This window comes from Diaporthe citri (genome assembly GCF_014595645.1).
Source record: "Diaporthe citri strain NFHF-8-4 chromosome Unknown scaffold_11, whole genome shotgun sequence".
NCBI lineage: Eukaryota > Fungi > Ascomycota > Sordariomycetes > Diaporthales > Diaporthaceae > Diaporthe > Diaporthe citri.
In genome coordinates this window covers 1,075,142-1,341,420 of record NW_025064856.1, presented here as the reverse complement: position 1 = coordinate 1,341,420, position 266,279 = coordinate 1,075,142, and the positions used below count along the sequence as shown (strand labels likewise).

At 52.5% G+C, this 266,279-nt stretch overlaps 93 protein-coding genes across 93 annotated transcripts in view; 49 read left to right on the top strand and 44 right to left on the bottom strand.

The window, feature by feature from the left end:
* Positions 1 to 822, top strand: part of INS49_004184 (uncharacterized protein) — a gene marked incomplete at both ends in the record, with an annotated part of 936 nt that extends 114 nt beyond the window's left edge. Inside the window, one exon of the mRNA XM_043164974.1 lies at positions 1 to 822. This exon is cut by the window's left edge and continues 114 nt beyond it. Within this exon, the coding sequence (XP_043018624.1) occupies positions 1 to 822 (822 nt within the window).
* A 2,368-nt stretch (positions 823 to 3,190) lies between these two features.
* Positions 3,191 to 4,488, top strand: INS49_004183 (uncharacterized protein; the record flags this gene model as incomplete). The annotated part of the gene is made up of 3 exons (XM_043164973.1): positions 3,191 to 4,113; positions 4,173 to 4,248; positions 4,312 to 4,488. The coding sequence occupies 3 exons, from the start codon at positions 3,191 to 3,193 to the stop codon at positions 4,486 to 4,488; spliced, it is 1,176 nt and encodes a 391-aa protein (XP_043018623.1).
* Positions 4,489 to 5,047: 559 nt separating this feature from the next.
* Positions 5,048 to 7,007, top strand: INS49_004182 (uncharacterized protein; the record flags this gene model as incomplete). The annotated part of the gene is made up of 5 exons (XM_043164972.1): positions 5,048 to 5,131; positions 5,203 to 5,433; positions 5,494 to 5,605; positions 5,670 to 6,722; positions 6,817 to 7,007. The coding sequence occupies 5 exons, from the start codon at positions 5,048 to 5,050 to the stop codon at positions 7,005 to 7,007; spliced, it is 1,671 nt and encodes a 556-aa protein (XP_043018622.1).
* A 65-nt stretch (positions 7,008 to 7,072) lies between these two features.
* Positions 7,073 to 7,337, top strand: INS49_004181 (uncharacterized protein; the record flags this gene model as incomplete). The annotated part of the gene is made up of 2 exons (XM_043164971.1): positions 7,073 to 7,124; positions 7,204 to 7,337. 2 exons carry the CDS (start codon positions 7,073 to 7,075, stop codon positions 7,335 to 7,337), a joined length of 186 nt encoding a protein of 61 aa, XP_043018621.1.
* Positions 7,338 to 8,163: 826 nt separating this feature from the next.
* On the top strand, positions 8,164 to 8,721 carry INS49_004180 (uncharacterized protein; the record flags this gene model as incomplete). The annotated part of the gene is made up of 1 exon (XM_043164970.1): positions 8,164 to 8,721. The coding sequence occupies one exon, from the start codon at positions 8,164 to 8,166 to the stop codon at positions 8,719 to 8,721; it is 558 nt and encodes a 185-aa protein (XP_043018620.1).
* Positions 8,722 to 8,767: 46 nt separating this feature from the next.
* Positions 8,768 to 9,936, top strand: INS49_004179 (uncharacterized protein; the record flags this gene model as incomplete). Its single annotated transcript, XM_043164969.1, has 2 exons — positions 8,768 to 8,896; positions 9,058 to 9,936. The coding sequence occupies 2 exons, from the start codon at positions 8,768 to 8,770 to the stop codon at positions 9,934 to 9,936; spliced, it is 1,008 nt and encodes a 335-aa protein (XP_043018619.1).
* Positions 9,937 to 10,775: 839 nt separating this feature from the next.
* On the top strand, positions 10,776 to 11,792 carry INS49_004178 (uncharacterized protein; the record flags this gene model as incomplete). Its single annotated transcript, XM_043164968.1, has 1 exon — positions 10,776 to 11,792. The coding sequence occupies one exon, from the start codon at positions 10,776 to 10,778 to the stop codon at positions 11,790 to 11,792; it is 1,017 nt and encodes a 338-aa protein (XP_043018618.1).
* Positions 11,793 to 13,072: 1,280 nt separating this feature from the next.
* On the top strand, positions 13,073 to 16,810 carry INS49_004177 (uncharacterized protein; the record flags this gene model as incomplete). Its single annotated transcript, XM_043164967.1, has 4 exons — positions 13,073 to 13,516; positions 13,940 to 14,174; positions 14,671 to 14,784; positions 15,708 to 16,810. 4 exons carry the CDS (start codon positions 13,073 to 13,075, stop codon positions 16,808 to 16,810), a joined length of 1,896 nt encoding a protein of 631 aa, XP_043018617.1.
* Positions 16,811 to 18,018: 1,208 nt separating this feature from the next.
* On the top strand, positions 18,019 to 19,241 carry INS49_004176 (uncharacterized protein; the record flags this gene model as incomplete). Its single annotated transcript, XM_043164966.1, has 2 exons — positions 18,019 to 18,038; positions 18,104 to 19,241. The coding sequence occupies 2 exons, from the start codon at positions 18,019 to 18,021 to the stop codon at positions 19,239 to 19,241; spliced, it is 1,158 nt and encodes a 385-aa protein (XP_043018616.1).
* A 498-nt stretch (positions 19,242 to 19,739) lies between these two features.
* On the bottom strand, positions 19,740 to 21,986 carry INS49_004175 (uncharacterized protein; the record flags this gene model as incomplete). The annotated part of the gene is made up of 4 exons (XM_043164965.1): positions 19,740 to 19,750; positions 19,876 to 21,336; positions 21,392 to 21,653; positions 21,708 to 21,986. The coding sequence occupies 4 exons, from the start codon at positions 21,984 to 21,986 to the stop codon at positions 19,740 to 19,742; spliced, it is 2,013 nt and encodes a 670-aa protein (XP_043018615.1).
* A 1,235-nt stretch (positions 21,987 to 23,221) lies between these two features.
* Positions 23,222 to 24,420, bottom strand: INS49_004174 (uncharacterized protein; the record flags this gene model as incomplete). Its single annotated transcript, XM_043164964.1, has 2 exons — positions 23,222 to 24,190; positions 24,250 to 24,420. 2 exons carry the CDS (start codon positions 24,418 to 24,420, stop codon positions 23,222 to 23,224), a joined length of 1,140 nt encoding a protein of 379 aa, XP_043018614.1.
* Positions 24,421 to 25,479: 1,059 nt separating this feature from the next.
* INS49_004173 (uncharacterized protein) lies at positions 25,480 to 26,106 on the top strand (the record flags this gene model as incomplete). Its single annotated transcript, XM_043164963.1, has 2 exons — positions 25,480 to 25,798; positions 25,868 to 26,106. 2 exons carry the CDS (start codon positions 25,480 to 25,482, stop codon positions 26,104 to 26,106), a joined length of 558 nt encoding a protein of 185 aa, XP_043018613.1.
* Positions 26,107 to 27,260: 1,154 nt separating this feature from the next.
* INS49_004172 (uncharacterized protein) lies at positions 27,261 to 28,989 on the top strand (the record flags this gene model as incomplete). The annotated part of the gene is made up of 4 exons (XM_043164962.1): positions 27,261 to 27,752; positions 27,805 to 27,935; positions 28,022 to 28,098; positions 28,160 to 28,989. The coding sequence occupies 4 exons, from the start codon at positions 27,261 to 27,263 to the stop codon at positions 28,987 to 28,989; spliced, it is 1,530 nt and encodes a 509-aa protein (XP_043018612.1).
* A 1,148-nt stretch (positions 28,990 to 30,137) lies between these two features.
* On the bottom strand, positions 30,138 to 33,898 carry INS49_004171 (uncharacterized protein; the record flags this gene model as incomplete). Its single annotated transcript, XM_043164961.1, has 4 exons — positions 30,138 to 31,508; positions 32,497 to 32,539; positions 33,312 to 33,708; positions 33,817 to 33,898. 4 exons carry the CDS (start codon positions 33,896 to 33,898, stop codon positions 30,138 to 30,140), a joined length of 1,893 nt encoding a protein of 630 aa, XP_043018611.1.
* Positions 33,899 to 33,966: 68 nt separating this feature from the next.
* Positions 33,967 to 34,335, bottom strand: INS49_004170 (uncharacterized protein; the record flags this gene model as incomplete). The annotated part of the gene is made up of 1 exon (XM_043164960.1): positions 33,967 to 34,335. One exon carries the CDS (start codon positions 34,333 to 34,335, stop codon positions 33,967 to 33,969), a length of 369 nt encoding a protein of 122 aa, XP_043018610.1.
* Positions 34,336 to 35,716: 1,381 nt separating this feature from the next.
* INS49_004169 (uncharacterized protein) lies at positions 35,717 to 36,460 on the bottom strand (the record flags this gene model as incomplete). Its single annotated transcript, XM_043164959.1, has 1 exon — positions 35,717 to 36,460. The coding sequence occupies one exon, from the start codon at positions 36,458 to 36,460 to the stop codon at positions 35,717 to 35,719; it is 744 nt and encodes a 247-aa protein (XP_043018609.1).
* A 979-nt stretch (positions 36,461 to 37,439) lies between these two features.
* INS49_004168 (uncharacterized protein) lies at positions 37,440 to 38,523 on the bottom strand (the record flags this gene model as incomplete). Its single annotated transcript, XM_043164958.1, has 2 exons — positions 37,440 to 38,017; positions 38,115 to 38,523. The coding sequence occupies 2 exons, from the start codon at positions 38,521 to 38,523 to the stop codon at positions 37,440 to 37,442; spliced, it is 987 nt and encodes a 328-aa protein (XP_043018608.1).
* Positions 38,524 to 39,174: 651 nt separating this feature from the next.
* INS49_004167 (uncharacterized protein) lies at positions 39,175 to 39,972 on the bottom strand (the record flags this gene model as incomplete). The annotated part of the gene is made up of 1 exon (XM_043164957.1): positions 39,175 to 39,972. One exon carries the CDS (start codon positions 39,970 to 39,972, stop codon positions 39,175 to 39,177), a length of 798 nt encoding a protein of 265 aa, XP_043018607.1.
* Positions 39,973 to 44,266: 4,294 nt separating this feature from the next.
* Positions 44,267 to 44,883, bottom strand: INS49_004166 (uncharacterized protein; the record flags this gene model as incomplete). Its single annotated transcript, XM_043164956.1, has 2 exons — positions 44,267 to 44,396; positions 44,522 to 44,883. The coding sequence occupies 2 exons, from the start codon at positions 44,881 to 44,883 to the stop codon at positions 44,267 to 44,269; spliced, it is 492 nt and encodes a 163-aa protein (XP_043018606.1).
* Positions 44,884 to 46,054: 1,171 nt separating this feature from the next.
* On the top strand, positions 46,055 to 47,001 carry INS49_004165 (uncharacterized protein; the record flags this gene model as incomplete). Its single annotated transcript, XM_043164955.1, has 5 exons — positions 46,055 to 46,087; positions 46,139 to 46,170; positions 46,203 to 46,549; positions 46,582 to 46,938; positions 46,997 to 47,001. The coding sequence occupies 5 exons, from the start codon at positions 46,055 to 46,057 to the stop codon at positions 46,999 to 47,001; spliced, it is 774 nt and encodes a 257-aa protein (XP_043018605.1).
* A 313-nt stretch (positions 47,002 to 47,314) lies between these two features.
* On the bottom strand, positions 47,315 to 47,686 carry INS49_004164 (uncharacterized protein; the record flags this gene model as incomplete). Its single annotated transcript, XM_043164954.1, has 1 exon — positions 47,315 to 47,686. The coding sequence occupies one exon, from the start codon at positions 47,684 to 47,686 to the stop codon at positions 47,315 to 47,317; it is 372 nt and encodes a 123-aa protein (XP_043018604.1).
* A 1,647-nt stretch (positions 47,687 to 49,333) lies between these two features.
* Positions 49,334 to 49,989, top strand: INS49_004163 (uncharacterized protein; the record flags this gene model as incomplete). The annotated part of the gene is made up of 3 exons (XM_043164953.1): positions 49,334 to 49,572; positions 49,634 to 49,830; positions 49,982 to 49,989. 3 exons carry the CDS (start codon positions 49,334 to 49,336, stop codon positions 49,987 to 49,989), a joined length of 444 nt encoding a protein of 147 aa, XP_043018603.1.
* Positions 49,990 to 51,037: 1,048 nt separating this feature from the next.
* INS49_004162 (uncharacterized protein) lies at positions 51,038 to 52,532 on the top strand (the record flags this gene model as incomplete). The annotated part of the gene is made up of 2 exons (XM_043164952.1): positions 51,038 to 51,848; positions 52,492 to 52,532. The coding sequence occupies 2 exons, from the start codon at positions 51,038 to 51,040 to the stop codon at positions 52,530 to 52,532; spliced, it is 852 nt and encodes a 283-aa protein (XP_043018602.1).
* A 542-nt stretch (positions 52,533 to 53,074) lies between these two features.
* INS49_004161 (uncharacterized protein) lies at positions 53,075 to 54,011 on the bottom strand (the record flags this gene model as incomplete). Its single annotated transcript, XM_043164951.1, has 2 exons — positions 53,075 to 53,671; positions 53,970 to 54,011. 2 exons carry the CDS (start codon positions 54,009 to 54,011, stop codon positions 53,075 to 53,077), a joined length of 639 nt encoding a protein of 212 aa, XP_043018601.1.
* A 3,595-nt stretch (positions 54,012 to 57,606) lies between these two features.
* On the top strand, positions 57,607 to 58,422 carry INS49_004160 (uncharacterized protein; the record flags this gene model as incomplete). The annotated part of the gene is made up of 1 exon (XM_043164950.1): positions 57,607 to 58,422. The coding sequence occupies one exon, from the start codon at positions 57,607 to 57,609 to the stop codon at positions 58,420 to 58,422; it is 816 nt and encodes a 271-aa protein (XP_043018600.1).
* A 2,081-nt stretch (positions 58,423 to 60,503) lies between these two features.
* Positions 60,504 to 60,915, bottom strand: INS49_004159 (uncharacterized protein; the record flags this gene model as incomplete). The annotated part of the gene is made up of 2 exons (XM_043164949.1): positions 60,504 to 60,790; positions 60,849 to 60,915. 2 exons carry the CDS (start codon positions 60,913 to 60,915, stop codon positions 60,504 to 60,506), a joined length of 354 nt encoding a protein of 117 aa, XP_043018599.1.
* Positions 60,916 to 64,024: 3,109 nt separating this feature from the next.
* INS49_004158 (uncharacterized protein) lies at positions 64,025 to 65,444 on the top strand (the record flags this gene model as incomplete). Its single annotated transcript, XM_043164948.1, has 2 exons — positions 64,025 to 64,436; positions 64,510 to 65,444. 2 exons carry the CDS (start codon positions 64,025 to 64,027, stop codon positions 65,442 to 65,444), a joined length of 1,347 nt encoding a protein of 448 aa, XP_043018598.1.
* A 524-nt stretch (positions 65,445 to 65,968) lies between these two features.
* INS49_004157 (uncharacterized protein) lies at positions 65,969 to 67,660 on the top strand (the record flags this gene model as incomplete). The annotated part of the gene is made up of 1 exon (XM_043164947.1): positions 65,969 to 67,660. One exon carries the CDS (start codon positions 65,969 to 65,971, stop codon positions 67,658 to 67,660), a length of 1,692 nt encoding a protein of 563 aa, XP_043018597.1.
* A 918-nt stretch (positions 67,661 to 68,578) lies between these two features.
* Positions 68,579 to 69,017, top strand: INS49_004156 (uncharacterized protein; the record flags this gene model as incomplete). The annotated part of the gene is made up of 2 exons (XM_043164946.1): positions 68,579 to 68,605; positions 68,694 to 69,017. The coding sequence occupies 2 exons, from the start codon at positions 68,579 to 68,581 to the stop codon at positions 69,015 to 69,017; spliced, it is 351 nt and encodes a 116-aa protein (XP_043018596.1).
* Positions 69,018 to 69,504: 487 nt separating this feature from the next.
* On the bottom strand, positions 69,505 to 70,261 carry INS49_004155 (uncharacterized protein; the record flags this gene model as incomplete). The annotated part of the gene is made up of 2 exons (XM_043164945.1): positions 69,505 to 70,120; positions 70,206 to 70,261. 2 exons carry the CDS (start codon positions 70,259 to 70,261, stop codon positions 69,505 to 69,507), a joined length of 672 nt encoding a protein of 223 aa, XP_043018595.1.
* Positions 70,262 to 71,347: 1,086 nt separating this feature from the next.
* On the top strand, positions 71,348 to 72,184 carry INS49_004154 (uncharacterized protein; the record flags this gene model as incomplete). The annotated part of the gene is made up of 1 exon (XM_043164944.1): positions 71,348 to 72,184. One exon carries the CDS (start codon positions 71,348 to 71,350, stop codon positions 72,182 to 72,184), a length of 837 nt encoding a protein of 278 aa, XP_043018594.1.
* Positions 72,185 to 72,328: 144 nt separating this feature from the next.
* Positions 72,329 to 72,954, bottom strand: INS49_004153 (uncharacterized protein; the record flags this gene model as incomplete). The annotated part of the gene is made up of 2 exons (XM_043164943.1): positions 72,329 to 72,809; positions 72,872 to 72,954. 2 exons carry the CDS (start codon positions 72,952 to 72,954, stop codon positions 72,329 to 72,331), a joined length of 564 nt encoding a protein of 187 aa, XP_043018593.1.
* A 1,437-nt stretch (positions 72,955 to 74,391) lies between these two features.
* On the bottom strand, positions 74,392 to 76,842 carry INS49_004152 (uncharacterized protein; the record flags this gene model as incomplete). Its single annotated transcript, XM_043164942.1, has 2 exons — positions 74,392 to 76,681; positions 76,766 to 76,842. 2 exons carry the CDS (start codon positions 76,840 to 76,842, stop codon positions 74,392 to 74,394), a joined length of 2,367 nt encoding a protein of 788 aa, XP_043018592.1.
* A 1,577-nt stretch (positions 76,843 to 78,419) lies between these two features.
* INS49_004151 (uncharacterized protein) lies at positions 78,420 to 80,179 on the top strand (the record flags this gene model as incomplete). The annotated part of the gene is made up of 3 exons (XM_043164941.1): positions 78,420 to 78,446; positions 78,651 to 79,199; positions 79,271 to 80,179. The coding sequence occupies 3 exons, from the start codon at positions 78,420 to 78,422 to the stop codon at positions 80,177 to 80,179; spliced, it is 1,485 nt and encodes a 494-aa protein (XP_043018591.1).
* A 1,136-nt stretch (positions 80,180 to 81,315) lies between these two features.
* INS49_004150 (uncharacterized protein) lies at positions 81,316 to 83,391 on the top strand (the record flags this gene model as incomplete). The annotated part of the gene is made up of 4 exons (XM_043164940.1): positions 81,316 to 81,576; positions 81,659 to 81,920; positions 81,999 to 82,693; positions 82,744 to 83,391. The coding sequence occupies 4 exons, from the start codon at positions 81,316 to 81,318 to the stop codon at positions 83,389 to 83,391; spliced, it is 1,866 nt and encodes a 621-aa protein (XP_043018590.1).
* A 755-nt stretch (positions 83,392 to 84,146) lies between these two features.
* Positions 84,147 to 85,726, top strand: INS49_004149 (uncharacterized protein; the record flags this gene model as incomplete). Its single annotated transcript, XM_043164939.1, has 4 exons — positions 84,147 to 84,257; positions 84,314 to 84,619; positions 84,715 to 85,089; positions 85,163 to 85,726. The coding sequence occupies 4 exons, from the start codon at positions 84,147 to 84,149 to the stop codon at positions 85,724 to 85,726; spliced, it is 1,356 nt and encodes a 451-aa protein (XP_043018589.1).
* Positions 85,727 to 86,139: 413 nt separating this feature from the next.
* INS49_004148 (uncharacterized protein) lies at positions 86,140 to 87,835 on the bottom strand (the record flags this gene model as incomplete). Its single annotated transcript, XM_043164938.1, has 3 exons — positions 86,140 to 86,463; positions 86,535 to 87,649; positions 87,712 to 87,835. The coding sequence occupies 3 exons, from the start codon at positions 87,833 to 87,835 to the stop codon at positions 86,140 to 86,142; spliced, it is 1,563 nt and encodes a 520-aa protein (XP_043018588.1).
* Positions 87,836 to 91,144: 3,309 nt separating this feature from the next.
* On the top strand, positions 91,145 to 92,456 carry INS49_004147 (uncharacterized protein; the record flags this gene model as incomplete). Its single annotated transcript, XM_043164937.1, has 4 exons — positions 91,145 to 91,232; positions 91,294 to 92,180; positions 92,244 to 92,392; positions 92,450 to 92,456. The coding sequence occupies 4 exons, from the start codon at positions 91,145 to 91,147 to the stop codon at positions 92,454 to 92,456; spliced, it is 1,131 nt and encodes a 376-aa protein (XP_043018587.1).
* A 1,790-nt stretch (positions 92,457 to 94,246) lies between these two features.
* On the bottom strand, positions 94,247 to 95,278 carry INS49_004146 (uncharacterized protein; the record flags this gene model as incomplete). The annotated part of the gene is made up of 3 exons (XM_043164936.1): positions 94,247 to 94,547; positions 94,616 to 94,849; positions 94,896 to 95,278. 3 exons carry the CDS (start codon positions 95,276 to 95,278, stop codon positions 94,247 to 94,249), a joined length of 918 nt encoding a protein of 305 aa, XP_043018586.1.
* Positions 95,279 to 96,304: 1,026 nt separating this feature from the next.
* INS49_004145 (uncharacterized protein) lies at positions 96,305 to 100,678 on the top strand (the record flags this gene model as incomplete). Its single annotated transcript, XM_043164935.1, has 3 exons — positions 96,305 to 96,680; positions 96,809 to 97,956; positions 100,343 to 100,678. 3 exons carry the CDS (start codon positions 96,305 to 96,307, stop codon positions 100,676 to 100,678), a joined length of 1,860 nt encoding a protein of 619 aa, XP_043018585.1.
* A 302-nt stretch (positions 100,679 to 100,980) lies between these two features.
* INS49_004144 (uncharacterized protein) lies at positions 100,981 to 102,327 on the bottom strand (the record flags this gene model as incomplete). Its single annotated transcript, XM_043164934.1, has 1 exon — positions 100,981 to 102,327. One exon carries the CDS (start codon positions 102,325 to 102,327, stop codon positions 100,981 to 100,983), a length of 1,347 nt encoding a protein of 448 aa, XP_043018584.1.
* Positions 102,328 to 104,406: 2,079 nt separating this feature from the next.
* On the top strand, positions 104,407 to 105,233 carry INS49_004143 (uncharacterized protein; the record flags this gene model as incomplete). The annotated part of the gene is made up of 2 exons (XM_043164933.1): positions 104,407 to 105,160; positions 105,229 to 105,233. 2 exons carry the CDS (start codon positions 104,407 to 104,409, stop codon positions 105,231 to 105,233), a joined length of 759 nt encoding a protein of 252 aa, XP_043018583.1.
* Positions 105,234 to 105,526: 293 nt separating this feature from the next.
* On the bottom strand, positions 105,527 to 106,495 carry INS49_004142 (uncharacterized protein; the record flags this gene model as incomplete). Its single annotated transcript, XM_043164932.1, has 1 exon — positions 105,527 to 106,495. One exon carries the CDS (start codon positions 106,493 to 106,495, stop codon positions 105,527 to 105,529), a length of 969 nt encoding a protein of 322 aa, XP_043018582.1.
* A 3,011-nt stretch (positions 106,496 to 109,506) lies between these two features.
* On the top strand, positions 109,507 to 110,813 carry INS49_004141 (uncharacterized protein; the record flags this gene model as incomplete). Its single annotated transcript, XM_043164931.1, has 2 exons — positions 109,507 to 110,222; positions 110,285 to 110,813. The coding sequence occupies 2 exons, from the start codon at positions 109,507 to 109,509 to the stop codon at positions 110,811 to 110,813; spliced, it is 1,245 nt and encodes a 414-aa protein (XP_043018581.1).
* Positions 110,814 to 111,531: 718 nt separating this feature from the next.
* INS49_004140 (uncharacterized protein) lies at positions 111,532 to 112,331 on the top strand (the record flags this gene model as incomplete). The annotated part of the gene is made up of 2 exons (XM_043164930.1): positions 111,532 to 111,979; positions 112,072 to 112,331. 2 exons carry the CDS (start codon positions 111,532 to 111,534, stop codon positions 112,329 to 112,331), a joined length of 708 nt encoding a protein of 235 aa, XP_043018580.1.
* Positions 112,332 to 112,596: 265 nt separating this feature from the next.
* On the bottom strand, positions 112,597 to 113,205 carry INS49_004139 (uncharacterized protein; the record flags this gene model as incomplete). Its single annotated transcript, XM_043164929.1, has 1 exon — positions 112,597 to 113,205. One exon carries the CDS (start codon positions 113,203 to 113,205, stop codon positions 112,597 to 112,599), a length of 609 nt encoding a protein of 202 aa, XP_043018579.1.
* Positions 113,206 to 116,901: 3,696 nt separating this feature from the next.
* On the bottom strand, positions 116,902 to 118,011 carry INS49_004138 (uncharacterized protein; the record flags this gene model as incomplete). The annotated part of the gene is made up of 1 exon (XM_043164928.1): positions 116,902 to 118,011. One exon carries the CDS (start codon positions 118,009 to 118,011, stop codon positions 116,902 to 116,904), a length of 1,110 nt encoding a protein of 369 aa, XP_043018578.1.
* Positions 118,012 to 119,142: 1,131 nt separating this feature from the next.
* Positions 119,143 to 120,824, bottom strand: INS49_004137 (uncharacterized protein; the record flags this gene model as incomplete). Its single annotated transcript, XM_043164927.1, has 6 exons — positions 119,143 to 119,453; positions 119,528 to 120,000; positions 120,080 to 120,206; positions 120,268 to 120,402; positions 120,502 to 120,751; positions 120,810 to 120,824. The coding sequence occupies 6 exons, from the start codon at positions 120,822 to 120,824 to the stop codon at positions 119,143 to 119,145; spliced, it is 1,311 nt and encodes a 436-aa protein (XP_043018577.1).
* An 844-nt stretch (positions 120,825 to 121,668) lies between these two features.
* INS49_004136 (uncharacterized protein) lies at positions 121,669 to 123,531 on the bottom strand (the record flags this gene model as incomplete). The annotated part of the gene is made up of 6 exons (XM_043164926.1): positions 121,669 to 122,144; positions 122,199 to 122,388; positions 122,448 to 122,572; positions 122,649 to 123,005; positions 123,075 to 123,289; positions 123,347 to 123,531. The coding sequence occupies 6 exons, from the start codon at positions 123,529 to 123,531 to the stop codon at positions 121,669 to 121,671; spliced, it is 1,548 nt and encodes a 515-aa protein (XP_043018576.1).
* Positions 123,532 to 126,577: 3,046 nt separating this feature from the next.
* On the top strand, positions 126,578 to 127,115 carry INS49_004135 (uncharacterized protein; the record flags this gene model as incomplete). Its single annotated transcript, XM_043164925.1, has 2 exons — positions 126,578 to 126,648; positions 126,740 to 127,115. 2 exons carry the CDS (start codon positions 126,578 to 126,580, stop codon positions 127,113 to 127,115), a joined length of 447 nt encoding a protein of 148 aa, XP_043018575.1.
* Positions 127,116 to 127,665: 550 nt separating this feature from the next.
* On the bottom strand, positions 127,666 to 129,383 carry INS49_004134 (uncharacterized protein; the record flags this gene model as incomplete). The annotated part of the gene is made up of 5 exons (XM_043164924.1): positions 127,666 to 127,739; positions 128,005 to 128,341; positions 128,390 to 129,049; positions 129,097 to 129,224; positions 129,278 to 129,383. The coding sequence occupies 5 exons, from the start codon at positions 129,381 to 129,383 to the stop codon at positions 127,666 to 127,668; spliced, it is 1,305 nt and encodes a 434-aa protein (XP_043018574.1).
* Positions 129,384 to 130,428: 1,045 nt separating this feature from the next.
* On the bottom strand, positions 130,429 to 132,887 carry INS49_004133 (uncharacterized protein; the record flags this gene model as incomplete). Its single annotated transcript, XM_043164923.1, has 8 exons — positions 130,429 to 130,791; positions 130,863 to 131,022; positions 131,092 to 131,213; positions 131,271 to 131,376; positions 131,437 to 131,801; positions 131,867 to 131,962; positions 132,065 to 132,396; positions 132,749 to 132,887. The coding sequence occupies 8 exons, from the start codon at positions 132,885 to 132,887 to the stop codon at positions 130,429 to 130,431; spliced, it is 1,683 nt and encodes a 560-aa protein (XP_043018573.1).
* Positions 132,888 to 133,447: 560 nt separating this feature from the next.
* On the top strand, positions 133,448 to 136,333 carry INS49_004132 (uncharacterized protein; the record flags this gene model as incomplete). The annotated part of the gene is made up of 6 exons (XM_043164922.1): positions 133,448 to 133,675; positions 133,734 to 134,352; positions 134,417 to 134,851; positions 135,671 to 135,924; positions 136,017 to 136,034; positions 136,097 to 136,333. The coding sequence occupies 6 exons, from the start codon at positions 133,448 to 133,450 to the stop codon at positions 136,331 to 136,333; spliced, it is 1,791 nt and encodes a 596-aa protein (XP_043018572.1).
* A 567-nt stretch (positions 136,334 to 136,900) lies between these two features.
* INS49_004131 (uncharacterized protein) lies at positions 136,901 to 138,827 on the bottom strand (the record flags this gene model as incomplete). Its single annotated transcript, XM_043164921.1, has 2 exons — positions 136,901 to 138,579; positions 138,656 to 138,827. The coding sequence occupies 2 exons, from the start codon at positions 138,825 to 138,827 to the stop codon at positions 136,901 to 136,903; spliced, it is 1,851 nt and encodes a 616-aa protein (XP_043018571.1).
* Positions 138,828 to 140,556: 1,729 nt separating this feature from the next.
* On the top strand, positions 140,557 to 144,019 carry INS49_004130 (uncharacterized protein; the record flags this gene model as incomplete). Its single annotated transcript, XM_043164920.1, has 4 exons — positions 140,557 to 140,866; positions 140,923 to 143,066; positions 143,123 to 143,509; positions 143,564 to 144,019. The coding sequence occupies 4 exons, from the start codon at positions 140,557 to 140,559 to the stop codon at positions 144,017 to 144,019; spliced, it is 3,297 nt and encodes a 1,098-aa protein (XP_043018570.1).
* Positions 144,020 to 145,010: 991 nt separating this feature from the next.
* On the top strand, positions 145,011 to 149,635 carry INS49_004129 (uncharacterized protein; the record flags this gene model as incomplete). Its single annotated transcript, XM_043164919.1, has 3 exons — positions 145,011 to 145,883; positions 145,946 to 146,437; positions 146,510 to 149,635. 3 exons carry the CDS (start codon positions 145,011 to 145,013, stop codon positions 149,633 to 149,635), a joined length of 4,491 nt encoding a protein of 1,496 aa, XP_043018569.1.
* A 362-nt stretch (positions 149,636 to 149,997) lies between these two features.
* Positions 149,998 to 151,247, bottom strand: INS49_004128 (uncharacterized protein; the record flags this gene model as incomplete). The annotated part of the gene is made up of 4 exons (XM_043164918.1): positions 149,998 to 150,313; positions 150,367 to 150,392; positions 150,457 to 150,954; positions 151,047 to 151,247. 4 exons carry the CDS (start codon positions 151,245 to 151,247, stop codon positions 149,998 to 150,000), a joined length of 1,041 nt encoding a protein of 346 aa, XP_043018568.1.
* Positions 151,248 to 152,620: 1,373 nt separating this feature from the next.
* On the bottom strand, positions 152,621 to 153,588 carry INS49_004127 (uncharacterized protein; the record flags this gene model as incomplete). Its single annotated transcript, XM_043164917.1, has 2 exons — positions 152,621 to 152,644; positions 153,037 to 153,588. 2 exons carry the CDS (start codon positions 153,586 to 153,588, stop codon positions 152,621 to 152,623), a joined length of 576 nt encoding a protein of 191 aa, XP_043018567.1.
* A 769-nt stretch (positions 153,589 to 154,357) lies between these two features.
* Positions 154,358 to 154,790, top strand: INS49_004126 (uncharacterized protein; the record flags this gene model as incomplete). Its single annotated transcript, XM_043164916.1, has 2 exons — positions 154,358 to 154,384; positions 154,461 to 154,790. The coding sequence occupies 2 exons, from the start codon at positions 154,358 to 154,360 to the stop codon at positions 154,788 to 154,790; spliced, it is 357 nt and encodes a 118-aa protein (XP_043018566.1).
* Positions 154,791 to 154,863: 73 nt separating this feature from the next.
* On the bottom strand, positions 154,864 to 158,055 carry INS49_004125 (uncharacterized protein; the record flags this gene model as incomplete). The annotated part of the gene is made up of 3 exons (XM_043164915.1): positions 154,864 to 155,595; positions 156,130 to 156,410; positions 156,795 to 158,055. 3 exons carry the CDS (start codon positions 158,053 to 158,055, stop codon positions 154,864 to 154,866), a joined length of 2,274 nt encoding a protein of 757 aa, XP_043018565.1.
* An 856-nt stretch (positions 158,056 to 158,911) lies between these two features.
* INS49_004124 (uncharacterized protein) lies at positions 158,912 to 161,558 on the top strand (the record flags this gene model as incomplete). Its single annotated transcript, XM_043164914.1, has 9 exons — positions 158,912 to 159,381; positions 159,445 to 159,644; positions 159,749 to 159,794; positions 160,220 to 160,452; positions 160,513 to 160,674; positions 160,738 to 160,837; positions 160,901 to 161,037; positions 161,280 to 161,429; positions 161,491 to 161,558. 9 exons carry the CDS (start codon positions 158,912 to 158,914, stop codon positions 161,556 to 161,558), a joined length of 1,566 nt encoding a protein of 521 aa, XP_043018564.1.
* Positions 161,559 to 162,221: 663 nt separating this feature from the next.
* Positions 162,222 to 162,675, top strand: INS49_004123 (uncharacterized protein; the record flags this gene model as incomplete). The annotated part of the gene is made up of 3 exons (XM_043164913.1): positions 162,222 to 162,328; positions 162,389 to 162,596; positions 162,673 to 162,675. 3 exons carry the CDS (start codon positions 162,222 to 162,224, stop codon positions 162,673 to 162,675), a joined length of 318 nt encoding a protein of 105 aa, XP_043018563.1.
* Positions 162,676 to 163,378: 703 nt separating this feature from the next.
* Positions 163,379 to 164,881, bottom strand: INS49_004122 (uncharacterized protein; the record flags this gene model as incomplete). The annotated part of the gene is made up of 6 exons (XM_043164912.1): positions 163,379 to 163,755; positions 163,847 to 163,914; positions 163,974 to 164,347; positions 164,445 to 164,518; positions 164,588 to 164,624; positions 164,699 to 164,881. The coding sequence occupies 6 exons, from the start codon at positions 164,879 to 164,881 to the stop codon at positions 163,379 to 163,381; spliced, it is 1,113 nt and encodes a 370-aa protein (XP_043018562.1).
* A 1,913-nt stretch (positions 164,882 to 166,794) lies between these two features.
* Positions 166,795 to 168,018, bottom strand: INS49_004121 (uncharacterized protein; the record flags this gene model as incomplete). Its single annotated transcript, XM_043164911.1, has 2 exons — positions 166,795 to 167,449; positions 167,933 to 168,018. The coding sequence occupies 2 exons, from the start codon at positions 168,016 to 168,018 to the stop codon at positions 166,795 to 166,797; spliced, it is 741 nt and encodes a 246-aa protein (XP_043018561.1).
* A 974-nt stretch (positions 168,019 to 168,992) lies between these two features.
* INS49_004120 (uncharacterized protein) lies at positions 168,993 to 170,495 on the top strand (the record flags this gene model as incomplete). Its single annotated transcript, XM_043164910.1, has 5 exons — positions 168,993 to 169,232; positions 169,290 to 169,496; positions 169,626 to 169,676; positions 169,742 to 170,262; positions 170,321 to 170,495. The coding sequence occupies 5 exons, from the start codon at positions 168,993 to 168,995 to the stop codon at positions 170,493 to 170,495; spliced, it is 1,194 nt and encodes a 397-aa protein (XP_043018560.1).
* A 207-nt stretch (positions 170,496 to 170,702) lies between these two features.
* INS49_004119 (uncharacterized protein) lies at positions 170,703 to 172,458 on the bottom strand (the record flags this gene model as incomplete). Its single annotated transcript, XM_043164909.1, has 7 exons — positions 170,703 to 171,015; positions 171,075 to 171,242; positions 171,294 to 171,571; positions 171,629 to 171,645; positions 171,748 to 172,123; positions 172,184 to 172,250; positions 172,304 to 172,458. The coding sequence occupies 7 exons, from the start codon at positions 172,456 to 172,458 to the stop codon at positions 170,703 to 170,705; spliced, it is 1,374 nt and encodes a 457-aa protein (XP_043018559.1).
* A 518-nt stretch (positions 172,459 to 172,976) lies between these two features.
* Positions 172,977 to 175,354, bottom strand: INS49_004118 (uncharacterized protein; the record flags this gene model as incomplete). The annotated part of the gene is made up of 9 exons (XM_043164908.1): positions 172,977 to 173,101; positions 173,169 to 173,448; positions 173,537 to 173,697; positions 173,784 to 174,287; positions 174,337 to 174,408; positions 174,518 to 174,541; positions 174,615 to 174,789; positions 174,859 to 174,910; positions 175,005 to 175,354. 9 exons carry the CDS (start codon positions 175,352 to 175,354, stop codon positions 172,977 to 172,979), a joined length of 1,743 nt encoding a protein of 580 aa, XP_043018558.1.
* Positions 175,355 to 176,562: 1,208 nt separating this feature from the next.
* Positions 176,563 to 177,989, top strand: INS49_004117 (uncharacterized protein; the record flags this gene model as incomplete). The annotated part of the gene is made up of 5 exons (XM_043164907.1): positions 176,563 to 176,700; positions 176,752 to 176,878; positions 176,940 to 177,036; positions 177,127 to 177,572; positions 177,667 to 177,989. The coding sequence occupies 5 exons, from the start codon at positions 176,563 to 176,565 to the stop codon at positions 177,987 to 177,989; spliced, it is 1,131 nt and encodes a 376-aa protein (XP_043018557.1).
* A 579-nt stretch (positions 177,990 to 178,568) lies between these two features.
* Positions 178,569 to 179,747, top strand: INS49_004116 (uncharacterized protein; the record flags this gene model as incomplete). Its single annotated transcript, XM_043164906.1, has 3 exons — positions 178,569 to 179,341; positions 179,501 to 179,671; positions 179,741 to 179,747. The coding sequence occupies 3 exons, from the start codon at positions 178,569 to 178,571 to the stop codon at positions 179,745 to 179,747; spliced, it is 951 nt and encodes a 316-aa protein (XP_043018556.1).
* Positions 179,748 to 181,063: 1,316 nt separating this feature from the next.
* On the bottom strand, positions 181,064 to 182,397 carry INS49_004115 (uncharacterized protein; the record flags this gene model as incomplete). Its single annotated transcript, XM_043164905.1, has 2 exons — positions 181,064 to 181,852; positions 181,915 to 182,397. 2 exons carry the CDS (start codon positions 182,395 to 182,397, stop codon positions 181,064 to 181,066), a joined length of 1,272 nt encoding a protein of 423 aa, XP_043018555.1.
* A 2,311-nt stretch (positions 182,398 to 184,708) lies between these two features.
* INS49_004114 (uncharacterized protein) lies at positions 184,709 to 186,125 on the top strand (the record flags this gene model as incomplete). The annotated part of the gene is made up of 5 exons (XM_043164904.1): positions 184,709 to 184,849; positions 184,922 to 185,045; positions 185,121 to 185,244; positions 185,304 to 185,743; positions 185,812 to 186,125. 5 exons carry the CDS (start codon positions 184,709 to 184,711, stop codon positions 186,123 to 186,125), a joined length of 1,143 nt encoding a protein of 380 aa, XP_043018554.1.
* Positions 186,126 to 187,115: 990 nt separating this feature from the next.
* Positions 187,116 to 189,730, bottom strand: INS49_004113 (uncharacterized protein; the record flags this gene model as incomplete). The annotated part of the gene is made up of 2 exons (XM_043164903.1): positions 187,116 to 189,627; positions 189,717 to 189,730. The coding sequence occupies 2 exons, from the start codon at positions 189,728 to 189,730 to the stop codon at positions 187,116 to 187,118; spliced, it is 2,526 nt and encodes an 841-aa protein (XP_043018553.1).
* An 8,305-nt stretch (positions 189,731 to 198,035) lies between these two features.
* INS49_004112 (uncharacterized protein) lies at positions 198,036 to 199,653 on the top strand (the record flags this gene model as incomplete). Its single annotated transcript, XM_043164902.1, has 5 exons — positions 198,036 to 198,278; positions 198,377 to 198,658; positions 198,777 to 198,827; positions 198,885 to 199,414; positions 199,485 to 199,653. The coding sequence occupies 5 exons, from the start codon at positions 198,036 to 198,038 to the stop codon at positions 199,651 to 199,653; spliced, it is 1,275 nt and encodes a 424-aa protein (XP_043018552.1).
* A 763-nt stretch (positions 199,654 to 200,416) lies between these two features.
* Positions 200,417 to 202,315, top strand: INS49_004111 (uncharacterized protein; the record flags this gene model as incomplete). Its single annotated transcript, XM_043164901.1, has 1 exon — positions 200,417 to 202,315. One exon carries the CDS (start codon positions 200,417 to 200,419, stop codon positions 202,313 to 202,315), a length of 1,899 nt encoding a protein of 632 aa, XP_043018551.1.
* A 530-nt stretch (positions 202,316 to 202,845) lies between these two features.
* On the bottom strand, positions 202,846 to 204,615 carry INS49_004110 (uncharacterized protein; the record flags this gene model as incomplete). The annotated part of the gene is made up of 1 exon (XM_043164900.1): positions 202,846 to 204,615. The coding sequence occupies one exon, from the start codon at positions 204,613 to 204,615 to the stop codon at positions 202,846 to 202,848; it is 1,770 nt and encodes a 589-aa protein (XP_043018550.1).
* A 1,837-nt stretch (positions 204,616 to 206,452) lies between these two features.
* Positions 206,453 to 207,624, top strand: INS49_004109 (uncharacterized protein; the record flags this gene model as incomplete). Its single annotated transcript, XM_043164899.1, has 4 exons — positions 206,453 to 206,658; positions 206,713 to 207,020; positions 207,081 to 207,554; positions 207,617 to 207,624. The coding sequence occupies 4 exons, from the start codon at positions 206,453 to 206,455 to the stop codon at positions 207,622 to 207,624; spliced, it is 996 nt and encodes a 331-aa protein (XP_043018549.1).
* A 1,846-nt stretch (positions 207,625 to 209,470) lies between these two features.
* INS49_004108 (uncharacterized protein) lies at positions 209,471 to 210,232 on the top strand (the record flags this gene model as incomplete). The annotated part of the gene is made up of 3 exons (XM_043164898.1): positions 209,471 to 209,585; positions 209,847 to 209,996; positions 210,054 to 210,232. The coding sequence occupies 3 exons, from the start codon at positions 209,471 to 209,473 to the stop codon at positions 210,230 to 210,232; spliced, it is 444 nt and encodes a 147-aa protein (XP_043018548.1).
* Positions 210,233 to 212,226: 1,994 nt separating this feature from the next.
* On the top strand, positions 212,227 to 214,107 carry INS49_004107 (uncharacterized protein; the record flags this gene model as incomplete). The annotated part of the gene is made up of 5 exons (XM_043164897.1): positions 212,227 to 212,366; positions 212,435 to 212,533; positions 212,586 to 212,723; positions 212,771 to 213,233; positions 213,304 to 214,107. 5 exons carry the CDS (start codon positions 212,227 to 212,229, stop codon positions 214,105 to 214,107), a joined length of 1,644 nt encoding a protein of 547 aa, XP_043018547.1.
* Positions 214,108 to 216,844: 2,737 nt separating this feature from the next.
* On the top strand, positions 216,845 to 218,413 carry INS49_004106 (uncharacterized protein; the record flags this gene model as incomplete). The annotated part of the gene is made up of 3 exons (XM_043164896.1): positions 216,845 to 217,028; positions 217,340 to 217,354; positions 217,530 to 218,413. The coding sequence occupies 3 exons, from the start codon at positions 216,845 to 216,847 to the stop codon at positions 218,411 to 218,413; spliced, it is 1,083 nt and encodes a 360-aa protein (XP_043018546.1).
* Positions 218,414 to 219,453: 1,040 nt separating this feature from the next.
* On the bottom strand, positions 219,454 to 220,527 carry INS49_004105 (uncharacterized protein; the record flags this gene model as incomplete). The annotated part of the gene is made up of 1 exon (XM_043164895.1): positions 219,454 to 220,527. The coding sequence occupies one exon, from the start codon at positions 220,525 to 220,527 to the stop codon at positions 219,454 to 219,456; it is 1,074 nt and encodes a 357-aa protein (XP_043018545.1).
* A 1,290-nt stretch (positions 220,528 to 221,817) lies between these two features.
* On the top strand, positions 221,818 to 223,768 carry INS49_004104 (uncharacterized protein; the record flags this gene model as incomplete). Its single annotated transcript, XM_043164894.1, has 2 exons — positions 221,818 to 222,045; positions 223,250 to 223,768. The coding sequence occupies 2 exons, from the start codon at positions 221,818 to 221,820 to the stop codon at positions 223,766 to 223,768; spliced, it is 747 nt and encodes a 248-aa protein (XP_043018544.1).
* A 1,326-nt stretch (positions 223,769 to 225,094) lies between these two features.
* On the bottom strand, positions 225,095 to 232,744 carry INS49_004103 (uncharacterized protein; the record flags this gene model as incomplete). Its single annotated transcript, XM_043164893.1, has 3 exons — positions 225,095 to 232,408; positions 232,485 to 232,605; positions 232,689 to 232,744. The coding sequence occupies 3 exons, from the start codon at positions 232,742 to 232,744 to the stop codon at positions 225,095 to 225,097; spliced, it is 7,491 nt and encodes a 2,496-aa protein (XP_043018543.1).
* Positions 232,745 to 233,349: 605 nt separating this feature from the next.
* Positions 233,350 to 234,322, top strand: INS49_004102 (uncharacterized protein; the record flags this gene model as incomplete). The annotated part of the gene is made up of 3 exons (XM_043164892.1): positions 233,350 to 233,762; positions 233,950 to 234,076; positions 234,143 to 234,322. 3 exons carry the CDS (start codon positions 233,350 to 233,352, stop codon positions 234,320 to 234,322), a joined length of 720 nt encoding a protein of 239 aa, XP_043018542.1.
* A 1,998-nt stretch (positions 234,323 to 236,320) lies between these two features.
* INS49_004101 (uncharacterized protein) lies at positions 236,321 to 236,663 on the top strand (the record flags this gene model as incomplete). The annotated part of the gene is made up of 2 exons (XM_043164891.1): positions 236,321 to 236,543; positions 236,587 to 236,663. 2 exons carry the CDS (start codon positions 236,321 to 236,323, stop codon positions 236,661 to 236,663), a joined length of 300 nt encoding a protein of 99 aa, XP_043018541.1.
* A 158-nt stretch (positions 236,664 to 236,821) lies between these two features.
* On the bottom strand, positions 236,822 to 237,784 carry INS49_004100 (uncharacterized protein; the record flags this gene model as incomplete). Its single annotated transcript, XM_043164890.1, has 1 exon — positions 236,822 to 237,784. One exon carries the CDS (start codon positions 237,782 to 237,784, stop codon positions 236,822 to 236,824), a length of 963 nt encoding a protein of 320 aa, XP_043018540.1.
* A 527-nt stretch (positions 237,785 to 238,311) lies between these two features.
* Positions 238,312 to 239,980, bottom strand: INS49_004099 (uncharacterized protein; the record flags this gene model as incomplete). The annotated part of the gene is made up of 4 exons (XM_043164889.1): positions 238,312 to 238,550; positions 238,650 to 238,822; positions 239,384 to 239,520; positions 239,819 to 239,980. The coding sequence occupies 4 exons, from the start codon at positions 239,978 to 239,980 to the stop codon at positions 238,312 to 238,314; spliced, it is 711 nt and encodes a 236-aa protein (XP_043018539.1).
* A 1,755-nt stretch (positions 239,981 to 241,735) lies between these two features.
* Positions 241,736 to 242,725, top strand: INS49_004098 (uncharacterized protein; the record flags this gene model as incomplete). Its single annotated transcript, XM_043164888.1, has 1 exon — positions 241,736 to 242,725. One exon carries the CDS (start codon positions 241,736 to 241,738, stop codon positions 242,723 to 242,725), a length of 990 nt encoding a protein of 329 aa, XP_043018538.1.
* Positions 242,726 to 244,135: 1,410 nt separating this feature from the next.
* INS49_004097 (uncharacterized protein) lies at positions 244,136 to 246,319 on the bottom strand (the record flags this gene model as incomplete). Its single annotated transcript, XM_043164887.1, has 2 exons — positions 244,136 to 245,271; positions 245,341 to 246,319. 2 exons carry the CDS (start codon positions 246,317 to 246,319, stop codon positions 244,136 to 244,138), a joined length of 2,115 nt encoding a protein of 704 aa, XP_043018537.1.
* Positions 246,320 to 249,242: 2,923 nt separating this feature from the next.
* On the bottom strand, positions 249,243 to 251,323 carry INS49_004096 (uncharacterized protein; the record flags this gene model as incomplete). Its single annotated transcript, XM_043164886.1, has 3 exons — positions 249,243 to 249,372; positions 249,437 to 250,931; positions 251,032 to 251,323. The coding sequence occupies 3 exons, from the start codon at positions 251,321 to 251,323 to the stop codon at positions 249,243 to 249,245; spliced, it is 1,917 nt and encodes a 638-aa protein (XP_043018536.1).
* A 1,939-nt stretch (positions 251,324 to 253,262) lies between these two features.
* Positions 253,263 to 255,818, bottom strand: INS49_004095 (uncharacterized protein; the record flags this gene model as incomplete). Its single annotated transcript, XM_043164885.1, has 1 exon — positions 253,263 to 255,818. The coding sequence occupies one exon, from the start codon at positions 255,816 to 255,818 to the stop codon at positions 253,263 to 253,265; it is 2,556 nt and encodes an 851-aa protein (XP_043018535.1).
* A 1,170-nt stretch (positions 255,819 to 256,988) lies between these two features.
* Positions 256,989 to 258,858, top strand: INS49_004094 (uncharacterized protein; the record flags this gene model as incomplete). Its single annotated transcript, XM_043164884.1, has 4 exons — positions 256,989 to 257,365; positions 257,429 to 257,463; positions 257,521 to 257,605; positions 257,670 to 258,858. The coding sequence occupies 4 exons, from the start codon at positions 256,989 to 256,991 to the stop codon at positions 258,856 to 258,858; spliced, it is 1,686 nt and encodes a 561-aa protein (XP_043018534.1).
* Positions 258,859 to 259,043: 185 nt separating this feature from the next.
* Positions 259,044 to 261,087, bottom strand: INS49_004093 (uncharacterized protein; the record flags this gene model as incomplete). The annotated part of the gene is made up of 2 exons (XM_043164883.1): positions 259,044 to 259,694; positions 259,756 to 261,087. 2 exons carry the CDS (start codon positions 261,085 to 261,087, stop codon positions 259,044 to 259,046), a joined length of 1,983 nt encoding a protein of 660 aa, XP_043018533.1.
* A 2,477-nt stretch (positions 261,088 to 263,564) lies between these two features.
* On the bottom strand, positions 263,565 to 265,480 carry INS49_004092 (uncharacterized protein; the record flags this gene model as incomplete). The annotated part of the gene is made up of 4 exons (XM_043164882.1): positions 263,565 to 263,823; positions 264,037 to 264,205; positions 264,266 to 264,895; positions 265,198 to 265,480. 4 exons carry the CDS (start codon positions 265,478 to 265,480, stop codon positions 263,565 to 263,567), a joined length of 1,341 nt encoding a protein of 446 aa, XP_043018532.1.
* Between the last annotated feature and the right edge of the window lie 799 nt (positions 265,481 to 266,279).

Genomic DNA, 266,279 nt, shown 5'->3' with positions numbered 1-266,279 from the left:
ACATCGACAGCAATACAATCCACGCCCCATTTCCAACCACCACGCAGGAAAAGACTATCGATACCGAGCCAATGGCGCTCATCACGGTCGTACGCCACCGTCCGAGACGAACCCCGCCGCGACGATGATGACCCGGCATCTCCGACTTGGCCAAAGTGCAAGAACCCGACCCCCTACGAGATCTTCGACCAGGCCAAGTCCACCCCCTACAGCAAGAAGACCTTCTACCAGCTGGTGAAGCTCTACCACCCAGACCGCCACGCATTCACCTCCAACCTCAACGGGGCCATCACCCAGAAGGCAAAGCTGGAGCGCTACCGCCTCGTCGTCGCCGCCAACGACATCCTCTCGGACCCGACCAAGCGCCGCGCCTATGACCTCTACGGCGCGGGCTGGGGCGGCACTTCCAATATGTCCAATACGGCCTACCGCGAGGCCGACCGCGCCTGGCGCGCGCAGACCGGCACTGCCGCCCACAACGCCACCTGGGAGGACTGGGAGCGCTGGCACTGGGAGAACAATAGCCGCCGGGATGGCGCGGCTGGCAAATCGGAGCCGCGTTATATGAGCCACGGGATGTTTGTCATGACCATCTGTGTCTTCGTGTTGCTTGGTGGCTGGGGCCAGGCCACGAGGGCTGGGTCCCATGGCATGTACCTCGTTGAGATGCAGGAGAAGAAGGATAACCACATCAGCGAGGAGATGTGGAGGCGGAGGAAGGAGAAGGCCATGCTTACCAGGGAGGACCGGGTTGAGAACTTCCTGAGGTCAAGGGAGGGTTGGGACACTGTGGTCAATGATTCGCATTTGCCCAAGGATTGAGATCATGCATTAGTTGAATGAAAACAAAGCGTTTCTTCATCATGATTGAATCTGCTTGCGTCTTTGTGATATTTGGTGACAATGTCTGCCCAAGTTGACCCTGGCAAAGGCTAGTGTTTGCTATGGTAGGAAGATTGTCATGACAAATGTGTTTGTACCACAAGTCCCAATGACTACAGCTATTTGAGAGTTGTCATGTATGGCTGGGGAGCAAGACACAAAGGCTTGAGGATTAGTATAAGTCAATGACCTTAGTCTTTTTCCTGCTGAGGTGAGAAAAATTTGCAACAAGATTTCATAAGCAGCAAAACTACAACTCAGAAGACAACGAGAACCATGCATAGCATCTTGGCCCAATGCAGTGCTTCAGAGATTTCCTCTTATACTTGTCAGTGAGCATAATCTTACCTTGGCTGTGGGATGTATTGACCTACCGCTGGGCCTGACCCTCACAAGCATCACCATAAAGTAGTTACCTAGGTAGGTACCTATCCAGTAGGTAGCATCAGGTACTAGGTGGGTTACTCATAGGCGCAGATCTATCGTGACTTCCAGGAGTACCATCACTTTCCGGCCAGCACTGCTGACAAGCAGCCAATCTTGCTCAAGAAAGAGTAGAAAGGATCCTCCTTGGAACCTCTCCGCCAACTCGCCCGGACGACATCAACATTTCAATCACCAACACCATCGCAGCCTCAGACAGACGAAAACCAACCACAATGATTCAGAAGATACTTCTGAAGAATGATCGCCGGTACGAAGCTCTCAGTTTTCGAAAGCCCTTCACAACCCTCCAGAACACCAAAGAGGGGAGGCAAGAAGAATGGACGGTAAAGACCCATTGCACATGAGGAGCCAACATTGTGCTCAGGATCAAGGCTGCCTTGGCCATGCGGTCATGAGATGGCGAGAGCCTCACTTCCAGGTACCCAGGACGACTCAATGGAGAGCTTCTCTGCTGGGCGTTGAAATTCCCTGGATTCTTGAAGCTTCATCCCTAAAAGGACACGGAGGCACAAGATTGGTACGCCAGCTGTGGTCTGATATGATGGAGAGCTTCGCTGGCAGCGTGAGTTTGGCACCATTTCGGCCGGCTTGGAATTTGGGGAGAGCCATATTCATCCCAACAATGCCTGCCGACGACTTGAAAAGCCTGGCTGTCCTCCAAAACTGGCAGCCTTTGACTGCCAGCTTTTGACAGGTCCCCTTGTGACTGTCAGCTGAAGTCTGCTGGGAAAGCCTACACTTCCCCAGTACCTGTCAGAATTGCCGCCGAAGCTGGCAATTATCAAGTTGACAAAAGGCATCAGTCCGACAACCTCGATTCCCAGTGTGGTTCTGGGATCTCTTCTGTTATTGCCACTCTTACGCCTCGAGAGTGTCCAGCGATCCTCAGACCTACTTGTTCTTCCTGACAGTCAAACGGGGCAAGACTCCTGGTCTTATTACCCCGCGATCACAAATTTCACGTTCGGGCAGCAGGAACCTTAGACCCAGCTTGCCTTGAGAAAACTTCCAGGCACCCCGCCCTTCTTGATGGTTTGCGTCCGACCAACTCTGCTCGACCGTGGCCATTCTGGAAGCTTCGTTCTTTACAACCACAGGATACCTTTCACAACTGCTTGAGTCGATTGATTTCTCAACCATGAAGCTCTTCATGGAGTCCCATCGTTGTCACTAACCAATTCATCTTCAATACAAGCGACATCTCGGTGAGCTGTCCCAGCTACTGTTTGCCATCGGCAACAGCTTGGATATCCTACCCACGCGTTTCAAGTGGGAGAAACACCCCACGTACAGCATCGGCATACTTCCCTGTTTCTTCACTACATTCTTATCCATTTGAGGGTCTGACAAGGGTCCTTCAGTCACTGTGGATACTGGACATCCCCGTGGACAACCAGTCGAGTGGTCACCGTTGCAGACTCAACAGCATACCATACCTGGGGACTCAAGCCTTCGACAGAAGAGAACCATTTGGAAAGCCGTGGATACTTTCACCAAATCAAGTAAGTGTTTGTTCGTCCTTGCTTTACCCTTCCCCGCACTATAATTGATGACTGACGGTGATGTTCTCTTACAACCAGCTAGCCAGTGTGACAAACGGGTTAGGCGGCACCAACCACGGACCCCATTTTGGTTTCATTCCATCGGTCAAACAATTCAGGTAGAATATTGGTGTCCAAGCCTTCTGGATACGTCACTCTAGACTGACCATTTAGTACAGATCGCGGGGAGCTTCCAAATCCACTCTGAATTGTCCAATATCCCATTACACTTGATCCATCCAGTCTTCAGGCTACAGTTGCAGCTTGGCGACCATCAAACACATCTGTTCCCTTCCAATCACTCATTCCATACGTTCATCATGCCGCCTCCGGCCATCGCTAAGCTTGAGGCCGGACACAAAGCCCAAAAGAAAGGTGGCGCGCCGGGCTCTACTCATGCTCTCACCAAGGTTCAAAACCGTGTTCAGAAGTCGAAGTCGAAGCCGAATCAGCGCATCGAGTTCTCTAGGTTCCCCGCTGAGATCCAGCATATGATCTGGAGCGAGGCCATGCAGAAGCCAGCCTGCCATACTTTCAAGTTTGCAAGGTCTAAACAGCCCCCACATCACCCCAATACTTGGATTACACACACATATGACCTCTGGGCTCTTCCAAGCAGCTATGACCCTTCGGCATACCGCTGGTGGAAGTCCATGCTATGGAACTGCAACTACAAGCAGCCAAAGCCTGAGAAGCTAAAGCTTGAGGGGCTTGACCTCGCAAAATACAAGCTTGAGAAGGCAAACTTGAATGATATCCGCAGGCCAAGGAAGTCAAAGGAGGCGTTTTCGAAACTCGCCAATGCCAGCTTCCAAACTGGATTCCGAAGGTCCATGGTTGATTTACAGCCAATCCTCACTCATACTGCCACTTCAAACCGGAAAGGTGCGGCCATTGACGTTGCCACAGACCTGGTCATCCTTGAGTTTGAGCGGGGAGGGACAGCGGATGCGTCGTCCTGGTTCGAGCACGTCGACGGGCGGATGGAAATGATGGACATTCGTCGCAAGACGAGGCACTTGAAGCGTGTGGCGGTTCACTACAAGAAATCCCACCCTGGATGCGGACGCCGCTCGCCTTTCCAATGCTGGTGCCCTGCTGGATCACCGCTGAATTTGGATTGCGCGAGTTACAAGTTCTGCCCCATGGAGCAGGCCTGCTTCTTGGATTGCTTTCCCAACATCGAGGAGTTCTACTACGTGGTGGAGGTGACGAAGAAGAAAGAAGTCGCCTGGTGCGACGAGTACAGAGGCCAGTAATCTTGCCCCCGGCTGACTGAATCTCACTGACGGTTCGATGTAGATCATGCACGCCGACAAGGCTACAAACTCAAGAAGTCCGACAACCCGGAGGCCGCCAAGTTCGAGCTCTCACACTCGTATGACTTGAAGAAGGAGTTTCTCCAGCTTTGTCCGAAGTACTACATCAAATTTCTGCCCAGAAACTGCGGACTGATCCAGCCCTCCCTCTCGAGGCCATGGGCGATCCGCGCGATTGTCTCATCAAGGTCATGGACATCTACAAGGGCAAGAAAGGCGACGAGACTTTCGAGAATTCGTTGGAGCAGCGGAACAAGGTGAAGTTTGGGGTTATGGTCAGTTACAACCTCCCGAAGTGAGGCCAGTCTCGTAGGTGGTTTGCAGCGTTCGTCTGCATCTGACTCAACATCGATCTTTGCTGATTGGGCGTTTGGGATTGTCCCTCACGGGTCCCGAGTTCTCGGATGGGCCGGGGATGAGGGTTGAAGTTTTGGACCTCCTCAAATGCGTAATGGAACTGGGTGGCATTTGAGATCGGAATATGGATGGTTTGCTCTTCTATGTCTTTATGAAACGGAGAGGGACATTGGCTTTTTTTGCTGGACCGGGCCAGAGAATAGCCTGCACTCTGAGAGGCACAACACAGAAGGAAGCGTGCCGACTTTCTCATCACTTCATTAGACGAATTTCATGACAATTGCTTCTATTACCTGATCGTATCCAGCTGGTTGGATGTTCGGGGTGTCATATGTGGACTAAAGTGGAGTCCTAGCTCTGCAGTGGTCCGGCGCATTCCGGTTCCGATCTCGCCAAGCCCGGTCGTTCGCCGGAGACGTCGGCAGCCCAGTCAACGTCCTTGCCTCACCCCCTTCATGCGGCGGCTGCCACATCTTGGCACCCACAGTGCTGGATTAGATCATGGCTGGCTCATTCAACCGCTTTGCAACAGACGTGGCTGGTCTGCTTGACATCGCCGCCGATGCACTGACAGCCACGAAGCTGGTATTTCCCTCACCCCGTCTCGTTTCGTTGCATGACCACGAGCTCAATGAGTCTGTTCTCACACCTCGCAGGCGCTTTGGAACTCACGGGAGAAAACATTAAGGTCTTGGATCGCAGTGCCTACCGGAATCCTCGTGATCCTCGTGGCGTGCTTCGGCGTCGACACCCTCTTCAAGCATGTCTCGATCTCGTTCCCTGCCTCGGTGGCTTGCATGCTGCTGCTCTTCGCCGGCCTGTGGTTGAGTGAGCTGGTCATTGGGCCTAGTCGAACACGGCGAGCTGTGGCCGTTATAGATGTTCCTGTGAGTCTCACGTGGTGCGTTTCGCTTGCACTAGAGACCAATGACTGATATGGTGGACAGGCTGGTTGGTCTCTGCGTTGGATTAGCATCCTTTTTACGCCGACCTTCGTCACGCTGCCTCTCAGCCCACCCATCAGCGCAGCAGAGGTTGGGAAGATCATTGCTGTGTTTGGTAGGTAAAAAACGAGCACATGGATTTATTTCACAGTTCTCTAATCACAACATACTTCACGCAGCCGTCGGCTTCGTCGTCATGTTCATCGGCACGGCCTACATGACCCGAGGCCTGCAACTTATCACAGGCTCCCACAAGAAGGCCCAGGCTACAAGAGCCGAGGAGCTTGGGCCCCAAGAAGACGAGATTGACCTGACCAGGACGCCTCCTCCCCAGGAGACACCTCCACTGTCCACGGACGTCTCGGCGCAAACGTCAGCCGTCGCCCTCGACGACCTCACTCCACCTGGCCAATCCCACGAACCATCCCACATCCAGCCCATTGCTGAGCATGGCCCAACCAGCACAACACCAGACCTCCCAGAGGCCCCTGCGAGCCCACCACCACTTCCGCCACAAGCCCCGCCGGCGCCTCCACGGGCCCGCCTCTGGGCTGCCATCATCCAGAGGCACCTCGATACAGTCACCTACCTCGTTTTCCTGCTATTCGTCGGCCTGCCCATCTACTACGCCAACGGGTACGCCATGCCCCTGCAACTCACCTTCACAATCCTAATGTACTTCGTCGCGCTGTCCCTCCCACCAAACTGGAAACAAGTCCTCCACCCAGTCATCGTGTCAGCCCTCATAACCGTCCTCGGCATCTGGGTCTTCGGCCTTATCCACAACCAGCCCCTCAAGCCAGTCCTAGAACAATACACCACAGGCAACAAGTACCTCCAGCTCTGGCAGCACGCCACCGCCACCACAGGCCACCTCCCAGGCGCAGGCGACATCCTCTCCACCGTCCTGGACGCCTCCATCGTCAGCCTGGCCCTGCCCATGTACCAGTACCGCCGCGAGCTGGTCGAGCACTTCGCCGCCATAATCGTGCCCAACGTCGTCCTCAGCATCGGCAGCCTGTACGCGTACCCGACGGTCTGCCTCGCGGTGGGGATCTCGGCCACCCGGAGCCTGGCGTTCGCGAGCAGGAGTTTGACGCTGGCGCTCGCGATCCCTGCCACGGCGAACCTGGGCGGTGACGAGAGGACCGTTGCTGCTGTGGCTATCATGAGTGGGGTCGTGGGCGCGCTTGTTGGGGGGAGGGTGTTGACTTGGCTCAAGATCCCTGAGGGTGAGTGGCTGTTGTGCCTTTCTCGCTCTTTTTCCGTCGGTGCTTTTAGCGTGCAAATATGCAAAAGCTAACTTGGTGTCTCTGCTCTTAACAGATGACTACGTCACCCGCGGCGTGACGCTGGGCGCTAACTCCTCCGCTGTGGCGACAGCCCTGCTGCTCCGAACGGATCCCAGAGCTGCTGCGCTGTCCAGCCTTTCGATGAGCCTGTTTGGGACGATCACTGTGCTGTTCACTTCCATACCGCCCATTGCGAACGCTGTCAGGTCGCTTGTTGGGCTTTGAACTCCTCTAGCTGGATCTGTCATTAAATGATCTTACTCACGACGTTGAGGTTGTTGTACACAGTCATGTCCTTAAGACCACTCATGGTCGACGACAAGACGTCTGATCCGTACCCGAGTAAGACAGTGTGAGATCAGCCATCACGATGACTGTCCGCGGAGTGTGAGTCATCGCTCGAAGAAAGACTGTCACTCAGTTGGCAAGCAGCTAGAGCTGGGGGCATACAAATACTGCGCCCGGGGTGCCCCGAAGATCAAGTTCGTGGTGGACGTGGTGGACTGCGCCCGTCTGAATGCCGGGGCCCTGAGCAGCTTCATGCACTACATTTGAGATGATTGCGTCGGACAATTAATTATTGAAATACTGACTTACTGCGAACATCAGGGACCTTGGATGATGTGTGGTCACACGGGTGAGCCCGGACAAACTTCCGGGTTCTTGATAGGTGTGGCAACTTGCAAGGAAGCCCATTACGAATCTAGTCCCTGGGGCACCTCTGGAAGGCCTAGATCAAATCACAGGAACTGAGCAAAAAAGAATACAGATCAGAGTACGGATTTTCCAATATGAACACCGTCTGGTTCATGTGGCCAATGTAACCCCTCCAAAACGGGTGGACATCGTCAACGTTCCAAAGCACGGTCGACAACTTTGACAGACGCGTCTTTTGGACCGAGACCTTTTGACTCAAGGACTTAGCAAAGAAATCTTCCGCCACCACCTGGCATCTCAATTCGTATTAAGCCGGAATTTTTGACAGTATGATTTCGTCCACTCAATATCAACGGCATCTAGCTCCTGCCTAGGACACCAGGCCCATCGTTCGTTTGGGGTGAAGTGGCACATTAAACAGGACGATGACCTCGGAGTCGACCCACGACAGTGTGACTGACAGAAATGGAATGATTAGATTAGCCTCTGGTTTTGAAGTGTTGGTTCGAGCAAGCCAATAGGGATGCAGGACAGGGTGTGACTGTAGCCTAATCCTGGCTCCACCGTATGTGTAATTAGTATGAGCTCGCGCTAAGCGCTCTCCAGCTTCACCTTCACCTGGCTGCCTCATTCAGAGATCACTTTGTCGAAGCCTTTTGCTGAAAACGTTTTACTACATACGCTGTACCACAAAAGCTCCATACAGTCACCGCAGCCAACCAAGATGTTGACCAGAGCATCGCGCAGTCAGGCGCCAGCTGATGGCGCTCCCGCCTTCAGTGGAGCTTTGTCGATGGCTGCCAGGAAACGCAAGACGGCAGACGAGGCACCAGTCGCGCCGTCCAAGAAGAGCAAACGCCTCCACACTACCAGTCGAGACGGAATAATCCAGAGTCACTATTCTACGAGGAAGCTCATACCCGAGGGCGAGTCCACACCCTGGAGCTCGCCGGCAGGGACTCGCCAAACAGGAAGCTTTTCGATTCACCCGGAAACAACGCTCAAAGCCTTCCAGCAGTCACCGCCTGATGTCTCTGCTCTCCCCGTGATCAACAAGGCGCCGACCGATGTGCTTAGAGTCTTTGTCTTTGGGCTTGGAGATATGAGTGGAAAGCTTGGCCTTGGACCTAATATTAAGAGCACTCCTCTACCGGTCCCCATACCCAAGGTGGACGGAAGGGAAGAGGGAAGCTACACTATCGTACAGATTGCATGCGGTGGCATGCATGCGATAGCACTGACACAGGACGGCAAAATCGTCACCTGGGGCCGGGAACGATGAAGGCGCATTGGGCAGGGACACGGCATGGGAGGGTGGTCTCCGCGACATGGACGCCGAGGCCAGTGACAATGATGGTGGCGGCAGCGGCTCCGAAGACGAGGCACTGAATCCGCTGAAGTCCACACCGACGCTCGTCCCCGAGAGCTCCTTTCCCGCCGGAACAAAGTTTACTTCTGTGGCCGCTGGGGATAGCTGTAGTTTTGCAGTCACTGAGACAGGTCTTGTGTATGGTTGGGGAACATTTAGGGCAAGTACACTAGCCCTGATCAATCTTTACTCGATTCAGACTTTTGTTATATGTTGTACACAGATCTGCTAACGTAGCTAAATACGCAGGATAGTGACTCGAATAAGCGCTTTCTGGGGTACAATGGAGAGCATATCAAGAGCCAGTTTACTCCTATGCTAATACCTGGCCTCCAAAACATCAAGTCTGTTGTTTGCGGGGCCAACCACGCCCTCGCACTGGACATCTCCGGCCGCGTGTGGTCGTGGGGTGTAAACGAAAAGCTGCAGCTTGGACGGAGACTCTATGCACAGAACGACGACACGGATAATAGCTTCTACCCTCATCTAGTCAATCTCAGTCGTTATGAAGTGAGGTGTCTTGCTGCTGGTCCATACCACTCCCTGGCAGTCGACAACCGAGATAGAGCTTGGGCATGGGGCATGAACAACCTGGGTCAAGCAGGACACGCCAAAACCGCCGGAAAAGACGGTGCAACTCTCCCCTACCCTCTACAAATTCGGGCTCTGTCTGGGCAGGCGATCCAGCTCCTTGCAGCCGGGGAACAGCACTCAGCAGCCGTCACCGGCGACGGACGCTGCCTAGTATGGGGATACATCGACAAGCACAATGGATTCAAGCTGAGCCAAGAGCAGATCAGCGACCGGAGTTTAGTTATGTCCGATGATCAGGGCCGGTCACGCATCCTACTCCAGCCTGTGGCTGTGCCTAACATCGGCCAAGCAGCGTATATTTCGTGCTCTAGGAGCCACACCATCTTTGTCAACAGGGAGGGCCGAGCTTTCGCTGCCGGATTTGGGGATGAGGGGCAGCTTGGAAGTGGGACAGAGAGTGACAACGACCTCGCCAAACCGGTGCAAGGGCTTGATGGAGCCCATATCGTCTGGGCTGGGACAGGTGGAACGTTCAGCATGGTGGCTGCACCATTGTCCCAAAGCACAATGATGCTAAATAATGGTTCCATGTAGGATAACGGCATTGTACTGGATCTTTTCTTCAAATAGTCCAATACAATATCAAGGACGTTATCGGGCATGGTCGACATGCTCTGCTGGAAACGTGCCGCACTCACAAGAATAGCGCATCACTGTCAAACACGAAGGAGGGCTCGATGAAGGTGATTAAAACGAGATGCATCCACTCAGACTGACGTGGAAAATGGGCATGTTTCAAATTTGTGTTGTTGTTAACACTGTCAAGGTGGAAGATGTATGGAAGTGCCAGAAGTCATTTGTGAGGCCAAAAGTCATCTATGGGGGATCTTACTCTGGTATAGATTGGTAATGGCAAATGAAATGCTGCCAGGGCTTTCGGCTGATGTTGTGATGAAAGACTTTGTCATATCGAAAGCTTGTTACATGGAAGCTTTCGATGTGACAATGCGCTGCAACATTGTGATGCACCGTGCACAGTACCACGAGGACTAAGTGAGGTATCAGCTGCTGAAGCGAGTCAGTACAGATTTTGAGAAGCCAGACTGTAGGACTGTATTTACTGCTGATAACGGCAACGTTTGCGGGAATACCCGCCCTCAAGATAGAAATTTGGGGGTTGCCTCCGTTGACGCTCAAAGAAACGGGGTTGATATCAGTGACTGTTAGTGAGGACGACCCGATTATGGACACATGAGTCAAAAATAGACCTTCAAAATGCGTTTCCCTACCTCAGATCCAGGGTCTCATGTGACGGGCAATTAATTGGGTGGATGTGAAGTCATCACGAGGGGCCGAGCAACGGACGACGTCGATACATCACATCATCAGCCACACGAGAATGGAGATCCCAGCCACAATGGCTCGAGCCACCCATGCCCATTTTTGACGACATCAGGAATCGTGTCTCGCCACGACCACGTGCGATGCTGGTTTCAAAACTTGTCAAACCTGATCTGCCCGACAACCTCACCCACGCACTGCTACAACTCTTTATGTCTCCAAGAAGCAAACGGAGACGCACAGGAGACCGCTGCCATGGCACAGGCTGTGGCCAGCCCGATTGTGGCGATTGCCACCGCGATGAGGATGCCGACGCCGGCCAGCAGCCGCTGCACACCACCGGGCCTGCCCAGCCCTCGCCCCCGACACAGAGCCCATCACCTGGCCTGGCGGCCATGATAGCCGCCCTGGAGGAGAAGGCGCTGCGGGACCTGCTCCTGCAGAGCGCAGCGTCCAGCCAGGAGATCCAGCGTTCGATCAAGGACGCCTACCAGCGACAGGTGGCGAGGCCACAGCCGCCGCCGCTACTCCCGCAGCCGCTCCTCAGCGCGCAGACCACGCGCCCGGCCGTGCCGCTGTCGCAGATGAGGCCCGTCACCAACTTCGACCACTACAGCAAGTCGGCTTGGCACGCCCTCAACGACCGCGAGCTGCTCGGCCTCAGCGGCAGCCGCCAGTACACCATGGCCGGGGACGTCTACAGCGACATCTGCGACTGCGTCAACGCAATCGACGAGATGACCAAGGACGACGCCCCGCTGGGGACCAAGCAGAACGCCATCGAGACCCTGCGCAAGATCGCCAAGACCATCATCCTCGGCGAGGACACGGTCGGGTACGAGGTCCGCAAGGAGCTGCAGAACGACTCGCACATATCCGAAATCATGATCCGCATCACCGAGAGCATGACCCCCGAGGAGAGGTTACGTACCGGCCGGAAGGCGGATGCGAAGGGGACACTGATCAGCAAGTTGGAGTGGGTGAGGGACGAGGCGGAGGGGCACTGTTTGAAGGACTTGGAGGGCTTCGGCAGAGTCCTGGAGCTGATGAAAACGGGCTTTGCCTCTACTCACGGCAGCTCAACAGCTCCCATTGACCTCACCAGCTAGACGTCTGCACGGCTCGGTCACAGCTACCTGCAGCTTCAGCATATCACATCTCCAGATACAGTCAGATGCAGCCCAAGTACATGGGCACCAAACTTTACTTGCATGATGGTTAGCGAGCTCTAGATTTGACAGCATGTGTCCGAATGAAGTAAAGCCGTTTCATTTCAGAGCATTGGGGGCCACAGGGAGTCTCGGGGAGTAGCTAGACCGCATCAGCTTTATAGAGAACATTCGAGAAGCGCTTTCATTCCATGTAGCACCCATCTGATAGCATTCCCGTCCGTAGTGCTTCCCGTCCGTAGTGCTCCCGTCCGATCTAGTATCCTTTTTTGGCACTAGCGACGGGATCAGCCTCGAAGGTGAGGCTTTCATGAGCATGAGCACGGACCATGAATGAAGGGGACAAGCCCACATAGGCAGTGTCATGTCTCGACGCGAATATCGGGATTCTTTGAGTAAGGTCGCGCTTGTGGAGTGAAATAGATTCTTTACACACGTTATCCATGATAATCGGGAAGCGGTCACTTGATTAAGTCAAATACATGACGTGAGGACGCCGTATGGGTGCGCATTTGCACTCGCATGGACTCACAAGACTATGTCCATTGCAGTGTTCTCATGCTTGGCCGTGTATGAGTGATTGCTAGTAAATTTCACACATGAGCCCTCGCAGCCTGGTATTTGCTGCGCCTGCCATTGGAAGAGTTCATTTGGTATTATCATGCTCTACAAAGAGCCATATGTAGGCACGTGTTGTCCAGGTGCGGAAGCCACAGGCATTATTTCCAGATGAGACAGTGGGCAAGCCAGGTTGAAGTTCAAGGATCGTGACCTGGACATGGGATGAGCCAGCACTGAGCGACTTCTAGATGTCGCTTTGCGCACTAAACACACGATCGAATCAGCTTCAGCGACTTGCGGATGTCGCTTTGTGCACTGACCTGACGATGGAATCAGATTGAGCCCTGCCGACTAAGCAAGAGAGCACACACTTTAAGAAAACAAGCAATACAATTCTAGAAATCTTTTCTGCCTGGCAGCCTGCCCTGCTGCCAAAATCTGCCGTTTCCAATCTGCTCCGCAAACCCTCATCTCCTTAATGCACCAGGCCAAGCGTGTTCGCCCGTCATAGACAATCGGAAGCCGTAGGTGAGTTTGACAAATTCGGACTCCGTTCCTTAAGGAATACTCCCACTGTCACCAAGGTTCGCTTCTAACGCCCAGTCATCGCCTAGCGCTTGACGCAGAGCCAACAAACACACCCAAACCCAGACGAAGACATGGCGAGCGACGACTCGGACTCCGATGATTCTTTCTACGGAGCCATGGATCGGCTTGTGGAAAGCATCAGAGAGAGCCTGTCACCAGAGCTGCTCGCACTGGTTGGACGCCGACTGTTCGAAGGACAGAGCACCATTCGCGCCGACCCAGCCGATACACTCAAGGTCTTGTCCAAGTTTCTCAAGCTCTCCGCCAAACCTTGCAGCAAGGAGGTCAAGATGGACGTCGGAAATGCTATCCTGGACAAGTCTGATCCCGTGAATCTCTTTTTCGGCTGCTTACCGAGCCCCGAGTCACACGAGATGCGTCATGTGAATGGCGGACAGGCGATCTTCGATGCATACGATCACGCGCACGAAGTGCTGGAGTACTTCGCACTCGTTCATGGGAGAGAGAAGTTGAAGACGCAATACAAGGGTACACTTCTCGACAAGCTCTTCGAGGTACTGGATCGAGCAGATCGGCCCGCTGTCTGGAGCCCTGTGCAGTGGTCTGAGAATCTTCTCCTTCTTGTTTGGGAAATCCCTCGCGAGATAAACATTCGGAGAGATTACACTGAGAAAACTTCAAGTCTCATAGAATATCTGCGCTGGGTGATACAGGGACGGAAAGACGCCTCCTGCCCTGTTCGAAAGCCGTGGGCTACTGTCGATCCGGCGGAGCTGAGAAGGAGTGCTTACGATGAACTGAGCCGCCTCCCTCACGACGCACTGCCCGGATATTGTGCCAGTTGTTCCGCCGAGGGGGCTGCTATTCGATGTACGTGTTGCTGGCTCGGTCCGAATGGAGACAAAGGAGCTGGGGCAGTGTACTGCAGCGTCATGTGCCGAAAGGAAGACTCGGGACGCCACAAAGTGTCTCGCCAGGAGTTCGGGGAAATCTCCCGTCTCACCGTCCTTTTCCAAATCGTCTTCGTCCAGTATCTTTTGTCTATCAATTACAATGGCTACTATATTGTGTCGGCAGACGATGGAATGGTGAAAGTCTTCATGGATTGCTCCGCGCCAGAGGATCTCCAGAACGAGTCCATTTACAAGGGTGTATCTCCGGGCCTGGACCTTTCCCTTCCGAAGGTCGAGGCTGCACTCCATGCCTTTGGCTGTTGCGCTATCGAAGAATCGGCAAGAGCGCTGTTGGAGTATTTCTTCCGTTGTGAGTTAAAACATCAGCCTGTGTCAAGATCGAAAGGCCATGGCCAATGTCAAATTACGAGTAAGCTGACTCTCCGTGGTAACAACAGCGTCATCTACTTCGATAGAATTCTTAGATTTTGTCCCCAAGAATGCCCACATTCCAGTCTTGGAGCACTTTGGGGATGGACGATGCAGGTTCAACATGTCACCAAGGCATACGGTTGCTATTCTCAGAACCAACTCGGGACTCCAATTCATCCTCGACCCCACCGCCGCCCAGTACGGGTGGAAGGAGAACATCGCGCCCCGGGAGATATACACTCGGTGCCGCATTGATCGCGAACTCACTACCACCGTATGTTTGGCTCCAAGTAGCCCGGGCCCGCGCACGGAACACACTCCGAGACCAGAAGATGAGTCTGAGCTGGTGAGTTGGAAACACAAAGTTGTGGCTGAGGACACAGTCGACCTTGCGAAAGATCATTTCTCAGCCAACGGCGGTCTTCAGGATACTCTTAAGCTTCCGCAACATCAGTTTGAGGAGCAGTGCCTGGCATTAAGAGAGACTCTGAAGTCAGGTATGCGCATGCGTGACCAGTGGAGGGAAGTCCACGAGAAATAAGGAAGCCTGCATAGTTCATTCATGATCCAATGGACTTTCAACGTCGTTCACAATGACCACCATCCGAGGATGTGCGTATCGCCGTTTCGACAAAGGGAAACTTTTCGAGGTGCTCGAAAAGGTTCAATCATGTTGGACAGAAAAGTAATCCCCAAAACGGAAGTCTGACGAGGGTTAGGAACGCAAGAGCTTCCCTGGCATCAAGGGTCAGGAAGCCTGAGATCATGCTATGCATTCTCAAGGAGACGACAGCATGAATACATTTAAAGGAGATAATGTCTAATTACTATTACTCACTGGAAAAATGGCTGTTCCGTGCAATACCATGTAGATATCTTATGTCACAAGAGGGGCACGAATATCAGCATCAATCCTGATAAATAATTCGGAGTTCAGGGACGTGGCCTACTGAAACTCAGTGTCTCAGACGGACCCGGCATCCGTCATCGCTGGCAACAACTAATGTCAACCTCTGCCTTTCAGCTCCGACCTTCAACCGTGGTTCAGCATCTGGTATCTCTACGTAAGGATATACTTGTATAAGTCTAGCGACTGCGTAGGAAACCTCTAGTATCGCGAACTCCTCTGCATCAAGATGGTGATCAGATCAGCTGAAGTGTGAAGAGTAGGTATTGCCGCGTCCAGCGGTAGATCAGAGGACAACTTACGTCCGAGGCAAGGTCGGCGACCACCATTGAAGGGGAGATAAGCGTATCCGATATTCTTCAAAGCATCACCCTCCCACCTCTCCGGCCGGAAGTCATCCACGTCCTCGCCGTATATGTCTTTCCTTCGGTGCATGGCGTAGACACAACGCCAACGAAATGCGGATGCTTGTCAAGTTTAGCATTGTATTTGCTAAAGCTGGTAGGTGGGCAGATGCAGAGGGCCTGCTGGTCAGGGTCAAAGACTTCTTGTACTCGACTGTCGGCCCCAAGGACGAGAAATTCAGGACGATTACCGCTCTTCTCTCCGATGTTTATTTCAGGATGGGCCGGGCTCCGAAAGCAGTCGAGCTCCAACAAGAAATTCTGCAGAGCTGCCACGAGCACTTGGGGACAGAACACCCGGACACTTTCCGGGCGCGAGACAGATTAGGATGCACAAAATGGCTTCAAGGTCGTTTCACCGAGGCCCGACAGCACCAAGAGATTGCGGTCGAAAGGTTCAAAAGGTTACTGGATATCGGCACAAACCACGAGTACAGGTTCGAGGCCATGGACAATCTCGGCCGGACCATTGGCAAGTTCTGGGAGACCCACCACTTTAAACAGGCTTATGAGTTGCATCACGAGGCCGTGCAGGGATTGAGCAAGGTACTCGGACCAGACCACGACAAGACGCTCACCGCCAAGGAGAGCCTGTGCCGGGTGGCGCTGGTGCTGCGAGCACAGCGGAAACACACGTTTAATCCCCTGGAGCTGATCACAGAAGTAGCCGAGACACGCAAGGTCAACTTCGGAAAAGAGCACCCTTTGACCTTGCTGGCAACAGCGAACCTGATTATCGCCAAGATGGAAGCTGGGCACCTCGAGGATGCGGAGACAATGGTCAGGGAGGGCTTAGAGGTCGCGATACGAACTCTGGGCACCGACTACTACTACGGGACGATCCACGGCCGCGATATACTAGGGTGCGTCCTGATCCAGCAGGGCCGCTATGCTGAAGCCCAGGAGGTCTTCATCCACGTCGTCGAGAGCCAGAAACGGCTGGAGATAAGGCGTGGTGACCATCACCCCGAGCGCCTTGCGTCTCTGATTCAGCTTGCCAAGGCAGTGTCTCATCAGGGGAGAGTTAAGGATAGTATAAAGATCTGTGAGGAGACGATCGAGGGCTTGGAGATCATCTCCAAAGCACCGCACCCCTTGAGGGCCGGCATGATCAGAGCTCGAGACCAGATGGTTCCGCTCCTCAGCTCGCCGCAGCACAAAGACCATACAAAAGTTGAGTTTCCGTGGATTTTGTTCCCCGGTGGCCCTTGAAGTCCATAAGGGATCACTGGGCTGGAAATGCCCAGGGCATGGTGGCGATTATAGATAATACAGAAGACGGATAATGAACTAATTTGCCCGAAAATTGTCAGGATGATGGGTAGACATGGAGAAGCCGGATAGTTCGACTAAATCTTTAACAAGTGTTCATCATTGCGTGAAATCCATAATGCAAGCAAAGTTCGCATCCTACCAAGAGTCCGGGACGAGGACGAGTTGCACCTGTCGCTCGCTACCTAAAACAGACTGGATTAGAAGACAACATAGTAAATGATCACCAGAGCAGGTTCAGGTATAAAAAGTTCTTGCTTGGAGCTGCCAAGAGAGAGCAAAATAAATGAACTGTTAGCACGGGGTTTGGTGCCCTGAACGTTGGTGGTATGTAGCCCCGTTCAAAAGCATTCAGGACGTCGCTCAAACTGAAGACCAGTGACAGAGAGCTCCAGCCCGAACAAGGAGGTTCAACTTTGTTTGCTCTTAGTGGAAACGTCAAGCACCATCAAGCTTTCAACAAGGGATCCCCGCCTGATAGATCTGCCTTAAGCTTCACCAAGATGTGGCCACGCTTGCCTGTGGGTAGAAGCTTTGATATAACGGAGCATTTGGTGAGTAAGCCATGGTCAAATCGTACGTTTGTTTTCGTGTTTGTGGCAGAGGACATGGCAGAGACCTCACGGGCACTGCCTGATTTCCCTGGAATGGGATGCTATAGCCTTAACCGTTTCTTGAAATGGGTCGTTGAGCTTCTTCTACAAACGAAAACTTTAGTGAAGGAGACTCGCCCCGCCCAGCTGTGACTGGGCTTTGCAGTTTCCAACTATGCAGTGAAGGACCCCTTGCCCTTCATACGTACCCCATTCAATTTTAATTGGATTGCGGGCGGAGTTCGCAAGCCTCCACGGAATCTGGGTACCTGATCAGGCAGGCACCCTGGCTGGAATAGCTTCCTCTGGTGGGACCCACTTTCATCCACCTGGTAGTTCATCTGGTTATGCCCACCTTCCTTCAAAACCTGATCCCTTCTGGTTTTCCACCTTAACCATCCACAACCCACGAACTCTAGAAGTCGCATCGTCGCGAGCCACCTTTTAGGGCCTGTGGTTTTTCTTCATCACAACTCTTTCCCCAGAGTCATCACTTCGGCGAACGCCACCACGACAACCACAATCATCGAATCCTTACGATGCCCACCACCTGAGATGGACTTTGGAGGCTGCAGGTATGTCCATTCTTTCTGGAGTACGCGCTTCACACTTTCCTCACAGCTAACCCGAGCCACAACAGCGACGCCAAGATGTCTGCCCAGATACACAACACCATGAGCAGCGACCTAGACAAGTGCGTCAAGGTCGCCGAAATGAGCTCCATCAAACTCGTCAACGCCGCGTCCCAGCCCGACCCGACCCCATACTACAAACGCATCAAAACCCGAGACCAAATCGACAAGGAGGGATTCCCTAAGTTTGGGAAGCTTCCTGCCGAGCTCAGGCTGAAAGTGTGGGAGAACGCGATGCCGCCCTACGGACTCTTTACAGTCCTCATGTTGGGACGCGAGGAGCCAAAGCCACAGCAACCACCTCCCCCGGCCCCCTTGGCCTTCCGTGTGGTGTACCGACTGGAACCCGTTGCCCGCGACCAGCAAGACGATGAACTGCGCATGCGCCTCGACACCATGCGAGCAATTCAGCGCACCAACTCTGAGGCCGCGTCCGAGGTGCAGAGGGCGTTCCCCACCACGATCAACTGCACAGGTGGGAAACTGCGCTTCAACGCCGAGGAAGAAACCCTCAGCCTGTCCAATGCGCAATGCATCTTGTCACAGAATTTCCTTCTACGATTCGAGCGATATAACGAAGGGGCTATGGCCTTTGCGGATGACTGGCACAAAATCCCTCGAAAAATGACATTCATCGGCGCATGGTGGAACCCTTTCGCGATGGTGAATTACTGGCTACAAGCACCTAAAGCCACGGGCGTCTGGGGTAACCCACCAAGAGCCAGGGCCATGGAGGGTTTCATGGGCTTCCTCGCTGACTGCACAAGATTAACCACGCTGGGGTTTACGTACAACCAAGTTTGCGATGAGAGAGTCATGCTCATGCCGCCTCCCCAGTTGAGCACATTGCACCACGAAGTTCTACCCTCCTGCCATCTCGTACCCGACCTGAAACGCTCATTCTATGATGATATCGATGGTTGGCCCAAGATTACTCTTCAAAGTCTCCAATACCTTGTGGCAAGCGTTCGCGGTCTTGAGGCATTGATCTACGGACTGGGCACCGGCCAGGAGCTTCCGATTCATTGGCCAGGGATGAGATTTGGCCGTCCAGAGCTACAGCACCTCCAGGTTCAAGCTATGATACCTGCAAAGCTTACGCTTCTTGACCTAGTGGAGAGGACGGTGAAGGCGCAGGAGTTGTAGCTTCTGGGGGAGAAGGGGACCAATTGGAGCTGGAGGCTTCTGCAATATTCGTGGTCGAATTGCAAGGGCTCAGAATAAATCGCCATCGGCGTCCTCTTGGGATGAGAGGGCTCTTCAATAAGGTGGATGCTCGGATTATTCGGAAGCTGGTTGCTGAGGTCTTGGAAGCACATGACATGCATCACGCACGCCACAATTCCATGTTTTTATCCGGTGTGACAAATTCCACGGAGCAGGGTGGCCAGGGGAATGCGATCGAGACTCTTGTGGAATGTATTTTTGGTACGGCGTGCGCTGGACGGGTTGAAAAACGGCACTGGCTTTATTGAGCGGGGAGGCCACGAGCATAGCCCTGAGGTAGACCTCATGTCAACGAATCGTCAACAAACAAAAGGCCCTTGTATGATTCGGGTTATATCATTTGTGTGTTTATATTAAGTGATTGCTTCGGTTGTAAGACAACCCAATTATGCCAGCCATCAGCTGCAGCAGCAACCCTCACTTTCGTGCTTCAGGTTCCGCGGAGCACGAGCCGATCGACCTCCAAACCCCCCCTCGCCCCCTTCGCGATGGCATGCCGCCCATCCCACACAGGGAATACCACCACCGCCCCAAACGCAAAGAACTGCCATACAATAGCGACTGTCGTCCATCCACTGAAAAATGATTTTGAAGATGTAGTCTCGATAAAGTGGCATCGGCCACAGCACAAATGTGACCAGCACGATGACGACGAAGAAGACCCACGCGATGCGCTCCCACAGCCGTAGTTTCTGGAGAGTCGCTTCATCAAAGGGGTGTTGGACGTCGTCGAGGCTAATGAGCGAGGGTGCGTTGGGAATTTCTGGGGACCCCCTGGCGACTTTTCGCTCTGCAGCCAACGCTGGATCGTCCGCCGGGGCCGACTTTGTCAGGGCAGAAGCATGGTCAGTCCCACCGGCCTTCAAAACAGTACCGCTCACTTTGTTTTCGTCGTCACTGCCTGACGATGGCGACCCCAGTTTCACATCCTCTCTATACAGAATTGCCTCGTCGGCAAGCTCGATCCGCAGGAATTCGCGCCAGTCAAACTTGGACGGCTTGTACAGCGACATCAGAACCGAGTACAGCGCCGGGGAGAAGAACGACCCGATTGCTCCATACAGCGCCGGCAGCGGGGTTTGCGTCGACTCGATGGTCACCGTCCCGTACAGGTGGTACGCCGTGCCAAGCCAGATGCCAAGCCCCGTGAAGAAGCCCAGGACGGGGGAGACGACGGCCGCGAGCCTCGTCTGCCGCGACCATCCCAGGGTTAGAGCTAAGGGAATGATCCCCGGGCAGCTCACGACCGGCCTGAGGTAGCCGAGCCAGGTCATGTTCGCCCCGCCGTAGTTCAGGGCGATGGCGATGCCTGACATGAACACTCCGTGCATTATCACGGTGAGGTGGCTCACCTTGACGAGTTTCTTGTCGGTCGCGCGGGGATTGAGGTATGTTTTGTAGACGTCGAAGGAGAGGATACTGCTGACGGCGATCATGGACGACGACACCGTGCTTGTCAGGGCCATGAAGACAAGGACCAAGAAGGCAATGACTCCTTGGTTCCCAATCAGGGCTTTGATGGTGTATGGCATCACGAAGCCGGCGCTCACTTCCGCAGCAGTGAACTCGCCGGGGAATGTTGGAAAGACGGGTGTGTTGTGAATGGCCCGGGCTGCCAGGCCAATAACCGTTCCAAGACCCCATGGAATTCCAAAGATGGCCAGCGCGGCGAGGTTGTATCCTGGAACTGTGGCATTGACCTCTGTTGCAAACGACTTCTGCCAGAATGCTGTGTCCATGACTACTAAAGCCAGGTTTCCAAACTTCAGGTCCAGGCCCCAGATGATCGCGTCTCGAGACTTCATCGTGAGCAGCGACCCCTTGTAGTTGCCGGGGATTATGTTCTCGGAAGCGGCGGCCATAACCTTGTCCCACAGGCCATACAGACCACCAATGGCGTCATGGTGAAGAATCGACAGCGTGAAATAAATGATGAGGATGAGAGCGACGAGAGTGTGCAGGAAGTCAGTCAGAAATGTGGCTTTCAGACCACCCACGGCAGTATACAGCACAACTGCCAACTGTCAGCTTGAACCGCAGATGAGGCATGAGAGAAAAGGCCTGCTCACCTCCGAAGGGTATGATGATGCAAGCTGCGACAAAATGCATGCCCGAGACTCCATACACAAGCTGCGAGCCAGTCAAGATCATACTGGCGCAACCGAACACATTGTTGATCAGGTTCATCACAATGAAGACACTGTGCCCTATCTTGCCGTACCGCTGCTTGATAATCTCGAGGGAAGTATGGGCATATGGTACTCGAATCTTCGCCATCACGCCCAAAGCAGCCATCAAAGCGATTTGGAAGCAGAGACCGGAGCCCCACCACTGCATGGAATTAGTGCTTACCATCTTTGATTAGTTGGAATGGGTACAACTCACCAGCGGGACAGCGAGCCCGTAGCGGTAACACATAGCGGCACACATGACAGTCTCATTAATCCACATCCAGCTCGAGAATACCGCCGACGCTGTGAGTCCCGTCCCCACGCTGCGGTTCGCCACCAAGAACATCTCGGAGGTCCCCGAGTCCTCGGACAGGTACGCCTTCTGGATGCGAACGGCCGCCAGGATCACGACGCAAAACAGGACGCCCAGCCCGATGAGCAGACCGTAGGCTGTGCCCTGGGGAATGAGCTGCAGGCCCGCGACGGAGACCATCTTGGCTTTCTGGCTATGCTTGCTTGATAAAGTGGCAATGCCGGCGGGAGGGTCGGATTGGGTCGCAAGCGGGCTCGGCGAGGCTTGTGTGAAAAGTTTAGCCTATCGCTCGTCGACTTCGAGCTCTATTTCCCGGCCTGGGCGTGGCGTCAGAGGGTCCGCCGGGACGCACGAGAAGCTGGGCGAGGGAGAGATCGGACCTTGCCAAGTGAGCAGCCAAGTCTGGTCTTTATATCAAGAGAAGCACCGTTTTTAAGCGATGAGGGTCTATGTTCTGATCTTCACGTTTCCCGGCATTTTTCCAGTGTGGCCCCCATCTGGGGCGAGACCCGGACGACACCCACATGCATTGGGGATGATGACGGCCCCGCGTGGCGGGTCAGATCTGCGCGAGCTCGCATTGGATGTTTGCTGCAGTGCAGCGAATGTATCCGGCGAGAAAGGCCATCACGCTGCCGTAGTGGGCTATTGCGTTATGTGAGGAGCGCGGATCCTTGTCGGATGTCACTGATAGCTAGGCGCAGACACCGCTGCGATTGCGTATGGCGTGCTCGGGGTGCGACATGACGAGGGCACCAGAAAAAAGATAAATCCTTCCAAGCCAGCAAAAGCATTTCTCAAACGATCGTCATTGACACCAAAAAGTTTGAAAGACTGCCAGACAAGATAATAACGTCCCTCATTAATCTCATCAACTTTGAGGAGTAGCTGGAAGGCCTCACTTTCAATGGGAGGTATTCGTAGGTTGCATGCTCGCATGTTGTATGACTCGAGGTTATTTCGGGAAAGATGCTATATTCTAATGATACAGCTCCCGTTCAATACATATTAAATTCATTTCTATTTTATGAGTTGACTGCCAACATGAAGAGTGAAACTGATAGATCTCCGAGAACGGTAAAAATACCGTGCCCTCCAATCGGTACTGCAGATGGCGTTTCCAGCTTCTCCAGGCATACTTTATCTCCCTCATAGTGCCGTTTACCTTTGGATTTCCGAAAACGTGACAAAAGATATCCCTTAACATTTCTGCAGCCGTATTCAGTTTGGTAGCCGTCTATGGTGGCCTGGGTTTCTCCATCAAGTTTTTCCTCGCAACCACGTAGGCCAGGCACCGCTGGCTGCCACCTTCGTTGATCCCAAGCATACTCAGCAGAACTGAAAGCTACCCAGGGCTGGCATTCCCAAGAAATGTCTCACTCAGCGCGAGATGCAGCTAATCCTAGATTTCGAGACTACGTAACGGCGACGTTGTGAATAACTGTAAACTCTAGCACGATGAAGGCAACGTAGCCAACAAGCATTGCGCCTCCGATCCAACGATCAAATCTGCCACCGATCCAAACGGTTAACGTAAAAGCAAGAGTTGAGCCCCACAACACTGCTAGTTCGGGGATGTTGACATTGCCACTATTGAATTCCCCGGAAGTGTCGACCATGATGATGCCCATACAGAGTGATAGAAGAAAAATATTGCTACCAACAGTATTAGCCACAAGGATCCCAATATGTCCTCGGTGTCCACTCATAACGGCAACGAATTTCTCAGGGAGTGTGGTGGCAATAGCGAGGACAATGACTCCGAAGAGAACATCAGAGAGGCCGAGGGTATCGGTGATGTTCATTGCAGCGTGGGATATGACATAACCGGCCAGACAGATGGCTAAGAACCCAAACATAAGGTAAAGGATATGGTATCCCAGACTTTGACGTCCACGGCTGACCCTCTGTGCTGGGAGAAGGGGTGTCGAACTGCCGCTCCGTTGGTGTAGCCAGGCGCAAGGTTCCTGGTCCTCGGTCAATTCTCGACTGGCCGACGTCCCTGCTGAGTCCGCGTCGCTTTGTCCATCGCTGCTCTGGTCGCTGCTCTCATCCGAGTCTTCCGGAGCCGCAAGGCTGCCCTTGCTGATTGCCCAGCCTACTGAAATCAAGTAAACGGCGAAGACGGCGATCAAAATGGCACCGCATGTTATCCAAATCGTCCCGCGGGAAAAGTATGTGACGGGCGTAACAAAGGTGGTGACAATCAGCAGGAGAACTGAATATATCCGAGAACTCCTATCGAACTGGGTTGTCTCTTCCGTCCCACGGAATACGAGACCCAGTGAAAAGGCGCCGAGTATATTCGAGATGGCAGACCCGACGATGTTACCCACTGCCAGTGACGAACGTCCTTGGGCAAGAGAGGAAATAACGACAACCAGCTAAAACCGGTGCGAGTCAGCGGGCTAATACTGCCAAGGCCCGAGCATTTGAAACCAACCTCCTCCCATTCCGCGCCGGCCGTGAGAAGCGCGATTATTGTGTCAGGTACCCCGGTGCGTCGTGCGACAACGGCGGTGTGGTCGACGAACTTGTCGGACCCGAACTCGAGGACGAATAAAGTGCTGATGAACACAGCCACGTTATAGGCAATGACGTTCCCGTCTGCCATGATGGACCGTATGGATGAGATTATTCGGCATCGAGTTGTTACGCGGTACTCTTTTTGGACCCGGCTGTCGAGTCTGGATGTTCGTGCTCCTGACGTCGAGATAAAGTTTGATCAGAGCGCTGCGGCATGCGCAGCCGAAGTGGGGCTGTCAACCGAAGGCTTAGTCCAAAACTTGTGGCCTGTCAAGCGTGAACGGGAGAACAGACAACCGTACTCTTTTGTGAGTACACTCGGCACAGTACTGCTACAATATGAAACCGCCATTCCCTAGTCGGCAGCACTTGGCATTAGTAGCGGGAAATTAAGCAGGCAAACACCCCGCCAAATATAGGGTGCAGTACTTGAGAAATACCATGGTTGCGGCTGCCTGGCAGAGGCTTCGTCCAGCCACAGCGGAGTTGACGCTCCTTGAACGGCAAGGCTTCCAGTTCTTGTCTTAGCGCTCTTGTCTCCGCAATCTCCACAGCGTACCACCCCGCCCGCAGTGAAGCCAGCGAAGTTGAGATGAGGAGCCAATGTAGCCTCTGCGCCTCGTATGTTTTCTTTTCGCTGTCATCGTAAAATCTTGGCAGATGGTGCTAGCTGTCCGCCAGCTGCAGCTAAGTATTTGATCTTTTATAGATATGTATAGCTCTCTCTCAACCAGTAAAGTTTCAGAGACATCGGAGATTTTGCCAAACCTCTGACGTTTTGCTGACCAGTTTCCCGGTGGCTGTTTGAAACATTTGATCTGAAAGTTCCAAAAATACGTGAAACGTGGGGATGCACTCAGACCTAGACATCTACTCTGCCGTCTACAGGTCACGCACTGAACCTTTGATCATGCAGCTGCCCAAACCACAATGGATGGTGGCTTGATTCTTGCTGCGTGCTCACTGTTGTCTATCTATTTTGTAGTCGCCAAGTTACAGCAGAGCATTTCTCGGTTGCGACTGAGTATGAGAAGGATATGTTCCTCGAATTCAGGCCTCGAATGTACAAATCCGTCAATTTCAGCCACTACTTTCAAAATCCCATCCACGTCACAGATCAACTTGAATCTTGAGCTACATTCTCAACATGCATTCCACGATCCTTCTTGCCACTCTGGCTGCGGTCATCCCTGCCGCACTCGCAGAGGAGCTTCGTGCCGCCGATGTTCCCTCAGCATGCACAACCATCTGCCAGCCAATTGTTGACCTCACCAACACCTGCGACATTGACCCCAACGAGGCGGACACGGACAACGACAAGCGTAGGAAGCTGCGCCTACGCCAGACAGAGGAATCCGATGAGGCCATCGAGGCCAACTGTATCTGCACGAACAAGAGCCTCGATGTCGCAGGGGTGATGGGGCTCTGCGCGAGCTGCATCTCGCAGAACGGGAATACGTCAGATGGTTAGTGAAGCCGCTTCGGCCTGTTTTTGAGGGTCTCGAGGTGCCGACGGCTAACGCTCTCTCGAATAGATGCCAGCAAGATCATGTCGCAATGCTCCTTCACTTCCACTTCATACACCCCTGCGGCAACGACCGCGGTCGCGGGTGTTCAGGTCCAGGCAACCAAGCCCGCAACAACTGCTGGGACCTCGACTTCCACGGGAAGTACGTCGTCGTCCACAAACACGGCTCAGAATGGTGCTGGGAAGATGGCGGTCTCGGTTGTGGCTGCCGCTGGTGTTGGTTTTGCGTACTTGTTGGCACTTTGAGGGGACCCAAGCTGCCCAGATGGTTCCGAGGATGGCATTTTGTCGTTGATGGAATTAAGCGTTCGCTGGCAAGCTTGATGATGGTACAGAAGGTATGTATGTGTTATTATCTTATTATGGCTCCAACCAAGTGGAATCAGATGACCTTCTGTATATGTCCATAAGAGCCCAGATGACTGCATTCTCGTGCAGCTAGTGAACCTCTTCAGTAACTCTTGTCCCACATGTTTGAGCCCTTTCGATGAAACCTTTGAAGCCACTACACGTATATGGCTTTGTGTGACGATGCTGCTCGAAATAGATCAAGACCAAAACCAAGAGGGGTGTGACTTGCTGTTCCTCCTCCGCAGACGCCAATAAGCTCGGACTACAACTTGGTTGCAACAGGTCATAGCCGATTGCATTAACTACCTTATTTGTGTAGTAGTGGCACAGATTTGTCTGAATGAGTTACTGCTTTACTTTACACAGCTCCTTCGCTTCCTCTGCCTACTTGGAGGCTCTGATTTTGATTGGGGACGGGTACTATAACAAATCGAAGCAGCAGTCCAGCGTCGATATATTTTTAAGTCGTTATTCTTGGCATTCTTTTGTCTCTGCGCCTCGTTTTATTTAGTGTTCGATGGACAAAAGTCATCTGTCTATTAACCAAGGGAGGCAAGTGAACTAGTGCCGTAAGTGCAGCTCGAGAAACGGCACTTCCGGAGGCTGCTCGACATTCAAGGCCCCGCGTTCTAATTTTGGAGGATTTGACAGATCAATGGCGCCCGAAAGAAATCGATAAGCAAGCTGAAAGGCGCGTGCGGAGTAGCTTGGGTGGTACCGGACGTGTGTGGGCTCCAATTGCACGCCATGCGTAAGCATTTGGGTGACACCGGGACCAATCTCACTGCATCATTCGCCCTGGAACTGCCACCTATGTGCGCCGCGGCTGAGCATTCGGGGAACCATGTCAGCTCTTGAATGGCACATCAATCTGACAAGCTGATCCTTCGCACAGGGGAGTTCATCGACCTGACTCAAAAGATAAGAAGCCGTAGAGCCTGATCATCCTTTCAAATACAGTCGTGCTTTTCTGGCCCCCTTCGAATATTCCATTCCTGTAGGCTCAATAGTCTTTCCGAGGCGTGAACGGGAGAACTGAGTAATTCATCATGGCACCAAAATATTCATCGCGGTTTCGATACACTATCGAGCGACCATATCCTTTTCGCTGGTTCACACCACTCATCACAGTGACCGGCATAGCCGCAACTGTGCTATTCACATTTGTCAATATCGCCACCGACGGTTACGTGCAAAGTGTGATTTACACAACGAATCCAAATTCGACACTGGAAGAGCATCACTGGTATCTCAACGCACCATGGTCCTGGATCAGCACCGCTCGTTCTTCATGCCAGTCTCCCGGGATTGCCATAGGCAACTCATACTATACCTCGAATCAACAGACTGGCAGCTACACTGTGACCATGATGAACACCACTTTGGGCCCCGATGACGATGCCGTTTACCCAGGACTCCAGTCCAAGACTCTCGGCACCACAAGCTACCTGAATAACACCCTGCATGACTGCCAGATGGGGGATTTGATGGTGATATTCACGTCGCAGCAGCCAGCTAGCTCTGCCAAACTACAAATCCAGGTACGAAATGTGGTATTGTAATATTTGCGGCATTATACTTACCATCAGATAGACTGGACCAATTTACTGCAAATTTGACGCCGAAATTCCTGTCAATATCACCGTCGAGCAGTCATTCAGTGGGACAGAGTTTCTCTTTGAGCAACGTTCCAGTTTGAGCCAATGGACTGTGTACGATTTCATGTGAGTGCTCGAAACATTAAAATATGCTTTGCAATTCTTCATCCAGAGGCAGCACATGTCATAAACTGGACTAACTGTGAATCTAGGCAGTCAAGCTTTGACGCACTCATGAACGAAATCCATGGACTAAACGACACCATCGAGTATACTGGAACCACTTTAGGTGCGTCACGACGGTGACGCTTTAAAATTCAACTTACTGACAGATATGTTCTGGGATGCAGGTCTAAGGGCGGCAGACTCCGGAGACATTGCCGCAGACGACTTCTTCTCCACAACGATAATCAGTCCGGGACAGAGCGCAAGCCTCGTCTCACTATCGAACAGCAGCCAGAGTGACGAGCCATTCCCGTTGGCTCAGGGCGGCCCCGGAAGTGTAGCCAGGCTCCTCGACGCATTTGCGAAATCGTACTATTCCGTGGTCATGTGGGACCTGAACTTCGACAGACAGACCAACGCGTTCGCCTCTAAAGATTCAATGGATTACCTCGTGAACGCTATCAACAGCGCGACTGGCAATGACACAGTGACTTCGAGCCCCATCCTCGGCGCGCCGGGCCTGGTCGGCAACCATGCACGATTCGAGATGCAATATATCTGCTCGGTCCCGCAAAAGAAGGACACAGGCTCCCTGATTATATCAGTTGTTGTGGCCAATATCGTACTGCTCTGCGTCTTCTGGAACATCTTCAACTGGGCGGCGCTGAAATACCTCCGAAGCCGCGATCCAAGCTGGGACTTCTGCCGCGGGTGCATCCTCCACAGCGAATCTTCTCGGACTAGGAGCAGGGTCATGGTTATGGACCTAGAGAAGGACCCCCTCTGCGAGGATGATGAAGTCGCACAAGACATCATGCCATATGGCAGCCAACGAGGTCAACGGCGGGATAGGCAACTTTGGAAGAAGCCAAGGGCGTGGTCAGAGTCGATCGGCGTCAAGAGCTCCCAAAGCTCGCTGCGAACTTTTATATGCAGCGAGGAAGGACATGTGCGTGGCAAGAGCGATGACGCCTCGTACTCGTCGGAGAAGGCCCAAAAGATTCTGGGGAATTGAGCGTTTGACCTCTTCGTGCTCGATTACGGCACGTTTGTCTATTTAGTTCTCAGCGCTGCTGGGCAGGCGAATAAAGTCGACATCTCGTTGGCCGTAACAATTCTTTTGTAAACGCAACCATCGCGCAAGTGACCGATCCCACTCAAGCTCCTATGGAGTTCACCCCTATAATTGCTGCTGCTGTATACGCTTCACACACCCCCCCCCCCCCCACGATTTGCGGGCGCCGGCGCGGCGGTGGTGGCCGCGGCAGAACGAACCCGGCCGAGTCGACTCGGCCGGCCCAGCTTATTATTGATTACATACATTGGACGCGCAACCAGCCCAGGCACCGGGACTGGCGGCATGTGGAGTATTGTTAGATCTGACATAACATATGCACGGTTAAGGCTCAAAGAAAAAGTAAAGACTAACGTCATTTATATGGAATATAGCCTACAGAAGCATAAGTATTATCAGCGATAAAGAGACGCCTCTGCCTATCATATGCCTTCTCACCTCACCACATTCTAATAATGAAGCTTAAACCAACAGGGGGCGGTGTGGGCGGCCGTAATATCAAGCCCACTTTAGTTCTCTTCAGCTCCATGCAGCTCTAGCCCATTAAGTTGGGTTAATTTTTAATATAGCAGCTGCAACGACTTAAAAGTCAGTGGGTCTGGGTATTCTATCTTACCTGTCAAAACAAAATCTTCTACGAATCCTTCACTGTCGCTTATATATTCAACAACATCGGCCAGACTCGACTATGTGACGGCTGTGGTTTAATATAAGTAAGATCTAGAGAGGTTCCCATTATAAACCATGGTTGCCTATATGAGGCCAAATTCGGCAACTACTTATCGAACATTTTGAGTGTTGGCCGAGAGCAATTTGGACAGCAATCTGCAGGGGGCAAGGTCCAACATGCATGTTAAAAACTAGAGCTAGATGTAACTTAGTACACAACAGCTTACACAAACATCACAGCAAGACTTGAATGCTTCTCAATAGATCGAACGGAATTTTCATACACAGACAGCGACATCATAACATCTTATCAAGCATGTTGACTCCTTTTATCATTTCTTATTATCAAACTCTCGTAAATAATGTTATTTATATGCTTTTAATGATTACTATAGGACCAACTAGTATCTGACAGTGCTTCATAGGTCATGCCGTGCATACTTGCTCTTCAACCTCACCCAATGACCATACTTGAACAACACGAACGGGATTGGGATGAAGACAATGCTGATGAACCCCAGGGTCGAACTGGCCCAATCCACTCCCAACTTCTTGTACATTGCGGAGGCAAATAGCGGGAAGCCAGCACCCAGACAGCTCCTCAAGAAATCGTTACCCGCCAGCACGCTCGCCGCATACTCGGGGTACGCGTCAGACAGGTAGTTAAGGACTGCATTAAAGAGCAGGAACGCGCCCACGCTGAACAAAGATGTGCCGATGATGGGCACGACCCAGTGGATATCCGCACGGCTTGTCCAGCCGAACCAGAAGAGGCAGATTGGGATCGCAGAGGCGCCGACAAAGGCGGGCGTGAGGCGCCACTCTGGTATGAGCTCGCCGTTCTCGTTGAATCTGGGCTCGATGTACTTGTGCTGGTACCACACAAACGGGGGCAGCACAGCAAACGTACCAACGAGGATGCCCAGATAGGCAAGCCCCAAAGTGCCGGGGGAGAAGCCATATATGCCCTCGAACACTATTGGAAAGGACTCAAACCAGATGTACAACAACCCGTATATCAGCGCGATGTACAAGTCCAGCGCAAACACGATCGGCTCGGTAAACAGCAAGCTGAAGGGCCGCACAAGAGTCATAGACAAAATGTCCCTGCCGGTCATGTCCTTTCCGGCCAGCTCCGCCTCGGAGACAAGCCTATGATTGCCCGTGAGCTTGCGCAAGCGTCGTGCGCGGCGGTAGAGGATGTTGGCGGTTGATGTCTCCGGGAGTAGGAACACCAGTACGGCTAGGCAGAACCCGGACAGCCACATCAGCTCCCAGATGGCCCAGTTCCACCCCTTTGCCTGGACAGCGAAGCCGCCGACGAGCGGGCCGAGCGTGGGGCCGCAGACGGCGCCGATGCCCCAGACGGCGAGGCCGTACGTCCGCTTTGAGGGTGTGTACATGTCGCCGATACTGGCGCCGCCGGTCGCGAGGGCTGGGCTGCCGATGAAGCCCGTGAGAAACCGAAAGGCCAATAGCATGCCGAAGTTGGCGGCCAGCGCGGTCGGGACCTGGAGTGCCACGAAGACGGCCAGCGTCAGGATGTACACTGGATTGCGACCGACCTGCGGGATCTCAGACAAGGGCGCCCACACCATCGGTCCCACGGCGTATCCTGCCACAAAAAGGGTGAGGCCGAGGGTTGCCGCGACCTGGGAGACGCCGAAGACGGTCATCACGTCCTGGATGCCGGCAGAGAAGATGGCGCTGCCTATGTAGACGCTGAAGGTGAGGAAGCAGATCTCGAAGGTCACGAAGAATTTCTTTGGGCTGGACCAGTTTTGAGGGTTCTGTGAGAATTCCTTAGCTGATACGGATGTTGAGCGTGGGGTGTCCAGAATAACTTGCCTCTGGGTCGTCCGGGCTGTACCAGTCGACAATGTAAACATCTTTACCCTTCTCCGGATCAACGCCCCGACCACTATCATTGTTGTGAAGGGCATGCTCGGTCCGTTTGCTGACTTCACCTGCTGTCAAGGAGGCTCTTGTGGGAGAGTTCGACACGATATCGTTCCCGCTGTCTAGTTCGGAATTCTTTTCTGGGTAAGTCTCAGGAGTTTGGCTCTGGCCGTGGCGCCACATATTGGCTGACTTTTCACTGTTGAGATATCGATGCCAAACTGATGAGTCAGTTTCATCTCGATACTTGAAAACTCGCCCGCTTGTGGCTATGCGACAACACTGTCCAAAAAAAGAGTCCCGGATTATGTCTTTCATGGTGGATTTCAGGTGTAAAATGGCAGACAAACGAAGGCAATTTGAGGTCTCAGGTTAGCTTCCAAGATCAGAGAACGATTACACAATGGGGCATCCACAGAATTTGTACTAACACAGAAGCTCAGCTTCACAACTTTAAGTTCCAGCGTCATGGATCCGCACAACACAACCGGAGCAGACGGGAAACAAGCTTTCTGGCCGGAGCATACGGGAGCAAAGCTCTCTAATGTTCGGAGTCCGATTTTGTCCGTCGCAAGCTACTACGCGTGTGAATCAAAAGAATGTCTAGGCTTCATACAATGGTTATCCGATCCTGCATGGCGAATCGCGATGGGTGCGATCCGAGCAGGGATGAGCGTCGCTGGTCAAGGCCATCCAAGCTCTCGGCCATTTTTCCCTCCCGCCGCTAAGCTAGAGTAGCCCAACAAACTAGACCAATTCAACGTGGGTGGGCTTCATCACAGGGTTGCGGCTCTGCGGGAGTCTATGACGTGGAGGGGGACGATGGGCTTCGACGTCCCGGATGCCTGATGCCACACTACCTACCTACGTAGTACGTACCAAGCCTATTGTGTGGATGTACGCTAATATGAAATCCAGAAGCCTAGAAAGTAGTCTTAGCATTGTTGTTCCTCTTCACTAAACAAACAACATAAAACGAAGCAAGGACGACATTTTTGAGCCTGAATATCTTGCGAAGAGAGATGCTTGATCTTCTCAAGTCAGATCTTGGAGTCATCTCTCTGTCAACCCAATTAATTTAAATGAAGATTACACGATTCTTTTAAATTCTGCTGATATTTTCAATGCATGGGATTAGATTACTTGGCTCATTTCATTTCATGTTATAAAGGTTGCCGATCAAGACTTTAAAACCCTAACGGCCTAATGATACCTGCTATCTTCGCAAGCTTAAGTATATCGGTACACTACACCGCTTGAAAACCTACTTTCTTCTGGCACTATAACAATCGCAAAAGGGAACCAGGTTTTCATTTCATTGGCCACAAACATAGACAAGAAGTAGTAGTAACACCACTCTGCCTGAGCTCACGAGCGCCATGCATGTTGCTAGGCAGCTATATCTCTGAACACACCGTATTCTACGAGGCTTTGGTCAATTTCTTGCGGACTTCGCTTACCTCACTAACTGAATGGCATAGTTCGCAGGCCATATTCGGGAAGACGATGTTGAATAACACGCGAGACAAGCAGAAGCTACTCAAATAAAAGGTGTTCGATGATTCAACGCTCAACTATAGGCAATCTGTGTAACGTTTCTTACAATGTATCCTGTCGCTTGTCCATTTTCCCTTCCGCCCGATTTATACACTGGAGATGGGGATCCATGCACTTCCGACTGAAGTTGCGTAGACGCCCCCACGGCGGCATTGCACCCAGTGGAGATCGCCCCCGGGATGACCTTGTACGGGGTCATGCAGTCTCCTGCGGCGAAGATTCCTCGCACACTGGTCTGATGGACCGGCCCTTCTGCCTGAATGTCTCCCATCGGGGTCGTGGCAAGTCCCAACTGCTGAACAAAAGGCCCGGAAGCCACAGTCAGCGGCTGATGGACTATGAACTTTTCCTTCTTCGTCGTCCCGTCTCCAAACTCAAGGGTGACCGAGTCACCGTCGGCTCTAACTAAGCGCTTGGCCACCCGCGGCTGGGCTGTCCAGTTGCCTTTCTTGTTGACTGTGGGCTCAAGACTAGCAGTGAGTGCCTCGTTGCCGTGGGTGTAGAAAGTGACGTTCTCGCTGAGCTGGGACGCATCTAGGAAGGTCAGTCAGGAATAGTTTCAAGCACATCTAGCTGAATATTGTAGGTGCCAGTCGACACTGTCAAAAATGGGCTGACGTCCACTTTTCGACTTTCACTCACTTTCAGCAGCGTGAATGGCCAGGCCAACAAGCATCTCAATCAATCGGAAGGGGAATGGGGACCACCACAAGGACTCCAGCATATTGGGCGCCCTTATCCTCGTAGCCCTTGCAAAAGAGGCAGTGGAAGATGCGCTCGCCCCAAAGACGTTCACAGCCCTCGATATCGGGGAAGATGTCGGACGAGCCCACCGCAAGCAGAAGCATTCGAAAATTGCCAGTTCTTGCCGGTAGAGTCGGTGAGTAGGAACTCGGAATCAGTCTTCTTTTCGACCTTGTCGATCCGAGCGTCATAAAATTCAATAGTCGGATACTTGGACAGGCCCTCTCGAGACTCGCGGCGGAACTGTTCTGGGGGGTTGCCCTCGTGGCCGGGAACCATGTGCATGGCAGTCGCCTTTGCATTCCTGTACTGTTTCGAGTCGAACACAACGGCCGTGTGAAGTTGACGGGCCAAGGCGGCAGCCGCAGCGAGCCCAGCAGAGCCTCCACCGATGATAGCAACGTCATAAAAAGCCATGATTCGTTTGCGGTAGTGTGCTTGTTGTTGTATGATGTTTGAAGGTGGTTTGGGTTCTCCCTCAACGGTTCAAAATACAGAAGAGGGGCACAACGTTGGGTTCTTGAAAAATAGACCTCAAGAGGGCCTGTTGGTGGTATCTCCTGCAGCCATGGGACAGTGCGCACAGATATAGTGCACTACAAGTCAGTCATACTTTGACCAAGCAAATGGTTGTTAGGTGGCACGAGACAGGTCAAACTGCATGCATCTTGAGTATCAGCTTTCTGATATTCCAACACACAGTGCCGTCTCTACTGTATGGAAGATTGTGGGTTTTTACTTGGTCCGTGGGAAGTGCTAACCACTCTTGTCCTCCACCAACTCAACCCACAGTCGCATTGCTACACTCTATTAAAGCCAACTCTCACGCTAGCAGAATATTGTTGATCATACTCTAGAACAAACATGTAATACTCACACATGATGGCCAGTTTACCAGCGGGGCCAAACCTCCCGTGCCACAGAAACTGATGTGTGTGGGTGGTTGGGCGGATGAGTGTGTCCTCTTTGCCGGCCTGGCGAGCTTCCCGATCATGCAGATTGCATCCATGATCTCCAACTTGTTGCCACCAAGACTCAATAAGACTTGTGTACCGGAAAAAAACGAACAGCGATATTCCACCATAGTTAGCAGAGAACAGGATCAAGTCACTGTGGCCACAGCAACCCCAGTGATCAGCAACGACCCTCAAGTCATCGCAAATCTAGGGTGGTGGTTGAAGAGTTACTCGCTCACACTGGGCAGCTTTCAGTTCTTTCATGGCAAGCTCTATTGTATATTCTACATCAAAACTGTCTACCTTGTCGCTGTTTCCTCGATCAATTTAAGTTCCCTTGTCTTCATGGCGGACTGTGACTAGGCATCTTTGCTAATTGGAAGAGCTACCGCTGGTTTGCGGTCGGCGGGAAGCTTCGTCAGTGACATTCCCAACCATTGCTTTGTCATGGAATCAGTGATTGCAATTTTGGTCTCTGCCCATGAGTGTGTGACGTCGATGGCCAGCTGAGGACATATCAAGCCATCAACTCGGCAATTTTGCTCAGCAAGCTGTACACCTGAGGCTAGAATGGGCCAATGAAAGGCGCCAAAGCGTTTGAATTGTAAAATAAAAACTTTTATAAAATCTAAATAATTGCGTAAGGAAATCCAGATATTTCATTCCATTGCAGGTTGAGCGATAATGACATTCCCCTGTGTCTGACCTGCCTGCGACCGCTCCATCTTCTCTTAATCCACCTTCCGTCCGACACTGCCATTTCCATTTCCAAGCCACACAGAATGCCTCAGTTGCGAGTATCGAGCCGACCCAGTCAGGATCGTCAGCAGCATAAGAAGGTTTCACGGGCCGTACTCTGGCCAGTTGATAGCAGCGACATCCTCATAGCACCGCTCAATCAGGGCAAACTCGTGGCTCGCTCCAGAAGACGGGTCCAGCGCAGCGCACTGCGGTATCAGTGAGATGGGAACACAACCCTCAAGGATATTCGCATTGTACTCGTAACCGCCACCAGGCCCCTCAAAGGTCGCGTAGGCATAATTGACCGTGACAACCGTCCCTGCGCCCAGCAAGCTAGGCAACGCGTTCTTGCAGGCTACAAAGCTCCCTTGCCCAAGAAGATTCTGGACGGTCGGGTAGACGACCGGGAAGCTGGCCACGTATGCGAGCGTGGGCTTGCCGACGCCGATGGTGACGTGGTGCTGGTCCGGGTACAGCGGGTCGAACTCGGTGGGCGACTGCACCTGCCACGAGAAGGGCCCGGGCAGCGACCCGGCGTCGGTGAGGAGAGTGGTGGAATGGTAGGCCTGGTCCTGGGTGGTGCCGTTCTGATAGAAGATGCGGCCCGGGTTGGTGGTGGCGTCGAAGGGCGCGAGCACCGCCGCGTTGGTGCCGGCACCTGTGTGGTAGCCCTGCACCCAATTGTTGATGGAGGGGGAGAAGTCGAGTGCAGGGTCTGTCACGTTGGCGACGAGCTTGAAGGCCTGCGAGGACGACGTCGGCGGGTAGTGAGGAGCCTGGTGCCGGGAAGCAGGTGCTGAGATGGCGAGGTTGGCCAGACTGAGGGCGAGGAGAGTGGACTCCATTCTGATGCTGGTTGGGTCTGAGACTTTTGACAAGTTGGACTTGCGAGATTGCAAAGATGTGTGAATGTAAAGTGGATGAAACTCAAAAGGCTGATGATGGTAGCAAGTTGTGACTTCCGTCTAGACCTGGCATCGTATTTGTACTTCTTTATCTGAGTTATGGCTTGTCTTCTCGCTTGTCTGGAACATTACTGCCACGTGAAAAAGCTAATGATGTGTTGATTTATTGGGAATACGATCCAGCCTCCCACCTAGATGCTGTTGTGATGGGTTCCATTGAGGCATTTGCTTGGATACTGGCAACGTTGTTATGTAGACTTACACATGTGTCTAATACAATTGGTAAGGGCGAAAACAAGAACATCAATACGGGATGTAGAAGTCCCAATTTGGTGACAGGCTTACCAAAATTTACACAACTGGACGTCATCGAACCATCGGTAGTTCGCTGACTTCTCGCTTATGAATGCTCAGTCAAGGCTCCAGTAAAGTCTCAGCGGCAAAAGCTATACAGGCAGAAAGAAAAGCATCTGGAAAAGACAAGCTTGCCCCGCCACAGTCGGTGGCTTTAACAGGCCATCAGCATACGATCTCCACAGAGCACATGGGATACAAACATTCGTTATTTTACTGAGGACTGCCATTGGGAAAGGCGAGGGTGATGGAGAAGGGAAGGGGGGGGTTTAACAGTCCGCACCCAAAAAGATGCGATCATTTCACGGAGAAACCCGACACAGCACCAGCACATCCACGTTGATCCACGCTATGCCTTATTCAAATAATGCCCTTTTTTTGAGTCTGGCATTGTGTCGCAGGCAATTACGTCTTTCGAGATCTACATGTATTTGACAAAGTATCAAGGTGGAAGTAAGTACGATCGATATTTCCATCTTTCTAATACCACCGACACAAGGAACCTGAAGAATATCACAGAAGTTTCGTCTCATCTAAATCATAGCGCTTCAAGACCGGTCATATCCTAACAGTACCTGCAGGCACCAGTAGGGCAGTATCCGTGGCTACAGCTGAAGCTGCAGAGGCCCTTGTAGCTATCGTCCAGCCCATTAGCCGGGCACCCGTCCTGTCCAAGCCCGTCGCCCGAGCCGGCCTGCGTGCCGAACTCGGTGCACTCGCACACGCCGTCGGGGCAGTACCCGTTCGAGCACGCGAAGGAGCACAGACCGGTGTAGTTCTCAGACAGGCCCGCCTTCACCTTGCCAGCCACGCAGACATTGCCAGTCGACGGCGGCGTGGTCGAGCCGCCGCCGCCGGATGAGCCGCCGACACACTTCTCCTTGATGAACTCGCCCGCGTCACCCGAGTACAGGTCGAAGTAGTTGGTGTGTGCGCCGTCCTCCATGGGCCTCGTGCCGTCGCCGTAGGCGCAGAGATTGTCTCCGCCGTTGCAGTAGGACCGCAGCACGGACGAGAAGGCGTTGAGGTGCTCCAGGGACGCGCCGGAGCGAGGGAACTGGGCGCTGAAGGCGGAGCCGGCCTGGACGTTGTAGCTCTGGTCGGCGACGTGGTTTGGGTCGCCGAAGACGAGCGCGGCGCAGACTGTTGCCGGGGAGGAATTGTCAGCAAGGTGTTCATTGAGACCAATGGATCAAGATCGCCGAGTTGCAGAAGGAAGAGATAGGAAAGAAAGCCTTACCCTTGTTTCCGGGGACGGAACTAGGCGTCAGACCCGAGTCGGCAAGCACGTTGCTTACCACGACTGCGCCCTCGCTGTAACCACTCAGGGCGATCTTGGCGTCGGGGCATCGCTGGATGTACGCGTTGATCTGGGACACGCCAGAGGAGCGGCCCTGCTCGACCGCTGCAGGGAAGCCATTCGCGTTGGTCGCGTCGAAGGTGATGTCCTCGTAGTCGCAGCTAGAAACGCCGTTGCACGCGGCGTCGACGAGGTTCTGCTGCCGACCAGGGTATCCCTCGTTCCACCCGCGCGCAAGGAAGATGTGCACGTCGGAACAAGATCCGGAGCCGGTGGATTGGCGCTTGCTGGGGGCGGCAGAGGCCAGCAGGGCGAGGTTGAGGATGGTAGCGGCCTTGGGGGAAAGCATGGTGATTACTATTAGGATTACGGCTTCTAAGGGTATTATTGCTTCAAATCCGTAGCGGGCGAATATTGGACTGTGAAAGGGGGGAGAAGGTCGGGAAACAGATCATTTGCGGAGGACGAGCCCGTGATTTATTTTGAGCTCGCCCGGTGTGGATGGTGCTAAAGCAAGGCATCGACCCATGATTGCATCAGTCCTTCTGATCTTCACCCTTCTTGGCCTCGGCAGGATGATTGTTATTGTGGGTTATTCTTCTATTTCGAGGATGATGCGGGGTGTGTTGGCATTGATGGGGCAGATGGGGGAGCGTGGGTGGATACAATACGAGATTACTTGTGGGGACAGTTTATGGACCCTTGTTTATGCTTATTTCGCCGGAACCAAGGCTCGGATCAAGCATGCCGATGGCCGAGAATATCACGTTGATTTCACCAAGATCTTCACAAATTTTCGTCTTCATTCATCTGTTTCTCTTTGCAAATGCATCTGTTTTTCGATGTCTACCTAGGAGGGAAAACCAATGAAATCGAGGTTGTCACATTCTTAATCTAACGCCGTCCTCCCGGTGCTGCAAAGTACTAGTACGGCCTGCTTTTGAGTTATGTTTGCCGGAGACCCATAAGCTTCTCGAGTCATTACCGGTAATACTCAGATCTAATCCTCAAGGAAGAAGTTCTCCACATGAGACGATCGTAGAACATCTCCATAGGGTCCATTCAGGTTCCCGGGAAGGGGTGGTCGCATACCCTTCCCCCGGGACGAAGAACCTAAGGTTTCTGGGTCCCACCCAAACCTCAACTCGATTCCGGCATCTTTCATGGCCCTGACTACGCCGAGAATTTCCATGGCCTGCGCCAATGTTTTGTCCTGCCTATGCCGTTTGCGATCGTCGATCTGAACGATGGAAAGCATCGGGAGGGACGACGACCTCTTCGCCGCGGCCAGTGCTTCTAGCTCGACCACCACAGTTGCCCAAGACAATTTGAACCAATCCATCCCAAAGGAGAAGTGAAGGATGCGAATCGATGGGGGCAAGAAGTCGGGCAACTGCCGGGAGAACTCCTCTGGCCTGTTCAGATCCAGGCCCCGTGCCGTCTTCAAACCGACTTGGAGCGCTACTCGGTCAATCTCTAGAATCTCCAATTTCCGAAACTCTGCCAGAGGAGGGAATAAGTTCTTTCCCTCTTCACAGAGCAAGTTCCAACCATGGAAAACAGCGGCGCTGAAGCATAAGCGTCGTAGCTGCTGTTTGATGGAAGTCGGCCACGGGTCTGGGACGGGATTGGACATACTCAAAGCAGGGTCCCGAGGAGGAACTTCGAGATGGAACTCCAGGTCTTGTATTTGAGGGCAGAGATCGAGCAAGTCCGCGAAATGATAGGGATAACAAGAAAGTGACAGCCTTCGGACGTTGTTGAGTCGCGTCGAGGCGATGAGTCCCTCCGAGGACATACGAGGCCAATCAATGCTACCCACGGCTATGTTATTCAGAAGTTTTGCCTGAGAAAAAAAGGAAAGGAATTCTCTGCTGAACAAGGCCCGCCCACAAGAGAAGACCCGGAGGTTTGGAAAATCGAAGGGTCTTTCGAGGTGCTGGCTTGGGCCCAACAAACCGGAGAAGAGTGCGGGTCTTTCGGACTCATGGACCGGGCCATATGTGCCGGATACTGCCAGGTGAGTGAGATGAGCCGAGCAAAGACCCACAAGAATGAAATGTTGCCATAAGCGGAAGTCCTGGTCGAAGTCACCGGCTACAGTACATTCATTATATAGCAGGTGCGAGTCTGGGCTTGTTCCAGCGAATGCCATAAGCACCACTTCAGGTGGTTCAACGTGCGGCCCAAAAGCTGGCACTATCCAGGGTGAGAGGGCTGTCGGCTCTTCCCCCGCGAGCACCCGACTTAGCCATCTAGGAGGAGGGATGCCGAGTCGCGTGCCAACCATATTCTAGGCTTCAATCTCGCGGCGGGTTTGCGGTTCGAATTCATCGGCGATCCACTCGGGCTTGGCGAGAGCCAATACCCTGACACGATCTGCCAGTCGCGGCTGAGAAACCAGCGTGCGAAGGTATTTTGACGTCTTGTTCCGCCTTGAGTCGTCATAAAAGCAATGGTATAGTACAGGTTGGCTGATGTCCCTCATCTCTCGCGAGGTAAGTGACAAGGCGGCCAAAGCGGATCTCCCTTGCTCATATTCGGATTTTCTTTCTCCATGTTCTGGAACATTGCGGCCGAGCTTATGTTTTTCAAAGCCGAATTCGGGCATCGCTTTACAATCGCAATGCGGGCAGAGTTGCTTGCATATGTGGAGCCAGATCTCCGTTGGCAACGTGGAAGCGGCCATTTTCTTTTGAGAAGCAATCGTTTCTTTCTGGGCTCTGGATAATTGATGATGAGTAAGATCTCTGTCGATTGATGTTGCAATGTGGAAGAAGTCCCAAGATTGTTGGTGGGAAATACGTACATCATACTGTGCAAGCGAGAAATAAGCTCGTCCTTCATATTTGATTCTATTCTTTAGGTTTTCCGTATCCTTGTTGCTTAAGTCTACATATGAACAAAGAAACCTTGTCCGAATACAAATACCGAGAAGATATCCAAAAGGGTTGTACTAGTTTCTAGCCTACTAGCCGTGGCTTTGTTGAGCAAACAATACGGAAGTTCCCAAAGGGCAGTCAGGAAATATTTGTATTCCGACAACGTCTGGTATAACCTATTATTCAATCCGATTATGACTTTTGCCTGTGGCAAGACTTCGAAAAACAAATGTTTGATTCAAATGCATTACTCGATGCAATTAAACCTCGACCTTCAGTTAAGTCTTGTTCAATACCTGATATAGTCAATTGAATTGTGTACGGTCAATCAAAGAAACTGCCCTTCGGGCCATCGAGAATATTCTAGACAATGCCTGCTCGCGTTTGTATGGGCCTATTGGCGAATAAGTTACGACAGCGAGCGACAATTGTTGTAAATCGAAAAGAATTACTCATTTGACTAGACATAAATCATGTCCAGATGACAACTGATTTCTCAAGTAGAAGAGTAGGTCGCTTTTAGCCAGCCGTCCACTACGAACTGTGTTACTCGTGTACACTTTTCTCATTATTTTCAAACAAGATAATGGTCTTTAGGGTTCTGCATATTTTGCTTTTTTTGGATTGGCTTGGATCCTCTGTTGCTCCTGGTGGCATGCTGTGGGGACTCCTGGCTACTAATATTCAATAAAAAAGAAGCCATTGTAATCATGGCAAATGCCGGGGAGGGGCTCCATACTCCCAGGCCGCATCGGAATCATACCCATCCAGTCTGATCGAGGCGTGGATGGGTTCAAACGGAATCTCCACTCCACACCTGCATCTGCCACAGTGTCAGTCACCCCAGTGATCTCCAGAGCTTCCCCTGCAGTCAGTTCTCCAGGCTCTGTCTCTGGAGTATGGTCAATTTGGATCGTCGAAAGGTTTGGCAAGAATGGCTTTTTTTGCCATGGCAAGTGCCTGGAGTTCATTCACGACCGCATCCAACAAGGGAGTAGTGAAGGCGGAGTGGAGAATACAAAGTGGCGCAGGTAAACCTGTCGGACGCTGGCTCCCGAGCTCTTCTTCGGTCATATTGGGGTGGACTGTTCTTTTTACTGCAAGGTAGAGAGATGACCGGTCGATTTCGAGAATCTCTAGATTCTTAAACTCTCTGATCGGAGGAACTATAACGCTATCCTCATCCGTCAACCACGTTGGTGATATCATTGGCAGGCTCCTCCAGGCCAATCTCACTACCTGACGCTTGATGGAAGCTGGCCAGAGGTCTGGCAGCGTGACATCAACTGACAGGCCAGATGGCTTCATGTGGTTTTCGATATCCTCTAGCTGGGGACACTGGGAAAAGACATATGGGAGCTCCCATTCCCAAATAGCCGTTGAGAGTCTGCGGATATTCGTGACGGAACGAAGTGTCGGGCCCCTGAGAATGCTGTAATGAATTTTATTCGTTATGAGACGCGTCATGAATGGGGATTCTTGCAGAAACCAATCAAGACCTTGAGCGCCACCCACAGACTTGCATAATAGCACCTGGAGATTCCGAAGAACGGGTGGGTCTTTCCCCTGATATTTTGGACCAGATATGCAAGGCAATTCTAAATGAGTGACCCCAGGACAATACCTTAGGATCAGGTTATGAAGCCAGTGCCGGGAATCATCTAGGCCGCCTTTGTTGTCACAGCCTTTGTCATGGCCAGAGGCACAGGCAGGCTGAGCTTGCCACTCAGCTCAATCCAATTATGGGCATTCTGGCGTTTGATTATCTCTCGGTCCTCCTCTTTGATAGAATGACCCGGTGTTGTAAATGGTCTGTATAAGATACGAGCCCTTAATGGTAGACGCGACAGCCTATTGGGCAGAGACAGTATTCTCACATGTCTCCCCAGCTGAGGTTGGGATATCAGGGTGCGGAGAAACTTGGACGCGCGGTCATGAGTCGGAGTGCTATAAAAGCAATGATATAGGTACCGTGGGAAGAGCTCCTTGATGGACCAGCAGGTAAGCGACAAAAGCCCATAAAGCTGACCAGCTGCGAATATGTTTTCACGACATACTGTGTTCAATGCATAATATATGTAGACATAAATTTTCAGGTTCCGAAGTAGAGACCACGACTTTCTAAAGTTGGGACTTCACGAGCTCAGGTACAAACAAGCCGCAAACCCCTTCCGACATTCCAAGTCCAAAGATGTCAGAAAGCACTTCTTCAGCTTCAGCCCGGAGCAATGGAAGATTGCTCAAGAACCCCTGTGCGAGCTGCAGCCAATCTCTCATGCGATGGAGCTTGATGCGGATTGACTAAATGTAAATTGTTAGCTTATTTTGAGCATTTTGTCTTACTGACCAGATCAGTAATGCTTACCTCTAGTTGTGCTGACCTATCCCTTTCACTAGATAACACCCCTGTGCTCTGTGAATGCTTTTCAGCCTGTGGTATAATGAGAGCACACGCTGCAACGTCACGAAGCTTGATACATGCGTTTAATATTCGCTGTACTTCAAACCCCTCATCAGCGCGACCCTTCAGAAACCCGACGAAGTTTCCTATCCTGCGAAGATCATCCTGCGCGGTCGCCGAGGCAGGATTCTGAAGGATCACTGACAACAGAATGAGCACCGCCGATAGAGGGTAGCACAGAGTTCCCCTTTTACAAACACGTGTTAATTTTTGCTTAGAGGCGAATTCAGGCCAAGGGTCTCATGTAACATACCACAACTGGAAAAACGGCTGCGACGTCAAATTGGTCACAACCTCGATCATGTTACGAGCCGAGACCGCACACGTAGTCCAGGCTTTTTGAACCTCACAGTCTAAGTGACTTTCTCCAAGAGCTAAACTCTGATCGAGTTCGGAGCGTTCAGAACCTTTAGTATGAACACGGGCCATGTGAACTCTGCCCAGAGAATTATAAAATGTGCAGTGCATGTGAGCGATGGACAAAGTCAAGTCCGACTCATCATCCTCTTGTATCGTCCATATCTGTTCAGGTATGCTTCTCTTCCACGCCTGGAGCTGCTCATCCATCGAAACAACGGTAATCAGAAGGTCGTCGTCTTTCATGTGATGAGTTTTAGCAGGATTCAGACGCTCGTGGATTTGTCTCTGAATGACGGCTAATTCTGTTTTCCATCGGAGAAAAGAAAGAGAGTTGGTCTTCCCGGAATCGATGGAATTTAGAGGCGAGTCGTCATTTTCAATCGTGACAGCTAGCTCTTCAGCTGTGAGGTGGAGCTTAAGTCGTACTTGTCCACCGCATCAACGTCAAGTATGTAGGCGACCCTGAAGACGCGGCGATGCCTCTGAGCAGCGATGGGGTCGAGCGACAGGAAGAAGTTCCTGCGATGCAGACCCAGATTCTGTACTAGACGGGTTGCTGCTGCCGTGATTCGCACGGTCAGTTGGGTATCGGCAGTGCATTGTGCAAACATAGCCATAGCTAGTAGGGCCTTGCATGCCAAGACCTCTCGGCCCGGGTGATGAGCTCTGGGAACATTGAAAATGCAATTTTGAAGTAGTTCCATGCGGTTGGCGTTATCTCTTTTAGAAAGCTGGTGGTGGATCTATTTAGCATGGCGGTGGCGAAGAACGAGTTCACGATAGCCCATCGAGCAGGGTTGTCGGCGTAGCAGTCAGGACCTGCTAAGTATTGCTCGTCTATAAGATTTGCGAAGAGCTCGACGGTGACCACGGCACCATGCTGCTGGAGGCTTTCCACCATGGGTTCGATGAGGCTAAACACCTGCTGGTACGTCGGGAGTCGGTCGAAGACTTTGCTCTGTTGATTGTCTCGATTCTCATGTGCACGTATCCATTGGTATCCCATCATGACGTCCTGGGTGAACTCAGAATATTTGGGCGGCGGTTGGGATTTCTTGTCGCGCAGACGTGTCGAGCAGGGGACTTGGGTCAGCCCTTGGCAGGTCCTCGATGTCTAATTCGGCCTGACTGTGGCCGCCTCCCATGACCCGTTCTTGAGCAGGTTCATTCGGAACAGCGTTGTTACTCGGGGACAAATCGCTAGCCTTTTCGTTTTCGGGGCCCTCCAACGAGGATTGAGCAGGCTTGGTGCCTTGGTTTATCTCATTGCTCGACACGGAATCAAGAGCAGGTTCATGTCGCCGCAAAGCAGTCTCTAGGCTCATCAAACGCGTCTCAAGATGTTCTATGCGACTTTTCCTGCGATCAATTAATTAGATACCCTGCATCCATTACCAAGCGCTCACGAAGTTTATACTCACTTCTTTCCAGGGCCTCTGGGTCTTCGTTCAGTGTATTTGCATGCAGCATTCCCCTTTGTGCAATTTCCACATGCTGGTGTCTCTCCATCGCATCGTTTCTTGCGTTTTTGACATTGAAGGCAAGCCTAGTGACGCACGTTAGAAGCAGCAAATGCACAGTCACGTACACAGGGCAGTGTGCAAGACCTGTACTGACGCTTTTAATTCTTTCTTTAATGGGATGGCCTGCCATGGGAGCCGTTCTTTTTAACAGGTTTAGTCCTTCATTGGTAACATGGTGATGTGAGGCGAGGTGGATAGGAGAAGGCGGAGCGGATACAAATATGACTCTGGCTGGCGCGGCGAAGCGGACTTTCTTTTGTATCCGACATCCGCCAAGATGACAAAGACCGCTTCGGCCCTGTCGCACGAGCGGTAGCTTTTGTATCCGCATTAGGCTTTACACACGACTGGTCCTTCGGAATGCGGGGGTTGTTGCTAGATTTGCCTTTGGGACGATGGACTGATGCACAGTGCCCCGTTTCTTGAGTTTCGAATCCCCTTGCAGTTGCTAATCACTCACCTGCTCACTCATACTAGATTTGTCAATGGCATACCGCCTTGCTCCACAGAGCGAACACAGGCCAGGCTTATAAATGGAGCCAATCTGAATTTGGACATGATCTATGATATAAAAGCCGAATGTTATCCAAGGCCAGTAAAAGTATCGCTTCCAGTCTCCCTTGCTCACCAATTAATTATCATCATTCTACAAGCATGGCCTCTTTCAAGAAGATAACGCTCATCGGCGTAAGTAAATACACACTTTGCTAAAGGGCGAGTTGCTAATATATCGCAAAGGTCTTTTCGGATCTGTCGTCCTTCCCGAACTAGTGAAGGGAGGGTGTGAGGTGACACTCCTCAGTCGTTCGGAGAAGACAGATGAAAGTCTACCGGCCAATGTCCGCCGTGTCGCTGTGGACTACAGTGACACGCCAAGCCTGGCAAACGCGCTGAAGGGGCAGGATGTAGTGGTTTCCACGGTGGGAATGGAGGGCATTCCTGGTCAGAAGCTGATCATCGATGCTGCTATCCAGGCGGGCGTTCGACGTTTCATCCCCTCGGATTTCGGCAGCCTTACGACGAATCCTGCGGCCAGTCGCCTGCCCCACCACGTCAGCATGGTCGAAATTCAGGACTACATGCGGTCAAAGTCGAATAAGATCGAATACACTATCTTCAGTATCGGCGCTTTCACCGACTTCCTCGTCAGTTACGGCACGGCCTTCGATTGGGAGAACAAGACAGGGGAGATGGGACCAGCCGGATCAGCACCACCAGCCTGAACGGCGCGGCGCGAGCCATCGTTGGCGCCCTGAAGAACCCGGAGCCGACGAAGAACAAGAACGTCTTCGTGCATGAACTCGTTGTGACACAGTCACAGCTGTTGAGTCTCGCGAAGAAGTACTCCCCACAGGCGGAATGGACCATCACCAAGATCGATGATCCCGAAGCGGAATTCGATAGGTTGTTAACCGTTGTCCGAGAACAGCCCGAGATCCCAAAAATCATTGCCCTCGTCAAGGCATCTCTTTTGTCTGGCAAGTTTCAAGTTTACTATAAGGCAGTGGACAATGACCTCGTCGGCTTGCCGCTGCTGAGTGAGAAGGATTTGGAGGCGAAATTTGCGGAGACACATGGCCATTGATTTAGCGATAGATTAAGTATACCGCCAATGTCTTTGCCAATCACTAAAATAGATCATTACACTCCTTGTGAACTGTCTGGGTCAAGTATGTGATCAGGTTCATCCAATGGCTCAGCATGCCCGTGCCCAATGGCTTTCTAAGGTTCCAATCACCAGAATAGCGTACAATGTTCACGTCAAGCTAAGTGGCACAAACTAACTATGTCATAAAGGAAGCAATGATGGGAATACTGCTGGGAACGATCACATATGGCTGACTGGTATTCCATTGGTAGCTGTGCTGTAAAAGGTTTCATCAGCTTACGGGGTTGAAGTTTCGAGCGTTGCAGTTATGTGCAATCCTCCACATCATAGAAGCTAGCTCCCGTTCGTGCGACACGTCCCATTATCATCACCGAGTGCTTGATTGACGTTGATCCGACAGTCCACCGCTCCTCCGTCGGTTTGATGTTGGTGACGAAGAAAAGGACCACACGACCCTGAATACGCTCCTTTTGTAGACGGCTCATGAGACCGGAAAGAGCCCACGGCGGTAGAGTGGAACCAGGGGCCGAGGCCACCTTCTCGAGCCAGTGGAAGCGCTTCGCAACAGCGTCCATGGCTTCCTGCTGGAGAGAGCAAAACAGGAGGACATAGATGATCCACTCAAGTCCAATGTGTAGATCGTCTCGTAGAAACAGATCCGCGTCTAGCCCTGACATGATTTGTAGGATTTGGATGATCCACGGATTCACGAAGGAACCCCCTTCTAGGTCTCCTCCTGTGGCAAAATCTAGAGCTTCACGCGAGCAAAGAACCTGAGCTGTGGCGTAGCGAAGGTAGTTCGCAGCTCCTGTCTTCGACCGGAAGAACAATGATTCGGCTGGTGGAAAGGGTGGGTGGCCTCTATGCACGCCCTGCACTTGTGCTGTGGCTGAGCGCAGTGGAAGATCAAGCGCGTCAAGACTGTCGTGCCAAGAGTTGAGCTCGTCACGCGAATGGTCGAGAGAGATCAGCAGATCTTCTTCTATGCCCAACGCAGATATTCCTCCTTGGTCTATTGGAGTCCCTAAACATTCCTCGAATTGCTGAGACCAAGACCGATGTGATGGAAAAGAAGAATTAGGGCCAAAAAGACGGGTCAGAATGAGGCGGATATACGTGTTCTTACTTTCGCAAGCAGTGAGTGGATAAGGCCGCGACTGTGCGAGGTATTTTTTTAAAGTCTTGAAAATTGGCCGGCGAGCGGTTTCAGGGCAGGGCTGAGACATGGTTGACCGTGGAAGACACTGAAGTGAGTACCATGACTTGATTGGCATCCAGATTTCTAAAACATGTCGAGCCGTCTGCCATGGCACAAGCCGATGTACAATGAGTAAATCTGCTTGTCTGCAATGCACCAGGCCTCCAGCGAAGCTGCCAACTCTTGCCTCGATATTCAGGAAAATAGTGAGGATAAAAATGGTGACGAGAACATCGGTGACATGCAAGGTGGCAGCCAGCTTCCCGAACATTGCTTGAAGTGCAAGGGTGTAGAGCTCAAGGCACTGACTTCGATCATTCTTCGCAGAACTGTCTCTGATCCTCGTAAAATAGTCAAATGCGAGCAAGGAGCGTTTAAGTGCCAGGTTGGCATATCCTACGCCCTCTCATATATCCCGATATATGGATGGAAGTTGTGCGGGAAAGTTCTCGCTTAACCAATGGTCTGGCACGTCGGGTTCCTGACGGTATGATGCCGGAGGTGCAATTGGCGGCGCAAAATTAGTTGAAATTCTGGAATTCGTCAACGGTCCAGGGCATGATTGCGAGTGCTCGTTGTAGTCGACTGTGCTCGACGTTGGCAGCGAGAGATCTTCGGCGTGGGTGTCACCCCAAGATTGGCCTCCTGCATCAGGGTCATCATTTAGTGTTGAGCTCGGCTTTGGATTTCCCTGACGGCTCCCACCGCCGCCCATTGCAAATGCCGGTGGGCCAGGTCTTGTTACAATGATAGGATCTTTTCCATCAAAACTGCTTATTTCGACTTATTCCAATCCTTCACCACGAGGGTTACTTTGTTTGCGTTACTCAATGCTGGAGCGCTGTGGCTAGACGGTGTGTCCGCTGACGGCCAGCTGCCGACGGTTGATCTTGGTTACGAGGTGCACCAAGCGTTGACTTTCAACGTAAGTCAAAGCTCTGACAAATTTTTCTACCCTTTCTAAACCAATCTATAATCGCAGGAGTCCTAGAGGTTTTATACTTTCCGCAACATTCGCTATGCTCAGTCACCAGTTGACGATCTCCGCTGGGCTCTACCCTTGACGCCCCCCGGTCGGGATAACCAGGTGCAGAACGGTTCCACTGGGCGAATTTGCCCGCAGGCGATGCCTAAATGGTTCTCCATTAACAGTGCATTCGCCCAATACTTCACCAAAAACATCGTTGATCAGTTCGACTATTCGGCGGTGGAGGCAGGCATTGATGCTCAGCATGTCAACGGTACAGGTCAAACAGCAAGCGAACAACAAGAGATCACTGACGACTGCCTCTTTCTCGACGTCATCGTACCACATGCAGTTCTCAATAAGTCCAATACATCGTCTCTAGCACCTGTGATGATCTGGTACGTCCTCTTACTAGTTGGTTCCGTTGAATAATCTCTTTGATCTAACAGTAACCGTCAGGATCCACGGGGGCGCATATGTTACAGGGAATAAAATCGACAGCAGCGCAGGCGACCCAAGTGGCCTAATCAGTGCGAGCCAGAAGAATGGCTCCGAAGGTTTCATCTATGTGTCAATGAACTATCGACTGGGAGGCCTTGGTTTCATGTCTGGGGAATTGTTCGAGAGTCAAGGCGGCATCCCGAATCTCGGGCTACGTGACCAAGCTCTAGCGCTTCAATGGGTACAAGACCACATTCACTTGTTTTGGGGGAGACAAAAGCCAAGCCACTGTATCAGGAGGTATGCTATTCATGCATCTTTCAGTCAGTTGGATCTGAAGAGGCTTATCTGATTGCTGTATCACAGGGTCTTAGTCTGAGCTTCCGACGGTTAGGCCGATCGCTAATCCCGTAGATGTTCCTTTGATCTTGAAACTCATCCGGGTCGCCGCAGAGGATCAGGCCCCGGGTGCCCGAGTTACGGCAACAGAGGAAGGGTTGACGAAAACACTACATTTCGATGATTTGGCAGAAGATTCGGCCTCGACTGCGCGCCTGGCATGGCCTGTGCTGGCTTTCTCGCCAGATGGGAAGCCTGCTGGCTTGCTGATTTTTTTCTACAATTACTCGGCGTGGTCAGCTGCTCCCGGTGTCTGTTTGGAAGAATTGTATGTTGTGCCGGGGTATCGACGGCACAGATGTCGGTTGAGGCTATGGGCAACTGCAGCCAAAGCAGCAGGCTGTGGCAAGATGGACTGGGTGTGTCTAGGCGGCAACGATAAAATCCTGAGGTTCTATGAAAAACTGGGCGCGAAGACAATGGGGGGTTGGGTGGTGTTGAAGGTGGATCAGGCCGGAATCCAGACTCTTGCTGTCGACAAATACTTGAGGCAAAATGGCGACTAGCTGTGAACAGCTCTCAGTATCGACCACTTAGAGCTACGGGACGATGTGAGTCGCCTCGATGGAGATGTCGGTTGCGTCGTCTCGGGAAGCATAGTGCGTCTGGCTCCAGAGGTGACGTCTCATTGGCGCAAATCGGAATCTGAGATGCCTCTGACACTCTCTATATCCGGAGCGAATCTCTGTCAGCCTTCTAAGTTAAATTGGTATATGGGTCGAGGCTCTTGGCCGCGAGACAGCAGAATAATGGATTCGGTGTACGATACGCTGTGACTGCTGTCCAATTCAAATCGCAGGCAAGACCTAATGGAGTGGAGGCACCTTTATAAGTAATCAAGGATTACGTAATATCGCATCTATATAGATAAAATATCAGTACTCAGCTTGCCCCAATTTTCAGCTTGCCGCTAACAGCTAGATTGTTTTTGCTGGAGGTGAAACTGCTGCATCTGGATCCCCAGCACAACATACTTTGGCCCGATCTGAATACACACCGACTTTGAATTGCTGCCGTCACCCAATGTGGCTCATTGATGTGGAGACAAGACGGCTGGCCGAGTTTATCGGTCTCGAGGTGCCACCCTATGCGATCCTTTCGCACACGTGGGTCAGCGGCCAAGAGGTCACATTTCAAGAGCTGAGGTCTCCCGCAATCCCGGACCCCACGGCGTCCTCGAAAAGTGGATGGGAGAAGATCGACAGGACCTGCCGCCAGGCGGCTCGAGATGGCCTGAAATATGCCTGGGTGGACACTTGCTGCATCGACAAATCGAGCAGCGCTGAGCTGTCAGAGGCCATCAACTCGATGTTCCGTTGGTACAAGCGGGCAGCAGTCTGCTACGTCTTCCTATCGGATCTGTCCCACTTCTCCTGGTCTGAAGATGCGGGGGGGCTGCAAGTGTGCATCGAACATTTACGATGGTTCTCGCGCTCGTGGACGCTGCAGGAATTAATTGCACCAATGCACATCAAATTTTACGACCAGGATTGGAAGTTTTGCTTCACCAAGGAAATGGCCTCGGAGGCCCTAGCTCGGATCACCGGAATCGACGTCGATATTCTCAACCATAACACCGACTTGTCTACTGTCTCAGTGGCCCAAAAGATGTCGTGGGCTGCAAGAAGACAATCGACGCGTATAGAAGATCTGGCGTACTCGCTTCTTGGCATCTTTGGCATCAACATGCCTCTATTGTACGGGGAGGAGGAAAGGGCTTTCCTTAGGCTCCAGGCAGAGATCATCAGCTCGTACCCTGACCCTACCATCCTCGCCTGGATGCTCCAGCCGGAAACTTCTGAGCACATTTTAGAACACCCGGAGGATTCATACAGTGGAGTTATGGCATCGAGCCCAATGCCCTTTCAAGACTGTGCAGAAGTTAAACGACTGTCGAACCAGCCTCTCTTCGACTTTTCCATGTCCAATCGCGGTATTCAGCTACGCGCTCAGTTCGGGCTAGTCCCTCCAAGACAATCTCAGGGATTCTGCCTTATCCTACCAGTCTGCGAAATTCGGCACAAAGCCCTCGGTATCCGACTGAGAAACTTGGGCGGAGCATGTTTTGCTCGACAGAACGCCTATGAGCTAGTCCAAATCAGCCCCAGGGCCATGGCACACCGCCTTGTCCTCGAGCTGTACCTTCTAAAACAACTACCTGCTCCGAGTAAAACGGCAACACGGCCGCAGAACTTGATATTGAAATCTCGCCATTGTGTCCTGGAGGTCGTGATGTCTCGGGGAATGGAGGTGTACCGGCGCTGGCCGTGGCAACAGTGGGATGAGCAGGACAGGGTCTTTTTCGGATCTTATGGGCCATCCGAAGACCTTGGCTGGGCATCACTGAAGATCGTCGCGTTGCCGCCGTACCCGTTTGAGGATCTATACGCGTCAGATTCCACCGACTTTCTCTTCTATGCCTTTGGCTGGGCCAGCCACCCTGGGTCACAGCCACCGCCCCGCTGCACCATCCACAGGGTTCGAGGAGGCGTTGATGACCGAGCCATGGAACAAATGAACCACGAAGCAGTGACGGACAGCTGGAATGCCTACTGGGTAGCAAACCGCCTTGTGAGTAATGGTATCCCTGAACAGCATTCCTTGGTGGCGGGTATTTCCGGACAAGACGTTTTGCTCCTAGTATTTGCCCTGCAATCGGTAGAAGATGCCGCGATGTCTTTGAATCCATTCTGGAGAGCCGAATTCTCATGGAAGGTCGTCCCTAAAGATCAAGTTCCGGAGGCGTCGAATCAAGGCTGGAGGAAAATCAATTGGGGCTCAATCTGGAGTCCTCCATGGGATAGAGATTGAAGCTGATGTAACAAGGCGTTCTGGACAATAACCGAGGTGTATACCGTCGTTTACAAAATGTATTTGAAAGAAGACGGATAAGCTGAGAATCAACGACAATGTTTTGCGTTTTTAAGAAGTTTGTACGGTCAGTGCACCCGGACGAAGTGAGCGAATAAAAAGTCCACATTGCCACTGGGCTTTTCTCATCAAAGTTATGCATGGTATGCCCTGGAAAGTAGTATTACTTATACACAATATTCAATCCGCTCAGCGCATCACGATGCTTGTCTTGACGTCCTCCCAGCTGCGGCCCAGAGGAACCGGGAATGGCATGTCCGCAAATGCGCAGACTCGTTCAAAGACACACGCTTCCTCAGTCGGGGCGAGAACGAGGCCCCAAGTATTATACCACTTCTGGGACGCATTCGCGCCTTCTGGATGCGTGCCCAATTGGCCCTCCTCGGGTTCAGCCGCCACCGCCGGCGTGCTGTTACTAGAGTTATCCGGCGTGGTGGCGCTGTGGTCAGCAGCTGGTGACGAGCCAGGCATCTCCCCATACTCCAGTTCTTCGTGCTGGAAGTCGAGACCCATTCTTCCTAGACTCTCGAGGAACTCGTCCGTGTACCCCTGCTTTCCGATACCGTTCAAGGCGGAGGTTACCGCCCCGTTGCGGATTGTTATGACACGCACACGCCCCTGTTGATGCGGAAAGGCCTTGAGCACAGAGGCGGCCATTTCCTCTGGATTTGATCTGTCGATTCGGTGTTCGGGCTGTGTTGGCTCTAGTTTGGGAGAGTCCGCGGGCACGTTTTGTTTCCTTACAGGTTCGGCGAAGAAGAACGCCATGATCGAGCTTTCGGGAAACTCGAATTGTTTGTTATCGGCCCGCCAAGAGCGCTTCTCTTGTCCTCCCGAGATGATAGAAAGTATATCTGGTCCGGGGGAGTCTGGCCCAGACATCAGATAGTTGCACTTCACAGCGTCAGAACCCCAATCAGTCATCTTCAGCGCTGGGCAGTGGAGCCGCAGCTTTCCCTACGCCACCAGATCGAACTGCCCCTCTCGAAAGGCTTGAATAGCCGTCTCCTCTACGTCGATGTCGACAATTGGGGACATGTCTAGTCGTGGGAGGCGATCCAATCTGATAGCATGGTCGACGGACGCCCACGACCAAGATGGCGCCCTCTGCTTCTCTGGCCGCCATGGGTCTAGATGAGGATGTGTCGACCATAGAAGGTCGTAGTTGCGTGTGTTTGCCCACAAGCCTGCCAGATAGACGTTCTGACCCACGGCCATGCTCAACTCGGATGCGACGGCCCCTATAGCAAGAAGCTTGTCTCTTGCGGCGACAAAAGTCGTTCTTCGAACGTCCACGCCCTGCCGTTGATGGGCTCCACAGCCAGATTATGGGGTGTCTCTTGTCTGAATAAGACCACACTGATCTTTTTGTCTGGGCACAGCACCAAAGTGCGAAGGAGGTCGCGATGGGCGGGAAAGTCGGGATGCTGGGGGCAGCCAATGGCGTCCTCTATAAAACCCTCGGCGGCAGACTTGGTGCTGGCTGTGAGAGTAAGGTACGCATTCCGACTGGCTCATTTTCTTCAGCTCGCGCTCCTTGTTGTCTCTTGAATCTTGGATGATGCAGAGCCTGTCGATCCAGATATATTCCACGTCCAAGGCTGCAGTTATTGATAAAGCGTCTCTGCGAGCTTTGGGCAAAGACCCTCGGTCACATTTGCAACGAGCGTGGCCGAGCCCTTCCATTCGTGAAGCTCTGGGTCACCCCAGAGATAACTCAGAGGCATATATCGACCGACTTCGTTTTCGGTCGGGTGGTATAGCTCAGCCCTCTCTTCTCCAAGCAGCCTGACTAACCTTGTTGGAATGGCGGGTGCCCCTGTCAGCATGCAGAGATCAGTATTAACGAATCGCTTGTACGCACATTGAGGCGAATCTTCACCTATGTCATGCAAATGAAAAGTTCACTACTTGAACCGCCATCTATAAGCCCTAGCTAAGTGGTTCTATTCTTATTTACTTGAGGTACTTTACAAGTAGGGCTAGGACGCGATCGAGATAGAAGCGAGACTGCTCACTGGTCACACCGTCCTGGCGAGACATCATGCAACCAAATCATGCAACCAAATCATGCAACCAAATCATGCAACCAAATCATGCAACCAAATCATGCAGAACAGGAGTATTTCAAGACGTCCTCCACATTGCGAAACAGATGCTAGAAATAAAGTCTCATTTCGCCGGTTAAGAAGAAATGCTTGTCACAGTTGCGTGTAGTTCAGCCTTAAAGCTAAAAAGTCTATTTATGATACATTTGGTTGAGTACAATCATCGCTGCCCTACCTGACCGCTCCCCTATTCCTGTTTGTCAAACTCATGATGAGTTGCGCCTGTTGTACTCGCTCCGCTGGGGCCGCAGCCTCACTCCTGCCAATCTCGTCTTCAGAGAAGCTCCAAGTCATCCAGACAGAAAACTTCATTTTGGAACTCGATTATAGGGTCTCTTTCGGCGACTCCTGGTGGAGGTGATAGTATGGTCCTGGAATTTACCCTCCTGTACTTTGGGGGGGGGGGGCATCTTCTCCAAACCTCATATCGACCCCAACCTGCTCCAGAAGACTCACAATGCCAGTCATGTTTATATACTCTGGCAGGGTTTTCTTTTTCGAGAGCGGGCGCAGACGGTCATCGACTTTTACTATGGACAGCTTTGGGAGAAACGTCGTCTTTGAGTGGACAAGCTGACGCATCTGGCGGCCGATTTGAAGCTGTGTTGAAACTTACAGTGCGAATGCAATGTGAAGAACCCGTATAGTTTCGGGCAGGACCGAGCTCAAGCTCTCAGCTTTCAGCAACTTGGAGTACAGGAGAATTGTCGGCTGGTCGATTTCCAAGATCTCCAGCCGTTTAAAGTCCAGCAAAGGAGCAATATAAGCTCCGTCTACATTGTTGTTCTTCAGATTGTCCATTGCATCTTCGTTACTCCAGGCTAGTCGCCGTAGGCCTTCCTTAGTATGAGCTGGCCATTCCAGCGAACTGACTGGCTCGGGGAGCCACGGGCAAGGTTTGACGTGGCACTCCAGGTCTTCCAAGTTGGGACAGAACCGGAGTATTAGTGAAAGCGATCGCGGTGTACAAAAGACAGACAGCTTTTGGATATTCAACGTGGAGATGGGACCTTGGATCGCTCGCCCCTCCATTGCCAAATGGTAACCGGCGCGAAGGCTGGAAACATTTGGGAAATGAATCTGGGACTCTACAACATCCTCCACTCCGCTGAACTGGTCGTATGTCAATACACGAAGTTGAGTAAAGGCCGGTGTTGGGCTTTGCAAGTGCTTAAAACAGCCCAGTGGCTTTGTGAGTTGTAGGTGGGTGACTTGGGGGACAAGATTCAGGGCCAGTACATGGAGCCATCTGTAGAATGCGGCTGGGGGCCTATAACCTCCGTCTCCAGAATGCTGTAGCTGAGCACCGGGACCAGGCTCATTGAAAAAAAGGATGGAGCCCCTCTGGCGCTTCTGAAACAAAGCTCCAGTTACCACATAGGGGACCAGAATGTGATATTTGGCGCTGACATCAGTCCAAGACTGGAGATCCTGTCGGGTGATGCGGTGATACTGCGGTGGAAAAAACTGGAAGAGCCCCATGATGCGGACTCGCTTGCCCAGGGAAGGACTCGCGATCAATGCTTGAAGAAACGACGGAAGCCAATCCTTCACCTGGCGATTCCAATTTCCACCATTGGAGAAATTGAAAAAATAATGAAACAGAATATCCTGGCTCATAGCGCGGAATTCGCGAGAAACCAAGCACAAAGATTTCAAGGCGGCTTTTCCTTCCCGAGCCTCAGGGAGTGTAAAGTCCGGTATGACATGTGAGTGCTTAGGCATTTGGCAATGTGCACATAGAGGCTCAAAGATCTGTACCCAGATCTCTGTGGGAAGGGAAGGCAACATGATGGTGCTTCTGTATCTGCCGTGACGTGTTGGGGTCTCGGAGTTGTCAATGCTGAATCGGTATCAGAATTGATGTTGATGGTCTGAATGTGACTGGAACCTGGAGATAGGCACACGGCACTTTTACAATATGCAATTTGATATTACTGCGCGTTGTCTTTGGGCAATCCACAGGACTTGAACAGGTCATACAAAGCATTCTAATCCAGACACAATAAGTGGCATTGAGCTTTGGGGCGCATCTTGCCCTTGGAAGTTCTGACTTTGTCCTTGGTGTTGGCAGGAACAAGTGTTTGTTTGATCAAAGTCCCCTTCGGATCAAACTGCCCTATTCTTCATTGTACCAGGACCACGAGCTGCGTGTTTGCATGAGTGTGCTGGAGGGAAAATTCCCGCCCAATCTTGATCTTACAATATTTCACAGTGTGGATGATGCCTGCATGTGTCTAAAATCCTCCTTGGGTTACAGCTTTGATTGGTGTGCTGGATCTCAAGTGAATTCCACTTGCAGTCTTACTCATACATTCATTTCTTCTCTGCTGGCGGTTGGCTGCTCAGGTGCCATGTGCTGCTAGCTGCTGTTGCGGGGACCCCCAGTGGCATCCAAGGGGTCTGGGTGCTGTGCCACTCTGGAAGCTCCGCAATTGCTCATCAACCAACAACATCAATTGTAGACGGCTGCCTAACTAACATCCACCATTCAGAAAGTTATGAAGACTCTCTAAGGTAGCCTGTCCATACCTGTCCATACCTCGTCAGTCATTTCTTCAATTTGCTTCCCCAAAACAACTACATCGCCCACACAATCACACGCAAACAACAATGGCCATGGACTGGCAGAGCGAGGGCCTAAACACCCAGCCGGCGCCCCTTGAGATCGTCAACCCGCAACCCGGCCAGCAGCACACACACACCGTCATCTTCCTCCACGGCCGCGGCGACACGGCCCCAGACTTCGCACGGAGCATCAGGTACATGGCCTGGAGCAACTCAAAGCGCCAAACAGCAATAGACGTCCTGCCGACCTTCCGTTGGGTCTTCCCCGACGCCGGCCAGAAGCCATGCGCCAGGCCCGGCATGCCGCCCTGCATGAGCCAGTGGTTCGACGTCTGGGACCACCTCAAACTCCAGGACCACGAGGAGCTGCAGGCACCAGGGCTGCGGGAGAGCGCCGACCGCATCAGGAAGCTGATCGCGGACGAGGCGGCGAGGCTGGGCGGCAGGTACGACAAGATTGTCCTCATGGGTATCTCCCAAGGCGGCGCTACAAGCATTCACACGCTGCTGAACCTGGGGCTGCCGGAGGCTTATTCCGGACCGAAGCGGCTTGGGGCCTTTGTTGGTGTGGCTTGCCGGATGCCGTTCCCGGGCCGCAATCTCAATGACACGCGGAAGATCCTTGATTTGGAGGGAACGCCTAGTGACGAGCTGCTTTTGAACACGCCTGTTCTCCTGGAGCACTGCGTGGACGATCCGACTGTTATGTTCGCGGGCGGGAAGCAGTTGAGGCAGCAGCTTGAGGGTTATGGAGCATCGGTTGCCTGGAGGGAGTACCCGGAAGGTGGGCACTGGTTTAAGTCACCGGAGGGATTGGATGATCTCATTGAGTTCTTTTCTAAGGTGCTCCATAGAAATTAGAGGTGCCAATTAGGGTTTATGACAGAGCTTGGCACAAATGTTGGGGTCGGCAGCAGGGGCATCGCATCCTCTCTGACTGTGTGCCGAGGCAGGCGTTCAAGACCGTATTTGGAGGATTAACAAAAAAGTGGCACCCAGGATGAGTGCAGTGGGGACTTCAGGATTCAGCCACGCTCAAGGATCGAGGATTGGGACGGCTCATTTTCTTTGTTAATGACAGCCATATAATCTTCTTTTGTAGCCGTCATAATGGACGGTCTTGCCCTCCATGTCCACTAGCGAATTTCCTCAACAACTGTTCAAAAGTCCAGGACGAATTCAAATATCCAGTGGCCAAAACTAGCCTCCAAGAGTCGCCATGAATAGGATAACGCGATTCCTCAAACCCAAAGCAACAAAGCCTTGTGACTGCCACTCGAAATCGTGTCCCAGTGCCCGAGCAAATCCTGGACCGGATGGTTACTGCGTCACGCCGGTTGTCAAGAAGGGCGGTTATTGTATGAGGTGCGCGGAAGCAGAATGCCATCGGTTCTCGTACGATGGAAATGTCTACCAGAATCCTCCGAAGTCGAAATATTGAAACGCACGATGCGTTGTTGGCGACGGTACACAAGCATGTTTATGAAACTTCAATTCAAGTGGTATTCGAATTTAAGGAATTTTCGCGATGCACAGCTTCCGCGGATAAGGGTATCTGGAGGACAACATGGCTGAAGAATTCACTGTTCTGGTAGGAAGGGATGTGGTTACTCAACAGGAACATCACCATTCTGGATTTGTCGGGAAGAATCCGTGCTGAGACGCCGTCACTGTTTCGGCCAGGCAAGGAGTTTGGGAGCGTACACAAGCAAGGCATTTCATCGCAAACGATACTGGAGCGAATGAATAAACAAGACCACAAAGGTCGAATGTGGACACAAGTTCTAAATTACGAACTTGAAGAACTCTGTGAATCTCATTCAGTTCCTGTGAACACACTTTTGTCAAATGTCTGTCAATTCTTACGAGTCAAGTCATTATCGTAGCTACAATGGCACAAAGAGAAACGGCCAGTCGTCCATTCTCGTCGGGCACGGAGCCAATTCAAAGCACAATCATCATCGAATTGGGCTCTGCAGTGTCACAAGTGCTGACGGTGAACTCATCAAAGCCCTCGGCATCACGAAGCTGGATGATGCATGAGCCTTGCTCGCCCTGCATGGGCTAGCGCATGTCCTTGCCATTACAGTTGCTCCCATCGCTGAGCGCTTGACCTGCTTCAAGTTCTCTCTAGTAGACGTGTAATATTCGTGCTAGCGTATTCATTTTGCACAACGGTAGAAAGTCGATTGGTGCTCCATCGACCACTGTATGGAATCTGATCGATACTCGATTAGTATTGCAACCACATCCAACGTTGGCACCATCACTTTCAACGGGCTCAACTGCCAAGCGTCCTTTGCATGCTTTCAAAACCTCCGAATGCTTGAATAATAGGAGATAAATATCCAGCGTATCTGAAATAGCAGGTGGGCAGTGCTGTCTTGCGCCCAAATTAATATGTGAGGCCCTTCAAATTCTCAAATGCACATATACGCACGTACAGAAGCTGAGCCTGAAGAACGCTGAACTCGATAAATTTGTATAGTATGACTATCAGACGTACTTTCTGTAGGAAGCTATCCAACTCTAATTATAATATATCTAAGATAGTTCACTATATGGAGATTGTCGAGAAATCTGGCCGTGGGCCCCTGTCCCAAAAAACATTGCCAAAAAAGATTCCCTGAAAAAGAATGCCCTAGAAAGAATGCCTCAAGAGAAGATGCACCAAAAAGATTGCTCCAAAAAGAAATCCCAAAATGAGTTCCAAAAATGGCCCCAATAATAGCCCAAAAGAATGTCCCAAACAAATGCCCCCAAAAGAGCTGCCAGTAAAGCCTCCCAGAAAATGCCCCAGAACGGTCCCCAAAAATAGAATCCCGAAATATCTTCGAAAGTTATTTGTCTTAGACAAAAATAATGCTTCCGAAATCGATGTGAAGCCAATCTCCCCAGGCCGTCCCCACTTCACTTTGCTGGCTTGGACATAGACTGAGCCTTCACGTGGGTTGTGCGGTCGGCTCAGGCTTCCTATACAGCAGGATCATCATCGGGTCGTAAACGTACGAGTTCGTCTGCCGAGGGGTTTGCGGCGTGAGCTCTTGACTGGCTTGTGTCTCCGCAAACTGATAACCCTCCCGGTCGCCCACAGACTGACAGTATTCCTGGAACTCCAAGGTCCGTTGGTTGAGTCGAGCCATAAACTGGTCCATGACGGCGTCGTGGGTAACCAGCATTTGCTCGTAGGCTGCTTTCGTAAGCATAGATTCCCTCTCGTAGCTCTGCTCTGGCCAGGGACTGTTGTTCAGTGTCCTGGATGGCTTCAACTTGGCGCCTCTCCGTACTGGACGGCGCAGTACTCCTGTGCAGATCCATCAAGGGCATCATATAGTACTTGCGAAGAAATGCCATATAACAGTCAACCCGTGTTTTGAGTGACAGAGAGTCGAAAATGCTGCGGGAGAGGACAGACAGTCTGAATGAAATCGTGCCTCGGCTAAGAGGGGAGCGGGCAGGGAGAACTTACGGGTTCACTTCTTTGGGAGTCTCCCCAGGCCGGGAGCCACGCGATTTCTCACCAGACCGGTCAGACAGGTTATGATTGCAGCAGGTGGTACGCGGCTCCCATGCCAGGTCATGTCGATGCGCTGGCCAGGGAAATCCGTATCCTGCGTCACATCGTAGATCAGAGTGCCTCTATCGTGCCACGGCCTCTATCGTGCCACGGCCTCTGGTTTCGGCTCGCTGTTTGAATCACGGCGATGTTCAGGCGCCGGAGAGTTCGTATGTCATGTTGGGTAAATGCAGGGCCACAGGCATATAATACCGGTTGGAGTCTGTGGCGTTCTTGTAGGAGATCCCTGATCAGCCTGGCGGCTGCTAGCTGGGTGAAGAATATCTTCTGGCTGTACTCTAGGTAGGGGGGGAGTCCAACGTAACGTTTGCGTTCAGTTCTTGGTCCGCGCGTGTTCCACCGGTGCCAAGACCGCATATGACAATGTTGGTGACTGAACCGAGGCGTGTCGAATGGCAAAATGTTCGAAGTGCTCTGAAATTGGTCCCAAACAACCGGGCCGGTGTATTTTCCCATTCCCCGGAGTACCTCTCCAGGAGCTGGTCGACCAGTGCATTGAGGCGTGCCTCATAATTAGCATCGGACATCTTCGCAGTCTAAAGAGGGTCTTGAGGAAGATCATGTTGTCTTGATTCAGGGTATCTCGTAGGGTGTGGTTTATTGATATACGTGCTTGCTGATGTTTCCTGTGTTCGTGTTCTTGGTGTTCTTGATGCTCTTGGTGCTGGCCGACTGTGTCTGAATGGAGTGTCAAAAGGAAAGAAAGAGGGTGCTTAAATAATTGGAAAGATGCGTTCCAATACCGAACTGCTCGTACGTTATTCACCTTTCCAACTCATTAACTTAGACTGAGCAAAATGAAGTTGATGGTCATGGAGTTTTAGACCAAGAGAAGTCAGAGGGGACGCCTTGAAGTCAGAGAAGGGCGTTGCTGTAGAAGGCGCATCGTCATTAATCACTTGCAAGAATACCATCAGTCGCTTGCTCCTCCACGCAGTCTCGGAAGCCATCGGACGACTCTTCTACTGTCAGAGTGACTCTTGAACCCCGAGCCTCGTTTGTTGTGGCGAAGGTGACTCGCCGAACTCCTCAGTTATAGTCCCATCCAGATTATATCATGGTGTGTCTGTCTCTGTCGTGATGTACGGCCTGATCAGACATGACGACGACTCAGGACCGAGTTGCCCTTACGGAATCGATCGTGGGCCGCAACCTATGACATGGTCGGACTGCTTGTCAGGATCCTCACACCTCTGCAGACAGTCCTCGTATTGAGACACTGAGACCGACGGTGATCATCCTAACTTGCGACAATATTGATGAAGTCACTCAACCACATTACAGAAACTTAAACCTGTGAATGTAACATCGTCGAAGAGTTGGCTAGCTTTCAGGGATGACCTTCTTAGCGTCGCGAACGACGACGAAGTCCCATTGTAAGTGTTTAACCACGTAGGAACAGTGGCAAAGAGACATCTGGGTAGAACAATATGAGTACCAGAGACTGGCGTTTCTTCTTTGATAGTTCGTGTACGTAGAAAGCTTTTATATCCACGTTACATATTATTGCCGTCAACAAGGACTTTCCCAAGGTTAAGGGTCATTAAAACGCGGCTGAGAGATGTCAAGATAGCGACTTCTCCATGAAAAGATTGTCAAGAATGTATCAAAAATCTTGCTACAAAATTTGATCTTCACATGCGCGGACCGCATCGTGAAGGTACGGCAAATAAACAGCACTCGAGAACGGCCGGTGTCTTCGAAATGCGACGCCGCGGTCGACTTCAGGTTGCTCTCTCCGATGGCCAATCTTGATTTGCACCTTGTGACATTATTATTCTTCTACTTGCTTGCATACTCGCTGGATCTAGGGTCTACACAGGTGAATGGCATTACGAATTGACTGTGCTTCAACCTTGTGAGGCTTTCCAATATATCACAAATGAGGACACCAATCCAGGGATCCTGACAGTACCACGCTGCAGTACTCTAGAAAAGGTCTTAATTTTGACTAGGCTTTTCCCGGGACTTCCATGATGGAATGAGAATAGCACAACTGCGGTACTAATTTGGGCAATCGACAGGGACACTCATTGGAGGCAAGGCCCTGTCTCAGTTTTGAATTTCGAACAAGCTATACCAGACAGCAGGGCTAAAAGCAGACGAGACATTATTGATTGTTGAGGTGTTGGAGAGGTTCATGGGGCAATTTTGTCTGCTCACTCTCTCACAGCAAGCTTGCGTCGACGAGCGACTACCGTCCCGCATATCCACAGTCGTGGTTGTCTTTCATGATCTTGATGACAAAGCTATTCTAGTAAAGTTCGCCCCTTTCCCGGGCCCATGATCTCCAGGGCTCAGAAGACATCGTAAAGTTCTAGTCACTGCTAGCATTGTGCAACAGATTCGTCCCATGCCGTTTCTGTGAGCGTGTCTGCTGGACGGAGTGAGTGGCTTGGCCTCTGTATTTGTGACGCCCTGCGGCCGATGGCCAACTGCTCAGAACCTGGCTGGCGGGTCCGATGGTGGGTGACAAAGGCCAGGCTTCAGGAAGCAATTACCACAAGTCACCCACTCTCTCTCCCTCAGTGCCAAACTTGAACGTTTGTCGTGCCAGCAAAAACGTGAGGTCAGCCAGGCAGTTACTTAGGTGCGTGCACATTGAGGCTCGGCATGTCCAATGGCAAGCTCAGCTGTTATCAGGCCGGGGCTGACAAGCAAGACCCCTGGAATCGGAGCTTAATCATGCCGAGGCTCAGGGGTGACGTTCCACTGGCATTGCATCATCCAGGCTTCCTCCAAGTCGCCCAAAGCTCAAGCTTCCAAGAGCAGACGGTTATACACAACCAGCCTCTCCGTTTCCCTGCCAATTCTCTACGTTGAGCGGATGGTTGTATCTTGTTCTTATCATATTTCAGAACCCAAGTAACACCACAGGCTGTTAATATGCGCTCTTCACTACCGGCCAAGCTCACACTGCTGCTGCTGGCCTGCTCCGAGCAGGTCGCCGGCTCTCTTGGCGATGGATCGCAACAAGTCATGATCGCGCCCCCAGAGAACGTCAATGATGCTTCCACTACCTCCTTCGACTTCCATAACGACCATGTTGTCGACGAATCCATCCTCGCGGCCATCGCAGCCTACCCAGACCCCGTCGATGCCATGATCTTCCTCCGGCCCGAGATGGCAGTACAGCTCGCCGAATCGAGACTGATCCACGTGTTCGGCGAGGACAAGCCTAGGTGGATGAAGGAAGGCGACAAGCTGCGGCTGCGGCAGAAGAGGAAGAAGTTCATGGATATCACAGACCACCAGGAACTCTATGTTGACGGCGTCACTGCGTGGGAAGGGAAAGCCAGTGCGCACTACTCTCGAGACCCCTCGGCGCCGTGACGGTAGAGATTCATTGTGCTGACGGCCTCCTCATCCAGACCTTCCCAAGTTAACCCACCAGAGCCTCGTCAGGCCTCTGTTTTCCAGGATCTCGACCTCCCGAATGCGCGATATCCTTAAGCACTTCTCGGGCTACTACAATCGCTGGTTCGGCGGCGAGACCGGCGAGGAGTCCTCCCAGTGGCTGCACGACCACATCGCCGACATCGTCGCCCACTCGCCGTTCCACGCCCACATCAGCCTCGAGTACTTCACGCACCCCTTCCCGCAATCCTCCATCATCGCCCGCTTCGAGCCCAAGGTCCGAGACCACTCCAAGCCCCTGACCATAATCGGCGCGCACCAGGACTCCGCCAACTACCTCTTCCCGCTGCTACAGGCCCCGGGGGCTGATGATGATGGATCGGGCACAGTCAGCATCCTCGAAGCATTCCGAGTGCTGGCCTCAAGTGGATACATACCAAAGGAGGGGCCGGTCGAGTTCCACTGGTACGCCGCCGAGGAGGGAGGGCTGCTTGGCAGCCAGGCCATCGCGGCGTACAAGAAGAAGGAGGGCGCCAAAATTGGGGCCATGATGGAGTTCGACATGACCGCGTTCATTGCCCGCAACGCAACGGAGAGCATAGGCTTCATCAAGACCGACGCCGATGCCCCCTTGACCAAGTGGGCCGTCGACCTCAGCACCGAGTACATCACGTCCATCCCCACCAGCGTCTACGAGCTCATGCCCGGGGCTGGCTCCGACTACATGAGCTACACCAAGATGGGCTTCCCGGCCACGTTCGCCTCCGAGGGCAACCCAGTGGCCGGAGGGTTCCCTGGCGAGTTTGACCCGTACGTGCACACGGAGAATGACACGATGTATGTTGATGATGAGACGGGGCATTTCTCCTTCGACCACATGGCGAGGTTCTCTGAGCTGGCCATCGCTTTTGCGGTCGAGCAGGCGGGATGGGACAACGGCTGGAGGTAACTATTTACACAGCATGAATTGAATACATTGCGGCCGCCGGCCTTACCAGGGATCGGAGAGACCACCGACCGATTGAAGCGGCGTTAAAAGACGGTCGGCTGCTCCGAACAACTCAAGCCTCGGCCTGAGATCCCACAATATGGCGAAACGACATCACTCCATTAGTCCGGCTGCTCACCATGGCCCTGCAAGACCTCTCCACATGAAATGCAATGCTTCCGAATCAACTTATCTTGCTGACTGAGTAGTCATTGCTGTGTGGCTGGCAGCCGTCAGCGCTAGCTTGTGGGGGCTAACCAACACCTGCATTGGGTTGTGGGCGTTGAATCCTGCTGGATTGGACGACCCCAAGATGCTCCACAAGTGCTAACCATGCCAGACTCAGATGGCCCCAACGGGATGACGACTGATAGGATTCTCGGCCCACTGCAGTCGGGGCGCAAAGGCTCAACCAACAGACCATGCGTGCGTATAAATATCGTAGAGAAAGCACTCTGCTTGTCTCTTCTCTCTACAGGTAACCAATGACCGTGAACATGGCCTACAGCGAAGGCATCACTGCGTCCACCGTGGCACTAGGCGCCATCGCCGCCATCGCCATCTACCTCAGCGCCAAGGTCACCTACCGCCTGTACCTGCACCCGCTATCCCGCTTCCCCGGCCCCAGGCTCGCCGCCGCGACCTACCTGTACGGCGCGTACTACGATGTGGTCCAGGAGGCGCAATTCGTGTTCAAGTTGGACGCCCTGCACGACACCTACGGCCCCGTGGTGCGCATCAGCCCCGGCGAGGTCCACGTTCGCGACTCCGGCTTCTTCGACACCCTGCACCCAGGCCCCGGCGGCAGGAAGACGCACCGCGACAAGTGGTACCGGGCCAACCGCGCCAATGGCGCACCGGGCTCGCTCGCCTCCGCGGAGGCCCATGCCCTCCACCGCGCCCGTAGGGCCGCCGTCAACCCGTACTTCTCGCGGGCGGCGATCGCGCAGCTCGAGGCCGAGTCTATCCGCGCTAAGGTGGAGCTGTTGTGCGAGCGACTGCGGGAGCACGCGTCCCCGTCGTCTGCTGCGGCTGGGGGTGCTTCGGCCGAGGGAGGCGGGGAGGTGGTGGACGTGGGCGCGGCTATGACAGCCTTGACCCTGGACGTCATCTCCGAGTACTGCTACGGCGACTGCTACGACTGCCTGCGGGACCCGGCCTTCGCGCCGCAGTGGAAGCGCGCTATGCAGGGCGGGTTCGAGTCCACCAACGTCACCAAGCACTTCATCTGGCTACTGCAGCTGATTAATAGCCTCCCCGCCTGGCTGGCCGTCAAGATGAACCCGGACATCGCCGTCTTTGTGGAGTGGAAGGACCGCCTCAGGGCCCAGGCCAAGGCCATCTACGCCGAGCAACATCAACAGCAGCAGGCCGGTCTGGACAAAGACGGGAAGGGGGTTTGGGAGAAAGAGGAGGTGGAGGAGAAGCAGAATCAGCCCCGGCCCAAGACCATCTTCCACGGCATCATGCAGGCCGACCTCCCACCCGCGGAGAAGACGGCCGACCGCCTGGCGGACGAGGCGTTCGTGCTGCTCGTCGCCGGCGCCGAGACCACCGCGCGCACGCTGTGCGTCATCCTCTGCCACCTGCTGTCCAGCCCCCCTGTGCTCGCCAGGCTGAGGGCGGAGCTGGACCCCGTCATGCAGCAGCACCAGCCCCAGCTCCCGCCGAGCCGCGTCCTGGAGGAGATACCGCTGCTGAGGGCGGTGGTGCAGGAGGGCACGAGGCTCGCGGAGCCAGTGACCAACAGGCAGATCCTCGTCGCGCCGGAGGAGGATCTCGTCGTCAGCAGCAGCGGCAACGGCGGCGGGGGTGCAATCGTGATCCCGCGCGGCACCCCCGTCTCGCAGACGTTCCGTGACGTCCTGCTGGACCCGGAGATCTTCCCGGAGCCGCGGAGGTTCGACCCGGACCGGTTCGCGAGGGCGGCGGCGGAGGGAAACAGGCTCGACAGGTACCTGGTGAGCTTCTCGCGGGGTGGGCGGTCGTGCGCGGGTGTCAACCTGGCGTACGCGGAGCTATACCTGACGGTGGCCGCGCTGGTTGGCCGGTTCGACATGGAGCTGTTTGACTTTGACAGGGCCAGGGACCTGGACGTCGTGAGGGATAAGTTCATCGGCATGCCTTCCAAGGAGGCGAGGTCTATCCGGTTCAGGTTTCGGCCGAGGGGCTCTTAGGCCGGAGTGTGTATGTAACTTGGCGATGCGAACTCTACGTGTGCCAGGTCATTGCATTTGTTTGCTCCAGTCCGGTGTCGAAGACTGCGGAAGATTTGAGCATCGCAATCTGGAATGTTGACGCATCGCCATATTTATCCTTCCTCGTCGTGAATGACTGAATATCTTGTCCCGGTCGAGCGCGCACCGAGTCCAATGTCTTTGGATCAGGCCTCTCTTACGTACATCTCTCCCACCGGCTTGCTCCAGAACGACACGCAGATCTCTCACCCTGCACATTCAAACAAAATATCTGGGCTCACTGGGTTCTGACTATATGGACCGAATGTTGGCACGATGCTTGAGCTTTCAGGCCGGATGCTACACCGCCGTCAAGGGCAAGTAATCCTGGTAGAGCGCGCACGGGGAGGCACAACGCTGTGCCCTGTATCCGAGCTTTTTTTTTTTTTTTTTTTTTTTTTTAGCTCTGTTTAGCCCAGGCGAGGCCTGTGCTGACTGGCGCTGGTGCACTGGAGTCGGGCCCAGGCAGCTGGCTCTCCCGGACTGTCACGGGAGGCTCACGGGAGAGTCGAAGCTCTCAAGTCTTGCTTAACTTTGCAGAATTCAGAATGGAAGCTCTTCTACCGGATTGAAAATAAAAAGAGGGAAGGATCCCTCTGATGGCTGCTAAGATTTGGAAGCTGATGACCTCCTGGCCGCGCACGGCCACGCTTGTGCTGAGCCACGATCCTACAGCGCTGACAGCGTGTGCCTTCGTGAAAGCTGGGCCAATAAGTCGAGAGCCTCGTCAAGAACGCAAAAAAACACGCTTTGTATTAAAGAATCGTAGCGCCTGACCGTGTCCTCATCTATACGGCGCTTTGAGACTCTCTCAAGTTCCTATCGAGGTAAGCCGCCGCAGGGAGAATGTCCGCCACAATGAGTGAAACGGTCGTGAAGACGCTTGTCATGGGCAAGGCAAGTCTCACCAACACCCAAGCCCACCACCTAGGCAGAAACACTCAGCCTAACTCTCATTACTTCCGCCACCCAGGGCGTAACACTCAAACTCATCCTCGACCCTACCCAGCCGGAGGACTCCATCGCCCGGTGGACGAGCGAGGGCACCGCCGAGGGCCGCCCGGGCGACGACGTGTTCGAGGCCCCGCTGCACTGGCACAGGAACCACTCCGAGTTCATGGACGTGCGCGAGGGCCGCGTCCAGATCACCATCGACGGCGTCGTCACCGTTGCCAAGGCCGGCGACAAGCCGGTCCACATCCCCGCGGGCGCGGTGCACGCGCTGAAGAGCTTCCCTGGGGAGAGGGTTGTCGTGCGGGAGAGCGCGGACCCGCCGGGGGAGTATAAGCATTTGTGAGCCTTGGTTTCTCTTCCATCTCTTCCCTTTTTCTTTTGAATTTTTGCTCTTTCTCTCATTCAATGCTTTGACGCGTTCTTGATACGATGACCGTTGAGTGCTTTAACTTGGACTCATACATGTGCTGACTCTGCTGTGTCCTAGGTTCTTTGCCGACTTCCTCGCTGGGAGCTGGCCGCCTGGATTTTGGTACACGATGCGGACGTTCTATGACGGGGACGCGTATCCGTCATTGGGACTCTACTTCAAGACTTTTGACGTTGCGGCAAGTTGCCTTTCCCTCTTTTGGTGGTGTTGTGTGGTTGTTGACTAACATGGGTGCGAAGTTTGTCACTGTGTTCGGAGGCATTGCCAAGCTGTTCTTGGAGAAGAGACAAGAGAAGCTGGAGTAGGGCTGGGTCGGCGACTGCTGGCCATATTTCGGATAGGAAAACCCACTTGGGGAAATTCGCTTGAATGTTAATCTCAGCCTCGATAGCATTGTGGATTACTTTTCATTCTCGTCTTGCGCTTCGAGCTCTTCCTGGTTCCTCTTGTACTGCCGCTCCTCAATCTCTGACTGCACCGACATATCGTTTATCTCTTCCTCGGTCAGGTTGGCCATGCTGTCATCGTCACTGTCCTCTAGTTCCTGCGTGACCTCCAGCAGGCTGCGCTCATGCCCGTCCTCAGGGAACATGCGCGTCCAGTACTTCTTGAAGTAGGGCCGCGGGCACTGCAGTTCCTCAAACGGGCCGGGTTGCCCAGTCCGCACGCACCGGTCCCACATTACGAGCGACCTCGCATATCCCTTAGGATCCTTGTTATACTGCCGCACCATCGCCGCGGCGTCTTTCGTCTCCTGGCCTCTCATGCCGAATATCTCTGGTTGCTGCAGCGCAAGTAAATCGTTGTCTTCAGCGCGCTTTTTACGCTGATTCTCGAACCACGACTTGACCTGCTTAACCTGCAAGCCCGTCAGGATGGCCAGAGAGAGGACTTCTCCAGTGTAAGGGTAGCCGAAAGTCGTGGCGAAGGCGTACTCCAGCAGCGCGATCTGCTCCCTCGTCTTCGTCTGCGCCTTGGGGCGGCCGTTTTCAGCTGCCTCGCGGTTGGCGTAGTGCCTGCGGTTCGAGGATAGGACTGATTAGCCATCATGTGGGAGCATGGAATGCAAATCTGAGCCTGCGAGAGCTTTGACCTGCATACCTGCCGATTTGTTGAGCCCATTGGTGCGCGAACCACGTTTCTGGGTCACCAGTCATGTCGCCGCATTTCATCGCAACTGAAGTGACCACTCCTCGGCGCGAGGAGGGCTTTTCCGTCATTTTCCATAGCCTATATCTTGACTCGATGATCTCCCATTCCCGTGCGGTCCAATCAGCAGGCGACATTATAAGCGGCTCCAGAGATCAATCAGATAGAAGGGCCTGGATGGAATGTTGTGTCTGTGATTACTGATGGAACTCTAATGAGGTCAATGATTGAAAGAGGGGAAAGTTCGTAAATTTAATTAAGTAAAGTGCGGTGTGGTTGTTCCCCAAGCTAGGAGGTGTGATTTGTTCTCTAACAGAGATCAGCCGGAGTCCCTGGCAAACTTGTTAGGTGTGGCAAGTTGTTGGGAGTACGGAAGAACATAACTCACTTTGGTCCAAAACACTATTTTCATTGACCTATGTCATTCCGCATCGGAGTAGAACGGAGACCCCCCGCAAAAATACATTCACAATGTATGTCTTCATGACACATGAGGTAAATCTCTATCCTATCCTTGCTGCCCATTTCTTGTCAAGACTTCAAGATTCGATTTTAGCCTCTTTCCCTTTTCTCTTCCTCTAATTTAAACGACGTCGGTCACGCTATTTCCCCGCCATCTGATTCTGCCAAGGTGAACGAGGCAGCATGCAATTGTCATTCAAAAGAGAACTGAACTTGAGGCCAGTTTCGGAGGTTTCAGGAGTGGCACTAGAGGGAATTAGGAATGGTAAAGTTAGCGACAGTCTCAATGCCTTCAGAAGGAGGGCTTAGACAAATCAGAACAAACAATTAAGGCTGCATATTCATTTAGTTTCTGTATGTATGACAGAAGGACAGGGCAGTGCTTACGTAAGATCCGATTTGGCCCCCTCGCCGGAGCAGGCCTCAGACCTGCTGCGACTTTGCTCCACTTCGTCCTCCACCTCGACTCATCCATCTGAATCCTGGACTGCAGCTCAGCTCAGCTCAACTCGCCTTGCCTCGCCTCACATGGCCTGACTGGCCCTCTGACCCGCAGGCCAATATTCTCCTCCCCGCGTACTCGTCATGGCCGTCATGTCCGCCGACTCACCACTGCACAAGCTCACCTTCACATGGAGTCCAAGCCCTTCAACGACAGGCTCTGGATCAGACTCCTCGTCCTTCTCGCCTACAAGACCGCCACGCAGAAGCACGCCAACCGGCTGACGTTCACCAGCAAGCCAGGCCGCGTTGTCTTCATCTCGCCAAAATGCTGCATCAAGTCCACCCCCTTCACCAGACTCGCCGAGGCCAGCGCCATGCAATTTGTCGCCCAGCACACCTCGGTGCCCGTGCCCAAGGTCTACTCGGCGTTTGAGCGCGACGGCCGCGCGTACGTCATCATGGAGAGGATAGACGGGGAGAATCTCGCGGAGGGATGGAGCCGCCGGTCGGACGAGTCCAAGGCCAGGATACTGGAGCAGCTCAGGGCCATCGTCCAAGAGCTTCGAGGTATTCAGCCGCCGTCCGGTATTGGCGTCGCGAACGTGGACGGAGGGCCCATATTCGATCACCGCCTGCCCTGTAAGTCGCTGTGGGGTCCCTTCCCCACCATTCAGAATTTCCACCAAGAGCTGCGGGGCGGGATCGCTGCGGAGGACATCCAGGACGACGCATCATCGCCGGGGGTCAAGCACATGGCTTCGTTCCACGAGCAGGCCTGGCAGGGCCCGGTCTTCACACACGGCGACCTGAGCAGCTCCAACATTCTCGTCAAGGATGACAAGGTGGTCGGCATCGTGGACTGGGAGACGGCAGGGTGGTATCCGCCTTACTGGGAGTACACGTCCGCGAAGCACCCGAACCCACAGAACCGATGGTGGCAGGACGAGGTGGACAGGTTCATCACTCCTGCGCCGGAGGCATTGGAGGCCGAAGCCATCAGACGCAGGTTCTTTGGCGACTTTTAAAGCAATCAGATACACTGTAACACATATTTTCCCCATGAACGCCCCGGTGGATACCCGACCCGTCTTTTATCTATCCTACACTGCAGCCGTTCCCGAAGACTTGCTCCCAGGCTGGTCTGTCCCACATCACCGTTATCATCCCCATCAAGCAACGACCTCCTCCCCACGCAGCAAGTCGTAAGTTGCCACGCGGTTCATATCAAACCACCCGGGCGCCGCCCTCCCATCAAAGCGGTGCTCGCGCTCCTTCCTCCTGACGAACCCCATCGCCGCCTCGCCCGCCTCCTCCCACGCGACAGAGGACGAGCGGCCCAGCGCCTTGCCGTCCGCGCGCAGCATCTCGAGCGCCTCGCGCAGCCACCACACGCAGTTCCACCCGGACTGGTTGTCGCGGACGGGCACGTCGCGCAGCAACGAGGCGACCCTCTCGAGGTTGGCCACCTTTCCGATGATGACCCGCACCAGGATCATGGCGGTCGGGTTCATGCCAATGTCGCGCTCCTCGAACACCCAGCGGCTCTGCGTGCGGCCGTCGACGGTGGTCATGGTCTCCTTGACGTGGAAGCGCTTGCCCTTTGAGTTGCTGTCTTCGTGTTTTGGGCCGACGAGGAGGGCCCAGTGGTATCTTTGGGGCAGGTGTTGTCAGAAAATCGTGGGTTGGAGTGTGAAGTGATGTGGCCGACTTACTTGTCCTCGCCGCCGGACATGATGCTATCTCCACCCCTGGCATATAGTGCGATGTACAGCCTGTCCTTGTTGGACGGCCTCATATAGACTAGGACGGCGTGTGGCATCTTTTCGGATAACCAGCCGAAAAGTAACAGGAAATCATGGATATGTAATCCACAAAAAAAAAAAAAAAAGCTGTTGTGCAACAGTCGAGACGACCAGCGGCTGCTGTTGTGGACAGAAAGGCAGTACTATGTGTACAAAAAGAAACGGAAATAATCACGGACGAAAAGGCCGCGGCGACATCAGACCGGTGTCTGTCTGGTGACCTTTCTACTGTCCTGTCTGGTGAGGCCACAATCCCCCTCACGCGGTCACAACCGATAGTATACAAATGTCCGAACAGGCCATCACGCAAGTTGGGGTGTCAGCTCAGGACGATATAAGGGTTTTCACTAGATGTATTCGACATTCTACAACGCATGATAAGCAATCAGGGTTTTTGATCCTGGATATATCGGGATATAAAGTGTTGTGTTGGTGTTCCTAAGCCAAGGGGGGATTGTGACGTGGCGCTGCTATTCTTGAGAGTGATTCCGGGCCTGGGCGGTCGGAGTGAAGAAGAAGTTGTACAGTCCGAGCATCGAGATGGGCAGGCAGGCAGGCCGTGGGGGAGTTGGCCCGAAACAATGTTTCAAGTGTCGGGGAGTTTAGTCGCTGTGATTCGTTCCAAGGTTTCTTCGGGAAGACTGTCCCTGCTCGCCCACGGGTGCGGCCTCAAAGCTTGAATCCTAAAATAAAAAACAAACATGTGCAAGGCCCTGAATAATGACCTCAGTGGTTCCATTTTGACTCCTGTTGCGGTTCCCTCATGGTGTAAAAATGGGTTGCTGCGCCGCTTGATCGCTCCACGCTGTGGCTTATGAGAGAAGTTTTGTGTTGGCGTCTCATGGCCGCGGCACTCGAGGCCTGTTTCCGAATCCTTCGAATCCTCAGCGACGCAGGGATATCAGAACGTGGCGAGGTAAGCCACGCAGAGAGAACGCATATAGAAACAAAAAGAACCAACGACAGGTACGTCGAAAAAAAAACCCAAAGAAAACAAAAAGCCCGTTTGCGCCAGACGGGATGACAATCTATTTCTATTTCACACAACCAACATCTGCGAGGGACTGCACCGTCTGATGTATTCGGGTTATCACCATGGTGTCGTAGTTCCTGAAACACCCGGGTATGAAATGGGATGAGCGTCACATTACACCAATTTATCATGGTTCTCCGAGGTGTCATTCCGAGCCCGCGATTGCATTGGCGCAGTGTATGTGCAACAGACCGGTGCAATCAATCTGCGGCGAACAGGATCAAGAAAGTCAACATCCCACTCTGCCTGCACTCACAAATCGATCACGACATTGTGAGTAGTGTCTCCCTCCAGGCTGATGGACCGTCCCATGTACACTAAGGACCCGACCGTCCCAGCCGGCGCAGTCACAAGACACCGCAACACATCACCGCCTTTGCCCTCCTGAACCACCCAGCTAGCCTCCAGGTCCCCAAACGCGCTCACCACCCGTCCGCTCGCCCGCGTCAGCCCGAGCAAGACCAGCGGAAACATCAACAACCCAGCTCCCGTACCCGAAGCCCTCGACCCCGTCCGCGGGCCGCAACCCCAGCACCCGCTCCGTGAGCATGTACGTGGCCGCGCCGCCCCACGGGTGCGCGAGACTCGTGAAGAGGCCCAAGCCGGGGTCCCCGGCCTGCGAGACGTACTCCCAGCTCGCGCCGGTGGCCGTGGTGTCATTGCCCAGCATCGCGCCCCACAGCGAGCGGACCAGCGCGCCGGCGGTGCTGACATAGCCGCCGGCCTTGGCGGAGTCGTTCGCCGAGGACGCGGCGCCCGCGGCCGTGAACATCGCGTCCAGGAGGAACCCGTTCGTGTTGGGGGATATCTGCGCCGAGGTGGCGTTCGCGGCCGTCGAGTCGCGGTAGCCCGGGGGCAGCCTGAGTTGGGACTCTGCGGCGGCGAGGGAGCGCGCGGCGCGGGTTGGGTCTGCTACGCCGGAGGTTATGCAGAATGCTGTGGAGGCGACGGAGAAGTTGGACGTGTCGGCGGGTGAGAGGGCGTACACGCCCTGCGTGTCGTCCCAGAGCTGCGTGTTGACGGCTTCTGCGAGCGAGTCGGCTGCCGATGTCCAGGTCTGCTGCGAGGTCGTGTCGTTGAGGGCGCCCGCGATCTCGGCAAGCCCCCGGAGAGCCTGTGCCGCGAGGCACGAGATGGCCGAGCCGCCGTCCGTCGGGCCGAGGAACGCGACGGGGACGTGGACGAGCCCGTCTGCCGCGCTGATGGTGCTGAGCAGGAATGAGACGGACTTTTGCCAACGGGGCCACGTGTCCGCCACGAATGCCAGGTCGTTGGAGTGCTGCACGTAGCTGTGGAGGCTGGCGAGCCCGAGAAACTGGTAGTCCACCAGGTCGCCGGGGGCGCTGAACGTCTTGGCCGGGTTGTAGCCCAACGGTGGGTTGATGCTGAGCTCGCCGTCGTCATTCTGGGTGTCTACCAGGAGCTGCAGCGTGCCTCTGGACAAATCGTTACGGGATGTGCTCGTCGCTATGATGCGGGCCGTGTGGTAGAAGTCGCCCAGCCAGACCATCCTGTCGCGCTTTGGTCCGTCTGCGCATACCGAGCCCATGTTGGCTTGGGTCCCGTACTCGGCCAGCACATCTGGCGAGGTCATGCGGTTGGCGTATAGCGCTGCGCCGGTGGCGGTGTCTGTGACGACCACGTTGCGGACGTAGGCTGCCTGGTCCTGCCACCCGCCGAACCCGAAGGTGCCGTTAGTACTTATGGTCCCGCCGACGTGATAACTCGGCAGGGATACGTCAAGTATCTCCTGCTGGCTGACCGAGACTGACAAGCGGCCGCTCTGTGAGAGGGAGGTCGACAGATTGTACCATGTTCCCTCGCTCACGGTAAATGGAACAGGGAAGTAGTCAAGCAGGTACGACCTCACAAGCGACTGGTTGAGAAAGTCGAATCCGTAACCTAAAAGGATGTTGTTCGGCTGAAGGAAGGTCCTATTCGTGTTGACGAATGTGGTCTCCTCAGGCAGGTCGCCGACGAGCATCAGTTGGATCGCCTGAGTTCTTTCTGTGCTCGCAATGCTCCACCAGAAACCTGCCCTGGCAATGTTGGCCTCGAACTCCAATGTGTAGTCGGCAAAGTCGATGGCTTCAAGCGTGATGGCAGGTTTCGTCGATCGGACCAACACTCCTTTGTCCGAGTCCACCTCCCATACCGCGCCCTGCGATCCTTTTTCCACGCACGCGGTGGATACCGCCACCGCACCCAGCTTCCACACCTCGTTGAACGCCTCGTCGCTGCTATCAAAAGTCCCGGGAAAATTAGACACCGCGGTGGGATCTACGGTGGCTTCAAACCCCACACTCTCAAAGGATATACTTCCACCGGTGAGCAGAGTGATTGATTGCCACCGCTGCCCGCCCTGGATTAGTGGCGCAACGAGGCGGCCCAGCTCGGTAACATTGAACGTCTCGGCGCGGAAATGGTTAGCTAGCATGGGCGAGAAAAGAAACGGTCCGTCAGACCAGGGGTCGCTTAGGCCCGCGAATGGCTCGCTGTACCTGACCTCGATCTGGACTGGCTGGCTGAGGTTGGAGACTGCGAAAAATGCATATCCGGCCCGCTCGATCCCGTAGTCCAGGGTGGCCAGTGGTGTGTCCTGGTTCAACGTGAAAGCCGCGAAGCTGTTGGTTTCGACAGAGGGTGTTTGGCCTAGGGCAAGGCCGACTGGGAGGAAATCTGTTGACCTGGTGTTGTTTCGAGACGGTCAGCAAAGCTCAGCGCATATGCATCTCTTCCTCCCGGGACGACCACATGTCGTGTAAACATACCGACGCGTAAGCGCGGCAGCCAAGTCGACCACCGCCGCCACGGAGGCTAAAAGCTTGATCTGAACTGGGCATCTCATTGTCAAAGTAGATGGCTGTCCCTCTCAAGTCCTCTCGGCGAGACAAGAGGGGACAGAAGCATCTGGGCAGCCATCGCGACCTCTCATGCACGATGACTGTCGTGCATTTCAGTGTTGCATTGGCAAAGACAAGCGTGCGGCATACCGGCCATTTGGGGACTGGGTAAAACTGTATGCTTTCGCGTGCGTGTGACATCACGTCGGTTACGAGAACCCTCCAGCATGGCCGCACACCGCCTGCATTTCGCTCAGTGAGACAACCGGCCTTGAGGAACATGACCGACATGTGGGCGCAGATATCGGCCAAGACCTGCATAGAGGGCTGATCTTCGCCGAAGACTAATATGCTCCTCTTGATGGTTCTCAGCTTTGCTGCTTCGCGTTTTCTATTGCCGCGTCCGCACTTGCTGCTGTCAAATCTCCGAGGAGGCTTGTGGTACATGATCCAATATCCCGTGTCACGCCCGCATGCCGGAATTGCTACCCCAAATTCTGCAGTGTATGCCGGGATATGCATGGTGGAAACTCTACATGTGCAGATGCAACCATGAATATGCGGAGTACTGGGTAGATTTCGGTCCGCTTTGTCTCCTGATCGTAATACGACCTGCTTGTTCATTCTAAGCTTTCATTATGGATAGGTGTCTGCCGGTGACATTATTCTGAGGTTTTGTCGTTTTAGCCTCGATACCATCCTCTTCAGAGACCATTTTATCTCACACATGCCACTTACTGGACGAAAGAGCTATCTGGTGGTGCATGTGAGGATGGACACTTCGGGAAATCCGAATCACGATTCCTCCCTGATGAGACGCGAAGACGACAAAAAGACTCAAGCAGCATGAAATCATATGGCAGGACTCATATTGTATTCAAAAAAGCCAAGACTGGATATCTTTCTAATATAAGGAAGCATCTAGTTTTACAGTGTTCCTGACATGACGAATCTAGGCACGAGAAAACTCAGCTTAGGGACTTTCTTATCCACCAAAACCATATCCCATATTTGCCTTGGCAAGTTCATCCCATGTGCAGTGGATATGCTTTCAGCAGCAGCAAAGCCACAATCTTGGCAGGCGAAGGTTCATACTCAATAGCGTTGTCTTTCTTGGCAAGACTTACTTTGCAATCGTCTCGGACCCCCCTAGTGAGTCAGCAGATTCACCATACGGCATAGAGAAATAGAGTTTATGAGATTCTGTCACAAAATGTGACGCCACACTTAGTGGCACCCCTACTGCTTATAATGTGACAGATTCCCACCGGTTGTACGTTTAAACAGGTCAAACCTCAGTATTCGAAGAATTCGGCTTTTTGACCGTGACACTATGTTTGTTCGTCCAGAAACCGGGGTCTATTACAGAATGTCCTTCGCCATCTTGTATTGAGTATAGGCTCTTATGTGTGGAAAACGGGTTCATGGGCGTCATCGACATTTGTAGGGATGCTTTACTCAAGCTGATGCATGCATAAACCAAGAGGCACTCAACTCAACGCTAAAGTCTCCTTCTCATCGCTGAGCTTGTTAAACTGCACTTCTGCGGAGCAATCGGGTCAGCAGTGTCGCACAATAGCCAATGAAGCCAAGTTACACAATGATCAATGTAAGACATTTGTCCTCCAGCTGAAAATCTGTTGAATTGGCTCGCTGTTGCCTGGAATCTCCCTTCTTTCAATTTCCTCCAGCGTCGTTCGCATGCGATCAGGAAGTCATGAAAACCTTAAGTACAGTCGTGGCTACTTGCCTGTTCATAGAAGCCGGAATCGCCGGCTTCATTCCTCCCGCAGCTATACTGAGCACCCGGCAGACGGGCCTGCTCGACTGCCTAGCCAACAAATCCGTACCACTGACCGTCTCCACAAGCGATAACTGGACCGACTTCGTCACAAGCTACAACATCCGCCTCCAGTATGACCCGGTGGTCATCATTATCCCGGACACGACCCAGCAGGTCTCCGACTCGGTCGCATGCGCCTCACTGAATGGCATCAAGGTCCAGGCAAAGTCAGGCGGACACTCGTACGCCTCGACAAGCTCCGGAGGGCAGGACGGGTCGGTGGTTGTTGACCTCCGGCGCTTCCAGGATGTCACCGTCGACGCGAGTACCGGCGTCGCGTCTGTGGGCGGAGGCTTTAGGCTGGGGAACATGGCCCTCGCACTGAATGATAAGGGCCGGGCGCTCGCGCATGGCACTTGTGCTGGAGTTGGTGTCGGCGGGCACTTCACCCTCGGTGGGTATGGGTATACATCTCGGGCCTGGGGCATGGCGCTTGACCAGATCGTGGGGCTGGATGTGGTGCGGGCCGACGGCGCTATTGTTCATGCTTCGGAGACCGAGAACCCGGATTTGTACTATGTAAGTCTTGGGGACTGAAGGCTGACACAAACCACAACACATACGAGACACAGACTGACCAGAGTTTCCAGGCCATGCGCGGTGCAGGCCCATCCTTCGGCATCGCAACGACGCTCTACCTTCAGACTCAGCCGGCGCCGACTGTCACGATCTATTTCGGATTTTCGTTCCCCGGTGCAGCACCTGCCACAAGCATTGACACGGCAGTGTCAACATTCATTCACCTCCAGGACATGGCCCACAACGCCTCGGTCACTGATCGAAAGCTCAGCTTCGGAATCACCCTCGGGCCCAACGACTTTCAGGTCCGCGGAGTCTACCTCGGGCCAGCAAGCGACTTCAACAACACCATCTCGCCGGAGCTCCTGCGCGGGCTCCCCCAGCCCGCATCACCCGTAACCGTACAGGAACTCAACTGGCAGGCGAACCTGGAACTGCTGGCAGGGGGCAGCCTGGTCGTGTCCACGTCCGAACCGTACACGGCGCGGGACAACTTCTTCGCCAAGAGCGTGGCCGTGCCGGAGCCCGGGTTCTCCGCGGCGGCGCTGACGAGCTACATGACCTACATCGCGAACCAGGGCGCGAGCCCGCCGGCGCCCGTGTCGTGGTTCGCGATCGTCAACCTGGACGGCGGGGCCGACAGCCAGATCAACGCCCGCGGCGCCGACTTCTCTGCGTACGGGCACAGGAACCTCATGTGGACGGTGCAGAATTATGGTTACGTCGGGGCCGACCAGACGTTTCCTCAGGCGGGGATCGACTTCGTAAATGGGCTCAATGGGGCCATCACGGACGTCCTGGCAGATGAGGGGGTTGAGTACGGGGCGTATATCAACTATGCGGATCCGACTCTTGGTGCTGAGGACGCAAATCGGTTGTACTATGGAGACGAAATAGCTTCGAGGCTGAAGGGGCTGAAGGCGGTTCTGGACCCGGGCAACGTCTTCGCTCACCCGCAGTCCATTATCCCGAGTGGCTGAGAAGTTGGATATGTTTGACAGTATGTCATGACCTCTCAATAAAAACTCAAACCACGCCTATCACAGTACATGCCTGGTTCAATAGAATAAAAAGCGGTTAAGCCCATATCCTTAAGGGTTTGTGCCGCAGGGTTAGTTTTGTGAGCATTGCACGTTGGCAGTCACCATTAAGTGGCTAGTTTTAATGCGAACAATAAACATTAAAGGTGGCCTGTGCCGATCTTGAGGCTCTGATGTAAGTCAGAGGGGAAGGAGGCTTGGGACTTACTCGTCAATGGCTCGTAGATGGCCCGATTAGGAAACTTACGAGAATCCCCCTGCCGGGTGACAGGGATTCCGAAGTAGGCTAACCGGTAGTACGTGCTGGGAGGAGGGGCAAAGAGGGCCCAGATGTAATTTGGCAGACTTCATCCCAGGAGCTCCAGGAACTGACACTCAAGGCAACTGGTTGCCCACGACCCCACTCTAATAGCTTGTGCAAGAATGGCGGGCGGCCAGTATCAGTATTTCACAAGACACGAGAAGGTATGAAAACACATTTTGTGGCTTGTCAAGCAACACCGATCACGGTTGTCCGTGGGGTTTCCCAGTTCCAAAACTACATGACGCTAAATGGCTGCCTGGTTTATGTGACGGCCTAGAATGGGCAAAAACGATGAGCCCAGGCAACAATTGAAATAGATGCGAAGTCAACACATAGTTGGGTCTCTACAGCAACATACTACGATAAGTTCATGCCTTGAATCAGGCAGCCGAATAATCGAAACTGCCGTGGGCCGTGACTGCTGTTTTGCAGTTAAATTCGGTCAAGTGACCTACCAAACCGCTTGCTTGGGGCCCCCTGCCTACCCACAAGACAGCCTTAACAGCCTACAAACCTGGGCAGCCACAACACCGAGCCCGGCTACACCGACTTCCGACTGCACTGACTTCTCGCTCCACAAGTCACTTACACTTGAAGGCAAAGTGGCACGGTTTCCGAGGAGATGATGCTTTCAGACCACAGTTCTTCGGCGAAATATTTGGTTCTGAACCAGTGTTATAAAGTCAGCTGAGGTCGCCTTCGTCCATACACGAAGCCCATTTGCAGCAGTAGCAGTCCCGACCGACATCCACACCTTCGAATCGCGACCAAGATGGAAGAGTTCCTCGTCCAGAATGCCAAACGATACCAGGATCTGGTCAAGGCCTTCAAGCCTGGAGCCAGCACGCAAACGTCGACCGCGAAACACGCGTCAACAAGCCCAGACATCGTTGTCAGCACGAGGATCCGACCATTATTAGACGAAGAAACGTCTGCTGGATTTTCAGAATCCGTGTTCCCTCGAGAAGCCCAACCCGGAGTCGTGGATGTTCATGAGCTCAGGAGACCCGTCCGGGGACGGCCCACGTTGAAGGTACGCACTGCGATTCTCTTACGCAGAACGCAAATGGAAAGGGGCCAGGCCAAGTTTGCCTGACTAACGCATATGTCACAAGTCCTCCCTCTACCAAGTGGACCGAGTGTTCGGCGCCGAGGCAAAGATCGAGGATGTTTACGACGTGGTGTCACACCTGGTCCCCTTTGCGTGTTCTGGGGGAATTGGCACCCTGTTTGCCTATGGGCAGACCGGGTCGGGCAAGACTTTTACAGTCAGCGGCCTGGAGAAGATGGTGGTCCGGGCTTTGATGCAACGCGATGATCTCGACAAGAACAGAATATTCATCACTGCCATCGAGTTGGCCGGAAACTCGGCTTACGGTTCGTTCCTTTGCACACAGTCCCAATAGTTAAAAGAACTTTTCGAGCAGCACTGACATACGACCCACTCATTGCCAGACCTCCTCAACTCACGCAAGCCCATCTCCATCCTAGAAGACTCATTCGGTGTCACCCAGCTGGCCGGAGCCCAAGAACATGAAGCAAAGTCAACCAACGACGTGCTCGGTCTCATCGAAACCGCAACATCTTTCAGACAAACCCAGTCAACGCAGAAAAACGATGTCTCCTCCCGCTCCCACGCAATCTGCAGAGTGCGGATCCAACGAACCACAGACAATACCGACGAGGACGGTCTTCTCTACCTGATTGATCTAGCAGGCTCCGAGGCAGCCCGTGATGTTGCGTCTCACGGCGCTGATCGGATGAAAGAGACACGGGAGATCAATGCCAGCCTTTCTGTCTTGAAAGACTGCATCCGAGGCAAAGTCGAAGCCGATGCGTTGGCGGCCGTGGCCCTCACCGCCTCAAAGTCCGAGAAGATGAAGATGAAGAAACCGCACGTGCCATTCCGGCAGAGCGCCTTGACAAAGGTGCTGAAGCACGTCTTTGACCCTGCTGGCACACGAATCTGCAAGACTGTGGTGATTGCCTGTGTCAATCCTAGTATCGTCGACGTCGGAGCCAGCAGGAACACCCTGCGGTATGCCGAGATGTTGCATGTCCTCGTGCCCAAGGCCAAGCCCGTCGCTTATAGGGCCGATGTGCCGACGACCTGGTCGAACGAGAAGTTGAGAGAGTGGATCGATAACAATGTGAGTTGTCATGTACTTCACTCGCCTGACAGACTCTAACAGGGACATAGTCCGGAACACCCCCCATCTCGTCATCCCTTCTAGCAGCGACCGAGACAGGAACACAACTCCTTCGCCTCTCAGCCCCCGAGTTCGAGGCCAGAAGCATGAAAACACCCGGTGTGACCGTTGAGCAGGCAAAAGCGTTCCGTTCAAAGCTGTGGCAGATTCACGTAGATTCGCAGCGAGCGGCACAACTGGGCGATGCTCCATCTGCAGCAGAGTCTGACGCGCCTGACACAATCCTTGGTCATCTTACCATGGCTGAACGATCTTCGAGCCGCGAGCTGGACCCAGATTTGGCGATCCTACCGTTCAAGGAGCGCATCAGGCCAGGCATGGTTGTGAGCTGGACTCCACCGCCCGATTTCCCACTGGGGTTGCCTGGGGGAATGAATCTCGCCATGGTGCTGTGCCCGGCAGACGCGGCTGGGCGTGCTGCTAAGAACGTGTTCGGGAGCCAGGTCGACTCGGCGGACGCCGATCAAGACGAGGCGAAGGCAAGGCGCTATTTGTGTGCTTTGATTATGCCAGGTTTCATGAGCGAAACATACGAGATCAACCTCTGGCGCCAGGTGGTTATTGAAACAGAGCAAATGAACGCCGAGGTCTTACTCGAATATGACGCTGGCACAAGATACTATTACATGGCGGTCTAAAGGCAGTCCAGATAAAGCCCCAAGGTTGACAAGATATCAGCCAGAAAATAGAGACATCCTCCTACTTTTACCCATATTCGAAAGCACATCTATGTTTGACACACGTGTCTGTATTCGGGTCATTGGATTACTGTTAGCAATCCTCTTTAGTGGTGTAGTACACTCCAGGTCCTAATGAGCTCACGAGGCTGTTAGTTTCGGAAGTGTGTTTTGTTGGATATCAGGCCATGAATTTGGTCTTACTTACCGTCCGATAAGACCCTCTGAGGTTGGACAGAAGGATCGACTTTGAGTAGTTCGCTCACCTTTTCGTAATGCCGCCTCAGTGTTGGACTTAATGGAGATTGACTGTATCCGTGAACTACACACAAGCAGGTGTGCAGCATTCTTCATGAACAATTGGGATTTGTTGGACGGGACTGCCAGGTAATTCACTCCTTCGGGTCTAAGCCGCTACCGATGCAATTTGGGGACTTGCTTGGGCTTGGAGATTTTACGCCGTGTCACCGACGAACGAAACAGATCTTGAATATGCGCCACTGACAACTCGTCACCCAACAGCCGTTGACGTTGCCCAAGGCGCCAACAACCCTGGTGTGGCTCGACCATTTCGAATAAGAAACACCGTGCTGTACAGTACAGCAGATCGCCACTCTCCAACTTGCATCGACACATGGCTGCTAATATCCTTTCCATTCAAGTCCACAGCAACGTTCGTGTCAATATATAATATCATATTTGTGTACAGCGTAGTCATGGAGCTCTGGCAAATACTCCTCGTGGTTTTGACGTCTGTGCAGCCAGCCTACAGTTGGTTTTTCTTATTTACGCCCTTTGATAATATTCCTCCGAACGCGACGGAAGCGGTGAGTAAGAGACAGTTCCGAATACAGGCTCAGCGGGTAAGCTAACACGATATCAGTGTTCTCGGCTAGGGGCATATAGCCCTGAATCGAACATGTACCCAAATACCACGGAGTACGCAACTCAGTCGGGAGGATACTGGGTCATCCAGAACAGAGAGATACTTCCATCCTGTCGATTCGCCCCTCGCTCCGCCGAAGACGTCGCCTTTGCGATAAATACCATTAGGGCAACCGAGAGCCGGTTTGCAGTCACCTCTGGACGTCACAGCGTTGTTTGGGGTGCCAACGATGCCCAGAACGGCGTGACTATTGACTTGAACGCCCATATGAGGCGTGTTGAGATCGACCAGGTCAACTCTATCGTACGAGTCCAGCCTGGTGCGAAATGGGGGAAAGTCTACGAGTTTCTGGAGCCGCGAGGGTGGATGGTCGCTGGCGGTCGTCTCTCTGACATTAGGGTCGGCCGTCTCCTGCTCGGAGGGGGAACTTCTCACACTACGGCCCGCACAAGGGATGGGCCTCTGACAAGGTCCTCGCCATGACAGTGGTGTTGGCGTCGGGAGAGATCGTCCGTGCATCCTCGGCGTCACACCCAAACCTATACTGGGCGCTCAGAGGCGGTGGGAACCGATACGGCATTGTAGTTGAGTTCGAACTGGCCGCCATCCGCTACGAGAATCCTCTTTTCGCCGGTAGTATATTGCTTGACTCCGAGAACCTGAGCGAGGCGACACGCCGGCTTACAGTCTTCAATGGCAAGGGCAGCCTGGAGGACGATGGGGCGACGGCAACGATGCCCTTCACATGTCGGCAGAAAACCCTCACCGGACTGGTCTATTGTTCCTGGCCGATAGCTACGGGCGCAGCTTTACCAACAACTCCTCGTCCCGTTATACCCACTGCAGGAGCTTGCATCGCTGCCCGTTGGCACCAGCGGCCTCGCTCATATCAACGTTTCGACCTTGCCCGTCAATCTCTTTGCCACTAACAATGAAAGTCGCTATGCGCAAACAGTAATGACACTATCGAACAATGCATCGGTGCTCGAAGCAGCTGTGGACGAATTCGAGCGCCTGATACAGCCACTGCTCGCTGCTGATCGGTCACTGGTAGCCCAGGCAATGTATCAGCCCATCCCTTCCGCCATGTTTCAGCACATGACAGATTCACCTCTTAAACTCACAGACGGGCCGGTCTTTGTTTTCTTCCTCAGCCTTGTCTGGACCGATTCATCTAGAGACATGCGATATGAATCGGAACTCCGAGAGATACACAAATGGGTTGAGCATAGAGTCAGAGTACTCGGAGGTTATCGACAATGGAAGTACTGGAATTATGCCGCGGGCTGGCAGGATGTTTACCAAGACTATGGCGATGACGCACTCGATCGACTGTTCAGCGTAGCTGAGACCTATGACCCGGACCGGGTCTTTTACTTCCTGCAGTCGACAAGCTTCGACTACTTTTAATCTGCCCAGCTGTCCTTGCTAAAAGGACTTCTCAATCTGATTAATGGGACACAAACTATCACTAATGCCATACCATCATATTTCATTCATATTGATAAATTAATGAAGGCCGGAAGCCAGCTTTCTTGGACCCTTTGACCTGGTATTTGACGTTGCCATTGTCATCCCCATTAGCTCAAATCTCCATCATCTGCTGGTAGAGCACTCGGTGACGGCTAGCTTTCGATTGGGAATCAAGCAAAAGCCTGGAAGACAGTGTGGCTTATGACCAGAAGCAGAGGGGTATCTCCATTTCCATTCAAGCGCTATATACTTTCTCAGATAAAAGCAAATTACCAGCGTCACGTCAGGCGACATTATGAGAGCAGCTACAGGAAACATTTCAACGCTGAGTCAAAGCCCACCACCACTGCCTAGACACGAGTTGTGGAAGACACAACGGGGTGCTCGCCCTTGGTCTCGCTGACCTCGTCCTCGTCTCCGGCCAGATGACGCGCCTTGACCGTAGCAGCGTCGCCGCCAACGATGGCGGAGTCCCCGTCGAAGTACTTGGCGATCTCCTCGAGAGGCGTGTTCTTGGTCTCGATGAACCACTTCCAGACGACAAAGGTCTCGAAGGCGATCCAGCAGACGTAGACGAGGTAGTACTTCCAAGTGATGGCCTCCAGGGCGATGGGGTTGACATATTGGTTGAACCAGAGGGCGATATCGACGAACAGGAACATGACAGTGAGACCCTGGGGGTGAGATATTCATTAGCTTTGGATCTCTTGAAGACGAAAGAATGGTGTGGCGGAGGATGACATACCTTGGCGCGAATCCTGTAGGGCAGAATCTCCGTTGAGTACGAAACGAGGAGACCGCAGAATCCCAAGTTGTAGAAGATGAAGTAGATGAAAATGAAGACAATGACTGCATGGCCAGCTGCAGTGCTCTCTGTCTTGGCGTACTGGGCGGATCCGATAGTCTCGACGATGAAGGATACCAGCATGCCCACGCAGGATGTGAGGAACAATGGACGGCGACCAATCTTGTCGACAAAGAAGCAGATGCCAACGGCTGAGACGAGCTGCACGATGGAGAGGTATCCGTTGATCTCCAGCTTGGTCTTGTCGTCCGTGATGCCGACCGTCTCAAGGACACCGGAAAGGTAGTACGAGACCAGGGCATTGCCAGACCACTGGGAGAACAGGCCAAAGCTGACGAGGATAAGGAGACGGTGGCGGTTGCCGGGCGTCGACCAGAGCTCACTCCACGCGGTCTTCTCGTACTCCTGCTCGAGCGAGATGGTCTGTTGGATCTCGTGGTACTCAACGGCGACCAGCTCGTCGTTCTCGTCACCCGAGGCATGGTACTTGGTCAGGATAGCCTTGGCCTTGGCGTGCTTCCCCTTGGCGATCAGCCACCGCGGTGATTCCGGGACGAACCAGATGAAGAAGATCTGAAACAGTGACGGGATGGCCTGCAGAAGGCAGGGCACGCGCCAAGCCCAGTTCCCAACGATATTGTTTGTACCGAACGATACCCAGGCACCGATAAGGGAGCCGAGATACCAGAGGGTGTTGTAGATTGTCGAGTAGATGGCGCGGTGCTGCGGGTGTACGAGCTCGGCGATCAGCAGGGGTGCGGACCCATGAGCGATGGCGATTCCGAATCCAAGTAGAAGGCGACCAATGATGAACATGGCGATGTGGAAACCCATGGACAGCAGAGCAATGCCCACGAGCATGATTGCGCAGCCGATCACCACTCCCATGCGTCTGCCGAGGAGATCTGCACAGTACGGGACGATAGGTATGGCGAGCATCGAGCCCATGGCCATCGAAGCCGTCAACAGGCCCATGATGGAGGGGCTTGGGTGGTTGAAGTAGTCCTGCCACTGGGTCATGCTCTGCAGACCGTTGATGAGGGACCCATCGTATCCTATGTAGAGTTGGACGGTTAGAACCAAATCACTCAACAGCCAATATCATTTTTGGCCTTACCATTAGTAGCCGAAGTCAGCATGGCAGCCCACAGGAAAAGGTAGAGAGACCGCATATACGGTGTCCTCCACCAAGTGATCTTGGGCCACTCGCGACCCGCAAGGGTGAAGGTTGTCTTGGCCATGTTGAGAGGCTTAGGCGGACTCTGTGAAGATGGCAGTGGTGCAGGACTCCCAGATGTTTTCACACACGTTCCACCAAGTCGAGGGGCTCGGCTGGAGAAAACGAGCTGGAAAGCGAAGCTCAGAAGAGTGAACTGGATGTCCTCGATGAGTATCTATATACTTTTCCTCTGGGGCCCGAAGTTTGGAGGCAAGCTACCGCTCGGTCCAGAACCCCACCGGTCATCCCTTGCGCCGACCACATGGTAGCACGCGAGGATGCATCAGCGCAGGGGTCGTCGAGTGTGGCACCCAATAGCTGCTGCTGGATCTCTTCCCCGTCGGAGCTGGAACGGTTCGCGTAGAAGGCATGCGGAATGTCGGTAGGCGGTCCGATGAAGCGATCAGCTCTTCTGGTCAACCAATTTTCGCGAGCTCTCCCGCCTTCCCATGGCCCCCAGACGCTTCAATCCTCGAGCAGCTGCCTTGCGCAGAAAGAAGCATGCAGATTGACGCCGAGGGAGGGCCGTGCCGCGGACGGCTCATGCATTTATTTGAGGTTTGTTTGACATGCTCTTTGATCTCAGTGGGCCAGAGTTGCATATTTCATCTATTCTGACCCTCGCGTACTCTTCACGGTGTCACTCAAAATTCTATGAATATCACCGTCCAGATTGGGACATTCCCAGCCCACTGGTGCAACGGTGGGTCCGATCAGACATCCTTGACTTCCCCGGATTTCAATATCGGAACAATACTGACCCCACTCGCACCTCAACCTTGAATTGAGGGTGTTCTCCTCTTGGGGAGGGGGATGGCCGACCGGGGCTAGAATGGCCAATGCATTCAGCCTGAACTATTTACCCAGGGTCTAGCTGTTTGCGGCAACGCCTTGCAGGCCCAGTCATCCAAAGACAGGTGGATTTGAACCATTCATCGACTGACTGCCGCATGAGGTACGGCGGGCTCCAGCAGCTGACAACTGTTGTAGGATGATGTCTCCCAAAATCCTCCAACGACCAGGGCGTGGGAGCCCTCAGGTTGTGCCCCATCAGGCACGTCAACCTCCTAAAAGCTTCTCGTTAGAGACATCGCAGTTCGTGCAGTGATTGCACATGTTCCTGAGAGAAGCCGCTGGCTAGACGGTTTCTACGAACCACAAGGCCCCTAGTCCGGTGTCTCGCCACCTGTCAGATCTAGCCAAGATCCCTGAAGCAGTTCCCCGGATCCGCGACTCCACTTTCGTAGGTTGACAAGCTTCAACTCGGACACCTCACACTTGGCACTGAAGCTTGACCCGACCTGTTGGTACTGCCTAGACTAATCGCTTGGATCTTGAGTTGTCACGAACTGCTATATTTCAAGCTTTTATCCGGCCTCCCATTTCTGGACTACTGACGGTTAAATCGCTGCGGCTGCGATAAGCGTGCGCTTGGAACAAGCGCCGCCTAGGGTGATGGGACGGTTCGTCTGATAAATATTATCACATTTTGTGATAGGCGGTACTAAACGTAGCAGCAGATAGCCTCGCGCCAAAATAGGGCCAACGGGGACAAAGACGGCCTGATCAAGCTGAATGAGTAGGAACTTGACTGGTAGTCGTTTCATTCAGGCAACAAGCACTCCTTGGTTCAGGATTTGTCAAGCCACGGACCAAACTCTAGCCCACTGACACTGAATTTCGGAACAACGGAGCAAATAGCTCTAGAGTGACATGAAAAAACACAAGCAGTCCAGACTTCTCTTTCTACGTATTACAAGACTTTGACCCTGTGCGGGCCGACGATGCAATCGCTATTCTAATTAGACTCAAGAAATGAAGAGAACTTGATGTTACACAACACTGTACAGCTGTGAAAGGTGTAATGTTTTCGGCCCGTGGCCCCAGCAGATGGGAAACAGGCCCGCGGAAGCTTCTGCGCCTGCAGCCGTGCGGCAGAGCAGCCAGTGATAGTGCGCGGATCAGGTCGTACAAACTGGGCGCGCCCCGCAGGACGGGGCAGATCCTCTTGTCCATGCAATCCTCCTTCCTCCTACCGAACCACATGACTTTTCAATGAGCGATTAATTAGAGCTCAAGGTTCGCACCCCAGCCTAAGACCATGTGCTCCGGCTCCTACATTATCCGAGCTCGGAACACAGAACACACAGCTATACTTTCACGATCGAAGAGTATAAAAAGCGTAGAATGTTTACTTGTGTTCAGATGTCCGCTATGTTTAAATGAAGTGCTTTTATCTCCACTGAAATTGACAGCATTCCACCTGACATGAACAAGGAATTTGAACTTTGAACTGGTAGTGATTGTGTTGTTGCTCAGTAAGCGTGCTTTAGATGTGCACGCCACGGCCTTCCTTCAACTGGCAATAGATTCACTGTGCCACTCATTTGTCTCGAATTACAAATGACTATTCGCGGATGGCCACTTAGTCGTGGTGCACTCGATTTCAATATCAGTACCCAAAGGAAGTTCAGCGACTCCAACGCACGTCCTTGCCTGCAACCACGACGATCAGAACTCGAGATCCCATCTGCTCTGCTCCAAGGGGTACTTGCCGGCTTCAATCGTGGAAAGAAGGCAACGTAGGCATCGTTTACCTCAGGAAAGTTTTTTTTAGGTTGGTGAGGTAAATGTTGACTTTGAGAATATTATCAAGACTTGAGCCTGCTGCCTCAAGCACGGCACTCAAGTTGAGCATAATTCGCTTCTGGATAGCGATTATCGAATGAGCGTCGAAACTTAGCGAGGCGGCTGGTCACAAACCGTTCTATCAGCAATAGACCCTTGAATGAGGGAACCCGTTTTAGGGTCTGTGGCGACCTGTCCGGAACAGGATACAAGATTGCCAAAGGTGAGGGCCTGAGACAAGAACGGCAGCGGTTTCGGCGTGTCGGGGGAGAAACTGCCTTAGCTGACATTGTGACAATGGAAGTCCAGACGAAGAAGCAAGAAACGTAGGGAAAGGCCAGTCATAGATTTTGAAAGTAGCACTCTTTTTTTTGTGCCTTCAATCTCTGGTGTAGTCTTTATTTGTAAGGAGGTTTTCTGGTCTCTTGTGGGGTTCGTGTTAGTCAACAATCCTTAGTCACTGCGACGTTACCGGCAGCCACGTAAGAATTGGCCAGTCATTGCCGGTGGCCCTTCTTATCTACACTATTCTCCATTCGGACGTCACCACAGGGAATGCGCTCGGTACTGTTCTACGTTCTCAAGATAAATTCAAGTACAACATCGCCGGAATTCATCCAGCGGCGCGGAAATAGATCAAACTCTTCAAGGCCTACCTAGTGTAACTTGCGCATTCGCGAACGCTCACAGCTATACATTCAAAATGATCTCCAAAACCAACCAGAGGTTGATCCTCAACCTGGACGACATCAAGGCGGCAGCGGCGGAAAAGCTTCCTACTAAAGCTAGAGGTAAGGTTGAGCATTCCCCGACGACCTGAAACGTTTTTCTGACAGTTTCCGTTACTGCCAGAGTTCTATGAAGCTGGCTCTGCAGACCAAGTCACGGTGACGGAGAATACGACGGCCTACGCGAAATATCGACTGCGGCCGCGAGTCCTTGTCGACGTGTCCAAGGCAGACACCTCAACAACGGTATTCGGCCAAAAGATATCATTTCCCCTCTGCGTATCGCCCGCCGGGATTCAGGCAATGGCACACCCCGACGGGGAGCTTGCGACGAGCCGGGCGTGTGCCAAGCGAGGTATCCACATGGGTGTCTCGACCTACTCTAACTACTCCGTCGAGGAGGTACGAGCAGCTGGGCTCGAAGCCGGCCCTCTGCAGCACGTGATGCAACTATATACGATGCAAGATCGCTCGGCCCAACTGCGAATCATCCGACGTGCCGAGGAAGCTGGTTGTGCCGCTATCCTGTTGACAGCCGACAGTCCAGTGCTCGGTGTACGGTACAACGAAAGCAGGAACAACTTTTTGATCCCGGAGGGTTTGGATTTGCCCATGCTAGGGATGCCGTCGGAGGCTATACATGCTCAGACTCATCACCACGAGGGGTTCACTGCTTTCGCCTCTGACTCACACTCGTGGGCGAGGGAGATCCCTTGGCTGCGAAGTGTGACCAAGCTGCAGATTTGGATCAAGGGCGTCCTGACGGGAGAAGACGTGCAGCTCGCGATCCAGTATGGCTGCGACGGTGTGCTTGTGAGTAATCATGGAGGCAGGCAGCTTGACCAGACGCCGGCCACCATCGATGTCATCCAGGAATGTGTGAAGGCCGCCAATGGAAGGATCGACGTTCACGTCGATGGTGGGGTTCGAAGTGGCACAGACATCTTCAAGGCTCTGGCTCTCGGTGCCAAGTGCGTGTGGATTGGTCGACCAGTGCTCTGGGGACTCGCGGTGAGTGGCATTTGTCTGTATCAACGAGGAGTAATAGTAGCTAACAAAGGTCATTTCTCCCAGTATGACGGACAATCAGGAGTCACCAAGACTCTTGATATTCTTCACGATGAATTCAGACAGTGCATGCAACTATGTGGCTGCAACAGTATCTCGGACATTACACCCTCCTCACTTGGAGTCGTCTCAAGCAGTGGGCCGCTTGCGAAATTGTGAGTCCTAAATCTTTTAGTCTGGTCGAGGCAGAAGAGAATACGGAGACACGCTAGACAATAAATTCAAAGCTTACGAAATGAAACGTTAATTGTCATCAACTCTCTTGATTGATCGTTTGGCCCTCAGAGGCTCATTGTACATTTCCCTCTCGTCTAATTCACAATCTCTTTATTCCGCCATATTCTCATGGTTGACCACAAGCATTGTTCTTTATCAAACTATCCAGTCATGTCTTTCAAGCCTATTTGGGATATTTGCCCTCACTTCTTCTATGCCTCTATAGGTGATGCTCTGCATTCAGCATTGACACACCAGTCTGCAACATTCCGATCGATGGCCATAGTCTCATGCCTTGGTAAACTCGGGCATGGTATTTTTGTCTGAACCTTTGGTACGATGGCAGCACCCGTGGCTAGGATGTCTGCACCAGAATCGGATAGTTCTGGATACTGAATAAACAGACTCGGATCTAGCTTAAAGCGCGGGACTCCATCATCCAATCCAAGCGATCTGAAGGCTCGACGTGCGTACGGAGGCTGGAACAAACTTTCGTCATTGGGGGCAGGCAGGGAGAATGGCAGGTGGCTGTCAGTGACTTCGGGAGCAAGTAGTTGCTCAGGGTCGAGGCCGGCATTCTGGGCAGTGTCATCCTCGATGTCGTCTGTTTCAAAGGCACACACCAAATCCCAAACGCGGATATAGGCACGGCCAGCCAGGCCAAGCACAAACTTATCCGCTTCTACCTCCGCCACGTAAGCGGTAGCAATGTCGCAGATTATCTGGTCCAAATACGGGTTCGCAGAGTGTAGAAGAATGAGCTTATCCCTGATGGTTAGAAATGGGCACCAGTCGATAACGGAAGGGCAGTCCTCGAGTAGCTGAAGTGCCGAAAGCCTATAGTTCGCATGCATTCTTGAGTAGATCACTCGGGATCGATTTATCTGCCACAGGAGAAGATCGGTGATGTTTTCCTGCTATTGAGTCGCCGTGTATCAGTCAAGTGCTGCAGGTCGGTTAAGACTATGGAAGTTTGACAACATGACGGTGGCAGAAAGGCGGAGGCCATCCCTGAGCCATGTTAATTCATGACACCACGAGCGAGATTGGAGCACGACTTACGGTGTCTCTATATCCGTTCGAATCTGGGTTACTTTGCGCCATTGCATCTTGAGGCAGCTTCTTATCATCCGCATGTGGTCGGAAAATGAAGATTTTTAATTGGCAAGACCTTGAATAATCTTGTCCGCCCTGGGACTCTGAGTCTGAAAGCTTGCAGGGCCCATCTGGTGCCCGTGCGTCCAAATGCCCGGTAGGCTCCTGAAATCCGGGAGACTACCCAGAAGGCCCACCTGTCTTGCAAAACCCAATCTTGGTCAGAGACGTGCCCTACAGTACGCTTGAGGCCGATTTCATCCCCCAAGGGGGCGGTCCTGTAATCGGGCGCGGATTTGTCGAGACAGCCGGCGAGCCCTCACTCCACAAACCTGGCATCGATGTGCGGTTTGAGATCTATTGGGATATTGAAGATGAAATGATCCACAACTTGGTCAGGGAGTGGTCGTGCTCCTTGGAAAAGTCTTCACACGACTGGATAAAGGCGCTTAATACTGGCGTTTGTAGAACACAAATGCCTGGATCATCATACGCGAAGGAGTTCACGACGCCTGATGGAATTTAGAATGCAGTGGCTTAGTGGGTAAACCGTGGGGTGCGTGTAGAGGGGAAAAGGGGGCTTTGAGGCTGCGAGATGCGACGGCTGCAAGTACGGAGGTGCATAGTGAAATTTCATTCAGGCGAAAAATCCAAATTCTAAAATTATAAAGAAGCGAAATCTTTCATAAACTAGTCTGTTACTCTTCCTCATTAGGCTTGACCCTTGTACTCAATACACCGTCCTTATAGCTCGACTTGATGTGTAGCCGCCCGCCTCCACACCCCTGCTCCTCGAGGTTCAAGTCCACATACCTGAGGTGCGGCAAGGCTCCAGAAGAGACATCGAGAATCTCGTAGAATTCGAGGAGATGCTTGGCCAATGTCTCCGTCGTGCCTCGCATGTCCTTCCATGTCCTCTCCGCCACGTGCACCCTTCGGTCCCGCGTTACATGGACTATAGAGGGGTCCCCTTGGATGTCGATGTCGAAGACTGGCTCTCTGAGGTCACGTCAGCACAAGGCACTCCACCAGCCCCAACCACTAGGATTGCAAAGTCATTTACTCACACATACACGCGACTTTTAACGTGATCGGCCCAATAAGGCAGCTCCTGTTCGTCGTCCGCGCGCGTGAAAAGTTGCAGGATCAACCGCTCAATCTTGTTGCCGAAGAAGCGGCTGACTATGCCAACAAGCTGCTCTGGAGAGTTGAATTCGCCCATCCTTCCAAATACCGTCAACGTGGTTGGTTCCGAGAGGACATGCTCAAGGGTCTCGGCCTTCGGGTCGCAGTGCACGTCTCTGAGGAGTATTGGCTCGTCACCGTCCTTGGGGGGGTCCTATCGACCCTAGTTCGCCGCGGTAGTACTTGAACAGTATATGTGGCACCAGCGCCACGCAGAACTCGGCGGCGCGGGCGCGGGCCTCGCGGCAGACGGCCGAGATGGGGAGGCAGTTCACGAAGGCTTCGAACTCGTCTTGCTCCAGGCGCATCTTGCGCCCGTCGTAGGGGTCACGGATGTGTACCTCGAGGCATGCGCGCGGCCTGCCGGGCTTCGAGCTATCGTGACCGACAAAGGCCTGGCGGCGGCGCGAGGACCAGGGGCTATAGGCCCGGGGCGGGAGGCTGTCCGCGATGTCCTTGACTTGGGCGGCGATGGCCTGCATCCAGATCATGGTCCTCAGCTCGGGGACGAGCTCTGGGAACGGCGTGAACGTGGTTGGCCCCATACTCGATGTATCCGGTTTGTCGTTTGATGTGAGGCAAGAGGATCACGTGGACTGGACGTTCGACGTGAGAACCTGATCTATTTGATCGCCCTCAATTTATACAGCGGCGTTGGTGGGCCGTGTGGGGCTGGTGCCTGTGGCACTGGCCGAAGTGCGGAGAAATCTACTCATAGTTTGACGGCAGGCTGAACCATCAGGCAATCATACTGTAATCCAACAAGATACATCGGCTTATTATTCAGGAACTTACCATTTCCCAACGACACCTACCAGCAAGTCAGGTGTACGGATTAGCTCTTTGCCTTAGCAACCTTACACATTGTACATAATATTCTCTTTGTCTTTAGTCATCGTCCCGCCTCCTTTTGATTCATGTCAACATGTCGATGGAGCTGTTCAAACAGCAAATCAGCCAACTAGTTTCTGGAATGGATCTATCGCGGCTGTCTGAAGCTCTCAATGGGTTTCTTGAGCCGTATGTGCATGCTCGAAGACACTTCAGTAACTCCGGTCGTTCCCTTTCCATATATCGAATGCATTTGACCATCTTGTGCACCTAAGCAGTTTCCCTTCAACATCCACGAGCCCACGTTCCATTCTACACATCAGGCTTTCCTCGTTACAATAATATTATGACCTTTCCAGAGACATTGAGAAAGGTCTGCTGAGTCGGTCATGCTGTGGAGACATGCGGGCATAAAGGCTCCGGCCTCTCACATAACCACTGCCATGCGATCTTTGTGGACGCAGACTTTCCCCAGGAATCTCTCACCACCACCATTAGAATACTCCAGGCAGCCATATTAATCTGCCTTTGCAGGGGTGTTGATTCGATCTTGCTATGCACGTCAGATCTGACTAATTTCCGGCCTGCGCTTGATTTCAGCTGATACCAGCTACATGTTTCCACCAAGTATCTACTTGTACATAAACAGCGTGTGGCACCTTGAATGCTGCGACAAGCCAACAGGCGTGTAACCTCATTTCTGCTCGAGGGCTTCGTTTGCCGAGTGCTGCGATTACATCATGGAGTCTGATTTGTTCGACGACCAGTCCACCGTCCACTACCCCAAGCTGGATGCTGATTCAGCTCAGATCCGTCTCATAGTGTTGGCACGCGGTGCGCTAGACTCCCCGATCCACTGCACTTATCGAGTGGTCAGCCTGGACGACGAAGCACTCTCGTACGAGACCCTCTCCTATGTTTGGAAGGACGAGGCCGGTACAGCGCCGATATGGGTCGAGGGCAAGGCGGCGTCGGTCACCCGGGGCCTCTTTGGGGCGCTGGAGCAGCTTCGGCTCGTGGACAGCGAAAGAACTCTCTGGATCGATGCGATCTGTATTAACCAGAGCAACTCAGCCGAGAAGACGCAGCAGGTGGACATGGTGTGTCGCATTTACAGTCAGTGCAGGCAGTGCAACATCTGGCTGGGTCCACTGGGCGAGATCTCGTTGGTGGATGCGAATCTTGCCATGGACACGATCGCTTGGATCGCTGGGACATGGTTGACACTCCCGCGTTCCTCCAAGACGCCCCCCGACGGCGTGGGGCGGCCGGAGCCTTCAATGCACTCCTCACAAGGCCGTGGTGGATGCGCATTTGGACAGTGCAGGAGGTCATCCTCCCCCCTCGGCGCTTCATATACTGGGGGCCCTGCAAGCTGCCCTGGGACCTGCTGGACCGCGCCTCCGAGGCCGTGATGGACGACACCCACATCAAGCCGCCGGCCGATCTACAGAAGTACGGACGCGACTTCTACGCCTCCGGGGCCCTGGGCCACCTGACGGCGCGGGTGCGAAGCATGCGCATCACTGTCGACGAGCACCCGCTGTACCTCTTCTGGCGTTGGCGATTCCGCCAGGCAACCGACCCCCGTGACAAGATATACGCGCTCCTGGGGATGCGCCGTGATGTGGAGCTGCCCAGCGTGCCGTCGTGCGACTATTCCGTCGACGTGAGGACGCTGTTCGGGCGCGTGACGGTGGACCTCATTAACATGTGCAACGACCTGAACCCCCTAATAGGCCGCAGGGGCGAGCCTTCAAACTTGGCGGACCTGCCCTCCTGGGTCGTGGACTGGTCTGGCAGCATCCCCGGCCAGGGACGCTCGGAGTTCTGGGCGCATCAGACGCGGTGGACAAGCCGTGATTACTGCGCCGATAAGGGCACATTTGGGGTGGGAGACGGGCTTCGGTTTGCCGACGAGCGGACACTGTTGTTGGCGGGATTATATGTGGACAAGATCGCTGTTGTCGAGCAGCGGCAGACATGGGGCCAGGGCCACGCCGAAGGATTTCACGAAATCCTACTGGGTGGAGCAGATCGATGGGGCGATCTCATAACGCGCTTTCAGCGATCGGGTGCTGCCACGGGCCATGCTGCTGAGCTGCCTGGCAACTGGATGCAGGCGTTCCTCGGGCTCATCACAGGGAGACTGGTCCCGGGGGACCCAGATGACGGCGACCAATATCCAGATGACTGGACCATGGATATGTTGCGGGATCAGGCATTATTTATAACACAAGGTGGGAAATTTGGGCTGGGACCGCTGAATGCCCGCCCAGGACAGCAGCTGTGGATCGTCGGTGGGTGCAAGCTCCCCGTGATTCTGGACACGTGGCCGAGCGGCATCATTGGGGAGGTGGTGGATGAGGAAAGCTGCAGGGACTTCACATGGGTGAGCGAATGCTTTGTGTACGGTATAATGAAGGGAGAGGCCGTTGAGGGCCATGGAGACGAGCAGGTTGATATCAGACTGCATTGAACCCCTACCCAAGTAGGACTTGCCGTGTTCACTGTTTCCTAGTCAACTCCGTGCCTTGGTGCTCGCTATTCCGCTCGAATGACGGGGAAGACCTTTTGGGCCCGGTGATCGTCGACTAGTTGTTATAAGTTGCCAACGCAGTGCCAAAGATAGGTGAGCTTTCTCGCATGCGTGCCTGAATGGCCAGCAGAATGTATAGCTACGGTTAGCGTGAGACCATGTAAACGAGGCCCGAATTTCGCATTCAGAAGATTGGATGGCTTTCTCGGTTTGGAAACACAAAGATAGCAATATCCACACTCTATACCGCCGAGGACTTGAAAGTAGTGGCGGCGTCCCTTGTGTTCTTGATCCGCTGGGAAATAGAGCTCGAAGATAGGCCCTTCGGTCGGCGTTCCAGGGCCTCAGGTGCGACTTCTTCGGCAAGCTTCAACGCGTATCGTGTATTGTTGATGGCATGCCAACAAGACCCTGCGGGTGTGGAGGCACTTTTCAACATTCCAGCCAGTCTCTTTTATGTATCCCATCTGTATGGCTGACACTCGTTCGTCGCGTCACAATTCGTGGCGTCTACTTTGATTCGATAGCACTAGCTGGGCATTCAAAGGCCTTTCGGGCCTTCGGATGGCTGTAGGGATTGCAGAGGATGTGGATAAGCCTCCCTCCATCCACCAAAACAACTGGCTGTCTTCAATGCATGGCTCCAGTGTGTCAAGTTGATCGCACATGATCGCACATGACGGTTTCTCGTCGATCATTCTAGCCTAGGTCATGTGTACTCTGCGTGCTTGCCAGCCCACAACAATCAGCTAGCCAAGCTCATGGCCAATGTGAAATAAAATAGAAGTCAATATCCATGGCACTCCAACGCCCAGGCAGAATGGGATTGCTGTTAAAAGGGACCGTGATAAAAACAGTTCAGGATCGGGAGGCCATGAGAGAAGCCCAGGCGACCAAAGGACCGTGATAAAAACAGTTCAGGATCGGGAGGCCATGAGAGAAGCCCAGGCGACCTGCCACTTTTTAATACAGGATCCTAAGGGCCTGAAGGCATATGTGAGATCCTCGAATAGAAGATATCATCATGGTCTGATGCTAACTCCTGTGTCGTAGGCCAGGCCAGGAACTTTTGGCAGCAGCAGCATTAGTGGCCAGGGCGTCGAAGTATTCCGCCTAGACCTGCAGGCCATCCCTAATAATAGCTGGTAGTGCCAGAGCCGCTTGCCTTGTAGAGGCAAGTCAGCAGACTAAACCTTCTCAGCCCCTTTGCGAAGTAGTATCGGGGGATGTGATCACTCCAAAGACCCACCCCGTTGGAGTCCGTCCTTAGGCTAACATCGCCCCACACTCCGTCGATCCTCCGCAGCGCATCAAGCAAAGTGTTAGAATTAGCATTCCTGAACTCAGGACTCGCCTTCATCACTGGTCGTCTGGAGGAAATCGGTCGACATCAGGGCTGCTGACGTACCCTGGATGTTTCGGGCCCTGTTGCCTGGTAAGCATCTAGTCTCTAGGTGGCCAGCTCTGAAATTCCTACAATGGTAGAATTAAACGTGATGCAATGGAATGACGACAGAGGGCACGTTCTGAACTTCTGCTGGTTATTTGTGGTACCCTCCTGGTCGTTGAAACGTAGACACTGCCTTTCAGGCGGCCGTTACCCCAGACCCGGTTTCTCGCCATCGCGCGCAGGCGGCCAGCTCGTCAGGCCGCTGCGGTCGGAGGTTCTAGTACACGTAATCAGCCACATACTAAGACACTAAGTATTGAGCTAAAGTGTATCCTCCAAGCCCGAAGGCGTCGGCGGCTTCTGCCGCTCGGCGCCGGAGGATGGGCTCTGCCTCCTTGTCAGATTCTGACTTCTGGCCGGGATTCGGGCCCCATCCGCTGTTAATCATTCACGCTCCGTCGGCCGCCTGCCCATACGAATAGCATCAGGACGTTCTGCGACCGCACAGCATGAGGCTATCACGCATCTCCTCAAACCATTCCTGGACTTCTGAGGTCTGTCAGCTTACTTGGTAGACCTGCCCTGAAACTGAACGCCATGGTGAAGGAAGCATCACACCGTTCCTAAACTCCTCCCCGGGTCCCCGGAATCGATCGTGATGGCGTCAGGGCAGGTCAGTTTGGTCAGGAGAGGAAGAATCATGTTCAAAAATTCGACTGCCTTTACTCTATAAAATGAGCTCGAGTTCCCAGACTCAATGCTGTTTAATTCATCCTCATAATCAACAACTACTTCTCTTTCCAACCTTCAGCTCTTCTCAGATTCTTCAGGTACGCCGGCGTACTATAGACGACAGTCACTTTCGCAACACTTTACAACTCATCTAATTTCAACCCATCCTCAACCGTCAAAATGGTTATGTGCTCGTGCGGCCGTGACTCCTCTGACTTCGCCGGATCCTACCGCGAGCAGATCAGCTGCCCCAAGCTCTCCGGCCAGAAGTGCCCCCGCTGCACCTTCGTCAGAGGCGTGTGGGCCAAGTGCTGCACCACCGGCAAATGCGACGGGCGTGGCAACGAGCTATGCCATACCTGCGGTGGCAGCGGCAAGAGGGCCGGCAACCTGGTCCTCTGCAGCAAGCGCCATGACAAGAAGGAGGGCAAGATGGACAGGAGGAGGAGGTAAATGAGTTCGGCTTCCGGCAGTCGATTCTCCAGTGCCGGGGTGGCGGTGGCGGAGTTTGGGGGGGGGGGTTATCATTTGAATCTCTGCAGGACAGAGCAGCACTGGGCGGCGTCTGACTGAGATGCTGTCAGGCATCACAGGTGGCAGATCTCCACACAATGAGATCGGGCGGATAGACTTTAGGGTACACACAAATAAACCAACTCTGAGAGTTAACACAATTTCTCGTATGGCGAATGTTACTGCCTGCCAGGAGCCTCACATATGCTTCCTCACATACAGACGCACGCAAAAAGCCTCCCTCAGCGAGCCTCCCCCAAGCCCTCGTCAACTGATGCGCTGAAATGTGGTCCGAAGTCAGGCGCGGCTAGCACGTCTGGCGACTCTGTGTCTATGCTCTGACGCATCCTCGTTGACTCGCGTAGAGATTGGAGCACAGATTTCTCAGATCCCTCCTCGACGACGAACGCGTACCCTTGATGAAGCTGCTGGAGGTGTACAACCATTTTGGAGGCTGTATCATCCATAGCACCCAGTTCAATGGGAGCGGGTTTGCGCGTCGTACCCCCATCGCGTTGATCCTCGTGCCACAGCGTGTGAAAGAACAGCACCAAGCCGCTGTGTTTCCAAATGGGCTGGGTCTCCCTCAGCCTCTGGCTGTCATACAAGACGAAAATAAATATGAGTCCAGTCCATAGAACAAGAAACATATGCAGAGTCAACCAAGGCCAGTAGACCTGTATACAGACTGCAGACCGCGTGACGGTCCCCACCGCCCTACCAGACTCCGTATTATACGCGTTCATGCCAGTCATCCTCATGCGGGATGTGATAGCCAGACTTAGCTTCTCGAATGCGGCAGATACACTCTCCAGGCTGGCATTTCCTTGGTTGAATAGCGGCTTATACCACCATGCATCAAAACAGACGATCCAGTCATCATCAGTACCCCACTCATCGACTCTGCACGATGTCTGGAAGATATCATGCAGGTACTGGAAGATGCCCCAACCGAAGTGCTCGTCGATGCCGAAGGTACACTCCAGTGGCACTTCCACTGACTCGTTGTTGACTATGAGCTTTGTGAAGTTGCGACCCGGAGGATGCGCCGCCTGGGAAAGGTTTGAGGTGATGTACATCTGGCCGTCCAGAAAGCAAGGATCCCTAATAATTCTGTAGGACAAATCGTCGAATACATCCGACTCGTCGGCAGGGACCATGTCTTTGTTAACCGAGATAGTCTTTTCTTCCAGCGCTCCATTGCGGATGATTGACGCATAATTCCTGACACAGATGTCCATAGAACAATTTGCAGCCACAAGACCAACTTTACTCTGCAAGCCTGGGAAACGCGAATAGTACGAGCAGTCGACCTTGTCATACCGGTCCGAGGAGTCCAAATAGCTGGCTGGTAATGAGCAGTTCGCCCAAGTAAATGACATGAACGTGATGTTTGTTGACGGTGAGTAGTCGGCTCTGTCGCCTTCTTTATTGGGTGCTTGGATGTTCAAAAATGGGTACCAACCATCTTTGAACATGAAATTGAAATCACTACCGTCTCGGATGGCCAGGTAAGATGGGTCGGTGAGAGAAAAGTTGTAAGCCCAGTAGTGCTCCGCGAATTCCTCGTGAACTATGTGTGTCGCCATTATGTGGTCACTGATATCTTCACAAGAGCTGCAAATCGCCAGAGATGAATAGGCTATCGGACTTCCATCGGGACTGCAGAAATCGCAATTCCCAGTGGAACAAGCGACCGGTATATGGTTAGCTTGGTCCAAGGATCCCACAATCCCTTCGAGCACGGCAATGCTCATCTGCGGGCTGACCTGGGCGGCGACACGCGAGGATCAGACTCTGTAAGTGCCGATATCGGTGAGGTAGCTGAGGTATTCGGCGACTGGAACAGAGGCCGAATCGTTATGGGAAGGTAGTTCACACGCAAAGGTCCGTATTGTCTGTTGAGTGAATGGCCCTATGACAGCAGAGAGGACAAATACAAGGGCGCTGCACACTGCAGTGCAACATATCTTTTGAAATTTGATTCAGCGGGTCGCCATATCATAACCCTTTGGATCGGGGCTAAGCACTCACGACTTCCGTGGACGGAGCAGCAGGTTCGTTGAACCCATCAGTCCTCGTGAAGCCTCATCGAAGCGAACGATGTTTATCAGAGGTCGTGGACGATGAAACCAAGACCACTTGTATTGACTGATTGCTAATTGGGCGGGTAGATTAGCTTTGGTCTTTCAAAGAGTCAGTTAGGGTGAGGATAGAATAGGAAACCAACCCTCAGCTGCGACCAGGAGCAACTGGGCTCTTAGTATCGTTGACAAGGTCGCCACTACTGTGTTCAGGTTGATCCAATATGGCCAGTCCGGCTGCTCCTTGCCATCAAAGCGATATAATACCCCCACGATGGCGGCAAGAAATAGCAGAGATATCACGATGGCGAGACCCTCCAGCCACCAGGACACTAATAGTGAAGGGGATCGAGCACTCCGGGGAGAGCCAAAGTTTTCTTCGTCATTGCCCTTTACTTGATGGTCTGAGTCTTCCGCTGATACTGTTGAGGTTTCTATCAAGCTCTGCCCTTCCAACGGCGTGGTGTCGCTCGGCATCATGAACTGATGGGCCTCAAGTATCGGTTGTTATACAATAAGTAGAGTGTCATGAACGGTCTATTGCGTCCGATGTGAAACCTTGTGGGAGACTCAAGGCCATTAAATGTGAAGATACAGGACTCAGCTTAGCAAGTTCAGCGTGGCTGGTGGGACGCCACGCACAGCACCGGAGACACCAAGCCGAGCTCAGCTATGTGTTAGCCCCCGATCTGACATGCATATACGAAAGGTAACACAAAGGGCTGCAAGGGAAGCCAATTGCTTGCACTGGATATATCTATATACATCATTAATTGGGGGCTTTTTGTTGAATCCAGGAAGCCCTATGGGGCTCAAACCATGCTCAGAGGGCATGGGTGCATCCATTTTCCTCTGTTCTAGTCTTTCGATAATAGAAAACACCAGTTTGTCTTTTAATGCGCGCATGGCTGATGATTACTCGAGCAAAGGGCACTGCATGCAGACTGGAGATAATTCCGATTGGTATCGATCTTTAGCCCCCCAATCAGGCATCTGACGCTTGTGTTCCATTGTCACTCAACATCTTGGAAAACACCCTGGATGGGCAGTTAGAGAACCAAAAGTACTCGTCTTGAATTCCGATACGCTCTGCTTTGAGATGTTATGGACCTCTTGTTTCGGGACCTGTAACAAGTACGAATCGTTTCCTCGAAACAACCAGAGGCGCTCTGTATGGCTGTGCAATGTCGGCATAGTTGACAGCTGCAATTATCGACATGGTCCATTAAGCCTACCAATGAGATGGAATCGACGCCTCAATATCCAATATTTCACATGGATATTTGTGATTCAAAAGTCTCCGAAAGATCTCGCTACGCTACAAGGGGCACCCTGGAATGTCAAAGCCACCGCTAAGACTTAATGACAGCATCACTCTATCTGGATTGCACTGGCATGCGCTGCTGAAAACCGCAATCCAGTTTATTTGATCTCACACACCTTGGGTGGATTTTGGTTCACCAATCACTCTGTGCATCTCGCTCTCACTCCTATTATTGGAAACTCATCTATACTGTGCTCGACCTTTTCTTGTTCAAGTTGATGATCTCTTCTTCCTGTCGACTTCGGTTCAGCCGGCGAGCCATGTCATCACTAGAGGATCTGCGCGAGCAATGGAACCATCTCTACCGAACCCACTTACCGAACCTCGCCAAAGCCAAAGATGCCGCACAGCCGAAGTGGCCGGTCCAGCTGGACCACTGCTTCGCGCGAATAATCCTTGACAACGCCGTCGGCAAGGATAGACCGTGGAACCAGGTTTTGAAAAGCCCAGCATACAAGAATATGAGCCGGGAGCAGTTGGGCTCAGCTATTGCGTTAGGTGAGAAGCTATCAAAAGGCGAAGAGGATCTTGTAGCGCTAGACGAGAGAAGCCTTTTCTTGCGGGGCAAGAAGAGCAAGACAAAGACAGAGACCGCAGTTTCACAGAAGAAGAGGAAGAGTGATCTTGATGATGAGGACAATCATCACCCCAAGAAGAAAGCAACAAGTCGCAAAGTCTCCTCTTACTTCCAGCCAGCTGCCAGGACGGAGTCAGAGAAAGTCAAAGACAGGAGCCACGAGAGCAAGACGGCTGACTATGCTTCGTCCGAAGTTGTCGAGCTCATCAACTCTTCGTCCGACCTCACTCCCTTCCGGAAACGCACCCTGGCCCTCCTCACGCAAGTCCCGCGTGGCCGCTACACAACCTACCAGGCACTGGCGGATCACAGCAGCTCGACGTCACACAAGTCATCCGCAAGAGCAGTCGGCAGCGCGATGCGAAACAATCCTTTCGCCCCTGCGGTGCCATGTCATCGAGTCCTCGCGAGTAACGGCACGATAGGCGGATTTGGCGGTGAGTGGGGTGAGGGTGGACGGCATGCTTCCGAGAAGCGAAGTTTGTTGAGGGAAGAACATGTCAAGTTTGACGGCAGAGGAAGAGCAGTCGGGGAACCATTCCGAGGATTTCGGTAGTGCCCTGTCAGGTGGGCTCGGATTGGTGGAGCCTTGCCTATGGCTGCATCTCGCTCTTGGGGGTGTTTCACCACTTGGGAACCTGCATAGTGGCGGCACGCGTATGACTGCAGGCAGACTGCAAGGCCTTTTGGGTGGTCAGACTCATCATCCCCCGCGCTCTATATATATGTATGCATATTGCATTCCGCCCATCTATATTCTAGTTCTATATGCCGTGGTTCTTCCCCTTGCATTAGGGCAAACTTCAAGCAACTATGACTTCAACGTCTCTTAGCTCCGTCACAGAGCCCTTGATTCCGGAAACTTCTTCATCCGATAAGGTGATTCCAAACCAAGTCTTGAGTGCGCTAATCCGTTCAGCCTCAGTAGAGCATTTTTGGACAACCTCCGTCTTGCCGCCCGTGTTCCTCTTCACAACGCCGTTGACCAGCATAACCTTGCCAGCAATCTTACCATCTCCGGTCTTTTCGTCTTGACCCAGCAGGAACTTGACAATCATGATGGTGAAATTCTGGAAGGTACCCGCCTGGCTGGTGAAATAGTTGACCACATTGAAATCAACCTCGAGGAACTCCGTGTCGTTGAAAACGTAAAACGAGTTCCAGGGCTTGGCAGCGGAGTTCCGGTACTGGTAGACCCAGAACTCCTGCCTCTTTGAGCCCGGGACGCGCTCACGTGCGAAGCGGACCTCCTGTGACCCGAGGTTCTTGGTGATCGGGCCAACCTTCAACGGCATCGGCGCAGTTGGCCCGTCGCCGCCGAATGCGACGTCGCAAACGTACTTGTCGCACTCCTCCCCGTCCAGCTCGACAATCAGGGCCATGTGCGTCATGCCGACGTAGTCGCCCTTTGGTATGCCGTCCTCCCGCAGCCGGATCCTTACTCCGGTTGGGTATGCTTCATAACCAAGGCTTCGAAGGACGTGCATGAAGAAGAGGGACCCTTCCATGCAATACCCACCGCGGTTGCGCCCATTTTCAACAAATTTGGTGAACAGGGTTTGGGGGTTTAGATCGACGGTCTTGTGTTGGGAGTAATGCAGAGACAAATTCTCATACGGGACTGCAGCGATTTGGTGGATGTGCAATGCTGTCAGTAGCGATAGGTCGCGAGGCACACCATCCTGCCGATACTTTTGAGGCAGCTGGATGTGGTCGAAGTATTTCGACAGCTGGTGTCTGCTGAAAGTCGCGCTTTCTACCGCAGAGCCCATATTGATTCTGAAAATGTAGGGAAAAGAGAACGAAAAGACCAATTAGGGGTACAAATGCCTATTCAGTTTCGCCTACGGGCTTTTCGAAGTCCGAGGCTGTGAATACTTATTAAGTGCCTTCGAGTGACTCACTGCTAGTGAGGCCGGGAATTGTGTGATTTGAGTCATGGGGCGTTCCTCCCGGGTCTTCGCCTTACTAATTGCGGCTGGCTCCCGAAATTGTCCGATAATTAAGATTAAAACATGATCCTTTACCCCAGATTTAAGGGAGGAATGGAAGGACTTTGCGATCTATTGTATTTTGACACAACAAAAATCCATTGCGTGGGCGCGTGTTGGCAGTGTGCGAGCTGAGACAGAAATGTCGTGATTCAGGGCTATTTACAACTCTCGGGCCAGTCAACAATTGCCTGTGATTTTTATGGGCTTCGGACCCATGGCCGTGATACAACACAATTGGTCATCTTCAACTCTATCCCCTGGATTGACTGCAAGGCATCTGTTGTTGACGCGCGTGGAAGATGCCGGCCCGACACCGGCTTGAGCAGACTACTCGTGACTCTTCCGCTAGCTCGCGCGCTCTATAGCCTAATCGTGGAAGGAGGTGTGAGCCACGAGAACTTCTCAAAGAAGAATACAAATCGTGTCGTGGCGTGTTCCTATCTTAGCTGCTCTGCGTAGACACAAAGCCATGGAGATCACCCGGGCCGCTGCATGTTCACTAGCCTGGAGATGCTGTCAAGTCTAGCCAGGAGCACAGGCAGTCCAAGCAAGATAAGAAGCGTGTTATCTGCGGATCCTTTGCTCCGAACCATCGCATCCTCATAGCTGCTACTCTTTCTGAAGTAATATAGTGAGTCTCTGCTTCGGTAAGAAGGACTGGCGCAGCGGTCAGAAATGTGCTGAAGGACACTGCAACATCACATCTCAATACGCGGAAGCCAGATTGCAACGCATTATAACAAATAAAAGTGTAGCCTCCTATGCTAGCAATTTAGTCATGTGGATGAGTGCATTACCCATGGACGTGACTTCGGTCCTCTCCAACCATCAAGAATCGAGGTCGTCATGCAGCATGTATGACCACTCCCCGCTTCATCATCGGTGTACTCAGTTTAGCCAGCAGTCGTCAATTACAAAGCTGTGGACAAGAAAGGTCGTACTCACGGCGAGTGCCGTGCAGATCAGACTGACTGCCAAGAAAAGTGTGGCTTCGGTGCGACCGGCAACCGTATGGGCACCGCCTACTGTGTGCTAGGCATGTGATGGATGCAACCAAGCTGCAGCCTTAGAAACCCCTAATGACCGTTACAGAACTTCCCAGGAATCTGGGTTACAAATTGCAAATCAAGGGACGTCCAAAGTCGGCAGTAGGTCGAGTAGACACGGAATGCAGCCCCCTTCTAGACTGCTGATGCTGTTCTGGGCGGCCTAGTTGCTACATTGTAGACTTCAACCATGACAGTGCATCGCGAGAAAAACAAAAATGCATGAATCGCAGCTCACATAACAAAAGGCCCTCTTGGTGCTGGACTAATCCCGCTAACATGGCTGGCGTCACCAGAGTTCATTGTTATGGCAAGACAAGATCGAGATCGCGCGCGGCCGACCGGTTCGCCCAGACGTCAAGCCCCAGTGGCAGATGAAGGTTTCCTCGGATTCTCCCGTACGCTCATCGAATCGTTTGTGGTGCACAGGCAGTGCCGTCCGATCTCCGCGCCGTCGCCCAAACCCGCTTCGTCCGCGAGGCCGAACCATAGGCAGGATTGACAGCCGGCTGCGCGCGCTTTGACAGGCAAGCATGCGCTTAGTGGTGCACGAGTTGGGGTGGCAGGCCGATAGCGTTGCCACCTAAGCTCGACGGGGCAGTTCCTTCGATTGTGGTCATGACGACTTGTCGTGTTTGTGACATTTTGCCGTGTGCCTGGGCCCCTCCCTTTTTTGCTGGGCTGGATGTTGTGTTAGTCTGTTCGCTTGGTAGCAATCAGGTTCCATATGCAGACAATATGGCCGCCATCAAGACGCCGGGCCAGCTCTGAAAGCAGTCGGTGGATGCAACGTTAACAAAGTTGCAACTGCACAGGGCCCCTTGTTTGAAGCTTATTTAACCCGGATAAAATGGAAGCTTCGATAGGAGAAGCACATATGCTTCCATTGTCAGAGGTGCCTGCAACGGTCCAGACGTGCAGAGTCGCAGCTGAAGTATAAGCCAGCTCTTGCAGGCCCCCGGCCCGGACGACGTCGCCTTTGGGTTTGTTTGGAGCCTAGGCCGCGACGATCCATTTGCTGGGGCGACCCACGTCCCCCCGCGCTACCCACATAGTGACATAGCCCAGACTGCTGGACCGGCGCCCACAGGTCCTGTTTCAGTCGAGGGCTGCACTGCTACCTCGCTGCTTCTCAGCCGGGGGTGCTTGACATGCACGAGCGAAACGGCTAAGGCAGAGAGGGGGGGAAGGAACCCTTGCCCCGAGCGGCAGCTGAGAGTTGACAAGCGAGTGGGAGGGGCGAGAGAACGGCCGCTATTCCTTTCCCAGACTGGGAATTTCGTTGCGCGAGTGCCGGCTAATCCTCTTTCCTTGCTTAGACCGGTCTGTAGTTGAGTGGCATGTGCTCCTGGTGGCGCTGGCGTGCGTGTGAACGAGTGCCAGCGACTGTGTGTGTGACTGGTAGCAGCGCATGAGCAGGTGGCTTTCGGTTCTTGCGGAGAGTGGCAGCTCTTAAAACCTGCAGATCCTCCTCTTTGCCTGCATGCATGCACGCTTTCCTTGCTTTTAAATCTCCGGCTCTCGACATCGTTTCCTATTCCCGACTCTTGTCCCAAGGATTGTTAAATTAATCTCCCCCCGTCCCCCAGCAGCTTGCAGGGGCAGTAATCCTCCTGCCACTTTGGGCCCTTCCTTCTTTTCGCGGAGAATTTCTCATATTACCGGAGACCTCCTCGGCACCTCCCGAGCAGGCCCAGTCTCTGATATTTCGGTCTCCATGGTGTTCTTTTCACCACCACCGTGATGTCGTCGGTATTTGATCTTCTCGGAGAGGAGGATAATTTGAACGAGCCGGAGCCGATATTGAATCGACTGCCAGCCGTCTATGGCATGATATTTTCGTTCCTGATCCTATCGACACTCTGTGCCATCTGGCGGCTCTGGATCCGCCTCTTCGTCACCCGCACACCTGGTTGGGATGATGTTTTCGTCGTGCTGGCCGTGCTGTGCAATATCGGCCAGGCTGTGGGTTTATATCTAGCGAGCGAGCGTGGCTTGGGTCAACACTTCCTTTTGCTCGGCCTCGATGGTATGCAGGAGTTTATTCGAACCTTTTACATCGCAAACGGGACGTATCCCATGTGCAGCACCTTCATCAAGCTCGCCCTTTTGTTTCAGTATTTGCGCCTTTTCGGCAAGGGGACCAGACTACGGATAGTCACAGTCATCACGATAATCGTTGTCTGTTCCTGGGGATTTGCTTTCACCTTCATGTCATGGGTGCCATGCGTGCCCATCCGGGGGTACTGGGACTGGAATATCCCAGACTCTCAAGTCACACGGTACGGGTTTGGTTCGCATGACGCCGACACTTTTGTGGCCACCTACCTGACTCACGCCGCAACCAACGTCGCGCTCGATCTGGTCATTTTCACGATTCCCATTCCTCTGTACTTTGAGAAGGGTGTCCAAACAAGAACACGGTGGGCGCTGTGCGGCCTGTTCGTGCTCGGGGCAATGTGAGTAATCAGCCTGACTGTGTGTGCCTCACCCCGGCCCAGCAGCTCTGACAAAATGACAGTGTCAATGTTTGTTCCATCTGTCGGCTCGTTTCTATGGTGAATAATCGGGCGGCGACTTTCCCCACCCTGGATCCATCTTGGTACGCGTGCGTCCCAGCCGTATTGTCGGTACTCGAGGTGAATTTGGCGACGATCTGTGCGTCACTGCCAGTGTTCTGGCCCGTCATAAAGGAGAACCTGGGCAGGATCCTGGTGACCCGGGAAGTCGATGTCACGCGCGAGACGCGCGACTTCAGTACTATTAACAACACTTGGGAGGACAGCGACATGTTCGCGCTGGAGGTGGTACCCTCCAACCTGAAGCCACACCTTGACCAGAGATACATGTTGTCGCATATCGATCCGCTCCAGGAGGAGAAGCCGACAACGACAACTGTCATGGCTGCGGGCCAGCAGGCCAACGGTGGTGCTAGGGGGAACAGATCGCTTGATCTGGGCATGAATTTTACTTCGAGCTTGTCCGGTCTCGGGTTGCACAGGCCAGTTGTGGAGAAGAGGGAAAGCAAGGAAATTTTGTTGAATTCATGACAGCCTGAACACGAAAACTGAGTATAGAAAAACAATTAAGCAACCAAATAAGACATGTTCATACTAAATCAGTATTCCCCAAGGCAGCAGTAAGTATGTGTGATTAATGCTCAGCAAAATGTGGAAGTGGATTGGCTTCGGTTAAGAGCGACAAAAAGTCCCGACATAATTGTTCCGGCTTACCCTCGCCGGCACAATTTGAGCAAGGGATCCTAGACAGAACTGCTTATGCCAGAGGTGCACAAAGTCGATGCCTGGATATTTATCAAGTGCCTAGCTCTGTCAGACGTGAGACCGGAAACTAACACCTGTCCACAGCAGTCGGCTTACGGCGCAATTCCTGCTAAAGAGTCCAGGGTCATGGGGTCGCAAAATTGCACCCCGTGGGGGAGTAGCCCAATCACTACCCCTGCACAAGTTTTGTTCCGCGGATAAGACATGGCACAGCAGCGGGATAGGATCAACGTCTTCAAGGCGCCATCAGGCTGCAGTTTTTCTTTTCTGACCGCTTCGTGAAAATTGATCCTTTTGACTTCACTCCTAGCGTGAGAAGTATATAACATCAATTCGTAATTGTCTGCAATTTTAATACATGGCGTCTTGGCCATCCTCTAGCCTAGCAAGGACGACAAAACCCAGCGGCCACGAATTCCACCCTTGAAAGTTCTGAGCTGCTCCAATATCTCATTGCAGATCACCCTCCCAGCCCACCATCGCCATGCCTGACTACGTCATCCAAGGCTGCACAGTCCAGGATGCCGCAGACGTAGCCCGCAACAACATGTCGTCCTTTTGGGAGGACCAGAACTGGCGCATCGTCTGGAAGCACTCGACCCTGCCTCGCGTCATCGAGGCGTGCACCGCCCGCTCGCCCCGGAACCTCCTCAAGGACCGGGCGCTCCTCCGCCACTTCAAGGCCGTCGACCCGGAGACGGGCAAGTTCCTCGGCTACGCCCGCTGGAAGCTGCCACCCGGATACAACCTGCAAGAGGACGGCAGCCCCACCTGGCCGGAGGGCCAGACCCCGGACGTCACGCCCGAGGAGAGGGCGAAGATCGAGGAGGTTGCGGATGCGGCGGTCTGGAACCCTGATGACGAGGGGGATGACCTTGATGCGCCCATCACGAGGAGGAAGATCGAGTACTTGGCGAGAAAGGAGTACCTCAGTAAGATGGCATTTCATTTGCTCTCTTTGTTTTCTGCCTGTCATCCAATCTCCATAAAACTTATATCACGCTAATGCTTCTCCGGTCGACAGTGCTCGACTTCTTTGCGGTGCACCCTGAGAACCAAGGAAAAGGCGTGGGGACGGCACTTCTCAGGCATGGAATCGAGAAGGCCAGAGAGATGAATATGGATATCTTCGTCCTGGGAATGGTCGGGGGTTGGTCGATCTACAAGCGCATGGGTTTCAAGTTGATGGAGACCGTGGTCCAGGATGCCACGCGTTACGGTGGTAACGACAATTATGCATTTCAGTTCCTGGAGTACGAGATCAGGAATAAGGATCAGAAGTAGGGTCACAGCACCCACATGGCGTTCTGGAATTTGGCAACTTTAAATTCGATAGGAAACGACGACTCTTAGCGTAGCGCATGTGGCTTGGTAATCGCAACGGAATAGCTCATGAGCGGAAGGACATTTATTTCTGCGCTGTCCACGGCATGTGTGTCATGGTCGGAACCTTGGCAGCTCGTCCATCTTCGACAGTGAAAGTGGATGTCCGGTCGAGCTAATAGTCTTATTCGCATAAGTATCCACTGCCTACCTGCCATTGCTCTCTTCACCGAGTTTGTGCGATAGCCAGCATAGCCAGACCTACCCCCAGAACGGTCACTAAGAAGGAAGCCGGAGCCAGTGCAGTCTGCACATCAAGCTCGTCAATAGCGCAAAGCCAGTACGGGACAAAGGCTATCCCGAACGCAAGCACGGCTCCGATCCACCCCATCGTCTTCCTCACGCAGAGCCCCTGCCTGGCGTGGAAGCCCCAGCCGCCAGAAAACTGCTTCTTGTTCAGGCCCGGCGGCGCGAGCAGCTTCGGCATGCAGTCGAGCAGCTTCCTGCCGTCCCGCCCGAGCTGTGGGTTCGCGATGCCCCTGAGCAGCATCTTGGCACACACGCGCATTTGGTCGTCAATGCTCACGTCCTGGATCGGCATGTACTGGTATCCCTGGAAAAGCTTCTTGTTTCTGGGTGGTGGCTTGCCGTCGACCTCGACCTCGTCGCGGTCGTCCCAGAGAAAGTAGAACCTGGACAATGTGACGCTGGTATATGACCTCCATGAAAGCTTCCGCTGTAGCCAACTGCCCTCGGCCTGACTCAGGAGGTCTCGCGCTCTGCAGAAGAATTCGAAGTCACTTTGCATATTCTCGAGAGCTGTCACAGTTCGCATCCTTGTGTCTTTTATGGTTGTCCAGCACTTGTCGACACAAAGGTATGTTTCCATCTGCGTGTTTCCAGAAGGGGAGGCAGGTCCTGGCGTATTGGACTTGCTGGTGTTTAATAGTTGGCTGATATACTGGATCCACTTCTTCCAAAATGGATTCCTGGCCGTACCCTTTGACGGAACTTGATCATCGCTCGATGAAAACGATCTCGGTTGGGTTGTTGGCAGGATACCAATGCTGTGAGTCTTCTGCTGGGCCTGGCTTTGGTTGATATTGAACCGGTCAGTTCCCGGCTGGTTTAGAATGATCGACATTTCCTCGCCGCCGTACTAAAATATGGTGTTAGCCATGCAGAAATTTCGGGTTATATAGCTCTATCTTGTACTTACTTCCCATTGCAACTCTGTATGTTGAGCTTTCTGTGGGCGTGCAAGCGGATGCAGTGGCCACCAGTCAACCTCCTCGTCAAGGTAATCTTCAACTGCAGCTCGCAACTTATCCAATATTGATATTTTGTGTTCCACATTATAGTACGGAACGAGTTTCATCCCATTCAGCTGTACCGTGCTGGGCGCCACTTCAGCTATGTTCTCATGAACCTGTGTCCTTTCTCCATGGCCAGTTATCTGCTTCGACTGCTGTGCCCTTCTGACTGCTGAATCAGACTCGTTCTCGCCATGGTTGCCTAAAACTGAGAAGAAAATCATTCTCTCATCGTCAGCTGCACCAGGCAGAAAGTATCCGGGGTGCGACTTTCCCCAATCCTGCATTTCCTCCAAGGTCTGCACCAATTGTGCGGCGATCACAGGCGGTTCCCGAGCCACTTCCAAGAGTGTTATGCCTAGCACGAGGAGATCCCGCATCCATGGACTGCTTCTCTGGTCCTCACCTATGACTTTTATCCACTAACGTTTGATCAGTAGCTTTCCCTCGTCAATTATTCCATACTGCAGGATTGTTACTCGGAGACCTACATCTGAGATTGATGGTTTGACTGCTCGTAGACCTTTCTCGAGGGTGAAAAGCCTATCATCGTGATGCCCTTTGTACATGACTGCCTCCCACATCTCACCAAAGTTACCCTGTTTGCCCAAGGTTGTTGTTGCAGTCAGGTTCCTCAGCATCCACGGAAGTACAGTTGCCCTAGACAGGTTGAATCGTTGGTTTTTATACAGAATTCGGCTCAATCTGCGTGTGAAGAATGGCGCGGCGAATTCCTGCTGGCGTTTGATGAATCTTTCCACCAACGGAAGAGACCGTTCGTTGTTTCTAGTAAGAAGATCGCTTAGTAATTTCGCTTTTGACCCTGCCGACGAGGTGACCTGCGTGGAACCTTCATGTCTTGAAAAACTAAGCGGCAAGTCCGTATCAGAGAGACCATCATCAAGAAAGGCTTCGATGCTAGCGGACATATCCATTGATACTAGAATGCCGAAGATCTTCCGCCTCGATACGTTTCTAGTCGACTTTCTGTCTCCACGGACGTGTACCATCTTGTCGCTATCGAAAGGGCATACATCGTGGGCGATCTGCGGTATGGAGCGAGTGAAGCATACGCGGGGACCGAAGAGTTCGACAGGTCGGAGCTCCTTGATGACACTCTCTCGGGTGATCAGCCTGTGGATTCTATCGACCGGGACGAAGAGCTTTCCGTCCACATTCCGAACACGAGCTTCTTTGAGTTTATGTTTGAGACTGGGTCGATTTCTTGACTTCTTTGGTTTGATTTCCATTGCATGCCCACGTGAGGCTATGCTAGACACATTGCCAGACAAAGCCTCTACGTTATCTTTGCTCACGTTTGGCCCGCCAGCCTGGGCTCCAACAATGGCTGCCCCTAATTCTGATGGCTGGGCATCCTCAACGGTCGGATGACGCAGGCAAATCTCCGTTCTCAAAGCTGCTGTATTTTCGGTTAAAGCATCGGGGACAGCATCAATTGATATGCCGTCGTCCGAGCTGCTGCTTTCAACCGGGCCTCTTCCTGTGGCTTTCTCTGTTTCGGCGTTGACCTTCAAAGGGGACTTCCTATTTTCTGTTCCAGTAGAGACAGTCGGGCTCAAACCCCGTGAGGAATTGTACGATCCCGAGGACCCGGAAGATGCCTGAGGATGAGCATTTTGAGCAACTTCGATTGAACGCTGAGGACATTCAGATCAGCCAAATGGCTCCGACAAGGAAACGAGAGAATATTGCTCTTGTGACTGCCCACGAAAACTCAATGCGGGGAGAGCTTACGTGACGTTTTTGCGCCTCGGACCAGGTCTGCGTTTCTGGGTTCGATTCTGGAATGGCGTCCATCGTTCGAAGCAACAGTAATCATATTACAGTGTCGAATGATCCCTTGAATGTATGCCACGATGCTTAAGTACATGGACTTCTACAGTCACAACTTGACACGGTTCCATGAACAAACAGTAATAAGAAAGAGCTCCAAGGAAGACTGTGGCTGTGTCCCTCGAATGAGCTTCAGCGAGTCTGCCTGCAGGTGGGCTGAGTGTTAGGCACTCATGCATGACAACTCACAGCGGTAAATTTGACCGTCAAAAACGCACTTGCTATCTTACTGCAGGCTCTTGAGGAGTCAGCGTACGCCCACCCAGCTTCTACAGTACGCCCACCCAGCTTCCAGCGTTGGCCCACCCAGTACAAGGAAATTAGTTACACGCGCTATAAAATATTAATACTGCGGAGTTATTAATAAAGCATAGCTATAGCTATCCCAAAGGGGTCCCATAGCTACCTTAAAGGGGTCCTATAGCTACCCCTTTATTTACAACTTAAAAGTTACTTCTACCCTTTGCCGCCCTTTGCCGCCCTTTGCAGCCCTTTGCGCCCTCTGCGCCCTCTAAGCGCTCTACGGCCCTTTGAGCGCTCTGCAGCCCTCTGGGCGCTCTGGGGGCTCTAGGGGCTCTAGGGGCTCTGGGGGCTCTGGGGGCTCTAGGGGCTCTGGGGGCTCTGGGGGCTCTGGGGGCTCTGGGGGCTCTGGGGGCTCTGGGGCCCTCTAGGCTTTTTAGGCTTATATTTTTAAAGTATTGCTTAAATTAAAAAATAGCTACCCTAGCTTATTAAAAACCCCGCAATACTTGCATTTTAGTGCGGATGCAGCTAATTTTCCTTATACTGGGTGAGCCAACGCTGGAAGCTAGGTGGGCGTACTATAAAAGCTGGGTGGGCATACGCTGACTCGCTCTTGGGCAGGTCGAATAGCTAATGCAGTGGTCTCGCTTAGCGAGTATGTCGCAAACGCATTCCTTCGCCACCGCCATTGAAGCGGATTACTGTGCTTGAAAAGCGCAGCAACCGCAAGGCTGATAGGGCCGGCGATCCTACCACACCTATGCCACCGACACTCTCGTATCAATTCATCTCCTCTGCGCCACCCGCGAAATCTACAGTGCTGGAGCCATTGTCGGGTGACATAAGAATATCTACAGCATGCTGTTTAAATTCACAAACGATGTGCCACGACATTCAGGTACGAAATGGAGAGATGATCATCAATATGCCCAATGCGAGGCAAGCCCAATTTTGAAGAGCAAAAGTCTCCAAAAAGTAGGATGATTTCCAGCTAAGCTGTCAAGGCTAAGTCATACGGCGTTATGAAGAGGTCCTCCCCTAGAAAAAAGAAAGGAGTAAAGAAGTATAAATGCTTTTTGATGTGTGTGTGAGAAGACCGACGAAAAAACTCCACCCAGCCCTTACAGGCCACTGAGGTCCAGCGGCTCGGAGATGACCTTGCCGGCGTCGGGCGGGCCGCTGGTGTTCCCGGCCTCGCACCAGGCGTCGAGGGCGTTGCACTTTGCCTCCCACAGGGAGCAGCCCTTGCTCTTGTCGTTGCCGTTGATGACGGGCTCGACGCCGTCCCAGCAGTCGGTGTTCTTCTCCCAGCAGGCGGCGCTGGCGGCCCAGCACTTGGGCAGCGCGCCGGCCGTGTCGTCGGACCACGAGGCAAGCTCGGTAAAGCACTTGTTGCCGACGGTCAGGACCGTGTCGGAGGGGCAGTTGCCGACCACGTTGGCGGTGTTGGCGCTCAGCTGGCTCAGCTTGAGGGCCGAGGTCGACACGATGCTTGAGTACACCTCCGGGCCGAACTCGGGGAACTCGCCCCACGGGGTCTGGTAGATGTCGTAGGTGAGGGACGGGCTGGAGGCCTCGACGTGGCCCGGGATGGAGACGGTCTTGGGCGTCTCGCCGCCGGTGCCTCCTGAGATGTAGGCCTGGGCGCACCCGACGAAGAACTGGGGCACGATGCTGCCGCCGTCGCGGTTCTGCAGGCCGAGGACCTCGTCGCGGACCAGGTAGTAGCCCTTGCTCAGGTCGGAGGGGAGGATGGCCCCCGTGTACCCGCCGTTCTCGATCATCACGTCGACTCCCCACTTGCTGGTCGCCGTGTCAAGTCCGTTCCATGAGATCTTGAACCAGCCCTCTCCGGACGCCGAGTTGGCCCAGGGGTCCGTGGCGCCAGCATCGGCGACCTTCTTCAGGTAGACGGCGGTGGATCCCTTGTGGTTGCTGTCAATGACGCCGGGCTGGGCGCCGTCGGCCCAGGAGCGGTGGTTCATGACGATGCCGTCGCCAGCCGAGAGCTTGACTGTCCGGCCGACAGACGTCTCTCCGTTCCTTCCGCAGGCCATGTCGGTGGAAGTGACGTCGGTGATGGGTCCCGTCGTGGTGTCGCCGTTGAGGTCCATGCGGATGCCTGCTGCCTCGCCCTGTCCCTCTCCGTTGCGGAAAATCTCGACCATGCGAGTGTGTGCCTCGACACCGCCCAGGAGGGCAAGCGCCGTGATGAATGAACGTGAGACCATGTTGTTTGCTTGAGTGTCCTGTGATGGGAGTCTTTGGTGGTCTGTTATTTGTTTCTTTCTTTGATCTGTCTGCTGAATGAGTGACTGTATGTACTGCGCAAAGAACCGTGGCCACAGGCCAAACGCAAGCGTTTTTCAAAAAGAAGGTAAAAGGAATGAATGAGGACTTTGCCGTGACCGTCCTCTCGGGCCTGGCGGGCTGGAGGCGCGGGCACAGGATTTCTTAAATACGCCAGACTAGTCATGCAGGTACGCCAGGCACTTGTGGGACAAGCCGCCAGTGTCCAAGGCTTTTGGCGCCCTTGTTTACGTAGCCTTGGGCGATTTGACCCCATCCGGGGCCCACAAGGGCTACGACATGGGCCGAAAAGGAAATTAGTGGTGGCAAGCTTGATTGGAACCTTAAACCAGCTGAAAAGCCGCCCGACGAGCCCCCCCCCCCCCCCACCCCCTCCTGCATGCTGGCGGAAGCCAAGCAATGTTTCGTTTGACGCGGATCTTCCCTTTTGAGTCCTGTCAGTGCCCCCTGTTACACGACATATGCACGGCCATATTCTTGTTTACACGCTCAGGGGCCAGCGGCTTTTTAGGCTCGCTGCATCCTTTTTTTGGCGCCGCGTGCATGCTTCTCAAACACGCCCTAATCTCGGTGGAGTAAAAGATCTGTCAGTAAGTAAGCAGATCGGAAGCCATCACGGTAGTACCGGCATCCCCTCCCCTGCCAGGCTCCTGCCTGCTATCTTTCCGGTCTTGGCGAAAATCAAGCCGCCGAGTCAGGGGCTGAGCTTGGCAGGTTGATTCGACGGCGAGCTCCCCAGGGGCGGACATTGCTGGCCCAGGAAATTGGCCGCACTGGCTCTCAAAACGCGCCGGCCCCCAGGGCAAAGCCAGCTGCCAACAAACAGCTCACCGTGGTGAGATGAAGCTTGGTCAAGACCCGGGACTGCACCCTCAGAGAAGTGATTGTGAAACTGTGATGCCTTAAACTTCAGCGGTAGCCTGCACCGAGGTGGCTCGATGCACGTGTTGAAACCAGTTATTGGATGCGATAACCTCGCAAAAGGTTACCAAACTACCTAGGCACCCGGGTCACGAAGAAGAAAAAAAATGAGACAGATCCGACAGCGCTTCTCAGTTCTTGACAGCTTCGATAACCGACAATGACTTCCACGGCCCTTCACCTCTCGTCACACTCGCAATCCGGAGACCGACAGACCCGAGGAGCTGCTCCCAATTCTTCAGCGTGCGCTGTTTCCCGCCAAGGCCCAGCATCATGAAGTCAAGGTAGGCTGCCCACTGATGCGGCGGGTTGTCGAGCACGTCCTCCTGTACGAGGAGCCTGCTGTCCTCAGCCATGGCATCCACAATGATGCGCAGCATGTTCCTGGACACCTCGTCCGAGTAGTTGTGGAAGCAGCGGCGCATCCAGTACGTGTAAGCCCCTGGGTCCCAACCAAATTAGTCGAATTTCTCGCAGCAGCGCAGGAGGCGTAAGCAGTGTCCCCACAACACGCACCTTTGACGGGCTGACCCCTGTGGAAGTCCAGCGCCACCCTCCGGACACCCGCCAGCTCAGGCTCCTCCAGCGCCAGCCCAGCCTCGAGCGTCTCGGGCCTGTCCTCGAGGACGAACCGGTGGATGGGCAGCGCCGGAAATTCCCTGTGGATAGCCCTGATGGCCCCGCCCTTGCCCCCGCCGACGTCGACAAGCACAGCCCTGCCCGAGTCGGGGCGCGCCCTCGCCTCGGCCACCAGCCACGAGAAGTCGTAGATCCCGGCCGTCACGGGCATCCGCGACTCGACGTGCGCCATGCCCTTGAGGAAGCTGCCCACCCACGCCTCGTCCTCGGCCAGCAGCTCGTAGAAGGACAGGCCCGGCTTGCCGTACGCGAAGCTCATCGGCACGTGGTTGGTCGTCTGCGGCTCCTTGCGCCCGTACTGCTCGAAGTACTCGGGCATCTTGGCATATGGGACGAAGGCGTTTGTCCAGCTGCAATCCACCCCGGTTAGCAGGTGCCTGCACTTTGTGTTGCACACCACCCGGCCCCGTGCAGCGAAAGAGATCTCACCTCATGTTGAAGACGTGGCTGCCTGCGTTTTCGCTCCTGTACCCGAGCGACTTTTGTGTGTGCGAAATGTCATCTTGCCCCGTCTGCTTCAAAAAGCCCTGGGACACAAGCACTCCGCCGACGCGTCCTACATTGAGCATGCAATTAGCATCATCGTAATGAGAATCAATGCATCGTCCTGTACTAACTCAGAAGCGCCTCCTCTGACTTGGTCGCAACCGCCAGGTCCTGATACGAAATACTGCCCTCGACCGGAACGGCCTCAAAACCCCCCCACTTGTAGAAGAGCTGGGCGGCAGCGAGGCGAGCGATGTCCATGTTTGCTTCGAAGGTGTGAGCTGGGTATCATTTGTTCTCTCAAAGGCGCCTTGTGAGTGTGTAAAAGGCTTGGGAAAGTTTAAATGGGGTTCGAAGTTGCTTACAGTCCACCCAGACATCGTCAGGCCTCTTGACGGCGTTCAGGACCTTCTGCGCGGCCTCGATGATCTGCTGGCGCTGGGCCTTGTCCACCGCATCCCCAACACCATCGTCGCTGGCAGAAAAGCCCTGTACTGCAGCGTTCAGCTGGTCCATACCTTCTTTCACATCGCTGATCGTTGCGGCTCTGGCCGCCGCGGCGGATGCAGGCCCGTTAGCAGTGACTACTGTCATCTTGCGAAGGCCCGGCACGTTCTGTTGAGTTTGTAAGGAGTGTTCAAGGGAGATTTTGATGAGCACATTGATTGCCTACTGCCTCCTCGAACATGCTGGACTGCCATCAATTTATATATAAAGAAGGCAGGTAGACGAGGTCTTGGGGCAGTCCATATGATGAGGTCCTTACTCTGTCTTCGAAGGTTTCGGCGCCATGAGGGGTCGGCAAGCCACAAAAGGCAAATGGAGTCACCACCTATTGCGATCAAGCTGTAAGCCGGGTGAATTATGGCGGGCCGATCAAGGTTACTTTCCGCATGATCACAGAACGTACCGTAGAATTTCGCTCCCAAGTTGACGCGCCGAAACGACGAGAGCGACCTTACAGTTTTTGCCTCTTGCAGTTGGCCGACGGGCTGATTCACCGGGACGGTGGGCGTGGCCCACATAACGGCCGAAACGATCGTCCAAGGATCACCACGGCGTGCCGAACCGGTTCATCTGATCAGCTCATTCGTCGGCCGGCCACCTGTCAGTCTGGCAATCCTGCTTGGCAGCTCACGCCGAAAGCTCAATATCTGTGGGTCGTGGCAGGCATGTAAGCTCGAGCTGCATACCTCGGTGCATCCAGCACTGCCTCCTGGACGCAAAGCGTAACACGTGAACTGGAAACGAGTGCAGGGTACTTTGGTCGTTTGCAGCAGAAATGAAAATAGCGTATGAGCTCTTATTGGTGAGGACTAGCTGCATGGCTGGCTTCCATAATTAGTGCAAGAGGATCCTGAACGACATTTTCGGCCTACTCATTCGAACTGGACACTGGCACTCGCAGATTGGTCTTTTGGGATTCAGGCACACAACTGATGCTTCATTCAATCTGTGATTGAAATCTAAATATTGCAAGTGCCATATGTCGAGCTTCCCAAATAGACCCCCATGTCCGCCCTCGACGTATGTCACGACTCATTCTTGAGTACGAAATCGACCACCGCACGGTTGGGACCATCCCACCCTCGCTGAGCTCTGATGAACCAAAGAGTGATAGCTGCAACGAGGACCACTCCAAACACAGGTCCACAATAGTTCATGTTCGATGCCGTTGCAGGAAGATCGGTGGGAAAGGGCAGCCAGATCATCGCGTACAGGGTATAAACAAGCCCCAAGGTGTTCACCGCCGTACCAGCCCTGCCCAGATCCCATTGGCCGAGTTCGAGTCCATTCGTCAGACGGGCATAGAGCACACAGGCGAGCACGATGGCGTAGCTCATATATATCGCTAGCGAGGAGAGTGACACGATGGCGTTGAGTGCGATGTACGAACTGCTGCCGATGTTGAGGAGTGAAAGCAGGAGCACAATGATTGAGGTCATGACGATGGCGCGGGCCGGAACACGACTCTTGCCGTCAACGATACCAAAGTATCGTGGCAGTCCTAGATTTCGATTAGCCGGTAAGGATTGAAGATCAACCAGGGAAATCAACTTACCGCCGTCTCGGGCCCACGCCCAGGTGAGTCGGGACACGGAGGAGACGACACCCATGTTGCCTGAGATGCCCAAGACCACAAGCCCGGAGGTCATGGCCGTGGTTGCCTTGGCAGAGCCTGTGGTGTTGAGGAGAATGGTGACGAGTGGGCTGGATGAGTTGAGAAGAATATCCACGGAGGGCATACAAATCTGTTGGCGGGTATATGAGCACGTGTGGTCGGGAAAAGCAGATCGAGAGGTGGGCGTACCGCGAATGTGATAATCATGATGAGACCTAGCAGGCCGTTCGTAAAGATAGCCCAGAATATAGCTGTCGGCACGGCGCGCTTGGCATTACGAGTCTCTTCACCCATGTGTATCACACTCTCGAAGGCTGCAACCGTCGGGATGATTAGCTATTGCTTTCGATCCACCCAAGCAAGTTCCCCGTGGAGAAAAGCTCAACTCACAGCAAAACAGAAAGATGTTCGACAGCGCACCCAGGTTGGCCGCCACGAAATAATTATCCCAGCCAGACGAAACGTTGCTCTCGAAAAAAACATCAGTGCTGTTGCGGGGCGACATCACCCAGAGAACAACAAGGAAGATGAACAGTAGGCAAACGTTCAGGATACCGGCCAACAGCTCGAACCACGGGACAAGCCGAAAAGCGAAGAGGTTGATCCCGGAGCAGAATGCCATGGTGGCAAATATGATCAGCGTCGTATGCCAACCACCCGGCTCGTAGGCAGGATGTGTAAGCTGGATCATGCCCTCCAGGACCAGCGTGTTTCCGTTGAGGCAACTGGCTAGCAGCGCCACGTAGCCTGGGACACAAGAAGAGCATCAGTCAGCCTGTGTTAGGTGGAAAGCGGTCCGTGGGAATCTGCACCTACCTGTCCAAGTCATCCACCCTTGCATCCAAGTGAGGAACCGCTTGCAGCTGGGAGGGGAGAAGTTCCACGTCCAGTAATACTGAGCCCCTGCAATGGGCTGAATGGAGGCCATCTCGCCGAATGTCGCCGCTTGGCAGAGAACACCGGCTAATACGATGATGTAGCTCCAGAACCATGCTGCCGGGCCGCCGTTGTTGAGGGCAAAGTACATGTTTCTGTCAAAATGTCATCAGTTGGACTGCTCTAGAAGGGCATAAGGGCAGCATTCTTACGTAGCAATGGAGTACCATGTCCCTAGGTATACCAGAGAGAACGCGAAGAGTTGTGGTGTGCTGAACAGCCGTCTGGTCCGAGTCTGCTCCTCTAGTGTGACTGCCCCTCTCTTCGCATCGTCCCGAGCGTCATTTTGTTCCGAAATGTTTACTGAGAAAATGTCGTTTTTGTCCTTCTCTTCCATTCTGACGATCGCGAAATGAGAATGATTCCGAAGACTGGACACTGGGACGAGAATGATATTGAAACCTGGTGGATGTGAATCGAATGCAGGTTGACAGTGTTAGGAAACAGAAAATGGTTCATGAAGTACCACAGAGGACGTGGGAGTCCTGCCTCAAGCACATGCATCAGACCCACGTAAAGAGGGTAGAATTTCTTGCATGGCCGGCAGGACGGGCCTGGGCCGGCTGCGAATGTCCCAGTGGGTCGGGTGGCGTGCCTCGGATGCGGCCCCCGAGTTCGCCTGATCTGCGGTGCCATCGAAGGGCTGTTTGTTCTCCGCAGCGGTATCTCCATCTTTCCTGCAGGTGCGTGCATGCAACGTCGTGCCGTAGGTGTTGCGACTTAAGTCGTATCAAATCCGCCTGTGTTCTGTCAGCGCCTTAGTAGATATTTGCTGCCTATCTGTACCTAGGCTGATATGCGATCAAGGCAGTGTACTCTTTGAGAGATGAGAAGCTTGTCCAAGAGACACAGCACGCCGTCTGGACCGCGTGGCAATCGTGATGCAGGACCTCACCGGTCTCTGAACGTGGTATGCCGAAAAGTGGATCGATCGCTTGAAAGTGCTCATTTGCATTGGATGTTGGACCTCTGCTCATGCACCCCTCTAACCAACAGGCTGCTTAACAGCCCTATCAGGTCACAGTTCCCTACCTAGACGATTTCAACCAGCTCGGAATGTGTCATTGTTTACGGAGCTGAGGCCCACCCTATTACCTCTGTATTTCATTTGTGAGTCGCCGTTGAGATTTGAGAGGGTCGCAGATAAACATCCAGCCTGTTCTCATCACAACTCAGATAATAAAGTAAGGATTACTTGTACTGTAAGAGAAATTCTCCAATTATTCGAGGTTCTAGGCCTGCGGTCTGATGAGTAAATTACGCATGAAATGATTTGTCCTCTTGTTGTCAGAGTACCACGACTGTAAAGGCATTATGTGGGAACAGTGATCAGTATGGCCATCTGGACCACAGTACCTCAGTCTGAAGTTAAATAGACCTTCCACAAAATCCCGAGTTTCATGTCCAATACTGAACACGGTACTTCATCCTGGTGACTGCTAGGTAGCTTTGATATGCACCATGCTCTAGACATCGGTGAGCTTTTACGTAGACTTTTACAAACAAAGACTAAGTTGATATGTAACAAAAAGTCCCTAGGTCAACCATCCTCACACAATTCTCCCCCGGAATTGATGCAGTGAGAGGCCTACCAAGTGACCTACTTTACCTTTAAAACTCTCAGCTTGGATTGACCTTCCACAGTGAACGGCATAGACACCTGGCATGCGATTGTCATCCATCTCCTCAACAGACTGCAGACAGGTCAACAGTGTCAGGATCTGAGTTCTGTGGGGCTGTCTGCTCCAGGCATCCCTAAAGCTGGGTGTCCGTCCTACCAATGGCAGGTAGTGTCTTCCCCGGGGAGCGACGGAAAGCCCTGTCTGTGAATCCCCACTCCTTTGCAAGTCAAACCGGTCAGTCGACACGCCCCACTGCCGGTCAACCTCAACCCCGATCTTGGTGTTTTACATACAATGCACTGCTCCATGAATTCAAGTCTCATTGACATCATGTGAGATGCCAATCGCCTGGTGCCTTCGAAAATGTTTCTCAATACCGAATAAGCAGAAAGTTCAAGTCATAGTCTCTTTGGTAGTCCCCGAAAGCTTTGTAGAGAAGGTAGAAAAGCATGAACAAGCCGGTCCATGGGACCATGCCAGGCAAAAAATAACAGATCACATAATTCGAATCCCAATGACAATCCAGATTGAGGCAGGGGCATTTGTGGGCTGGTACGGCGGCAAATTAATTTTCCATCATTCGAAGCTTCATCTTGTGGGATGAGACCATCAGCAGTCCAGGTGGCCATTTCTTGAAAAACAGTTCGGATACGTGTTGATGGCTCTGCTGAAGCCACGGTCAGGTCGGTTCTGCGTTACGTTTAAGGCGTAAGTGATCCTTGCATTGCCGCACCCGCCGTGTAAATGCTCGGCCAACGACCCTTCCTTCCAAAGCCCAACAGGGACACCCCAATTTCTCTTGCTAATCCATGTTGACTTCCCGGGCCACCCCCAACATGACTCTTTGGCGCGCATCGTAAAATTACCAACATGCCTCCTCCATTTCAGGCTTTGCTGCAGCCATATGAACATTCTGCACGGCAAGAAAATCATCTGAATAGTGTTTGTTTTACTGAAATATTTCAAATTCGTCACACCAGTAACCTTGACTCACCCCTTCCGCGGGGGCTGAACGTCAGAGACATGCATCCACTGTTCCGGATCTGACTACGATATAGCTCTACACGACAGCTATCCCCCGTCCCCCTGAGCTCGACGGACACTGTTCCCAGCCCGGAGCGGTTGAGAACATGACGACGTCTGCCCCATTCCTCTCTCACAATGAGAATGACCACAGAGCACTCGTGATGGTTACCACGGTGGTGTTCTGTCTGCTGATGGTGACGGCCCTGATCGCAAAACACATAGTCCGTCTGAGAAAGGGGAGATCTCTCCATCATTTTGACTATAGCTTGTTCTGTGGTGCAATTTTCATGCTCCTCCAGACGGCCTGTATTGCCCTCGCGGTGAATCGAGGCCTCGGCAAGCATCTCGTGGATGTCAGTGAGGCGAGCACCGTCAGCAAGGTGCGTGACAACAGCCCCGGGCTCGTTTAAGCCGTTGCTTAATTCTTTTTCTCAGCTGCTATATTCTGCGTCGCTTCTTGGAACTGCTGTTTTGGTATGCACTAAGATTTCCACGTGCCTACTTATCAGGCAAATCAACAATCACGGAAGACTTCACTTGGCCACTCGTTTTGTTCTCGGCATCATCCTGGCCACTTCGTTTTCTGGCATCATAGCGACCGCGTTTCGATGTGGCCTCTCTTCTCCCTGGCGAGCCGAGAGCCCCTCAACATGCCCGGCTGCTGCTTCCGTCTATTTATTTAACGGAATAAGCAATATAATTACCGATACACTGTTGTGTGCTCTGTCTGTGGCTATGGTCTGGAATATCAAGTCAGACGTGAAGAAGAAGACGACCGTCATATGTTTGTTCACGTCTCGCATCCTGTACGTAGACAGCGCCCTGCAGCCGACGGACAACTGCACCTGGCAGTGGTGATTCAACAGAAGCTAATATGTAACGTTCGTCAATTTCCAGATGCCCCATTCCCACCATTCCCAGCCTCATGCGAACCGAGTTCCAGTACGAAAACGGTGACTTCACTTGGCTGGCCGTCACTCCAACTGTGTGGCTCCAGATATCGTACAACCTCGCCATGATCACAGCCTGTATCCCTACTATGAAGAATTTGTTCGACAACCTGTCTGGGAACTTTTCGGCGGAGATCGACGCGCCGTACAAATTGACAGCCGTGACTGGGACCAGAAGCATGGGATTCGAGGCATCGGCGCTGGGCCAAGAACCGAGCCAGGCACACTCTCACATTAGTACACAAGGCACAAGCCTCAACCTTCACACGGCAGCGCCCAACCAGGCAGCATGCTATGCCACGGACGGAAGGCGGTACAGTTAAAATCGGACAAAAAAGGATGATGAAGGTCAGAGTGAAAGCGTGCAGAACCTCACTGATGGTGTGGTCCTAGTGACTGAGGAGGTCAATGTTCAATTTGAAGACGACAGACCACCGTCAACTCTTGGGTCATATGACTCTTGGGATGCTACGCGCCATCGCATTATGGGGACTTGGAAATAAATCGTGTGGTACATACGATTGTGTCTAGGAGCTGCGCCACCCTAGTTCTATTGACTGTAGTGCTCGTTCGGCTGCGTTGTAGCATCTGATCTGAGTTGCTTGGGTCACGCAAACAGGTCCCCTTGGTGCCAACGTGTTGGTTCATAACATATAAAATAGGCTACACTACCTCGTGAAATTAGAAATAGTAAATCTAACCAGGAATCAAAGGCAAGGTTGCGAAAGATGGTGGGACTTGATGTATTTTTGCAAGGTACTGGGTCGTCTTTATCAGCCACAATGAGCCCAAGCCACACCAATCGAAAATTCTACCTCCTTTCGATATGTTCAACGCGCTCAACATCAAGCTCCTTTTCGTCTCGCATGGGGTCTATGCCTTTCGTTCTTGCGACGACTTGTTCTTCTGATAGTATGGGTCTTCCGCGTAATTGGGCCCACACGGCTCTGTGCATGGGCCGTAAGAACAGGGCGTCCATTTCTTCAAGAGAAATGCCCTTCGTTTCCGGAACAAAGAAGAACGCCCACACACCCATAGACACTAAGATTGCTGCAAAGAAAAAGTATGCGCCATAGCCAAGGTCTGAAATCATGTAAGGCGTGCTCCGTGCAATGATGAACGACCCAAGCCAGGTGTCAGCGGTGGTAAGAGAGACGCAAAGCATGCGAATGTCGAGGGGGAAGATCTCAGATGCGTAGGTCCAGGTAATACCTTGCCATGTTGCGCAGATGATGAAGGCATTGACATAGACACAGACCATGGCAAGATAGCCCCAACCATCGCGGTTAACGGCTCCTCGCAAGGCGGCACCAGCTGGATCGTTCTTCATAACGTAGCCTCCAATGTACCACATGGGGATGCAGCCCAGAGCAGCACCCAATACAAGGCCTTTGCGGCGACCAACTCGTTCGACAACAATAAAGGTGAATGTGAACATACCCAATGTCTTTGCAATGCCGTAGAAACCAGTGGAGAAGAGCTTGGTAGAAGTGCCAGTGATACCGAGAGTTTCGAAAATGCGGGGCGCATAGTAAGTGATGATGTTAACCTAAGACTGTTAGCTGCGATATTGTCTAGTGACTTACTGTTCACCTACACCAGTGAAAGACTGCAAGAACATGAGCGCAAGTCCAATCGCCATACGATTGCGCACACCCTTCTGGGATAGTTTCATAAACTGAGCCATCTTGCTGAGCTTGTTGGTACTACGCTCTTCGACCTGAGCGCGGATCTCGGCCATTTCGTGCTGAATATAGGCATGGTTCGCATCAAGGCCACGGATTTTGGTCAGGATTCGTTCTGCAGCTTCAAAATCATCTCCACGTGCTTTCCACCGAGGTGATTCGGGACACCATGTAACGCCAAGGAGGAGGAGCAAGCCAGGAATGAGCTGAATCGCTAGAGGCACAATCCACTGTGCTTGTCGATTCACGTCGATGGTGCGATCGCAGGCGTAGTTGATCCAGAAGCCGAGCATTCCGCCGCCTTGCGAAGCAATCTCAAAGATGCCCACAAGTCGACCTCTGATAGACGGCGGAGCTGTTTCGGAAATATAGACTGGAACGACCATGGAGGATGCTCCGATGCCAAGCCCGGCAACTGCGCGTCCTCCGTAAATCATGTCGAGAGAACCCCGTGATGCAGTCATGAGTGTGCCGCCCAGAAGGAAGATCGCGGATGCAATGATCATGGTCTTCTTCCGACCAAGTTTCTCGGCGGCGGGAAAAGCGAAAAGCGCACCGAAGAAGCAGCCAGCCTTGAAGAGTCAGCATACACAGGTTTGGGAGTGTATGCGAACCTTACCTGGAAAGTAGACACAATGTTGCCTTGGGTGGTGTCGCGCACAGTTTTGGCCATGCCATCCATTTTGAAATCGCGGATGAACGAGTTCAATGCCATAGTTCCGCCAATAACAGCAGTATCGTACCCCACTGCCATCATGATCAGATCTCTGTTGTCGAGTTAAGTTTCAGACTATGCTTACTGGCAAGGGCCGACATGGAAGCGATTAGTGCGATGACATGGATACGAATATTGCGCACTTCTGGGGGGTCCAGAGTGCCCGTAGCATGAGTGTTAAAGCAGCCCATTCTAGTACTGAAAGTTCTAGAGATGAAGGTTTGTAGGAGTCTTTTGGAAGAGTAATAATAGCAAGCGTTAAAATCCTCGCGAGGAGATGCCAGCAGAACGGATCGCGTCTGGAGTCCTTATACTAGATAGATGTTATCCCATTACCCTCGCTACATCAGACTCAGCGATACTAGTAGTCCCGGCTTGAATTCTCGACGCCGCTATTGTCATACAATGCGGGGGGCGAAGCAGTCACACGTGCACATACGTCCCACATGTCATCAGCACACCTTCTTCTCCGGGCAAATGGTACATATGTAGGGTTATCACAGCGAATCCGGGGTGAGAGCAGCTTGTCAGCAGACATGCTTCCAAGGTTGGCCAAGGCCGCCGTTGCGTGGTGTTGCATGCCAGATCAGCGTGGGCCACCTACGTCGCGCGGGGTTTCGCGGGGAAAGCTGCCTAGGAAAGAACGGGTTACCTTCGCACTTGGTACACGTGTATCTTCTCAGTATAAAGACTACGAGGAAGAGATCAGAGATTTGCACCTGCAAAGACGGAGGGTACACCGGTACATCGCCAGCACTAATCACGTGAGAATTTACATACCTAACACCCACACCCAATTTGCAGAGCTCGTTAGAATATTCAATTGGTCTTAAGCGTATATAGGAGTTGGGTGTGTAGGTGGTGGATTGTGTAGGTGTTGGGTGTGGGTGCGTAAAGTAGGCCTGGGTGATGTGAAGCATCACACAGGCTTTTCAGCATCACAAGGGATGTCTCATCTCAATTGCAACACACACACACCGAGACCCATGAATGCGAAACGTCAGGCAAGTATAGAACAGACAATCTGGATGATCTGTCTCATGATGGTGAAGGACACCTATGGGGTACCCTAACGTGTTCCTGCATTTCACCGAACATCTCTTCGCATGAATGTCATGTCGATCATTGTATTGAAGACAGATTGCCTTGGAAAACCAAGTAACGCCCATCCAATCCACTCTTCCAGCAAAGAAGTCGCTGTCTATCGATCACCCCCTCAGTCCAACAAATGTCCTCTCAGACGTAAGTTGCCTCGGCGCTTCCCATCTCTTTGCCTTTGAACTCGACAGAGAACTTGAGGTTTGCTTGAGTGGTGTTGAGAACCAGGTAGTAGTGAAGATCGAAGTAGATCTTGCCATCAGCACCGGTCCGCCTCACCAACTGATTCTTTTTGACGCCGCTCAAATCGGCCTTTACCGTGCAGCATTTCTTCACATCCGGTCCAGGGTAATCAGGTGCCGTCTTCGCCTCAGAGAAAAGGAGCTCGTCGTCGAATATGAGATCGTCGGGAGTAAAGAATTTCTTGAGGCTCTGAAAGAACGGAAGTTTGATGGTCTGATCACGTTTCAAATCGGCGCCCATGTAAATGAACCAAGAGAGCTAAAAGTCCATCTTGTCATCAGCTTCTGTAATTACCATGTATTATTCCTGGGAAAGAACGGCTTCCTTACTTTCTCGACTCTGTCCTTGCCTTCGTCAGGCTGGAACTTAGTGACTCTGCCGTGGTCGCTCTGCGGGTCGTAAAGATTCCATGAAGAAACCCCGTAATGTCGGACCGCCTTGGTGGAAACGACAGTGGCCTGGTTTGATAGACGGCTCAGAACGGCACCACTGCAGGAAAGTCAGCCCAAGAAACTTCTTGGATGGTGGCGGACGTAGCAGTAGATCCCGCAAACTTACTTGACAATGGCTTGCCAAGCGTCGGGGGGCTGAAGCACTTGGATTCCCTGAGGCTTGTAGACCCGTTCAAGTCGCTCCTTCAGGTACCGGCTTGAGCCAAACCCACCAACGAGAAAGATTGCCTGTATAATTTGTGTCAACCAACTGCCGGTGAATAACAGTAAGGCCTAGGCAAATACCTTGACATTCTGACCTCCTCGCTTGAGACGGGCATCCGTGACCTGCTTGTCTACCAGTCGTAAAATGTCTATGATGATGGGGTTGAAAATACCCTGCAAAACATCGCTGATTGTATAGGCTCAGTATTGTGACAGAAAATGAACAAGATCAGGTAGTTTGACGTACCCAGTCATCTCCCAGATGTTACCGCTCAAGCCCTCGTCGAAATCGTCCTGGAGATTGGCCTTTGGAAAGCTGACGTACTGGATGTCACCAGGATCACCATTGAAAGCCGTCTTGATGTTTTTGTCGAAGTCATTGACCACCTTCGACCAGCCGACGGTCTTCTTGAGAAGGTAGAACTGGTCTTCACCGACCAACTCTTGCACGGACTCCTCAAAGCGCTTGTTCAGACCCAGAGAACCGGCCATGATTCCTTCTCCAGGAACAAGCTCTCTCAGTTGAAGGTAGGGCTCAATCGACTCGATCTCGTAGGTGATGATATCAACGGTGCCACCACCAGCATCACAGAGAACGAAAGTATCGCCAGCCTAAATGGGAGTGTCAATTCATGCTGAAATATCCCACAAGTAATCCAAAGGCTCAGAGTTCTCACCTTGATGGCGTGGTCGTGAGTGGTCAGCGTGTACAGCGCAGCTGCCTCCGGCTCTTTGATCATGGTGACAGGGTAAATTCCGGCTTTCTTGGCAGCCTGGAATGTGGATGGTTGGTTAGCTTCTCCGTAGAACGTGATTTAATGATCAGACATTATACTGGCCTGCAAAGTCAGGTCTTTGGCCTTGTCAGACCACACAGCGGGAACGGTCAACACAAAGTCTTTTTGGCAGAAGTTGAAGTAGTCTTGAAGGCCGGCAGATTCGACAACCGAAAGAGCGTGCTTATAAATGGCACCAATGAAGTCTGCAGCGATGTCTACAGGGTCCTTGGAGAATGCACGGCGGTCTTTCTTCATGGTGGATGCTGGGAAATACATCGGTCTGTGTTGGCCAGGATCAAGCAGCAGCTTGACTCCACGGACGGCAGGATCACGCCAATTGACTTGACCACCCCACTTGAACTTGGAGGGGTCCTTCTCGTCGTACAGGATGAGGGTAGGAACCTTGGGCTGGCGGTAACCTTCGAGGCCTGTCAGGTAAATGTTAGAAAATGTTTCCATGAAGTCCTCCCAGTAGCATATCAGTCCAGATGATGCTCCTGAGAGGCAAAGTCTCTTGTAGAGTAGCATTCAATGGAAGATCCCCCATGGGATAGTCTCCATGGGATAGCCTCCAGTGGGATCGCCACCCACGCGATGACCACCCGTAGGATAACCACCCGTGGGGTAGCCTTCAATGGACCGTTACCCCAAGGTATGATCACCTGTAGATCGGTCCCCCTTGGAAGCACTTCCACAAGGAGGTATCCGACAGATGAGTCTCTGCGTGTTGCGTGACGGGGTGAGAGGACAGGTAGCAAGCACGGAAGGGGTCAAACTCACCAGGCCAGTCCTGAATGGCCGTGACGTCCACTTTCTTGCCAGGAATGTTGAAGGCATAGGCAACTCCGGAATAAGTGGTGCCGAAATCAAGGGAGATGACCAGGCGGTCCTTCGGCAACTTGTCGATGGGTAGCGACATGGTGGGCGCGTGCTGCCTTCAGCTGCGCAAGTGTTCTTCTCGTAATACGACTGCGCAACACAGGTAGAAATGATGAGGGAGTCTGCATGAAGCGTTCGACAATGTGTTTGGGAAGGAAGCAGGATCAAAACAGTTGTGGGCAGTCAAAGCTGAGAGCTGTTTCGAGGGGGGAAAGCAGTCAGATCTTGGAGCTCTCTAAGCGTTTGAACGGGACTATCTTCAACATCAGATGAAAAAGTGGAGTGCGCCTACTTTGTTGCAGTGGCAGGAGGTGAAGCTAGTGCCTGGAGCTCTTGTTGTTTACTTGGAGCTCCGGTTGACTTTCCGTGGCTTCACCTTTCGTTAGCTTCCAACCCAAGTGCCTGAGGCCGCGTCTTCTATCTCCAGGCTTTCCTCCTTTGTCTGTCTCTCCAGTTGACCTTTCCCCAACACAACATCTAGGCATCAAGTAAGCTGCAAAGAAAAGCTTCGACTCACGGCACCTTCATGTCGTTTCGATGGTGAGATGCCATACTGATACCACGATTCAAGCAGTCTCAACCCATCATCTCGCCGACACAATGACAGACAGAGTGGACGTCGATGCAGACGCGACGTCAGACGCCACCTTCCTGAAGAACAACGGTCAACGCATGCTTCGATCTCGTGGTCTCTCTACCATGGTTCACCAGGAAGATTTGATCGACCTGTCGGAGCCCCAACAGGAAGGCTCCGTGAACATCACCCGCGAGGATCTAGGCGGCCGCCGTCTCGAGCAACCTACAGCAACCAAACCGAAGCTGCAATTGGTAAGTGCAAATTGAAACCTTCCACGTTCCAACACTCACAAATGGGAAACGGCGACAGTTTGTTTCAAACCTCCTTGGCCTATCACCAAACCTGCGTAACAGCCAGCAGGAGCTTTACAGCATGAATATCGAAGACCACCGCGAGTGTCTCGAGGCACAGGAGAATGCCAAAGAGAGACTTGAGAAACGAATCACAAAGGCTACGGGGAAGATCGAGCACTTGGAGTCCAAGATCGAAGCCATGGAGCAGCAACATGAAGCAGAGAAAGAAAATAGTCTCGAGGAGATCGCGAGACTGAACGAGCAGATCAACGATCTCGGCCAAACAAATGACCGCCTCCGCCAGATGCTTGTGCCTGTCTCTGGGAAGCAGACTCTCGACGCCGAGGTGGTGACGAAGTTCGTGAGTCTTCGCATGAGCATCCTCGGACTTGTCAGGCAGACCTGGACTACGAAACTCAGGGACGGCATTGATCTCAGGCGGTTGTCTGGGTACCAGCGAGAGTTCTTCAGATCGAATCATCCAATCACACATAATAGACTGCGATTTCTGGTCTTCTCGCTTGTCCACGGCAATATCCTCGGCTCACAGGGTTACTTCCTTGGAGATGGCTTTGAGCAGCTTGGACAGCTGCTCCTGTCGGCGGAGAGAGAATTGAGTAAGATCTCGTCAAAAGGTGTGCACAACAGCTCTCCAAGACTGCCCATTGCCTGGGCATTCATTTATTGACATTCGAGCAGAGAACCGGAAGGAGATCATGCAGTGGCGCAATGCTACTTTCAAGGCAACAGAGGCCTTCAGAAATGACGGCCATCGCATGTCCTTTGCTACGCAAAAAGAAATCTGGAATATTCTCGCTCCTCTCCAACCGAAGAATGCCGACGCGGAACAAAATGGAAAGAAGAAGCTCAAGGCAATCTGCGACAACGCCGTCGAGCTCAGCCTCATGATTAGGCAACTAAAAGACGACTTCAGGGTTTATGATCTGGCTGGTGCTGTGGGTCAGCGCGTCTCAAAATGTGAAGAGTTCGCTGAGGAGATCGAGTCAGTGGCTACGGAGAATGGCCGGCAATCTGGAACTATTGCATACGTGATCATGGGAGCCCTGGCCAAGAAACCACAAGAGAACTTGGACCAGAATTTGGTGCTCGAGAAGGCCGAGGTCGCAGTCTACCGTTAGAAGAAAGTCTACGGCGGGCGAAGGTGACGGAGATGCAGGACAGTCGGATACTCAACCAGTCGACAACACAACAAAATCCTAGGGTGGATCGTGGCAGGGGTCATGGCTTGCTGAGGTGGAGAAGATCATGAAGAACCGACTCTGAGGTTCATTTTCACTTGGGAGGGAGGAGCAAGGTATTCCTCTCGGTCATTGAGCTCAAGCCATACTGATATCGGCTGCAGAGCATGCATGGAAAGCACGATTACGTTAATCAAGAGAGGAGGTCTGCGTCGGCCAAACTCCCCAGAACCAGCTTCAGAGGAATCGACCATATCACACAGACTGATTCAATGAGTGATTTGTGCACTGGGTGATCACCATGTTTCAAACGACCAGGCCTTTGTTGGTCAGACTATGCCGCGGGCGGTTGCTATTCGGAAGTAGATCTGATAAAATTGGTGGCTAACGTCCCAAAGAGCTCCTCAATCCGCCTGTGTCAGACACTGAAGACGCCGAGTGGGTGTATGAGCACTGCCAGGGTGTTTGTGGACGGCGAAAGCACGGCGCGTTATCCTCGCCTGAGGCCAGTGTGCGGTTGTTCTGGAAATTCAGGGTGTAAGACGTAATCACCGGCAGCCAGACAGCTCCGTCAGGGGCCATGAGGAGCAGACAGCCCACCTGCATTGTGTTACAAGGAGTCGTTCACCTCAGCCGCTTCCCCTTGAAACCTTCATTTTGAGGCAGTACGAAGCGGTGCGAGTGAGTGAATATGACAGCAGAGACGCGTCGAGTTTTGGGTCTGACATGTCCAGCTTTGGGCATGCGTGTGCAGGCAAGCAGCTGGAGTTGACGAAGCGAGACGCAGAGTGGACGTTGGCGGATTACATAATCGCCGACATCATCTCCAAACTCGCCGCCTCCGAGGCAGCCAGCGGCGACACGAGGATCCCTCCATTCGCATACGTCCTCCACAGCAGGAGCCATGTTTTCATGACAAGAACCCACGCACTTGAATATGACCAAATTCTTCTGCCCACTATGGCATTCTGGGTGAACTACATTATCAGGACAGCCCTCATTCTCGAGGTAAGTGGCTTCCTTGCCACCTCCGCTGGACTCCCATCCTTCACGCCTCGAATCCACCGCGGAAGCCGCAGCTAACTCCGGATGATTTGCAGGACTACATCGTCGAGCGGGTACGAATCGAAACAAACATCTCGACCCCCAGACCCCAGACAGACTGACACGCGTGCCACAGATCCTCCGCAGCCCGGGCTTCCACAACACCGTCCGCCGCATCCACCGTAAAGTACAAGACCAAAGACATGGCCGCGATCCGAACGAGCCCCTGCGTCCGGGTGAGGCTACAGAACTTCCCGGGCCCAACGAAAACAAGTCTTTTCCGAAATACTTCGTCGAGGAGTTGATGAACCAGTTCCGTGGCTCGCCGACGAACCCCCAGCCGCCGCCCGGCCCTCCACGAAAGCCGAGATGAAGCTGAACCCGCTGCCATGTTAGCGAACAAGCATGTGTACAGAGAAAATGGAGCCGAACTATATACCTACCGATATGCAGGACATGCCTCACACGTGGGCATGTCCAATTGGACTGTGTGAATGACACAACAGTAGCCTGGTGGCGAACGGGCACGCCTAGCAACATCGGGCGCGATCGTCCTACCGTTTCCGTTCCCGATCACGAGGACTTCATCTCAAGAAACGGGGGAACTCGGACATTTTGACGGCAGCGGTCAGATTTGAGTATTCATAGAGATGACCACGAAGGCCGCCACGGCCCCATACCGTCAGTGCGACTGCACGGCCAGCGCTTGGGGTGTGTCACGTCAGGGGCACTCCAGGGCAGCGGTCGAGTGGCAAGAGGCCAAGGTAGAAGGTCGATGGGCATTGTGGAAAGCCAAGGGGAGCTGAAGGGCCCGTTTCTCACTCTGTATCACTAACTAGGCAGTGTGGTGTTATCAAAGCTGACTGTTGTGGTCGGTAATGTTGGATTTGAAAGCAGTCTTTCAAAACAACAGACAAATAAGTATACAGTATGCTCCCCTTCACGATGCATCCGAGTCCTCGCGCGACACCTTCTTCCAGACCTCCTCAACCGGGCATCCAGGGCTGGCAATACACTCCCACTGACCAATTCCGTACTCCTCTGGTGCAACCCTGCACCCTCTGCCACCTCCCCCGACAATAAGGTTGCCCGGGCGGTATTTAGTGTCTGCCTTCATTCTCCGAATCACACTTCCGTGTACCTTCACATCGTCCGGAATGTCGCGGACTTCTCCGGCTGGTAAGGGCCAGCGGATCGGCTTCCAGGTCCCATCCGGCTGGAGGTCCATCCGCCGGAAGGGTATGTACTCCATCATCTTCCACGCTAGCACCGATGTATAGCTCATCCCGCAGTCATGGCTGAGGGAGTCGTGGGTGCGAGCCACATGGGCTTGGTGCATCAGATCATGGAAGGAACTCTTTTGAGGCTCCTGGGCGGTGGCAGTATGGCCGTTGCTGTTGCTGACGGATTCCATCCCGGATTCTTCATTCGCATTCGGCGAGTCTGGAGGGGTCAAAGAGTCGACGCGGATGGCCGGTACGGCAGGGTGTTGGTCTTTGGACGCAGGCTCGCAGTCCAAGACGTCAGCACATCCCATAGCCACAACCTTCTCCGTGTCAAACTGCAGGCCAGCCTTCATGGCCTCGCGCACCAGCCATACAAGCGGCACATGGCTGGCGCTTTTGGTGCCGGGATCGACGTCCCATCCGCCGCCAACATCGCCGTGGCCTCCCGCGAACCAGACTTCGTCGATATCCTGCTCCGCCTCGTCCTCCGACTCTGGCTCCTCGCCGTCATCGCCGGGGCCGGTCTGCGACAGCGTGGATGCGCCGTCGTCGGCTGTGCCGTGGGTGGCTCGAGACTTTGAGCGCGAGCGTCTCCGATACGGCGCGGGCTGCCCAAGCTCATCCTGCCCCGGCACGAAGAGCGATTGCCGACGTCCGCGGTCTTCTTTCTCAACCGCAACGGCGTCTCCGCCAGTCGAACCTGACTTAGGACGATGACGGTATTTTTCACGGATGCCGTGCATCATCTGGTTCTTGCCGTTGTGATGGATTCCGTGTTGTTGTGGCTTCTTCTTGTTGCTCCCTCGGCTTTGGTACATCAGGTCCTGGCGGAACTTTGCCCGCCGCTCATCGATGCTGACAGCATGACGGATGACCTTGGCCGAGCTACGCGCCGTGTACGGGAACTTGCTCCTCTCCATCCATGCCGTCTCGAACCTCGGCACGGAGTTGACCGTGTCGAACAGTCCCAAGAATCGGATCCTTCTCACCGGCCTGCTGAAAGTCTCGCGGAAGCCCTTCATAAACTCATACATCTCCGCCTTCTTCTTCAACCCCTCGACGTCCCCCTCGCCGGCGGTGCGGCGGCACTGCCACTGCGAGAAGGCCTTCCACGCGAAAGCGACCATCTCCTCGTTGCCGTGCGACAGCAGGCCCACGTAGTCGAGCATCTCGGCCAGGAACCGCGCGATGTACGCGCCGCGGCTGAAGCCGAAGATGTAGATCTCGTCGCCGGGCGAGTAGAAGCGCATCAGGAAGCGGTACCCGCCCACGACGTGCTGGTCGAACGACGAGCCCACCGCGCTGTCCTTGGCCTTTGTGTACCAGGAGCGGAGCCGCGACCGCAGCGAGGTGTGCGAGAGGGACTTGGAGACCACATAGGTGCCAATCCCGGCTGCACGATCAAAGGCACGAAGTCAGCTTTTCTCTCATGTCCAACAATGCCTTGGAGGTGCTTTCGTGGTACTCACGCTGGTAATAATGATACTGGTCATTGGCTTCTCGATCCAACATCCTGAATATCTTCAGGATATTCGAGTCGCTATCATTGCCATGAAACTTGTTCCCCGTCCCATCAAAACACAAGATGAGTTTCCGGGGCTTCTGTCGTCGCCCCGGTGCTGCGCTGACATTTCTGTGCATCGTCGGTCTAGGGATAGGGGTGAGTGCTCTGCTGGGCGAGGGAATGGGGAGGAACCGGGTGTGGAGAGCTTCATTCGTGCCTGGTATAAGTTCCGGGCTCACAGCCTGACCGCCTCCCCCGGACTGGGCGATCTCCGTATTACGAAGAAAAGGCTCTTGTCCTGCAGCCATTTCTCGGTGTGTCCTGTGTGGCTACCTTTACCCAATTATGCAAAAGGTTTTACTCAATGCTGCGTCTTGCATACATGCCCAGCTCAGCTCAGCCCGTGAGTGGGGGTAGACACTGCATGCCAGTGAGGCGCACATCGATTTACAAATAACTGCTCCTCATGTACAGACCAGTGCCCGCCCCGTCTCACCGGTGGGTCCGTAGTCTGACGCCCATCGACAATGACTTCCAATTTTGCTGGTCATTGGCTCGCAAACGCTCTTGTTCATCAATCTAGCACCATTCGGTGACGCACTGAAAGCCAGCCGCTTGAAAGCCATCGCACTCCATCTTGCCAGATCTGCGGCCAAAGGGCAGAGAGCGGCTGAACGCCCAAGTAGGCATATCCTGAACAGGAACCGAATTGGACCATCTGCATGTCTCGGCTCAATCTCCAACATTTTGCTTGTGCCATCGAGTCGATGCAGGGCCCCCTCGTGTCCTGCGATGATGACATGGTGTACAGGGATGGGACCGGAATATTGCCCATTGGCTCTTTCAGGGCCGTGTTTGCCATCAAGGGTTCATTGGCAAATCAGTTTCCGTGACGTTTTGTCTACGATCTCACGGCTCCTCGCGGGGGCTAGGGAGCCGGGACGGCCCAGAGGCAGCGACGTCTTCCGTTCCCCAGACAAAGACAGCTGCCCACCCGCTGGTCCCACGCCGTCCTACGTGATACGCGCCAGCTCGGCCGGGGGCTTGCTTCTTCTGGGTGCAACACCTGCACCTCATTCCTCGGAGGGCTGCAGCCGAGAGATAGCCTCGCGTCGGCAATCCCATTAGCATCGCACATCAGTCCTTGGCATTATTCAGCCCTTTTATCATGTCAGATCTGGGGGACCATTCTTGACCGCAAACCACACGCAGGGCCTCCCACAAGCGTCAAGGGTGGCTGGCTCGATCACACCTGAAGCTGACGATCATGGCTGAGATGAGCACCGGGGGCAGCAGCAGGCTCTGTGGCTCTTAATAATCGACGCCCGACCTGCGCGCCACGTAGCCAGGCACGAATGGCACGGCATGCGGGTGTGCCACCGCTCGAGGGGCCACCAGATAAGATGTCTACAAAGAAATCATTAGCTGGGCTGGCTTGAGTCACTGATCGGCGTCCACGATACCATCCCTGGCCACTCAGCTCGAGCTGCATCCATCTCGATTGAGGGGACAAGGGCTTCACACGGGCGGTAAACACTTTGATATCATGCGCGGGGCGCCCATTTAACGATCCCTTTGAGGATGGGAAGTTCGCGCTCCCAGCTGCCGGTTCGCACCCCACAAGCACAGTTTCAGTAGCCCGAATCAACATCAGTGGCGCCAAACAAGTGCATCAATCGGTGAGGAGTTGTGCTGCCGAAGAAGCAATTTGAACCTGCTCACTCCACCCCCAAAATCCCTTCGACTGTATCAGACGCGGTGTCTTGTCTTGTGTTTGAGATTCCCCGATCGTGGAAGATTCGACTCCACTGCCTCATCTGAGCAATAATTCAAGGGAATCCTGTGTACAGAAAACATACACTCAACATGGGTCCACCCAACTCAGGAGCAACAAACGGCGTCAACGGCGACTACGGTGTCCTGGAGTCAAGAGCGAACTCGAAGCCCACAAATAAGTTCGAGCCTCCACCTGGACCTCCGGCGCCACTGGCAACTGCAGAACACCACAAACCGCTTGGGGCTGACCGTGATGGCGTTACGGCCGCCTTCAAGCGGTTTGCTCAGTCCATCCATGCGTCTCAACGCCCCCTGCCCACGCAGCTTGGGGATGGGACGGGGAATACCAGAAGGAAGCAGACCGGCTTCAAGGTTGACTTGAAGCACCTTGGCAAGAAAGGTACGCAACTTTCGTCACCCATTGCGCATGCGAGACTGACCTGACTCCGGTAACAGATGTCAAGACGATCGTGGACCTCGTCAAGAGTAAGATCCACGGGACAGATCCACTTGATGACAAGACCATGCTCATGGAACGCATCATCATGATTGTCGCTGGGCTTCCTACCAGGTCGAGGACTCGGGTCTTGTTGACGAACCAGTTCATCGGCGAGCTCTGGTACAGCTTAGACCACCCTGTGCTCAATTACATCGGTGACAAGACCATGTATCGCGCCGCGGATGGCTCCAACAACAATCCTCTGTATCCGTCCATGGGCGCAGCGGGAACAACATACGCCCGCTCGGTCCGTCCTACAATCATGCCTCCTGGAGCCTTGCCTGACCCGGGGCTCGTTTACGACTCTGTTATGAGACGCTCGGAAACCGGTTACAAGAAGCATCCCAACAACGTCTCAAGCATTCTGTGGTATTGGGCCACTATCATCATCCATGACCTCTTCTGGACAGACTATCCCGATATGACCAAGTCCAAGACGTCTTCGTATCTGGACTTGTCGCCGCTGTATGGAAGCAACCAGAAAATGCAAGATACCATCCGCACCTTCCGCGACGGAATGCTCAAGCCCGACGCTTATGCCGACAAGCGGCTGAATGGCATGCCAGCTGGCGTCTCGGTCCTGCTCATCATGTTCAACCGGTTCCACAACCACGTCGCGAAGCACCTCGCACTCATCAACGAGGGCGGCCGCTTTGCGCCACCTACCAGCCCACGACCGGACACCTTAGACCCCCAGCCAGTCAACAATGACGAGAAGGCAGATGAGGCTTACAAAAAGAGCCAGGCCGCGTGGAAACAGTACGACGAGGACCTATTCCAGACGGCTCGCCTCGTCACCTCCGGTCTGTACATCAACATCACGCTGGTGGACTACGTGAGGAACATCGTCAACCTCAACCGCTGCGATACCACCTGGACGCTGGACCCGCGGCAAGATATGGGCCGGGATGCTGGCACGTCCAAGGGTGCCGAGGCAGGCACGGGCAACGTCGTCTCTGCCGAGTTCAACCTCTGCTACAGGTGGCACAGCTGTATATCTGAGAAGGACGACCGCTGGATCCAGGAGTTCTACGCCGACTTGTTCGGGAAACCTGCCAGTGAAGTCAACCACGTCGAAATGGTCAGGGGCTTCTCAAAGTTCGAGCGCAGCATCCCCGAGGACCCAGCGGAGAGGACATTCGGCAAGTACAAGCGTGACCCAACAACCGGCAGGTTCAAAGACGACGACCTCGTGGAGTGCATCACTTCGGCCATCGAGGACTGCGCGGGCGCGTTCGGCGCGCGCAACGTGCCCATCTCCATGCGGCCGGTGGAGATCCTGGGCATCCTGCAGGCGCGCAAGTGGCACGTCGCCGGCCTGAACGAGTTCCGCCGGCACTTCGGCCTCAAGCCCTACGAGACCTTCGAGGACCTCAACTCGGACCCGGAGGTGGCCAGCTCCCTGCGCCACCTGTACGAGCACCCTGACTTTGTCGAGCTGTACCCGGGCCTGGTCGCCGAGGAGGCCAAGCAGCCCCTGGTGCCCGGCGTGGGCATCGCCCCGACGTACACCATCTCGCGCGTGGTGCTGAGCGACGCCGTCTGCCTGGTGCGGGGCGACAGGCACTACACTACCGACTACAGCCCGCGGGCGCTGACGAGCTGGGGCTTCAACGAGGTGCAGTACGACCTCAACGTCAACCACGGCTGCGTCTTCTACAAGCTTTTCCTCCGGGCTTTCCCCAACCACTTCAAGCAGAACTCTGTCTATGCGCACTATCCAATGGTCATCCCGGCCGAGAACCACCGCATCCTGACGTCCCTCAGGCGCGCGGACCTGTTCACCTGGGACCGCCCAGTACACAGTCCCGTTCGTGTCGAAGTCGACTCAACTGATAGCTCCAGCCAGGTCAATCAGGCCTGGCGCGAAGGCATCAGTTCGCTGTTGGATAAGGACGCTATCCGCGTCACATCCAAGACTGGCGCACCCTCAACTAATGGGGAGAAACGAGGTGCGCAGAATACGTCAGGCGACGCGCTGCCGGAGGCGGCCAAGGTATTCTACAAGCAGACGACGGAGAGATTGCTCAAGGAGAAGAGCTACATGCTTGGCGGAAGCCGCATGGTTGACATCGTGCGAGACGTAGGCAATGTCGCAAATGTAAGTAGCCCGCCTGTCCATTTTGAAGAACGCCTGTTATTGACATCTTGCCCCAGGTACACTTCGCCTCACGCCTCCTCAACCTGCCTCTCAAGACCACCTCGAGTCCAAAGGGTATCTACACCGAAGAGGAGCTGTACTCCGTTCTAGCACTGATCTACATCACCCTCTTCCTGAATGAAGACGCCGTCAAGACCTTCCCCCTCAGGCAGGCGGCCAAGACCATAAGTGAGCAGCTGGGCAAGGCCATTGAGACCAACACCGGCACGGGCTCTCGCGGATTCAAGAGCTTCTTCGGTGAGGCAGGCCGAGTAGACCCAGTGCACACTCACGGTACAGGCTTGATCAAAGGCTGGGGCAAGGGCGGCTTGAGCGCGTCTGATATCGCCTTGGGTCACATCTTACCCACAGCCTCTCACATTGTCGCGATTCAGGGCTCGCTGGTAAGTAACTGCAATCTAAATTAGCCACTCGATCCTGAGCTGACTCGATGATAGTTTGCCCGAGCTGTGGACTTCTACCTCTCTCCCGCAGGCAGTGACCATCTTCCTGCAATTCGAGCCCTTGCCAGCCAAGCAAGCTCGGATGCGAACACCAGGGAGCTCCTGGGCTACGTCATGGAGGGCATCCGTATGTCGGGAAGTTCTTCTACCTCGGAGGACAGACTCGACTCCGAGGATTCCCTCAAGGTGACACCAACAAGGCCCTCGGAGGAACACGGCGACTACGGATTGGGCTCCAACCCTCACCTGTCGCGCGACGTGCACACCGCGGCCCTGACAGAGATGTTCCGCGCCGTGTTCAGCAAGAAGAACATCCGGCGCGCCCCGGGCCCACAGGGCGAGCTCAAGAAGGTCGCGCAGGCGGACGGGTCGTGGGCCTACCTGACCGAGGACTGGAGCAGCATCACGCCTCTGCCGACCTCGATGCGGTTGTGCTGGGACGAGGACTGAGTTGTTATTATTATTAGGGCCCTTGCCCGATAAGTGAACCCGGGTGCGACGTGCGCACGGCAGATCCCTTCGGATAGTGGACGAGAAGGTTACACTCAATTTCCGGCGAGGGGAACTATAGCAGTATTATCATTATTACTCTTCATGAATATCCAGCCCCCAACTATAAAAGAACGCGCGGAACCGTTCCTATTCCTTCTTCCTTCCCTTGCCCTGGGGCCCGTCTTATCACAGCAGCTGACAAATTTCCCGAGTGGTGGCCAATCCCTCGCACGCGTTGCTGCCGTAGCATTCGCTGGAGCTTCCTCCCCCCAGGCTCTGCCGTTGCGTTTCCGATTCAGGTTTCAGCTTCTTCCCAGCCTTATACGTGATGCGCCGTCGATCCCATTTTACAATTTCGTGACGGCATGATCCTCCCTGAATGCCGCGTCGCACCCGGTAGCGGGTCTCCCACAACACGAAAACTCTGTGCCTCACAAGCGCGTTTTTTCCTTCCCGGGCGTCGTGGTTTTTTCGTATCCCTCGGCAACGTACATTGCAAGTGTTGTAAGAGGATTGGTAGCCGCTGCACCCGGGCGCGAAAGTAGTGTAGACTAGACGTGCCGAGCTTGCGAACCAGTTGACAAGGATCCGGATGTGAGCCTATCCGGAAAGTTGCTGCAGTGCAACTGTACACGTCCCCCGGGTTCTTGGGCTGGACCGTATCTGGACCGTATCCAGCTGCCCTGGTAAGTTTACCCAGGCAACTATAATAACATATACATCTCGGCCGAGAGCTTGTTTGTGTGGTGGCCTGGGCGCTAGAGCAACCACCTACCACCACCACTACAACAACACGAAATGAAGGCACGTCCGCGTTGCAGCCTGCCAAGTGCTTGTCGTTCGCGCCGGCTGTTCCCGCGGCTTCTTGCGGAGTGAAAGGACGCATCATGAGCTGATCATGTCTTCCTCATAACTTGCTTTATCAACGATCACCCTTGTACGAAGCCGCATGCGCCTAACCTTCGTGCTGTTGGCTTCTCAACATTTCACGGCGTGCGCGATGAAGATCCCGAGAGAGAATATCAAGTCCACTGGACTCAGCGTGGTCTATGAGCCAGACAATCGCACCGATGTCAATCTCGAGTATGATTCCTTCTCCTCGGTCCGCTCACAGTCTTATCTGACCACAATCAGCATCATTCTCGTTCACGGCCTGGGAGGCCACCCAGTAAAGACATGGCTTCACACACCAGCAAACGAAGCCCCAGCCAAGAAGCCGTCATCAACAAACCTCGCCTCATCATCAGAGAACGAGCCCGTGCGAGCGCTATCGCTGAAACACCTCGCCTCCCCGAACCTCAAGAAGGGCAACACGCTCAAGAAGCCGCGGAACGGGGAAGCGCCCCCGCGGCTGCGCGTGTTCGGATCGCCGCTCCGCCCGCGGTCGGTTGACTTTTCGGACGGCACTAGGGGGTCGTCCGAGAATGTCACGGCCCAGAGGCCTGGCAGGACCCAGCGGCGGGGGTCCCGCCGCAACCGTCGCGCCGCCCCAGCGCCGCGGCAGAGCCCACCTGGGGGGTCGAGGCCCGCGCTGCGGAGATGGGCGGGCGATGACGAGGAGGCCGACGAGGCCTGTGACCTGGCGACCTTTTGGCCCTCTGACCTGCTTCCAGACTTGTGTTGCGACGCCAGGATATTCACCTGGGGGTTCCGCACGCGCACAGCCGACGGAATGCTCGTCCCGGGGCAGTTCGATATCTTCAGTCGGGGCAGGGAGCTGTTGAACGACGTGAATGATCTGATTGCCTCTTACGGGGAGCACGGTCAGAGCCGAGAGGTGGTCTTCGTAGCCCACAGCACGGGCGGGATAGTTATCAAAGAGGTTGATGAATCATTCCCTTGGGCACACTCTGCCCTGCTCACTTTTACTGACATGTGTAACAGATGCTCCGCCTCGCACACTCATACGAAGACACCCAGAACAGGCCGATGCTCGCATCGATAGCAGGCATTGTTTTCATCGGGTGTCCGCTGAGGGATTCGGCCAGCGGGACCATGGTGGAAGCCATGAGAAGCATGGCGGCCGCGGCGATAGGCGTGGATATGCATGACCATGTCCTCCAAGACCTCCTTGGCGGAGATACACCACTGGCTTACGAGGGCCGTGACGCTCTTGAGGCGATACGGCATGAGTATGGCTTCCCGGTAAAGACGTACCGAGAGACGATCATTATTCCACCGGCGGACGACACACTGTGGCCTTGGGTAGCTCTGGCGCTTCGTCGAGACTCGGGGTCCTTGGAGGGTGAGAAAGAGCAGTCGGAGTATATCGAGGCGGACCATCTCAACATGTGCAGATTTGCCTCGGCTGGGAATGCCGGATATCGCTCGATCGCCTCGTTCATTCTCAGGCTGGCGCACCATCGGTTGCTAAGGGTAAGAGGGTCACGATTTCTCCTCCGCGACACGAAATTGAGCTGCAAGGCGACTCACACTCACTTCCTACAGAAGCACCGCTTGACACCGGAAGAGGAGGCCAGCCTGCGATTCTTGGCAGTGCCTGAAAGCACAAGTCAGCCTCCCCAATCGTCGACGCCAACCATAATGTTTCCAGAGATGCCAACTCGTAAGGCACCACCTTGGCTGCTTAAGCATCCAGCCTTCAGGTCATGGTACCACCGCAACAACCCTCAAGACCGCCACAAACCCCTTTGGCTCCGCGGTCCAGCAGCGTGCGGCAAGTCGGAATTTCTGTCATCCCTGATCTCCCACATCTCGACCGAGTGGTCGCCTGCAACCAACAGCAGCGCCATTACCACCGTCATTGTAGAAGGCGAATCACTGCTCGAGTCCATAATCCAAAAATCAGACGGTGCACCGGGCCATAATTACGACAGCAGAGACACCAACCAGGACAAACAGTACACCACCACCACCACCACCACCACCACCACCCCTCCCGACCAGACGGGCAAAAGCAGTAATAGCAGCAGCAGCGCGCCCACGGGTGGCCCGACACATGAAACAGCATCCCCCCTGCGGACCATTCTCCAGCATCTGTGGGCGCACGACCCGCGGCTGCGGAACCTTGTGGGCGGGCTGGCCAAGGCATCATCCCTGCGAGCCAGGGAGGCAGATTCATGCGACCGGCCTGACAGGACGCAAAGTGACGCCGGGGCCCGGGAGCCACAGCCGCAACACCCCAAAGTCTATTCTCGGCGGCCGAACAGTGGCCCCGGCGGCGGTGGTGCTGCTACTAAAGGCGCTGCTCAGGGGCCGCGGCGCAAGGGGCAGCTGGCTGCTGACGTCGGCGGCAGCAAGGAGGCAGGCCGGACTGCCCGCGAACGCAACGACGGCGGCGAAGAGGACGATGCTATCGCAGATGACGACCGCCTGCGCAGCGGACACAGCAGCCAGCACCACTACCTGGACGGCGCGCGCCTCGTCTCGTTCTTTCTAGAGGACTACCTGCGACTCCAACTGCCACAGACCAGAGCACAGGCCAGGGAGGAGGGAAGCCGTGCGGCGGAAGTGAAAGTCAAACCCGAGGAGGAAGACAAGGGCAAGAAACCCAGCGCCGCCCGCCCCGAAGACACAAACTCAGCGGTCGTCGTCGAGACACCAGGTACGAGGCGCATCTTCGTCTTCGTCGACATCGCGCCCACGACAGCACCCGCCACCGCGCGCGACCTCCTCTGGTGCCTGGCCCAGCTCGCGCGCCGGAGCACACTGAGCATCTGCGTCGCGTCGCGGGAGCTCGACGGCCCCGGGATGGCGATCAAGCACGGGGACTCATACGCGGAATGGCTGCGCGGCCCACGCGGCGCGGCAGCGGCGATGGAGGATGTGCGCAACGAGGAGGAGGAGGAGGAGGGCGAGGAGGAGAGCACAATGCTGACGGTAGATGTTGCAACGTCCAACGCCGAGGACGTCGCGAGCTACATCGAGGCGGCCCTCCTCCCGGACATCGAGGACCGGGACGTCCTGGCGGCCAAGCTGGCGGAGCGGTCGCGCGGCGTCATGTTCTGGCTCGAGCACGCCGTCGCCATCGTCAACGACGCCAGCGAGGACGGCGTGTCGGGCGAGATCGTGTGCAGCATGCTGGACGACATCGCGCCCGAGGTCAGCCCACCCGCAGTGGTAGCAGGGGCAGGGACAGGCCCCATGCTGCAGGTCGCCTCGAGGAGCCGCAGCGGGTCGTCGTCGTCGGTCATGGCGGCGGCGAGGGCGCAGGATCCCGGCCAGGCGAGGCTGGACGATCTTTATACTTGGAAGCTGAGGCGGCTGAGCGTGGGCGAGGCGCGTGCTGCTCTGGTACTCATGCAGTGGGTCATGCTGGCACCCGAGGCGCTGAGGCTGAACGAGCTGCTGGTTGCGATACGGTTGACGATGCTTGTCTGGCCGCAGAACGGTAGGAATGCCGAGGAACAGGGAGGTGACTTGGGCGCGAGAGCACTCGACATTGAGCCGCCGATGAGCTTGCGAGATCTGCGACGAAGACCAGCCGGAGGAGCAGAGTACGTACCGGCCGACAACCCGTCGCAGTTCTGGCGGTGGGCACGGCGAATATCGCAAGGGCTGGTGAAATTGGATGGGGAGTCGAGGAGCACGACCAACAGCAGCAACAGCAAGGTCTCGTCCGAGCCACTCGGCCTCCAGCGCGTGGTGCCCGCCCACGAGTCGGTGCGACACTTCTTCCTCGAAGGAAGAGGTTTCCAGATCCTCACGCCGTTGCCATTACCGACGCAGTCCCCCAGCAGCAAGACAAAACAACCACCCCCAACAATAGAACAGCTCATCGACACGAGCTACTACGCCCTCCTGCACACATGCCTAGTCTACCTAAACATGACCGACTTCGACTCCCTAAGCCGCACCAGCAGCGCCAACAGCAACACGACCTCCGCCCACATCCGCACCCCGTCCGAGCCCCCCTCAGAGGCAGAGGAGGAATCCACCCGCCTCCACCGCTCCAACGCCGAGGCCCAGCGCGCCCTCGTGACATCCTCCTACCCCCTCCTGCGCTACACAGTAGACAACCTCCTCTTCCACCTCCTCCGCCCGAGGGCCCTGCGCTACTTCCCCCCGCAGGCCCGCCTCCTGCGCCTCCTCACCGCCGACGGCTGCCGCATCTGGCGCCGCTGGACCCGCCTCCTCGGCATCCCGGACACCACGGGAGCAGACGTGCCCGGCGCGGTGCTGGACAAGGCCCGCCAGCGCCCCAGCGCCGCCGTGCTGCTGCGGCCCGTCTACGGCGCCTCCTTCCGCCTCGAGAGGGTCCTGCGCCGCGCGTGCAAGACGGCGCGGGAGCAGGCCGTGCTCGCGGCGAGGGCGAGGGCCAGGTCGAGGCTGAGGTCGCAGCGGAGCGCGAGGAGTGTCAAGAGTGCCGCTGGGGACAAGGCGCCTCCTACGCCTAGGACGCCCACGCGGCCGCCGATGGTGCGGTCCGCGAGCGAGCAGAGTGTTGTGTTTGCGCTGGTGGGCGGAGGGGATGATATGCCCAAGGCACAGTGGTTAGTGCCCAAGAGCCCGCGGTCGCCGCGGCTGAGATCTGATTCCCTTGGGTCGATTGGGTCGTCGCCCATGTCCAACCCGGCGTCTCCTGGAGTGCTTCTTGGGATTCAAGAGGTTTGATTTTTGATTGCGGCACGGCGTCTGGGGGATCATGACGGGATGAATATCTTATATCCATGATGGACTGGTTACTTTTCGACTATAGAAGTTCGCCTAACAGAATGAATGCAGCGTGTCAGTGTGTGGCCTTCATGCGCGAATGGTTTCGCTCCGTGCTCCAAACAATTTTTCTTCATTGTAAGCCATGCATACGTTTTGGAAGTCTCACTCGGCTGTTCAGATGCAAATGAACACCTGAAGAATAACACAATTTGCATTGCGTTGGGTAAAGACATCTAGAGACCATTGTTGACATGGGTCCAGCATTTAAAAGTACACCCGCTTTTCCTGCTCAACATCATCTAGCCGACACATGCATCCCCCTACAGGAGGCTCTCACCCAGCGCACACCTGACCAAGCTGCATCCCGCGCGCACCGTCTCGCTAGCGCCAGGGTCATGCTCGCCGGCCACCAGGCTGGGGTTAACCTCCACCAGGTCCATGGCGATCAGGTTGCCCGTCTCGTGCACACACTCAGCGATGTAGTCACCCTCGCGCAGTGTCAGGCCGCCGCGGACGGGGGTGCCCGTGCTGGGAGCCCATTGAGGGTCGAGGGCGTCGACGTCAAAGCTGAGGTGGATGGGGGTATCGTTGCCAATGTGGGCGAGGGCCATCTCCATGACGCGGCCGATGCCATGTCTGGTTGGCAGGTGTTAGCTGTTGTTTTTCCGAAAATCAAAAGAGGGACTAACCTGTCAATGTCAAACATGCTGAACGCCTTGATGCCGTTCTCCCTCAGTATTCTCTTCTCGCCCGCGTCGACGTCCCGCAGGCCGATGTACACCAGTCCGCAGTGACAGGCGGTTTGACTCTTCCAGCCAGCCAAAGTACTCCTCCTTGTCCTCGTTTGCTAGCCCCGTTAGGAAGGCAACGGGCATGCCGTGGATATTACCAGATCCAGACGTCTCTGGGGTGTTGATATCTGCGTGGGCGTCCACCCAAATGACGGCGACCTCGCGGTTAAGTCTCTCGCGAATGGCTTTTGCGGTGCCGCCGACGGTACCGACGGCGATGGAGTGATCGCCGCCCAGGGTCAGCACGAGACGGCCCTGGCTAGCGTGGCTGTAGACCTGGTCTGCGATGCGGCGGGTGACAGCGGAGACGGCCTTGGGGTTCTTCATGCCGCGGTAAGGAGGGTCGTTGCCAGCCTGAGGCACCAGGTCGGTGTACAGGTGGACGGTGTCGTCGCCATGCAGCTTGTAGCCCAGCTCATCGCGCAGCTGGGTCAGCAGGCCAGACTCGATCAGGGCAGAGGGGGCAGCGTCAACACCTGGCTTGCACTGGGCGGGAAGTGGTGTTAGCTTTCATGTAAACCCTCCTGGAAACAGCTACCTTGCTATTTTAGGTTGGAATTGAGGGGTCCCGGACGTACCTGTCCACCGGAGAAGCCAACAGCTACCACACCCAAGTCCTCAGGGTTGGACAGGAACTTGGACTTGATCATGCTAGTGTTGAGACCCTTGTAGTGGTTGTAGTGACCGTAGGAGACGCTAGCCTTGCGCTTCTTGTTGGCGCTGCCGTTGCTGTCGCCAGCCGCGGTGGCAGTGCGGTCTTCGAGGGTTGGAGGGACCATGATGGATGGGTTGAGGGAATGGAAGGAGTGGTGGCCAGGTCCTTTATGGAGGTGTCTTTGTTTCTCTGAAGTGGTGGTGGTGACAACAGGAAGGATTGCAGTCTGGCTGATTACCTGACTGACTGTCGGCGCCGTTCGGCTTTGCGGGCCAGGGAAGGGAGGACGGGCAGCAGTAGCTCGAGAGAGAGAGTGACGTTGGAACGCTGCTAGGGCGCAACCTTGGGAGCTCGGGAGTGAGCACGAACGCTTGGCGGCAGGCACGGACGGCGGAGGTCAACGGCAAACGGGCTCGAGCTTGGAGCTGGAGCTGGAATTGAAGCTGGAGGCTTGCTTGTGAAGATCAGATGCCTGTCTCAGTTGCTTGATGCTGTGTGACGACGGCGAGTACTGCCGGTGAGGGTGTGGTGATCTGGACTGCGCGGATTATCGACAGGATATCAGATCTCAATTCGGTCGCACTGCACTGCACTGCACTCTGCCGCTCAAAAAGAGTCAATCAATGTCGTGTCCCAGCCGGTCTGAAAATGGCTCATCCAGGACGAGCAGGAAGAGGGTGTCGGCCATCCTTTAAATAGACCGACTTGAGGCCAGCCGGACGCTGCCAGCTCAACAACAGGAATGAGCATCGGCAGCGGAATGGGACGGGCGCGAGCGAGCGAAAGGGGCGCAGGACCAAGTGCGTGCAAGGAAGCAAAAAGGCCAGCTGACCGGCCGACCGCCTATCTGTCCCCTCCATGGCGCGCCATTTCGTAACAAATTGAGTAAGATCAAAGTCAGACCAAGAAGGGGGCCGTGATGATTTTTCTGGTGTTGTCCCCTAAGTGCAGGTATAGCCATCTCCTGCACTTAGGGGAAGTCGCATCCTGGGGCTGCCCTTGTCATTCTCCGTCATCGGGTCCCACCTGCTGCTCTCGGCTGCAGGGTCCACTCTTCCTTATCTCCCGTCTCCCGCTCCTTCCACCCTCATCGGGCAAGCGCCTTCCGAGCTCGTGAGCTTGTGAGAGCCGTATCCAGCCGCTTGTACGCTTAGAGACTACTTTGTCCCTGCCGCGCATTTCAACAACAAAACAAGACAACACAAGATGCGGTTTGAACATCATATTCTTAATTTTTGCCAGAAGAGGTTACTTTCTTGCTTATATGATAACGTGAATCACCGTATATCGACGCTAGATGTAAGATTTCATTGTTGACAGTCCACAAAGCTGCAACTCCCAGAAAATTGACCGGCAAATTATTTTACCGGCTTGTCCCCATGCCCCGGTGTCGCTGTGACAGTGTAACCATATAGACTGCAGGTGGATGGGCCTCAGATGACATGGAGACACAAGGCAGCACAGTACTGGTCTGCACCGTAATCGCCATCATACCCATCAGCCACCAACCCTCGCGCCCGACTAGACGCCCCAAGAGCTGACACGATGGAGTTACCAATCACATTCGTGTAGACCTCACTGGTCTCTCTTTCCGGTCCTCACTTCCCAATATGACCCCAATAATTGGACCAGTTCGGCGTGTCGAACGCTGAGGGTGGCATCCGACGGAAGGCAGTGCACGCCACTGTCCATAAGGCAAGCCGCGCAAGAGCAAACAATGGAAACGTGACCGCAAGGGTGTTCGTTTTGTTCAAATATACGATGAGGGATCCAAGAGGAAGAGCAGCCAACGCGCAGGACCGCCAAATCCACGACTCGGCCGCAGAGGGAAACGGGTACTGCCAGGCAGCCAAATGAACCCCCGTGACGATGACGAGGCTCAGAATCACCAGCCAAGAGATGCATCTGCTGACCAGCACTTGCAGGTTACAGGGACTGCTTTCTCTATCTCTTGTCACCCCCTCGAACCCCCTCAAGTCGACTTCGAACTCGTCCTCGATGTCCTGTGGGCAGCGGAACCAGGCCGCCATGGCGATGAGCCCGCAGCACGCGTACGCCATCGTCACGTCCTCCAGCAGCGTCACCCGGTACCCTCCTAACAATCGAGATGTGATGTTTGCGCTGAACCACAGGGCCTGCCCGCCGGCAATGAACTTCTCGAACCAGCTCTTCTTGCTTCTCTTGCCAATGTCGTCCTTTTGCGGGAGCATGTCGATGTGGATGCCAGCGCGATATTTTGGCTGGCCTGCCTCTGCCAGCTCCACCAGTCTATCGGCTGTGAGAAGGTTTCCAGTTGTTTTGTCCTTGACCCCGTTCTTGACGATTAGGAATGACTGCTCGAGAGCCCAAGAATCCCAGCCCCGAATACTCCGAAGACGCTTCTGGAGCCGCCTCGCCATGAGAAGCTGCTGTAATGCTCCGGCTGGCAGGGCCTCTGGCATGAAGAAGATACAAATACCCCACATCACCCTTGGAATGTTCTGGCGGTAGTCGTTATGGATTGTGGTCCAGACGACAAAGAATATGGTTGTTAAACAGCTCCAAATGATGCTGACCGTACCTCGGCCGCAGCTGGGTTCAGGAACGAACCCAACACTGTCCATGGTGGGGAAGCCCGATGATAGTGCCGGGGTTCGATAAAGGGCCAAGTTGGAATATTTAAGCTCGTTTTATTGGTATTGATGATGCAGGTACAGAGCAAGAGAAATTCCCTCGGTGACGAGTTCTAAGACAGACGGATCGCACCGCGCGCACGCTGACAATCTACGAGAACCATCTGGAGCAACCTCGCCATTTATAGCCCTAAATGAAGTACCAGCGAAAGCAAAAGCATAGCAACCAGAGTTCTCTTGACACGACTTCCACAGGCGATACGCATGGTCACATCCGGTTCACACGGGCGGGGCTCAGTTGTGAGCCCTCGAGGACATCCCTACCCCGATTGGGGGCCGTATGTGCACAACGAACCTATTTATGGGCCAGATATTTCAGCTTGGGTGTTACACATCGGCGAATGCAGGACGGCTCAATGTTTACGAAAGCTCATAGGCTGGCGATCAAAGTACTGTACCGCTCTTTATGGAGGCTGCCTAATGTAATGCCGCTGTCAAAGTATTGTGCTGATTCCCACTAATTCACAGCAGCCTGAACTCTAACATTATATTACCCCACAGTTGCTCTAGCTCCAACGACGACCTCTGAGAACTCGAGACTCGTCCAGCAAAAGGCGCCAAAATGGGCGACGATTTCATACCCGGAAACGTGAGTGTTTCTTGGTCGTGTTATTCTCTCTTCCATTATGCGTCCTACATTGACTAATCACACATGTTGGACCTAGACCATCGTGAGCATGGGTGTGTTGTTCCCAATGCAGCACCCGTATGCATTCGAGAAACCAGAGCCATTCATGCCTGAGCGCTGGCTCACCCAGGACGAGGAGGCACAGAAAAGACACGAGAAATTCTTCGTGCCATTTTCCAAGGGGGCTCGGAGCTGCCTTGGAATCAATTTGGCTCGGTGTGAAATGTGCCTTGCACTGGCCAGTCTATACCTCCGTTTTGATATCAGGTTAGACGGAGCGAAGGATAAGGACTTCGACTGGATTGACGTCGGCCTCGCTCTATTTAAGAGTCCTTTAAAATGCTATGTTCCTCCTGTTGTTGAGTAAATCAGGGCAGACGCACGATTCCCCTTCAGATACTTGTACTTCACATCACCTCCGAATGAATTCACAATCATCGTCAACCGACGTCTGCAACGTCTCTCCTTCGCTTGAGGGTGGCTGACTGGTTTCGAACCTGTTGATCTTCTGGATTCTCTTGAATCACCTTCCTCTCAGCCTTCTGCAAATCTCCACTCACAATGTCTCCTTTGGCCTCGGCAGCGTCCACGCTGTATCGAAGTCTGGCGGCCTCACACGACGAGTAGATGTGGCCTTGTTCAACTGCATGTGCCCAGAATTCATCCCAATTACCCACAGAGACGTCGCATCCTGAAACAGAGCACTTCTCATACTCATCGTGCATCACTGCCGACGGCCACTCTTCACTTTGTGGATTACAAACACCACAACGGCCCCTGCCAGGGTTATGCATCCACCATGAGCCTTCGCCACTTCCCTGTGAGCATCGGCCATAGTGCGCGTGCGCAAGAGCCGAGGCCGCTATGGCCGCTGGCCCATCTGGTCTCTCCCATTGGCCCGGGTTCAACAGTGAGGCAAGCCTTCCTTCCGCCTTCTGCACCATGAGAACCCACAGCGCTCGTAGCTCATAGAAATGAGAACGGATATAGGCCAACGCCATCATCGTGTTAACTAGGATCCACGTGGGTCCGTTGTCCTCGGTATCATCCGCAGCAGGTTCCTTCACGCGCCTCGCCAGCCAGCGCCTGAGCGACCCCCGGGTGCCGTGGCAAAAGTGTTGGGCCATGCAGCGTTCGGAGGTCTTGTCGAGCTGGAACAGACCGTCTGCGCGCTGGCATTGGACGAATACCTGCCATTCAATTTGGCGTGGACCAACAGTCGGCCCGAAAAAAGTCATTGGAGGACGATTGTCTATCTGACAATAGTTCAAGGAGGGGCCCGGGGTGATATCTGTGTTAGCTGGGTTGCAAATCTCGTGTTGGGGGGGTATACAATCGCATATAGCATCATCAGGATCGTAAAAGTCATAGACTTTGTCAAGCACACCAGGGGTTTGCAAGATCTCGTTGAACCGGATTTCATCGTCTTGCACTTCTTGAGTTGCTGCGGCAGCGCCCAGAGTCCCACCCTGTGCCGCAGGCGCGATGACAGGCCAGGGGGGATCATCCGCCGCTGATTGCCACGGACACATTTCTGTAACAGGCCACCAGGGGTAGCTTACGGCCCCGGACTTCGAGGCGCCTTTTTCCCCCGGTGTGCGCCTCAATGAGGGCTCGGTAGAAAAACATTGCATATCAAGCGTCTCTAGTCCTCCGGCCCAAGCTTGAGGTGTGGCGATCGCGCTGGCTTGGTGGATGCGTGGCACCAGTGGGCGTGCCAGTGGGCGTGCCAAGAGATCCAGCTCAGCCAAGGGCGCCTTGTACTGGCTGACCTCGACGTCCTCGTATTCTGCAGACTGCTGTAGATTGCTGACAGCGACAAAGGACGTCCATTTGCTAGAGATGGTGTACATTTGACTGAGCTGTTTGGCATTCTTGCGGATCTGATTCGGCGAGGCTGCCTCCGGCGTGTCTTGATATTCACAGTCTCGCACGGCGGCTTTGGCGGCAAGATATTGAATGGTGTTGTTGGACGTAGCCTTTGTCACTGTCAGAGTAGCCGTCTTGATCCCGCCGTACTGAGAGCTCGCAGTGATGATGACATGATCCGGAAGCTTACCGCTGGTATTATTGAGCAGAAAATAAACCGATTGTTGGTGAAAGTGATGTAACCTTGGGATTGTGCTTGGGGCTTGCACGAAAGAGGGATTTACGGCCCCAGAAATCCGATCCAGTGCCCCAGTGACAGTTCTTTCTGGGAAACTGTCCAAATCAAGCCTTTTCGGTCTCCATTGGTCACCAAAGCCAATCGAATAGGACCAGCTTTTTGGCATCAGAGCGCCCTTTAGCATGCGGATCACGGCTTCTTTCCATTTACCGTGCGCATCCGCAGAGAGGGCTTCCCCAAACCCACCACCGAAGAATCCAATACCTTGGATTAGCTGATGGCTGACTTGATTCCCAATCCCGAGGCTGAAGAAACGCAACTGGCTCCCTGCCTCCGACGTCTTCATGCGAACGAATTCGATGGTCTCCTCTGATTGCCAGATCTCGCCATCGGTCAGAAGTATAAGTTGTGTCGAAGAGACATCTGCTACTCGACGATCGTCGACAGCTTTCTTTAAGGCTTTGAGCACCTCTGTGCCCCCGAAATCTGCCTGGAACGTGGAAAGGTAGCGCAGAGCCTTCTCCAAAGTAGACTCATCATACTGCATAGAGCAAGGCCACAAGCTGGACACATCGCTACCGAAAGAGTAGAGGTTGAACTTGCACTTCGCAGGGATGCTCTTTAGAAACACAAAAAGCCCCTCCTTGAGCTGTTCCATCTTTAAGCCTTCCATTGAGCCTGAACGATCGGCAAGGAAGAGGATTTCCCCGTCGAATTCGTCCATGGACTCCTGCGGGTCTGAAAAGAGTTCACTGGGACGCACCGTCACCATCATAGCCGCAAGGTCGGAGCCGCTCGGTGGAGCCAGCAGAGCGCAAGACATCGGCAGGGACTCATAAGCGGAGGGGATGTACAGGATGAAGTCTCTGTCCATTGCGACTTGATTGTTCGCCGAGCGGACTGTGGCGTGCTTTGGATTAAGACCAGAATCTGCCTGACTCGGGAGCTCAGCGAGGGCTTCAAAGCTGGCCGCCTCAGGCACGTGGTTCAGCTTCCCATACTCGACTGAGATCCCATGGCCGCTGCGACAGATGATAGTTCCTGTGGGCCCTGGAGACGCGACACTGACAACGAGGGAGAAGCCAACCTCTTTAACACCCGAGTAGGTCGCATAGCCCGTCGGGGGCGTGCCGTATCTTGGCGCCAGGGAGGTCGGGATAGTTACAACAATTCCGTTGCCACTGAGATCAGCGTGGAGCTCCTCCACGTAAGTGATCAGAACCTTGACGCTCGTTCTGGGTTCAATGTTTCCAATGGTCGTCTGGAAGACGTCGGGCGCCATTTCTTCGACAAGAGCCGCAGCTTCCTGCTTCTTCACCGCTTTGTTGAACTCTTGTCTGGCCTCGTCCTTTGGCTTAACCATGCCTTCCAGCACCTTTTCGTCGCCCACTTCGCACCGGAATGCCGTGACGGCCGCGCCATCGTAGAGCGGAAAAGAATACCAGGCCTCAGGAATCAAAATATTTCCGTGGTTCGTGAAAGTCTGAACCAGTCTCGTCTTTGCGATGTTGAAATCCACCTGCATGTCGATGGATACGCCGAGCAGAGGTAGGCATAGCTCAAGTTGCGGCGCTTGTAGCGGCGGGAGATTTAGATGCGGGTCGACCGCCGTGAGGCTCCTTGTGTGACCAGTGTGATGAAGCTGGCTGACTTCGGCAGTCCGTTGTGTTACAGGGAAAGCGGGGTATTCTCGAATATAATTTTCCTCGTTGGTGAAAGAGTCAGCCAACATAGAGAAGTAGACTCCTGATGGGAGACGAGGTAGTGCCATACTCTTCATAAAGGGGAGGCCCGGCGCTGCGTTGCGCACTGTATGGGCCAGGAACCAGCGTGAAGCCAATATTATATATTGAGAAATTGTTGGGATGAGGCTCCGGTGACGATCCCTGGGGCTCATACGAACAGCTGAGACAAATCAGTCTCCTGTATGACTCTAAGTGAGGGGCTCTCGGTCCTTTTGCCGCAGGCTTAGATTCCAGACGCAGGCTCCGCCGCCAAGGTGAGACACAATCGGCATCTCTCAATGCCTCCCTGCAGGTTTGCCTTCCTGTCCACCTTTCTGATTGGTAACCTGACCCGGCCGGCGTACGTTAACATGTGGCTTAGCTGAATCGCCGGCCTGGAGAAAGCCTGATCGTCCGGCACCGGCACCTGCAGCTGAACGCAGTGCTTCATTTACATTAGGCACTCCCTTCAGATAAACTCCTTTATATATACATTTGTAAGCTGTTTACAATCCTTGCACGTCAAAGATTTCCCGGAGTCACATGTTGTGGAACTGTACAGAAAGTCTTGACTCTTTTGTGCGCTGACCAACCCCATTGCATCCTGTCTTCTTATTCCATTTTTCTTTTTAGTATCTTTTCTAGGACACAGCCACTATGTCACTGGCATCACCTTTATCAGTAGGGGACGCGATTCTGCTGGGCAAAATTGCTTACGAAGTGGGAAAGGCGTTCTCCTCGGGCGCCAAGTCGGCTCCCGCCGAATTTACAGAGGTTCAGAGCCTGCTTTTCTCTATGGGCGATGCACTTGATCTGGTCAGCAAGACCTTCAGGGGACGGACTGAACAGGACGTCCAAGAGGAGACAGCTGCCAAACTTGATGGGATCCTAGAAAACTCTCAGACCGTCTTGAAGTCACTGGAACATTTCGTCGACAAGTACTCCGTGCTAGAAGCCTCTCAGGCTTCGATTTCAGGAGCCAATAGTGCGAGGGTGTGGAAGAGGGAGATTTTAAAGAACTTCAAAAAGGTGGCATGGACAGCAGAGGGTGAGGGTATTGTCAAACTCAAGCAGACGCTGACCGCACATGTTCAAGCCCTAAACTTGGCAGTGGCCGCTATGAATGGGTAAGAACGCCAACACATCTGGCATTCTCATACGGATGGAATCAGAATTGACACAGGCCACAGAAAGAAACAGGCAATCATGCACGAAGATGTGTCTGACACACGAGAACATGCCCAGGATATGCGGATCAAGATTGATGAAATCCACGCGTGGTACGAAGAAAACCTCAAACTTAACCCACAGTCACATGATAGTCCTCGTCACAACAGGCGCTCGTCTCACGACGCTGGTAGCTTTGCGCTCTATGAGGAGCGCGGAAATGGTTCTGGGGCTCAGACCATTGTCTGTCCCCACGCTAGAATTGAAGAACTCTGGGCAGGTGATTCAGAGTCACAGACTGACACTTCAGAACGGAACATTTTCAAGTGCGGGTGCTCGTCGAGCGCCAGCTCTCACAATTTGCCGCACACCCGTGAGTTAGACGGGAGACGTGGATTCCATTGAATTCCAAAGCTAAACAATCTCAGTTCTGCCATTCAGTCTTTTCGTTCAGGTGATTGGCAAGCACAGCGGCATGCGGTGGCAAATCTACGTCCGGTCACTTGCTTCCAACACACCAGTCTCGCTTATTCTTCGAGACACCGAGTCAAGAGGTAGTTATCACTTTAAAGTCTGAAATGGGTTAACATGTTAACATGGTCGTTGCAGATATCTCGAAAATCTGGGCCTGGGTCGATCAGGCTGTTTTATATTCAGTGACAAATCACTCTAGCAATGGACTTCAGACGTCATTTGTGCAGGCAGATCAAGACACAATTTCCGTATTACGGATGAAAACGTGGGTCTCTTGGCATTATCTGTCGCGATCATTTCAAGAGGATGCTGAGCGTCAAACAGTAATTCAATCAAATACACTGCCAAATTGCTGAACGTGGTGTTCCGTACCACCAGCGGAGCCTTCACCGTTGGCCGCCTCAGTTCAATACAAGTTCTACAATATGGGACCACTTGGCATCCCGACCGCCTGGTTGAGCCGGCGCCTGCGCAGTTCCTTCCACAAGCACATGTCAACATGGTTCTGAACTGTCTGTCGGACGACCCTCAAGCACAGAAATGCTTCACAGTCAGAGGTAAACCATCAAATCAGCTGATTTTGATTGAAGCGGTCGAACTAATTAGATCTCGACTAGTGAACCAAGACACGAATGTCTCTGTAATGGAAAGCCCGAGATATGTCGCAATTGAAGATGCAATATGCTTTCAGGAGATCATAAACGCAGGGTCTCAGGGCTCTTCCCCTTCTGACCCAGTCGAATGCTCTAAGATCACGTTGGAATTCTCAGACTCAGCAGGTTTGCCTAATAGCCGCATCAAGTTATCACAGGACGGCCATAGACACTAATCTCTGTATCCAGACGCACAGGAATTTCTTGCCGATCTAAAAGACGCCAAGCAGAAGCTTCGGATGCAGTACCTGCAGCAAGTGAGATGGGGGGATAAGCTCATCGGCCAACTGTAAGTTCTCTTGTCTTGCCGAGATAGCTGCCTCTGTGGGCTTACGTACGAGCTATGATTTAGGGACCTGCCTGGCGAGCTTATAATTCGCAATCTTGTTTTACAGAGCGTCCAGCTCAAGGTCATCCTAGATCAGGTGACCGGTGTGTTTCGAATGGCACTCGTGCGCCGTGATCACTCGGCCTGTGTTACTTTCGAATGTAAGTCCATCGCTTGATTTGAATTTCTGCACATCCAACGACCTCATTTAGGAGGATTGAGCAGTATCTATCACCAAACATCACAAAAGCGGAGACAGCGGGGCTTTGATTATCTTGAATTTCCAACTTGGGCCAAACACTTTGAGAGATCATACTCAATATCTATTGTACATGCGTTCCTTTAGAACTGCCCCTGGTTACAGTCCGAGAATTCAATCCTAACTACCCTTTGATTTTGTCAGTACCACCGAATTTTCTTGACGACCTTGCAGCCGGCAAGGAGTCGGGGTATGAGGATCATCCTGCCTGGTTCATGGACATTGGCAAAGATCGAATTACTATCATCAAGCAAGAATCAGGCATGGATCCCCTTGTCGCGCTGTCTAAGGCCTGTAAGTATTTGACTATTATTGAGGAATGAAGAATAATGAGACCTGACAGCATGAGCATTAGTTCAGGACTCCAAGAAGGGGAAGAATGATCAAATTGAGATCGATGACATGCTGCCTGATTCAGATTAAACTGCTTGAATATCTGTCATACATACCACTTACCTAAAGGGCTTTTGAGTGTTCCCATTTGTTTGAGAAGGCCGGAGAGTATATCATGTTAACTCACGACAGAAAGAAGGATGTTTCTCCAAGATTGGTTTCGTGGCTGTGGTTTCAGACTGAAAGGGGGGTGAGAAGGTGGCTGCTCGTATTACTGAGTAGATCAGGTTATGGTGTAAGAAACGTAGTGGTTGAGGATTGTGGCTTTGTGTTAATGAGTAACACTGATGAAAATGGCATTCGTGCGATTTATAACCATACACCAGTTTCTTGAGCCCCTGTGGTGAACGGAGGACAGATGGAATCTCGGCTCTTGTCACACCCTTGGCTTGCTATATCAAGTTGGACCACAACATCCATCTCCCAGGGGTGTGTCTGGCGACTACCATTGGTGTTTATGGGAACCAACGGTCAAGTCCTCTTGTCAACACGCACACCAAATGGAGCTTTTAAACCAGTGGTCGCACTTTTCAGTTTTTCAGTTTTCCAGCGCCTCCCCTCCTTTTTTTTCACTGCGGTTCAAGGCTTACTGTGCGCTCACTCACGACTTCCTGCTGTCTACTGAAAAATAATTACCTCATTCGGCTACCGCGTCCTGTTTCTCAAGCACTTCATCCTCATAACCTTTCCATTATGACGTCTATCCCGCCCGAGAAGTCGCCCAAGCCAGGCCTGAACATCTATGGATGCCCTTCCTTGAATCCGGTGAAGTTGACCATCGCTGCGGAGGAGCTGAGGATGTTGCTATTTCATCCGCGCCCAGTAAGCTAGGCTCAAAGTCAGGCTAATTTCCGATACAGCGTTACTTACAACTTCATCAACATGGACATGGGCGCTGGAGAGCTCAGCGCTGAGTGGTTCAAAGCCATGAACCTCGACGGACGCGCGCCTGCGATCGTGCACGTCAAGGAGGACGGCACATCTGTGACAGTCTTTGAAAGCGCTTATGTGCCGGATGCCATCCGTCGCTGGATTTTCGTGATGTGGGCGCTCATAGGCTGGATTCCGGTACTAAACAATATCTCCTGGCCGAGTGGGAGACTCTCTATGGGAAACTGATCCGAGGGACCGCGGGGAATACCAGTAACAGGGTCAAGATGTGAGAGGTATATGTGAGGTTCAATGTCTCACATGAATTAGATAACCACCTAGCTCGGACCGGTGTTGTCAGACTTCAGTGAACCTCAGGCTTGAATGGGCACAATGTAGATTCTGAGGGGGATAGGGATGATTAAACCAGTCTAGTGTGAGCTTTATTTTTAAAGAATTGACAATAGGATGTATGCTATAATGTGGATAGACAGCTGCGCAGAATTGCAAGGTAACTTAAGGTACCAGGGCCTGCCCTCCCACGCGGCGAGAACAGCACCCAGTATCTTACGGATACGCTCCAGGGCACACTCTGAAGACTCAGACCTCAAGGCGTTGGTCACGTCAACAGTGGGACTTAGTAGACCACTCACTAAAGGCACGGTAGTCCATAATGTGGGTAGACAAGCCTGTACAACTGTTTCATTTGATATTGCAGTGGAATAGACGACTACATCACTTTGTTCTTGTAAGACTGCAATCCTATGTGACGGTATTCCCTCGTACAAGATGAGCCTTCGGTTGGAAAGACAAAGCGCTGGGCTTATCAATAAAACAGCGATTTTGTATTCTAATTATCACTGTATGAAGGGACTGGATGCATATTGCTTAAGAAGCATATGTGTACAGATTAAAAACGAGACCACGAGACCACTTTGTATTCTAAGAATGGTATTTATACATGTTATCGTACTGGCAGATTATTGACGAGGGCCGAAACCCTGTCCGTTGGATACATGAACCGTACGATACCCATTCACCTGGCCAAGCTCAAGCCTCTCGGTGCTTTCGGAAGATGCATCCCTTGAAGACTTTGCGTTGCTCTCAGGGCCATGCCAAACACGCCAGGACTTGGTTGCGATGATTGAGTTATCAATGTTGCCGTCAGTCATCGAGACCTGACTTGGCTTGGTTCCGTTCCGACTGCCGTTCCGACTGCTGATGAGGGAAGATATCTTCGACCAGCCATGCCAGTGCCTAATTGGATGAAACAATTTCGGCATCGTCGGCAAACATCCGCAGATGATGACACAAGCGGGCTCAACAACGGTGAAGATGACAGGTATACTCTCGTGATCTGTGCCGTCAGTGCTTTGGTTAGCCGTGGACCCCAGAATGCAATATCTATCGTCCGGGAAATGGACGGGAGTGGGATTGAAGTAACTGACATGTCATATCCACTGAACTCTGAAACTGATGCACAAAAGCCAAGCGAACAATAGCCACGATGAATGCCCTAGATTCTGTTAACATCAAGCAACCGAAGAGAACATCAAGAGATACTCATGCACGTACAATAGCCCGATTGTGAATATCAAGCTAAGACCCAGCCGCCGGCCGACTCCCAGTTTAAGCCTCCAGATTGATGGCTGGGGGAGGATAATAAGGAACAAGTCCGTCGTCGCGATGAGTGTGTTCATTGCGAGACTTGCTTCAGGTGGGTATACGCATTGGACTGGATAACCCCAGTTCGAGGAGAAGGGTGTACATTGAAGCGACACCATCAACATGCTAGCAACCCAGACGAGGATCACGTATGTTGCAAGGAAGTAAAAGCCCCATCGTAGGAAACGCTCGTGTGTCGTGAATATCCGCGTCAAGGTTGTCAGGGCGGAAAGTTTTGCAAATGTCTGGGTGGTGGGGTAAATGTAGGAAAAGGCCAGCGTCGTCTAATAGATTTCATCAGTGGGAAGCACATAAAAGAATTCTGGATCCACGAAAGAGCAGCAAAGACTGATCGTTGTGAAGATTTACGGCTGCACTTACCTTTCCCAAGGTGAGGATGGAGCCAGGATTCTCCATCAACCATGTCATATGATGTCCAATTCCGTTGTTCGCCACTAATCGATCAAGTCAATACTTCTGCCCATTCGGAGGACATTTCGAAATCATTCATCTTGCTCACGTACTTATACCAACACAGACTTGAATGCCAATCAACAGTACCTGCGATAAAGTTTAGTCATCGGCGCGTTGCTTTAATCCTGTGAGTGTCCGGAGGAAGTCATAGGGTCACTCACTGTGGCACAAATCGCTAGGTAGTCGTCGACCTTCACTCCCACTCGGGTAACAGTTCTCGAAAGAAGACGCAGCACAAGGCAAATGACCGTGAAGGCGCTGAAGAGGGACGAAACCCCAATGATCGTCCCGCTGAGACTCTCGTCTGGGTCCGGGCCCATGGTAGGGGGCGTTTGGGCGCTCATTGTTCCGCGGATATCGAAACGATCGGTACGTGGTGGAGAGAGACAAAAAGAAATTTTGGCCGTGGCAGAGCTGAGAAATGGAAATCCCGCCGCATTTTCCACAAGATTTGGCAGTGGCCCGTGTTATGTACAACTCGGGGCCCTTGAGGGCTGATCTGATGACTGCTTGCTTTGTCGTAGCTGAATCCTGCACCAGGCAGGTGTTCCCATTTCCCGGAATACTAAAGCGCGCCTAAAATCCTAAAGGACCACTGCAGGCTACATGTAACCCATTTGCAGGTTGTCTTCACGTGGGTCCTCGGCCGGAATCCTTCGGCGAATACATAAATAGTGGCAACAGCGCCGCGAATGGACGGATGCAGAGCCATTTGAGCAGCCTGTTCGTGCATGACAGGGGTGGAGAACTAGACCTCAACTTACATACAACCTAGTCCTCTATTGGACAACACTCTCAGGCGACATCTCAGGAAGCCATTCAAGCCTTTCTGTTTATAGAGTTTGTGATCTACGACACGGTGCTGACCACCATCTCCTCGTCATCCCTGACTCCAGGTAATGGAATACTCGGATCAAGTTCACCGAATTCGGAGAGCGAGTTTCTCCGAGCATAACATTGAAAGAAACTTTTAGGAACTAGTCAGCTCAAGTGTTAGCTGAATGTCAGCATCTAGCAAGTCCCACGTAATTCTTATGTTCCCCCCGGCTCCGTAGAAGACCTTATCGCACCCCAAGACCAAGGTCGAGGTTGAATGCAACCTATCTTAGAATGATTCAAGGGATGTATTGTGTGGCAGCTAATCTTGCGTTTCTTCCATTCTGTCGACCCATCGATGTTACATGGGTAGCAAAAAGATTGGGTAGGCGGCTAAAGGAGGCTGGAGGGGCCAGAATATCCGACCACGTACTTACTTGCGTAGGATTCAGTTAGCCGCATGCGGGTGAGAGGCGCGGTAAGCACCATCTTCCATCGAGCCCAGGCCGATGGTTAGACCAGGCTTGCCACATTTGCTTCTTTCCTATCTCGGGGGGAATCCCGTTGAAGATGCCGCGGGCTCAACCGGCCCGTTAGTGACAGACTGCGCCTCGAAAATTCAAAAACAGCCGCCGCCAGCAGGGCTTTATGGTGTATTAGGAGGATGTGCGTGCCGTGGGGCTAAATCCAACAAGATTGACATGACGAGAGGTCTAGCAAGGTCTGTCACATTTTTTGAACCACTCTGATATGATGTAGCATCGGGATTGATTGTTTTAAGCACTCACTATGTTGGATGAATGCTGCATCCATCAATCTTGTGTCATCCATGGATCTTGTGTGGTTGCACAAAATGCTTACCAGCTCTGGTAGGGGTGTGTGAAAGGGCGACAGGGTTGCAGAATACATGCCCGCGGCAATATCAGCTGAATCCTTCGATACCGCATTGTATGTTGAATGGTAATGATTCGAAACTTTTAGATGCATGCCTCGGTAGCTCCATTGGCGACAGCGTATGAAGTTATGCCCCTGCTCCCTCCCTTTGACTGAGACCGGATGGCTCAGATTTTGGTCCCAAACACAGACACATGGTTCAAGCGACAACGGTACAAGTTATCTTTCAGGAACGACAACGTACCGGCGCCACCGTCCCAGTACCCACCTGTTTAATACCATTCGAACGGCTTGTGATATTCGGAACTGGTGAGCCAAAGAAGAGAACAAGCCTCACTACCTTGCATTCCAACTGCCGAATTTTCTGGGACGTGATGCAAGTGCCCGATTTTGAGATATCTGACCATCCTCGTTCGGGACTCGTAAACACAAAGCAGTCGGTAGGGGTTCCAAGAGAATATCTATGCACTTCATAGTGGGACAGTCAATATGTACACTAAGACGAGATTTCGACCATGTCAGAGACGGTCATGCATTTCTAACCGCTTCAGTCTATCTTAAGAGGATACGTCTTCTTCACAGCATCTTTTTCTCGCTCCAGGAATTCCTTGAACGAAGTCAGCGACACCATTGCCCGCAGCTCATCCAGGTTGATGTAGTTGGAAGTAGTCCGCAGCGACTTGTGGGTGTTCGAAAAACCTGTTGATTTCTCTTGTTCCTCGACCTCCGCGTCCGTCAGAAACTTGGCACGTATTGTGCCCGGACGCCCAATGGCATCGGCGAGTTGATCCAGGATATCCTGTATCTTGAGCTGGTCGCTCGCGATGCTCAGTGCGCGCCGATGGTATTGCTCTGGGTTTTGAAGAGCAGCAATGGTGAACTTGGCAATATCCTCGTGATCGGCAAGCGGGAACTCTGACTCCGCTGTGAAAGCCGTGGTCCACTGATGCTCGTCGCGGATTTCCGTGTAGCGCTTGTTCTTGGGTTCCAAGAAGTTGGCCATGAAGAAGGTAGGACGTAGCAGAGTGTAGGATTCGAAGCCGGCATCTTCGACCATCTTCTCAATCGACCTCTTGTTGACCATGTGCTTTTGCATGAACGACCCTGCCGAAACAGCCACACCATCCTCCAACATTGAGACTCCCAAGGTGGTGGATGAGATGACTTGCTTGACACCGGCCTCCTTGGCGATGTTGATAATGCTTTGAGCCTGTCAGGACTTAGTTGGGGCACTTTACATCCATTACAATCCCGTGAGTGGCTAGATGGCACGCACCTGTCTAGGCTCTTGTGTCTGGATATCCCAGTTGGGTGTAAGACACAAGTAAAGTTTGTCACATCCTGCGATACTGGCCTTCAACGCATCGATGTTGTCCCAGTCCCCTTCAGTAAGCTGCACCCCCAGATCGCGGAGACGCACTGCTGCAGGAGAAGTTAGATCTCGCGTTGTTGCGTGCACTTGCCAGCCGAGCTTGAGACATTGCCGAACTAATGCTCCGCCCTGGCAACCAGTGGCACTGCAGACGAAAATTGTGTGCTTTGATGTAGACATGGCTTTGTGGTGGGATAGAAACGGTTGGGATATGTGAAAGTCAGTTTGAGGTCGCGCTTTTTCTGAGACACAGCAGCTGATCGCGAGCTTGTTTATCCACCAAAGCAAACTGTAGCTGAGAAGGTTGGCTCACACCTCCTTGAGCGTGACAAGAACCCTCTCCCGGGGTGCTCCACAGTCCGTCCTCGTCGAACTGACCTGGCCTGCTGACATGCTCATGATGGAAAACTGCGCTCTGAGTATGTCTGGAACAAAACATGGGTGAATGTTGCGATATGCAATTAACGCATCTGCTAGAAATTCGGGAAATGCCGAGGGAAAAAAGGCTCATTGGCGCAGACACAACTTGGCTCCACCACTAGTGCTGAGATGTACGCGACGGCTGCATAATGTCTGCATGATCCTTTACGGCGGGTAACGAATACGATCAAGCGTCAGCCACTAAGTCAAGCTTTGCATGCACAGCAGTTTTTGTGGCGAGACGCCCGGTACGATGACATGTCACATTGCTTACGGGCACCTGCCCACATGGGAATCGCCAAGTGAAAGGGATCTCGCATGTCACGTCTCACAATCAGAGACCCAAGACAGGCTCATCGATACCTTGCAGACAATCATCTCAGAGTGGGGTACCTTCGCTTACAAGGTGGAGAGGGTGTGCGTCTATCCGAGCCATACTGGATGGTCTTCCTTCTGCCCCTGTGGATTCTGTGGGGACATTGACACTAGCAACAACCTAGCTGATGCTCTTATTCCTTCGCATGCACATCCAAATCCTCCAATACTACTTTCAAGGGCTGGAGTTCGCGCTGGCAAGTTGTGAAGGGGGACCGAGAGACTCGAAGACAAAACGCTACGTGCCGCCCCCAAGGCATGGGGCGGGTCTGGCCCCATTGGCGCCGATATCCGGCAACTGTGACGGGCGCACGCACTCTCAGTCACAACATCACAAACGTTTGGGGCCGATACTATTATGTCCACTTTCAGACCTCGGATTTCATTCAGACGTCGGGATTATTCTCAGCTTCGAGAAACGTACTGTTTATTGATGACAAAGTGGCTTATGAGATAATTGCCCTCTTGTGATCTGCTTTCTTGCTCCGCGTAGAGCCACAGCCTTGTTCATTGAATCCCCTGAGCATCTAAGAGTCCTCCGATTCCTCATCACCGTGACAGCGTGTCGGAATCCCACAATGTCGACCCAAAAGCCTTCAGCTCGAATCATTGAACTCGCAAATGCAATCAGTGCATCCACAGCCAAGATTCACGAATCACTGGCTGCCAAGGAGATCGCGCCACCCAGTTTCGACGAAGATGCTTCTTACTCTGTGCCCCAAGAACTCTCAGCGGACTATGATGTGGTGCTCGATGCCACGGCAGAGCTCCATGACTTGCTGCTTGAACCGTTGAATCTCATTCACAGACATTGCGGGGTGAGCGGCCCACTAGCCTTTCTGTAAAAGAAGCTGTAGCTGATTCATGTTTTGTAGCATAATAACCCGGTGTGTATGTTGGCTATTACGACGTTCAAAATAGCGTCAATGGTGCCAAGAAACGGCAAAATATCGTTTGGAGACATCGCCAAGCAGACACCAATGACTGAAGACATGACCACTCGCCTCCTGAGGCACGCCATGACGATGCGAATCTTCCGGGAGCCTGAACCAGGAATGGTCGCTCATACAGCCGCGTCCAAGGTGCTAGTCAACCCAGGAGCAAATGCCTGGCTACAATCTGGTACTGCAGAGATGTGGCCGGCTGCAACTAAGGCTAGTTGAATTCCTCGCCGCTTCAGATTTTACTCCCACTAAACTCGCACATTGCAGATGGTGGAAGCCTTGACGAAGTGGCCAGGATCCCAGGAGCCCAACGAGACTGTGAGTATACTTGCCAGATTTGACATTATACTGACCATCATCTGACACTCTTTTGAATTTTCCAGGGCTATGCATTGTCTAACAACTCCAAAACTCTCTATGAAGTGTTCGGCAAAGATCCAGAGCGGGCTGGACGCTGGGGAAGTGGCATGCAAGTTTTTGTCCAACGCCCACAATTCGATTCTCAGTACACCACCAATCACTACGACTGGGCATCACTGGGAGAAGCCCAAGTGGTATTCTTCGGGGGTGGCTTTGAGCATGTTGCCTTGGCTCTGGCGAGGCAGTTTGGAAATCTAAGTGTCGTTATTCAGACCCTGCCCCAGGTAGTTGAGGCCATGCCAGTCCCAGAGGAGCTAAAAGCAAGAGTCCAACTCATGGCGCACGACCTGTTCAGCCCACAACCTGTCAAAGGTGCTGACATCTACTTTCTCCGCTGGTGCCTTCACAATTGGTCCAACAAACACTGCATCCGTATGTTGCAGGCGCTGGTACCTGCGCTAAAGCACGGGGCGAGAGTGATCATCCAGGAGACCATCATGCCAGAGCCGGGCCAAGCGCCATTGTGGAAGGAGAAGAATACAAGGTAAGTCATTTTTATCGCTCTTTTGCAAGATGCGTGTCTAACTTTGGATTGCTGTTAGGGCCACCGACATTAATATGGCTGCCGCGTTCAATGGCCAGGAGAGAACAACGGCCGAGATTGAATCGCTACTCAAGGAAGCAGATGGCAGGTTCCATCTTGAGGCGATCATTGAGCCATCTGGGTCGGCTCTTGGTATGCTGGACTTCGTATGGCTGGACAAAGCAGGCGAGTAGAGATATGTATCGGGCCGAAGTACGTGATGCCTGAGTGGCTGGCGTTTCCAAATGTCTTACTCCAACTCTGAATAATTCCACAAGTTTCAGACAGGAACGAACCGCCATGGATAATTCTAAGTAACATTGGTGACCGCTGAAGTATATTGACGGCTCTCTAGTTGATGATGACTGATAGTGATTGACAAGGAAATGCATGTGGAATCTCTACGACTCCCACCCATCCGCCTTGATCTCTTGCAAGCACTTCATCAGTCTTTCAAGCCCAACCAGCAACGCCTCTTTTTCCACCGTAAAGCTAATCCGGAACCAACCTAGCTCCTCTGCAAAGTAACTGCTCCCAGCGGATATTCCGACGCCACCAACAATGCAGCGCTTGGAAAGCTTCCTCTCGCGATCTTGGTACATGTCAAGTTCCGATGGTGAAAGCTTGTGTGTCGAAAGGCTGCTACTCTCCTCCGTCTCCTCCGACCCACGAAGATATGACCTAAGATCAACCCAAACAAAACATCCGGCGTTGCTGCTCAAGGCTCAGCTGAGTTTTTAACGGCTTTAATCTTATCTGGTATGTGAACTTACGTGCTCCGGTAATATGAGATCTCGTGTGCGTCCAGAAACTGTGTAATAATCGTATAATGCTCACCCAGAAGCGTGCGGTTCTTAGACGCCAATGCCAGCGAGAAGTCTTCATCCTCGAGCATTTTCGCCCACATGTCCTGAGTGATGTAAGGTGCCCAGCTGAACACACTGCACAGGGGGTTAGCTGGGGCCAGTAAGAAAGTCCATTGGATAAATTACCAGATACTGGTCACTGCTACCAGAAGGCCTTCGTTTCTAGAATGGAGGGCCGCCAGTCGGAATCCGTTTGCACTATAATCTTTGCTCATTCCGTAGGCGACATGGACGAACTGCCGGTCAATGCATCCAGTGAGGTCCAAAGAGAGGATAGAGTTGAAGGGAACAGGATCTATGACATTAGGTGTCTCGTAGACAGATTGTGCAAAGATCTCGTCGCTGATCAAATGTAGTCCATGACGACCACAGAAACGGGCGATCTCTCGAAGCGTCTCCTTTGGCTGCTGGCACATTAGACAAATCCGAGTGGGCGTAGCATTAACTCACGTAGCATCTACCGATTGGATTGTGAGGACTGAAATAGATAGCTGGTCAGTATAAATTTATCACAAAATGAATTCAAACTGAGATTTTCCTTACTTGCTTAATAGCACAGCTCGAGCTTTCAAACCCTCACGAGCCGCTTTTTCTAGTGCAGCCTCCAGAGATTTCCTGTTCATCTCGGGATCAAAGATGTCATCTACACCCTTATAGCCATCAAGGGATTGGAAAGGCGCGGGGATGAGTACGCCTCGCGACCGTTCCTTCGCGGCAGGTACAAATCCCGTGTAGTAAGGAAGCGGAACGATGATGCCTTCTCCCTCGTTGCAAACTGCCCATGTCAGAGCATCAAGGACAGAGATGACTCCAGGAAGAACGAGGACTTCTGCATCGTGAACAGGTTCATAAGCGTGGAATTTCCGATTAAAGAAGGAAGCCAGCGCTTTCTTCAGACGGGGTGACCCCCGAGGGCCTACGCCGTAGCCGAGATGCTGGGTCGGATCGATAGTAAACTTTCCACACGGTCAGAGTCAGGAAGGCCGCTGCTGCATTTTTCCTCTGCGGTGTCTTACATTGCTAGTTATGTACTGGGCGACTTCCGGGTGAAGAAGAGGGTTCTCTGCGACACCCAAGAACACCCTTCGATAGGTTAGTCAGAACTGTAGCCCATGGACTTTGCTGGATAGACTCACAGGCCTTCTGGATTATCAGAGCTCCAGAGATTGGAGAACAGCTTCTCCAAGCTGTCCCATGGCAAAGTTTGGAGAGAGTTCAAGGCCGCCTTGTCGGACAACCCGTACTTTGCAACAGCGTCGCTGACCTCGGGCTGCAAATTTAGACTACTCATGGTGCCGTTGTTGACGATGTATGTCCTCTGATGTGAATTGGTACCGGTGCACTTTAGTCAACCCCTAGTAAGGGGATCAATGTCAAGGAATAAGTAGCTTATGACAGGAATGCACGGCCTGCGTCACTTTCCCCCATTTAAATCCTAAGCGCCGGCAGCATTTTGGCTGGTTTCGTGCAGACCCCTCATCCAATGAAATCGCCGAAGCACTTTTAACAATGTCAGTGGGTTTTCCCATGTGAATTTTGGGTCCAATTTCTCTTAAAATTTCTTGCATGGATACTCCGGTCATTGGACGTAGTCACAGAGACGCGATCTGAGTTGTGACACATGTAATAACTACACTAGATGAGGGAAATCCACAGCTTTAGAAAATGGTTAAATTTAGTAAAAGATACACAAATCTACTTATGCGTCGTATACAGAAATCTATAGAATGAATACATCCAGGGAAGATATGAAGTCGAATCGTCTTGTGACCTGACGTTAATCACCTTTCCAAGCTGCTGTGACGAATCCTATGCCAGGCTGCTGTCGACCTTTCCTTGGCCCTCTGCCGCAGAATCCTCTTCCTTCTTGCGCAAGTCATACCATCCCATGCCCCACAAAGGAATGATACATACCGCAGCCAGACCTGCGGTAACTAAGAATATTCCACGTCAGTATCTTCTGGCTCAGTGTTTTGGGAGTACGAGTGAGATGTATCTTACGGTAGAAAACATTGTTCAGGCTTTCAGCATATGCTCTTAGCACCCCATCTAGATCCTCGGGAGCCACGATATTGCGGAAGGCGGTGGCACCGGCATTGATAATGGCTCTGGCATCGACGTGAGGCACATGCTGACGAATTCCGGACTTGAGGCTCGTGGTAAAGAGAACATTGAATAGCGTCAACGTTATGGTTGGGCCGAGAGCCTGGGTGAGCATGACAAAGGCAATCCCAGAGGATAACTCTTCCCCTGCCAAAGCAGCTTGGACTGCCATGATGGCCTTCGGAAAGTGGACCACGTCAGCATGACTGTATCCAGTAGGCTTTGAATGTGGTGGGAGAGAATGGGTCAAAGTAAATGTTGCTTACCAGCTGCAGACCAGCACCAGAGCCAAAGCCAGCTATGATTTGAAAACCAACCCATTCGCCCGTCGGACTTCCAGGCCCAAGGATGGAGTAGAGGCCGCTCCCAACAGAAAGAAAAACCGTGGAGAAGACTGCTATTGGTATGACATAGCCAATTTTCGTCACTGTAAGTCAGGCAGTAACCTTCATCAGTACATGTAGACAAGGATGCGAACGCGCGCAGGAGATGGAGAGGTCCAAGACGACTTACCAGCACCACCAGCAGCGCCAGCCATGAATAGCTGTGCAAGGATCATGGGGAGGAGATAAACACCACTTAACATGGCACTGGCGTTGTTTACTGCTTGGAAATAAATTGGCAGGTAGTAGATACCTCCGTAAACCGCCGACATGAGGAAGGCCTCATAGACCCCAGACGCGAGGACGTCCCTGCGGCTGATTATAGAGTAGGGGATCATAGCTTCATCACCCCGGTAGCGGTTCCAGAAGAACCAGACAATGAATACCGCGACTGAGCCGCAGAAAAGGCCGATTACCTCGGACGAGTTCCATGGATGACTCTCGCCGCCGAATTGCAGAGCGAGAAGGAGCATCAGGATTGCCGGGGCAAAGAGAACAAAACCGACGAGGTCGAGATGGTGATGCAGCCTTGGGAGGAGCGACCAGGGGTTCTGCTTTGTCTGCTGCTCAGGGATATGGAGCACGACCATGGCGGCTGCCGCGAGGGCGCCGGCGGGCAAGTTGACATAGAAGCCTGGCGGAGTTAGTTGCACTCAGAACAGGCCAGGGTAGGGGCGACATACACCAACGCCATGTAGCATATGATGTAAAGGCTCCTCCGATGAGAGGTCCCACAGCAAGCCCAAGAAGATTGACTATAGGTGCAAGATGGTTCATTAGCTAATGCACACTCGGTACAAAAAGAAAAAAGAAAAAAACAGAAAAGGGGAAAAAAAGGGGGGGATGAGTAGCAGGCGCACTTACTTCCCATGGTGATGCCGAGCAAAGCTAGAACACAGAGCACAGTCAGTCCTCAGCAAGGTAACTCTTCACCAGGAGTTCGAGGCATGCCGATGCTCACCAGGTCTCTTCTCAATGGGTGCACAACTCGACACTATGGTGATGGAGCCATTGGCGATACCAGCCGCGCCCAAGCCCGCCACGAAACGGCCGACAATGAGCATGGCAGATGAGACGGCCGCGCCACAGAGCACGGAACCGATCTCAAATATCGCGAAGAACACCAGAAACGCCCACTGCAACTGTCAGATGATGCTTGGGGAGAAACGAATCACTGGCTGCAAAGGTCATCCTGTGCCACTGACCTTGGTGTTGAAGTGAGTATAGACCCTCCCGGTGAGACCTGCCGGGGCCAAGCTAGAAGCCGAGATGTCAACCGGCCAGATTCATCAAGTACGAATATGGGTCGCGGAAATAGGAAGGGGGAAAGGGGGGGGGGGACAAGGCTCACTGCCCGAATTGGTACGCGCTCGCGTACCAGCCCACGTCGGCCAGGGAGTGGAACTGGTCGGTGATGCGTGGGATTGCCGTGCTGACTATCATAGTGTCAAGTAACATTAGAAAACTCGCGACTGACACGGCGGCCACGATCACGGCGAGCTTCAAGCCGGTGACGTACTCGGCACCTGGCTCTGGTTTTTCATTGTCGGCGTTGGGCACCATACTGACAGCAGTCGTCTCGGAGTCTGCCTTCGAAGCCGACATGGTAGGCTGCTCCTTGGATGTCTCTTCAAGCTTGGCAGTTGCGCTGGTTGCGGTCTCCGGCTCCAACGTGTGGCCGGGGATCGGGAGAGAAGTCATCGTGGGTGTGCGGGTGAACAAACTAGCACCTTTGTTTGCTAGTTGAGCCTCTCGACAACTATGAAACAGGCACCAGAATGTCCTACGTCCAAGGATCTCCTAGGCCACCCAACTGCAGAGCGAGCACTCTAGTGGAAGGAAGATAGTGGGAGCGGGAAAGGATTGAAAGGACGGCAGATCTCGAGGATTCGGGAAAGCTGTCAGGAAATCAACAACATGAGTCTAGGCAGCCTGCCCCTTTCTCACTAGCACTCTATCTCTGAGATAGGTATCGTCTGCGCGAGCATTACAACACCTGGGAGCACGGCTGTGAGGCATGCCTCCCCTGTAACATTACCGGTGGTCGGAAGGACGGCAAGATTTCCACCGCTCTGGACACGGTACTGTTCTGCGACCTGGCAGCGGAGGATTGCAAAGCTTGTCGGTGATTATGATCCGACATTCTTCCCCGTAGCGACCCATCAGGACACGTCGACTGTTGCTGCAATGTGCGATATTGTCTGCATGGCCACCCTCCAGTGCGACAGTACGGCATGCTGTTGCCTCACAGAAATTCTCCAGGGGTCTGTTCGAATACTGTTTCATTGATCATACGTTGGGGGCTAGCGCCGTTCATCCTAGTACAGTTGACGGGAGAACTCCGCAGTGAGACGAGCGCGTTGACTACTCCCTGTTTGAGCTGGCTATTACTAGACACACCCCTCTTGGACACATTTGGAAACTGAAGGCTGTGACAAGCCTCCTGCAACTAAGATCCTTTGTGATGCGCGCATCAAGCTTTGTAGGATCTGGACTAGGGCTTACGGAATACTTGTCATGCAGCTCAACCAACAACCCATATCAGGCAGAACTTCAGGGCTCTGAGAGTGGAGCTCGCTGCGCAACCAACAGACCATCGTGCTCACGAGAGTTGCGCATGCAGAAGAGTGGTACGAGACGCAATACTACCCACCCCTGCGTCTGCACATTTGACTCCTTCGAATGCCTTTGTTTTTTTCGAGCGGGTGTTCTGCCAGTCTGCATGGTACCTAGGTACCAGACACTGAGCGCAAACCGGGCCCAAGGGTTGCTGAGTGTGACGACCGCGTTCGTGAAGGCATTAGACAGTTCGTGTCACTTCTTATCCAGTGTGCCACAATTTACTAAGCATTTCACATTCTGTCCAAAGCAAAGATTTCTGCTTGTGATCATCCCAGTATAGCCTCATAATGGAAGAAGCGTTGGCTAGAGTGCAGGAGCTTGCAGCTCAAGACGAGGATTCCCGTCGCAAAGCGGTCGCAGCCCTACCAAAGTTGGCCTCCTCGCTGGAGAACGTCCAAGAGACCATCAACCGATATGGACATCTGGTACGTGGGTTGTGCCCTCGTATTCCATCACACATAGCTAATTACTCCCAGCATCTCCAATCCGCCATGGTCCAGACGGGAGTCGAGCTGGGTCTGTTCAAGCACCTGAGTGACTCGCCTGAGGGATTGACAGTCGAGCAAATTTCGGACAAGACTGGCGCAGAACGCCAGCTGATTGGTATTTAGCCGCGTTAGATGATATTCCAACAAATGAATCAGGCCCTAACATCTGAAAACAGTACGATCTCTAAGGTATCTCGCCGCCATCGGCTCAGTGGAGGAGGTCGGGAAAGGCCGATACGCCGCCAACCATGTTACCCGAAATCTCAGCGAGAGGTTAGCTGAGCATGGCCTGTCAACTTAGTACGCCCCTTCCAAAAGCCGAGAAACACCTCATTTGGCCAACTGAACTAACCGGGACTCCAGCTTCTATCTCAGTGCACCGCCATTCCAAGCCATCCCCAAGTTCCTCAAGGAAACCAACTACAGACTCCCGGATGACGCTAGTCATACGCCATTTCAACTCGCACTTGGCACCGACAAGTCCATTTTCGAATGGTTCGTTGGACAGCCCGAGTTGCTGGGACACTTCAACAACTACATGGCATTGCACCGCAAGCAAACTGAAGGTCTTTCATGGCTCTCGGTCTATCCCGTTGAGACCGAGGCCGCGGGCAAGCCGGCCGAACAACCGCTATATGTTGACATTGGCGGTGGTATCGGCCATCAGTGCAAGCAATTCAAGGAGAAATTCCCCGACCTGCCTGGCCGTGTGGTCCTGCAGGACCTTCCGCATTCGATTGCTCGGGCTTTTCCCACGCCAGGCGTTGAGAACATGGCGCACGACTTTTTCACGCCTCAACCAGTCTTAGGTACGGGACTCAAATCCTGCTGCAGCATGATGAATGCTGCTTTACGGGTTCTCACCAGTTTGCTCAGTGATACTGACCAGTTTTCATGACACAGGTGCCAAATTTTACTATCTGCATGCAGTTCTGCACAACCAATCTCCGAGCAATCTTCGTAAGCTTCTCGAGAACACGAAAGCGGCTATGGCGGCCGATTCCGTGCTGCTTATCGATGAGATGGTGTTGCCAGAGACCGGTGTAAGTGCAATAGCCGCTTCGATAGATCTGACCATGCTCTCGTCTCTGGCTAGTGCAGAGCGGACCAAGGAAGAGTGGGGAGAATTGCTTGATGATATAGGCCTCGAGATCGTCAAGACTTATACGTACAATGAGCGGACTTACGAGACTGTAATGGACATACGTTTGCCGAAGGCTGCTTGAATATAGATAGATATTGGACATTAGCGTCTCTCAATTTCTCTGGATGTTGGAATTTGAATTTGCTACTGAAACTGTCGAAATTCGAAATTTGTGACTTTGCTTGAAAATGTAGTAGAGAGTCAGCTGGTGTCCTGAAATATTCCTGTAGCGGCGGGAAAGTATGTGAGACCACAGAGTCGCCGTGTGATTGCAATTCTCGGCACCCCAAAAATTCAGCCACCAGGAAGCTCATTACCATCTCAGAGCCAACACCCTCACTGAGGTCCAGGTTGGCCTGGAGCTAGGGTTGCATGTCAAAAGCGGTCCAACCGCCTGGGGTTCGTACCACTGCAACAAAGAGCGCTGGTTGGCTGCCTGCGGGCGTTAACGTGACACAGCGTGCTGCGGCGAATGGTACGTGGGGCTGGCGTACTGTAGCACCATGTCAGACTTAGCTAGTTAAGTATTAATACTTGCCCCCTCTCCCATGCCCAACGTCCAACAGGCCTCTAGACTTGGTAACCGGAGCTCAACCACCACCACCTTTTCCCCATTGTAAAAACTCTTGTGCACCCATTGTGATACCCAGACAACCCCATCATGCCTGCACCCAAGCTTATCTTTGGCGCCGGCCTCTTCACCAAGGACTACGGCTACAACTCTGCCGAGGACGTCAAGCCATGGCTCGACGTCCTGCTGGACAACAAGGCGAAGGGTCTGGTCAACGAGATTGACACCGCGGCTGCTTATCAGCAATCCGAGGGGTACCTGGGCGAGCTCAAGTTCCCGTCACACTTCGAAATTGGCACCAAGGTCTTTGGCGGGGCCAATCCGGCCCAGCCCGCCACCAAGGACGCCGTCGTCGCCCAGGCCAAGGACAGCTTGAGCAAGCTAGGCGTGCAGCAGATCGACATTCTTTTCATACATTGCCCCGACCGCCGTGTCTCGTTTGAAGACACGCTCTCGGGAGTCGACGCCCTCTACAAAGAGGGCGCCTTCAAGCGCTTTGGCCTCGCCAACTACACCCCAGATGAAGTCGAGGAGGTCCTCAAGATCTGCAACGAGAAAGGCTTCGTGCTTCCATCCGTCTTCACGGGTAGCTATAGCGCGGTCGCCCGTCTGCCAGAGGACCGACTGTTGCCCCTCCTCCGCAAGCATAACATCGCCTTCTATGCCTATAGCCCCATTGCAGGTGGTTTTCTGGCCAAGAAATCTCAGGAGTTCCGTGACCAATCGTTTGCTGGCCGTTGGGACAAGTCGGCCATGTTGGGCATGGTTTATCAGTTTATGTATAACAAGCCCAACGCCCTGGAGGCGCTGGACAAGTGGCACGAGATTGCTGCTGCCGAGGGCATTCCGGCTGCAGAGTTGGCGTAAGTCCCCCTTCCGAGTGTGTTTTTTTTTCCTCAACCAAGTATTCCTTGGGCTTCGCGTGGTCGATCCGGCTACACGGAGCACTGTGTTTCTGGATCTTGTCTCTCATGCCTTGATATTCATCTTTATATGCGAATGCTGATTACTGGAACGTGTAGCTATCGCTGGGTGGTCCACAACTCTGCGCTGGATGGTTCATTGGGTGATGGGATCATCATCGGCGCATCGTCTCTTGAGCAGTGGAACAGCAACATTGCTGCGATTCAAAAAGGGCCCCTGAGCGCAGAGACCGCGGCCAAGATTGATGCACTCTGGGGACCGGGCCTTAAGTCAGATTCTCTTCTGGATAATTGGGCAGCTATTGGGGTGATGTCAGCTAAAAAGTAGCCAGCAGCTAGGGCGTGAATCTATGGATTGTGACGGACAGCTACCGGACTTTTGGGATGCAAATCTATTGGTATCCTCACAGATGAAGTCCTCATCCCCCTTAGGCCTGACTGATCCAAATCTTACAAATGCCGAGGCTCGGCGTCTTGTAGGATATAGTGCTGTGATGGTCTTGAACAACCCGTTTGGAATATTACCACCCAACTCGCCAGCATGAGAACTACACTTTCCACTGACAACCCGAGGATCTGGATGAACGGCCTAACAAGTCAAGCAATACAACATCACTGGTGTAGTCATTGATAGCCCGAGGTTGAATCACAGTATGGATGTCTAGCCGAGAGAATCAGATGTCAATCTTATCTTGACAGCACTGAACAGACCTAAAGCCGGCCCAAACCACTAACCAAGTGCCCGTCTTTAGCTACACTAGGAGTGAAACGGGGGCGGGGGTAATTCCGTCGTCGGTTGGGGCGCGGAAAGGCCCAGCCCGGTTATCGGCATAACCCCCCGATTAGTTACGTACCACGCTGGTAAACTGAAATAAAAGCATCACTAGGAGGCGTCCCTGCGCGATACACTTGCCTGTTCCAACCAGCATATTATTCCTTCAGGAGCGACTAATAACAGGGCCTGCACTCGGTTGCAGGCAGCTACTGCAGCTCAGACCAGAAGGATTCAGTCCAGTGCAGTTGAGTTAGAAGCAAAAATCAACTGACCTACAATACTACCAAGTGGACATCCTACCGCTGCGCCGCCTTGTCAGCGCGTGGAGTCCTGACGGTCAGGGTTCGGCCCCACCGTCATCATATGAGGCAGACGGGCCGATGTAGCGCGCCCCTCCTCCAGGAGGATGCGTTGGTTTAGCTCGAGACCCCGCGGGAATGGCGCCTTCCTCCCGCGGTTAATGCAGCCGTTGGGCACGGCCGCGACGCCCTTTCCCAAGATGTGCAAGTGCGGTGCCGCTGGCCGGCCGCACGAAGAATGACCGAGTCCCATCTGCTAGAACCATTCGCAAGTGGTGTTCGCCGGTATTGGGCAAAGGAAAGAAAAATAATTCGTGGTGTGCTTGTTTGCGAGGCAAGCCATCGTCAGCGTCCACGCTGGCTTTGGTCGCATACGCACATTTTCGAGCAGAATCGGGTATCACACAATGTGCAAAACCCACATGTGCCACAGCCACAGCGTGAGTGATTGTAGTTAGAATAGTATTTTTTTTTTTTTTTTTGGAAATCCCTAACGGCCATGGCATTGATTTATAGACATTGAAGGTGCGTGCCAACGGCTAGACGTTGATTGAGTCCGCGCCTATAAGTCTGTATTACTTCCATTGACTATGGCCTCTTTCGCCGGATCCGAATCTGGACATCTGTGTGTGGCACAACGACGTTGACCAGAGACATGCTTTTGCGGGCATCACCCAGGACCTCCACGTCGTAGTTCAGAATAATGTAAGCCAAAGCTTGCTTCAACGTCTGTGCGGCGTACCATCGTGCCGTACAAGCATGCTTGCCGTACCCCCAGGCAAGGAAAGATTGGCTTGGAACTGTCGACGACGCCGCTGCCCGCTCCAGTATTGCTTCATCGTTGCTATTCCCCCGGGTCTGGTTGGCTTCGAACCTTCTCGAAAAGCGGAATGCATCAAACTCCAGCGGCCTCTCATGGAACGTGAAGTCGGGGTCCCTGTGCATGGGTTGAGAGGGAAAAACAACTCGGACCCCCCTAGGAAGTTTCAGACCGTCGTCGAGGCCGAGGTCCAGCTCTTCGGCAACGACATCGCGAGCCACGCTGACGATGCTGATGGCAGATAGTCGCATTGACTCACGCAGAGTCGAGTCCAGCCGGTGGAGGCGGTCGATGGTGTCCTTGGACCCCAGTGCGTTAGTTGCCTTGGGGAACTCCGATTGCTCGGTCATTTTCATGATCTCCTCTTGTAGGCCTGCGAGAAATTCGTCTTTGGAAGGGCTTCTATACAGATCCTGGATGCAATGCGATAACACGTATACCATACCCATGACGGACATGGTGACAAGCGCGAGGAGACGTAGAGCAATTCTCCGAGGTTTCATCTGCTCCGGGCCGGCTTTGGCACATCTCTCTATCATCCATTGCAAGAAGTCGTCCTAAATAAAGTTCATGTTAGCAAAAGTCCGAACAATAAAAGAGATACGACGGAGTTGCATACTGGTATCTTCTGAGCGACGCCTGTTTTTCTGCTCTCCCAGACGCGAATTCTCTCTTCAATCACCGGAACGAGCAATTTCAGGCAGCGTGACTGGTTATATTTTGCCGGCGAGGCGAGCAGAGGAGCAATCCACGGCCTCAAAGACGGCGGCAAACAGTTGATCATGGCCGTCCCCATCACCACAGCGTCGGCGTACCGCGCCGTCGCGTTCAAGAGACGTTCGTTCTGACACAGGGTCTCACCGACCAGAACCCGCAGCGCCGCGCGGGAGATGACTTTGCCGCACGCGTCCCAGTTGTTCAATGTAACCCAGTCGGACTTTCCGTCGGCGCCACTGTCAGGATCCTGCCAATACGCGCGGAATGCCCTGTCCAGTTCCTCAGCCGCGGGGGCCGCCAAGTTGCCGACCTGCTTGGGTGCCAAGTTCTTGCGTACAACATCGAAGTGGATGGCGTTGTTGTACACATCGCGGTCTGCGATCATGTAAGGGAGCTGGATGGTTTCATGCTGAGCGCGGTGCGCGGCGAGCTCGTTGTCAGGACGGTTGAGTAGATGCAGCAATGACGGGGGGAGGACGACGACGGCACTCCCGGTCCATATTGTGGGCAAAGCGAAAGGCCGATTGTTGCCTTTGCAAAATTGCTGATATCCGTCTGCCGTATTCTGCGCTGTCTTGAGTATTGAGCCAAAGACAGCTCTCGGCCATGGCAGGACACCTCGGTGGCGCAGCCCTACAACGTCTAAGCTACTCCAAAACTTGGAGTGGGCTTTATTGATTGGGAATGGCGCAAGGAGATATGCGACGGCTATAACCAGGCCGACGGAAGAGGCAAAGGCAAGCAAATGGATACTAAATTGAGAAAACATTGTGGGCGTTGGTAGAGCTTTCATCTTTGATTACAATTTCAGGCCTGAAAGTCTCCAGATCATATGGAAAATACACCAAAGACTATCTTTAATTCTACTATGCTCTGCGCTGTGGCGCAAGGGCGACATCGTGCCATGGTAAATTCCCCAATGCATGACGGGTCGCCGGGCGCCGTCATAGTCAGTCGTGCTCGGAAGCGATCATCTCTCTGGCCCCGGGACAGCTCACAAGCATCCACTTCAGTGGGTTAATATGCTGCACGCGCTTCAATGAGATGTCACCCTCGTCTTGGTCTCATTTTTGGGCCAACAGCTGTCAAATGTTGCTCTTGGAACGAAGCTGGTCCCCAGTTTGGACTAGCTATGAGCAACACTTCAGCCGAGAGCCGATGAAAGTCGGAACAGAATTAGTCAATCATTTCTCATCAGTCGTCTCCAGCCCCAACATGCAGCTATCTGTGAGAACCTGCCTGACCAGGTTTCATTCTGGCCGCTACGCTTTAGATTACATGTAACACCGAAGGAACCTAATCCATGTCAAGTCAGTCCTTGCTTTATTGTGGATGTTTGGGAACTGTTGGAAGGCACATTCACCGTCAGCCACCAGCGGCGCGAGACTCTGCATATGCACTGCAGTGCAACCCTCTTTTTCAGCCTTCAAAGGCTTAGTTGCGCCACTTGGTGTGTCCTCACGGGTACACTAAATGCAAGCGGACACGGGATTGGTCAACCCATACTGTTTCATTGCATAGCAGCATTCAAATCCTAAGCGGAGCACCGAGACACATCCCTCAGCGTCAACCGGCGGCTAATCTGGCGGCCAGACTTGAGCCAGCTATACGAACTAATGCATCCACTACTGCCATCAGATACTAGTGCAGTTGAAGAATCCTTCGGACCTTAAGTTGGTTTTGGATGGTCAACATCCTTCGGCCCTTGAATTTGTGGGGCTCTGAAGACCAGACTACGGTAGACTTGTGGATGTCTGGCAAGAAACGACTGTTGGTGCGTATTTCCAGCCGAGACCCACATATTAATGTACAGGTGAGGTGCAAGATAAGCGACAAGGCAACGTTCCTTCGCTCCTACGGAGTAACATTTCATCCTGAATTAATTGTTCCCGTCGAAATCGGGAAAGCAAGCCGGCTGTTGGTGACCTGTCGCGCAGGCAGACGTCAAAGTGAAGTCTCTTAGCCCTGCATTTAGGATCAGACCAGTAGTCTGAACTAATCAACCTTGCCAGCAGTAACTCTCCTCCGGGATCAAAAGTCCCTAGGTGCATATTGGAACGGCAGGAATCCACAGTGTGCTTTCCGATGGGGCAGAGCGCCAATACCCCGGATGGCAATGTGGGTCAGTCGATGGGGGCTGAAACTTCCTACCTCGATAGATGCATTTTCCAAAGACGTCAGCGGATGTTTGAAGCTGGACTGTCGCTTCACCATTGCCCGTAGCCGTTCACTGGCATTTGATCTAGTTCTCCAAATAGTAAACAAGCCGAATTACCCTGCGACCGTTGGTGTGCCTCAGAATAAGTGCTCTCCAACAGTGGAAATACAGCTTGATTTCTTCGCCGTTTTGCTGTCTACCAAGAATCATCATCACCTGCCAAGTCGAAACCTACCTGGCTGGGCACGGGCGAAGCCATTCGCTAAATACAGCTCATGATAAGCCGGTTCCAGAATACCCCAGCTGGCAGACAATGGTACCTCGCAGTCTCGTACAAAACGTCTCATTTTCCTTGCACTACCCTTGGACCGCGAAACTTCACACCGCCGTCACTCATTTGGGACATACGGGTCTCAAGAACAGTACCAATCAATTCGTGTCAGTGCCTCGCTTCTTGTGTCCACACACACGCACACACGCAACCACGCCCGCACAAGAAGATAGACGAAGAGAGAAGCATACACGACACCAGCCCACCATGGACGCCGCACTGGATCAAGTAAAACAACTGGCGAGCAACATTGACGCCTCGGCGCGTCAGAAGTTGACTCTCGAGCTGATGAAAGTGATTCATTCTCTGGAGACACCGGATGACATGCTTCAGCGCATCGGATCTCTGGTCAGTGAAAGAAGACGGTGCCTTGTCTGAGGTAGCCGAGGGACATGACTGATATTTATGGTGCCTACGCAGCATTTTCAAACGGCCGCAGTCATCCTAGGCTATGATCTGAGCGTCTTCCGCAATCTGTGCAAGTCTGAATCCTCGAATGTGGAGGAGCTCGCTCGGGAAAGCGGAGCCGAGCCAGCATTGCTAGGTGAGCTTTAGACTTCATACACCCCCTCCCTCCTTCCCACCCTTTTTCGTGGCGTTTGCTAATACTATGGTGTAGGCCGCATTTTGCGCTACCTCGCTTCGGTTGGTCTCGTTGATGAGGTGTCAAAGGATGTCTTTGCAGCAAACCATGCCACCAGGACCTTGTCAGAAGAGGTCAGCGAGGCAGGATTAAAGCATTAGTAGGCGATCCGCACCCCATTCGCATGAGCTTGCTCGTAACTGACGGGTTAAATGCCAGCTTCTACACTTGCAGCCCCATACACCAGAGCCTGCCCGAACACCTCAAGAGCACGGGCTACAAGAGCCCCGAAGACGAGACCAACACCGCTTTCAACAAGGCCTTCGGCACTGACAAGCATGTGTTCTTCTGGTTTGGCGGCCAGGCAGAGAGGCTCAAGTATTTCAACGACTACATGGCACTCCGGCGGACGCCGGACGTGTCGTGGCTGTCAGTGTACCCCGTCATAGAGGAGGCCAAGGGAGTGACAGCCGACCGCGCCGTGTTCGTCAATGTGGGCGGTGGGATCGGGCACCAGTGTGCAGAGTTCAAGCGGGCCCACCCAGGTATCCCCGGGCGCGTCGTGCTCCAGGATCTCCAGCACTCCATCGATGCTGCTCTGCCTACTCCGGGGGTAGAGAACACCGTGCACAACTTCTTTGAGAAGCAACCCGTCGAAGGTATGAGCCCGGACTGGTCGCTGCTAACACCCCCCTCTCTTGTCCGGTGCTGACTGTCCTGCCTCTAGGAGCCAAGTTCTACTTCCTGCGCGGAGTCTTCCACAACCACCCGACGCACAAGGTGCAATTGCTCCTCTCAAACATCAAGGCGGTCATGGCTCCGGACTCGGTCATCCTGATCGACGAGATTGTGACACCGGAGGTGGGTGTCAACCACGACGCAATGGCTCACGACCTGACCATGATGGCAACCTTTGCCGGTGCTGAACGGTCCGAGGCTCAGTGGCGCGACATTTTGGATGCCGTTGGCCTGAAGCTTGTCAAGACTTACGTGTATAACCCGTCTGGATACGAGACCGTCTTGGATGTTCGAGCTGCTTAGAATAGTGTGTATGAGGGATGTGAAAGGACTCTAACAAGAAAGATGATAGTTCAACCAGCAACACACAGCTTGGGGCGTCGCCATATAGAGAAATGTATTTTGATTGTCTGCCAAGTCACCAAGTAGGACAGTTTGAGGACATTTATACTTGTTGTCTGCCTTAGCGGGCAACTTGATTCGTAGCGTCCTGAGGCGATCTCACTCCTGCTACACTGTTTCTCGGTTTCATGTATGCTAGAGCCCATCCAGTAAAGACCTCGAAGGGGGCTCGACACAGAGCAGCCTTCGGGCCAAATAGTTGTCTCCGGCCAGCTTCCGCATCAGTACAAGGAGCGAACCCGCCAGCATCAGCAGCTGTGTGTTATCGAAGCATGTGCACATTTACACGAACCTCGTTAATTCAATGTTGTGGAATTTCCGATGAGGTTGAGGAGTGCGGGGGAGGAAGAGAGGGGACGTGTAGGAAGGATTATCAACACATTAATTGAACAGCCGGAAGGAACATTGCCGCCCGCGCCACACTTAAACTGATCCTTCGGCGGAGGAAGTTGGGCTAGGGCTTAGCCGTTGGCATCGCTTTGGCAAGTGCATCCGTAGTAATGCGTTGAGAAGGATCCTGGGATGGGACGTACCCTGGTAAAATGACATTCACGATACTACGTGGTCCGATATTTTTAGCGCAAGAGGAAACATGATCTGGAACTTGAGGGTGCTTTGCGATGACACCAATACGCGAACCATCGATGGAAAAATATGGGTACGAGAATGAGACTATTGAGTGGGCACATGCATGGGTACATGTAGGTGTCGGTAATATTTCTAAAGTGGATTTTACATGTCTTGTGCCTGTGGACCTCCGAGCTGGATGTCCCTTGTACTGTATGGCCTTGAATGGTGTGTACTAAGACCCTCCCCCTGTATCGGCTACGTAGAAACAATAGAAAAAGAAACAGTCTAGAACAGGCGTAAAAATACATGTCAAATCATTAATCATACCCCTCTGTCCCGTAGGGCTTCCCTCAACTTCGGAGCAAATCCGCTGACATGGTCAGGGCCGAGCATGGTGTAGTGTGCGCCCCCAACCTGGGTAAACGTCGGGGCAGACCGTGAGAAGTCCGCCCACTTGGCCAGATGGTCCCGGAGCCATTCCTCGCGCGATGCCGCCACCACCTTCAGGGGCTCGGCGTGGAAGACGTGGATGGAGTCCACCACCCCAGAAGGCTCGTATTCGACTGCCATAGACTGTAGCCCGTACGCGACATCGGCCCAGCGCGTCAGCTCCCACTCGCTGAGCCCAAGCTCGCTCATCCGCTGTGCATCTGAAATGCCGAGGACGCGGGACAGAGCCGTTTCGCGCCCCAGTGCGCTAAATCCTTCGCCCCTCGGTTCACCGTCGGCGCCATGGGTGCCGGGGGGTGATTCATGATGTTCCTGTTGAAGGGTCTCATGGGAATCCTCGGTCGTCAGGCCGAGGAAGTAGGCCAGGTGGAGGAGGCACATGTTCCAGTTCAGCTGCCTCATGCGCATCTTGATGTTGGGCGGCAGGTTGAAGCTGCCCAGGAACCTGACCTCCTGGCCGTGCTCGCCGTCCAGCCGCTTGGCGATCTCGAACGCCAGCATGGCGCCGTAGCTGTACCCTGCAATCGCATACGGGCCCTCGGGCTGCACCCGCCTGACGGCCGCCACGTACGTGCTCACGGTCTCCTCGATGTCCCCGAAGCGTGTCTCGCCGGGCTCGAACCCGCGGGCGCGCAGCGCGTACAGTGGCCGGTCGTCGTCGCTCAGGTGCTGGGCGAGGCCGACGAAGACAAGCACCTCGCCCACGCCGGGGTGCACCAGCCATAATGGCGTCTTGGTGCCGCTGGTTCGGAAGGCAACGACGGGGTCGTACTTGTGATCTGCTTCGCCGCCGTCATGATTGCCCTTGCTGTGGCCGTTGACTCCCGTTGAATTTGGCTCCTGTCTCTCGTTGACAATAGATGCCTCGTGAGTGTCGCCATTCGTGGAACGCATTCGTGATATTGAAGCAGCCAGTAGCCGAGCTGTAGGGTTCTTCATGATCATGATGATGGGTATGAAAAGCCCTAATCGAGCATCAATTGCGTGCTTGAGGCGGACAACATCCATCGAGGTGTAGCCAAGCTCCCACAAAGAGGTGTCGGCCTGGAATATGGTCTGGCCAATGCCGTCACTGGTGCTGACGCTCTTGAAATCTTCGATGAGGGCCATTTCTTCCACTGTCGCTGCAGTCGTTGTTGTGTCTTGGTCCCCTCCGTGGTAAATATCAGTACGACGGTGTAGCTTAAAGTCATCCACGAGACTGCGCCACCGTTTGACGTCGGCCGAAAATGCGCCATCCTCAAACAAGGACTGCATCTTGGCTCGAGAAATCTTGCCAAGAGTTGTTGTGGGCAGAAGACGCAACGATTCTGGGCCCAACATGAATATGACAGGCCGCGAAGCTGTGACCATCATACAAGCTTGGACGAGCCGGTTCTCGATTTCGCACATGTCTCCATCCGTTAACGTGTGTCCATGAACTTGTCGACATGCGACCGTGACTTGCTCTGTCTTGTCTGCCCTGGATGGGAACACAATGAGACGGTCCATGTGGCAGCCCTGGATGGCTTGCTCGAGAGTTGACTGAAGGTCTCCAATCGGGACTTTTACCCCCTGGATATTGACAACTTCCTTGACTCGCCCAACAAGGCACAGGCTGCCATCCGAGTCCAAGATAGCCCGATCGCCTGTGCGGAACCAGCCATCCGGGGTGAATGCATCAGCAGTCGCGGCCTGATTTCGGTAATATTCTTTGAAGACCATATCACCGCGCACCTCCAGGTCTCCCGGCTGGTTTGGCTGAGCGAGCACGGCGTCGAAAGCACTCGATTCTGGTTGCCCATCTCTCCTGCTCAGTCCAACGGTCACGCGCATCTCCATGCCATTGATGCACTTCCCCAGGGACGCGACCTTGTACCGGTTGGCGAGGTCGTAATCGGGGCATCTGACGTTGTAGATCGAGCCCGCGCATGTTTCAGTCATTCCAAAACCCGGCGCGATGACACCCCGTCGGGCGCCGTACTTTTCCAAGAGCGATGAAGCAGCAACACATGTTTCGATGTCGTTGGCTTCGCCGCCTGAAACCAGGAACGTGAGGTTCGATAAGTCCCAAGAGGGTGAGTTTGTCTTCGCCACCGCCGCCGCCGCCGAAACGAGGCTCGCCAGAAAGAAATTAGGCGCAAATGAGCGTGACACACGGTGGCGGCTCAAGAGGTCCAGGAAGTGTGTTGGCGCCGACACGATATCGGCGGCTTGCACATGGATCTGGTCCTCGTTGACCCACAGGGCATGCAGGTGGATCTCGACAAAGGCACCGACGTGATCTAGCCCTATCCAGTTCAAGAATGGCCGGCCGGCTGGGAGTGCGCGTGCACCCGTCTTTCCAAACACCGACGCCAACACATGACGATGGGTCAAAACAACCGCTTTGGCATTTCCCGTGCTGCCTGATGTCAGCATCAGCATGGCCGGCGTCTCGCTTCGGCTGCCCCCGTTTGAATCGTTGGTGGTCTGGCCTCCATGATCCTGGACGTTCTCTTGCGCATTGGTGACTTCGAAATTTGTTGTGATAGATTCTATTGTGTGGAGCTGGAATGTGTGGTCGGTTTCTTCGAACAACGGCAGGCATTCAGCCCGTGTAACACATAGAGGGGATTCCAAAAGACTTGACAGCCCCTGGACATGCTTCCGCCGATGTTCGTCAACGTTGCTGAAAGGTGTAGACAGGACTGGTACAGCGTTCGCAAAGATGGTAGACCAAAACCACAGGATAATATCCCAGTGGTCCTGCAAGTGGAGAAGCACAGGACGTCCCTCCTGGAAGGATGCGACAGATGACAGAATCCTGCTGTTTTCTTGAGCCAGACGATATAAGTCGCTGTATGTCACGCTTGATGGGTTCGAGCGATTGCCCAGGGGGTAGAATGTGAGCGAGCGTGATGTCTGCGACTCTGCTCTTCTTTTCAGAAGATCCTGAAGGCAAGTGACCGCCTCGATCGAGCTGCCTTGGTCGGCCATCTCATAGGCTATTGCTGATTTTCTCTTTCTTTTTTCGCTCCTGTGTGTTTCTGGGGTCTTGAAATGGTGATGGTCTGTGTTGTCGTGCAGTTCACTGCTGGTGCTAACTTGTTCCATCTAGTTGCCATGGAAAGTCTCAAAGGATTTCCACCGGAGTACAGTCCTTTTCAAGGTTTTCTCGCACCCCCCCCTCCATCTACCTGCTTACACTTTCCTTACTTCGATTCCTACCACACTCCACTTTCCTTACTTAGATGCCTACCATGCTCTGGCCCGGGGATCTAAATTTGTACACATCATCCGCTCACCGTTTCCTGTTTCGGATTAGCCTGCCCGCGCCCCTATCGGAGACCATTCAGGGTCGATTGATTCGCCGACATCCACACCAACACCGGAAGGAATACATAGTTCAGGAATTTCCAGGGATCAATGAATGTCAAATTCCGGCCGTTCACTCCATGCCCAGAACATAGATGGTCTCCGAGTACATTCATACCATCCTCCTGGGCCCTTGGCGCATACTCAAACTGTGTTGGCTGGGTCACGTATTGCAATACGACGTTTGGTTGGTATAGTGGTTGATTATTGTTAACTATAAAAGGAAGGAAGGCAAAAGGCCTAACTATGTTAATTATTTTATATGCAGCGTTAAGGCTGCTGCCTGCCAGGCATCCTGATAGGTTAAAGCTACCTAGTCCTAAATAGTCCTCTATATAAATAACACTTATTATTCCTATATTAGCAATCTTTGTTTTATAGATATATACCTCTTTTAAAAAGTATAAAAGAAAGGAAGGTATTAATTTAAATTAAACTTAAGGTTAAGAGGTAATTAATTAATTGCATATGTAAGTTAAATTATAAGTACGTTATTATTTCGCTATGCTATATTATTATAAAAGGTAAGTATATAAAAAGGCTTAGGTTATTATTAAGAGGTTAAAGGTTAATTAGTTTATTAAAGTATGTAATTAATAAAAAGAGGTTAATTAAGTATATATATATATTAAAATGTTTTAATTATATAAAGTTAAAAAGCTTAAAAGGTTATAATTATTATATAAACGTTTTATTTATAATACATTTAATAAATTTATGCTTTTATTGCTTATAGTGCTTAAGTTAAATAAGAATTAAATCAAACCTTTGGATTGCTAATGTAATTATTTAATCTTTAAATAATTAAAATTTCCCGTTTTAGCTTAGCCTAAGCTTTGCCATATTTAATGCTATTTATTAAATAAAGAAATTAAGGAGTATAATTAAAAAATAAGTTAAAATAAAGGTTAATAAATTATAAGGATTAATAAATAAAGTATTTAAATAAAGGGAAAGTAGGGTATAGGATAAAGAATATTAATTAAGTTAATAAATAGCAATACTTTTAATTTTAGTATATAGGTATTAAATTATAAAATTTAACTAAAAACGCTTATTAAATATAAGCTAATAACTTAAGTGCTTATAAAATAATAATAATCCTTATTACTTAAACTCTTAATGCATAAATATTATTATAAAAATTTTAAATATAAGGTTTGCCCTTAAAAGAAATGTAATTTAAAGTTAGCTAATTGCATTACATTATAAGGTAATTTATAGGTAATTAATAAATATAAATTAAACTTTTGCATTTTTACTATGTATTGCCTTTAATTAGAAAAGTTATTTTATTATCTTTTATTAAAAACTTTTAATAATCTTTTATCTTTGCAATTACATAATATATATACTTAAGTTAATTGCGCTAGTATTAATATAATAACCTTATAATATATAATATAATGGTAATATTTAAAGTTATATTAGCGTGATTTGCTAATAAGTTATTAAACTATGCTTTAGTAATTTAGGTTTAAGCCTTAATATATTATAGTTTTCTTAACTTTTTGCTATATTTAAATAATTACCTTATCTTCTTAATTGTAATTTATATAGCCCTATATCTTAATTATAATATTATTTATACTTATAAAGCGTTAAAGAGTGCTATTAAGGGTACTCTTTATAAAGATGTTAGTTAAGTTACAGTTCTTAGTAATTTAATAAATTTTAAAGATTTTATGCTTTTTATATAATTATTAAAGAGCTATAATATTAATTATAAGGCGCTTCTTTTTTATTATGCTAAGCTTAATTAAGCACTTATATAAAAAGTATAAATTAATGCATACCATAAGAAGAATTATTGCAATATTTAAATATATAGTAATTTAACGTAAAGTAGCCATTAACATTATAGCTATATTAAAGCTATTAACCATACTATAAATCTTTAAAGCCAAAATGCTTTAAGTTACTCTTTAGCACTTTATTAAGAATTAATAAATAATGTTGCTTTTAATATTTTATTTAAAAGCCTATTAAGTTTATATCTTATTTATAAGTACAATAATAAAGCTAATTTATAAGCTAAGGTCCTTATTATTAGCAAATAAGCTATTAATAAAGATTATTAGTTTAGCTTGAAATAGATTTAAAGGTATATATTAAAGTCTATGCTTTAGGTTATTAGCTTATTATTATAGCTAGTGATTTAGCTTATTGCAGTCCTTATAAAAAGGCTTTTAAATTTAAGTTGCTATTAATAAGTTAAATATTGCCTTAAGTTAATAAATAAAAGCAAGATATACTTTTTATATATATTGCTTTATATATTATTAAGCATAATTATTAGCCTTGCCGTTAATAAGCATAATCTTCTTATTTTAATTCTTTTAATGAAAATATAAAGTACCTTTATTAAAGATATTTATAGTTATGCCATTAAAGATAAGTAACTTATTAAGGGTAAGTATTTCTTTTAGCTTATATTAAATATTTACCTTTTTAATCTTTTGTTTTTTTAACTTTAAGAATGCTAGAATATTAAGGAATAAAGTATTATTAATTTGCATAACAATAATAATAAAAACATTCTTTCCTTAATTTATAATTAAAAAGCATAGATTATATATTAAGATAATTATATTTAAATTATTATAATAAAACTTATAATAGGTTGCCTATTAATATATATTAAATTTAATAATGCTATAAAGCGGTTTAATAACTTATATAATGGTTTTAAGAAGGTATTTATCTTAAATCTTAAGGGGTAAGTAATATAAAATAGATTGCTTAAGCTTAAACTTTAATTAAGGATATGCTTAAGTAATATTTTAAAGCTTTAATTAAAAGCCTTATATTAAAAGGAATAAAGCTAAAGTAATTAAAAGCCTTTAGCTAGCTTTTTAAATAGTTAAAAATTATATAAGGATATTATGCTTATCCTTATTACTATATTTAATAATAATAAGCTATAATTTCTTATATAGCTTTTTAATTTTACCCTTAATTTTATAAATAATATATAACTTAAAGAACTAAATACTTTTATATATTTTAAGATTAAAGCATTTAAAGTAAAAGACATTATTATTAATTAACTTTATAATTTCCTTATAATTAAACTCCTTAAATAAGTTATCTAGGGTATTAATTATATTATTATATTAAAGTTTTAAAGAAAGATTATAATTTTTAACCTTTTGTTAAGTAAGATATATTTCTTTTGGCTTATTCTTTAATCCCTTAAGCTATTTATATTATTAAGGTTATAATAATTTTAATATTACTAGGATTGAATTTAGTTTAAATTAAATAGGCTTATTAAGAGCATTATTTAGGTTAAAAACTAGCTAAATATTATCTTTGCCATTCTTATTCTAATAATATAGCTAAATTAATATTAATTAAAAGATTATTAAGCTGTTTAAAAGGTTTAATATAAGGTTATATTTATTAATATTAAGCAACTTATATAGTTCTTGCTAATTATGCTTTTTTCGCTATATTTATATATTACTTTATAATAAAAGACCTAATACTTTTATAATATTTAGGCTGTTATGAATATTTAAAGCTATGTTAATTTATTATTTAATATAAGCCTTGTATAGCTTTCTTATAGCTTTTTAAATAGCCGCTACTTTTTTAAGAGTTAAGGGAGTTAATATAAAGTCTTTTATAAATCTTAAATATGCATTAAAAATAAGGAATATTAAAATAATGCTATTAAAGCTAATTATATTATTTATTGCCTTAATAGCTATTTATAAAATAGCTTCCTTAATATAAGTCCTTAAGAATTTAGCATAAAGGATATTAAAAGCTCTTTAAAGCGAAGCATAATATCTTTTAACCTTACTAATAAATTAATATACCTTTATTAGCACTTACTTATAAGTAATGCCCATAATTTATATAGTGCTTTGGAATTCTGCTAAGATAAAGTTAGTTTTAGCATTATAAATAATATAGTTAAGAGGTCCTAAATAGGTATTTATTTAGCATTATTAAATAACCTCCTATATATTCTTTATAAAAAAAGAAATAAGAAATTGCTTAGCTTAAAAAGAGGTTGCTAAATTAATAACTTATAAAATAAGCAAACTAAGCAAATATATAATATTTATAATAATCTTATAATTAAAGTTAATATTATTTTAAAGGTTAAACTTAAAATATTATAATGTTATGGAATAAAGTTAATAATAATAATAAAACTTAAAAATTACTTTTAAGATAAAAGGATTAATATTGCTATAATTAATATTAATAAAAAGGCATAAAAGATAATTAATTAAAGGGTGTTTAAATTTATAATAAAGTTGCTAAAGCTTTATTTTTATTAAGAATATTGCTAGTATATTATTACTTCCTATATTAAGGAAAATCCATAAGTATTCTTACTTTTAGGTAATTAGGAAAGTTTTCTTTAAGTAATTATCTTTTTATTAAACTACCTTATTAATAATATTTTAAAGAAAGAAAAAGTTTTTATTTATATTTTAAATATAAAGAAGAAAGGGAGTAGGCTTATTTATAATATAAAATATTAATAATCCTATTAAAGTATTAACTTATATTATATTAAGTAACTTAATAAATAAGCCTAGGCTAAATTATATTTATACTTTGCCGGCTTATATAATATTTAAGTATATGGAAAATACTTAATATTATAAAGCTTGGAATTGCTTATATTTAACTATTAAGAATGTTGCTATACTTATATTTAATATAATGCCTTAATATTATTAATAAGAGTATTAATCTTAAATAATAAATATTTTTATTATTAAGCAATCTTTTAAGTTAATATAAATATTAAAGCTATTTATATCATTAAAAAAGTTATAAAGGAAGGCTTAGTTTATTAAAAAGGTATAATAAGTACGCTCCTTTTTACTATTATTAATAGCTAAAGTTATTATAATGCTAATAGCTTTAAAGTTAAAATCTTTAAAGCTAATAAGAAATATATTAAACTTATTATTATTAACTTATTATTTAATATCCTTATATATATAAATATATATAGCTTTAATATACTATTAATCTTTAAGTAAGTAATTTATTAATTAATATCCCTCTTTATAATATATAAAATATTTTTTCTTTCTATATTATATATTACCATTATTACCTTTATTAAGCCAATATCCGCTATTATAGCCACTTCTATAAGGTCTTTTATTATAGCCGTTACCTTTAAACTAATAGGGCTGGCTTGGGCGGAAGTTAAATTAAAAGTCATTACCTTTAAAAAAAAATTAAGGATATTTTAAGCATTAATTATTATTATTATATTACTTATTAAAATAATATTACTTTTTAGTATTTATAGTAATTAAATTATTATTATTTTAGTTATTATAATTATTAATATAGCCTTATTTATAAGCTTATTAATTATTTTTTATAACTATATATTATAATATAGGGTTTTAAGCTTTTAATGCCTTAATATATTATTATAAGATAAAATAAAATTACTTAATATTTATTAACATTATTAAGATAGCATAATGGAATTTAGGAATGCCTTATATTACTTACAGAATTATATTTCATAAAGGGCCATCCCTATAAATAATATACTTAAGTACTTTATAATAAAGCTATATTTTATTAATAAGCATTTAAAGAATATTTGCATAATTCTTATTTAAGTTTCTTTATTAAAAAGTAGAAAAAGTTAATATATTTTAATTTATAAAATAATTATAATAATTATTATTTATATTAAAGCAATTTTTAAGTTTTTTATATGCTTAAGTAAATAAGTTTTCTTAATTAATAACTTAAATATAATATATCTTTATTAATTTTTTAAGTATATATAAAAAAGCTGCTTTAAATTATTAAGGCTAAATTTATAAGTTGCTATAGGCTTTATAAAAAAAAAGGATCTTATTATTAAGAATATTATATAGTTTTTTAATAAATATTTTATCTTTATAATAATATTTATTTAAGTTAATTATTATATTTAAGTTAAATAAAAAGTTCTTTATCTTTATTAAAGGTAAAAGGATATAATAATTATATACTATATAAAAGTTATTAGCTAAAGGAAGGTTGCTACCTTTTCTTAATGAATTAAAAGGTTTTAAAGGGCTATTATTACCTTTACTATTACCACTAAGTAAGCTAAGTAGTTTAGGTAATTTAAGATTAAGAGAATTATTATTAATAAATAATTCCTTATCTTTTATTAAAGTATAATTAAAATTAAAAATAACGTAAGTACTTAAATTATGATTTTAAATTTAATTAGTTTTAGATATAATACAGTATTTTTGCTTTTAATTTATTAGCTATTTAGGATAGTTTAGTGCTTTAAGGATATATATAAGTTTTCTTAAAATATTTGCTTTTTAAATATAAATACCCTTAATTTAAAAAGTTTTCTTAATAATGCGCAACAAATCTTTATTAACTTGCATAAATATTAACTTAATTTAGCTATAAAAGTCCTTAATAAATACCTTATATGCCTTATTATTTAATATATATGCCATAGCTTAAATTTAGCCTTAAATATAGGTATTTAAGTATTATTTGCTATTAAGAAATCCCAAGGGATTTATTTATACTAAGGGATTAAGTATTTTAATAATGCTTTTAAGTATAAAAGTATAGTTCATTATAATTAATATTAATAAACCATTTTAGCTAATAGTATTGCTTATTATATTTACTATCTTATTATTTTAATAAAGTAATAATAAAGGTATATTTAATTTAAGAAAGAAAGTAATAAAAAGGGGAAATAAGTAATATTAAGGGAAAATAAAAAAGTTAAAGATTATTTTTATAACTTAGCTATTAAAAAGCAAATTAATTTCTTTCTTTATATTTATTTATATAATAGAATATAAGTAAATATATTATTAATAAAAATAGATATTAATTTAATTCTTTTAATTATAGCTATTAAATTTAAAAGTCATTATTAATATTGCTTAAGGCGTAATAAATATATATATATTAAGAGTAAGAGAGTTCGCTATAATTTCTTGCTATAATAACTACTTCTTTATATATTAAGTATTATTATTATTATAAACTGCGCTATGTAAATTTACAATATTAATAATGCTAATTAGCATAACCAAAAAATTATTTCTTTAGGCTTTGCTAATTTATAATTACCCTTGCAATTATTAATTAATATTAGCTAAGTTATATATTGCAATATAACGTTTAATTAATATAATAATTAATTATTATTAACTATGGAAGAAAGGAAGGCAAAAGGCTTAACTATGCTAGCTATTTTATATGCAGCGCTAGGGCTGCTGCCTGCCGGGCATCCTAACGAGTTAAAGCTGCCTAGTCCCAAACAGTCCTCCATACAAACGACACCCATTATTCCCACAAACTGAGCTATTTCCTGATTTTCCACACCCACCCTTATTCATTGAATCTACGCCGTATTCCCTTCGATTCGGCGCCTATCTTCACTTGCCAATTGCAACAACTTCCGGCTAAGCATAACGCATCATGGGCTCTATTCCCGAATCTGCATCTCGCATTGTGCACCTGACCAAGGTTCTCAGTCAAACTGTCGCCGATTTGGAACGTGTTCTAGCTGAACACGGGCAGCCCACGCCGTCTTTCGATGCAGACTCACCTACTCCATTCCCGACTGAGACAGATGATCTCCGCGACACTGCTCTCGATGCGGCTGCCGAGATCTATGATCTGCTCATGGAGCCCATGGCTTTGCTGTACAAAAAGACAGGAGTGAGTTATACCCATGGTAGATGGCGAATATCACGGATGATACCTTGGAAGACACAGGCCTTGCTGACCTGGTAAATCACCCTCCTTTTACTTTATAGCACAATAATATGATCTGCCTTCAGACCATCACCCGGTTCAAAATTGCGAGCATGATACCAGCGGATGGGAAAGTATCCTTCGCAGAAATTGCGGCGCAAATAGACGGGTTGAGTGAACAAATGGTTTGCCGCATGCTTCGACACGCCATGACCCTGCGCGTCTTCCGAGAGCCCACGCCTGGCATGGTCGCCCACACCCGTGCTTCAAAGGCTTTGACCCACCCCATCATGAACGCCTGGCTCCGAAACGGCTCTCACGAGATGTGGCCTGCTGCTGTCAAGGTATGTTGATGCGCATGCGTGCATACGCTGCATACGAGCCGAGAGCTCTAAGCTACCACACCCATCGTGCGCGACTCCCTGCCCGGTGCTCAATCGAAGCTTACAGTTCACTGAACAGATGCTGGATGCTCTTCAAAAATGGCCAGACTCATCGGAGCCATCACAGACGGTAGGTGCATAAGCTGCGAATGTATCCGTGCGTGTCCCTGGCTAACTCGCACAAAAGGGCTTCGCGTTGGCCAATGGTCAAGAGGCATCTGCGTTCGAGATCATCGGCAGTGATCCCGAGCGTGCTGCAAGGTTCGCCACCGCCATGAGCATCTACGCCACCAAACCTGAATACTCAGCGGCCTTTCTCACCGACCACTATGACTGGGCATCTCTGGGCCCAGGGCAGGTTGTTGCCGTGGGCGGCGCCAGCCATCTACAAGTTCTCATTGAACTGGCCCGACGCTTCGAAAACGTTGAAGTGACCGTCCAGGATGCGCCCCCCATCGTGTCGCAATTTGTTGACGCCGTACCGGCCGAACTCGAAGGTCGTCTTCGTTTGGCTGCCCACGATCTGTTCGCACCTCAAAGCGCGCATGGCGACATCTTGCTCTTGCGCTGGACGTTGCACCTATGGTCCAACGAGTACTGTAAAAAGATCCTCCGCGCGCAGATTCCCGCGTTAGGACCAAACACAAGGATGATCATCCAGGATTCTTGCATGCCTGAGCCCGGGACTGTGGCGCTGTGGCGGGAACAGGATTTAAGGTTTGTCCATATCCATTTTCCTGTTGCATTTCTGCCAACAAATCTTTGCATTCGACTGACTCTTAAACAGGGCAAGTGATATCCACATGGCAAATCTTTTCAATGGTCAGGAACGAACGGTGCAGGAGTGGAAAGACTTGTTGAAAGAGGCAGACCCAAGGTTTGTGGTTCAAAAGGTAGTCGAGCCCAAAGGGTCTGCTTTGGGCATTTTAGAAGTTGTCTGGCGTGAAACTGAGTAGACATTCACACCCGAGCCCCAACACTGACAAATTAAAATCGTCGAACAAAAACTACTCGTTGCTATGGAACATTGCTTTCAAATGCCGTGCTACTGCCCATGCTGTACTTTGTAAATGCAGGTTAATGAACCAGTGATCCACAGTCGGTGTCTCGTGCCACTCGACGGAAGTGATCGATTGTGAATCAAGTGCATGGGTATTATTCCGCCCAGCCCAAGTTTTTGCCAATGAGAGATATCTACAGCCGAGGATTGACCAAATCCATTTTCTTGGCATATCTTGGCGTCAGATATTGGCCATCAAGGTGTGCAACACGGTGTGCGGGCGCGGGTGGATATTCGTCAACGTTCTGGATTTAATGCAATCGCGGGTTGAACGGGGATTCTCGGCAATATCGTATGTAGGATCTGCAGGGCTTTACAAGAACGTATCAAGTAACCAACACTCTGTGGGTGTTTCTGTGGGCACTACGGAAGCCATGTGTGGGGTTCAGTTGGCTGTATGTGACAGTGTCGAAAGGGGGAAATGGACGTAACAGGTATTGATGAATGCGCACTGGTAGCCAAGTACACAACAGAAACCCAAGAATCGGAAGACTGACAAAAATCTCGATCTATGCGATGCGAAAACGGAGGAAGCCGGGAAGATTGCCTTAGACAACAAGACTATATATGTGCATGCCTGAAAGCAGGTGAACCAACTCTCACCTGTTCTTGTTGATCGGTACGCAGTCAGGGCTGGCCTTTTCAACTCCATGTACATCATGAAGCCCTTTATTCTTCACCCTGTCGTTTTCAGCACCTTGGTGTATGCTACATCGAAACTCGTTTCGACAGGGTTGACTGTTCAACTGAACGATGTCTCGTACTACGTATCATCTCACGCACATGGGAATGTCTCAATCCAACCACAGCTGCTGCAGAATACTAGTTCTCTATATGGCTTCGTACCTGTCGCGGTTTTGACCAGTAACGTGATGCCTATGGAACTCCCTGGCATGTTGAGTTCCTGGGCGACCTTGGACGATGTCTTTCAGCCTGCTTTTCTGCAGGCTATTATCCTGACTGATACCACTTGGACCTCTGAACAACAAGATGAATTCAAACACACAAATCTCAGCCAATCGATTATCCTAGAAGGCTCGAAAACCTCCAACCTCCCCAAGGGACCGTACCTTCTGGCCATAGCGACGGGAAATCTACATCCGGTCTATCGCTTGTATAACGACTTTGCCGGGGCTTTCAATGAAGCTCTTCTGTCGAACCCCGATGGGACATTCCAGACCCTGTCGGCAAAAATCCCGGGCTCGGCCACGTTGACGATCGGCGTGCCATCCAGACTGTACTACGAGACCTCAAAGTCCAAACCCCTGGCTGGTGTCCGGGTCGCGGTGAAGGACATCTTCTCGCTTGCAGGCGTCAAGAGATCGAACGGCAATAGGGCATGGTACCATCTGTACCCTCCCAGTACCACCACAGGTACTGCCATCTCCCGACTCATGGAGGCAGGTGCCATTATTGTGGGCACCCAAAGAGTGTCTCAGTTCGCAACGAGCGAGGTCGCTACAGTGGACTGGGTTGATTACCACTCTCCTTTCAACCCGCGTGGAGACGGCTATCAAGATGCATCCTCATCCAGCTCTGGCGCTGGTGCTTCGGTAGCATCATACGAATGGCTTGATGCCGCCGTCGGTACCGACACAGGCGGCAGCCTACGAAGCCCTGCTGGCGTGAATGGTCTCTTCGGCAATAGGCCCTCGCATGGTGCAGTCAGCCTGGACCATACCATGCCTCTGTCTGAGCACCTCGACACTGCTGGCTTTGTGGTGCGCGACCCGATACTTTGGGACAAACTCCAGCAGTCGATGTACGGCAAAAACTACACTTCGCTCGTCAAAGCGGAGCCGAGGTATCCAAGTACCATTCAGACCATGTCGTACCCGGACTCAAGCTCCGAAGCCGGGCGGCTTCTGAACAACTTTGCCTCGGCTCTGGCGAATCATATCAATGGCACAATTCAACCTCTGAATCTGAGTGAGCTCTGGGACCACCAGCAGGTCTCAAACACGAACACAAGCTTACCGCTGACTCTCAACATCACCTACCCCGTGCTGACTGGCCGAGGCCAAGAGACTACAGTATCTGGACCCTTCTATGCGGATTATACAGCATTGCATGGTGGTCGTCAACCGTTCATCGACCCAGCTCCACTCGCGCGTTGGCAGTGGGCGGCAAATTACTCAACAGAAGAGGCGATACACAACAAGACGCTGTTCATGAACTGGTTTAACACTGAAGTGCTTCCTCCCGCCAGCGACCCGTCCCAGTGCTCATCTAGTCTACTGCTGTATCCTGGCAAGCTTGGCACGCAGACGCCCCGAAATCAGTACGGGACCGCGCCTCCGCAACCGTACGTTGGGTTCTCCGCGGCGCGCGTGTCCGTCTTCTCGGAATGTCCGGATTTCGTCTTTCCAATCGGCGAGGTACCAAGCTTTAGCGAGATCACAAACCACGTGGAGTATTTCCCAGTTGCTGTGGGCGTCATGGCGGCGAAAGGTTGTGATGGACTTCTGTCTCGGCTGGCTATTGATCTCGTTGAAGCAAATATCCTGAAAGTGCCACAGGTGGGCGGTCGCTTGACGGGAGGTCCGATTTTATACTGAGATAGTTCAGCTCATACCCTGACCCTGATCCTAATATCACTGCATCACGGTCAACTACAGTAGGAATATGTCATATCTGCGGACTAAGTTACGTGGGCTCAAGCCTTTCACGGACTGCTCATTAGAATGTTGCACATAGCAAGGCACAATTTGTCATCCAGAAAACAATTCCAATCACTCATTACGAAAAGATGTTGATTTGTATTACTCTGTCTTGTACCTTTCATGCGTTAACGGAGATGCGGTAGCTGGTGCACCCCCAACCTGCTCTATAGCAAACGCGATGAAATGACAACCTGTTGCTTAAGGCTAACTTAGGTGCAGGGTTGAATAGTCCCACATTCAATACCAATTGAACTAAAGTCTTACGTATAAGAAGAAAAGAAGAAAGCAGAAAGACCTTCTGCGACGCTTGTCCGGTGAAATCCATTATTGACAATGAGGGTGACGTTGTTGTCTCAGAGGCGTGGGTGTGTGAGTAAACTAGATACGCCTACGTTGTTTGCTGAAAACTTTCACCACCATACGGACTAGGCCCTAATCCAACGTCCCATCCAGCGTTGATTGAGCTCTTTTGCCTCGTCAACCAGGCCAAGTTCAAGCAATAATTGAATGGACCCCCTGACGGCCGAATGCAGCGAGGAGCTTATCCACGCATGAGTCGGGGCCGTGTGTTCACCCATGAAGATGATGTTGTTCTCTGTCTGATGGTACGCAGGGATGTAGAGCCGATGCTGCTCCACGTCCGGACGCGCCCAGCTCGTCGCAATGTGCGGCTCATCCAACCAGCAAAGGCGCTCGTAGTCACCCGTGTAAAGGTCGCGAACCTCCTCGCCATGGAGCGAGGCGATCGCGTCGAGCACCACGCCAACGTGCTCGGCATCGCTCAAGCTGGCAAAACGGCTAGACCAGTCGCCACCCCGGTAGTGCATTATCAGCCCGGGCCGCCCGGTCTCGTTGAGCCCGTACACGGGATAGTAGAGCGCGCCGACGGCCGCGTCCGGGGGAGTGGAATAGCCGCCGAATATGGGCCGGTCGCCCTTCTCCCAGAATCGCTCGCTGAAAAGCAATGCGACCTTGCAGGCGTCCTTGAACCGCAGGCCGCGCTCCGACATGGCGCGCTTCAGAGTCGGAGAGAACGAAGGCAACGACATCATGCGCGTCGCGGTGAAAGGGGCAGTCATTAATGTGTAATCGTAGTCTTTGACCTGGCCTGCCATCGGCTTTGTTTCAGTCCGGTTCGCATCTGCGTCTACCCACGAGAGCCTCGTGCCTGTGGTGTTGCCGGCAAAATCCCGAACTCCCTCGACTTTTCTGACTTGTCGGTTCAAGACCAAACGGCTCTTGACGTGGGGAATTATGGCTTCGGACAGCCGGCTGAAGCCACCATCGATGCACTTCCAAGTCGTCTCTGCGAGAGCACTTGACCCGCCATCCTGTGCGAGGTTGGAGTTGTGGACCATCTCATCCCAGAACACATCATAGTCGGTCGCCGTGTGAATAGCATCGGCCACATCGATGCTGGCGTTCCAGATGTTCCGCATCATGCTCTGCTGACTGATCTCATCGAGGCCCTCCTCCATCACGCGTGCATGCACCCTCCACACATCGCGTTGGATGTCCTTCAGCGTGGTTCCATTCATCAGGATCTCGTCCATTCTCGCTTTCACATCTTTGTATTCCTGGGTGCTCAGCGGTGCAGGCTTGCCAAGACTAGAGTTTGCTGCTATTTCCGCCCGCGTAGGGATGCTGCCGTCGGGATGTCGTCCAGTATTCAGGGCCAGCAGCTCGTTGGGCGAATGCTGAATCCATGGTATGAAGTCCACTTTCAGTTCCGCTTTGTCGGCCTGGTTCATCTCGTTGAGCCATTCCACCAGTTGGAAGACCATGGCGTGGTCAGAATACTCGATGGTTTCGTTGTCCTTGTACGTTGCCGTATATGGGAGGCGCATGGGTCCCATTTCGGCCCATTCTTGGGTACCGCCCACGTAGAGGGTACGCAGGCGCCCACCGGCGTGACTGCCTGCCTCCAGAAGCTCCCAGTTGTGAACGCCTACACTGTCAAGCATGAGAGCTGTAGCCAAGCCAGTAATGCCGGCGCCAACAATAGCAACGGTCGCATTCTTGGCTTGTTCGACATCCTGAACCCTGACACTGTTATTGATGGAGGCCACTTCGTCGAACCAGGCGCCCAATGCGTCGAAGTCTTTCAAGAGTGGTCTTTGGGGGTTTAGGCTTGCCGCACGGGTAATAGAAGCCGAAAGCACGGCGTAGGAACTCAGAAAGCTTTTACTAAGCATGATGGGAAGTACGGCCTGGTATGAGTCTGGCCAAATGCCAAGTCTGAAGTCAGCAGCAGCAGCTCGTTAAAAAGTACCGAAATGTACAGCATTCCTTGACTGGATTAAGCCACAAAGGTGACCAGAGAACCTTGATGTCCATTGAGGAAAACATTCAGGAATGGGACACAAACAGGTGGGGCGGCTGCGACCGTATTGCAAATTCAGAGTTAACAGTGGAGATGTATAGACCCGCTGATCGATACCGAGTTATACTGCATTCCTCGGCTGGATTGTGCCGTAAAGGTGTTCAGAGAACCTTGATGTCCATTCAGTGAGAGATTTGATAACGACGTAAGGTGATAAGACACTGTGACCAGCAGTGGGAGTATATCCGCGTCATGCGATCACTCTGTGCACTGCACAGTTCGCAGTGGAGACGTCCATACATATGGATTCTGTCGGTGTAACTGAATGGAACGGTAATGGGTCAAGCAGATCACATCTTCGCGCTTCAGTGTAGTAGAATGGCCAGAAAGCAGCAAAGGGTTCTTCCATGCGGGGAAACGGCTCATTGCAACGAGATACGACGTTAGAGGCCCAAATTACTCCAAGGTTGATTTCCACGTCGTTTTTCCAAAATAGTCGCGCTACGACGGTACAGATATTAAGTTACGAGATTGATCACCTGAAAACTCGGGAGTACCGGGAGCATTTCCATCAAGGCGTTTTATAAGATGTTAGGTAGGTCAAATTCAGGATTTGGCTGTAGTTGACTTGTATTGGTATGACGAGGAGTGGAAAAGAAAGCCACTACCAGTGCCTTATGAACTGTGGCGTCTTGATAAAGTCTTTCGAGGGATGTCTTGGTTTTTCTGTATAGAAAGACTTCAAAGAACACTCGGGCTGGGAAGAGACAGTCTCGCCGAGATCAGACGCAGCAATCATTGATCTGAGGCAGCTGGAAGACCACAAAATCTTCAGTTTTCCCGGCTCGGTGAACTTGCCAATTTCAAGTCCCCAGGTGCTGAACCATTTTTTTGATGCGGCTAATCTGGTATCGCTCTGGCGTGACTTGGACTCCTCTCTCGAGTCCGAGAGCAGTGAGACTTGCTTCGCAATTCGTGATAAGCGATCCTTGGTGCTCTGCTACGACGGCGACTGGAGAGCGAAAGAATACCGGGCAGATGGCATTGGTGGATATGTTGACACGGTATGTCGTTTTGCCATACCATTACTAAACGAGCTTCGTTAGGCGAAAACTCCTGCAGATTTACGAACATCAGGATAAACGAAGAATTTACTTCCTTCGTGTTTCTTGTAAAGTCCAAAACTCATCATGAATTTTGACCCAAATCGTTGACCGATTCACGCATCTAGAGACAAGAATGGTCAACTGTCATGTCTGTGAAAGACTTAGACCTTTTTTCAAAGGCCTCGCATGAGCGATCCATCGCCCTCAAGCTGCGAGCGTTGTTACCTCGGCGGCAGTTCTCGCGTCGTAAAGACTCCACATGTGTGTGTTCTGAAGAAATCCTGTTTTCAGGTGGTAGTGCAGCCAACAAGGGGAGTCACTGAAGGTAATGTTGATCAAGGTACAGTTCGTGAATGGCTTGATCATGCATGTAGATGGACTAGGAGGTATCGTGATGAAAGGGGGCGCTTGCAGCGGAGCCCCTATTATGCCGTTTGACATTACTCGAGAATCTCTAATACGTGCGCTTCAAATTCTCTGCGAACCTTTTTGGTCCCTTTTATTTCTCACACAATTATATTAAATCTGTATCTGCCTGCATCGGTCATTTACTGTTCTAGTACTACTTGCCTTAGCAGACCATGCCATCTTGAACCGTTCATCATGACGATCAATGACACTTCATCCATTGAGGTATCACCTCTTCACACCTCAAATGTTCAGTTTCAGTCAGAAAGGCATGGAATTCTCAACGTATTATTGCTTGAAAACATCAATGACAGCGGCATACAGCTGCTCGTTGAACAAGGGTACAATGTGGAAGCTATCAAAACCTCCCTACCTGAAGCTCAACTCATCGAGAAGATCCGGTTAGTCCTCTCAGATCTGGTCTCCACACATGCACATTTAACATAGCTTTATAGGAACGCTCATGTTATTGGCATTAGATCCAAGACGAGACTGAGTGCCAAAGTCTTGCGAGAAGCACGGAACCTTCTAGCCGTGGCATGCTTCTGCATTGGCACCGACCAAGTGGATCTAGACTTTGCTACTCAAATTGGTGTTCCCGTGTTCAACTCACCATTTTCGAACTCTCGCAGCGTAGCAGAGCTCGTAATCAGTGAGATAATTGCCTTATCCCGGCAGTGGGCAGACCGGTCGAGTGAAATGCACAACGGGACGTGGAACAAATCGAGCAGAGGATGCTATGAGATCCGCGGGAAGACTTTAGGTTGGCTGAAATTCGTCCACAACAAAGTGTAGGCTTACTGACTTGACTTATTCTACACAGGCATTATCGGGTATGGTCATGTCGGATCACAAGTATCCGTGCTGGCAGAAGCGATGGGCATGAAAGTCCTCTTCTATGACATTCGCAATCTGATGGCCATGGGAACAGCTCGACAAGTTGCAGACTTGAACGGATTGCTTCATCAGTCAGATTTCGTGACGCTACATGTACCGGAACAGGCACACAACATAATCGGGGCCAAACAATTTGACGCGATGAAGCACGGGTCCTATTTACTGAATGCCAGCCGCGGCAGCGTCGTTGACATCTCAGCCCTGATCGATGCCATGAACAGTGGACAGATCGCAGGCGCGGCATTGGATGTATATCCGAAAGAGCCACGCGCGAACGGTTTGTTCTTCACGGACAACCTCAGTCCGTGGATTGAGAGGCTGCGTGAGCTACAGAACATCATCTTGACGCCGCACATTGGCGGAAGTACCGAAGAGGCTCAGAGCGCTATCGGCGCTGAAGGTAATCACTCAACACACAATTCATCACTTAGGCATACGCTAATTCGAGTCCATAGTTGCTAGTGCTTTGATCGCGTTCATAACCGATTCCGAACTAGAAGGCTGCGTCAATCTCAGAGATATCCACATGATTAAACGGCGCAGGGCAGCGTTACTCATTGAAGACCCTTCTGTCCGGGTTGATAAGTGCCAACTGCCAAGCGCAGAGCTTCGGGACAATCTTGTACTTTCCAGTCCACTACAGGAGCCCACAATCATTACGAGATGGCTTCAGTTGAGTGAGGTTCCTAAACAGGGCTGAATATAGACAGCAGGCCAAGGCAATGAAAGCAGACGATGTAGTACATGATGGACAATGATCTCCGTCCGTGTTCGAGCTCAATAATTCAAGTTTTACATCCAATATTACTTACGAGGAGGTTTCGATAAAAACGCCAAGGGATACTCAGTGTGCAGTGATCTGGACAAGGCATTCTTCATCGTCGATCTTTCAAACGATGGTCCATCTTGGCCGATGCGTTGTCTCCAGAATGGCAAGTCCTTCGTCTCGCCCCATCGCAGTATCTTGAGCTTCTCAAGACTTCTGAAAGGACACAACCTAGACAGCAACAATCGTCACACTTCGGGGGCAACAAGAACCCCGAGGCATCCATCTATGTCTTGCAAATTAAGTGACAATTCCACGCACAAATTGCTGCTGCACAGTAAACCAACACTCCCTCGAATTTGAAGCCATCTTATTAGCTAATCATTGCGTGAAGTGATTCAAGTTCAGACCCCACTCGACATCCTCAGCCCCATATCAGCACTTTACCAAAAATGATTTGTGTCGGATGTCACATCTCGTGTAACGTGCCATTCTGATGACAAAGACCTGGACTTTAATGATATTCCGACCCACTCACCATTCAAACTTCAAATCAAGAAGGTAGGCCGAGGTGTAGACGTCTTGCCGGTAGCACAGCGTCGACTAAAGGATTCACATGGAAGATCAAGCTCCTTTGTCGTCTTGGCAGCAAGGAATGTTCAGGGATACGCGAGAAGCGACGACGGGGACGTGATAGACCCCACTATAATTGGACGAGAGAAGCAGTCTCAGGGTGGCGCATGAGACGAGAACATCAGAGAATCCTCTGTTTTAGCAGCCACTCGTGTGCTAGCTAATCAAACTGGTCTACAAATTGGGCAGATTGTCCGCTCCATGCCTGCCTACTCGGTGCAATTTCCAGCCTTGCTGTTCATGCAAGTATGTCCGCCAAGAAGTCCAGCTGATATGTCAAAGCAAGGTGAGTGCCTCTGGTTGGCGTTGGTGCCCATGTGCGGTCAACGACGGATTTTTGTGCGAACCTTGATGGCACGGCCCGCCTGTAGCGGCTGGGCACGCCAGTGGTGTGGATCACCACATGGATGAGGCATATAGACCACTCACAAACTTGACCGTTGGGGAAGGCGAGGTAATCCTTGGACATGGTTCTTCTTCGCTTGCTGATCAACGGCGGATCGGGGTCACCTTGGCGTCTGCCAAGTTTACACGATGTGTGGATGGAGGGTAAGCCCATTACTCTGTCTCAGGGTCTTGGCGATCCAAGGGGGTTGGATGGGCCAGTTGGTTCCTCGCAACATTTTCCTCTTGCCAAGAGATTGGATTTTGCTTGCTCGGGTTGGGTTGCTTTTACCTGATTCTTTCCGTCGCTTGTATCTTGGCAAGAGGAACTTGACCACGCTGACCGATCGTCTGGCGCGTAGTTATATCCGTCTTCACCTCAATGATGACCTTTCTGAAAAGAATCCTCACGTTCCATCCTGCCTTGGCTTGTATTCTTTCGTTAGGTTTCTGCTGAGTGGTTGCCCTCGCCTTTATTCAAGTGCTCCTCCACACCCTACAACCACCACCTCTTCCGCATTTCCCACACCAAGATGAAGACTCCTCAAATTCTCGCCATTCTCGGCTTCACTGCCATCGCTATGGCTCAATCTCTTGCTCCATCCCCTACAGAGAGTGCTGGATGCGAACCGCACGGGGACCATGCGCGTAACTTTGTCTCTCGTTATCTTAGCCTTTCTGCTAACCTTTGTGAATAGTGGCACTGTGAAGGTCCTCGTGAGACCGGAGCCGACGCCAACTCTGCCACCGCCGCTGTTACTACCACCGCTGCTGAGAATTCCGAACCTTCGAGCAGTTTCACTTTGCCTCCTTCTCCCACGGGGCGTGGAGAATGCAGCGTACACGTTGACCACTGTCAGTTTTCTCCAAGAATATTGTGATGTCCGAGTTATGTTAACCTGTTTACAGGGCATTGCGATATCCCGGCGACCGCCGTCTCGACCTCCTCTGACGTTGTTGCTACTACCACCGCTGCTGAGGATTCCGAAGCTTCCAGCAGCGCCACCTTGCCCCCTTCTCCCACCGGACGCGGAGAGTGTAGCGTGCACGTTGATCACTGTCAGTCATTTTCGTTATTAATTTCGCCATGTCGGAGTTATGTTAACATGCTTGTAGGGCATTGCGATATCCCGGCGACTGCTACCGCCTCTGTCTCCACCGACGCCGCTGCTGCAACCACCACCGCCGCTTCCGGTGCCGACAACAGCACTTCTCCGGCCATCGCCGTCCTTGCTGGTGCTGCTCGCGCCGGTTTCGGTGCTGCTGCCGTCGCGGCCGCCCTCGTGGCTTTCTAAGCTAACGTTGCTCAAGCCAAAGTGACGACGCTGTGCATCTCCTTTGTCACGGGGGACTCACGCGGATTTGGATTCAGGAATATGAACCAGAAGGAGGATTTTGATGTGACATTTTGGCATGAAAATATAAGGGATACGCCAATGATTTTATTTCCCCACTGGCGTTTAGCTTCCTGTCCCTCCTCGGGATGAGAGCGTATTTCTGTAGGATAGAAAACCGATCGACATCGCATTACCCTAAACTCGTTTGCCTTTTGCCAGTTATAATATGACAGACTTAGCCTCGTAACTTATCAGCTCTCAGTATGATTTCTGCCGAGAATATTATGATCCATATGCCTGGCGTCTGTAGGGCTCGTTGGTTCCAACAGTCCCCGTGGTATTTCTATCGCTGTCTATTTATCTAAGCTTTCCTAGAAAAGCCTTGATGTTTGCTACATCACCCATCTTCAAGGAAACATGTTCTGACTCAGCACCAAGTGGAAGCTCGTAAGAGGCGGGAAGTCAAAAACGTGACCCTGCGTCAACTGCTCCCTGGCGCTTTGGGAGGCATCACAGTGGCGCGTCACCGACGAGTGTGGCCCGGATGAGCATTGCAGTTGTCCCTGTTCGCCCCGGGAACCATTGAGAAACCAGTATCCTCAGTACAACATGATTTCGATGTCCAAATCTTTATCAGATGATATCCACAGTTGCATCAGGCTAGGAACTGTCAAGCCGAAGGAACTGTAAGAGATTTGGTTACGCAAATGATAAACCTCTATTCTGCCATTTTTGGGCTCTTCCCCCGAAATACGAGCGTGGGGGATACGTCTCATCTGCAATCACCCTTCAATTGGTCACCCATACGGTCAATTTGTGTCCATTAATCCGTCGCACAGCAGGATTTGCAGCCCACGAGCGGATGCAGCGAAAAAAATGCCCGGCGCCATCGAGTCCATGAATGCCGCGGACCAGCGACTGCAGCTTCTTGCCCGTTTCCCTCCTCCGTAAGCCGTAAACCGTGGAAGACCATCAAGGTGTTACTCGAGCGCTTGGCAACGGGTCTTTGGACGTTGGTGTCAGCCTTGTTATTAACACTGTGTCGCCTTGCCTTTTGGCTGTCTGACTCTTTCTCATATCCCACAATCAGGTCCCACGTTTCTTGCATGTCCCGGTCCAGTACCACTAGCTGCATCCTCTGATCACAAAAGGGGTCCTCTAGGGTGTTGCGGAACACTTCAGTTCGTCTCGGCCAGGATTGGTCCGCTGTTTCTTGCGGCTGAGAACAGTCCACACACACGGCGGAGAAACACCTCGTCCTGCCATCGGGTCAGCCACCCCCCGCCAAGATGATAGCTTTGGCGATCTTTGTGGCTCCTGCCGCGACATGGATCCAGCGGCAGAGAGGCTAGCAACCATCGGCTGGAAATTCTATTCTGTTTCGTAATGAAATCGTCTGCTCCTAGGTTCACTTGGCTGCTTCGCTATCGAAATCAGGGGAATATCGTTCAAGAGACATTGGAGAACCAACAAGGCGTGTTTCGCAGGGTCGATCCCCCCAACGTCGCGCGCTCGCCGCTTCCTCCATCTCCTCCTCTTCCGGCACGGTAGTACCTGCAATCCATTTCCTTTACACCCTCTCCGTCTGGCCTACCCTATTGAGAAATCATTCCGCCTCCCTGCAACCTCCCATTGCTTTTATCACCTGTCTCGTGACACCTCGGTCAAGCAGTTCCTCGGCGATTTCACCAGTAACCCAGTACACCACCCCTCAAGGTGCTCGACCTACCCACCTTACAGAAAGACCCCTGTCTGGCCCGGTCTTCTTTATTCCGATCTCACTCCCATAAAGCATCCGGCTGAGAACCTGTCGATAAGCTGTATCCTGAGACCTCTGTAGCGGCATTTTGCGTAAGACCTGAGCAGCCAAGCCAAGCCATTTTGACAACTGTAGATAGTGCTCTAGCTCGCTTCTCTTCTCACATCTTGGACGACGGCCTTATTTCTTCGCCATGTTTAAGTTCTCAGCTGCCGCTGTTGCGGCTATTTTGAGCACCGCTTCTGCTTCCCTCGTTGCACGGCAGACAGCTTCCACCACCACGGCTGCGGCTCTCTCGGAGATCACCGATTGCGTTGTCTCGTCGTCTTCTCAGTATGTCGAACTTGTCTCCAATTCTCATATAGCTTCGACATTGTCAATAGCTACTAACACTCTCCTAGGGTCTGCAAGGCAGGCACCACTGAGTACATCGTCGCCGAAACACCTGCTGGTGCGCTGCCCAGTTCTTACACAGGATGCCACCATCATGCCACCGATACGTAAGTACTTTGCCGTGGCATTGGTGTTCGCTTGTCTCACAAGTTTTGCCAGCTACTGTCTTCACGATGAGGGCGAGGTCCTTGTCACGGCCGCCAACGCCCCGGCTGCCACCGCCGCTACTCCAACTGAGGCTGCTGAGACCGGATCCCCAACGGCGGTGTCTGGCTGCCATCTCCATGGAGTGACTATGTAAGTATTCCAAATCACCATCCAAAATTCACTACTGACATATTCAGCTTTTGCATGTGGGGCACCTCCGAGTATCAAATCATGACCACGCCTACCAACACGGCCGCCTCTGCCATCCCCACCGCGTTCACTGGCTGCCATTCTCACGGCTCTGACACCTACTGCATCGCACCCAGCGGTGATGAGGTGGAGATCGTGGCCGAGGGTGCCGCCGATGAAGCCACGGACGAGAGCCCCCAGGGGGAGAACTGCCACTTCCACGCCGGCGTTGAACACTGCGTCGGTGGTGGAGAGAGCGAGAGCGGCGGCACAAGGAGCTGCGAGAAGGTCACCCGCGACTACAACATTCCTCTCCGCATCGGTCTCCTCTTCGTCATTCTCGTCACCAGTGCCATTGGTGTTTACTTCCCTATTTTCATGGTCAACTGGATGCCCACCAAGACACACAACACCTTCATTATCCTGAAGCAGTTTGGTACCGGTATCATCATTTCTACCGCGTTTGTCCATGTGAGTTTATTTCCATCGATGCCTCATGAAATTCATCCATACGGGCGGCTCAAGTGCTCATTGCGTGCAGCTATACACCCACGCTGATCTCATGTTCGGCAACGAATGTTTGGGCGAGCTTGAGTACGAGGGCACCACGTCTGCCATTGTTATGGCCGGTCTCTTCCTGTCGTTTCTGGTCGAGTACCTCGGCAAGCGCTTCGTTATGGCCAAAGCCGCTGCCAACCAGACCTCAGCGTCCCTCCTTTCTGTCGACACCGTCACTGTCCTGGTCCTTGAGTGCGGTATCATCTTCCACTCCATTCGTAAGTCCCTCTTTTCCTCCGGTCTGATCCACATTAACATCCCCAAAGTCATTGGTATTACTCTGGTCGTCGCCGGAGACACCTTCTTCTTGACCCTATTCGTCGTCATCCTCTTCCACCAGATGTTCGAAGGTATCGCCCTGGGCACCCGCATCGCCCAGCTGGGAGAGCGCATCCCCACCAAATCGGCCGAGCGTCCCGCCGAGAGTGAGCAGACCTCTTTAACACCTAAAGGCCCAATCCTTCTCAAGAGCCCCTCCTTCTCTCTAGTCAGGAAGCTCCTACTTGCCACCCCCTTCGCTCTCGTCACTCCGATCGGCATGGCCATCGGCATTGGCGTTCTCTCAAATTTCAACGGCAACGACCGTGACACTATTATCGCCATCGGAACTCTGGATGCTCTGTCCGCCGGTATACTTATTTGGGTTGGCGTCGTCGAGATGTGGGCTGAAGATTGGCTGCATGGTCATGGCGAGCTTCTTCGCACAAGCCCCATTGTCACCTTCCTCGCTGGTTTTGGCTTGGTTGCCGGAATGGTTATCATGAGCGTACTGGGCAAGTGGGCTTGAACTACTCGAGTGTCCACACTTCAAATGGGTGAGGTGGTAATGGCATTTGATGTCCACGCCGGCATCCTACATGGGAAGGGAGTGGGAAGAGGTTTTGCGTTCCATAGGTTGAGTGGGGTCACTCTTATGTTCTACAAAGCTTTGAATACACAATACAAGTATAATTGTACTACGTCTCTCGGCATTGATTCCAAGGTGTTTCACTATGTCGTCTTGCGTTACTTTCGGCGACAACTGCTTCATCAATCATGACATAGCTCTACTAAGTCGGTAGTGAGAAGATTTAAAATATGCTAGCGGCCTGGAAGAACCAGATGAATTCACTTTCCATTACCTCAGAAGCAGCAGGCTAATACAGCCATGATGAGAATGAAATTTTATTTTCAAATAGTTAATGCCCTCAACATCCACGTACCTCTGTATGAGGAGTAGTCACTCTGGATGTGGTTTGGCCCCAGGGTCTCGTGGGATGCTTGAAGCTCATTTCTTATAGACTATTTTCACTGAGAAGAATTGTAAATAAGAGAGCTCACTTTGTAGAAATTCATGGTGAACTATAAACTGCAGTTGAAAATATGTTGACCTTTCTCCTAGGCACACATCCCAGAACCAAGGCAATTTGCTTCGTGCACAACCGGGACACAAAACATCAAAGTACCAGACACATCAAAGTACCAGACCCATCAAAAATCAACAGCTGTACTTCTGCAGCACCACGGGAAAAGGACGAAAAGCACCAAAGTAAGTTCAAAAACTTCAAATGGCACGAGTGAGACCAATAATAACATTCCACTGCAGATCGTCATCCGTCGCAGAAACAAAATCAACATCAGCACCCTCCGGCGACTTGCAATCGACAACAGCCAGGCGCCGACCAAGGTACGCAACAACCATACACCCCTACGCCAAGCGATTCGGCGTCCTTCTCTCCTTCAAACCCCTTTTCATCGCTGACCCAAGAAGACAGTCAAGATGTGTCTTCGACATGAGCTTCACTATGTGGGCTGTCGTTGTTTCGTGCTCAAGCTCACGGAGCACCGCGACTGGTTGCAGCAGTACACCTGGACCCTTTGCGGCCGACTCGATGGAGGGATCTGTACCAACTGGACGCCTAGTGATGAGGTCTTCTTCCAGGAGGGTTACTGCCCGATCCACAAGCCTCGCACTCGCACTCAACGTACTCGCTGAGTACCGGTGTTCGGATCAAGGAGTGTGTATGCCAAATGTAGGCAGCTCACTGGGACAGTCTGTGGATATGGTAGCAATGGCAAGAGAGCACATGCAGTGGTTTCCGTAGCGTAATAGCAGCTGAATCGGAACCAAGATTTCTTTTGACCTCTGGTGGTAAAATGTGACACTGCATGATCAACTCCATTTATCTTATGGTCCACTTTTCCTAGGGTAGTTGGAAATCATACTTCCCAGTGGTGTCATGACCTTGTCGTCTTTTTCATGGGCCCAATCCCTTCCACTGGCCAAGTCTACACACCAACGATGTCGATCTCCAGTAATGATAAACTCCATAGTCGCAGATACCATGAATCCCGAGCCCAGCTGGCTTTGTTTGGCTGTTGATGGAGTTCTGGGGATGGTAGACATGGGATTGCTTTGGCTCCATGCAGTGCTTCAAGCCTTTTCAGCCGCAGCCAGTGGGACAGTTCCCCTTGGCAAACATCACTGTCTCAAAGGAGGATTTTCACAACCATGGGTTGGGCTCAGTGGAATGCCTATCCAAATCGGAACGGATTGGATCATGAATTTCATAATCCAGATAAATAAAAGCGTCACGGTGTCATGAGAGACCAGTGGATTGTGGAAGATGCCTGAGACAGTAACAGCCAAGCTAAAGTGCAGGGTGCTCGTTTTACTACTTTCCTCGGGAGCTTGTCTCATGTCAACCAAAGGCATGGGAATAAGCGACAAGTGGGATGCCGTGGGTGCATTGCACAGAACAGGAGGTGCACCGTAGTCTATGGAGGCCCATCCCATAAGTTTTGAACGTGCAAGAAACTGGATCCCGGGGCCTTGCCCCCGCAACAGCCACTGGCAGGTACCCAGAGGGGGATAACCCTCAGAAAACCCCTTATCCAGGGACTACCCAAGACCATGTTACACCCTAACCCCCCTCTTTGACAGCATGGCAACGGAAGGTCTGAGGGGGGGGGGGTGAATCTGTAACCCTCCCTGGGTTTAAACTTTCTTACTCAGTCAAAACTTATGGGGGTGGGCCTTTGCAGTCTTATAGATAGCGACGCCAGTCCTTCACCAGCCGGCAGCCAGCCGGCCTCAACGGCCAGCCCGTAGTCATACGGGTGCAGGCTGCAGCCTACAGTCACCGAGTGCGTTAGGAAATAGTCTAAACTGGCCACTTCCATGATTGTTGATAGGTTAGATTGCATTACATTTGACCACTTACTTTCCATCTCTCTTCTGCAGCTGCAATGCAGATTGTTGTGCATGATTTCGCAGTTTCTCATAGCAGCCCGACCGTTGTCCGGTACTCAAAACCTACGTCCAGATCTCCGAACACATGCCTACTTGACATGTGGCAGTGAATGGGGGGTCAGTGAATGGGAACCCAGTGAATGGAGGTTCCGTACTGAGTACGTACGTCTTTTAGAAATATGCCATCTCGGCCCCTTCTGCACTCGGAACTTAGCCACACGCCCAATTCGATAACAAACACTCGCATACTTGCCAGACCCAGCCTTTCCTGCCACACGACATGCCACCGTCAATGATAGAAGGGCTTCCAACGGAAGTACTGCAGGAACTTTCTGAGATTCTCGACAACATACACCCACCCAGCCTCCTGACCTTTGCACGAGCCAGCAAACGGTGTTATGCTGTCGCAAGCACTATCCTCTACCGTACGGTCAAAGTCACAGTCGCCGATGGAAAACAGCGTTTCCAACATGCGTGTTAGTTGGAAGAGAGACTTCTCCGGGACGATGCCTTTGCGCACGTTCGCCGGATCATCCTCTTTTATGACCCCGAAGGACTCCGATACCCCTATCTGTTGCTCCATCCATGTGAATGAAGCCGCGAGGATGATACAGCGTTGTGGCGCCACTTGGACGACGACAAGTGGCCTATAAGATGGCCATTACTACCAATTATCTCGATCCCTGATGACCAATGGGAACCTGTCATCCACCTGGTGGGACAGTTAACAGGTCTGGCCGATCTCTTCTGGGCATGTTTCGAGCAGCTCCCACTCTGCCTCTTGCAGGTGCTGCACGAGAGAGTAAGCCGCTGCCGGCTGCATCACCCCACATTCAACCCCAGCAGCCCAATTCCAAGCTCATTTACTTCATACGAGCGCACCCTTATCACATCTCCATGCCTTTACAGCATTGGCGGTCTGATACACAGGATCAGCCCTACAACCCTAAAGTTGGTCAGGAGCTTTCAATCCCCAGGCTTGAGGAGAACGTACTTCTGGTGGAGGCTGGGGGATCTCAAGATCGAGGCCGATGAGCGGAACACAGAAAACCCCAAGTCACTGGCAGTCCCTCGCGAACTCATTCAGGTGGATGGACCGAGGGTTCATATCCCGGTCCCAATCGCCGTCATTTACAAGGAAATGGCTGGCGACTTGTCGACCATGCGTGCTCTCAAGCTCAACGTCCCCCTCGCTCCTCAGGGACTGCCAGCACCAACCGAGTTTCCATCACTCGCCACTTTGACCTTTACGTGCGTCGTAACTGCACGCAGCACCCCACCAGAATATTGGGACGAGGTCACCGCACTCCTGCGTAACCTTCCGCATCTTACCACACTCCAAATCAAATGCTGGGACCGAGCCATATCATTCATACCCAGCCTTAGTCCCAACCTGCGGAAACTCGATTTAGGCACGCTGTTAGTCCCAGGCAGTGCTCGCCTGCGCGACGATCACATCCACCAACTCGCAGAAATCTGCCCCAACCTCCAGCATCTCACAACCGAGATCCGCCGCTCGCGCGGTGATGCCGCCGAAGTAGAACGCTACAGATCCTTGGGGCGTCTATCCCGACTCCAGGAACTTCACATATACCTTGATGCGTCCCCGCCCGAATACCTACAGCCCACTCCGGACGGCACCACAATCACGAGCCGCGATACCGCCATCGAGCCGTGGTTTGACGAGCAGGACACCATTTATCTGCCGGAACCTATTGAGGCGTTCCGCGAGGGCCACGTACGTGACGTGCTGGTTAACAGCGCCATCGACGCATCGCTCGCGCTGTATCTTCAAACTCGATGGTGCCAAGCCAAGGAGATCACCTGGTCGGGCGGCACCGTTGCCGCTGGAACAACTTGAGCTGTGTGCGAGGGGAGGTGAGAAGTTCGCCGACAGACCAATGATAGGCTCGTCTTTCACGCCGTTGAACCAGTTGTTGGCTGCTTTGAAGCGAGAGTGGCGGGTTGAGCGGAATGTCCGTGATGATTCTCCGGGGGTAATTCATGTGGAGGAGGTTGGTCGGGGAATCATGAAGGACTGGTCGCAGTCAAGGTTTCGCGACCGTGAGAATAACGGTGAATACTGGTTTCGTAACCGTGTGAATAGCGGTGAATACTGGTTTCAGCTATGGAGACGGGTATGGCCGGTTGAGAGACAGGGTGTGCATTGGTGGGATGACTGGGAGAGTCGCCCGCTTGAACTCCAAACCGATGCGAGTGTCAAAGCAGGATGAGAGGGCATTCGTTCTGCTATCTTGATCGTCTTCTGGATCTTAGGATCATGAATTTTACCAATCTCGAGGGGTAAATCCTGAATTCTGTATTAATTTTGCCACCTTCTGTCATCCTTCCGTTGATTCCACACATCATGGTGTATGCGACATGATAATCATATCCGGTCTTGCTCTGGCTCTCTCATTTATATCAAGCAACATGCTTTGTGTAACGGCCTCGCAGCCGCAGACTCGCTATTTTGTCAGATCTGCATTCCAAGTCCAGCATTAACGTCTTGCAGCATCTGGAATGCTGGTGCTGGTTCTTCGCAAAATTTCAGCCCCCTTGCCATCAACCAAATCAGGAGCCTCTTGATGATTAGCCTTGCCACCTCTTTCTTGCCCCCACTCTGCCACCAAAAAGCCTCGACCGTGGTTTTCTTCATTCTAAACGCTTGTGAAGAAACTGAGCAGATTTTGGTCTCATTTCACGAGTGGATGGTGGAGAAGGTTCGCAATTGATGTTACAATCTCGATTGAGGAAGCGTAATACCCCGTGTGACGATGCTGAGTCAAGTGAAACCACGGGTGCGATGGAGAGTAGTCTTGGTATTCCTGGGGTTCCACGAGTGCCTTATGATCTACATTGTGAACCAATACAAGCACATATATACAAGAGCTTCATCCGCTATTCAAAAAACTTGAAGCTGTAGCCAGTATTTGTTCTGTCCCCTGGAACATCTCCTCGGGTGTAGGCAGTGTTGCTCCACCAGACAAAAGAGCCGGTGAACCAGCTGCGGGCCGCCCAGCTGTACGGTGTGCCCTTCTCGACACCGTGGAACACGAATGGGATGTGGTTGGTTCCCCCAGGGCTTTGGCTCACCTCACCATCGTCAAGAGCAAAAGTGTGGTGTCCAGGCCCGTCGATGTACAGGGTCGCGTCCCAACCCTGCATCATTCTGTCCTGATGAGAACCGAACAAGCAGCCATTGGACTTGTACCAGTCCCAAACATAGGTCGGGTCACCGCCCTTACGCAGCCGGAGGTCAGCGAGACAGTATTTGCTGCCCCAGCTGCCGTTGGCTGAGTACACGATATGCAGTTGGCCGTTCGGGTCGACGATGGCTTCGGGACCTTCGTTGATGCGGGGGCTGTCGCCCTGCTCCCATGATTCGCGTGGCTGGGAGATAATAAAGCGCTGCCCGATAGGCTCGGTTGGGCTGTTCATACGACAGATGTAGAGATTCTGCTCGGAATTGTTGGCCTCGCTATCCCAGCCAGACCACACGAACCAGCCCAAACCCTCGAACACAAAGAATGTGCCATCGATAGCCCATTGATCGTCCGGCAAGTCTAGCTTCGACTCGGCCGAGTAATTGCCTAGAGGCGAGTCGGCGCTGATGACATACATGCGATGGGCTGCATCCTCGCCGGCTGAGAAGTAAATGAACGTTCGTCCGAGATCGGTGGTAATTTCCGGAGCCCAGATGGCGCCTCGGCCGGCATCGTCGGACCAGACTTTCTCGCGTCGGACATCTGCGGCTCCGAGACCTTCGAGGGTTGTTGCTTCACGAACCCAGATGCCGCCGCTCGCCGACTCTGCTGAGTAATAATTGTTTCCAACTTTCATGATCGTGGGATCGGCGCCGTTCCTGATCTTCACTGCCAGTGTGAAATCGGCAAGGCAGGAGATCACGGCGATGACCATAAACAAAATTGAGGCGGGCGACCGCCCGCATGATGTTACAATTGTGCTCAACATTTTTGAAAACTGCTGTCTCAGGGATAATCTTTGTGCTATTCTTTCTAAAACTCCATTGTCACACAACGCCTACTACTTATATGTAGTTTTGTCTGCCTGAAAAACATCCTCAATTCTTCATCAGCATTTCTCAGGCCTCCGTTTATTCTCCTTCTTTGGAAGAAGATATCTTGCTGCCTGTTGAGCCCCGATGAAAATACAATTGATGACTGTGCTGACGGCTTGGCATAACCACATTCAACCATCAATTGGCTATTGATGCAAGTTAACCACATGGTGGTGACTCCATCATCAGTCTTTTAACCCACAAAGGCGGAGATCACAATTTTTGCTAACGGAAAGCGGAATGCATTCATCTTGATTGGTGAAATTGTACGGTGTCTGCATTTGCGATGGCCCGGGTAACGGGCTAGCTGGGTGGGCGCAGCTGGTGCTGATTCTCGTCAGCCCCATCCATCGCGTTGATGACGCTGGGCATCGGGACCAGCGGTGAAAATTGTCGCCCGATACGGATGAGGTAGGGGATGGGGCTGAGAGAAATCGTCACCGAGGTTGACCGAGTTTAAGCGCGTAGCTATTGCAATCGCATTTAGCAATTGCGCCATCAGTTGACAAGTGCAACTCATTACACTGAAAGTGAATAATTGCATTGGCACATCGGTAATAGACACTAACACATCAACATCGCCTAAAGGTATTGGTTTGACTATAATACTATGTACACTCAGCGAGAGAGGAGCTCTGGTCATTTGGTAGTAGCTGAAAGAGCTACATATGTACGGAAACAGAATGCGAGCCTCGCACTCTCAAACGCTGTGCCCTCCGATCAGTGCCGAATTCGGTCAACTACAAATTACATGAAGTTATACATGGCTGCTTAGGCCTCCATCCCAGGGACATTTCAGGGGAGATCGACACAATTCCTGCATGCCAGGAACACAACACGATCATCAAGCCTCTCGGAATAGCAACATCCTCGCAGTTCAGTATCTAAAGTCCCGAGCTGGGTTGTTGAGCGTAAGAGTGCCATTGCCAAATCCGTGTTGGCTGATGGCAAAAGTATCCCGTGTCAGGGCGTTGTGTTGTGCCATGCTCCATCATTGAATGAAATGGAGATTCTAGTAATGAGATGAGGGAGTCGATAGGGGGCCGACGTGTGTATATAAAGACTCAAGAAGACGCCCGTCTGCCTCAATTATAAATTCCATTCACTCAGACATCTATCACTCAACAAAGCACTAAATCTAACACACACTCAATCCCTTCCACATTTTCCAAAATTCTTCCAAAATGCAGTTCTTCACCATTCCCGTCATCGCCATCCTCGCCACTGGCTCTCTCGCCATGCCCAACAAGCTTGAGGCCCGTAACTCGGAGCCCCACTCTCTCGAGGCCCGTGTCGACTGCGGACAGATTCTCCCTGCCTGCAACGGCGGAAGCATCTCGGGCCAGACTAACTGCCGCTGCGACGGTCAGATCGCGTCCTGCGATGTCTGGAACTGCCCCGGCAATATGGTCGTATGTCACCCCTCTTCTTCTCGTTATCTCCACCTCTATTCCTAAGCCAATCATCACCACTCACCCTCTCTTTCATCTCATTTCAAAACTTTGAGAACACATGCTGATTAACTATACTATTTGCGCAGATGGTTTGTGGCCAGGAAGGAAGTGGTTGTGTGTGGATCTAGGCGATGATACCCACCTCATCTTCGGGGCTGGTATTGCATCGAGCGTGGAGTCTGTATCACTTTCAAGATGCAGTCAGCACAGCGAGAGACAAGACGGGGAAAATGAGACGGGGGATTTGTGTGTCAAATTGTCTAAGAGTGGTTTGACTTGGTCTTGGAATTTGTGTTGTGCTTTTCTCTTTTCTCTTCTCACTTTCAGGGTCAATTGGGCAACGAAGTCACAGCGTCAGCCTCGGGAATCAGAGGCTACGCACGCAGGTAGTCTCAGCCACCAGTGAGCGACGTTGTCCACTTGGCCCTTTTTTTATGAAACAAAATACACTGTCATTTCTTTGGATTGAGCGATTAAGATGCATTGCTCTAATGTACGGGACTAATCGCTATCAATAGATTCAAACATTCGTCCAACTGAGCCGATTAACATCAAAGCCCGCCCAAGTGTGTACCTGATTTTACGTACACACCACGTACTACGGGGTTGAATTGGAGAAAATGTATGACAACCCTTTAATTGGAAAACTTGGTGTATCAATTCGACTGGGCTTGTACACTACCGTTTCTGCCATGACGTTTGCTCTGGGGGCCGAGGAGGGGCAAGGGGGTTCAGGAGACATGCCACAGTTGAACCATAAGTTACGTAAGCAAAGCTTCCACCCTGGCCGGCCACTATCACGATAATAGAGAAGGTAGCTGGAGGCGGGGCGGGGTTGGGGGCCCAGTGGATGAAGACCAGCTATAATTTGGATTCGAGTGTTTCTTGATACTGCTGGCAACGAGGAACACACGAGAACTCTAATCATGGCTCACTTGACACAAGAGTGGGTTTTCATCCAAGATTTCCTCTACTCTTCGGGCTGTTGCGCAATTGAAACACAACTGATAACCTGTCCGTTACTAAACTCTATTCCTTCCACGCTTTGGCCCACTATGTTTCGGCATGATCAAGCAGTACCTAGCGGATGTCGAATGAACAGACGTTGTAAACCAGCCCTTTCCCATTATTCGAAACAAAAACTGAAAGTACAGCTGCATAGGCAGCAGCCACAGCCATCATCTCGAAGTTCGATGCTTTCATCATCGTGGCGACCAGAAACGGAAACACCAATATGCACACAGCCACCACGACCAGCTGCACAGTGGAAGTCGACGGGGGACGTAGTACTACCAATGGAAGAACGAGGAAGAGACCCGTCATGAGCGTGGTGAACAGGCGCCCAAGCAAGTTGGCAATGGTGGCTGGATTCTGGTGCGAGGATCTGTCTGCCATGCCAAGGGCGCTCTGCGCCTCGACACCACTCGCCCCGCACCGCCTGGACAGCTTCCAATGTCGGAAGTCACGCAACAGCCTGTGTATCCAGTGCGACACAGGGTCGGCGCGGGATCGGGGTGGAAGGTCGAGCCTCAAGAGACTCGTCTCGTACATCTCGGGCAACGTGAGATCTGTGCGTGCGCTGGCTGCTTTCTCGTCATCTAACAGGGAGCACCTTTCCATGGCCATGATATTGTGGAAAGCGGATAGGGCTTCGTCTGAGTATTCGGGCAAAGAATTTTGAGTTACTAGTCATAAGAAGACTTGGAAAGGATGGGTTACGCACCATATTGTTTGAGGAGGTCACGAAGCCTCAGTACCAACTCTTCCGTGATAGTCTCACCTATTGCGGGGACATTAGCGTGTTGCCAAGGGCTTTCAGGCCTCGAACAGCTAAGGACAAAGTTGACTGCGCCGAGGGTGGGCGAGCGGATCCGTCGGACGTTGTGTAAAAGTTCAAGCAATGTGACGCTGTCAAATCACCTGCATGCTCGTCCTGTATTTGATGGACAGTGACAGTCGCATTTCAAGATTCGGTGAATTTGAGGATGAGGCATATGGGTCTCTCCTGCCGCGAGGGATGTCTGCAGCACATTTGCATTCTTTCTCGGATATTGAGGCGTTACTCGAAGCCGGTCATGCTGTGAATAATGCAATAGTTACAACGGAACGGCCACCACGAAGAAATGCACGATGCAGGACCAAATGTATATGCTCTTCCTAGAAAATGCCACGTTGTTCAGTTGGATGTTGTGTCTATCTTTGCCTCGCCATCAACAACACAGGCAACGAATTTGCGAGCCCCATAAAAATTCATCTAGTCCCTCGCCAGCCCTTTCCCAGCTCCGTACTGCTGAATTCGCACGCTATTACTCCACATGCACTCCCAAATTTCCCTTTACCTAACCGGGAAGTATAAGCTGAATGTCAAACCTGCAGCACAAGCATCGGCGTGTACGTAGGTCGAGCGATTCAAGGACCCGGAGGATATGATGCAGCGTGCTTGGTTCTAGGAGGATATCCGACAAGAAGCGCAGTCCACCACCACAAGAGGCGAACATGCTCATTCAATTATAATATACAATCCTTCTAGAGGAATACTCTGAGGCTGGAGCGACCCAAGTCGCCAGCCAGCGCCTTTGGAGCATAAAAGGTCGCGGGGATCGGCAGCTTGGGAGCGCGGCTCCCCGATGTATACTTATGCCCGAGCTTGGCTCAAGTCCTATCTGTGATATTCCATGGTTATATCAAAGGCCGATATTGAGTCGATCACCTCGTATATTAATTCGGAGGTCCTGAAGAGGATCTGGGCCATCGTGCACAGAGCTTGATCTTCATAATCCAATCGGAGGGGCTGACGTCGGATCTTGCTGCACGTGACTTTAAGGCGTACGGGAACATTGGAACCTTGCACTGGAAAACCTCGGCTCATGGCCAAGACTTGACACATATACCAACATGAAAGTTCTTGGTCGCATTTCCCATTGCCTAGTTACCTCAGCAGTCTTCTATGAATCTGATTTCTTGCTCAGAATTCCTTTGCGCAGTTGAAAAGCACTTGCCGACTGAGTTATTGCCCATTTGCGAGTGGCGCCCCAAATCGAGGCACAGTCGACTGGGCAAGTCGGCGTCTGTGGTCCCGAATCGCATCAGTCAAGAAGACTGCGAAGCCGTCCATGATTTCTGTGATGCTTGCTTCCGGGTAAATATCCGGCGAGAAAGCCATGGACAGTCCTATTTCTCTGTCGCCTTTGCGGCTGACTTCAAGCGCAGCTGCTCGCGATGTGTCGACGGCGCTGGTATCGCCCTCCTCGCAGTACCTGACAGCAACCCCGCTCGGGGCTGATGAACCAATATTCTCGTCAATCACTTGCCGAGACAGGCCAACGATATGGCCGTTTGCCGCCTCAAGTTCTCGCGCAGAGATTTTCACCACCTCGCCAATCGTCGCTGTACCCTGGGTGTTCTGTGACGTCAGGCGCAGCCGCACAGGCACCAGTTCAGCATCCGCGCCACCGGCAACCACATCGAGCAAAGTGTCGCCAGCTCGTCTGCCGTCACGGATCAACAAATATGCCCACAACGCGCCTAGGATGAATTTGAACGGTGCGGTTGGTGCTGATGCCGACACGCTGGAAGAGGCGATGGCAAGGTCGTGCTTGCATACGCGTTGCATGCGCTTGACATGGTTCGCCGGGATCGTGTAGCAGGGTGTCCTGCAAGTCCTGCCAGGACTGACCCCATTTGGCTGGGAAATGGATTCTGGCTTCTTGATGCCGAAGGCGTCTGTGGTGGGCGCGTCTGCCAGATACTGTCGCCACCACGTGAGAAGTGCGTCAGTGTCGACCACACTGTTGATCTTGGTCTCAGTCCTGCCATTTACACCGTTTGTCATCCCATTTGTCTCGGACTTCTTCGCACCAGTCGTCTTTCCTTGCTGACCGTTCGTTAGCCCATTAGAGCGCAGCGCAACGCCATTCGGAGACGACTGGGTGTCAGCCGTCACGACTATCTGCGCCGCGATGTAGGCGGCCAGATCCCATATCGCCTTCCCACCCAGCAGCTCAAACAGCGGCAGATCGACCCTCGTCTCGGTCTTGACCCATTTGCGCAGCTCGATTGCCACGATCGAGTCGAGCCCATATATCGTCGGTGGGTTTGCCGGGTCGATCAGCGACATCTCGACACCCATCACAGCCGATATCTTGTCCATGAATCGCTGGGTGATGAGCGCGCATCTCTCATCCAAATCCGCCGTCCCTGCAACAGTCTTGGCTAGGCTTTGAGTGGCCGCGGCTCCCGCTGAGGAAGAGGACTGCCCAACGTCTATGTTGGCGCAGAGCTTGCGGTACAGTGGCCTCTTCCTTGTCTCAGGATTGGAAGCAAGTCCGTCGACACTGACTCCGGTAATGAGTCTCTTCCTCTCGATCTGACGGCTGCGCTGTTCACCTTGAGCAGACGTAGAGTAGCGGCGATCGCTAAGAATGGCCTCCTCCACAAGCAACATGAGTTCCTGGGTGTTGATGGTTTCGTCAAACTTCAAACCCAGGTCGGCTGCCACACCGACGCTGGACACGGCCGCGACATTAACACTAGCGCCCACACAGCCCTGGGACCGGCGCCAGTCCATCAAGCCGTCTAAGTAGGCATTCGCAGCACTGTAATTTGCCTGACCTGGGTTGCCAACGATTGTAGAGATGGATGAGAAGCATGTGAAGAAGTCCACCGGCTGGTGCTGAGTTGCCAGGTGCAGGTTCCATGCGCCTGCACACTTGACGCGAATAACCTTTTCCCATTGCTCATAGCTCATGCCCTGCAGCGACACATCTGCGAGGACCATGGCCAGGTGGAAGACTCCCGCGACTGGTCCCATCTTTGCAAAGGCCTGCTGGACCTCTTCTAGGTTGGCCACATCTGTTCGATATATCTCAATCTCACAACCGCGCTCTTTCAGCCAGTCGACGGTGCGTCTTGCACTCTCCCTCAACTCGCCTGTCGCACTGATGGCTGACACAGTGAAGAATGCTAGCTTCCTGGCGCCCTTGAAGTACATCCACTCTGCAAGCTTCAGACCCAGACCACCCAGGCCACCAGCAACGAGATACTTCTTGTCCGGGTTGAACAACTTGGCCAAGAGATGATAGCCTCTGGGCTTGAGCCACACATCGCCATCTCCAGGCACTAAGATGACCTTGCCGATATGCTTGCCCTGTTGTATGAGCCGGAAGGCCCTTTCCACGTCCGAGAAGGGCACCTCGAGCAGACCCTCTGGCGCCTGAATTTTGCCTCCAAAGACAAGTTCACATGCCTCATCAATCAGCCGATTCGCCAGCATCTTATCCTGCTGGACGACGAGCACCATGTCAATCGACGAGAAGCTGACATTGCGCCGGAACACGTCCATGGGTAGACCCGCGTTCTCGTGGACATCCCGCTTGCCAATCTCCACGAAGCGGCCGAAAGGCGCGAGGCACCGCCACGTTGCTTCGAGCAGCCTGCCGGACAGGGAATTCAGCACCACGTCAACGCCCCGTCCGCCCGTCGCCGCCAAGACGTCCGCCCTAAAGGAGTCATCCCGCGAGGAGAATATCTGCTCGTCTGAAAATCCGAACCGCTTCTTTATGAACTCCCGCTTGCCCTGAGAGCACGTCACAAATATCCGCGCACCTCGGGCCTGCGCGAGCTGGATAGCCATCTGCCCAACGCCACCTGCAGCCGAGTGTATGAGAATGGTATCGCCGGCCTGCAGGCGGGCGACGTGGTGCAGCGCGTACAGGGCCGTCATGGTGACGGTCAGGAAACTCGCCGCGGCCGTATCGCCTACGCCGGCGGGGATCTTGCGCGCCAGCCAGGCGTCGGCGCGGGCGTAGTTCCCGATGCACTCGCCCGCGGCGACGACGATTCTGTCGCCGGGCTGGAAGTCCTTGGCGGCCTGGGGCCCGACCGCGGTCACGATGCCGGCGCACTCCTCGCCGAAGTGGTAGTCTTGGATCAGACCAACTGCGATGGCGATGTCGCGGAAATTGAGTGCCGATGCGAGGACCTTGAACTCGATCTGGCTGTCGCCGAGAGGTTCGTTGAGTATGTCCTCGTTGGGGGCAAAGTAGAGCGTGTCGAGACGGCCTATGTGGCCGATCTCGAGGTTGACTGGCGTGTCTTCCGGAAGCCGCTGACGGCTGGGCTTGCTGTCGTCAAGCTTGGAGTTGAGTTCGTCATCTACTGCAAGCCGTGGAGAAAAGGCGTCGTCGCCTCGAATTGCGACCTCTTCTTCATCTAGACTCTTGTCCAAGGCCCGCACGATCGCTGCGCTAGCATTTGACGTCGAACTCGCCGAGGTATCCGCATCGAGGTCAAGAGTGACAAGTCGAGATAGTCGGTTTTCGTTCCGGGCTGTTCTCAGGAAGCCAGCGAACTTGGCCATCTCCGGATTTGCCGCGCCTATGAAAGTGCCCTGAAGTACCCAGACCATGTTCTTTTCCTCTTCCAAGGCCAACTTCTGGAAATGCGCAAATCCTTCCAGTGAAGCCATGTCTGAGGACAGCGAGGCCAACACAATGATGTTCTGGTGCTCTTCGTCGTAAGGATGCTCTTGCCCGAGCTGCACACAGGTCAATTTCGGGATTTCGTGTTTAGCTGCAAAATCCTTGACTTGGCTCAAGACCTGGGACTCTGTCTCCGATGGGCTTGCAGAGACAACTACGGTGAGCTGCTCTGGAATAGTTGGGACGATCTCGTCAAATTCGGGCAGCTTCTCCCACTTCTGCTCAAAGTACAGCCTGCGGCCAAGCGAGCCCTGCTCCTCCTTCAAGAAGGTGCTCTCCTGGTCTTGCATGTGGATGCAGAGCCTGCCTTGCTCGTCCGAGACCAACAGCTGGGAGATGACAGTCCTCAGTCCGACACGATCTCCAAAGGTGCGGATAGTGTACTTCTGCAGGTCATTCGACCCTGAATACGAGCGCGCGAGCAGGTGGCCTGCCAGCTCGACAGATTTGTACGACCGCGGGACGCCCACGCCGTCCTCGTCGGGCCACCACTCCCACCCGTCGGAAGACCCGGACCACGTGGAGTGCATGACTGCGTCGAGAAGCGCCAACGGAACGAGCGTCACCTCCATCAGGCCGTCAATCCTGTAGATGCTAGGGTCAAACTCAAGGTTCGCGACGGTAAAGCCCTCCCCGTCGTCCATGTCGCCTTTGAGTAGCCTGAATTCATCACGGTATTGCACCCCGCGCTTTTCCAGCCGGCGGTACAGATCAGCACAGCTTGGTCGATTGGTAGAGACCTTCCTCAGCTCTTCGATTGACGGGTACCGAGGCAGCGAGCCGTCCAGCTCAACTGAGTCGGGCTCCCCGGCAATGATGGTTATCCACCCATGACAGTGCTCGGAATAGCGGCCATCCACATCGAAGCTGCTGATGTGGAACTCGAGCCACTCGTCGCTGAAGCTCTTGGCGGACGTCGTCTCAGGCTGCAGGCTCAGGATCATCTCCGTGCCGACCTCGTTGTCGCGCAGCGTCATGGCAGACTTGATATCAATATCCTTGAACCGCACCTTCGACACCACTTTCCCGTCGTTGGTGGGATACCGCACAGCCGCTTCGACGGCTAGCGAGAGGTATCCCGACCCGGGGAAGACGACCTCGCCCTCGATGGCGTGCCCGGCGAGCCAGGGTATTTCGGACACGCGGATGTAGTTGCGCCACTGCATGTGGTGCGGCGTCGAGTGCGGCACAGGCGTCCCGAGGAGTGTGTGGTTGTGCTTCCTGTGCTGCGTGTTGCGCATCGCGCGGGTCGTGGGTGTCCAGTAGTGACGGTGGCTCCAGGGGTAGGTGGGCAGATCTGTGAGCAAGTGACCCGGATGCTGTTGGTCCGCATTTACGGCTACAAGGTCGACCGGGTAGTTGGCGAGGAAGAGCTGGCCTGCCGTCTCGAGGAGACAATCGAAGGCGGGTTTGTTGCGAGTCAGAGTGGCGAGGTAGGAAATGTCGAGCTTCAGCTCTGATGCCACCTGCTGTGAGGGACCCTTGAGGGCAGGATGCGGGCCGATTTCCAACAGGATATCAACAGCCTGCTCTTCGTCATCGTCTAGCAGGACGTTGGTAAGGGCATCTGCAAAACGCACTGCCCCGACCATGTTTCGAACCCAGTAGGCGGCGTCCACATCTCCATCACGGAGGACTCTGGCTGTGACGCTGGACACCATGCGGATCTCCGGCTTCACAGTCTCAGTTTTGTACGAGTTGCACTCGTGCAAGGCTTTCTCATATGCCGGGGCCAGGGGCTCCATATGGTGCGAGTGGAAGGCCTGCTGGACAACTAGTTTCCGCGCAAACACCCCTCGCTTCGAAAAGTCCTCGTGCAGGTCCTCGATGGCATCTAGATCTCCTGAGACTGTCACGCTGGACGAGGAATTCACAGCTGCCACGCAGAGTCGGCCTTCGAATTTCGACAACTCGGAAATGGTGTCTGCTTCGCTCAGGCCCACCGCAATCATTCCACCAGCGACCTGTGTCTCGGCCCCTGCCTTTGACGTTTTCTGTTGGCCCATGTGGTATCCACGGTAATAGGCTACAACCATGGCTGCCTCCAGCGAGAGAATGTTGGCGGAATAGGCAGCTGCGACTTCACCTGACGAGTGCCCGCAGACGGCCTTCGGTGTTACACCCCATGTGCGCAACAAGTCTACCAGCGCAATCTGCAAGGCTGTGCATATTGGCTGCGAGAGTCGAGTCTCGCCGAGGCGCGAGTAAACGGGATCCTGTGGCTGGAGGAGCTCGTCCACTATGGACCAGTCTGGTCTGTCGGGTCCAGGCAAGCTTTGCAGCACAGCATCGCACCTGTCGAGTGTGGCTCGGAACGGCGGGTGAGACTCGATGAGCTGCCGGCCCATGTCCCAAGACTGCGCGCCCTGGCCTGTGAAGACAAAGCCGATCTTGGGGGTTGAATGTGATGAGTGAGTTGTGACTGTTTTCCATTCCGCTAATTCACGGGGCTTTTCCAGCTCGGCTGCGAGCTCATTATTGGAAGGTCCAATTGCGAAAGACCGTATTTTGTGGAAAGTCCGGTGGGCTGAGAGTGTGTAGGCAAGGTCGCGTAGGTGTGTTGCGCCTCTCTTGCCGTCCTCCTGCTTCGTGAGGTAATGCCGAATAGCACTTCTTAGATGCTCGCCTGTTTCAGTTGCGTGCGACGTGACTGGAATCAGAAATGGGCGTGCCGGAGTCGGAGCCACACCATTCGCCTTTAAGCTTGGGGCAGAGCCATTCGTCCCGTTGTCGAAGCTCTCCAACACCGCGTGAGCATTCGCACCACCATATCCGAAGGAATTCAGGCTCGCCCGCCTGGGCTTACCCCCGGTCTCCGGCCAGCTCAGCGTTTCTGTCGGGACCTTCAGCCTCCACTCTTCAAACTTGATGTCGGGGTTCGGCCTATCAAAGTGCATTTGAGGTGGGATGCGGCCGTTCTCGATAGCCAAGACTGCTTTGATCATGCCCGCCAGGCCCGCGGCTCCCTCAAGATGGCCGACGTTACTCTTGATGCTGCCAATAACCAGGTCCTGCTTTCTCGTCCGTGTCCCGAACACATGGCCCACAGCGCGCGTCTCATTTGGATCGCCGACCTTTGTTCCCGTGCCGTGGCACTCGAAAAAGTGGGTATCATCCGGATCAAGGTTGGCAAGCTGGTAGGTCCGGCGTATCATCTCCTCTTGCGCCTCAGACGAGGGGACCGTGATCCCCTTCTTGGTGCCGTCGTGGTTGGATCCGGTCGCGCGGACGACACTTCTTATGCGGTTGCCGTCGCGCACGGCATCGGACTGCCGCTTGATCACCACGGCGCAGACACCTTCTCCGCGGACATAGCCACTGCCGTCGGCGTCGAAAGACCTACACCGCCCGTCTGACGAGAGGAACCCCATGTCTGACAGCACGATGGCGGTGGTCGGGTCGAAGTAGAGCGCCGAACCGAGCACGATGGCGTAGTCGGACTCCCCCGTGATGATGCTCTGGTGCGCCAGGTGGAAAGCTACCAGGCTGCTCGAGCAGGCCGTATCGACTACGATACTTGGTCCCTTGAGGTTGAAGAAGTACGACACGCGGTTGGCCTGCATGGCGTCGCCTATCCCCGTAATGCTGTGCAAGGGATAGTACGCCTGGTCGCAGAGCAGGGTGCCATAGTCGTTGCTGAGACTGCCCTGAAAGACAGCCGTCTGCGTGCCGGCTATCTCGTCAAGAGTGATGCCTGCATCCTCAAGGGCCTCATACGCTACCTCTAGTAGCTGTCGCTGCTGTGGGTCGATGGACTCTGCTTCCTTTCCGGAAATCCCAAAGAAGCCTGCGTCAAACGCTGTGACGGGATGGTCAAGGAAGTAGGCGCGCTTTTGATTTATCTGTGTTGTGCAATACATTAGCCCAGTCTCTTGAAATGAGGTGTATCGGGATAGGAGTCTGAATCTCCTAACAGACCGTGCCTTTGTTAGAGTGGTTAGGGTGGTACCACGTGTCGACGTTGAATCTGTGTCGCTCATTTGGGACTTGGCGTTGGACGTCCCTCTTGTTGATGAGGTTCTCCCACAACTGGCTCGGACTGTTACCACCGCCGTCAATATTTTTGAAGTCCCAGAAGCCCACGACTCCCACTCACAGAGCCCATCACTGAGGTTGACTCACTTGTTCGCTCCGGGCACGCGGCATGCCATGCCGCATACCACAGTGTTTCGGTCCATATCTGCTATCTAGCGCTCTCTAAATTCAGCAGAATATGCTGGTGGGCCCTGAGGTGTTGTTGAATGAGCAAAAATGCTCCGAGACTTTGCACCAGGTGTAGTCGGTCATTTTTTATGGACGCATTTCATTCCCGAATTACATGCGCTACTTCGATGAGCAGGCCATGTTCGTCCCCGGAATCGCTTACTGAGATCCATTGATCGTCATACGCAAACCTAAATGTTTTCCTGGTTTGTCTCACCAGCAGGCTGAGTGGAGTGCGGCTCTGACTCGCAATTACTCGTTGACCCGACCGCCGCATGTGGTTTTGCAATGCTTCTGCTGACCAGAGATAACAAGATCGGCAACACGCGGAGCCTTCATGACTTATACCAGTCCCGAGACGCGGGGAATTGACTGGAGTACACAGGGCTGGTTTCTCCACCCCCAGCTAATTCCCCGACTCAGAAAATGGCCACTGAGTCAAGAGCCCAACGATCGAGGCAAACGAAGACAACGCGAGGCGATGGATTCCGCGAGTTATTAAGCCTGGTGGTGTTCACACAAGTCGCTTGAGCTGCACCTCCCAAGCCGCCAAGCCCGACTCGAACCAATCCTCAGGAACATGGTCTCGGCACCATCCACAAGCGACAAGCGCGGGCACCACCTCAGGGTCCTCTCGGTGGGCCTCCCGCGAACCGGTTCCAAGTCTATGTTACGCGCCCTCGAAATTCTCGGCTATCGGAACGTCCATCATCTTGGCCAGATATGGTGGAAGCCGCGGGAGTGGGCGTTCCTCGACCGTGCTGCAGATGCGAGTTTCCCTAGCCTGTCCACACACAGGCCCGACCTGAGTCCGGTGGACTGGGACGTGATGTTTGGGGAAAATGAGGCCATAACGGACGCCGCTGGTATCTTTGGCCCTCAGCTTATTGAGGCGTACCCTGATGCGAAATGCATTATGGTCATGCGGGACTTTGATGCATGGGCTCGGAGCGTCGATGAGACATTGCTGTCATACTTGTTTAGCTGGTTTAAGTGCCCTTCTTGCATTTCTCCCCGTGACCTTCTTTTGTCTATTGTCTCTCATATACGGAAGGTTGTCGGAACTCTCCAGCTAACTCATACTAGATGGCTGGCTCAGCGCTTATCTGATCGACCCTTTAGTCAGCGCATACTCAACGCGTGCTATGAGAAAGATGTTCATGGGCGCAATGCGGTGCAGAGCGGGTGATGCGAGGAAGAAAGAGGTGCTGCGCAGGTATTATGACGAGCACTATGCCACGATCCAAAAAATGGTCCCGCCCGATAGGTTGTGCGTGATGAGACTCGGTGACGGCTGGGAGCCACTGGTAAGTGACCCCTGTAGTTCCTGTCTGCCAATTTCAGTGCCAAGTTTCGCTGATGATACCTGCCAGTGCCGCTTCTTAGGTCATGAAATACCGGAGGTTGCCTTCCCACACGAGAACGACACCAAGGAGATGCACCTAGGGTGGCAGTACCTCAGGTGGGGCATTTCGAAGGTGGCCGCCAAGAGATCCATACCTTGGGTCCTTGGCGGTATTGCTTTAACGCTGGGTTCTATGAAACTCCTATGAGCAGAATACAGCATGTCGTGCGCACACGTTGTACGCAATAAGCAAAAGATCCTTTACCCAGCAACTTGACCTTGGTCAAACTGTAAATAGTTCTCATCACTTTCTGACCAACCAATAGTCACATACGATATTGATCCATATCAAACATCAGCGAATGAAGTGGAAAATCATGAATTGAATGAATAAAGGGTACAACAAATCACAAGGGTTCATTTTAGCTCTAATTGCATTCAACATCTTAACCCGAGCTGTAATTTGTAGGAAAGGAAAGTTTGTGGGATCCAGCGGTCTTGAATGTTCCCAAATATATGGAACCTAATGGCCAAGTGGAGGGAGGGCCTGGAACTCCTCCACGGGCATCATTTAGTAAAGAATTACGGAAATTCGCACCTGCGAAAACGGAGGGTGCACCGGTATATCACCACCTCACCCAACACCACACATGTAACACTCACACCCACGCTCTTACTAATGCCCACACCTGACACCCAACGCCCATACACCCAACATGTACACCGAACTAATATACCTAATTCATCTTAGGTTTATAGGTATTGGGTGTAGGTAAACGAATTAGACCTAGGCGATGTGCTCTGATTACCTATAGCTATAATACAAGTTGATATACCGGTGTACCCTCTGTTTTTGCAGGTGCGAATCTCCGTATGCTTGGCAAAGGCTGGCAAGTACTGCTGAAATGTTCACTTGGCTGAAGGAGCATCGTTGATGCAGGAGGCTTACCCCCGAAATCAGCACTACGCGCGTGGCTGTGCATCAACCGTCATCATAAATAAGTGCAGCTTTTCTGGATTCCTACCTTCACAACAGAACACGTACAACGGAAATAATGAAACGAAACGAGTTGACAGTGATGAAGACAAGGACGAGGGCGAGCACACCCAGAACGCGAAGTGGCTGCAAAACTTGTCGGCAAGTCTGATTCCATTTTCGCTGCGGGCCATGTGCATTCCTGGATATGGCTGACAGGGCCATACTAGTAGCAAGAGGCATGTGAAGTGTGACGAAGGTCGCCCGTCGTGTCTGAGGTGCACCCGAGCCGGATGGGCATGCGATGGCTACGAAGTGGATAAAGCCACTTCGAATGCCTCCGCAGGTGTGAAAAGTGCAGATGCTACCGAACCTGGATCAGTCATTTCTATCAGCAGCTACTAGTATGCGATCCCATTCAGGGTACCGGGATCTCAGAGAGACCGCCAAATTCTTCACTATTTCTGCGTGCAAGGCGCTCATGAGATCGCAAGCCGCTTCAACGTCGACTTCTGGACAAAGACTGTCCTCCAGCGAAGCCACCGGGAGTCTGTTGTTCGGCAGGCGCTGGTGGCATTGAGCTCTCTCCATCTCGACTACACAACCACGGCGGTTCGTGGGACTGGCGACACTAAGTATGGGGCACTCGCGCAGTACGGCAGGGCTATACAGGCTCTGAGAATACGGATAGAAAAGCCTAATCACCAGACTGTCAAGACTGCGCTCACATGCTGTATACTGTTCTATTGCTTTGAAGCAACGCTCGGGGACAGTGCGGCTGCAATGCGTCACTTAGACAGTGGTCTGGACTTGCTGTCGACTCATCGTCATCGCCTAGAACTCGACAATACGGATGACCTGGACAAACTCTCACCTATGTTGGAGATTTTGGACTTACAGGCAACCATCTTCGACGACAGCCGCACACCCCGCCTCTTTCTATCGACCGAGGTGCCTCAAGGCATGGCAGCATTTCCGTGTCTCGATGAAGCTAATGGGGCCTTCATCAGACTCCAGAATCGTCTCTTTCATTTTCTGACGGAACATACATCATACAAATCCTGCACAGAAGACTTGCTGCCGTCATCTGTCACAGAACAGAAGTGTCTCCTTCAGCAACATTTCGATGTCTGGTTGGCTAGATTCGAGCAGTCAAATTTTACAGGTGACCAAGACGAGACACGGAATTGCGGCAGGCACATCCTCCTAATCCAGTGGCATGTGTCAAAGATGCTACTCGAGGCGAATTACCCAACTAATGACCTGGTCTTCGGGGCGTCACCAAACTTCAGAGCTGAGAGAATCCTGGACATGGCCCACAAGGTCCTCGATCATTCTCAGGGAGGCGAGACAAGCCTGAAGCAAGACTCAGGTGGCCAGCGGCGCGTGTTCTCATCGGAAAGTGGCATTGTAGCCCCGCTCTTCGCACTGGCTGCGAAGTGTTCAGACGAGAGTGTGTGCGATCGCGCGCTTGAACTGCTGACCACATCGCGCAGACGGGAAGGTTTATATGATGCTGGGAGCATGGCCGCGGTCCTACACCAGTTCCGTACGTCAAGGCAGCAGAGGATAATGTCTAACCATGAAAGCAGTGTTCAAGACGTTACACGAATGTCACTGGAAAGTTTATTTGAACGGGAGATAAGCGGCGTTGTTGGTGGTATGGATAGGCTGGCTGATGGCCTCAAGTCGGAACCTACCACTGCATGAAAGAATATTACCGATACGCCTTCAAATGCACCACATGACCATGGGTAACAGCGAAGCAATATACCACCAAGTCATACACCATGTCCAGCGACGGCACCTGAGATTTGAGCTGGGACAGGGATGGAATTGTTTATCGGTCCTCGCAGCAAATCGTATTTCTTCCTCTCCAAAGTCCAACACAGACACCACATTTCTCAGGAATGCGTCTCCCAAGAAATTGAGCCCAATTTCATCGTTCTCTGCAGTTGGCGCGATGCTGGAGCAGCAGAACCCGCTTACATGACGGTGAATAAGATCCTCTGGACTCCGGTGCCAGAAGGTCTGTCCATCGAGGATAATGCCAAATTCCGGGGTTGTGGCGTTGCAATCGACGATATAGACACGCGAGTCCGCATCAAAGACGCCAGGAGGGTCGAACGCGTTGTTGACAGCTTCAGCAACAGCGGTGGGAATAAGGTTCGAGTGATTCCCAGTGTCGACCACGGCCTGAAACGAGGTCGAATCGGTGATGGAAGAGTTCGTGGATGAGCCACTACCCCAAGTGATGCCGTCCACAATCAAAGTCATCAGGGTGATCTGATGCTCGATTGTGATGCCGTTCAGTGTGACGTCGGCGTATCCGACTCTGCCCAACGCTATCCCGGTGCCGTATTGTACGCCGAAGGTCTGGTTGGTGACGTACTCGGTCGTGTTCGGCACCTGGTATGTGCCTCCGAAGTGACATTCCTCTTGTGAGACTTCGTTCCCACTTCCTGGTTCGACACATTGGAAGTCGGCTACCGGGACCCAAAGGTCACTGCTCCCTGTGTCGGGGATGAGGTGGAAGGTCTGGTTGTTGATTTGGACCTCGACCTGGAATATGGCTCCATTGGTGGTCGAAATAAGAGGTGAGGGATTGGATGGTTGGCCGCGATGGGGTGGGAGAATAATGCTGGAAACAAGGCCGGTGCTGCTGAGCAGGGCCAGGCGGGCTGCGGTTTTCATGATGGATCGGTTGAAGGTGAGAAGATTAAGAATTTTGTGACAAACTGAAGGGGCGTCAATCTGATTCTGTCGGGTATCTGCCCTCTTTATATAGACTCCTGAGTAGACTACTTTCTGCCCTCTATCGTCTTTCCAGCGAAGGACTCGGTCACAACTGGCGTGTTTTTTCCTGGATATCCGTTGGCTCTGTCGTCAACTCATCACCAAGAACACCAATTGACGATTCGAAGACGTTCCTCCTCAGCCTTCGACAGGCTGTCTCGGCCTCAAGCCTTGCCGTTTCAAGTAAAAGTCTGAAGCGATATCCGGATTCATTGGCCTCATCGTCTATTTCGGAGCTAAAGGACTCGTCGCAATGGGGCATTGCTGGTGCGGCGGCATTAGGGCCGCCTCCCCTTAGAGTATGACCGGCCCCTCCTACGGATCCAGAGCTCCGATTCGTTCACTCGTCTATTCTCAGGATCCTTTGCTGTGAGCTCCATCCTTGTTGTATCTATTACTTTCGTACTTTTATTATCAACGGTAATTCAGGAAACGTCTTGAATCATTGTAACGAGCATCGCTATCCTATTACTCAAACCCGAAAGGCCCAAGGCACATCCAGATCGCCTCCTCTGCTTTATGTACCCCGATAGCTCCTTCATCACCGACTTAAGTTCCGCTTCACTCATGTCGTGGATCACGTCGCCCAGGTCCTTGCCAGGAAGCTTCGTCATGACAATGTTGGCAAAAGCTTTATGTTTGGCATCGTAGTAAATCTCAAGGACTGCGCGAACACGGATCAGCAATTAGAAATGAGAACAGAGAAAGGAGAAAGGAGAGAAATGCACATATAATGTAGTTATACTTGCTCTGCATGACTTACTTTTGGGGACAGGTATCGATGTGTTGGCACGCACAAAGTTCATGGCCGCGATCTCAGTGACGGAGACATTGAGCTTAGCGATCTTGTTAAAGGGTAGCACAACCACGTTGTAGGGTCCGTGCCGTCGAGACCAGTTCAAAAGCGCGCTGGCCTTGATGCGCAGTCGTAGCCACCTAGGGAGTGGCGATGGGTCACTATCCTCCTCGCGTGGTAGTGATGGCAGTGGTGGAGGCGGCAGACATTGCGATTCCTGGGACTTTTGGCGTGGAGATGACAATTTGTCAGTAGCCCCTGCTGTGACGGAGTCTTCCCTTGACATTCCTGATGGTGAATCCATGACTGGATGACTATGCTGTGAGCTATGCTGCATAGAGTCAGATTGATGTTCGTCGAGACGAGATCTACCTTGGCAATTACTCCTCACCGCTGGTCGACGTTGGCCGACATTTGTTGGTCCTTGTTGGCATGTGCTCTATTATTAGCTTACATGCATCGACCCAGGGGGGCTAATTGGAGGGAATCGAGCCAGCTGATCGAGCGCATCCTATTGGGCAAGCTGACGCCAGGCATCACTGCCACCCATATCAATCGCGTCTGCAAGACCATGGCGCTGCCTAACACCGGAGAGGAATGCTTAGACTGAACAGGGCGTGCTATCTCTTCCATCCAAATCCAGGGCTGCCTAGCGCGTCACTCATGGAGTGGCTCGAATTGTCTTGAAGGCTAGGGCGTACCAGCAATCTTTGATGACGGCTGCCCGGGAACTTCCTTCGTCGTCCAAGGCACCGATGTAACAGGCGCTGGCCCTGGATATGCCCAAGACCAAAGGCCTCGGATCCGAGAAGTTCTTGTCCGGCTTGACTTCGTTTGTCTGTGTATCCTTTAGTAATGTGACACCAGAAGCGTCCAGCCTGAATAGGCCTTCCAGCCCGCCAGTGCTGAGTTCGATCCCGCATTTCTGAGCCAAACGATGCGCTGACAGTGAAAGATTGTCGGGGTTATCACTATCGCAGAAGCTTCCCACGAAAGCACAGGCGTCGCTCTTTGTTGGCTGTGTTGGAGATGCCAGAATCGTCCATGATTGCTTCCATTGTTGATCTGCATTCTTCGCCAAAGCGACCACTCAGCATGAGCCTTGTCAAGGGGCCCAGGTCTGGATATTCTTCAACCATATCAATTCCGTCCCCTCCATCTTTGACCGCCGCGGGATTGAAATGCTGGTTGAGATGCAGTGTGATATCCGAGACCGCGCCCCAGTTATTCCCGAGGAACAAGGACGTGTGGAAGAGCCTAAGATTCGCGTCGACCAACTGTGGGCGCTTCTCGATCATGTGTCGAGGCAAGGGGGTCGCGTCGACAATAACTGTTTTGATATCGCCTCTGGGAAGCCTTGTCAATCGTTCAATCTACTTGGTCACTATCCTCTCAATCGGGTCGACGTCCTGTCGTAGGGGACTCAAAGGGTCGCGGATGTGCTCAATCTCCATCAAAGACCAGACCAACAGACGGATCCTCTCGACCTTCTTGTGCAGGCCCAACGCCCTTACGGCCCGGATCAAATGAGGAAGTCGTCCAATGTGAGCGCATCGCGAAATGAGACAGTCAAAGGACCATGTATGTGCTCATGGCCCGGACTCGGATAGCATCGGCGCGCAGTAGCTTGCAAGTGACTAGCAGCTGGTTGACAGGGTTAGGCCACGTGTGGTGGTCAAGCCGGGCTTCTGCAGGCACACCACCAGGAATCAGCCGTATGATGTGCTGCCGAAGCTCAGCGGGGAGGTTCGTAAGCAATGCCATGATAGCGTCGCGGATTGGAATCGGCACCGGACGGCGAAATGAGGAGTTTGAATTTGTCGAGCATGAGGTGGGGAGTGGCGTTCCGCCCATTTACTTGTGTAATACAAAGAGGTTACGGACCTGGCACCACGTATCATTAAGTCATTAGTACCAGACTGCATATCTATGGCGGCTAAACAACTTCACTGCTGACGGTGGCTTGTGCCTGCCTCTGCCTTGTGCCCTGCCCGCAGGACCACAGCAGACAGGCGGGCCAGAACAGGACGGCAGAGCAGGGTGGGATGACACGCATGAAAGATCGCCCAGACACCCTTCCTGGAGCGGAGGATGGGACAGCGTGCTAGGGTTCCGAAAGTATCCCTGTCTAAACAAATATGATTGGCCCGGTTAGTTTTCGAGTATTCTTCCTCGAAGATTGTTACTAGAAGTACATTTTGATAGAACAGTGGAACTCCTCCAACATTATTAAAGATCTGTAATTGCACAGCCAAATCATATGGAAGAGCTACCCCCTCCCCAAATGATAAAGTCCATATGTATTTGCAGGCATACTTTTGGAATCCTAGCACGTTGTACCTGCGACTCGTCCTCGCGTTGATTGACGCACGGCGAGAAGGCCAATCCGGCTTGGCCTGCGGTACCGCATTCAACAGTGTTACTTTACGGGTCGCTGCTACCCACAGCCGGCCACAAGTGCGGGTCCATATGCCATCGAATTATCATTGTTATTTGTTGGTCAACCAATAGGCGCTTCATCACAGTGCTTCCGACTTTTCGTCCCTGCAGGGCAGCATGCCCGACAAAGGGGCCGAGAGGTGCATTTACCAGTGGCGTTGCACCGCAGGGACGCGGTTGGGATTTGCGGACGGGTTTCTTGGAAATAGTTGGCGCGAGACCCAGCGGTTGTCATGCAGCAGTCGAGGTTAGCGTCATACGGACGCCGACTCTTGAAAATGTCGATCACGATACCCGGTGTGCATGTGTCCTACCCTCAGGACTGGCGGCCGCTGGCTGTCTATATATGTCTTTCTACTGCCAAATACGGCCTGTAAAATGTCAGATCGCTACTGCATTCGCATCACGTCTCTTTGAAAAATTAATCATAATTGTGGTGGATCACTGCAACCACCAGGATGATACTCGACGTGTTGTTCTTGCTGGCAGTGGGCGGCCTCGTACAGGCAAAGGGAATAATTTATCCACGAAGCTCGAATGATACTTCAACTACGGGTTCAAATGGGACCTGGACAGGCGTCACTCCAGGGCTCACTTCGGCGGCCATAAATGCCATGAACACGGCATGGTACAATGAAGCCGACGGCCGTTGGAACTCGACAACAGCGTGGTGGCTGACCGGCAACGCACTCCAAGCAGTCGGCGACTACACCTATACAGCAAAGGACACGCAGTACCTCCCCCAGCTGGAGCATACGGTCCAGGAACAATCCGGGCCCTTGCCCTGGTGGCCAGAGGGCGGCGGTCTCTTCCGCGCAGACTCGACAGACGACACAGGGTGGTGGGCGCTGGCCATGGTGCGGCTGTTCGACATCACCGGGAACAGCACATACCTCGACATTGCGGAGACGGACGAGGCGTACATCTACAGCTACTGGAACGCGAGCACCTGCGGGGGAGGGGTGATTTGGGATATCCCGGACCTGAGCTACAAGAACGCCATCAGCAACGAGTTGTACATCAAGCTGGCCGCGTCCCTGCACAACCGCATTCCCGGGGACACGAAATACCTCGACCGGGCCGTGGAGGGCTGGGATTGGTTCAACCATTCGGGGATGATCAACTCGGCGCGGCTCGTCAATGACGGCCTGGCGGAAGAGTCCAACGGCACGTGCGTGAACAACGGCGACACGACGTGGACGTACAACCAGGGCGTGATACTCGGCGCCCTCTCGGAGCTGTACATTGCCACCGGCGAGGAGCGCTACCTGGACGCTGCGAGCAGCATCGCGGACGCGACCATCTCCAGCTCGCTCCTGTCCCCCGGCGGTATCCTGAAGGAGCCATGCGAGACCACGGGGGGTTGCGATAACAACCAGCAGGCGTTCAAGGGCATATTCACTCGCAATCTCGCGGAGCTGAATGTGCAGGTACAAGGTCGGCCGTATGACGAGTATCTTTCCAACAACGCCAAGTCTGTTTGGACTTCGGACCGCAACTCCCTGGATTTGTACGGGCTTTCGTGGGATGGGCCCTTCACATCCGCAAGTGTCGGCACGCAGTCATCCGTAATTAGTCTCTTTGTCGCGAATTTGTGGAAATAGGTTGGTTCCTAAATAGCAGCTATAGTGACTGTAAGTCTCGTAGCGTGTTATGAACACTCAAAGTTGTCTCTTCGTACTTCAAAGGACGAGGTACTTAGTCAATAGCGAAACAGAAGTTGCCGTTGACCGTGGCGGGCACTTGCTTCTCTGCATCAAGTATACAATACAATAGAACCCATTGCTGGATACACTCTTGCCCGCGGTCAATATGTAGAACAGTAGAGCTCCTTGTTGAATACAGTCTTATCCGAGGCCGTCGCTGTCAACAGTCGGCACAGCACGTGCCCACAGTCGCATTGTTGCGGCTACAATGCAAACGTCCCGCACCGCACAATGCACTGAACCAGCAACCCAGTGTAACAGGTTGGGATCAAGCCGCTTATAGTTCTGTAAAGGCGAGCCTTAGGCTCCACTGTAGTATCCTGCACCGCTGCATGTGTGCTGCGGCGCAGTCGAAGTCACTTTCCGACACACTCGCCTCGTATACTCCGTAGGAGAAACCCAACTGTTTGGCAAGCGGTTGGAGATACTGGATGACAATATCGTGGTTCACAGGACAGCAGGAAAACGATCTCAGAGACGCAAGGGATCCGTTCCTTTCTCAACAAACCTTCTGTTCCTCACATCTCCTAGTGCCTTTTCACATCCGGTTGCCACATACTAAATTACCTTATAGAAGACTGTCCTGCAGGAACTTGATCACGGCAGGTTAGACTATTGAGAATCCAACTGTGGGAGGCTCTCCGATCATCCTATAGCAGATTATCCTATGGCAGGTTGCCACATGGTGGTCACTGGGCACACTGACTGCAACGGCCGAAAAGCCAAAGCATCGAAAGTCCATAGCACCTACACAGCCATAATGAAGAGAGGCACACCCTACCCAGCTCGATGAAGCAGACGACTCTCTGTAAATCCTAATAATTGAGTGTATTTACCCCAGAGCCAGAAAGCAACTTTGGTAGTCTCATGTGGTCTAATGAAAACGCAAGCATGCACGTAAGAGACAAAACTAATCCAACCATCTCAGCATCCTCAAGTGACAATTAGCAGGTTTTACAGTTCTGTTCGTCCCAAGAAATGGTGGTAACCAACATCGCATTCTTACTAAATCTGGTTCAAAAAGCCGTGTGCCCATTGATATTTAAGCGCCACAAACTCCGAGTGTTGTTAAAAGCAGTCCTGCTGTACTGCGTGATCCAAGGGTAAACTAGAGAGGTATCCCAATCCTGATGCAAATGCCTCGGTCACACTTGACCAAAAAGCCTATAACCCTAAACCTTTCTTCTTCAAAAATCCGCATAGTTTGCCTCACATCCCCGGCATGTCGCACATGGGTGTCGGGTCAGCACCTCGTCGCTCGCCTGCTCTCTTGAGGCTTTGTACAATGACTCTCTCGCGGAGCCTCCCTCAGCTGTCAGCTTTGGAGGTATCGACAAGGTCCCCAACCCAGCCCATCTTCTCCCGTCTCTCATCGCTGACTCGTGCATATTCCAGCAACAGCCGCAAGACATAGATCTGCATGTCCTCCTTCCGCAGCACGCGCTCGGCCCACTCCTTGCCCGCGGCGGCAATCTTGGCGGCCTGCTCGTCGTGGCCCTTGACCTTCTTGTCGCCATCTTGGTATCCGAGGAAGTACTCCATGATGCCGAACCAGTCTGAGAATCGGTTGTCCATGGGCACAAAGTGCTTCCAGGCTATCAACCGGCTGTCGTGCCACTCTCGCCACACTGTCGCCTTGATCGGGAGACTAGTCGAACGGAGGAAACCGAGGTATCGGCCACTGAACGAGTTGCCGTCAATGTCGGGAAGGTATTTCCAGTTGAACTGCTCGGCCAGGGTCACACCCAGCTGCACCTCAAAATATGGCGAAGTGTAGTAACACTGGCCTCCTTCTTCTTCCTCGGCGCACATCAGGTCCACGAATGCCACATCCGCCCAACTGTCCACCCACGGACCAAGCTTCGTTCGTGCGGACCCGGGTGTCGTTGTTTTCTGTGAGTTGAGACCATATGTTGCAGAAGGAAGCTCAAAATTGAGCGGGAGCTCCGTCCAGTCCTCGGCTCTGCTTATCTTGGTGCCATTGTTCATGGCCACGAAGCGGTGTCGTTGAAACGCGCGCCAGTTTGTCTCCCGGTTACGACCGCCTGTCGCAACGCCTCGCCAGATCACTCCATCTGTCTTTTGTGGCCAGTCCACACCGTGTTGGTTACCACCGGTAAACCTCTCTTCTTCATTCCAGTACATGGGCGCCGGAAGGAGGATCTCGTTGTTCACGGCCAGCTTGGAACCTCCAAACATGGGGAATAGTGTCTTGGTGGCGGATACGGTCAGAGGCTCGATAAAAATGCCGTTGAGGCCTTGAAGGTCGGGCTGGTGGCAAACTTGGGTGGACATAGTGTAGTTCGAAACATAGCCCTTGTAGGTGTGAGGCTCTGCGAAAGTAGGATTGAAGGCTGGTGCGTGGTTGAAGTCGGACATCACCTCTGCTTTGCGGGCGGCGCTGTCGGGGGCGCAACCACGCTGGACCACGTTCCAGTAGGGTTCTAGAAGGAAGCATCTTTCAGCAACGGTTTCACGCAGTCTCACTCTGTTCTGCCTGGGACATCACTTACTCGTTCCTTCCCAATTCTTCTCAGGTAGCTCGATAACGCGATCAGGCCCTTCACCGGGAGGCTGAAGGTGCTCAAATTCGTTGATGGCATCCTTAGCCGGCACCATACTCCTGGAAGCGCTTGCCTTGTTCATGTACATGTTGATGTCTTCCCAGGGCACGATCATCCGAGGCTCATCCATTGCGTTAAGTGCGATGTCCATGTCCGGCAGCAGGTGCTCGATCGTCTTGATGAGGTTCAACCAGATCTGAGTCCAGAACCAGTCGCTCTTGGCTGTTGCGCTCCCATCTCTAATGTTGATGGTCATCTCGTAGTCCCAGGCGCCTTTACGGATCTCCAGTGCGGGAAGTGCCCAGAAAGGCTCGAGATCATGGTAGATCTGATCCCAGAAGGCCTCAACCATGACGGCATTTCGTTCTTTCGCGAAGGCATACCATTGATCGAAGCCGGGTGGGGGGTGTCGGCCGCGGCGCTTTCGGTAGGCGGCCGCGGCCTCGGAGAGGGTGTGCGATTCTTCAGTTATCTGGTCGGCGAACTGCTTGTTGGCGAGATCGATGAGCCGGTCGATGGGGTGGGTGCCCTTATCCGACGTTTGTGACTCGTAGTTGCTGCTACTGTCGCTGCCGCTTCCTGAGGCCGGCTTCTCGCTCTGGTCCATCTGCAGCGTCTCCTCCTCTTTCGGTTTTGTATCTACGATCGGTTCCTGGGGAGCCTGGGGCCTGGGCCGATTGGCCTCATGCTGCAGCTTCAAGCTGGGATCGGAAGACTGGTCGCCGGATTTGCCGGCAGGGCTCTCGCGGCCAGGCTGGCCGGGAGCTTGTTGTGGGTTCGAATTGGGCGGTGATACCCATGTTGTGGGAGGTTGTTGTTGTTGCTGGGCCCCGCTGAAGTAGTAGAAGAGTGTGATGATTATTATGGCGGGTACGAGGTATCGCACGATAGCGGAGGGCCTGCGTGGGGGAAATGCTGGAGAGCGCATTTTAGATGATATCATGGCCCTCCAACGCATGGGCGCATTCTTGTAGACGAGCGGCCGGGTGCGTCAGAGAGAGGGGGGAAGGACTGCAAGTACGTCGTCAGGGCAGACGGCGTGTCGCGTACGTGGTCGCAAGTCGGTCGGTGGTGGGTCAATTTGCTGTCGACGGGTGTCGCGAGAAAACGACAGGGTGGACTTGGGATGGCGGCAGGGCAAAGATCGACAGAAGGTCAAGGAGAGGAATGCCTGGTCTGGCAGGCTGGCAGGCAAGCTGGCCGGACTAAACTTTGCCTGTCTACGGGCAACGCAGGATTCGACAAAAGAGTTTGGTCCAGCTCAGGCCGTGATCGAAGAGGGATCGAAGACGAGGACGACAAAGGTGAGATTGTCAGGGTTGGCGGGAGACAGACGCGGTCAAAGGGTTCGTGGGAGGGAAGTCTGGGCACATTTCCAAGAGTGCTCCCCAACCCCAGGCCAAGCGCCAAAGCAGGGCCCTTGAAAACGCAGGCGCAGGTGCAGTCGCAGTCGCAGTCGCAGTTGGCAGCACATGGCAGGGGCAGCCACGGCCCACGGCCCAGGGCACGGTCGCGGCAGGAAGAGCAGCTCCTGCCAAAGTCTGACGTGCTGTACCTACCTTACCTTGTGCCAACCTGCCTAGCGAAGCGATTGGCGATCAAGCAGGCACAGCCCGCCTCGGAGGGGAGGGCCAAAGGCAGTGGCAGGGGTCCCGATGGGGCTCTTTTTGCAGGGATCTACCACTCCGTTTCTTCTGGCGTTTCTCGCTTCGTTTCTGCGTCGAGCTCATTCCCTATCACGATTCGGAACCTCGAGGTATCAAGCTGTGTTTCCAGCTGCGATCAGTTGACTCCCAGCAGCTTGAACTCAATCATGTGCGAATCAAAATTACCAAGCGTGCGGTCACCATGAACCCATATGCGAACCACGCAGACTCAGATTCCTGCAGGGCTGTCTCACCACAAAAACCCAACCTCCGGGATAGCGTGCACTCAGTCGGCCGGCCGGGCAGTGCCAGTCCAGCATGGCTGCACTGGAATGGCGGGGCAGACCACGTTTCACCGACCAACCTCACCTCACGATGGACTGCCTGCCTGCATTGAAGGGGCTGGTGAGACATTCAGTCACGCGCAGGGCGGAACACTTCCTGTTCCTGCCACCAGCAGTAGATCATCCAGCACGAGGGCGACCGTCCAAACGGCTCTCCCTGTCTTGCCCGCCCGAAGGCTGCTGGGCAGCCAGGAAACGGTGGCTGCAGGAAACGAAGCCTGAGAGAAACGGAGCGAGACATGAGCCAACCATCCTTTCACAACGGCCGCCTCATGCAAGCCCCTGAGGTAGATCATCATCAGCCATCAGCAGCCACAGCAGCCACTGATCGAGTCAAACCTTCCATTTCCACAGTCAGCACCCTCGTATTGCCGTCTCAATTCTTCGTAACGCCCATTCACCATGAAAATTGACATTCCACTTAGTCCATCACCGTTGCTCGTGTTGCGTGATGCTTATGTCCTGCTGCACTGACTTCAACCTTTTTAAGGTGGCCGATCCCAGGGGCCTCCCCCGACAGCTCCCCACAAGCTAAACCCATGGAACTGTGGACGGCATGATGGAAGATCGGTCCAGCCCACTGGGGGAGCGGAGCAGTCCATGGACCTTAATTTAGATCCTTGGCATCCTGTCGACCCAGACTCTGCCAGCGCCAGGTGCGCCGCTTTGCCCGATCCAGACGACGGACGCGACTCCTGAAGCTTGCATCAGACGTTCAACTGATGGATTCATACATATGGACATCAAAAAAACCTGTTGGTATCAAACCTTCCAAGGGTCGTACCCGGACAGCCGGGCAATCATTGATATAACCGTCTAGACTATAGCCAGCTAATAAGAGATCGACAACCGGCGACTAAATGGACACATTGAACGACCTCCTCAATAAATTGCCCCATGTCTTGGAGACAGACTCGCGCCTCCGAGACAAAGGAATGGAGCTTGGTAGTGGGGGATAAAGGAACAATTATCAGATCGAACACGGTCACTCCTCGTTCCGTCCGTCAGCTAATAATCTCCTCCCCAGAGTCAGGTGCGACGGCGGCCACGGCATCTCAAACATGAGACGGTCGAGTGCGTCAAGTCGCAGCTGCAACGTCAAAACTAGCCCGCGATCCCGGTGGCCTGGGAAAGGGCTGCACGCTCCCCGGCGCGTTACACACACAGCCTTGCTGCTGCGATGCGTTCTAGAGCTCGCTTCCTTGTCTTCCCGCGACGCGAAGGCGTTATCTCTGGTGACTTTACCTGATTACAACAGCCCTAAGGCTCAATTGTTCTTCCGCCACGCGGAGCTGATGCTGAAATTTCTCGCTTTTCCAGAAGGTCTAAGACACCGACTGAGCATGCTGAGCATGACGCCACGCACGCGACAGGGCAATAAGCATAAGAATGTCGCATTGCACCGGGATCCATGATCTGCCATCTTTGCGCGAGAGGCGCCCACCTTTGATGACAGTTGGAATGAAGACCATTTTTTGCAGGGTCTACCTGGGAAGCATCCCGGATTCAACTCCGGCCCAGCACCGCGGAAACTACCGCGAAGGCGTAAATTCTTTAATATCCCACTGAAGAGCACGCGCACGCGGGCCGTTCCTCGTCTCCTTGGGTCGCAAGGGACGGTGGTATTTTCAACACCGGAGATGAACCATCGCCTGTATTGTGACGTGCTGCAAAGGCTGCGATATGTGTCGCGACATCACCGGCCCCCTCAGCAGTAAGAGAGTGTAGAGTTGGGACCCCGGTCCTAATCACATGTATTCAAAAGTGGAATATATGATCTAAAATTTCCGTGGTTTCTCTATGCACGCTTCGACACACGTAATTCCATTATATGCAACCCACTCAGCAATCCATGCGACTACTAGAAGGCATCCAGGGTAGTGTTCCCCATGCCAAGGCCCCCGGGCCCTTCGTCGTCGAGCCCAGGCGAGCTGGAGTCGTCAACCAGGCTGTCGTCCTCGAGACGGCCCACGAGCTCGGCATAGCTGGGCCTGAAGGGCCACTTGATGAACTTCTCCAGCAGCTCGAGCAGCTGCGTCTCGTTGGCGGCGCGACAGCCGAACGCGGCGTCGCCGGTGAGCGGGGTGCCGCCGGGTGGCCGGGTCGCGGACGGTCTCGCACTCGGACTCGAGGCCGTCGCGGGCGCCGGGCCAGACGTGATCCATGGTGTGGACAAGCGGGACGAGCGTGTTCTGCATGATCATGCCCAGCATCAGGTCGAAGATGTCGCCCGCGTTGCTGGTGCCGGGGCCGATGTGCCGCAGCAGCGGGTGCGGCGCCTTGGGCTGGATGTCGATGAGCGCGAGCGGCGTGTTGGGGAAGAACTCGGTCGGCCGGACCCGCAGCGGCTCATACGGACGCCGGTCCCACGACATCACCGGGCCCAGATCCGCCGGCTGCCGCAGCACGTGCAGCTGGTCTCGCAGCAGGTTCAGCTGCGACCTGACGTAATCTGGCAGCTGTCTGACGGCGTTGTTGTACTGCTCGTTGAGCCGCCTGGTCTTGTGGATCAGGTTCTGCGCGCGCTCCTCGTCGCCGTCGGCCTTGGCCTGGTCTGCCTGTTTCCGCAGCTCGTTCATGGCGTCGTGCCTTATCGCGAAGTCCAGGAGCTTGACGGCGAGCCTGTCGAGCCATTTATCGTAGTGCTTGAGCATCTTGTACCGGGTTTCTAGTTTGGAACCCTTTGCAATCGTGCCTGCTTCCTCCTGCTTCCGCATGTCTTCGATCTCTGACCTGAAGGCCTTGTCGACTGAGAACACCTCATCGGCCAAGGGGAGAGGAGTGTCCAAGGGGACGTCCAATGCTTTGAATTGTTTTAGAAGTTTGGTATCCCTGCCATGTGGGGTGACATGTCCGCCGTCCCGCATGCGCACCATGGCCTGTCGCAGGCTCTCGAGGTCGAGCTGGTGCGGCCGGACTTTGGTGTTCTTGCCCTTGGCTGACTCGGTTTCCTCGTCAAGAGTGCCATCCTTGCCGCACACCTCGGCCATGTACTCTGTCACCAGCTCGGCCTCGACGGCTCCCTTTTTCCTCATTTGCACCATGCGTGGAATCATGGACGACTTTTCGTCATCGGGAATCCATACAAGCATGCGCACCTGGCCGTACTTCTGAAATTGGGTCGAGGTGCGGATGGAGGTGATGAGTTGGTACAAGACCATGCGCGACATGGAGTCGAACATATTGTATTTTTTCTTGGGGTACATCGAGAGGTTCATGTTGACGAGGAGGGTGTCGTTTCTCGGAGGTGCTTTGTCGAGATCCAACCGGTCGAATTCGACTTGGTTGGGTAGATATTCAGGAGTCAGGATCTCCTGTAGCTCTGACCAAATGATTCCGGACTTGGGTACCAGCCTCACGTTCTTCTCTTTCAGCAATGGTTTGAGAAAGGGCGTGTATAGTATTTCATCGGGCTCGAGCAATAGGTGGGATCGGGGCTGGACCGCATCGTGAAGGGACTTGGCGAAGAGGCCGGCACCGGGATAGATAGAGATCAGATCGCATCCCTTGTGTCTCTCGAGCGAGGGTCCGAGGTACGAGACGACATCATCTGAGAAGCTTGTTGATCAGTACTGCCCTGTGCTGTTGGTTTGACAAGGCCAGGATTGGGGGCGCGGGGTGAGTTGCGACCGAGGACAGTGGCATCGTACTGGCAAGTCTCTTATTGACAATGTTGACCCTGCTCCCATCACTGGACGTGGGGTCTTTCTTGCTAGCCCTCTTTTTCCGAGGGGCAAAAATACCCGTATCCTTGAGCTTGGTAGCTGCAGGATAACTGTCTTCGTAGAGCTCGGTCTTTGCCAGGGTTTGTCTCGACCACTGCCGCCGTTGTTGAAGAGTGCCATTCCATGTCCGCTTGCCAATGGCATTGGCCAGGTTCAGACGGGCGCAAGGTTGGAGAAGGGCAAGAGCTCTTCCACGGCTGCAAGCTGGATGGAACATGGATGAATGGGAGAAGACAAGTCGGGTCGTTGACAGGAGAAAAACGAGGAAGAAGCAATGCACGTTACGTGCAGAGCCTGTCGCAAAGTAGGCAAGAGGCCCAAATTTGCAAGCGCATATGGCCGGCAGAATGCTAGACTTTTCCAGGAGAAGCCCCGGCCCAGCTGACCGCCTTGCCTTACCGCCTTCTAGAATTGGTGGCAGCAGAACTTCAACAGCCATGCACCGCAAAGAAAACATTGTCCACAATGAAGGCGAGCCACACAAGCCGCCTTGAGGGGAGCAGATTTAATAGACCCTGGCAAACATTGGGCTTTTATAGGGTAATACGGGCCCTCAGGTCTCTCCAGAAGGTGCCCTTGTGGACTGGGAAAGAGATGATCCAGACGGAGGCTTTGAGCCGATCGGCACCAAGTCCTTCCCGGTGATGACTCGAATTGGTCCGTTTGAACTCGCAAGTTGTTTTGTACAGTTAAAAGGGACCTGTAAAGGTAGGAAGGTAACTTTCAAAAAATGGTGGTTGCTTTGGCAGAGGCGTTTGTATGTTTGGGGAGTATATGTATGGATGTACCCTCCGTTCTAAGTTTTTGAAGTCGATGCGAATCTCCGTATTCTTCAAAAAATGATTTAGTTGCCACCATTAAGAGATCTCTTGGGCAAGGAAATGTCTACACAGCCCCGAAGCTTGTCCGTCAATCACTCCACGTACTTGATTCATTCATTTATTACCTAAAAGTAGATCATTATCACTAAGGGATCATGTGCGAGTTCTTGGTGTTTGATTTGAAGACAATCCTTGTTTTTTCATTTTCAACTTTTTTTTTCGTTCTCAATACTATCCAATCCGACCTATCCTAGTATTTCCTGTACCGTAATCGCGCCTTGTGTTCAGTCTCAAGCAGCGCTTCAATTCCAGCCAACTACTCCCCAGATTATGGCCATATTCCCCTTATGCCCTTACTTCTACTGCTGTGGCGGCGGCGGCGGCGGCGGCGCAGGCTGAGGGGGAGGAGTGGCAGGGGGAGTCGGGTATGGGTTGGACATTGCGCTGAATGTGTTTGTTAGGAGACGCGCGGTGTGGTTGTGGCTGTATTAAGGTCAGCTGTTATCGTTTTGGTTTGCAGGTAGGATGATTGATGGTGAGAATCAAGAACGAGGAGAATTGCGAACTCCCAGCTCGCTTTTTATAGTCGAACGGGGGCAGATGAGTGGTATACTCAGGTCCATGTTTAATTACTACATGAAAGAATTTGATTGTACTACTCCATGGATCAAGAAGCGAAGCTAAGCGCGGATAAACAAAGGTATTTTGTTCACAATCCCTGGGTGAATTAACATTCTTTATTGCTATGTTCATTCTTGAATGCTTCAAAGTGTCCCGGCAAGAGCCTTTCACCGGCCAATGAGATAGAAAATGTAACCGATGGTAGACTCAATGGACAAAATACATTGATAGAACGCCGAAGTGATGTTGGCTCAGTGTGTCTTGTCTGTTCTTTCAACGTCATCACATTTCTTTTGCCTGTACCATTGTTTCGTGATTTCATCAAGGCCTTGACTCACCTAAGCCGAGCCGATTTGCCCACCAGGCAAGGCCTGACTATGGTGTCGACTGGCGTTTGCAGCCTTAGGCACCGGAAATTTAGAGTCCTGAGTTTCGTCCAAGTTTCATTGGTCCTGACTGATCGACTGTACTGAATGTGGCGCCTGGAAAGATCATTGTTGTTGTTGAACTCATTAGATCTACATATCCCGGACCACAGGGGTTTCCCGCAAGCAAAACGCTTCAGCGGTTGAGTCCAATGTGAAGTAGACTTGCCCCTGAGCTGTCGAGGAACAGAATCAGCCGTGTAGATAGCTGCACAACGTATTCTTCATATTCGGCATACTGAGCGCCCCGAATCTGGGCGACATGACATGTTTGGAATGTCACAGCAAGCTATGCGAGTACAACGGTCCTCCACTCTGGCTGCGTCTTCACCCATACATCAGGATACACGGCACCGATGGCCATGCGCTGGAATACTCCTTTCTCGTCTTCATCCGCGATCATTACCAACAAGACCCATTCGTACCACTCACAAAGTCTCGCAGTCGAAACTTTGTCCTCTCCTGTCTTACGCATCTGTCTCTTGGCTGTCCCAACACCGAGGACGAAGACGGCGTGCTGTTTCTCTGGCTCTGCGTTGAAGAGATCATCCGCCAGCCCCAGGTGCATTCGCATGGTGATTCCGACGGTCTCTCCGTCTCGTGTGTTGATAGAGTATGCTGTGCGTCTTCTTCGAGGCGGTATGAAGAACCGGGAGATCCCGGTAGGTTTAACGAGCAGACGTGCAAATGACGTGTTGAAAACCAGAGCATTCGGTATGCTGGTGGCCAAGGAACAAGCGTTCTCGTCAAGCTTGGCTAGGCGTTCCTGCTCGTCTTTAGATTCGGTGCTCAGAGGCGGCCACCAATAGACAGTCTCGTGCTCTTCCAGGACACGGAATGCAGTCTGCATACGGTCGCCCTCCGAGAGGTCGGTGAGGGACTCGGTCCGCGGCAGCAGGTGCTTGTTGGACAGCTCGCAGTGATTGCGGACGGCAATATCACGACACTGCCCGGCGACAAGATCCACTGCATCCTCTGGGACATCTTTTGATCTGTCTTCCGCGTCGATCGAGTGCGGCCACCACTTAGGGTCTGTGTTCTTGATGACGGCAAGAGCCCACCATCGGCATTGCTTTCTTACGTAACTCAGGGGCAAATCTCGGTGCACAATCTTCTCGAGTCCGGACTTTGGATCCGATATGAAGAAATCCACAACACCCGCTTTTGCGCACGAGCTACCGGCCAGGTATGTGTCGATGCCGATGGCCCGCTGCTCGGTCCATTCGACGCCGTCCTCCCACGACGCCCAGCTCCAGCTTGGTATGTCGGGTAGATGGCGCCTCTTGCCTCCATCATCGCCAGGGATCCAAATCAAGGATTCGAGGAAGAACTTCTTGGGGTGTCCACAGAGCATATCTGTGTCGAGACGGCTCTTTAGAATGTTCCCAACACCAACAAACGCGTTGAGGATGTCCTCTTGGAAGGTGAGAGAGCGCGGGGTGTACTGTTGCAGCGGACCAATGCAAACAGCAAGAGAGTCTTTCTCCTCGTCCACGAAAGTGTCGTTCAACCCTTCAGCTTGCCAGTATGCAGTCCTCATCCAGTCTTCCTCTCTGTATCCATTCGTGTTATCAGACCACCTCTCTTTGCAGCAGTTGCCGTACACTTGACCTTCATCAAAGAACAAGCGTCTTCTGGAGAGGAACCTCTCCTGGAATGTCCAGGCTCGATCGTTCCATTTTGAATTCTGGACCGCCAGCTCGACCCATGGTATGCGAGCCTCTCCCATCGGGTTGCGCATCGTCGCCAGGAGGTCCCAGGAATGATTTTCGTAGCTGTTTTGCCTAGGCCGAGAGGAGACGCCGGGCAGCCCCCGTGTGACACCATCACCTAGCGCCACGATTGTGAGGAAAGCCCGGTGATAGATGACTCCCATGGCGTCGAGTTGCTCGGCCTTGGTATCCAAGTCGTCTTGTACAATGCACAACCTGTCGATCCATAAGTACCGCTGTCCGAGTTCCGCGCACAGCTGTATGGCATCGACAATGACTTCTGGAAGCGCCTCACGTTTCAGCCCCCCTGGCCTTTCCATTTCTTGCGCATTATCCCGCTGGAGTTGCAACTTCTGTTTGTCCGCCGAGTTGGAAGCCAGAGCCCAGACGTAGCTCAAAGCGACGTAGTCGTCTGGATCGGGCATGGTCACCACACACCATTCAGTCGTGTCCACAAGCCGGAATGATGGTGGGAGGGTGATCGACGTCGGTGTCCGCAAAGCGTTGCAGTCGGGTCCGTGATCATTGGTGCATCGACTAAGCCATCGCTTGACCTGTACGTAATTCATCTTCCTCCTGTCCCAGATGGATGCAGCCGACAATGTTTGGCACCACTTCTCGTAACGAAGATCGAGCTGAATCATTCGCGGCTTGAAAGACCAGTCTATTTCTTCCTGAGGTGAAGTCGCGATAACCACAGCTAGAACGCACTTTTGCGAGGTGGGAAGCATTCCCTGCTGGACCGCCACCTCCTCAGATACCGTGCGGTGGTCTTCGCAAGGGTCGTACACGAACGGTTTCCAGACTGCAATCTTTGCTTTCGTGTCTGCCGTTATATGTGCCTTTAGTGCGTCTCGGACAGCCTCGCAGATCATACATCCCCCGCTTTCCGTGAAGTCCTCGAGCTGGCGAAATTTCATGTCCTTTGGGTGTGAATAGTTGTTCTTCTGCATCGGAGGCCACCAAGGGTTGTGCTTGTAGCAGAAGAGCACCGGATTGAGGTGTGCAAACTTGTCTTGTTTTTCGCCGCACGATGAGACGTGCTGGAGATCATCCCAGTCCTGGCAGTCCTCGCAGAGCCTCGGGTTGGACGGCCGAACATCGTCCACATCGCATACGCTGCATTTGCTCATGGTTCTAAGTTTGAGTTACCTTTTATGGCTGATCAATTCATTCCATTGAGCTACGATGTTTTTTTGCTGGGGGAGGAGAACTGGATCACGTAGAATGTTGCTTTGAGTCTTCGATAAGAAACACCGGGGATTCAATAGAGCGCGGTTCAATTGTTTGTTTTGGCAGGCCACGTAGTTGTTAGGTTCGAGTTCTTAAGTGCGAGAGCTGAGGCCCTGGCACATTTATTTATATGTGCCACGATAGGTGGACGCACTCGGTTCAGCTACCCACAGGGGTCGCAATTGATCTGTACATGATTCTTACATAAGCGAGCACGATGGCCTCCTATTACACCTACTGTATAGCTCTGATCAAGCTTTTTTTTCACAAATTCAACCTAGATGGGGCAGAAAGAGCTTCCTTTCTGGGATGGTGGAATTGAAATTAGCGTAAATCCTCGTACTGCAGATGGTGGCAGAAAGCCTGGGTGCTACGTATCGGTTCTTCTATTCCAAGCTTGACAAGGGCCAAATGCATAATCATCTATGTTCGACCAATATCAGGTGATCAGGGGCACGTCTTTTACTGCGTTCTGACCGGGATAATTTTATATATTGATATAGTGTTGCTATAACGCTTTACATACTATGCCATGCTGCCAGTGAACAAATTAACAAGGGATAGTGTCACGAGCGAAGCCAAGCGATGCGAACAGTTATCGAGGATGTCGATGAACGTACTTATAGAGTGGTAGCTACCTAAGGATGAATCTGATTGATAGGTTTTGTATCATGTATTACACACGCTGACAGGGTTCATAGGTCACAGCTGTTTTGTTCGAGTCCAATGCAGTCTTGTTGTCGCGCATGTAAAGATTGAGATGCCCCTTAGTTCCATTAGCGTGCTCAGCTGCAAGGTGCTTTGGTGGAAGGATCATAAGCCTGTCGGTTGTAATGTTAATCTCGTATTCCACGGCGTTAGTCTTAGATTTGAGGCTTGGAGTCGATAGGATTGATTCCCCTGTCATTTCCGGATTTCCTGCTAAGGCATGTATACTGTTCTGCATATTTAGCCAAGTCTTGTCGGCGTTTCTTCCAATGCAATCATCTCTTCAACCTGTGCTCGGAAGTCCATTTCTGGCTTTGCATGCCCTTCGCTTGATTTTTTGTCGCTCGTTATATTCACCAAATATGAAGCTTCCTAGCTACACTTCGCTGCCCATAGGGTTTGCGCTGACGATTTCTTCTGTACAATCCTCAGCCTTGCCGCGGGCCTTCGATATCGGAAATCAGGTCAACACGACCAGCGGAATCATCCAGGGCCATGCAGCAACAATCCGGACGGAGGTATCAGAATATCTCGGTATCCCCTTCGCCCAGCCGCCAATTGGGGACTTGCGGTTCGCCGCACCGGAGCCGTACAGGTCCAGCTCGACATTCAACGCCAGCTCATATGGGCTGATGTGCACGCGAAATGCTGCGCAGCCTGATTACAGCATCCTCACCGCCGCTGGATACCACCTGACGCCGACAGCGGAAGAATACTTGAACACCATAACAGGCCAAGGGTACGCTATGGGGGAAGACTGTTTGACACTCAACGTGTGGACCAAGCCGCAAGTAGGAGAAAGGGCAAAGGCGGTCCTGTTCTTCATCCACGGCGGCGGTAAGTGCCCCTATTGTGCTTGAACACTTAGGTAGCTCTCTTGCTGACCAGCTCCAGGGTTCCAGGGAGGCTCCTCTCACAACCCGTTCTTGACCGGCCAGTACTTTGCCGATGAGGAAGACGTCGTCATCATCTCCACCAAGTAAGCAAGCTCATTTCCGGAACATGTCTTACATCGTCACTAATACGAGCGCCACCCCTCCCAGCTACCGCACCAACGTATTTGGCTTCCCCGGCCTAGAGCCCTCAGTGGCCAACGTCGCCCCCAATGCTGGGCTCCTGGACCAGCGTCTTGCCATCGAGTGGGCCCGGGACAACGTAGCGGCCTTCGGAGGAGATCCCACACGCATCACACTGTTCGGCCAGTCAGCCGGCTCAATGTCCATCGCAACGTACGGCTACGCCTACGCCTCGGACCCTATCGCCCACGGCCTCATCACCCAGTCCGGCACAGCCGACAGCTTTGGCACCCCGGCGCCAGACTCCACGGCATCATTCCTGGCCCTCGCAACCCTCCTGGGCTGCAACACCACCTCATCCACGCCCGAAGGTATCTCGGCAGCGGTAGCCTGCATCCGCACACAGCCCACCGCCGCCGTGTCAGCCGCAGCCGCACAAGTACCATCAACAACCTCGGTCCTGGGCACCTTCGCCCCGACCGCAGACAACACGACCGCCTTCTCGGACTACGCCTCCCTGACCGAGGCCGGCGCCTTCGCCCCAATCCCCCGCCTGCACGGCAGCAACTCCGACGAGGGCGGCTCCTTCGAGCTCGACTTTGCCCAGCTGGGCCTGGTCCTGCCGCCCGCGTACTGGGACTGGCACACGCTCGCCTTCTTCGGGTGCCCGACGGCCGCCAGCGCGGAGGCGCTCGCGCAGGCCGCGCCGGACGTCCCTGCGTGGAGGTACATGTATGCCGCCGACTACCCCAACATGCGGCTCACCGAGAACCCTTCGCTCGGAGCCTACCACGGCTCGGAGCTGAACCCGCTGTTCGGCACTTCGGAGTCGCTGGGCGGGCGGGACACGCCTGCTGAGGCGGCCATGGGGAGGTACATGCGGGCTGCGTGGGCCGCGTTTGCGAAGGACCCGACGGGTGGGCTTGCTGGGGACGAGTTTGGCTGGCCGGTGCTGCCGGCTGGCGAGGCGTGCGAGGATGAGGCGCAGCTTGTGGTGTTGGGGCTGGGGAATGCCACCGAGGCGGTGTTCCAGCCGAGCTCTGCCTGGGACTCGGCGTGCCCTTCGGTCAGGGGTGTGTTGGAGGCCCTCGGGGGGATGGCCGGTCTGCTCATGCTCGCGCCGGTCTTGGGCCAGGCGCTGGACGGAATCGAGGACGGGGATGTTATTGCTGTTGGGGAGGCGTTGTTGGCTGCAGCAGCGGCAGCGACAAGCTGAGAGTGGAAGCGTGCAGGATGGGTCGAATTTTCAGATCCACGGACTCGTCGTTCTGATAATTGTTAGTAGAACATAGACACTAAATACTGCCGAGGTGCGCCCAGAGGCTGTGCAGGATGCCATGTTGTCGGTCAGGATGCTGTAGTCAGGAGCTATGATTAATCTCTGGTTTTCATTTCGGATTACTATACCAACCCAGTGCTTGCTCTCCGCCCTTTCTCGACCTCTTCAAACGCGATCTGCCTCAGCCTGAACGCAGGCGGCGGGTTAGTGAGCCCAGTACTGGACAGTGTCTTGCTCCTCCTATGTAGCCACTTGAGCCCGTCCTCCTCGCTCGAGCTGGACCCCTTCCTCGAGCTGGACCCCTTCCTCGAGCTAGGAAACATGGCCGTGCCACCTTCGACCGCGGATTCTCCCCGGCGCACCGACATGTATATAAAATCGTGCAGGAAGCTGGTCTCCAGCTTCCGCGGCTTCCTGTCGTCTGTCCAGTACCTCTCTTCACTGAGGTCCTTGGACAGGTGTTTCCTGAAGTACCTGTCCTGGCCGACCCACCATGCGCGCCAGGATACCAGGATCCCGATAGTCAAGGGGATTGTGATGGACCAGTATATCCAGAACCGCCAGCTGACTACCGAGTCCCCGCCGTTTTCTCCGTCTTCACCCCCGGGTTGCCAGTCGAATATTGACATGCCGAAGAGGGAGGACATGAACTCGCCAGGGAGGAAGATTGCAGTAATCACTGCTAATGCTTTCATAGAAGATGAGTCTCGCGAAGAGGCAACAGCCATCCGGGCATTGAGATTGTTGTCTTCTTGGGCCATTTTACTGTAAATCTGCGGGACAGTCAGTAGGAATTCGCAGAAAATCTCCGCCCAAACGATAGTGCCAACTTACAATATCCACCAACGCCTTACACCTCATCTCCAAAATTGTCCTGTCAGTCTTGAGCGACAAACATAACTGCAGCAGGCCGTCTAAATACTGCCGGATCTCATGCCAGTGTCCCGTGAGCGGGTCCTCCTGGATCCTCATCTTAAGCAGGCCCGTCCCGACCCTGCCTCGGGCGGACAACGGCGTGGGGAACGAATTCGCGGTGCTGGACGCAGGCGGACCGTCTGAGTCCTGACGCACATCGTCGAGAGCGTCACCCGCCTCGAGCAGGATCTTGATAGCGCGGTCCATCCAGTGCAGCGTGTCTAGCAGCCGGATGCTGCGCTTGAGCACGTCGTGCGCGTTCTTCATCAGCTCGGTGGATTTCTTGTAGATCTGCTGCTGCTGGCCCGACCCCGTCTGGCTGGCCGCACCGCTGCCGTTGTTGTTGTTGTGGCCGGGAGGCGCGCCGTACCTCCCCGTCGCGCCGCCCGAGGAGCTGGTCCGCCGCCGCCGCGCCGTGTCGTCGAAGGCGTCGAAGCCCGCCATGTTGCTGACGTCCCTCTCCACCGCGACGACCTCGCTGTGGTTGTCGGCCACGGCCTGCTCCGTCCACGCGAACTGGACCTGCAGGAGCATGACGGGGATGACCAGCGGGTGGGCCCAGTGCGACTTGCAGCTCTGCATGCGCTGGTCGTACTGGTCCAGGTCCTCGACGGTGTGCTGGTTCGCGTCGAAGGACTGCCTGACGAGGATGGTCGTCGTGCGGTCGGGGATGCTGTGCGTCATGGACAAAAAGTCGTAGGGCGCCCGCGGGTCCGACGGGAAGGACATGATGATGCTCAGCTTCTCGTGGTGGCGGTCCCAGAACATGGACTCGACCGTCGTGCGGCGCACGTACTGCAGCGTGGCCGGGTGCAGGCCCATCAGGTTGAAGTCCGCGCTGGTGAGGTGCAGCCCGTCCAGGTTCATGTCCTCGGAGGACTTGTAGTTCGTCCGGCGGTGGCAGATGACCTGCCTTACCCTGCCCTGCAGCAGGTGTGGTGAGCCCTTCCACTTGGGGCCCCAGTTGCCCTGGATGTCGACGGACTGGTCCTCCCTCATGGCCTGGTGGAACAGCTCGTCGCCCTTGCCATCCTCGCTGACGATGCACTGGCCGACGTGCTTGAGAAAGGGTCGGTCATTGTCCGTCTCGGACGACTGGATGGTGCTGGCATAGTCGCTGTCCTTGGCAAAGACGGCGTACTCCTGGTACCTCAAGTGGGAGACGCCATCTCGCAGCAGCACGTCGCCGTGGAGCTTGTCTGTGTCGAAGATGAAGAGGTCTGAGCGGTGAGGGTCCTTCTCGCCAAACATGTTTCTGCCCTCGTTGAGTGCTACCAACGGCTACTCGGCAAGCCAGGCACACAGCTTGACCCTCCCGCCAGCACTGCCACCTCCGCAAAAACAAGAACCTTCCCGGGTGTCGGTCGGATTGCAACGTCGATCCCCTCCATGAATCGGTACGCCGGGTTCTTTGTCTACCTCTTAGCTCCTTATCAAATCTAATCAACGAGTTGCAACCAATCTATGAGGGACAAAGAAAAGACAAGACTGCCGAGATCTATCGTGTGGCCGTCGGCGTCGTGAGCCAAAAAAAAAAAAAGGCCAGGTAAACGGCAGCATTGGGTTGCTGGAAACGACGAGAAAACTTTCTTTGCAGTCGATCGGCCACAGACCCCTGACTCGTCTAGCCCTTGGCTCAGGGTGTCCTGCAGGACGATGGTGAGCTTGTCCAGCTGGTCACCGCTTGTCAGCTCCACCGCGGGACGCGATGGAGGTGCGCATGTGGGCAAGAGGGCCTGCCTGGCCGTCTGGCTGCCTCATTGATTGGTGAGGGGCCGGCCAGCACCGAGCTCTCGGCCCCAGGACCCATGTGGTTCCGTGCTGATAAAGCCGGCGATAACTGATATAGATATGGCGGGGCTTTGTCCACGGGGAACAGGATGAGACCGATCCGCTGGTCGCCAGAAGATGCACCAACAGGAAGGCGGGCTTGTTTCTTGAGGCTTGTTTGGGCACAACGCCGGGACCTGTTGGCGGGGGATTTTCGGTGAGGAGAAAGCGCCGAGGTGTCATTATGCGCCGCATGACTGCATGCTAATTTGCCTGAGAGGATGGCCTAGCGCCTACTAGCGCTCGCGTGATACGGCTCAAGGAATATTCGGCGGCTGGTCTGGCTGATCCTCGGCCCAGCTGCGGCTCTGCGACTGTAACCACCGATTTTGCTTTTGCAAAAAGGCGGAGACCCAAGCGACTGGTCTCCCCTCTCACACTGCCGGCTGCACAGAGTCGTGAGCCGCAGTAGTCGAGATGCAACCAACGGGATCGACATGCTGATCACCAATGCTGCCGAGATGCACGACCGAAGCTTGGGTACTTGAATCGGATTACTGACATGGCACTACGTCCGCATGGCACAAAGTCCCAAATTGCAAGTAGGAATAAGTTGGTCATTGTCCCACACTCGCACAACGCAATAGCGTCCAGGCTGGAAGTACCCATCAAATTCACCAGCCCGCACTACCTATCCTCTCAGTCGTCGTGTCATCGCAGAGCTCATCACAGGCGAATAGCAAAATGGTGACGGACCAATGACTCCTGGTCTTCCGCCACCTAGCACGCCAGGCGTGGTGAAGAAACCAGGGGAAGAGGATAAGTCATTCGATGAGTGCCATACAAGCAGCTTCATCTTGCAGACGACCCTGCCGGCTCTCTCATGCGGGATAAAGTGTTTGGATACACGTGTCCTGTCTAGTTGACGCAACCTGAATCACCTGAGCAAGGCAGCATGCCACGCCTTTCCCTCAAATGCACCAGGTAGTCAGTAGGTGGTTCATTACACCCTCTGCGGTAAGGCCCTCGAGATCCGGGGGGTCCGACTCCAGAGTCGAAAGATACCACTCGAATAGCTCCGGGATATTGTCAAAAATCCGGTCGTCACCCTGCCAGCGCCGTCCAAATTTCCAATTCCAAGTACCGTCTGGCTCTTGGATATAAAGACAGCTGGACTCCCCCTCCAAAACCATGCCAGATCCCACAGGAGGGCAACCTTCTCATCTATGCTTCATGTGTACTCAAGGTTATCAGGCTTTGTTATACGGGCTGGGATCTTCGAATGATCCCAGACCCCATCATCTTTCCAGAAGGACATAGTGTGCTTGTTCCTATCATCAGGCAACATAGAACCAAGTCTCGTTGACATTATTCATCCCTAGCCCCCTTTTGCCACTGTTATGATTTCCTCTGGGATGGCGTCCGATTTGACAATTTCCAGGACAACACTTTGGAATAATGTGTCCATAGAGCGAGATTGTCTCCAGGAACGAAATATATAACCACCCAGCCTGGCCGCGGCTAAGTGGAATACCACTGGGGTTGATAAAAAGAATCCTTTTCAAATAGAAAGTTGACTACTGAAGAGCTATCCTGAGCTGATGCTATCTATTGGTAATGAATGTGGTCTTCCCGAGCCTATTTTCAGAGCCCAGCTCACAAGGCTCATCTGGCTTATTCCATGGTCCAAGGACTCAAATGATCTTTGATCAGGTAAGCCGAGCGTACTTAAGTACGTAGATCGCGGCATGAGTGCTAAATTATACTCTGCTTCCTTGCATTGTCTGTTCTCATCAGCTGGTGGGTCTGCGCCTCAGTCTCTTGGTCTTTCCTGCTCGTATTTCTCCAAGTTCGTGAGACTGAGCTTGCATAATAGCCTGATTCTGCACTTTCTTTTCAGGCTGGGTTGTATTCCAATTCAAGGATGCTTCGTGATGAGGGGGAGGTACGGTAGAAACTTAGACCTTTTCCAAAGCAACATAGCAGTGCTTGGGAACCGCACTCATTTCAAGTTTCGCGTCTTTCGAAGCCAACTTGCCCTCCATCTTCTTGAATCGAAAGTTCCACAGGAGCAGCGCCATGACGTTTCGAATCTGCGTGTATGCCAGCTTTTGACCGAAACACTTTCTTGGGCCAAGCCCGAATGCCAACGTGGGTCCCGCTCTGGGATTGAAAACCAGCTGCCCGTTCTCGTTTTCCACGAGCCATCTGTCGGGCCTGAATGTCGCGAGTATCCTCAGAGTCCCACGACGGGAGGTTGAACTTTCTGCGGCACTCCTCGCTGTGCAGCCCCTCTGGACAGGGCATCGCAGGCAGTGCGACCCCTGGGCCTCCCGTGCGGATGAGGATCTCGGTGCCTTTAGGGATCGGCACACCAAGCAGCGTCGTGTCACACATGGTATCTCGCTTGACCTGGAAAAGGGCGGCCACAAGCGAAGCGTTTCCTCCCCGAAAGTATCGAGGCGCGGGAGGTGGCTTTCGTTGATCTCGTCTGCGTTTGGCTGCCGCTTCTCCTCAACCGCGGCGGAGAACGCTGCGTCGAGTTCCTCACGAATGGTCTCCTGCCATTCGGGGTAGTCACCAAGATACCTAGTCATCCCTGTATAACAGAATGTCAGCCTGTGCCGGCCCACGGGAATCCTGGAACGCGCTGGCTCACAACTGATGCTCGTTACACTGGTTTCATGACCGGCTGTGTAGTAGCCAAATACCTGGGATAGTGTTAGTGAAGACACCAGGTACAGCCACCTTCGTGTCTTCAGGCCGGATTGTGGTGGCACACTTGCCTCATCCGTTATGCGCCCGTGAAAGTAGTCAGGCTTCTTTCCGTACTTCTCAGCATGCTGCTTTTCTCTGGAGAGTATCTGATCTAGTGCTGACATCATCACACTGTCGCCTTTTCCCTCCATCCGAGCCAGAGCCTTCTTTATTTCATTCGCAAACACATTTGTCACAACATCAAACGCATTCCTCAGAGTCGGATCTGTCAGCATCCGCAGCCTGTGCTGGATCGGGGCGTTGATAGATCGCCCCTGTTCACCTTGGTACGCTGTCAGTCGATGGAAAGCCACGAGTGTTGGCTGATCGGGCGCTCGCGGGAGATTGACGGAGCCATCTTCTCCCTCCTTTACAAACGAGGTTTTCAGTTCCGCAGCGAATCTCAAGTGGTGCCTCGTGGCACTCATGCTGTCTTCAATGGCAAAGGCAGCTCCGTTGACCATGTCGGAGACGCAGTCGAAGATATCGCTCATCGCATAGAAAGGTCGACCTATGGCATATTGCGCTTTCACTGCCCAAAATTCCATCAGCATTGAGGCATAACGATATTCTTGAGGCGCAGATACCTGGACGCGAAATTAGTGTTGGAATGGGAAGTTCTTCCAGCTGAATTTCTTTCTGGGGATTTTTATTTTGTTTTTCTTTTTGAGAATTCGGGCTGTGTGCATAACCTCGTTGAGGAATTTGGGTGTCATTAGGTCACGGATGAGCTCCTTGCTCCTCTTGTATTCCGGGGAACCTCATGGCTTGGTAATGTGGAACTCAGGGGATACCTGTCCAAACAGCCACTTGAACTCTTTTCCGCGGTTGAACTCTTTGGTTCGGGAACCATTAATTCCTCGATTTCCATATAGTCGCAGATGACAACGGCGGGTGGCTGTAAGGGCTTGATCCAGACTTGGACCATCGGGGCGTTTTTCTCGGTGAGCTTCTTGAAGAACCAGGGAACAATATTGCCGTCATTGTCCTTTGCAAATCTCAACATTTCGGGCACGTTACCCAAGACGCTCTTAGATGCGGCCTCATCGTACGGAATGCCGGGGATTGGTTTGGGCAAGGCCCAGCGGTAGGCCAGGTACAGCAGTGTTCCAATCATCACCAAGGCGGCGATGGGTACAGAGGCTGTTCGTGATAGCGCACCCGACGTGGGCACCGCCATACTGGACCCAGCAGAACTTCACTTTGGTTGGGCATGTCGTGATTCTTGGAAGTTGAGAGTAGAGATATGCAACAGTTGACTGGCTAGGAACCGTGCCGCAATGTCATTAATCTCGACTACATACACACACACGCACATATTTATGTATTTATATTCTCATAGCAAAGCCTGTGTCTAGTCTCGCATTCCGCATAGCTATACCCGAAGCCCGAGAGTGCCGCAGACAGGCGGACAGTAAGAGACATTGCCGAACTCTACTCCCTGCTCTGCGGGGCACATGAGGACTTGGCAGGGACAGCCCGGAGCGAACTCAGGCAGACTCCATCGTATTTATACGACGGTGTGCCTGCCGTCGTCACACGAATGCGTTAAGTAGCGGCCGGTCGGACCTGAACCTTAAAAGAGCCGGGATATGCCATTTCAAGGGAGCAACACAAGGCCTTCATTATTCTTTCAAGGCCAACGAGCTTTGCTCGGGTGTCTGCTACGCAGCCACGGAATCTACATGATGAATGAACGGGCCGGGGACGTTGTAGGCATCTTATAAACTCGGGTTGCCCCTGCTGCACGGAGAACAGCAGAGTCACCGTGTCCTTGCCGTCGCCTCCGCGGGTCTCGCGTTCCGTCAATCTTCCGGAGCAAATTCTTCAGAGTAAACGTGCCACTCGATCGCTGCCAGACAATTTCCAGTGATGTGCATCAGTCATTGTTTGGGAGGAAGTCTGATCCGTGCGGA